Source organism: Schistocerca nitens, chromosome 4 (genome assembly GCF_023898315.1).
Source record: "Schistocerca nitens isolate TAMUIC-IGC-003100 chromosome 4, iqSchNite1.1, whole genome shotgun sequence".
Lineage (NCBI taxonomy): Eukaryota > Metazoa > Arthropoda > Insecta > Orthoptera > Acrididae > Schistocerca > Schistocerca nitens.
Genome location: NC_064617.1, coordinates 677,126,754 through 677,415,111, shown reverse-complemented (window position 1 = coordinate 677,415,111; position 288,358 = coordinate 677,126,754). Strand labels below are relative to the sequence as shown.

At 42.6% G+C, this 288,358-nt stretch overlaps 1 long non-coding RNA gene across 1 annotated transcript; it reads right to left on the bottom strand.

The window, feature by feature from the left end:
- Nucleotides 1-121,539: 121,539 nt before the first annotated feature.
- On the bottom strand, nucleotides 121,540-264,990 carry LOC126253681 (uncharacterized). The gene is made up of 3 exons (XR_007546013.1): nucleotides 264,948-264,990; nucleotides 136,181-136,323; nucleotides 121,540-121,621 (listed from the first exon to the last, which is right to left on the bottom strand). It is a non-coding gene; the product is annotated as an uncharacterized LOC126253681 (long non-coding RNA).
- Nucleotides 264,991-288,358: the final 23,368 nt, after the last annotated feature.

Genomic DNA, 288,358 nt, shown 5'->3' with positions numbered 1-288,358 from the left:
GCAAGGAAAATTTACGAGAAGGCAAAGCTATTAATATTTAGAAAGATGAAAGCTTATACAGGCACAGCTGAAGGCAAACAGACATTCATACAGAAGCGAGTGCTCACTTCTTATCGACACCTTTGTGTGGCGCTCTTCCGGTGGATCCAAGTCTGCTATAGATATTTCCCAAAAGAAAAATCTTCCAAAGTTTTGCATTCCTTGCTGCGACAAGGCAAAGCAATCTTTCAGAGTTGAAAATCGAGACCAAAAGCTAACAGCTCTCCCCTCGCCAAGTAACAACGCGCCACGCGGTCAGTCTAACTCACCCTTCTTCGACTGGAGCACAGCTGTGGACGCTTCCCGTACCGGCGGCAGACTGCCTCCCTTTTTCATCTCCAGCCTGGAAAACCCAAAGATGCCATTTCCGCCACCAACCTAACGCAGGCGGATTTCTCACAAGTAGCGCAAACCTCTTTGTCTACTTGACCACTACGAGAGTTGGCTATTCTGTACAACTGCTGCTGAATCTGTACGACTATCGTAGACTTCCTGCAGCAGACTACGCCACCGTCTAGTAACGTGACACACAGCCACATTCATTCAATCACTCCACTATGAGAGTTATGAGAACAGATAAACAAGGAAGAGAAAGAGAAATGCTAGTGAGGAAAATGGGCTACCGGACTAATGAAAGGTGGCTACAGGACCCTTTCAATGTCTTTAGGTTAGTTAGGTTTAAGTATTTCTAAGTTCTAGAGGACTGGTGACCTCAGATGTTAAGTCCCACAGTGCTCAGAGCCATTTGAACCATTTGGAAACCACCGTGTTCGTTATAGGAGTCACCACCAGAGGTGGTGTGTATGTTGGGTGAATATCGTCCCAAGTCATTGAAAGCATATATTACAGATCCATTACCTGGTCTTAAAAATTACCAGATAACAGGCCGCTTCCAGAGTATTAGTCACAGGAGAATCTCGGACTGTTGAAAAGTTTTACATCTCTAAAGAGTAGGAATTTGGCACATAGCTTCTGTTAACTGTGCTCATGGAAGCAATGTCCGTTGGCTGGCTGATAAACTTTTTCCTGGGAGGGAGTTTCACCAGTATCGTTATGAACATTTCGGTATTCAGAACTTAACGGAGTCCTATGTTTTAAGAGAACTTTAAAGAGAGCAGCAGTGAACAGAGTCCACTGGGGCACCCAGGCTCGTGAGTTTCGAGAAGACACTTGGCGCTTGGTTTCAGCCCTGGGAGCAGCAAGGACTCGGCTCCAGCAACGGACTACTGCAGAAGTGCGGTGCCAGCCAGCAATCTGTCAACGTGGGCCCGTTTCGCAATCTTTATGGCTGTGGTTAGGCTTCCTCGGCTCACCAGTACCTCAGTTAGTAGCTGCATGTGGCCTCCTACAGCTCGTACCGAAGTCCAAGCAGTCACTGTTTGTATACCGCGAACTTTTCTTTCATCAGTGATGTGCTAGAAAACGTCTATTCCTTCCATCCTTCTTCAAAATGGTTCAAATGGCTCTGAGCACTATGCGACTTAACTTCTGAGGTCATCAGTCGCCTAAAACTTAGAACTAATTAATCCTAACTAACCTAAGGACATCACACACATCCATACCCGAGGCAGGATTCGAACCTGCTACCGTAGCGGTTCCCCCCATGAACCATGGACCTTGCCGTTGGTGGGGAGGCTCGCGTGCCTCAGCGATACAGATGGCCGTACCGTAGGTGCAACCACAACGGAGGGGTATCTGTTGAGAGGCCAGACAAACATGTGGTTCCTGAAGAGGGGCAGCAGCCTTTTCAGTAGTTGCAGGGGCAACAGTCTGGATGATTGACTGATCTAGCCTTGTAACATTAACCAAAACGGTCTTGCTGTGCTGGTACTGCAAACGGCTGAAAGCAAGGGAAACTACAGCCGTAATTTTTCCCGAGGACATGCAGCTTTACTGTATGATTAAATGATGATGGTGTCCTCTTGGGTAAAATATTCCGGAGGTAAAATAGTCCCCCATTCGGATCTCCGGGCGGGGACTACTCAAGAGGGCGTCGTTATCAGGAGAAAGAAAACTGGCGTTCTACGGATCGGAGCGTGGAATGTCAGATCCCTTAATCGGGCAGGTAGGTTAGAAAATTTAAAAAGGGAAATGGATAGGTTAAAGTTAGATATAGTGGGAATTAGTGAAGTTCGGTGGCAGGAGGAACACGACTTTTGGTCAGGTGATTACAGGGTTATAAATACAAAATCAAATAGGGGTAATGCAGGAGTAGGTTTAATAATGAATAAAAAAATAGGAGTGCGGGTTAGCTACTACAGACAGCATAGTGAACGCATTATTGTGGCCAAGATAGACACAAAGCCCATGCCTACTACAGTAGTACAAGTTTATATGCCAACTAGCTCTGCAGATGATGAAGAAATAGATGAAATGTATAACGTGATAAAAGAAATTATTCAGGTAGTGAAGGGAGACGAAAATTTAATAGTCATGGGTGACTGGAATTCGTCAGTAGGAAAAGGGAGAGAAGGAAACATAGTAGGTGAATATGGATTGGGGGGAAGAAATTAAAGAGGAAGCCGCCTTGTAGAATTTTGCACAGAGCATAACTTAATCATAGCTAACACTTGGTTCAAGAATCATAAAAGAAGGTTGTATACCTGGAAGAATCCTGGAGATACTAAAAGGTATCAGATAGATTATATAATGGTAAGACAGAGATTTAGGAACCAGGTTTTAAATTGTAAGACATTTCCAGGGGCAGATGTGGATTCTGACCACAATCTATTGGTTATGAACTGCAGATTGAAACTGAAGAAACTGCAAAAAGGCGGGAATTTAAGGAGTTGGGACCTGGATAAACTGAAAGAACCAGAGGTTGTACAGAGTTTCAGGGAGAGCATAAGGGAACAATTGACAGGAATGGGGGAAAGAAATACAGTAGAAGAAGAGTAGGTAGCTCTGAGGGATGAAGTAGTGAATACAGCAGAGGATCAAGTAGGTAAAAAGACGAGGGCTAATAGAAATCCTTGGGTAACAGAAGAAATATTGAATTTAATTGATGAAAGGAGAAAATATTAAAATGCAGTAAATGAAGCAGGCAAAAAGGAATACAAACGTCTCAAAAATGAGATCGACAGGAAGTGCAAAATGGCTAAGCAGGGATGGCTAGAGGACAAATGTAAGGATGTAGAGCCTTGTCTCACTAGGGGTAAGATAGATACTGCCTACAGGAAAATTAAAGAAACCTTTGGAGGGAAGAGAACCACTTGTATGAATATCAAGAGCTCAGATGGCAACCCAGTCTAAGCAAAGAAGGGAAGACAGAAAGGTGGAAGGAGTATGTAGAGGGTCTATACAAGGGCGGTGTACTTGAGGACAATATTATGGAAATGGAAGAGGATGTAGATGAAGTCGAGATGGGAGATAAGATACTGCGTGAAGAGTTTGACAGACCACTGAAAGACCTGAGTCGAAACAAGGCCCCTGGAGTAGACAACATTCCATTAGAACTACTGATGGCCTTGGGAGAGCCAGTCATGACAAAACTCTACCATCTGGTGAGCAAGATGTATGAGACAGGCGAAATACGCTCACACTTCAAGATGAATATAATATTTCCAATCCCAAAGAAAGCAGGTGTTGACTGATGTGAAAATTACCGAACTATCAGTTTAATAAGTCACAGCTGCAAAGTACTAACGCGAATTCTTTACAGACGAATGGAAAAACTGGTAGAAGCGGACCTCGGGGAAGATCAGTATGGATTCCGTAGAAATGTTGGAACACGTGAGGCAATTCTAACCTTACGACTTATCTTAGAAGAAAGATTAAGAAAAGGCAAACCTACGTTTCTAGCATTTGTAGACTTAGAGAAAGGTGGCAGGGGTAAAATACAGGGAGCGAAAGGCTATTTACAATTTGTACAGAAACCAGATGGCAGTTATAAGAGTCGAGGGACTTGAAAGGGGAGCAGTGGTTGGGAAGGGAGTAAGACAGGGTTGTAGCCTCTCCCCGATGTTATTCAATCTGTATATTGAGCAAGCAGTAAAGGAAGCAAACGAAAAATTCGGAGTAGGTATTAAAATCCATGGAGAAGAAGTAAAAACTTTCAGGTTCGCCGATGACATTGTAATTCTGTCAGAGACAGCAAAGGACTTGGAAGAGCAGTTGAACGGAATGGACAGTGTCTTGAAAGGAGGATTTAAGATGAACATCAACAAAAGCAAAACAAGGATAATGGAATGTAGTCAAATTAAATCGGGTGATGCTGAGGGAATTAGATTAGGAAACGAGGCACTTAAAGTAGTAAAGGAGTTTTGCTATTTAGGGAGTAAAATAACTGATGATGGTCGAAGTAGAGAGGATATAAAATGTAGACTGGCAATGGCAAGGAAATCGTTTCTGAAGAAGAAAAATTTGTTAACATCGAGTATAGATTTAAGTGTCAGGAAGTCGTTTCTGAAAGTATTTGTATGGAGTGTAGCCATGTATGGAAGTGAAACATGGACGATAACTAGTTTGGACAAGAAGAGAATAGAAGCTTTCGAAATGTGGTGCTACAGAATAATGCTGAAGATAAGGTGGGTAGATCACGTAACTAATGAGGAGGTATTGAATAGGATTGGGGAGAAGAGAAGTTTGTGGCACAACTTGACTAGAAGAAGGGATCGGTTGGTAGGACATGTTTTGAGGCATCAAGGGATCACAAATTTAGCATTGGAGTGCAGCGTGGAGGGTAAAAATCGTAGAGGGAGACCAAGAGATGAATACACTAAGCAGATTCAGAAGGATGTAGGTTCAAATGGCTCTGAGCACTATGGGACTCAACTGCTGAGGTCATTAGTCCCCTAGAACTTAGAACTAGTTAAACCTAACTAACCTAAGGACATCACAAACATCCATGCCCGAGGCAGGATTCGAACCTGCGATCGTAGCGGTCTTGCGGTTCAAGACTGCAGCGCCTTTAACCGCTCGGCCACTTCGGCCGGCCATCCTCCTTCCTCGCGGTCATTGTCTGGTGAATGAAGTACTTGTTTACACAGCACATTTCTATAAAAATTAGTTGTTTTTACTCGCTATACCTTTCGGTATCATTTTTTGTCTAAGAATTCGTGTTATGCACTTGTCTCAGAGGGTTTGTAATAAACCGGGGGTTCAAACCGACGCGGTTCATTGTGGCTGCCAGAAAGCAAGTGCAGCTCGTTTGGCGTCTTTCATTGACCTTCCCTCCTATGAGTGGATCATTTAGGGTCGTCTGCGATGTACTCAGAAATCTTGCACTGAAAAGCAGAACACTGCGCTCTCGAGTTAAGGAAACCTTCATCGGTAAATGTTCACACTAAGTAAGTAGCGACACGGATTTGGAACGAGATGAAGTTTTTTCAGTACATTTTCCAAAATGCTTCCACAAAGTACAATAAAATCAGAAAGATTAAGTTGTTTGCACATTTAATTTTAACCATGCACTTCTCCTCCAGCATTTTTTGTGATTTTATGTTTGTTCCTGCTGTTCCATTTTCATGTCGAGACCAGCGTTGTCAGTGTTGAAATTTTTGGATCTGTTTCTAGTATGCAATGTGTCTGATGATAGTTTTTCATTAGGACGGATGGTAAGTTAGAGTATCACTGAAAAAAAAGAAAAACAAATTATTTCCTTCGGTTTGCTCTCTTCAATAAACTTGAATCGAATGGGAACTAGGAGCCAGAGTAGCGTATAAGGAAAATTATGAGAAAGAGAGTCGGACAGTTTTAAGCGTTGCTGACAGCAGCAACTATAAAAACATTCTCAATAAAACAATATTTAATGTTTCCGTGGAGGACATTATTCCATATTTTCTACTGTTTCACGAATGTTTACAATTTTAATGTAATGTCATTTACGTGACTTTCCTTCCGAAGAAGATAGTCTTAGTGGTATTGAAACCTGGTTAAGGTTTTTACATTAAACTTATGCAGCCAGTTAGCTGTATACTTTACGTATTGAGAGAAAACTGTCGCTTAAGAATTATGGAGGAGACACACAATGTACAGGTAACTGGAGCTGCAGGGGAACAGGCAACATACCTATAGGTCCTGTAGAGATGAGTCAGAGAATCGATGATTCTAGTATAGAGATTAGGGACGAAAGCGTGGACGGTAGAAATAATGAAGGTGTAAGCGAGAACGCGACAAACGCTCACAATAATGGATATGGGAGTGACTTCTAAAGTTTCGGAAAAGAGCGGTAACGCTTGGTTCCTCCGTATCTAAAAACCATTCAGTGTGCAACAAATTCAGTTAGCGTGTGAGATAAATTCGATGATGTATTGCTTGAGGCTATTGTGAAAGACAGTAAACAGGTGATGGACGAGATTGTTTTTAGGCAAGAGGAACGTTTAGTGGAAGTCGGGACCCATCGGGAACAGATTCCGCTAATGCACGCAGTAAATCAGTAGGGTACAGAGGCGACAAGGACAACTAGAAGCCGGCCGCGGTGGTCTAGCGGTTCTAGGTGCTCAGTCCGGAACCGCGCGACTGCTACGGTCGCAGGTTCGAATCCTGCCTCGGGCATGGATGTGTGTGATGTCCTTAGGTTAGTTAGGTTTAAGTAGTTCTAAGTTCTAGGGGACTGATGACCACAGATGTTAAGTCCCATAGTACTCAGAGCCATTTGAACCATTTGAACCATGTGACAACTAGAAAGCTGTGCTGATGTCATGGAAAATAAGATGAGTGAGGTAGAGGAGCGCGTAAACAAGGTGATAGATGAGAATGAATATCCGCTGTGCGAAGCAACAGAGTAACTCAAGATTAGTAACGGAGGGTTTCTGAAACAGGAATTCAGCAACGTACGTAAATGTTTAGTCGCCACGTGGCTTGTAGAGTTCATGGGGACATAACGGTCGCTTCTCGACTTTAAGCAACGATAAGAATACGTAAAACATCAACAGAAACAGAATAATGAATAATTTGAATGTAAGGTGAAGGTCGCTGAGACATTAGGCTGGGAGAATAATCGCACATAATTGCATGCCCCTGGCGCAATATTACATACGAGAAGTAGCGCTATCTGTTCAGGAGCTGCGTAGTGAACGAGAATGTTCTCCGGCCTCTCGCTTATATGAGGGAGACGAACCTTTCAATTATAAGGACTTTTTTGACTTCTTGTCAACTTTTCCATCGCTTAGAATTTATTTGCGGATCCGTGGAAAGAGAAGTAGTTGTAACAATGTGACCAAAAGCGCTACACTGCACTTCTTATCAAGAATTCAAAGGCGCGTTCCTGGCAAGTTACTGGACCAGGTCAGTCCAGGAATGAATCAAGCACGAGATAATAATGAGCGCCATATGGAAGAATCTGGCTTCCGCAGCCTGGTGAAATTTTTTAAGGTACTTATACATAAAAAAAACATTTCCTTGACACTCCATTCAGTTCTTCGGAGATTAGTCGATTTCACTATCTAAAATTATCTTCTCATTACAAACAAACCTTTGTCAGTTGGTGCGAAGAAGACGTTGAAGCCTTTACGAGTCTGCTTCAGGAGGAAGAATGTGCCCAAGTAGACGAAAACGTTAGAGAGACAAGAGTAACCTGGGCGCAACTTGTGTAGACAGCATCGCAAAATAACAGTGTGTAACTAATCATTGTTTCCGACCACATGAGTTACGTGGACAAATTTGGAAATACCCACAGAAATGATACAGCTGGAATAATTAACGGTGTAATAACGGTTAAGGATTTAGGACAGAAGTGGACGAGCGAGAGAGACCAAGAGCTCACTGAGATTGTTGATATCTGATTCCCAACCAAAAGGCAAACAAGCAGGATAATCGTCAGCACAATGACGAGAGCTTGACATGGTCACTGGTATGGAAGAACCTGTGACAGACTTCAGAAACAATGTAGTATGCATATTAGAGTAGGATGGTGAAAGGGAATTGTCACTAAAAGGAAAAGAGAGTCCCAGTGTGCAGAACCTGCATCCTGTAATCACGATTTTTGTAGGAAAAATCAGGCTGGAAGTCATTCTGGACAGTAGTAGACAGATGTAACAGTCTTGGAAGAAGCATTTCGGAGGTGAGCTGAAATTCACTGGCCAACATTAGGTCTGCAGAAAACCAAAGTTAAGGGAACCACAGCTGGTAAGAATACTGAAGCAAGTCAGCACGTGCAGCTGGAGTTCATATATCGAAGTCACTCAAATTAAATTTTATGGTGCTACCAAAACTGTCAATAATACTGATTATTGGAGTGGACTTACTGAGAGAAAATCTGCAGTCGTACACCTTGGGTATGATTAGTTTGTTTTACAAAAGAACATGCCTGTGCGCATCTGGTTTGAGGGGCAAGCCTAGTGGGACCAACAACCGACAGAATGTCTTTTGTTTTAGAATGTGAAGAGAGTGATGTGAGACTACGGAGAATTCTACATAAAAATTTAGTCGAAGTAGAGATCAATAATAGGTTATACACCACTAACCAACATCAAACACTTTGTAGAATTCAAGGCTCTGAGAGCATAGGATAAAAGGGAAACAGATTTGTTGACATACGTAAGGCCCTTTTCTTTTTGTGATCTGAATTTCTGTGCTGCCGACTGAGAAGAAGAGATATGGACAGTTTGCTTTATAATAAGGTGTAAATTTGTGACCAACAGAATAATAAATCCTACTTTTGTGTTCTTGTAGTGCAAATTGGTATGAATTTGATCCTGGGGTTTTGTGGTACTTCATGTCCTACTGTTTTGTGTTGTGCTTGTCTAATTAAAATTTTATGCATACAATGACCAACAGCTGGTGAGGTTTTAATACCTTGGAAAAAACTTCTGCATATAAGGACCGCTCCTGCGAACCTCGGCCGGACATTAGTGGACAGTGTTCGCAGAGTACTGGCACGGCCTAGCAGAGGGTGCTATTAGAACAGTTACTAGTGATCCACAAACTGTGTGCCAAACTTGCATAAACATTGTATAATAGCAAAGGACTCGGATTTATGTTGCATGTCACGCATCGCTTGCGACACCTTTGTAAATACAAGTTACGTATTGTCACTCTTCTTGTTTGTAATAAAAACTATTGATGTTATTTGCCTGAATTGTTGAATAGCATTCCGAAAACGCAGCATCCTTTAAGGCACCCTAATAGAGACGAGTGGGCAGGACCCCACAACTACCATCTCGGATGTGCTTTTAAATTTTCCACTACCATCATCGTGCATCTTGACACCATTACCATTTTGCATTTTTTTAAATTCCCTGCCACCGCCATTTTGGATTTTTAAATTTCTCACCATCGCCATGTTGTCTTCGACTGCTGCTGACTAGGCAGCCTCTTGAACTGTGGCCTGTAGTAACCATACTTTGGCAAATAAGCTAATCACTCACCTAGAAAAACTGTCATTCACACTTACTCCCAGCTATTTTCATCTCATTCTCTCGTATTGTGATAATCAACCATTTGACTTTCCCTATTGGATGAAAACCTCCTCCACTAAATTCCATGCCTTTCAATCTTAAGCTCTACACATCCAAGTATATTCTGTATTTTTCCTAATATTATTCACCAGTCTACCATTATGTCGTTGTTTGGACTATTCTTACGTCTATGAATCCATTCGAGAATTTCCACATTCCAGCAACAATCAATTCACCTGCCTACAAGGCTCGAACACCACTATTTCATTTTTACACCGGTGACTGTTAAAATTGCGATACCTTGAAGGTGACATGCATAAACTTGGATTGGCATGAAACATACAACATGTTTAGTTATGAATTTCGATGCAACCGCAGTAGAGTAGGTAGGAGTAGCGCCATCTACACTTTGCATATCAGGCAAGATTACACAGTGGGTATCTCACTCAGAAATCTCATTTGAATGTGGTTTGCCTGTGAGAATGTTGCATCACGCAACATGTAAGAACGAGAAACAGCATGTGTCGAAATTCGACGGCCGAAGGACCGTGTCCTACCGAGACTGCAGTTTACTGTTTTCGATATTGCTGTTCTTGGTGGCAGGTCAGGAAGCTAATACCGCCATGCAGCATTTCAGCTACCCCACGTGACTATCTCCCGAGAGGACAAACACACTGACTGTCCCATCCCGCGGGATCAAGTAGCCACGTTAGTACACGCAGAAAATCAGCTTGTTTGAGCACGAAAAATATCTACAGGTACAATTTAACAATGTATTTTGTGCCACGGACTATAAGGACAGTGAGTATTTTTGGAGAGGCAGGTGTGCAAACAGTTGCGTGCCCACCAACAATAATGGACACAGGAATCCCTCTAGTTTTATGTTCAGACGAACCAGATTCTGTACAGAGTATCACGATGGGAGTATTTGTGTGTGGAGGCTCCATGGGCAATGAATGTTGCCAGATTCCATTTTTCATCGTCGTCCTGTTCCAATATCTGAAATCAGGTGGTGTTGTTCGATACACAGAATGATCACCATTGGTTGGCGAGACTGGTACATTGGACCGAAGTCTTTAAGTTACTGATATGTTAATGTCGGCTGGCTATCTTTGAGATCCCCGTCACAACAAGATGACCCAGAACCGCCTGTTGACCATATTGTCGTAAACTACCTAGATACCTAGGGTGTTCGACTTTATACAGATTTTCCATCCACTGAAAATATGTGGTCCCCTGTTCCGAGAGACTGACATATCACCAGCCTCCCAGCCAAAACGATTGAATTCTGGCACAGAGTGGAAGCAGCGTAGAATGATGTATCCGTACGTGTCATCCAAGCCCAATTCGATTCGATGCCCAGCCGGGTTAGAGCCATTGATCCTGATAGAGGTGGGAGTGTCCTAGTTCCACGTCTCTTGACACATCTAAATGACCTCCACATTTTGTCATGTATTCTTCCTGCAAACTGTGTGTGTGTACAGTAAGTAAAATTCTGTTTATTGGTATCCTTCTTAGCGCTCAAATTGAAACGGCTATCAGTGTCTTACAGCGTTTACAGACCACTGTATTTGTTCTTTTGCCTGCCTCTCCTAGTAATTCTCAATTGTTCCTTTGCTCGTTGAGCGACCATCTATTACTGAACGGCTTTCGCATTTAAAGGGCGTATCTAAGTGACATGACTTAAAGTGGTAATACACACTAATTGTAAATTATCCGTTTCAGATACATCAAAAGCACAGTTTGGAGAACCTAATTTAGTCTACCAAATACAGTTCACGAGACTTTTACTGTTTTGTTAGTTTCTGTTCTTGTTCAGACAGTACTTGGTTTCAACTGTACGACTTACAAAACCGGTTCTGTTACTTTATCGTTAATTTCCACTCCTTCCTTTTCGATGTACACATTTAACATTTCGTTACGTTTATTATCTGGCCCACTTTCAAACTTGCTCTGCCAATATCCTCTGTACTGTTCAGGCAATATCCTGCAGCTATTAAATCTCTGAAAAAAGTCATTTTTGAGAATAGTATATTATCCGCGACAGTCACACCAACTTCAAAGAAACTAACTGATTTCGCCGCGCGGGATTAGCCGAGCGGTCTAGGGGTGCTGCAGTCATGGACTGTGCGGCTGATACCGGTGGAGGTTCGAGTCCTCCCTCGGGCATGGGTGTGTCTGATTGTCCTTAGGATAGGTTAAGTAGTATGTAAGCTTATGGACTGATGACCTTAGCAGTTAAGTCCCATAAGATTTCACACACATTTGAACATTTTTGAGTAACCGACTTCGGCTATCATCCACCATTCTCAGTTCATAAATGACATACCGTGGTTCAATCCCATTACTACAGGACCAACATTGCCTATCTGCAGTTTGCTATCTGTCTTTTATGATCTGAGGATGACCGACGACGGCAGAAATCGATCATTTCGTTTAAGATTAATTATTTTCAAAGCAGTCAATCATCGTGAGTTACTAATAAAATATTTATTTACTATCAAGAAAGTCTATCTGCCTTCATCTTGTGGCCGTGCGGTTCTAGGCGCTACAGTCTGGAACCGCGTGACCGCTACGGCCGCAGGTTCGAATCCTGCCTCGGGCATGGATGTGTGTGATGTCCTTAGGTTAGTTAGGTTTAAGTAGTTCTACGTTCTAGGGGACTGATGACCACAGCAGTTAAGTCCCATAGTGCTCAGAGCCATTTGAACCATTTTGCCTTCATCTTACACTGCCGGAAAAAATGCAACGTCTTGAAAGAGAAGATGTTCAGTGCCACCAGGGTATAATATGTGCATGCTGTGGCGTTGTAGTGTTGGTGATTGGTTGTCATCAAGGTCACTAGCGATCAGGTGACGACCTAGATGCCTGTCTGTGCACGCTCCGTTTTGACTCTGCAGGTAGTAACTGTTTTGAGTTTAGATGTCAACATTGTTTGCAATAATTATTCTAGGATCCTACCAGCCCCATACAGTGAGTATATAGTCTTGTTGATTAGCCGTTTAAACGAGATTGCATTATGGGCCTGCTGGAAGCTGTATGGACATATCAAAGGATTGGTGCACATGTTGCGCGCAATGTACCGGTGGTGCGTCGCTGCTTTCGACAGTGGTCTGTGGAACGTTGCCACACCTCTAGATCAGGTTCTGGACGTCAGCGTAATGCTGACACACGTCAAGATCGACTCACTGCGAGACCTGCATTGGTCGAGCGAACACCATCCAGGGACGAAATCCGGGCATATTCGGAACCGTCTGTTTGCTGCAGGATTAAGATGACCTGTGCTACCACTGGCACCACGACAGCGCCCTGGCGCTATGTTTTCCTTAGTGATGAGAGTAGGTTCTGCCTACGCGAATCCTGGACATACGTATGTATGGCGTAGAGATGATGAGCTGCCTCTTCCAGAATGCATACGCTGACGACACACAAGTGGTGCCACCGCGGCTTCATGGTGTGGGGGCCATCAGTTACATCTCCCAGTCACGTTAAGTCTTTCTGCAGGGTAAAGTAACCAGCGCCCGCTACATTCCACAGGCCGTTGTCCCCTAGCTATTGCCATTTGCTCGACAGGAAAGTGATTTTGTTCTTCAGCTGGCCAATGCACGCCCAAATGCGACTATTGGGAAGCAACGGTCTCCTCGTGGTCTACAACTGTCCTGATCACCAGTATCACTAGACCTAAATCTACATTCACATGGTTACTCTGCAGCTCACACTTAAGTGCCTCGCAAATTGAATACGTATGGGACGTGATGAAGTGGGAACTTACTTGTTCTCCAGACTATGCAAGAACCACTACTGAATTGCAAAAACAGCGTAACTTGCAGGGACAGTTTATCGGAGGATGCCATTTGGCACCTTTAAGACCGTTTGCATGCGAAAATACAATCCTGCGTAGCCGCCAGCGGAGATACACTGTGTACTGATGCGATTGTTTGGGCACCCTTTACTATGACATGAATCTGTTATAGTATATTCCTACAATGATGGACTATTTGACTATCTGACACCTCACATATAAATAAAATAACCTCGCAGTTGAGGTTGTTGCACTTTATTTCGGCTCTGTCCTTTTTTTTTTTTTTTTTTAATTATTGTAGCCTGTATGGTATCGTTATTGCTGTAGAGGCAATGATAAAATTAAAATGGCTTCTTACGAGGGTTAGTAATAAAGTTTTAATCTGTACTTCGAAACTGATATTTTTATTGTTTGTTAATAGGTAAAAGTCTGTAAATTGGTACACATTTAAATATCTGCGCTACAGTACCACAGCATGTCGCTAGTGGCACCATAAAGTTGGTCCAACCCACTGAGAAAGTGGAGATTAAATTCGTTACGATTCGTTATTTCGTTTTATCTACTACCAGTGGTGTGCTACGGTATCGTACTGCGGCAGAGAAATTTCATTGTGTAGTATTACTACAGAAGTGTACATGCAAACAAAGAACAAATTGCGAAACTTTATTGTATCGAAGTGAAAATTAAAAGTTCATGAGTACTCGTAAAATTTTAGTTCTATTTGAACCGTTGTGCTATCGGTAGGTTGCGCCTTGGTCTCAAGTAGAACATCTTTACCTCAGGAGCGCGTGGGACCGGAGGCAGCGTCATTGTGATCGGTGGGGGTGGGGGGGGAGGGGGGGGGGGAGTTTGCTCGGAGTGAGACATCCGAGTTGGAACCTGGCGGCGAGGCGAGAAGTGTGCCGACAATTGATGGCTGCTACAAGTTGGGCAGTTAACAGTCACCGGCTCTGAGCGTAGCAGCGATAACAGGAAGAGGCACCCAGGCGGGTTCCTGGATTGGGAACCATTATTAGCCGGTTGGCTGCACAAATTAGGATTTGTGAGGCGCGTACCGAGGGAAGGAGAGTGTTGTTTACTTCGGCGACAGATGAGACTGACGGCAGACGCCCGCTGTGTTGAAATTATGTGTCGGCTCCCCGCTGTCCTTCCTTGATCGTTGTACGGTTGGATATGCCTGGTGAGCTTCCGATTTGGTTTACCAGATGAGAGTTAACCGAGCACCGACAGTAACCACAGCTGTAATTGTCATTTCCTGTACCAGCACTGTAACTGTTTGGTTCGGTAGTTTCCTGGTTGTTTGTTTGGGGTTCACGTTCGGTTCCATAACGGATTTCTGGTTACTGATCCCCCTTCTATCTCTAGGAAGGAAAGTTGCGTTTTCACTCCTACTAAACTACTGGCTTTATTTCTTTATTTATTGCTCTAATCTGAGTTTCTTTGCGAAGTTCCGCCTCAACTTCGTAGTTGGATGCTGTAAGGCGTCGGATTTGTGGCGGCGCTCATTTATATATTAAGTGGGTTCATTTCATGAGCCACGCCCTGCATGTACTATTACTGAAGTCTTATTGGGTGCTTATTCTTCCATGTTTGACAGTGTTTTTTGTTGTTTGTAAAGGCGAGATCTTTTTATTAATTATTAATTCTCTCTCTCTCTCTCTGTGAGAACTTTATTCTTCTTTTGTTATGGTTATCTCATACACGGCTGTAATGTTATTCGAAAGGTTATGATCTACCTACTATTAGTCAGGCTACTGTTAGTCAGGGGTTTGTTAGTCAACCGAACGCGTTTGCTTAGAGTTCAGTGCTCCTCTGAGCGTTGCAGTTACTTGTTTCCCCCGCGACAACATGGCCCGAATTTGGTGCAGTTTATGGTTGGCAGTCGAACTTTCTGCTCGGTAACTGCGTTTCGATTTTGTCCTTACAAGTTTCATTGATTTGATTCCGATAACCCATTAAAATTGTTTATTTGTTTCTCTTACTAATGTAATTTTGAATGCCGTGTGGAGGCGTTCGGTCTATAGTAGACATCTGGCCTCGTTCGTTATCACTTAGTTAATGAGGCTACCACTTGTGTTTCTTTTGGTGTACTTGTGTGAAATCTGCCTGTCTGGTAGAGCAGGCGCAGCATCCGAAAACGGAGCCAAATCTGCGCTCCACCGAACGGCCAGCCGGGCGCAGGTGGCCCTGCACCACTTAATCTTCCCGAACCCACTATGCCTTGCCAAGACAGGGTTGTATAGCACGTCGACGTATTTATTTGTGTCTTAATCACTGCAGCTCTCATTGTATTTTATTTTATTTTTTATTTCTAGCTCGTGTAAACTGTTGAAGTGTTAACCGGGTAATTCGCTAGTTGATTAATTACTAGATTTATTTACCTAAATGTATTTATGCAAGTGTGGCTCGACCAACTAAATGGTTGTAAATCTTATTCCTTATATGCACTGTTGGTTTTTCAGTTTTATCTGTGTATTTCTCTTGCGTGCCTTGTACACCTCCGCTATACGGTGGTTTAGTAATGTTCTTATGTGGTGTTCATTTGCGGAATGTACTTCTATTTTGAAATCTTAAAGCTTCTTTCGAAAAAGAATTATCAACCCTTTCCTTGGACTGCTACAGTTTTTATTCTTGTATTTAATCTGTTTGCTGTTAAACAGTATGGTACAGTTTTATGATTGAATTATTCTGTTTCTTAGTAGTCAATACCACTATAAGTGTTTTTCCAATGTATGTTTAGTAAATCTAGCACAGCGTGTTCTGTTAAAATAAAGAGAATTTTACATCGCCAGTAAAGTTTACTATCCCTTTGGCTCTGTCCTTTGTACCACAGAGAGCCCGACACTGGTTTTGTCTACCACTATTATTGACGCTATTGGTGTAATGTGAAAGATGTAAATGTCGTATGGCATGGTTCGCTGGGATTTCCCAAGGTGTGGGTTCATCCGCCGTCGGGAAGCGTGTCTTTGCTCCGCAAATAAGGGCGTCTGTCCTCGCAGTTATGTGAGATTCGTGCGTGTATTTATGGATTGTACCTGAGTGGAATGGATGCTTGTGTAGTGCAGTGTTGTGTTGTCTAATGAATTTGACAGAAGGGAGGAGGTGAAAGGTAGTGCCAGTACACACCCTAGTCCTATTTCAACCGTGGATTACCTTCAAAGAATATTCTTAAAATTTTATTTTGTTTACTAGCGATTCATCAAGAACATTAAGACATTTAATCACACTATGTGAGCGTCGAAGTAGTTGCCAGGGAGTAACTGATGAAATCATAATCAAATCACTTTTAACAAATGGAAATTTTATTCCTAAAAGCGTTTTTTTTAAGAAACAGATTTAAAATTATAAGCAGAAAGCACCGTCTAAATATCAAGTTACAATTTATTCAGAGGCAGAAAGAAACAAATTTTTGAGTGTATGATGAGTGTATGAGCTTTCGGGCTGAGAACCTTGCCGCTCCCTTTTGACACGGCAGTAGTCACGACCTCTCACAACAACCTCTGAAAGACTACACTGGTGCGAATCTGCAACACACCAGATTACTTCAAACTAAAAGTTTTAACAATTCACACAAGCACACAAACTATGCACCCCGTAGGAGGGATGGAAATGGTACAAAAATCTAAAATTAAAAGATTAACTTGCCACCGAAGGTGACACTTGATTCTAACCTCTAAGAAAAGTCTCCACGGTGGAAAGGTGGCAACTTTATATACTAAAATGACCATTTAAATGAAAGCCCATGAAATGCAATCTTATATAAAATTATACAAGGTAGGCCAAATGAGTTAACATGCTCTACAGTACACAGATACCGTCTCTCAAGATGATAGGCAAGATGAAAAGATATTTCAGGAATTAGGCCGTTACACTCCACGCAATAAATTCGTTAACACACAGAATCCGACAAACATGACAGAGGCAGCTCCGAACGACAGAGAAACACTAACTGCCTAACAAATGCGGACGAGAGACAGACGAGCAAGCTGGGGACGAGAGACTGACCAAGAAAACAAGTAGAATTTAACAAGAGTAAATCACACAACATATCACCAATCACTTAACTTCTAATAAACTGCGATTTCTCGAGAAGACCTGGCGCAGCACCCCCAAGTCGCTCTCCCGAACCGTCCGCTGCCAGCCGCTTCAACGGACGCAGGAAGGCGCTCCGATCTCCCGTCTTTCCTGGTCCCCACCAACCGACCGACTGCCCGCTGCTCCGTCCGCGACTGCTGCTCCGTCGCGACTGCACTGCTGGTGCGTCTCCCACTCACTTCCAGACACACGACGGCGGAAATACTGGATCGGACCCAACCATGCAGAGGAAACACGCGCAATGGCAAAACGACATCCCTGTACCATGAAAGGACCGAGCCAAGCTCCACAAGATGGTAACTGAAGGGGCCCAGAAGCGCTCGGAGAAAAAGTTACACCACAGCGTCGCAGCTCGCACCGGGCAGACTGATGTCGTGGGTTGACTCCTGTGGCTCTTGTGTCGACCGCGAAGCCACTACCCCTCGCTATACGGTGCGGCCCATTGGACCCACGTGGCGACCTCACATGCGCCGACGCTCAAGACGGACCCGTCATCTTGTGTCTCAGTGCGCGACCGACCAACCGATCGATCCAACCCCAGTGACCATTGCCTGAGCAAACTCGAGAAGACTGGCGTCCCAACACGCAGACTCAGCTGCAGGAACTAAGCCCCGTCCGGGCGACCACTCGCTGAGTTCTCTTACTGGCGGAGTGGAAAGACTCTCATTTTGCCAGCTTGAAAAGTTGATCCGCACGACAGACATACTAGCACTCCGACCGACAGACAGACACTAACTGCCTAACAAATGCGGACGATAGACAGACTAGCAAGCTGGGGAAGAGAGACTCACCGCAGACTAACCAACTGGCGAGCTCATAGCACCCCTTAAATGTACGTGAACAGGCAACCTTTCCCCTTTCCCACCAGAGGGAGAAACCAAAGCTGCGATTGTCACAGCGGCGCCACCGCCAGAAACGGAGGGCGACTGCTTCACACTGCGCACTGCGGCGCGCTCTTCCCGCCGAAGTCAATGGCTGGATCACCAACAACAATGTCAGATGTGATCACCTCATGAGACATTGTGGAAATGTTTGGAATGTAATCAAGAACACTGCAGCAAAGACTGGTGATCACGAACCTTACGCCACCATCTCTCTGCACCTCGCATACCGAAATACTGGCAGTGAAAATTTGACCTCCACAAGTACTCGAACCGGCTACATATGAGTGGAGTACCAACGCAGAGGTGTGCATTAGGGACCTCGACTACGGAGCCGGTTGCTGAGCAGTAATGATGCTGTATAAGCAGCAATAAAAATTTTCATGATGCTTGTGTGGTGTCACCGCCAGACACCACACTTGCTAGGTGGTAGCCTTTAAATCTGTCGCGGTCCGTTAGTATACGTCGGACCCGCGTGTCATCACTATCAGTGATTGCAGACCGAGCGCCGCGACACGGCAGGTCTAGAGAGACTCCCTAGCCCTCGCCCCAGTCGTACAGCCGACTTTGCTAGCGATGGTTCACTGAGTAAATACGTTCTCATTTGCAGAGACGACAGTTAGCATAGCCTTCAGCTACATCATTTGCTACGACCTGACAAGGCGCCATATTCAGTTACTATGTCTTCTGAACAGATAATATTGTGACTCATGTACCGTCAAGAGCGACATTCATCATTAATGGATTGAAGTTAAGTATCAAACTAATTATGTCCGCTTTCTGAATTCCAATTCCTTGTCATGTTCCAGACCTCACGCTAGCCTGCGTGAGCTAAAACGCGTGCATTTCGGCCTCCTCTAGTAACACGGTGTTGGCTCTTCTGCCAACACAACAGCTTGACTGTTGTCGGATAGTGCCTCGGCAGCACATCATGATGTTATAGAAAATTACTCTGTCAAGTACTTCAGTTCGCTGTTGAAGTTCACGTCTTACACTCTGCTCTAATCACCTCGACATCGATGCGCTGTTTAAGTTTCCTCCCTTTTTCGAAGACCGCGCGTCTGTTCTGCCCTCAAGGAGCCACCGCCTCGCTTTCCACAGCGGCAGAGCTGCAGGCAACAACACGCGGCCACGTAAGCCGGACTCGCTATCGACGCATCTGAGTCCTCTCGACCAGCCAGTCGCCTGTCGTGAGCGAGCATCGGCGCTGGGCGGACGCAGCCGAGCTGCTGCTGTCTGTCACTATTATTCGAACAAACTTTACGTCTCGTCGCGAGATAAGCTCGCGGCAATAAATGCTTCGAAATTTACCACCGAACACACCTGTAAATTAGAGACGAAGCGGGTGTTTCGCGCTAGCAGCGAGAGTAGGCGTCGCGGCGGCCGCGCTGTCCTGTTTCTCTGCCCTCTAGATGGAGAGTGTCCCGCGGCTGGCGGATAACATCTTTCTGTAGTCGTAGGACAGCGAGAGCGCGGGCGCCCGCGCGTCCCGGCAACGAGTTTGACATCTTTATACGCAGTGCGGCCGCCCGCGACGGATGGGTGGACGGCTCCGGCGAGTCGCCGCCCGTGGAACTGCTGTATACTGCAGGTCCGAGCACGGTGTCAGGGAGAGGCGTTGCCTCTGTGATATCCCTCTCTGTGCAGATAAGGCGTTCTACGGCAAAAGTAGTACAGCGTAGGGGAGGGTCTTGTACCTTGTGGACAGTGTACCTAGGAACACATAATGTCTTCTGGTCGGTGTTTCAGTCTAGTGACTGATAGTAGAACCACATGAAGGAATGCACACTAAAAACCGTCGTAAGCAGTTTTCAGCACTGTCTGTTGCTTTTGTTGTTATGAGACATAAGGTTGTGTTTTATGCGGCGTTTTAAATACACTACTGCCCATTAAAATTACTACACCACGAAGATGTGCTAGAGACGCGAAATTTAACCGACAGGAAGAAGATGCTGTAATATGCAAATGATTACCTTTTCAGAGCATTCACACAAGGTTGGCACGGTGGCGACACCTACAACGTGCTGACATGAGGAAAGTTTCCAACCGATTTCTCATACACAAACAGCAGTTGTCGGCGTTGCCTGGTGAAACGTTGTTTGGTGCCTCGTGTAAGGAGGAGAAACGCGTACCATCACGTTTTTGACTTTGATAAAGGTCGGATTGTAGCCTATCGCGATTGCGGTTTACCGTATCTCGACATTGTTGCTCGCGTTGGTCGAGATCCAATGACTGTTAGCAGAATATGGAATCGGTGGGTTCAGGAGGGTAATACGGAACGCCGTGCTGGATCCCAACGGCCTCGTATCACTAGCAGTCGAGATGACAGGCATCTTATCCGCATGGCTGTAACGGATAGTGCAGCCACGTCTCGCTCCCTGAGATAACAGATCGGGACGTTTCCAAGACAACAACCATCTGCACGAACAGTTCGACGACGTTTGCAGCTCGGCGACCATGGTTGCGGTTACCCTTGACGCTGCATCACAGACAGGAGCGCCTGCGATGGTGTACTCAACGACGAACCTGGGTGCACGAACGGCAAAACGTCCTTTTTTTGGATGAGTCCAGGTTCTATTTACAGCATCATGATGGTCGCATCCGTGTTTGGCGACATCGCGGTGAACGCACATTCGGAGCGTGTATTCGTCATCGCCATACTGGCGTATCACCCGGCGTGATGGTATGGGGTGCTGTTGGTTACACGTCTCGGTCACCTCTTGTTCTCATTGACGGCACTTTGAACAGTGGACGTTACGACCCGTGGCTCTACCCTTCATTCGATCCCTGCGAAACCCTACATTTCAGCAGGATAATGCACGACCGCATGTTGCAGGTCCTGTTCGGGCCTTCCTGGATACAGAAAATGTTCGACTGCAGCCCTGGCCAGCACATTCTCCATATCTCTCACCAATTGAAAACGTCTGGTCAATGGTGACCGAGCAATTGGCTCGTCACAATACGCCAGTCACTACTCCTGATGAACTTTGGTATCGTGTTGATGCTGCATGGGCAGCCATCCATGTACATGCCATCCAAGCTCTGTTTGACTCAATTCCCAGGCGTATCAAGGCCGTTTTTTACGGCCAGAGGTGGTTGTTCTGGGTACTGATTTCTCAAGATCTATGCACCCAAATTGCGTGAAAATGTAATCACAAGTCAGTTCTAGTATAATATATTTGTCCAATGAATACCCGTTTATCGTCTGCATTTCTTCTTGGTGTAGCAATTTTAATGGCAAATAGTGTATTACGAGTCTACATATTCAAGTGGTGTATTAAGTGTTACAGCTGTCTGAACGATATTGTTAATTCTACTGTTACAGAGTTTTATGGTGCATAAAATTCAGTATTTTTTACATTAAATTGATGACTTTGCACGACTTAACATTCAACAAGCAGAACTGGTACTTTTGGCGTAAGATACTAGTGTTGTAAGAATCCCATTAGAGAGAAAGCTGCAGAAGAGATGGCCAATGATATTTTCCAGAGAATTATATAACGGTTCATAGAAAACGGATTCACTGTACATGTTGGAAAAGCTCACTATATTTTGTTCAGTACAACAAATAGAACCATGCCAACAACTGAGGTAGCATTTGAGAATGAATCAGTTGAAACTTCCCCTTAGAAAAATTTGTGAGTTACTGTGATGGTAAACCCCTTACGTTATTTGATTTTCAAACAGCTGAGCAGAACTGAACATTCCAACAATGCCAACCAGCCACAGACTGCGCACAGCACAGCCAGTGATTTTCATACAGAGAGCTACGTGACGTTACCAACATAAAAACCTAAACAGCCTACTTACACAGTAAATAGGCTGGAACGCTCAAACTTCTGTGTGCACATACTGATCAAAATTTTGAACTGTAAGCACAATATCACTGAGCTCCTCAAACATTTAATTTCAGCTACTTTTGTCTTCGTGTAATGCTAATCCTGGGATCACACGAATCAACCACCTGACATGTTTTGCATACTTCCACTCAACAATGTGATACTAAAAAGTGATTTGGAGTCACTCATCACTCAGAAAGGAAGTATTGATCTCAGAAAAGCGAGCAGTAAAAATAACATGTCGTGTTCAGCCACAGAAGTCATGTAGATGCCTCTTTGAGGAGCTAGGCATTTTAACTGCGCCGTCACAATACACACATTCGCAAATGAAATTCGTCATAAATAATTCATCACAATTGGAAGAGATTGATAGTCATACCTGCAACAATGGAGGGGAAAATTACCTTTATTACCCTTTGTTAAAGGGGTCTGTGGTTCAGAAAGGAGTTCAATATACAGCAATATTTTTTGGCAAATTCCAAATAGTATAAAATGTTTGACAAAGCAAAAGCGTTTCTCCTGGACAACCCCTTTTATTCCACTGACGAAGTTCTACTTAAAAACTGGTAGCCAGTAAAAAAATAAAAGTAAACCTTGTTTTTAAGTTTATTTGTGTGAGTATGATTAAAATAAAAATGTGTACATTAATGTTAACACTAATCACATATAAATATCCTGCAAATTGACTGATTCCACACCATTTCGATAAATTCGTTCATATGATCTCTGGAAGGTGTACCTAACTGAACTAGTCACGTAACATGTTGACTTTTAAGTCGTATCAGATTGATCTGTCTGGAAAATATTAGTTTATATTACTTTCCAACAGATTCTATTTCAAAATGTTTTAAATTAGTAACTCATTTTAGCTAATACTTGTTCTTAATATGATTTCACTTACTTATTATTGGTGCGTAGTAGATCAACAATGTAACACAATGAGTACTAAATATAGTACTGACAATAGTTTGTCAACTGAAAAACTTTAAATTTGAATAGAATAATTGTTCCAAGGTTCATGACCATGTTATACCTGGGAACAGTTTTCAAGTCTGGAAAGAAAACGCACTTTTCCGGAGTCGTTTTTGTAATTTCATAAAAAACTGCAACACACATGAAGTTTTTAATGCTATTATTTCAAAGAAGAATAAGAAAATATATGAAACTGCTATTACAGTGTTCGCTAAAGACGAATGTCTGAAAAGTGTTCCAAGGTCAACACTCTCCTCTACGGCGAAAGATACTTCTGACTTGGAGAAAGTAATTCTCTGCAACTTCATTGAAGTAGTACTTCATTATATATAACCAAATCATTTGCGAAAAATGAAAGTTGCTGTTAAAGTTTTCTGTAATGTTGGTAATACATAACATCAACAGCAATGCTCTTAATACACATCCCTGGAGCACAGCTGAATTTACTTCTACAGGTGTAGAAATAATTCATGCTTGCACCAGGAAGATGTGTTAAGACCCTTGCTATTCACGTTGTATATTAATGACCTTTCAAATAATATTAATAATAAACTCGAACTTCTTAAGGATGATGCAGTTATTAAATAAGGAAGTAACATCTGAAAGAAAGATGCAGAAAATTTCAGAGCGATCTTGCTAACTAGGGGACAGCATCTACTCTTCATCACCGATTTACATCTAAATCTACATCTACATTTATACTCCGCAAGCCACCCAACGATGTGTGGCGGAGAGCACTTTACGTGCCACTGTCATTACACCGAGTGAGGTGGCGCAGTGGTTAGCACACTGGACTCGCATTCGGGAGGACGACGGTTCAATCCCGTCTCCAGCCATCCTGATTTAGGTTTTCCGTGATTTCCCTAAATCGTTTCAGGCAAATGCCGGGATGGTTCCTTTGAAAGGGCACGGCCGATTTCCTTCCCAATCCTTCCCTAACCCGAGCTTGTGCTCCGTCTCTAATGATCTCGTTGTCGACGGGACGTTAATCACTAACCACCACCACTGTCATTACTTCCCTTTCCTGTTCCAGTCGCGAATGGTTCGCGGGAAGAACGACTGTCTGAAAGCCTCCGTGCGCGCTCTACTCTCTCTAATTTTACATTCGTGATCTCCACGGGAGGTATAAGTAGGGGGAAGTAACATATTCGATACCTCATCCAGAAACGCACCCTCTCGAAACCTGGCGAGCAAGCTACACCGCGATGCAGAGCGCCTCTCTTGCAGAGTCTGCCACTTGAGTGTATTAAACATCTCCGTAACGCTATCACGGTTACCAAATAACCCTGTGACGAAACGCGCCGCTCTTCTTTGGATCTTCTCTCCTCCGTCAACCCGATCTGGTACGGATCCCACACTGATGAGCAATACTCAAGTATAGGTCGAACGAGTGTTTTGTAAGCCACCTCCTTTGTTGATGGACTACATTTTCTAAGCACTCTCCCAATGAATCTCAACCTGGTACCCGCCTTACCAACAATTAATTTTATATGATCATTCCACTTCAAATCGTTCCGCACGCATACTCCCAGATATTTTAAAGAAGTAACTGCTACTAGTGTTTGTTCTGCTATCATATAATCATACAATAAAGGATCCTTCTTTCTATGTATTCGCAATACATTACATTTGTCTATGTTAAGGGACAGTTGCCACTCCCTGCACCAAGTGCCTATCCGCTGCAGATCTTCCTGCATTTCGCTACAATTTTCTAACGCTGCAACTTCTCTGTATACTACAGCATCATCCGCGAAAAGCCTCATGGAACTTCCGACACTATCTACTAGGTCATTTATATACACTCCTGGAAATGGAAAAAAGAACACATTGACACCGGTGTGTCAGACCCACCATACTTGCTCCGGACACTGCGAGAGGGCTGTACAAGCAATGATCACACGCACGGCACAGCGGACACACCAGGAACCGCGGTGTTGGCTGTCGAATGGCGCTAGCTGCACAGCATTTGTGCACCGCCGCCGTCAGTGTCAGCCAGTTTGCCGTGGCATACGGAGCTCCATCGCAGTCTTTAACACTGGTAGCATGCTGCGACAGCATGGACGTGAACCGTATGTGCAGTTGACGGACTTTGAGTGAGGGCGTATAGTGGGCATGCGGGAGGCCGGGTGGACGTACCGCCGAATTGCTCAACACGTGGGGCGTGAGGTCTCCACAGTACATCGATGTTGTCGCCAGTGGTCGGCGGAAGGTGCACGTGCCCGTCGACCTGGGACCGGACCGCAGCGACGCACGGATGCACGCCAAGACCGTAGGATCCTACGCAGTGCCGTAGGGGACCGCACCGCCACTTCCCAGCAAATTAGGGACACTGTTGTTCCTGGGGTATCGGCGAGGACCATTCGCAACCGTCTCCATGAAGCTGGGCTACGGTCCCGCACACCGTTAGGCCGTCTTCCGCTCACGCCCCAACATCGTGCAGCCCGCCTCCAGTGGTGTCGCGACAGGCGTGAATGGAGGGACGAATGGAGACGTGTCGTCTTCAGCGATGAGAGTCGCTTCTGCCTTGGTGCCAATGATGGTCGTATGCGTGTTTGGCGCCGTGCAGGTGAGCGCCACAATCAGGACTTCATACGACCGAGGCACACAGGGCCAACACCCGGCATCATGGTGTGGGGAGCGATCTCCTACACTGGCCGTACACCACTGGTGATCGTCGAGGGGACACTGAATAGTGCACGGTACATCCAAACCGTCATCGAACCCATCGTTCTACCATTCCTAGACCGGCAAGGGAACTTGCTGTTCCAACAGGACAATGCACGTCCGCATGTATCCCGTGCCACCCAACGTGCTCTGGAAAGTGTAAGTCAACTACCCTGGCCAGCAAGATCTCCGGATCTGTCCCCCATTGAGCATGTTTGGGACTGGATGAAGCATCGTCTCACGCGGTCTGCACGTCCAGCACGAACGCTGGTCCAACTGAGGCGCCAGGTGGAAATGGCACGGCAAGCCGTTCCACAGGACTACATCCAGCATCTCTACGATTGTCTCCATGGGAGAATAGCAGCTTGCATTGCTGCGAAAGGTGGATATACACTGTACTAGTGCCGACATTGTGCATGCTCTGTTGCCTGTGTCTATGTGCCTGTGGTTCTGTCAGTGTGATCATGTGATGTATCTGACCCCAGGAATGTGTCAATAAAGTTTCCCCTTCCTGGGACAATGAATTCACGGTGTTCTTATTTCAATTTCCAGGAGTGTATATTCTGAAAAGCAATGGTCCCATAACACTCCCCTGTGGCACGCCAGAAGTTACTTTAACGTCTGTAGACGTCTCTCCATTGATAACAACATGCTGTGTTCTGTTTGCTAAAAACTCTTCAATCCAGCCACACAGCTGGTCTGATATTCCGTAGGCTCTTACTTTGTCAGGCGACAGTGCGGAACTGTATCGAACGCCTTCCGGAAGTCGTTCAAATTTGTGATATATGTAGAGCTGGAGCAGAACTGAAAGTGATCGAAGTGGGAGCTCCACGTGGCCAAGCTTATAGAAGAACACAGCTTTTAGGTGAGGGTAAGGCGAGTCGTGAGCATTTTTTTTTTTTTTTTTAGCGCAGACTCCATGCAGAGGATAACGCAGCGAATCCCTATGTGGTAACGTCCCTTTCTTTTCTTTCTTTTCAATTTTTACGTTACTTATATAGCAAATGAACTGAAATAATGCTCGATACATGGTACTTAATAATTTTTTAATAAAAGGCATGCAAAGGAAACGAAAACGAAAATTTCGGATAGCAGGTAAATTTTCACAGGTGAATCTATTGTTCGCGCGCACCTGTCAATGACTGCTCAAAGATCAAAATGAAACTAACAGATGACCTGTACGCTTTAATTGCAATCACTTCTTGGAACGTGATTTCCAGAGTCCTCGTGGGCACTGAGAGTACAATCACCTCTTGAAAATTATAGGCATTTCCAAGTTTTCTTTTGCTTTTCCCTTTCATGCCTTTTCGTGACAGTATTAATAAACACACCATACTGAGCATTATTTCGGTTTATTTAGAGCTAAAGTAATGTAAAAATTGAAATTGATAGAAAAAAGTTCCACTTGGGACCGCCCCACGACTCTCGTATTACCATTCTGTATTCTTTCCGTTGCGCCATCCACTGTCTGAAAAGGGCGCTAACATAAATGGTTCATATCTCGCCCCAATCCGCGCCAAAATTGATATTTTTTCCCTGAACGATTGGCCATCTAAAGCCTCCACTTTCGTCACTTTGATTCTTGGCTATGTCCTGGGTATACCGTAAACACGGACGAAATCGGTGTTGAGGAGTTGGTGCGATCCGCTTGTAAGATTTCAAAATAGTACAATGATTAACTACTCGCTTTAAATGTACAGGTCAGTAAAATAGCGCGCTTAACAAAACAGAAAAAAATGGTATCCTGTAACTACAATATCAACGAGTCACAATTGGAATAGATCAATTCATACAGTTACCTAAGTACAACAGTTTGCAGGGGTATGAAATGGAACGATCACATAGGTTCAGTCGTATGTAGAGCATGTTCCAGACTGTTCATTGATAGAAAGCTACGGAAATGTAATCTGTCTACAAAAGAGATTGGTTACAAATCATTCTAGCGACACTTCCTAGAATATTGCCGAAATATTTGGGACCCGTGCCAAATACCGCTAACACGGGACACTGAACGTACACAAAGGAGGTCAGCGTGATTGGTTGACCCAGGAGAAAGCGTCACGGAGATACAGAAAAAGCCGGCCGAAGTGGCCGAGCGATTCTAGGCGCATCAGTCCTGGACCGCGCTGCTGCTACGGTCGCAGGTTCGAATCCTGCCTCGGGCATGGATGTGTATTATGTCCTTAGGTTAGTTAGGTTTAAATAGTTCTAAGTCTAGGGGACTGATGACCTCAGATGTTAAGTGCCATAGTGCTCAGAACCATTTTTTGATACAGAAAAAACTCAACTGAGAGACCCTTGTAGAGAGACACATACCCTCCCAGGAAAGCCTACTCACGAAGATCCAAAAAAAAATTTATGTGATGAATCTAGGAATGTACTACAGCTCACACAGAGTCGCGAAGACAACGTCCGAGTAATTACAGCGCGTACAGAAGTATTTAAGCAATTGTTATCCTCGTACCCCATAAGTAAGTGGAAGGAAGAAACCATAATAACTTGTACAGTGGGCAGTACCCCCCCCCCCCCCCCCCCCCGACATGCACTTTACAGTGGTTTTGCAGTGAGTGAGTGTAAATGTAGATGTAGGAAGTTTCTATTTCATACACTATATTGTTCGACTGTTACATACACCTTTTTCATTTTAATTAACTGTCGCAGCTTTGAAAACATAATCCATAGTGGATGTAACTGTGACCTGACTATGTCATTCGCCACAAACAACGAGGGCTCAACTACGCACAGAGGTATTGCCGATAGCGGTGATTTTTTTTCTTTTCTTAATCTGCCAGGTAGTTTCGAAATCGGGCATACTGCGCTGTTTTTTGAGCGACATATTATCCCGGAAACAAGGAGTTAAAAATATACCGGAGACCTCCTGCGAAGCTTGGATCCTAGCAAGGAGGCACTGGCAGAACTCAGGCTGTTGGGGGCAAGTCGTGAGTCGTGCTCTGTCGGTAAGAGCTTTGCTCCCGATAGAAAAGTTTTCTGTTTCGAGTCCTGATCCAGCAATAGCTTTCATCTTTTAGGAAGTTTCCATTGCACACTCTGCTGTAGAGTGAAAAATACATTTCTAGTAAAATATTACTGTAGTGAACTTTGAGAAAGATTTGTGCAAGATACTTGCAACATTTGTCATTACTGATAAAAAATCAATGAGAAAACGGCATGCACACAAATGTTCAAGATATTACCCAACGCGTTTTATGCTACTGTTTTTCATGTGGTCGAAACTGCATAAACACAATGTCAACCAAAGAAATGTACTGGCCATGCTCCTAAGTGAAGTCGATTTTATCTGTTAGGAATGTTATGAGCAGTATTCTGTGAAATTTTAATGCGTGAACGTGCTAGGACACTAAAGATGAATACTACATTTACCTTATGAACCAACTGAACGATAAAAAAAAACATGAGAAGAGGCCTGCACCGAAAATAAAAATACTATCGATGGAAAGTGCTCCAGAGCTGCAACATATTTATGAACATCGTGTCAGAGATACTGTGCCACTGTGGTGAATGTTGTCTTCATGTCTATCTTGGCTATGACAACGCGTCCACTATGTTCATAGTAGCTTACCCGTATTCTTCTTTTATTTTTCTTGATTACACGTACTCCAGAATTACGCCTATTTGATTTTGTATTCATAGCCTTCTTCTCACCTGACCAGAAGTCCTGTTTTTCCTACACTGCACTTCACTATTTTCCACTATCTAACCTGAACCTAACCACCACTCTTTGTAAATTCTCTAACTTACCTATCGATTAAGCCAGGGCTCTAATAGTCTACGCTCCGACCCATAGACCGCAAATTTCATTACCCCTAGTGACGACATCCTCCTGAGTAGTCCCCAACCGGAGTAGCCCTGGAGTATTTCACCTCCCAAATAGTTTAACCACGAGGAAGCCTTCATTATTAAGCCTTACAGTAGAGCAGTACATCCTCGGAAAAATTAGTGTTATAGTTTCCCATTGCTTTCAGCCGTTTGCAGTACCTCCACAGAAATGCCCTGTGAGCTAATGTTACAATGTCACATCATTATGTTGCCCTGAGAGGTGGCATGAGCCCCCTCTCATATTTCTATCTTACGATTGTCCTCTCTAATTGCATGCGGTGAAAAGTTGCTATTCCTTCCCACGCGGACTTCCCACGCAGCGTCTCTCGCCACCCAGGTGGTCTGGTGACAGGCGGGCTCTGCTGATCTTGAAAGGGTAAGCCGACGGGTGTGAGGGAGTCGAGTGAATGCTTTCCAGACGCCGACATTGTCAAAAGACACGCACGGAGGGGCATGAAGTAGCGGCTGGGCTAGAGGTTTCGTTACTTCGCAGAAACTTAGCGAAAACACTTTCTGGTGGGCTACCAGCGAGGCGTGGGAATGAATTGTGTACCCAGGCAGTTGTGGCGGGCAAATTCCCGCGCTTTCTGCAAAATCGTAACTGTGATTGGCTTGCTCAGGGCATAGCTCCGTGACGTAGCAAAATCAGCGCAGAAATTGGCGCTAAGAATCTCCATTGGTGGAATGGTAGTGCTCCAGCAACATAGTGAAATTTTCCGCTGGTTTTAGAGTTGCTGATTGGAACGGTTAACCACGGCCACTGTCGTGGGGGCGGGAATGTTCTGTGTTTGGTTGGTACGGGTGCTCTTGTAGTAGTGGGCTCTCGCCTTTCGGTCGGAGTAGGTTACAAGACTGAGCTCTCGCTGGTCTGGACAGCCTGCCTTCCGTTGGCTGTCTAATATACTTTTATTTAATTGTATCTGTTTGACGAAGTTGCTGAAGTTTCGACTTCAACGTAACTTTCCGAGTACAGTTGGCAATTGAGCGTTCTGCGTACAAGCGGCCTATGTTGTCTGTCTTGAGCAGTTTTGGCTAAAGTTGACTGTATCGGAGTTACAGTGTGACTTCACTTGTTAAAATCAATCACTGTACCGTCAGTGATTGTGTGGTGAGCCTTCTTCGTCTCCCTCAGAGGCGCATTTGTATTGCTAGGAAGTCTTTAGTCTGGAACAACCAAACCAGGATAATTTGTTTCGGGCTATACTCGCGACATTATCATCACCACGACGGGACGTCAAAGCAACCAGCCATCGCCTCCGGTACGCCAGATCGTGTTCTGGCAGTTAATAAGACAGTTTGGTAATGTATGTCCGCAGCACCCGCAGATAGGGATTTTCCTAGGTGATAATCAGAGCTCAGCAGAGCGCCCCTATTCGTTTTTTTTGTAATTTTGTTCTGTCTTGGGTAGCAGCAATTAATGTTGGGTTGGCTGTGTGTTTTCCCTTAAGATTTGAGTTGCAACGAATTGGCTCCACATACCACTTCGTCATAAATGTCACAATCCATTTTAGGGACAACTTCACCTTCACAGCATTTATTTGAGTATCCAATTTGAGCCAATTTGATGTATTGTAAATGTTTCATGTGTTTTGTTTATTATTTTGAGTTTAGTCATAATAAATCATATTGTTATTTTGGACAGAACTTTCATTCTGTTAATCGGCAGAGCAACCCTTTCATTTCTCACTACGTTACTGAAATTTTCCTTTATTTAATTAATGTCTATCAAACTAAATTATTGCAGGTGCCAAACTCTTTTCTGCTCCACTTGCAGGGTCGATTACAGTCGGTTCACGTTTCTTTTTAACCCATGTGCAACAGCAAAAGTCGGAGTTAGAATAGGGGGGCTTAGAGCATCATTTATATATGAAGATTCTCGAAGAATTTAGTGTTAAATACACTGCTAGCCCCGGCACCTCGCAGCCCCTGCAGCTACTGACAAGGCTGCCACCCTCTTCGGGGACCATGGGTTATCCTGGCCCCACCACATATACTCACTCGTTGTGGTGGCACCTGGAGTACAGTTATCGGTATCACTGAGGTACGCAAGCTACCTCCACATCAACAAGGTACGTGGTTCATGGGGAGAAAAGACTGACAGAGCACTGAAAGACGTAAGTAGGAGTAAGGCCCCTGGAATAGACGACGTTCCTACAGATTTTTGCAATTCTTGAAAGCCAGCCACGATGGAACTGTTCCACCTGTTGTGCGATATACAGCGTGAAGCGGAATTCGCGTACTCGGGCTTCACAACGCTACTGCTCACATGCCAATGATAAAAAAAAAAGTCTGTCACAAAATTTCGTCCAGCGAGTACATCCGGCAGGACAAGGACGCTAAAGAGTGGCAATCTGGCAACATTGTAATCCCATATATGGTAACAACGAACGTATATTAGCAGTGCTACACAGTTGGTGCAGTGGACTGAGTTTTGGGTTAGCAGGCAGGAGGTCGATCGTTCGATCATGGGTTGAGGATTGTGTATTTTATTTGGTAAATAATCGTCAACGACGATTGCAGTGGGTCGTCTACGAAACATTTTTACTTACATACTATAAACGTAGAAATGCAAGATTGGTCAGTTTTGAATGAAGCCCTTTCCACGTCGTGGGCGTGAATTTATTCGTACCACTTCATCTACTAGATGCGAAACCTGTTTTCTTTGTATCTCCTCCAACAGTCCCACAGATTAGTACCAACTATTATTGTTGCCTCGTTCAGGTCCATTACATTTCGTTAGGCCTTTACCAGTAGGACTAGCAACGTGCTATTTGTATGTGTTATAGCCATGGTCCCATTAATTACATCTTCCAACACTGATTCTGGTACCTGCATGCTGTTTAGTACATACCTCAATACATTATTAGTATCATCATCATGATCATCATCATCATCATTATTATTATTATTGTTATTATTATTATTCTATCGATGGGGTTGTGAAAACATCACGATGTTACCATTAGGGAAACAGTGTAATTCGAAACCGAAAATTTCACAATTAGCGGTGTCGGGATGAATCATGCAGAACAATATGTATCAGAGGGGTAATGAGCGTTAGGTGGAACAGCGCATATGGCGTACACAAACGGTGAATATGTGGATATGCTTCTGGTCCTTGGTGTATCTGATAGCCGGGCTGGTGTTGCCACTCGTGAATATGCTGCTAGATATCCTCGTCGACGCCATCCAGGTGAAAATGTGTTTCGTCGTCTGGAGCTGCACCTTCAGGAGTCAGGTTCTCTCCTTCCACCATCGAGTGACTGAGGTCGTGCACGTACTTGCCGTACTGCAGGTACTGAGGAAGCTATTCTGGAGGTGATACACTAAGAATCTCAGCGAAGTACACGTAGCGTAGCAAGACAGCTGCGTGTCTCGCAACGCACGGCCTTTAACGTGCCGCACGAGCATGGGCAACACCCCTATCATTATGCTTTCACACAACACCTGCATCCTGCAGATCGCCATCATCGGGTGCAGTTCTGTGAATGTTTCCAACAACAACGTGAAGCCAACGATGAATTCGTTAACACCATAATATGGTTAGATGAAGCAGCATTCTCTTGTGAGGGTGTCTTCAATATGCACAATGCCCACCATTGGTGTGAGGTTAACACACACATCACCCACGATCGTGGACATAAACTTAGTTTTGGTATCAACGACTAGGCCGGAATAATGGGCGACAGGTGTCTGGTTCAAAAATGGTTCAAATGGGTCTGAGCACTATGGGACTTAACATCTATGGTCATTAGTCCCCTAGAACTTAGAACTACTTAAACCTAACTAACCTAAGGACATCACACAACACCCAGTCATCACGAGGCAGAGAAAATCCCTGACCCCGCCGGGAATCGAACCCTGAAACCCGGGCGCGGGAAGCGAGAACGCTACCGCACGACCACGAGCTGCGGACCCGGACAACAGGTGTCTGGGCCCCTACATGTTGCCTGACCGGTTGACTTCATGAAAGTATCATGCATTCTTCTCAAACTCTCTGCCTGATGCTCTGGAAGACGTTCCACTACATGTTAGGCAGAGCATATGGTTCCAACATGATGGTGCACCTCCCCACTCTGGAACTAATGTGCGACAGTATTTGGGCAGAAGATTTCCAGGGAAATGACTTGGACGTGGGGGTCCAGATATATGGTCATTGTGTTCACGTAATTCCCCCGGATTTCGTCCTGAGGGGACACTGGAAGGAGCATTTTTACTCTGCCATCGAATGTGGAAGAACTGGTAGTGCATGTTCAGGCTGCTCTTGTTACTGTGGATGCAGCTTAGTGCAAAGGCTCCAGAGCTGTATGATCCAACGGGTTGCGCAATATTTGGACGTCCTGAAAGGTCGCTTTGAGCAACCGTTGTTCTGAGGACATCGTATGCTGTTGTGAATGTCATGCGGTCATTAACATGGACGTTATTACTGTCACTGACTGCTAATGTACAACGTCTGAGTGCTCATATTACATGTAGTATAAATGACAAGTAGATGTTGTGTTACTGTACTGTGCTATCATCTTTAGCATCTCGAAATTCATATTGTTTTTGTAGTTATTCTGTCCTATGACAGGTAATTTGTTTCATCTGTCTATTTCTTATTTGTCTAACCACGTATTTGTTGTTATCAGCGTTACAAAATGTTGTAAATTTAGGTTATTTGTGACCTAAGAAACGGTGTATATTACAGTATTAAATGTCACAATGAAATTAACGAATACAAAAATGCGCCCCAACCCAGGATCGAATCCTTGACCTCCTGCATGCTAACCCAAGACTCTATCCACTGCACCAACTGTACAGCAGCATTAGCATGTGCCAACAGCGGTAGTTACAATACATGTGGTTTCACTGTTGCCAGATTGCCACTCTTTAACGTCCTTTTTCTGTGGGATGTGGTTGCCGGACGAAATCTTGAGAGCGACTTATATATATATATATAACTGGCATGTGAGGAGTCTTGCTGCGAAGCCCGAGTGCGCAAATTTCGCTTCATCCTGTGTATCTGACAAGCGAAATACAATCAGTGTTCAAGAAGAATATAACAATCATAATTCCCAAACTGCAGGTACTGGTAGGTGTGCAATCTACTTGAACTGTCAGTTTAATATGCGATGGTTGCAAAATATTGCTACGAATTATCTACAGTGGACTGAAGAAATTTGTAAAGTCGATTTGGTTCTGGAGAAATGTTAGAACAGGCGAGGCGTTACTGACCCTACATTTTAACTAGTTATGTAGTCAGGGAGGAGAAATGTAAATTTCGACGATTTCCTATGGCTGTAATTCGGTGAGAGATGTCAAAGAGCTTGGAAGAGCGGTTGAACGGAACGTATATTGTCTTGGAAAGAGATTGTAAGTATCAACAAAAATACAACAATGGTGACAGAATGTATTCACATTAAATCTGACGAGGTTGAGGAAATCAGATTAGGAAATGAGACACCAAAATCATAGGTGAGTTTTGCTGTTTGGGCAGAGCAGTATCAAATGGTTCAAATGGCTCTGAGCACTATGGGACTTAACATCTGAGGTCATCAGTCCCCTAGAACTTAGAACTACTTAAACCTAACGACATCACAGACATCCATGCCCGAGGCAGGATTCGAACCTGCGACCGTAGCGGGCGCGCGGTTCCAGACTGAAGCGCCTAGAACCGCTCGGCCACTCCGGCCGGCAGAGCAGTATCGATTATGGTTGAAGTAGAGAAGTTATTGCACAGTGCAGAATGGCTATAGCAAGGAAGGCATTGCTAGAAAATAGGAATTTTCGTAACATCTAACAGAAATTTGAATGTTCCCCAGAGTGTGGCCTTGTACGGAAGCAAAATGAGTACGATAATCAGCTCAGACATGAAGAGAATAGCAGCTTTTAAAACCGTGGTACTATAGAAGAACGTTAAAGATTCGATGGGCAGATAGAATAAATAACGAGCAGATACAAAACAGAATTGGGAGAAAAGCAATTTATGGTCCAGCTTGATTAGAAGAAGTCATCGGTTGGTAGGACACATCCTGTGGCATCAGTGAATAGTTACTTTGGTAATGGAGGGAAATGAGAGTAGGTATGTGTGTGTGTGGGGGGGGGGGGGGGGGGGGTTGCATTGTACAGGAAGACCAAGAGATGAATACAGAAAGCAGCTGGAAATAGGTTAGGTTGTATGTAGTAGTTATTGAGAGATGAAGAGGTTACCCAGGGTAGACAAGCGTGGAGAGCTGCATCAAACCATTCTTCGACTGAAGGCCACAACAACAACAAATTAGTTTTAAAGAATCGGAATCAACATTTTGGCTCTTTGTCCCAGTTATATTTAGTTAACAAATGATCTGACATTGTCTTTCGCTAATGCTGATCAAATTCTGTCAGTGGTCGCCTTTTTTTCTATTGCCTTGTGTGTTTGGAATTTATAAATTTTTGAACTAAGTTTAATCTGCATCTTTCATCGCACCTGCAAATGATAACATAGTCGTTTTCTGGGATTGGCCACTGAGATACGGCAGAACACTATTGAATTATTTTGTCATCAATTACGAGGTGCGTTTGAAAAGTCTGTGCAAAGTCCGAGAGATGGCACCACAGACGCGTATCGAGGTCATGTTTAGTTAGTAGCATTCTTGAAAAGAACGCTCACCAAGTTTCAGCCATTTTGGTCTATTTCTTTGTGTTTGGCATTTGTGTGAATCAAGGAAGTCCAGTGATCGTCAAAAAATGGACGAAGAAGCATTTCCTGTGGTGATTAAACATTACTTTATGAAAGGCAAAACGCCTCAGGAGACTAAAGAGAAGCTTGATAAACATTACGGTGACTCTGCACCTTCGATTAGAACAGTTTATAAGTGGTTTCAAAATTTTTGGAATGGCAATATGGGCACAAGTGATGCTGAACGTTCTGGACGCCCTGTGGAGGTTACGATTGCAGAAATCATTGATAAAATCCATGATATGGTGATGGATGGCAGAAGAGTTAAGTTGCATGAGGTTGCTAGTGCTGTGGGCATCTCGAATTAACGGGTACATAATATTTTGCGTAAACATTTGGACATGAGAAAGCTATCCGCAAGATGGGTTCCGCAATTGCTCACGCTTGACCAAAATCGGAATCGTGTGAAGTGCTGCAAAGATGATTTGCAGTTGTTCAGGAAGAATCCGCAGGACTTTAAATGTCGTTTCGTCACTGTGGATGAAACATGGATAAATTACTATACTCCTGAGACCAAAAAACAATCTAAACGATGGGTTACTAAGGGAGAATATGCACCAAAAAAGGCGAAGACCATTCGTTCGGCCGGAAACGTTATGGCTACTGTCTTTTGGGATTCGCAAGTGATGATCCTCATACTATCTGGGAAATAGTAACACTATTACGGGTGCATATTATTCATCATTATTGCATCGTTTGAAAACCGAGCTGCAAGAAGAACGCCCGCGATTGGACCACAAAAATTTCCTTTTCCATGCACCAGCACACACCTCAGTAGTTGTGGTCGCAAAATTAATGGAAATAGAATTCCAACTCGTTTCGCATCCCCCCTATTCTCCAGACTTAGCTCCCTCTCGGACTACTATTTGTTCTCCAATTTGAAGAAATGGCTGGTGGGACAAAGATTTTATTGGAACGAGGAGGTGATTGCAGCAGCTAATAGCTATTTTGCAGACTTGGACAATTTCTATTATTCGGAAGGGATCAACAAATTAGAACAGCGTTGGACAAAGTGCATAAGTCTTAAACGAGACTGTGTCGAAAAATAAAAAAAGGTTTACTCCAAAGACGACAGTAGTTTTTATTTTTGCACGGACTTTTCCACCACCCCTCGTACGTCGGAAAAAGCTGCTGAATGAGAAGTGAGCATATTTCCAAATGCTACCATAAATTAGGTCGCAGACGTCGATATATACGCTGACATCACAAGTAAACTACTGGCTTTATTCATGACTTCTCTAATGCGTTTGTTGAATGACATCTGGAGATAAAGAAGCATCGCAGTATCATTTACAACAATCAGTTGTCGATGATGAGGATGGAGGAAGACGTTTCTCTCAAACCTAATGTGACAAGATAAATCGAGAAGGTTTTATCGTATATGTGAGTAGCAATCCATCCCATGCTCCATCTATCAGTGGAACTGGAAGAAAGTTAGTCTAAGGTACATAAAAAGTGTGGTGTTTTGGTACCTAGCAGTGATTTGCAAGGGACGTTCATAATGTGCACTACGTGGAGAGAGCGTACGAAGCTGTTTGTAACTTGAAACTGCACGCGCTCCTCGCATACACATATCCTCTTTGCTACCTGCAGTTCTCTGTTTTTATTTTATAATCTGCACTCTCTGCAAGACTGTATATTTGCACTGACGTTAATTGACATGCTTATACATACAGTCGTGTAACAAAAAAATCGGACTCTATTTATTTTACTCCTTTTATTAGCATTACAAGTATAGACGTTAACGACGACAGGGTCATACAACCCCCTATAATTCAAGTCTCTACAGCCATGAAGTTATTACAGCTGTCGACCACCAACCAGCGTAGCGCAGCCACTTCTACAAAACGATTACAGAACCTATCCCTTATGGTGTAGGAGGGCACTAGTACTATCACCAATACGATTTTATCCTTAGACTGAAACTAATATGCAGCCACCGTGGCGTACAGCAAATTGTCTCCAAAAATGGAGATCCATAACACTCTTTTACACACATAAAAGACCTTGCCTTACTCTGTGTACTACTCTCTTCTGTAGGCACAATGTTCCACTTCTTTGGATGGTACATTTTCAGTGTCCCAAAGGTATCTTGCAAGTAAGCAATGAAAAGTCTTTAAGGTAATATTTTTGAGACCTTACTTTCTTCCATTTCGTAGAAGGCACCATAAGAATAGGTGACTAATTAAACTACCAATTTCAGAGATACGCGGCTAAAGCAGGTTTGCAGATCTCTATCGGCGTGACGCACTATTTTACAGATATCAAACTAGCTCCTAGAAGGATCACATTAGAGAGAAGGAAAGTTCAGTAAGCAGAGGGATTTGAAAATCTATGAGAATGGATGGAAACTGAACAGAAGAAAGAAGTTGTGGGAATATGAATAAACAAGGGAAATGATCAGACAGGGTCAGTCTGACTATCTACAAGGAGGACAATCTTTTGATGAATCAAAAATTAAGTCGCTGTCAGATAGTGATCCGCCCTAAAATACTATATGGAGTTAAGAGTCTGAACCTTGTAAAAAGAGGATTACATACGATACTAGCACTTGTGGAACCGAGGATTCTCAGGAGGATGTTGGGCTCCAAAAGACAGGAAACGATGAATTTAAAAGACGCGTTCAACAAGAATATACCTAGATAGAGAGAATTTGGACATCTTCAGGAAAAGTACTATGTTCTTCGGACACCTTAGAATGAATCAGGAGAGGTTTGACACGACAGATAATACAGTTTTTTATGAACACGAGAACCGAAATACAATGGATCTGAGCAGTAGAAAGTGATCTGGAAGAAATGATAATACAGTAAACAAATATTTCAAACAAAATGACATTCATGACATAGGTTTCCTCTGGTTTCCAAGAAAGAATTATATTCAGGATCGGAGTATAATGGGTAGAAGAGGTAAGAAAATTGCAAATTATTACAATTAAAAGGACAAAATCCATATTAAGCGAAGATGATCTGAATTAAGGTGGTCATTAGAAAGCCAAAACGAAAAGAAGAAGACGAAGGTATAGGGGGGTTGAGGACATATTTTAACGTACCATGTCGTTTGCGGCTTGTTTAGATGAGTTGTTATAGGTTGGGACTAGTTTTTGTAAGCTACTTTCGTTGGTTACGATATCTTCTTTTTCTGTATTGATCAAGTCGAGATTTGATTGGCAGCAGTTGACACCAGATCTCACATTTTCAGATGTTTCGATTTCCTCTTCATTTCTCCGTAGGTCCTACATTCCATATCTTTCATAATTTTGTCTGTGTACCTTAGTTCTGGTCTTCTCTTGGGTCCCTTTCCTTAATATTCCCCTTTATTACTGTGTTTAAGAGTACCTCATGTCACATTAGGTGGCCAATAAGTCGCACTTTTCTTTTGACAACTGGATTCCACAACATTACCTTCTCACTGACTCTTTCAAGAATCTGTCAGTCAGTGACCTAGTCATGCATCTTTTGTTTGAGCATGTACCTATAAGACCACCGCTCTAATCCACAGTCCATATCCTCCGACATGTCATGCTAAAACGATCCCTACAATCCACCTAGTTCAGAAATCCCACCTATATCTGATGCCCAACCGGCCCCACTCACCAGAACCTAGAGTCCTCTCTCATCGCACCCTGTACACCTGCTCCAACAACTCCCTTCATTCCATCACATCCCGATGTCAAATTCCTCAATCCTAAAAGACCTTTCCTCGAAATAAAACAGTATCTCCCAAGTCTCAACGTATCGCAACGTATACCCCTCAAAGACGCCATAATTATGAAGTCCTCTAATCCTACTTTCCAGGCCCACCTACAGAAACTGTCCATCTCGCATCCAGCTTCAATTTCTATCAAGCTGCCTTTGAGTTTCTCGTTTTCTGCGGTAAATACACCATCTCCATTTTCATTTAGACTGTCTTTTGGGTACACATTTAAATTTGTATCACATATCCCACTGCTGTCAATTTTGAGTTTGTGTCAGCTTTCTGTACCAGGTGTTAAATGAACTATACTGATTTTAGGAGTACTTCAAACTTTGGGAATTTGTTGTGAATAGTTTGGCATAATTTGGACTTCATAATACACATATTGTTACAACAAACTGATGTATAAAAACACTGTGTTTAGTTGCTAAGACTTTTACGAATGGAAAGAGGTCACACATTTGCAATACTCACAAAAGCCACAGGATCAAAAAACATTTGCTATGTTAGAAGATGTACGAAAAAACTACTTTTATAAAACTCCATACCCGTTTGGATCTGCTTAAAAAGACTTGTTATGTTTTAACAACATGTGATGGTCTCCACTTTTGCAGCCAACAATAAAAAAACGGCATTTGCGGATTTTAAAAACTTATGGAACAACTACATTTAATAGCCATTCATCTTCTCAAATTGTAAAACATAAAAGTTCCATACGTATATTCTATTAAAATATGGGGAAGAGTTTCCATCTTACAACAGAGAGGCTGGGGAATATCTTAACATTGGTAAATCGCTAGTGTTTTTTTTTATTTTTTATGCCGTACAAAACTGTATAAGTGTATTAAAGAACAATAAACAACAGTTTTTTGTACCTGTGTAGACACTTGATACCACCTGTCTGGCGGTTCTGCAATTCTTTTACGTTCTTGCAATACGAACTTGATTTCTTAATGTTAAGTAGAACTTGGTGATGACTGTTTTTTGAAGGCAGTTTTAGAAACTTTAAGATCACAATCGAAACTTAGTGGTTATTAAAATTAACTATCGCTACACTCTCCTACTTGATATAGAATTTAAACTGAATGTTGTTGTGCGTTTCAAGCAGTTGTGTCTAATTTTGCCGTCTATTTAACTAAACATCTGATCTGTAAATTCCATTGTAAAAAGGAAAACGGTACAAACGAAGCTTACAGATTATATACCTGGATATATCGTCTGGCAAATTGGGTTGAATGCAATACACACTGATTTATAGCTTATAAAAAACAGTTAACTGAAAATATTGCTGCGGTACCAGTTAATCGAATTTTTCGTCTTCTACTGTACTGAGAAGATTGTAGGTGTAGTATGGAAGAAAGTCTTTCATTAACTGATGTTCCTGTCTCACTTTCTGGTGGATTGTTCGCATAATAAAGACTGCTGTTAAGACACTTCAAAATACTCTTATAACAGCAAATAATTGTAAAAGGTAATTCATTTCATCCAGATTAAGTGCTTTTAAAAAATCGGCTACTGCTTCAGATAAGGATACAGGAAAAATTATAAACACGTAATCACACGACAGAGGATGCTTTGTGGTTTACAATAATACGTTATTTAGTTACATTATCATGACTGACAAGCTGCGAGCACTGTGTGCGTCTGCTTCTGCCAAGGAGCTCACTTTCGCCATTATGTCTTCATCGTGTCAGCCAGCATGCTTTAAACTGTCAAACTCGCCTTCCGGCCCATTCGTTCCTATGACCCGGCGTGGCGCTCGCTGTGAGCTACTGCAGCTTGCAGATATCCACAGCTGTTCAAATAAATGAATACTTTCCCCGTCCTATTACATATACACGTCACTAATTGTCTAAACACCACAATTGTTTAAATTCCAGAAATGTCACATCGTCAATTATATTTCATAGGAGTTTTATAAGTTGTTTACTTTCTTTCGGTTTTTCCCCCATTTGCTGACACTTCTTAACGTACAACTGTTTTGTCATGAATGATATGGGGACGAGGTAAATTACGACACTCCACAATGTTGACTGAAATTACTAGAAATTGTACCAAAAAATCTATTTCAGCCATTTTTCCTCCATTATTGGCCTACTACATACCGACATAGCCAGTTTTGAGACTTCTGTACGGGAAGCTCTGTATACACACTTATTAGAATACCTATGCAATTACATGAAGGAAAAAAATAATAAAATTCATTTATAAAATAAGTAACAAAATTTCAAAATTTTTACTAAAATTCACAGTATATATTCACCACACAGTGAATATCCATTTCGTTTTTTGTGGTTTGGGTAGTTGAAGTCACTCCTACGGTTGACATCTTTCTTCTTTATCGGTTGCTCTCCCTTCTAATGTTCACATCTGAAAGTTGCCATATTTGAATCCCATTATGCCTGATATCTGCCAGCATGATAACAGCCCAGAATCATACTACAGTGGTTTTAGGTGCACTCATGTTGATGTCACGTATGCTATTGGACGTCAGCTTTCTATCCGTAATTCGCAAGAATTGTGCAAATATTTGATACCGCATACCTCTGGAAACCTACCAAGGGCTTGCTCAGTCCATGCCATGCACAAATGCTGCTCTATTGTGTACAAAAGTTGGCCCATCAGACTACTAAGCAGATGGTAAAGATGTTTTAGTTCATTAGTGCACATCAGTATTGATACTCTTGAGGAGTGAGCGTTGATACTGACGGCTGCTAAATGCAACAATGTTAATCAGCCACACTTTCGAATTCCGCGGTGTAGAATGTAGCAGTGGGAGTTGAGAAAAACTATTAGCGCATAGCAACGACCGCCTCTTTGCGTTCTCTGTTCACAGCATGTAATAGCCTCCACAAAATAATGCTTTGGCACCGTGGTCCTCGTCTGCTCGTTGTAAAAACAACCCGCTTTGTGTCCATGCACTTAGACATTAGCATAAATTGCCTCCAAAGGTACGTGACTATGGTACGAAGCATAGTTTGCTTGTAAGTGTCATGCAGATTTTGAACGTCATTACCTCACTAGTTCAGACAGATCCCAATCAAAAGTATCATAGATTTTATACCCACTACTTATAGGAAATGCCTTAGAAAAGGGACAAACTGTGAAATATTTGTAGATCAAGGCTGCTGAAGCAATAGTTTTCGTAGCATTAGGTATACGTGGCAGTAGAGGGAAAAAAACAGCCTACTGTCTGGGCCATTACTTCTTGCCATCGTTTGTTCCAAGAACTTTGATTGTAGACATAAAGAAGCTATTACTAGTATACCACTGTACCGATTTCCAAGTGATGCAGGAAGGATGTGTTTTGGAGTATTGTATAGATGCAGTATCGTACCATCAAGTAACTATACTTCGTTAACATCAGAAGCCTGCCTACAACCAAATTCAGCATCTGTTGAAAAATAATCTTTCACCTATCATGGAGAAGACATATTTTCTGGTTCAAACTGATATATTACTCAAAAATAGGGCGGTTGGCTGAAGGTCGTGGTCAAAGTTTCTATTCGCTCCATATGTGACCCTCTAATATGGAAAGGCTGTGCCACATTGTAAAACTGTTCAGGTTTGTGTAACTTGCTTCACTGCTGACAGCTCTCTGAACTCTAAAACCTCAGAATGATAAGACTGAAACTTTGAAAAATCACAATTGCCAAACCATAATCTGACTGTGCTTGTGCCAGGTTGGTCCTGTGTCTCGATAGAAATTTGTTTTGTGTGTGCCTGAAATACAATTGACTGAGAGCATTCCCAGAAAGTTGAATAACAGTCTCCATAAACTTAGCTCTTCAACAGAAATAGCTTGAAAGTTTTTTTGTGGAATTTTCTTGTGGCCACTAAGGCTGTGTAGAGGGCTTCCCACTACGTATAACCATGATTACTGCAGGTACGCAGCCAGTCAGTGTCTCTCAGAGTGACTCAGATACAGGCACGCACCTTCGGCTAGCGTGCACCGCCTGACATTACACACTCCTGTGGTGGGACAGGTGACAATAGCATTTGAATCATGCACATGGTGTCATGCGATGACTTGACACAAGGCACAGAGTCTTGTTCCAGCAGTCATCTGTAGTGGATACAATCCAACCCACTGTGGCCAACCTACAGACGACCTCAAATGTGTATATAAATAAAAATTTTCTTGCTCCAATCCATCTTACTACATACTCACTGCGGTAACCATTTAAACACCGTAACTGTTTACGTAAAAATGATGTGTTTAAATAGAAGTGACTGGACCACTGTGGATACGGGTGTCTGGGCTGGGGATAATTGTTTAAACATTAAAAATAACAGGTTGATTGTTTAAACATGAAATATATAGAAATTTAATATGGCGACGCCATTTTAAACTTAGGACAAGAGCATTTCCCGCCATTTTGAACTCAGGGCCGGTGGGCTGTTTCCGCCATTTCGGATTGTGTCGTTAGAAAGGTAGGGAGGGGGAAATGTGGGAAAACTGGATGATGATGTAAGAGAAAGTGGGTTCCAGAAATCCAGCAACAGTATGGGCTGTGCTTGAACTCTCCTCTATCTTCTGCTTATGGTCTAGGAGAACTGCTCCATATGCTGTGGTTTCTCAGGTTTTCAGATAGGGAATGGAGTTAATTTTTGACATATTCTTCAGTAACGCGTTATTTAATTTATCTCAAATGTACGAATGATCCAAAGTAAACTCATGTGTGATGTAGCTGAAGCTTCTAACTAATAAACAAGAGATTTACAGATAAATGAAACACTAAGCGAGGTATTACGTAATTTTCTGTATATGGATTCAGTGATTAAACACAAAACAAACTTGATTTGTTGGCTGATTGGATAAATGTCTAGCAACTAATATAGAATTTATTGCTCTAGAACTGATTCCAGTTTTTATCTGGGATTTGAAATCACGCTTAGCCGTTTTGGTGCTTTGTTTATATTAAACATTCCAAGACGCATTGTGATACATATTCCACGTTAAACCTCAGGTGTCCCTGTAACTAGTGCAGTTAGCTGTTCGAGAAGTCAGAGGAATGCAAAAGTATACCACCAAATTACGCCTAGTGAACTGCTATGGCATGCAATCAATTTTCCGTTCGATGACCACTTCACTTTGTGTTCATGAATTGGACTTCTCAACCGTGCAACGACATCTCACCTATTGCAGGAAATCAGCAAACAAGAACAAGGCGAACAAAAGGAGAGAGGAAGAGACGTAGAACACTCAACATTCAAGATCAGACAGTAACTTTACACACGATAGCAAGGTAGAAGGTACATGTTCTTCCAGGTACTAATTGATAAGTAACGTTCTTCCTCAGTATAGCGTCGAACTTACAAGGGAACCTCCCCATCGCACCCCCCTCAGATTTAGTTATAAGTTGGCACAGTGGATAGGCCTTGAAAAACTGAACACAGGTCAATCGAGAAAACAGGAAGAAGTTGTGTGGAACTATGAAAAAAAAAGCAAAATATACAAACTGAGTAGTCCATGTGCAGGATAGGCAACATCAAGGTATATGTGAGCTCAGGAGCGCCGTGGTCCCGTGGTTAGCGTGAGCAGATGCGGAAAGAGAGGTCCTTGGTTCAAGTCTACCCTCAAGTGAAAAGTTTAATTTTTTGTTTTCAGACAATTATCAAAGTTCAGGTACTCACACATAATCAACTTCGCTCTGCAAAATTACAGGACATGTTCAGATTTGCTTGGACATATGCAGGATTTGACGGTCTACACACGGAAAAATTTAAAAACGTTAAAAACATATGTTTTGACAGAGCACTGGGAAACTGTGCGACTGTGAAACTGTTGCATTCATTTGTTGCAGTTTATGTGACAAACTCTTACGTTTTCATCACTTTTTTGGGAGTGATTATCACACCCACAAGAAAACCTAAATCGGGAAAGGTAGAAGAAATTTTTTACCCATTCGCCAAGTGTACAAGTTAGGTGGGTCGACAACATACTCCTGTCATGTGACGCACATGCCGTCACCATTGTCGTATGGAATATATCAGACGTGTTTACCTGTGGAGGAATCGGTTGACCTATGACCTTGCGATCAAATGTTTTCGGTTCCCATTGGAGAGGCACGTCCTTTCGTCTACTAATCGCACGCTTTTGCGGTGCGGTCGCAAAACACAGACACAACTTATTACAGTGAACAGAGACGTCAATGAATGAACGGACAGATCATAACTTTGCGAAAATAAAGAAATTAAAATTTTCACTTGAGGGAAAACTTGAACCAAGGATCTCTCGTTCCGCATGAGCTCACGCTAACCACGGGACCACGGCGCTCCTGAGCTCACGATCTCCTAGATGTTGCCTATCCTGCACATGGACTACTCAGTTTGTATATTTTGCTTTTTTTTTCATAGTTCCACACAACTTCTTCCTGTTTTCTCGATTGATCTGTGTTCAGTTTTTCAAGGCCTATCCACTGTGCCAACTTATAACTAAATCTGAGGGGGGTGCGATGGGGAGGTTCCCTTGTTAGTTGTTTCGTAATAACCGTGTGTAATCAGTTTCGTAACACGCATGTGTAATCGACAGCAACATTTCCATTAGACATCTTACCAGCAGGAGCTACACGCAAATGCGCCACCTGACTACTTGTTATGCAGACAGTCAGCGAAGAATGCATTGTCTTTTTAATGGAACAAAACCAAATCAGGTTCTCAAATTGGGACGTCTATGTTCAGAGGATACAAATCAATACAGCTAGAGTTCCAGATAGGCAAAAGAGAGAAGAGTCCGTAACACGTTCCATGCGAACAAACAAACGTAAGGGACAGATCAGTAAGTGATTGCAGTCATCTACCAGCTGTGGAAAAGGTAAACAAATCGATAACTGGTTTTCGTTCACACACACACACACAAACACACACACACGCCACACACATCGCTGAATGTGCAATGTGTAGGACACTCTAGTAATACTATATTACTCGAGAAATGGTTAGCCATTTCCCTCCTTTGACTTTTTATGTAATTTGAAGCTAGTATGTATTGTGTGTGCGACTGTGTGTATGAGGAATAGGTCAGCGATGTGTTTATTAGATGATATGGATGAATGCAGAATTAATAGAATAGAGAGGACGAAATAAAGCAGTTAAGTAATATACGACATTCAGACCAAAGCAGTAAAGGCTTCAATTCACGTGGAAGGCAGTAATGTTAAGATTGTCCTGTCGATGATGCGGACGTTACAGATGGAATGCAAGTTGGTCAGATTATTGAAAAATGAGGAGAAAATTTGACTCTTCTATTTCAAAGTTTCACCCTAAGCAGTTTACGAAAATCATGGAAAACATAAATTTGAACGTCAGGGTTGGGGTTTTAATCGCCATCCTCCAGAATATGGGCCCAGTGAATTATTACTGCGCCATCTCGATTTGTCAATTCAAAAGAATCTGCACAGAGAACGTGTTCGAAAAAAACTACAGATGCACTAAATGGTAAATGTTGGTACCATTGCGTATGTTCCTATTCCCACCAATGAGCTTATTTACATCACATCGCCCAGTGAGCTGTGTATTAATAACAGCCAGTTTTAAGAGTTCTCTTCGTAAAGTTCTAGTATACCACTGCAATTAAATAGGTGAATTAAATTCATTGTAGACATGCATTACACTGACAGCAGAACGAGTGTCTGCAGTACAGGGTGTGAATCATGTTATAGTGGTTGGGTTGCTAGCAAGTCTTCGGGTGAAGCACTTGTGAAACGGTCTGAATTCACGAAACACAGGGATATATGGCACTGTATGGCATTTTCATTTATTCTGAAAGCTGCTTATGGGACCAGAAGATGGCATAATGGAATGCCAAAACTAGTTGTCGTCAAACAAAAATAAAATAACACCATAGTTACACGGTTGTTGGAGAAATTCATTAATACTGACAATTAAAATTCGTTCGCTTCAAAGCAAAGATTCTGGGATATCAAAAAAATCATTGATTTATGTATAATATTCACGGATTTCTATAGACTATTCGTTAATTTTGATCCTATTCTATTTGTAAAAAGAGATCGGGGAGAATGACTATGTGTTTATGAATGAGCCTGGATTCCTCCTGCCGTTGTGGTCATTATCCTAGATTAACGTTCAGGTCAGTAAATGTAATATGTTATCAGATTTCAGCACAAAAGTCTTCAAATTTTGTAGTCCTATCTTCCTCAGCTGCATGTAATATTACCGTATATTGCTAATTTTTACTTTTGGACCGTCTAGCTGCAACTGAATACAACACAATTTTCGTGCCATACGCGTTTCGCCTTTATTCTCTGCAAGGCATTTTCAGTCACCTGGAATATGTACATATTTTAACTATTTAGTTCACGTTTTGGGGCAACGTATCTACATGTTATAAACAGTTCTGGCGACTGGTTTTTCTATAACGCAGTAATATTTTGAATTCTACTTAACACGTTCTATGGACGACTTTTACATGTTACGTTTTTGTTCCATTTTCGGTGCTGTTCCTCTTCTGATAATTGTTTTGTTTTCCACATTTTAAAATTTATAAGAAGAGGAACAGCACCAAAAGTGGAATAAAGACATAATATGTAGAAAATCGTCGACGCAACCTGTATGTAGAATTTAAAATATTACTACGTCACAGAAAAACCCACCACCATAACTGTTTATAACCTATAGCTACATTGCCCCCAAATGTAAACCAAATAGTAAAAATATGTACATATTCCAGGACACTGAAGATGCCTTGCAGAGAATAAAGGCGAAACCGTATGGCACGAAAATTGTGCTTCATTGAATTGTAGATAGACGGTCGAAAAGTAAAAAATTATTAATACGCCTTAATTCAGCACAAATGATTTAAATTTGCCTGTAATATCTCGATAACTGGCTACTTAAAATGCTTTGGACAGAGGTCTTAGGTCTCGGTCCTCTTAGCACAGACATTTCATGTACTAATAGCGAGCAACATTCCAAATACGAAGTACTGATACACCTGAAATGAACGCTTTAACCATTGGCAACAAATGCTGTACTGATCCTTTCGCTTGCACTGCTAGCCACGCTAGTCATCTACAACTCTCCTGAAGTATGAGTAATTACAAATTTCTACCAAACAAAAATCTGTCTACAGCGAAAATCCGTATCAGTTAAAGAATAATACTCCCGCCTATAAAAATGGTGTGTGATCGTTGTGGTGCAGCTACCTGAAACGCTGTTTGAACCTGTTACCTAATACTACTACAGCTAGTTGGTAATCTGTTGTAAATCTGTGGTTTGAAGCTACTACTATCTGAGTGAGTACACCACAATAATCACATATCTTTATGGGCGCTGATAACCTCGCTGTTGTGCGCCCTAAAACACTAATAATCATCATCATAATCATCATGAAGCTTTATGAGCACGTTTAACGTTCCTCCTGTTCTGCTCTCTGTGTTGCTCTCCAAGAAACACATTTCACTGATGACCCATTCTCCAACTCTCCGAGGTCATTCTTATGGAATAACTGAAAAAATCGCAAATGTTGAAGGAGAAAGTGACGGAAATTTTGTAAACACTTGGTTCCATATACCTCCAGAAACTTACCACGGACTTGCATCATTTAGAATCACCATTGAATTGTGAGCAAAAGTTTGACCTAGCTGGCTCATACAACTACATGCAAGTATCGGTAACAACAGTTGATTGTGGGATTTTGGAAAACACTTCATGCTTGCATATTACAACTTTTATAGAGACAGGATATTAACAGGCACCTATTAAAGGATGATCACGTGAAACTCAGCATTTTCTGTTCGTCTATGAGAGCCCAGTAACCGTAGATATCAGAGCCTAGGTTGATAGCCTGTTCCTTCTCGTAAGCGTTCGATACAGTTTTGCGTTGTCACTACATGAACAAAGTACTGAATGTCAGATCATATTAATAATTAAGTTAAAGATCTTCTAGCAAATAGCACGCTATTCTTAATACAGAGGAGAGTTCGGGTGTAAAAGTAGTTTCAGAGATTCCTCTAGGGAGTGTTTAGCAGCGCCGTGGATCAGCACAATGACCATGGTGCTGCGATTATGAGCACCGATCGTCACGTAAAACGTAATGATCCCAACCTGGAATCAGTTTATGCACCACTAAAGAATGCTGGTGTGCATTTCTAAAATTAGAGCAGGTTTAAGTGTGATATCGTGTAATCTTACAGCTTGGTGGCTGTTGTAGGAGCAGTCTCACCACGGTGGACAACATGTGATGGACATATGTAAGCATTCCAAGATGTATGATATGGTATAGCATCCTGTGGGTCCATAAAAGAATCGCACTGGGGAATGTCACTGGTCATGTGCGGTGACGCTGATGATGTCCAATAGGGCTTCGGATGCTGCTGCAGCCACAACGTCATTCCAAATCACGCCTCTGGGTAGCCAAGACACAGTGCCGGCGGTGTGAACATGGCCGCCGGTCTGTGGAGGCGTCTGTTACCAGGCCAGTACAGATAGCCAGGTGTGCGTGCTTGGCCAGTGGAATAGCATGAGTGGGATAGCACGTGCACCTATGTATACCTGCTCTCCAATGTGTGTAGTCCAACCACTGATGACAAGACTCCAATCTTCAAGTCTATATTTAGCACAAGTGATCTGTCAACCATATAGACTCGACCAGTATCCCTAAGTGGGCCACCTTGGTTTCCATAGTTAGCACAAGTGATTTGACAACCATTCAGGCTGAAACGATAGCCCCAAATCTGCCGTCCTGTATTCTGACTTCATAGAACTGGGTGTAAAAACCATTGGCTACCTTGTATCACCTTTCTCAATTTAAGTGATTTGGCAACCATGAAGGTTGGCGCAGTATGCCCAGGTCTGCCATCCTGAATTCTGATGTCATGGGGCTGCAAAAACTCCAGTACAACAAGTGGCCTATACCTACAATCTTGTATTTGATGCATGGGAAATTTCGGCTAGGTCCAACATCATGGATTTTTTTGATTTTCCACCATTTTATAAATAGAGCAACGTATCTATTATATCATAGGAGTGGGGAGGGGGGAGGGAGATGTGAAGGGAATGGTGAGGTGGAAGGAGAAGGGGAATGAGGAGAGGGAATTCGGCTACACTGCATGGTGACGTCATCAATGTTGTCATAATCAATACAGCTACTCTACTGTAACATGTCAAAAAGCTGCCAGACACAATAAATATTTCCTTTCCACTGTTTCATAAAATTGGCAGAATTTAAAACTTTGTCACAGTCTTCTCATTAAGTGGTGTAATACTACATTAAAGGTGTAGCATAGTAAATGTTAGAACTGTGCGTATGTCTTCGGGTAGCACAATTACGCCGTACCAATTAGCCAGATTATATTCGTCCAGTATGTTAGAATGAAAGCACAGTGAGTTTCTACATACTTTACAAATAATTTTAAGCCGGCCAGAGTGGCCGAGCGGTTCTAGGCGCTTCAGTCTGGAACCGCGTGACCGCTACGGTCGCACGTTTGCATCCTGCCTCGGGCGTGGATGTGCGGGCATGGATGTCTGTGATGTCCTTAGGTTAGTTAGTTTAAGTAGTTCTAAGTTCTAGGGGACTGATGACCTCAGATGGTACGTCCCATAGTGCTCAGAGCCATTTGAACCATAATTTTAAACATTTTCGAAACTTTTTCTTGCAGCAGCTTCCTACATTTTTGCTGTTCTTGTAACAAAATTGCAGATCAGTCATGACCTATTAATTTATTAGTTACTAACTTTGTTTGCAACATATTTTGCATTCACTTTCTTCATACACTACTGACTGTATCTGCAAAGGTATATCATTGTACAACATATAGTTCAGCAAACATTACGACATAAACATGTGTGAAAACCTCTCTTTTCTTAACATGGAGCTCAAATTACCGAGACCATACTCTTCCAAGAAACTGAATTGTTAAATTGCAATTTAATGACTTAGGTTTTATAACTTATCTTTGCTATGATCAAATATAAAGTAAATGGTTTGACTAAGCATTATTTGCCAAAAATGTCTTACATCAACATATATAGGGATTATCGCTCTTCCGGTTTATGAGTTTTGGTTTTGACTTTTTCATTAGTCTATGGGTGATTAAGCCGACTTAAAAAAATGAATATAATTAGAGTTTCGCATCTTCAGCAAAAAAATTGCATGTTAGTCATAAAATATTGAAAATTTTAATTCACATGTAATTAGACTTTTGAAGCTGTTTTCTACATGATAATTCGATTCTTTATAGAATCAAGAGTGGGGGAGGGATGAGTGGTAAAGCCATTAACACAACACTCAGTACATCTACATCTATTCTGCCCAAGTCTATCGCTCATAGTGTTTGTCGGAGTGTACTTTGAGTAGCACTGTCTTTTAGCATTTCTTCTCACTTTTCTGGCTATACATCCTTCCCATTGACAACAGCATATTATTCATGCCTTGGTCCTAATGTATGTGCTATATACAACAGGGGGATTTTTCAGATTTCTTTTCTGTTATTTGTGTGCACGTTACTTCAAGTTCCCATAATGGGTTCTTTTCTGCTCATACACATATAAAGTTCTATCGTTACATCATTAGCTGTGGCTTTTAATTTAGTTTTCCATTGGTGTTGGTCGGTACGTAGGTGATGTTATTGTGTCATAAACGACAGGACGAGGCTGGAACATCACCCTTTGGCATGGGTGAGCCTTGGCTAGGGGGGCGATGGCCTGCCCTGTGCCTGATGTGCTAATAAAACATAATTAACAAGCAAACTTTTATTTTCACAAGGTACATTGCGTCTTCTTTCACAGCAGCCAGCTGCAGCATGCAGAAGTTCCCTTGCTTCGTCGAATGTGCTGATACCCACCTGTGTTGTGCAGCCTCGGCCGATGCAGCAGTGGAGTTGCATACACAGTTCACGGTGACGTCACAGCACCTTGGCCGCAGCTTGGCTGGTATTGTGTGTGCTGCCTTTGGTGTTAGCAGTATGGGGCACTGGGTTACCGCAGTGCTCTCTTTGCTCCAGAAAGCACCCATTGGCCCTACACAGAGTGTGTGAGATTGGACTGGGTCAGACTGCAGCATCCGACAGTAGAAATACCAGCAGCATCAGAGTACTCTACAGGAATGGAAGGGCTATAGTGGCTGTGACACTCCTCTTCACGAGGACGATCCGTGACTACCCTCTAGCCGACTAGTTAAGCCCCTGGAAGGGCAGATGGTGAATGTTGCCCACAACTTCCTGTCAGTCTCAATTTCAATGGCAACACTGCAGCTTGAAGTGGTAAAGTACCCTTGGCAGGACTCGCAGTTCGATCAGAGCTAAAAAATGGTCCTTATTAGCAGAGGACAGAGTGACACAGCTTCTTCAGCTGCAGACTGAGGACAAGTAAATCATACCACTACATAAGAGTAACATTTTCTTGTGTGCGTTACTATTGCGAGGCAATGATGACTTAATGAGGCCAGCTTTCCATTGAATACTTCAGCTGTCGCTGATGTTGTCTTAACTTCACCTTCCAGAAGAGGTTGTGGACATACTCTGAACTGTCGGTACTCTGAATAACCCTTGTGACGTCCGACATATGGCCAGTTAATTTATTCTGCCTAATCAACACAAGGATGGCATCCTCTGGTCTAAAGAATGGTACAAATGGCTCTGAGCACTATGCGACTTAACTTCTGAGGTCATCAGTCGCCTAGAACTTAGAACTAATTAAACCTAACTAACCTAAGGACATCACACACATCCATGCCCGGCTCCAGACTGTAGCGCCTAGAACCGCACGGCCACTCCGGCCGGCTATCCTCTGGTCTCTGTGGTGTCATTCTCCTGTATTGGTTTTTTAGACAACCTGCTCTTATAGTTGTGGCAATGTTATGTGTAACATCAGCAGTGTGCTTATTGGCTTTGCAAAACTTCTCAAACTCTGCTCTATTTACAAGCCTATTATTTAGTGGCACTTCAGTATATTCAGATGGAGTTCAGCTTTAAGCGGCAATGGACAAAAAAAGCTGATGATAGCATTCTGTTGTGCCATTCACGATGACTTTTAGCATATGAGCACTTTAACAACTGCATTAATCAATGCCGGTCTTTGTCGCCGAGCGGTTCTAGGCGCTTCAGTCTGGAGCCGCGCGATCGCTACGGTCGCAGGTTCGAAACCTGCCTCGGGCATGGATGTGTGTGCTGTCCTTAGGTTAGTTAGGTTTAAGTAGTTCTAAGTTCTAGGGTACTGATGACCTCAGATGTTAAGTCCCATAGTGCACAGAGCCATCAGCCATTAATCAATATGAATGACTACATTTCCCCTGCCATGGACAGCTGTAAAACGACTATTTCAACATATGGCTCTTTTGTCATGTGGGGCAGTCAGCCTATCAACAACAGATTTACGATAATGGATTCCTCCTGTTTTCCTCTTTCTTTCAGATCTGTTAGTGCAAAGTTGAAAACTGAGGAAATTATACCAATGCATGTACTTGCCATACTTTTCTCTTCAAGGAGGTTCAGGCAGGTACTTTTAGGTGTAGTTTTCATTCACAGACGCAGTTACGTTTCCGTCACACATCTAAAACTGGCGTCTCAAACTCTCAGCCAGTACCCTGACACGAGCTACGAATGTTTTAGCCGTGTCACACTGAACCAGGGCTCAGATGTGACCCACTGAGGTTGGCAAACTGCAAGTGTGTATGAAATGGACCGACAGTATGAATGTACTCATTATGTGCCAGTATTATTTACTCGCTCGAAACTAGTTTCATAGCTGGCGCGGTAGCCGAGCGGTTCTAGGTACGTCAGTCCGGAACCACACGGCTGCTACGGTCGCAGGTTCGAATCCTCCCTCGGGCATGGATGTGTGTGATGTCTTTAGGTCAGTTAGGTTTAAGTAGTTCTAAGTTTAGGGGACTGATGACCTCAGCTGTTAAGTTGGGTTGGGTTGTTTGGGGAAGACCAGACAGCGAGGTCATCGGTCTCATCGGATTAGGTAAGGACGGGGAAGGAAGTCGGCCGTGCCCTTTCAAAGGAACCATCCCGGCATTTGCCTGGAGCCATTTAGGGAAATCACGGAAAACCTAAATCAGGATGGCCGGACGCGGGATTGAACCGTCGTCCTCCCGAATGCGAGTCCAGTGTGCTAGCCACTGCGCCACCTCGCTCGGTCAGCTGTTAAGTCCCATAGTGCTTAGAGCCATTTGAACCTAGTTTCATTATTATCATTATTATTATGTACTACTCATGTACTACGCATTTTACAATGCTTACTCTGACTAACCATCTCTCGTTAGATGTAAGAAAGGGCCTGACCTATCGTGGAAAGTGAAAGAAATAAACACACAAATACCCAGTGTAGACTAACTGAGGAGTTTACTAGCCGGGTGCTTCTACTCAGGAATAGACCCAGAAAAGGTACTACAGAGGCTGTGTGCGCGATCCCAGCTAGGAGACGCTGATGGCCGCGACACGCGCCGAGATAGGTCCGCGTTGTGTAAGCGCAGCGCCCTGCACTTCCTACTGTCCACTGGTGTGAGGGGCGGGGAAGGGGGGGGGGGGGGGGGCAGGTCGGAGCAGCGCAGGGCGGCCTGGCTGTTAACGCCGCTTAACGATTGTTTCACGGCCGCTGGAGAGTGGCGCCGGCTCTGACACCGACCTGCGTTGCCTCTCTCCTCGTCCAACGCTTTCTCTGGCGGCGGCCGGCGTTCGATTCAGTACAGAAGGCGTCGCAGTTGAAAAGTGGTTGGGAGACAGTCGAACTTCTGCACTTTTTGAATAAGAGCGTTGCGAGGCGGAGCGTGTGCAGTAGAAGGTGATAGATCATAGCACAACTTATTTCAGTAACCGCTAAGTTAGTGTGTGTGTGTGTGTGTGTGTGTTTGTGTGTGTGTGTGTGTGTGTGTGTGTGTGTGTGTGTTTGTGTGTATGTGTGTGTGTGTGTGTGTGTGTGTGTGTTTGTGTGTGTGTGTGTGTGTGTGTGTGTGTGTTTGTGTGTATGTGTGTGTGTGTGTGTGTGTGGTCAACTTTTAGTAACATACGAGAAGGTAAATTTAAATATCTTCGAGAAACTGTACGGCACAATGGACCTGAAAAATTTATAATGGACGTTAGAGTTAACAAAATGGAAAGAGGATACGGTTTGACAAAATATATCTACAACAAGAAAGCACATCTAGAAAACAAAACTAGAATACTATACCACAGTGGTAAGGGTAGAATGTTGTAATATTTCTGTCTTATTCAGAAATCATATTAGGCTCCTGGAAGCTATTCCCAGGGCAGTGGAGATGCAAGAAGCATTGAAATGACGCAATGTGGGATGAGATACCGGTGACAGATGTTAGATTCGGTACCATTCGCGTGAGAAAGACCGCCTGCATGATGCTGCTGCTCTGTGATTGGCTGCTGTGTTCGGCGGTAGGGCGCCGAAACCTTAGACTTTAGCTGCTATTATTAATTAAACCTGTCATTTTTTTAAATAAACATCTCTCAACAGCCAGCTATCAATCAGTCATTTCAAAATTATTAAAATCAAAGTATTACTAAAACAAAAGATTGACGATATTACTGCCGATGCACTTCGGTGGCGTTCGGGTCACGCCTTGCTAGCTTGGCGCGCGAAGTGTATCGGGCAGTCCGGCTCTCCAGTTCTGACCGTTCCAGTAGACAGACATGTTGTCTGTTATAGCAGTATTTTTTCATGCAATTTTATTCACTACAGTTCCGACCGTCGCTAGGTACAGACATGTTGTCTGTAATAGTAGTATTTGATTCATGTAATTTTATTCTCCAGTTCTGACGGTTCCAGCTCAGTCCGGAACCGCGCGACTGCTACGGTCGCAGGTTCGAATCCTGCCTCGGGCATGGATGTGTGTGATGTCCTTAGGTTAGTTAGGTTTAATTGGTTCTAAGTTCTAGGGGACTGGTGACCACAGATGTTAAGTCCCATAGTGCTCAGAGCCATTTGAACCATTTTTTGACGGTTCCAGTAGACAGACATGTTGTCTGTGGCAGGATGTATTTCATGTTATTTTAGCCAGATATAATGACTGTGGAAATATATGTTCAATACGTTGTGATCAAGAATAGTTTCTCGTGTCTATATCAATAAAAACGCGAGTGGCATCCCAAATGAGTTATAGTTTACTCTAGCAGCAGTTCCTTGCGAAGTTAATTTCAGCCTCAAGAAAAATAATCCACGACCTGCGTGCTGTTTACTGCGCTGAGGACATCATCATCATGAAGACAGCAGGTTAGTGAAGTGTACATGAACTTATGTATTCCACACAGGGCAGTGGAAACAACTAGGCACAGCACAAATGTGCTGAGTGACACGTCAGCTGCAGTAATGCAGAGGAGGTAAAGAAGGATGAAAGTATAAACACTATCTCACTTTTATTTCTTTTTTCTTGCTGTAATGTTTATGTTATGGGCGGTTATAATTAAACTTTCCCTATTTAGCGCCGGCCGCTGTGGCCGAGCAGTTCTAGGCGCTGCTACGGTCGCAGGTTCGAATCCTGCCTCGGGCGTGGATGTGTGTGACGTCCTAAGGTTAGATACGTTTACGTAGTTCTAAGTCTAGGGGACTGATGACCTCAGATGTTAAGTCCCATAGTGCTTAGAGCCATTTGAACCATTTGAACCCTATTTAAAAATGTCAAACCTTGGTACGATTAATGTGAAGGACGTGGGGAAGACAAATACTGCAAAATCAATTCAATCGAAACACTTATAATATTACTGCTACGGTACATCATACCGTTACATACTACTATTTCTACAAAAGGGGCTCAATATAGCAACAGTGTCCAGAAGAGTCTGAAAGCGCAGGATTTCATTGTGCACAGCAGACCGAAGCATGTCCGTAGATATGCTGGCTACGTCTCTTGATTTTCTGAGCTTCAGATCAGCACACGTATGAATGTTCCCCTCATAATTCGATAGTTTCCGAATGTGTTTCGGAGAAGCAGGTGAACTTCACGATCGATGTCGATAGGGCGCCGTCTTGAATGAAAACGGCTGAGTTAAATCCGTCTCTCTCCTGTAGGGCGGGTAAGACACGCTGGCGAAGCATATCGCAGTAACTCTGGCCAGTCACACTGCGAGTCTTTGATCCTTGAGTGCCAGCCCGTTCCAAAAAGAATGGGCCAATGATGCCGTGAAGCCATATCATACGGTGACACATTCACCATACAGAGGAACTTCATGCACAGTGACTGGAGGTGAAGGTCCTCACACTCGGAAATTCTGTGTGTTTACCTCACCCGGTCGAGAAAAATGAGATTCATGTGTCCCTAGGATAGTCCAGGAGCAGCCCTCATCTACTTCAGTCGTTGTGAGAAAGTGGACAGCGTAGGCAACACATCGTTGTGCGTCATCAACCACCTGATGCAACCGGCAATCGGTCTTTTCCCGGAGCGAGGCCCACTTCTTCAGTTGATTCGAACTTCCTCATCGTGCTCGGCACAGCAGATGGAGAAAGAGGACCCTATCGTAATCCTTTCAGCCAGCGATATTCTCGTAGTGCAGCTGCAGCATTACTGTTGTTTTGATAATAGAGCCTCACCAATAATGCCCTGCTCCTTTTGTCCAAGCTCATGTTAACATGTCAACAAGTGCACCGCGACTGGTTCGGTGTGCGAGACTATGAAACACGATGACTTATCATGGCACCTGGTGGCCATAGTTGGAACTGGACGGTGGCGCTATGACGCTTGGAAATCGTGCACCCCACACTCTGGACATTAATGCTACCAACTTTCGTACTCATACGGTCAATAGTTTCCGTGTTATAACGTGTTAAACAGGGAACGTTTAATTATAACCACCCGGTACATATGAAAGCTTAACGATAAACTGAAAGCTCGACAGAGTAGCGGACCTCAAAGACGGATTATTGAAAACATAATGTGTGCATACGAACTAATCATGGTTGGAAAAAGAGAGGTAAAAAACAGGTCTACGTACATATATCTAGATTAGCAAAAGTAATGGCAAAGAGAAGATTCTTCTTTGGACATCTATACCGAATGAATTAGACTAGCGAAACATACATACTGTATCTCTGGAGAAAGAAATGGACTATACCATTTATTACAGAAATAAGGAAACGACTATAAACGGAACAATATCAAAGAATCGGAAACGACAGAAAGAAACCATTTTAAGAATAAAATGCTAAAATTAGAATGTTTTCAAACTAGAAGAAATAAGAAACTGGGGACAACTTGAACAGAAGCAGCGAAAGAACGTTGTGGGGAGAAGGCGAAGGGGTAATGGAAAAAATAGCAAACAAAGAAAGGAGAGGAACTGAAGTTGCTACTTAGTCGTAATTGCTCAACACGAACGTAAGAAAAGCTAATGAATTGAGTGGGTAGCCCAGCAGTCAAATGGCAGTTAAAACACTTCGTAATCAGTTTTAAATAATCAGATTTTCGGATTTTTGTGACAATTTAGAACATTTTGCCAAATGTGGCCACAGATCCTCACGATTTGAAAGGATTTCTGCGTTTACTGACACATAAAAACAAGCTGTTTCCGGACGTCAGATAGTTCAGGCTACCAGTACGACGACAAAGTAGTATCGTAAGTCAAGTGTCAGATCGACCTATTCAGTACTTCAGTTTGAACAGATTTTCGAAGTTGTGTACATATCTTTCACATAGACCACCTACAATGACATGGCGACGTGGAATTTATATGAACGCGTGGTGTTTCCGAAAGAGCCGACACTACTCATTCATATAATTGATTCATCTCGATAGTAATGAATCCACCTCCTTCGGTGCAGATGTACAATTACCTACTGTGGGAATCTCAAATAGCGAGCATGGAGGACATGGACGGAAGACGGCCAGTAGGCGGTGCTAAGAGGGAATATGGGTCGGGTGAGGGGGGGGAGGGGGGTTGTTGTACCAAGACAGGTTGCACAAGTGCGATAAACACTGTGTCCGGGTGGCGCAGTGGTTGATGCAATTGCCTAGAAAGTAGGAGGTCCCGGGTTCAAATCCTAGTCCAGTGCACATTTTCACTCGTCGCCGCTAATTCCGCATCAAGTGCCGATGCAACTGAAATCAATAGTTCTTTCCTTTTCCTTTCCCTTCTCCCACCTACTTCTTCAATTTAGGTAAGATGTAGAATTTACTTCGATTGGTTTCTCGAATAACCAGATTCATCTATGCTTAGTGAAGAAATAGAAGAGTGCTCGCTCATCTTCAACGATTAAGAAATAGGTTGGCTAATTCTAAACCTGGCCATAGTTCTCATGAACATATACGAAGTGAAGGACGTAGCAAAACTCAAACCGTAGATTTAAATATAGAGAATGGGAAGATTTCGTACTGCCAGCGTGGTTTAGATAACTTTAAAAAGAATGTGACTGAATTTTTGGGTTGATTTCTTATTGTACGTATAATGTGGGTCTACAAGTTCAAGACAGAAACCAAATTGCAGTCAAGATGAGTCTTCCCAGTAATGAAAAATCTCTCGGAATCATTTGGAATCGCACCCGAATTCTCAGTACATAAAGAGGACATACTGCGATAATTTCGTAGAAATTGATGCGTATGACATAAGAAATGAACAAAAAAGTTTTACTATGATGATCATTTCTCTCCACGCAGGGGTTCGCCAAAAACATTTTCGCATCCGGAGGAGAAAGTTGTTGACTGAAATTTCATGGGGTATCTCGTCGCAACAAAAAAAAAAAAAAAAAAAAAAAAAAAAAAAAAAAAAAAACCACTTCTGTTGTAATGATCGCTACCTTAGTATGTGTATCATATCCGTGCCACTGTCTGCGCTATTTCGCGATAATACAAAACGAGCCACCCTTCTTAGAACTTTTTCAATGTCCTCCGTCAATACTATCCGATGCGGATGCCACACTACGCATCAGTACTCCAGCAGAGGACGGACAAGCTTAGTGTAGGCAGCCCCTTTAGTAGACCTGATGAATTTTCTAAGTGTTCTGCCAATAAATCGCAGACTTTTGTTAGCTTTCCCCAGAAATCCCAGAATGATCGTTGCAATTTAAGTTATTCATAACTGAAATCTCTAAGTATATGAAGGAATCCACAGCCCTTAGATTTGTATAACTTATAGTGTAAATGTAATTTAGAGGATTCCTTTTCGTACTCATGTGGACGATTTTACACTTTTCATTAATTTGAGTCAACTGCCACATTTGGCACCATAATACATCACGTCTAAATCATTTTGCAATTTATTTTGGTCATGTGATACTTTACAAGACGGTAAATGACAGCATCATCTGTAAACCACCTAAGAGGGCTGGTTAGACTATTTCCAAAATCGTTTATAGGTCAGGAACGGCAGAGAGCCTTTAACACTTCCTTGGGGAACGCTAGATATTACTTCCGTTTTACTTGCTGCGTTTCCGTCAGTCACTAAGAATTGTGACCTTTCCCACAGGAAATCACGTATCCAGACGCTCACTGATACCCCAATAAGTACGCAAACTGATCATAATTCGTTTCTGAGGTACGGTGTCAAAAGCCTTCTGCAAATCTAAAAATACGGAAACAATTTGGCATCCCCTGCCGATAGTCCTCAGAACTTCGTGAGAATAGAGAGCCAGTTGTGTTTCGCGAGAAAGATATTTTCTAAATACGTATTGAATATTCAATAAATCGTTTTAGTCGAGGAGATTCATACTGTTCGAACGCAATAGATGCTGCTAAATCCAATTCAAATCGACGTTAGTGATATCGATCTGTAACTCATCAGATTACTCGCATTTTCTTTCTTAAGTACTAGTTTGACCTATGAAGCTTTTCAGTCTTTAGGTACGGATCTTCCGACTAGTGAACGGAGTCATAAAATCGGTCAACACGTACGAATACCTGGATGTAACAATTTGTAGGGATTTGTAGTGCAACTGTAACATTCCTCAGTCATAGGTAAAGCAGGTGGAAGACTTTTAGCTCATTGGTAGAATGCTTGAGAAATGAGATCAGTCTACAAGGAAGATGCTCACAAAACACTCGAGCGATACATCACAGTATGCTGCGCAAGAGCGTATGACCCTTACCAAAAATAAGTAACAGGAAATGGTTCAAATGGTTCAAATGGCTCTGAGCACTATGGGACTCAACTGCTGAGGTCATTAGTCCCCTAGAACTTAGAACTAGTTAAACCTAACTAACCTAAGGACATCACAAACATCCATGCCCGAGGCAGGATTCGAACCTGCGACCGTAGCGGTCTTGCGGTTCCAGACTGCAGCGCCTTTAACCGCACGGCCACTTCGGCCGGCTAGTAACAGGAGATATTGAAAGAATACAGAGGACAACAGAAAAGGTCAAAACTTTGTTTGACTCATAAGAAGGTGTCAGGGAAACGCTGAAGAAATGTATGAACAGACGATCGAAGATAGATGAAAACTATTCCGAGAAAGCGTACCTGCCGGCCGGGGTGGCCGAGCAGTTATACGCGCTACAGTCTGGAACCGCGCGACCGCTACGGTCGCAGGTTCGAATCCTGCCTCGGGCATGGGTGTGTGTGACGTCCTTAGGTTAGTTAGGTTTAAGTAGTTCTGAGTTCTAGGGGACTGATGACCTCAGAAGTTAAGTCCTATAGTGGTTAGAGCCATTTGAACCAAAGCGTACCTTTGAAGTTTTAAGGATAAGCATTTAAGTGATGAACTAGGATTATATAATACTTCATCCCTCTAAGATTCGCTCCCATAAGGATAGCAAAGACAATATTAGACTAACTGCAGCGAGGCTTGTCGGTTAGTACCTGTTCGGGTGTTGAACACGTGAGAGGAGCCCTAATAACTGATACAGCTGTAAGTACCCTCTGCAGAGTATGGGTGTAGATACAGACGTGTACATAGCTATAGACGTAGAAGGTAAAGATGCTGTAACTTAATCCTAGAGAAGCACTATGGCAGCTGTAGAAAGCTATTAGAGATTAAATGGAAAATTGTCAGGTGAAACTTATAAGTTAAAAAGTTGCGTGAAACCTACGTTAGAAACGTTGACGGACAAGGCACGACGAATTAAGACTTTCAGTTTTACCTCATCTATCCTTCAGAAGAAGTGTGGTTACGAAGAACCGCAGAGGAAAATAAAGAACTATACAGGGTGTTACAAAAAGGTACGGCCAAACTTTCAGGAAACATTCCTCACACACAAATAAAGAAATGATGTTATGTAGACATGTGTCCGGAAACACTTAATTTCCATGTTAGAGCTCATTTTAGTTTCGTCAGTATGTACTGTACTTCCTCGATTCACCGCCAGTTGACAGAATTGAAGGAAGGTAATGCTGACTTCGGTGCTTGTGTTGACATGCGACTCATTGCTCTACAGTACTAGCGTCAAGCATATCAGTACGTAGCATCAACAGGTTAGTGTCCATCACGAACGTGGTTTCGCAGTCAGTGCAATGTTTACAAATGCGGAGTTGGCAGGAGCCCATTTGATGTATGGATTAGCACGGGGCAATAGCCGTGGCGCGGTACGTTTGTATCGAGACAGATTTCCAGAACGAAGCTGTCCCGACAGGAAGACGTTCGAAGCAATTGATCGGCGTCATAGGGAGCACGAAACATTCCAGCCTATGACTCGCGACTGGGGAAGACCTAGAACGACGAGGACACCTGCAATGGACGAGGCAATTCTTCGTGCAGTTGACGATAACCCTAATGTCAGCGTCAGAGAAGTTGCTGCTGTACAAGGTAACGTTGACCACGTCACTGTATGGAGAGTGCTACGGGAGAACCAGTTGTTTCCGTACCATGTACAGCTATTGCAGGCACTATCAGCAGCTGATTGGCCTCCACGGGTACACTTCTACGAATGGTTCATCCAACAATGTGTCAATCCTCATTTCAGTGAAAATGTTCTCTTTACGGATGAGGCTTCATTCCAACGTGATCAAATTGTAAATTTTCACAATCAACATGTGTGGGCTGACGAGAATCCGCACGCAATTGTGCAATCACGTCATCAACACAGATTTTCTGTGAACGTTTGGGCAGGCATTGTTTGTGATGTCTTGATTGGGCCCCATGTTATTCCACCTACCCTCAGTGGAGCACGTTATCATGATTTCATACGGGATACTCTACCTGTGCTGCTAGAACATGTGCCTTTACAAGTACAACATGTGGTTCATGCACGATGGAGGTCCTGCACATTTCAGTCGAAGTGTTTTTACTCTTCTCAACAACAGATTCGGTGAGCGATGGATTGGTAGAGGCGGCCCAATTCCATGGCCTCCACGCTCTCCTGACCTCAGCCCTCTTGACTTTCATTTAGGGGGGCATTTGAAAGCTCTTGTCTACGCATCCCCGGTACCAAATGTAGAGACTCTTCGTGCTCGTATTGTGGACGGCTGTGATACAATAGGCCATTCTCCAGGGCTGCATCAGCGCATCAGGGATTCCATGCGACGGAGGGTGGATGCATGTATCCTCGCTAACGGAGGACTTTTGAACATTTCCTGTAACAAAGTGTTTGAAGTCACGCTGGTACGTTCTGTTGCTGTGTGTTTCGATTCCATGATTAATGTGATTTGAAGAGAAGTAATAAAATGAGCTCTAAGATGGAAAGTAAGCGTTTCCGGACACATGTCCACATAACATATTTTATTTCTTTGTGTGTGAGGAATGTTTCCTGAAAGTATGGCCGTACCTTTTTGTAACACCCTGTATAATTGCAGCATAGTTCACCAAGGTGATGGAGGCTCGCAACAGATGTGAGAAGTTGTAATTAGGGACCGTTCGCCTTTTCGTCGTCCACAAGCCTAGCAGACGTGTGAGCAACAATAGTACCGGTGCGAGGACACTGCGTGGCCAGGCAGCCGCGCAGCAGCGTCGGAGTGGCCACACGTGGCGGGCCTCGTGGCGGTCAGCGGGTCGCCGCGTCCGGACGCACGTGCGACCGCCTCCTCGGCGCCTGCGGGGCCCTCTCGCCTACCCAGCGAGCGGTGCTGCCGCCGGCGTCCTCTGTACGTCCGTATGTTTGTTTACCGTTGTCATTGCCTTTATTTTCTATTTCTATTCGACAAATTGATGACAGATGGTCGAAAATGTCAGGAAACGAGGTGTATTCTGTCGGGAGAGACGGATAATATACAGCAACTACAAGATGGAAATATTTGAATGGAACTACTCGGATTAGGAAAGATATACGCTACTGCCCATTAAAATTGCTACATCACGACGATGACGTGCTACAGACGCGAAATTTAACCGACAGGAAGACGATGCTGTGATATGCAAATGATTAGCTCTTCAGAGCATTCACACAAGGTTGGCGCCGGTGGCGACACCTACAACGTGCTAACATGAGGAAAGTTTCCAACCGATTTCTCATACACAAACAGCAGTTGACTGGCGTTGCCTGGTGAAACGTTGTTGTAATGCCTCGGGTAAGGAGGAGAAATGCGTACCATCATGTTTCCCACATAGATAAAGGTCCGATTGCACCCCATTGCGATTGCCGTTTATCGTATCGCGACATTGCTGCTCACGTTGGTCGAGATCCAATGACTGTTAGCAGAATATGGAATCGGTGGTAACGCCGTGCTGGATCCAAACGGCCTCGTATCACTAGCAGTCGAGATGACAGGCATCTTATCCGCACGTCTGTAACGGATCGTGCAGCCAAGTCTCGAACCCTGAGTCAACAGATGGGGATGTTTGCAACACAACTAGCATCTGCACGAACAGTTCGACGACATTTGCAGCAGCACGGACTATCAGTTCGGAGACCATGGCTGCGGTTACCCTTTACGCTGCATCACAGACAGGAGCGCCTGCGATGATGTACTCAACGACGAACCTGTGTGCACGAATGGCAAAACGTTATTTTTTCGGATGAATCCAGGTTCTGTTCATAGCATCATGATCGTCGCATCCGTATTTTGCGACATCGCGGTGAACGCACATTGGAAGCGTGTACTCGTTATCGCCATACTGGCGTATAACCCTGCGTCATGGTATGGCGTGCCATTGGTTACACGTCTCGGTCACCTCTTGTTCGCATTGACGGCACTTTGAACAGTGCACCTTACATTTCAGATGTGTTACGACCCGTGGCTCTACCCTTCATTCGATCCCTGCGAAACCCTAAATTTCAGCAGGATAATGCACGACCGCATGTTGCAGGTCCTGTACGGGCCTTTCTGGATACAGAAAATGTTCGACTGCTGCCCTGGCCAGCACATTCTCCAGATCTATCACCAACTTAAAACTTCTGGTCATTGGTGGCCGAGCAACTGGCTCGTCACAATACGCCAGTCACTATTCTTGATGAACTGTGGTATCGTGTTGAAGCTGCACGGGCAGCTGTACCTGTAAACGCCATCCAAGCTCTCTTTGACTCAATGCCCAGACGTATCAAGGCCGTTATTACGGCCAGAGGTGGTTGTTCTAGGTACTGATTTCTCAGGGTCTATGCACCCAAATTGCGTGAAAATGAAATCACATGTCAGTTCTAGTATAACATATTTGTCCAATGAATACCCGTTTATCATCTGCATTTCTTCTTGGTGTAGCAATTTTAATGTCCAGTAGTGTAAGTTGCTGATGTAGTCTTCCGCTCCTGGTGCTGAACCTGCAGATCGAGCAAGTAACGACGGAAATATAAGAAGTGCTGAAAACTAATGCCTCCGAATTTTTCTGTGTGAAATCTCTCGAAGATTTATAAATGAAATGAACGTCATTAACATTCTATTTCTTTGTGTTTACTTATTTGCTCCTCTCTGCCGTTAGAGGGCTCGCATTTGTAGCGTTGATCATGGAGGTGTGTAACGTAACTTGACGGTGCGTCAGAAACACCTGTTATCGAGGTTCAAATTCGAAGAGTTCGTCCACACATGGACCACTCTCTCCCTCAGTATGCTGCAACATCTGCTACAATCCTAAGCCTTGCATTATCATCGATCCTCCTCCGTACAGTGCCCGTTGTGTCGTCCAAAAAATGGTTCAAATGGCTCTGAGCACTATGGGACTCAACTGCTGAGGTCATTAGTCCCCTAGAACTTAGAACTAGTTAAACCTAACTAACCTAAGGACATCACAAACATCCATGCCCGAGGCAGGATTCGAACCTGCGACCGTAGCGGTCTTGCGGTTCCAGACTGCAGCGCCTTTAACCGCACGGCTGTGTCGTCCAAAGAGCAAGATACCAAGACAAGGTTGTTAACTCGCGACGAAACCAAAAGTAAAGATAGCAATCGGCAGAGTGTGGCAAAGAATTGTAGCACCTACTAGTTGGAATGAACAGTTTAACGATCACGCACTACGGGTTGATAATTCACTGAAGAAAGACGAAAATAACGAGAAGTATCAGTAACGATAAACTTAACATCAAAATTAGGTAGAAGTTATTAGACGAAGGTAAGGAATTCTGTTAGATAGGAAACAAAATAAAATGTGACAAACGAAGGGCGCAGGACAAAAAATCAGATTAGCACAGGCAAAGACAGCATTCCTGGATTAAAAAAAAGTCTGCATTCGAGGAATAAATTTCTGGGAATATATGTTTGGAGCACAGAAGAGTATAGGAGAAAATCGTGGGCCGTGGATAAACAGGACAAGAAGAGAATCGAATTTTTTGAGACGTGGTACTATGGAAGGATGCAGAACATCAGGTAGGCTGGTAAGATTATCCGCAAAATTGGCGAGTAGATGAGCGTGTAAATACATTGAGAAGAAGACGGGATTTGATGACACAACCTCTATTAAGACCTCAAGGAATAACTGCCACGGTACTTGAGGGAACCGTAGAGGATAACAGTTGTGATTCGTCCAAAAAATTATTGAGGATTTTGGGTGCAAGTATTTCTCTGAGATCTAATGGCTGGACAGGAGAGGAATTTACTGTGGACCACATTAAAACAGTCAGACGTCTAATGACATTCAAAAGCGATGGGGGCGCTACAGAACACTGATTAGAAGCAGGTGGCCGTCGTCCGTGCCATCCATGTGATGCACGAGACATATGTTTTCAGACATCAGACTCAGTCGTGTTCAAGCTGTTGAGGCGACAGAGGGCGCTCCAGTCGGTACAGGCTACGATTGGGATAGTCCGCTGTGTCACACGACTAAGCTGTTATCAGATCTCGTACTGGCTGCCCTCTGACAGTCGAGTACAGGATGAGAAAACAGGTGAGGCGAGTGCATTCGACCGTGTCGAGAAGATGAGTGCCCGACACCTCAGACAGTGCTCGGGGATTTTCACATGTCAACGTGTCAGTAACGTACCATACCTCGATTGCGAGAAAACCTCCACCGTCTGAGTGGGCTGCGGTGGTCAACAAAACAACGATGCAAAAGATTGCTTTTGACTATTATGAATTATAACAGAGGATAGACGAACCCGTGAAGCAAATCAAATTGACGATGGGCGAGTGTAGCCTTATGCCCACTGCCACTACTTTGCTACGAAACGGAGTAGCCACTGCGTATAACGTGTACTTCTGCTCACCATAGAGATTACAATGGACGCAGAGATACCGCTCCAGGTACGAAAAAGCGTCACCTGGACAGGTGAGTCGCGGTACGTGATACACGACGATGGAGTTGTACGTGCAAATCAAAACCACATGGTAAGCCGCATCACCCTCGTCTTAGAACGCTACAGGAGGTGCAGGTATCCTGCTGCAGCGGATTTGTACTGATACGTACGCCATCGTCTCTTGGGTTGGGCGCTTCAGTCTGGAACCGCGCGACCGCTACGGTCGCAGGTTCGAATCCTGCCTCGGGCATGGATGTGTGTGATGTCCTTAGGCTGGTTAGCTTTAAGTAGTTCTAAGTTCTAGGGGACTGATGACCTCAGATGTTAAGTCCCATATTGCTCAGAGCCATTTGAACCATTTGAATCTTGGGTTGGGTTGTTTGGGGAAGGAGACCGGACAGCGAGGTCATCGGTCTCATCGGATTAGGGAAGGATGGGGAAGGAAGTCGGCCGTGCCCTTTCAAAGGAACCATCCCGGAATTTGCCTGGAACTCACGGAAAATCTAAATCAGGATGGCCGAACGCGGGATTTAACCGTCGTCCTCCCGAATGCGAGTCCAGTGTCTAACCACTGGGCCACCTCGCTCGGTGCCATCGTCTCTCGACAGCGAACTAAACAGGAGTCTACTATCTGAACACTTGCATCGTTTGTGAGACCTGAGTATCTCTTGGCGTATACAATTTTCAAACAACTTACGGGAATTCAGCCAGGTAATATTTACAGCGACCGCCAATATTTCGGCGGGAGTATACCCCGCCATTTGCAAGGCACAAACTGCAACGGACAGGCGATGTACAGGCAAATTTAAAACCTCGGTTCTTGGAGTAATTTAGAAAAAGATAACACTCTCTCTCTCTCTCTCTCTCTCTCTCTCTCTCACACACACACACACACACACACACACATGCACACTGAACACTAGTGCCACCAAAGATGATCAAAGTCGGAGGTATCGATAGCGAAAGACTACGAACTAGCATGTGAGATAACATTGACTGTGTCCTGTTTTTTGACAAGGGAGAGAGCAGGATTCCAAGCAGAGCTTAAACAAAAACCTCCATCCCCGTTTACAAGGTTACTCGCTAATTTAATCTCAACAGCGTCCCTAATAACAATGTCCCAATAGCTGAATGTGCATGCCAATATCTCGGTATTGTTATATAAGATAGGGTGATCAGCATCCAAACAATGTTCGGCAATAGCAGATCTACTTGGCTTCTGTAATCGTGTGTGCCGTTTATGCTCAGTACATCGGTCCTCCACGGTCCTGATAGTCTGACCAGTATATGCCATGCCACAGCTGTAAGGAATGTGATATACACCCGCCTTGCGCAAACCAGGATCATCCTTAACACAACCCAAAAGCACTCTTATTTTAGGTGGAGGTCGGAAAACACATTTCACATAGTATCTCCTTAGAATACGACCGATATTATTGGAAGTGCTTCCTACGTAAGGCAAAAAGGCAGTAGACTTAGGTGCCGACACTGTATTATCATCAATCACCCGATTCACAAATAATACTGAGTCGACACCTAAGTCAAACACGAATAACATGAACACTGTAGACATTAATTTGGTATCCGATGATGCTCATTATAAGTACTGCACGTTCAGCAACATTTCATAGAAAGTACGAGGTCTGTTCAGAAAGTAAGCTCCGATTGATTGCCAAATTGAAACCACAGTGAACATCAGAAATGTTTTACTTGTAACAATTAGCTACACCTTTCAGCTACTTCTATACGTAGTCGCCGTTCTGACTTAGACTTTTGTCATAGCGTTGTACCAACTTTTCAATAGCCTCATCATAGAAGGCAGCCGCCAGTGCTTTCCGCCAATTCTCCACGCTGGCCTACACCTCGTTGTCTGTGTCAAAATGTTGTCTTCAAAGACAGCGGTTCATGTGACCAGAGATGAAACTCAGGGAGAGACAATTGCGGACTGTATTGTGTGTAATCTCACATTTCCATTTGAAAACGATGCAGGAGCATCTTCATTGCCCCTGCAGAATGCGGCTGAGAATTGTCTTGAAGAAGAAACAGCACGACAGTTATGTAATGTTAGCTGCATAGCTTCAGGCGAAATTTCTCACCAGGCCCTCGTACTTGGCGGCAGACACTATTTTCTAGACATCTTTATGCACTCACTGCGAGCTCAGAAATGAGAAGAGCGACGTGATGCTAACTGGGGTTATACTAGAGACACTACCCAACACATCTGTGCAAAGCTTTATCGGATTTTCATAGTCGTTTCCATTTCGCGACCGATCGGAGCTTACTTTCTGAACGCCCCTCGTATATAGTAACTCAATAATGCTGACTGTTTGGATGTTTGTACAATCATGACAAAATTTAATTACTGTTCTTTGCTGGCTACTTTTCAAAGGATACTGTGAAAACTTTCATCCATGGCAACAGTTGTGTGTCAATGTAACGTAGTCATATGCACGTACTATCATTTACAGAACACAACATAAAATTATTTTGACTACAAGAGAGCCAGCATATTAGTGTCTTTAAAATATTATTAGTATTTAAATCACTTTTAGTAGTCCAAGACTACATAAACCACTATAGATACTATTTCTATTTATTAGCATAACTACTTGATTGAAAATCAGCAGCAAATGTAACTGAACCGGTTTTCTTTTAACTATGTGTTTCATTCATGACTTTCTCAGAACTTATGGTGAGGAGGATAGAACCGTGCCGATGGTTAACGACTTGGGTCAATAAAGCTTCAGTAGCAAAATTTATGCTCTGACACACTCCAATATTCCAAGAAAGTCACGAGTACTATTACGCTGGCATGGCTATTACAGAACTATAAAAACACTGGCTGTTTCTTACTTTGTAAACAGTTGCTTGTGGTGCCATAAATGTTTATTATAAAATTCATTGTTAACGATATGCTCTTCTTGATTAGAGAGCAGGTTGAATAGATTTGGAACACACACTGTTCCTCATTAAGTCCAAAATCTTCTTGCTACCATGTACTGTGCTCGTACACGTACTCGGTCACTTTTATTTTGCTTTACCACGTTTTATAACACCATTTGCAGCACAATCTACATTTGGCATTTTCGCGCCAACACACACGTTGTAGCACACCACGGATGCTTTGCTCCTACGACTGCGCGTTCTCGCGCCAACGATGTTATTGTTATCTGAAAGATATTCTTTATGTTTCATACAACATTAATTTCCCTGACATTGCCGGCGTGTTAACTACGACGATTTGACGTAATTATTTCTTACTCACCCTTTCAGCATGCGTTACATTTTCCTAAATGCTAATCGCTGACAAAATTCACAAATGCGTAAAGTTACAAAAAATGGTTTTACAGTCATAAAATAAAGTACCCAAAAAATATGTGAGGCACTGGGTTTTAATGTTACAACCTGTAACAGGCAAGAGCAGAAGTGAGGCTAGCCGTGTGTAAGTTAGGCAAAAGTATTTATGTACTGCAGAATTGTTGTATGGAACAGTAATGTTTGCCCATTCACTGTAAATTCTGTCCATTGGCACTGAAATGTTTGAGTAGAACTATACTTATACTATATACAGTGTTGTTCAGGTGGTCAGTTACGCACATTAATATTAATTATATTATCACCGTCTTAACGTAACAGTCTGATACTGGTTGTACTGTGTACAACCAGTACAATGTACACCATCTGATTTTATTTTGGCACTCTGCCATTGGTCCGTGTTTGCATACAGAAACAACAATGTGGGAAATGCAAAACACTTTTGTTGTTTATTTATTTTTTCTAAACTAGTTTCAGAACAAAAATTGCCATCATTAGCAGGTTCTTCAATCCTAAAACATACAGAAATTGCAAGTTATAGAACATTATTACATGTGTACAGTTTGTTTTTTAAAGACTGTTTTCTGAGAATATTTTCATAATACCTTATTTTCTATAAGTTAAAGCACGGTTTTAAGATTGTTGTCGCTGTTTGCGGGATATTTTCTGTGTCACTCTGTTGTCGTTTTTCTCGGCCTACTTCATGTCGTCTGCAACTGCGTGAACTGCTGTTAGCAAACAAATACAAAACGTAAGTATTATGAAAGTATTTACAGAAAATAATATTTAAAAAACAAACAGTACACATGTAATAATGCATTTTGACGATGCTCTTTCGGCATGTTTTAGAATTTATGAACCCACTGATGATGGCAATGTTTGTCACTGAAACTAGTTTTGGCAAAAAAATAAAGAAACAACCAAAGCGTTTTGCAACAAGGCGGTCCAACAATTCCCATATTGTCGTTTTTGTGCATCGTGCCCTTTGAGGTGTGACATACAGATGGTAATAAACCAAAAAATATGGTCAACCAATTAATAGCATGTTGATCCATGTTTGGTAGGCAGAACTAGAGTGATTCTGCGTTCACTTGGTAGGTTTCCAGAGGTATGTGCCACCAGACGTCCACGCACAGATCGTACAATTCCCGTAAATTGAGGGCCGGAGATTTAAGGGTGCGGAGCTGCAGCCTGATAGCGACTGAGATGCGTTCCATCGCGTTCAGGTCAGGAGAATCTGGTGACCAACACATGATCATCAGTTCATTATCATGCTCCTCAAACAAGGCAAATGCTGCTGTTCTGCATTGCAAATCTTGATCAAAACACTATTAAGTAGATCGTCAAATGTTTTGGCTCATCGATGTATATTTTGACCCTGTAAAGTCCCAAATCTTAAGCAAGTCGAATACTGCATTAACATAATGCTGGACTGGGGCTTGAAGTCAGGCTAATTTCCGAGGGTGTGCTAAAAAGTAACGCCTCCCAGTGTTTTATGTGGAAACGCTTAAAGCTTTCTAAACAAAACAAATATTATCAACATTCCGCATCTTTATGTTTCATATCTACATATTTATTTCTCAACATAGACAACCTGGCGACCAAAATATCCCCTCCCCCCCCCCCCCCCCCCAACGAGTAATACCGTCATTGGGCCATGTTTGACTTTTTTAATGGAACCAAGGCGTCACCTCTGCTTCCACAGCTTCATCGCTATCAAAGTGAAGTCTTCGAAGGCGTTCTTTAAGTTCTGGAAACAAATGAAACTTGGATGGGACCAAGACGAGATTGCATGGAGAATAATTTATGAGAGCCTACCCAAGGTGTCGGATTGTTGCAAATGTGGCAGCGTTCGTGCGTGGTCTGTCACTGTGATGCTGAAGCAGAGGGAACTCCATGTGTGGAAAACTCTTCGAATTTGAAACTCGATTACAGCACGCTGTTTCCTCACGCATCGACATGGTTACGTTAGACTACGCCATATTACGCACTACAATTCGGAGCCCTCTAGCGGCAGAAGGCCGAAATTAAGTAGAGATGAAGAATAATGATGTAGTGTTACAATGAAATGAATACCCCTACCAGCATACAGGCGTTGATATAAGTCAACGAGGACAGTTGAAAATGTGTGCCCCGACCGGGACTCGAACCCGGGATTTCCTGCTTACATGGCAGACACTCTAGCCATCTGACCCACTGAGTACGCAGAGGATAGTGCGACTGCAGGTACTTATCTCTGGCACGCCTCCCGTGAGACCCACATTCGCAACGTATTGTCCCGCACAATATCGATAGTGCCCCTGCCCATTATACTCATTACTCGCGGCTTTACTGCCGATTCCCTTAAGAGTTCGGACACTGTTTGTGCCTCTGCGCAGAAGAAGATGGGGTCAAATTGCCGGTGAGCCTGAACTATATATATATATATATATGAAGATGGTATATGTTCTTTCGGAGATGTTCGTAAGAACAGGTAACATCTTCATATATACGATATAGTATGTCGAGGGGCATGAAAGGGAAGCAGTGGTTGGAAAGGGAGTGAGACAGGGTTGTAGCCTCTCCCCGATGTTATTCAATCTGAATATTGAGCAAGCAGTAAAGGAAAAAAAAAGAAAAATTCGGAGTAATTTTTAAAATCCATGGAGAAGAAAGAAAAACTTTGAGGTTCGCCGATGACATTGTAATTCTGTCAGAAACAGCAAAGGACTTGGAAGAGCAGTTGTAAGGAATGGACTGTGTCTTGAAAAGAGGATATAAGATGAACATCAACAAAAGCAAAACGAGGATAATGGAGTGTAGTCGAATTAAGTCTGGTGATGGTGAGGGAATTAGATTAGGAAATGAGTGAAGGAGTTTTGCTGTTTGAAGTCGGAGCAAGATAACTGATGATGGTCGAAGTAGAGAGGATATAAAATGTAGACTGGCAATGGCAAGGAAAGCGTTTCTGAAGAAGAGATATTTATTAACATCGAGTATAGATTTAAGTGTCAGGAAGTCGTTTCTGAAAGTATTTGTATGGAGTGTAGCCATGTATGGAAGTGAAACATGGACGATAAATAGTTCGGACAAGAAGAGAATAGAAGCTTTCGAAATGTGGTGCTACAGAAGAATGCTGAATATTATATGGGTAGATCACATAACTAATGAGGAGGTATTGAATAGAATTGGGGAGAAGAGGATATTGTGGCACAACTTGACAAGAAGGAGGGATCGGTTGGTAGGACATATTCTGAGGCATCAAGGGATCACAAATTTAGCACTGGAGGGCAGCGTGGAGGGTAAAAATCGTAGAGGGAGACCAAGAGATGGATACATTAAACAGATTCAGAAGGATGTAGGTTGAAGTAAGTACTGGGAGAAGAAGAATCTTGCACAAGATAGAGTAGCATGGAGAGCTGCATCTCAGGACTGAAGACCACAACAACAACAACATGTTAAATACGATTTTTTTATTTAAAAAACTGAAGATTTTTCGCATAAAAAATTTGGAGGCTTTACTTTCGGCATGGAATCGTAACGAAATATGTTACAATTTCTGTGTGAAATTCTTTTATTTCTTCTACAAAATAAATTCGTATAATAGCTTATCTCATTGCTAGCTAATTAGCAAATTACTGAGAGAATGTATGTTTGCGTGTGTGTATGTGTGTGGTGAGAGAGAGAGAAAGAGAGAGACAGTGAGAGGGAAAGGGAAAATAAGAACAAGAAAAAGAGAGAGAAGCGTTGCTATCAATTGTACACTGTAAATCACACGTTGATTAATCAGTTCCTTCGTATCCCCCACTGATTTCTGTACATACTACCAATAAGAGATCTGTTTACGACTAACATTTTTGTTCTTGCGATGAAGTCCTACAATTGCGACAAAGTTTTACCTCTAGACCTCAGCCTTCCGACCTGTGCTACGGTGAAACACTGCAAAGTAATGAACATCCCCTCACATCTGAATATTAGTATCTGGTCGTAAACGGGGAGGAGGGGGTGAGAGGGGTATTTGGACCTTAGCCTTCCGGCGAACAGCGAGTAGCAAAAGGAGCCGAGCAATAGTTGAGAGGTCGAGAGGCTTTACAAAGAGCTCATTGTTCACAGCGTCAGTTAATGTCAGAGTGTTTTATGTCCATGTGACAAGGGGCGCTTAACTCTAGATCAAGCGCGCGACAACTTATTATTCACTGTGCTGCTGTTACCTTCAGTGCGTGTGATGAATGATTTCGCTGTGGGACGTGTGATGCTTGACCTTTCGTGCTATGGCTAACGGGAATGGTTATGTAAAAGAGAAAACAGAGTTGTAGTCTTTTAGTCAAGGAAATACTTTCCAAATTGTCTTACTCATCGAATCACTCTCTCTGTCTGGTGGGAAGGACTCTTACTGTTGTTGAATATTGCATTTGCATTTCTCTATTTATCACTCTCTTTTACTCCCCTTCCCCTCTCACTGTCGATCTCTCTTCCCCTCCCCCCTCCCCCTTCCTTTCCCGACGACATTCCTCCTTCCAACCACCACTCAGATACAGATGAAGAAAACGAACTGAAGGAAGAACCACTTCATTTTTTGATTTGACTGATTAGTTCTTGTTATAACCCGAGGATACAATGATTGTTCTCTCCTTTTTTACACATTTACATTTGGATACCTTTAGTCACAGTTTTGAAACTGATGCTTCCAACTGAGATCGACATAGTGAAGTGCAGCGTAGCACAGGTGCTCCACAGGGGTGGACAGTTATATTAAACCAAGAAGACAATTGATATCACTATCATCTGTTAGCGGCTGCTTCCTCTTTTGATCCGAGCGAGATGATAGTGTGGTTAGCTCACTGAATTTTCATTTGAGAAGCATGGTGTTCACATATTCATCCGGCTCTACTGATTTATAGTTCACGTGGTCTCTCCAAACCTATTAAGGTGAAGTCCTGGATGATTCCGTCAAAAAGGGCACGATCGTCGACTTTTCCATCCTTGTCCTATCCGATTCTGTGCTCCGTCTCTATATCTCCATCCAGAGCCATACTTCGCAGACCATTGTGAAGTGCACAACAATTTATACTTCCCATCGTAGCTAGTTATCATTATGGTTTCTTTTCGTTCCATTCGCTATGGAACACAGAAAGCATTATTTCAAATGTCTACGTGTGCTCTGTGCTTAAACTGTCTTCTCAGTCTCTAGATTCCTCGCTTACTATTGGTTCTTGAAAATCTGTAAGGAAGCTTTCGCTCTATCGTTGACATCCATCTTCAAACTCTGACCTCGTCGTCGAAGGGGCTATAAACTTTCATCTTCAATCCTTTCTTGCCTTTGTCAGCCATATCAGGGTCGGGGCCACAGCAGACTTAGACAAGGCTCGAGTGAAGAAATATGGAAGGAAGAATAGTCGGTTGTAAAGTCCATTTACCGCAAAGATAGAATCGGAGCACAGGCTCCTAATGGATAAGGTTAAGCCTAGATACAAATTGGCCGTGACCTTCAACAAGGGGTACTGAAACGTAGTGCCTCCGAATTTCTTATTTGAAAACGCTTAAAGCTTTTTAAATAAAACAAACTTTATTCACATCCTACATCTTCATTCTTTACGTCTACATATTTATTTCTCAACAAAGTCATCTACATCTACATGGATGCTCTGCAAATCACATTTAAGTGCCTGGCAGAGGGTTCATCGAACTACCTTCACAATTCTCTGTTATTCCAATCTCGTATAGTGCGCGGAAAGAATGAACACTTATATCTTTCCGTAGGAGCTCTGATTTCCCTTATTTCTTCTTGGTGATCGTTCCTCCCTATGTAGGTCGGTGTCAACAAAATATTTTCACATTCGGAGGAGAAAGTTGGTGATCGGAATTTCGTGAGAAGATTCCGTCGCAACGAAAAACGCCTTTCTTTTAATGGTGTCCAGCCCAAATCCTGTATCATTTCTGTGACATCCTCTTCCATATTTCGCGATACTAAAAAAGTGCTGCCTTTCTTTGAACTTTTTCGATGTAGTCCGCCAGTCCTTAAAAGAGGACGGACAAGAGTAGTGTAAGCAGTCTCCTAAATATGTCTGTTACATTTTCTAATTGTCCTGCCAATAAGACGTCTTTGGTTGGCCTTCCCCACAACCTTTCCTATGTGTTCCTTCCAATTTAAGTTGTTCGTAATTGTAATACCTAGGTATTTAGTTGAATTTACGGCTTTTAGATTAGACTGATTTATCGTGTAACCGAAGTTTAACGAGTTCCCTTTAGCACTCATGTGGAGCCGGCCGGAGTGGCTGAGTGGTTCTAGGCGCTACAGTCTGGAACCGCGCGACCGCTACGGTCGTAGGTTCGAATCCTGCCTCGGGCGTGGATGTGTATGATGTCCTTAGTTGGGCTTAAGTAGTTCTAAGTTCTAGGGGACTGATGACCTCAGAAGTTAAGTCCCATAGTGCTCAGAGCCATTTGAACCATTTGAACTCATGTGGATGACCTCACACTTTTCGTTATTTAGGGTCAACTACCACTTTTCGCACCATTCCGATATTTCTTCTAAATCGTTTTGCAGTTTGTTTTCGTCTTCTGATGACTTTATTAGTCGATAAACGACAGCGTCGTCTGCAAACAACCGAAGACGGCTGCTCAGATTGTCTCCAAAATCGTTAATATAGATAAGGAACAGCAAAGGGCCTATAACACTACTTTGAGGAACGCCAGAAATCACTTTTGTTTTACTCGATGACTTTCCGTCAATTACTACGAACTGTGACCTCTCTGACAGGAAATCACATATCCAGTCACATAACTGAGACGATATTCCATAAGTAGGCAGCTTCACTATGAGCCGCTTGTGTGGTACAGTGTCAAAAGCCTTCCGGAAATCCAGAAATACGGAATCGATCTGAAATCCCTTGTCAATAGCGCTCAACACTTCATGTGAATAAAGAAGAAGAAGTCATCGTGGCGATGATCACTTTTTTTCCAAAGAGAGACCTGTTTGTTGATACCGTCACTGTTGAATGTTTGATTTTATTGAAGGAGCCACAACTTCACCTCTGACTGCACCTCTTCATCGCTATAAAAGTCATCGAGGGTGTTCAGGTTTTGGAAACACATAGAAATTGGATGGAGCCAAGTCAGGACTCTACGGAGGATGTTTGATGACAATGAACCCAAGACATCAAATTGTTGCAGATTCTGCAGCTCTCGTGTGTGGTCTCGCACTGTTACGCTGAAGGAGAGGGTGCTCCATGTGTGGATCAGTTCTTCGAATTTGAAATTCGATTACAGCACGCTGTTTCTCACGCACCGACATAGTTGCCTTACACACTGCCACTTTACAATCCGGAGCTCTCTAGCGACAGAGGGACGCTAATTCGTAGACATGAAGAAAAAAGATGTAGATTGTTAAGACGTGTGGATCAGTTCTTCGAATTTGAAATTCGATTACAGCACGCTGTTTCTCACGCACGGACATAGTTGCCTTACACACTACCACGTTACAATCCGGAGCTCTCTAGCGACAGAGGGACGCTAATTCGTAGACATGAAGAAAAAAGATGTAGATTGTTAAGAATGTTTTATTTAAGAAGGTTTAAGAGTTTTCACATAAAAAATGGGAGATATTACTTTTCAGCACGCCCTCGTACAAGTAATTATACCGGCACTTACATGAAGTTATTTAGGGACATACTGGAGACTCTAAATATGGTTAGCTGCAGAAAAGTCTGAACTTCGTGCTGAGAAGAAGATTAGATGGAAACTTTGAACCTGAAAATTGGTGGCAGGCCTTGGAGTGGAACTTAACTTTTTCTGAAACACTGTAGCGTCTCTTAACGTACATCGAATTTGGGATTCGAATTAAAGTTTATCAGAACACTCGCAAATATCGTCGATCAACTCAGCTGAATAGCAGTTCGAAACAGCTAACAGGAAACCGGATTCTGCGTCAGTGTTCCCTTTCTGCACGTAAATGAGTCGTGCTCTTTTTTTTTACAAGTTTCACACAACACTGTAATTCTTCTTGTCCCGTACCGTAATATTAATAATAGCAACAACAATACAGCAACAGCGGCCAATTGCTAGCAGCGCCACGCGAGAGCTGTTTGAAGTCTCACAAGAAGAAGGCGGTCAGCGAGAAGGCACTACAGCAAGCTCGTACTATAGAAGGCAGTCAGTTGGACGAAGCAATGCAGGAAGTTCGCGCCTCAAGGCAGTGGAGGCAACCTGGTGGAATCTGGGGTCTGTTGCTTGCTGCCGGGTCGGGGCATCCGATCTCGTGTGGGCAAACAGACGGTGCTTGGGGTCTTGGATCCAGGGAAGACGTTTCTGGCCAGATACAGGCTGACGTTAGCTGTGGTGTGTGGTCGGTCATGGCAGAGTTAGAAGAGTTGGTGTAAGTTGTTTTTGGTGCAAAACGTCGGTAGTGCAGACTCCTGTGTCTTGTTGCGTTTCCTGTGAGGCCTGAAACAGCAGTCACTGTTTCTCTAGGAGAGGGACAATGCAGCGTGTCGTGCTGCATGCAGTGTGGACTAGCGGTTATCATCACTGACTGGCTCACGGCGGATCGCCAGTTATAATCCAGTCACTAGTTTACTATTTTGCTAGTTATCTAATTGCCATAACGGCAACGTTTTCGCGTGACCTGGTGTGTTGAACATTAAAGGATCGCTGTTTTGTTGTTAATCGTGCTCAACAAATTTTCTATTCTTTTATCACTGGTATTGGCTGAATTATGGATCGCAGTTATTGTGGCCTGCTGTCGGCAGTGGGTAGTCTAGCTCAGTGTGTTGTTAATTGACTGTGTTAGATTTAGTTTGGGGTTTTGATTTGTTGGCGTCCGCTGCGTTGTTTTTTTTTTTTTTAAATATATATTGTGTATATTTCATTACTGTATTTCTTTCTTGACAACTTCAGTAATTATTTGTGGTGTGCTGGTGTATTGGTTTGTTGGTTTGTGTCCTCAGTCTTTTACAGCTAATGGTATCCTGAGTGGCAGAGAATTTTATTCTTTTTATATTGTATTACACTGCTGGCCACCGTAAATGCAACACCCCGAAGGAAGCATCCGAATCAAGTGAAATTTACACCATGGGTTTGCAGCGATGAGATATGCAACTGATTAGAATTTCAGCGCAGACGCACATCACGCGCGCCTGTGCCGCCACCTCATAGCGCCATTTAAGGCTTGGCGATTTCGACGAGTGTACGTTCGGCACGTGTGTTTACCTTGTGGTTGTTTCACAAGACGATCAGTTATGCCTCGTAGACAATAGCGAACATCTTTTGATCAAGTATCCGAGTTCGACAGAGGAAGGATAGTGGCTTACCGAGATTGTGGATTATCATACAGAGAAATCGCTAGTCGTGTTGGACGAAACCAAACAACTGTAATGCGGATATGTGACCGTTGGATGCAGGAGGGTACGACGGACCGACGTGGTCGATCGCATTCACCTCGGTGCACCACTGCACGTGCTGATAGGCAAATTGTGCGCATGGCAGTGACGGATCGCTCAGTGACATCCCGAACCATAGCACAGCACATTGCGTCTGTAACGCATCATCCAGTGTCTGCGCGTACCATTCGACGCCGTTTACAGCAGAGTGGTCTGTCCGCAAGACGTCCATTGCTTCGTCTACCATTGACGCAGAACCACAGACGTCTCCGTCACCAATGGTGTGATGACAGACGGATGTGGACGGCAGAATGGAATGACGTTGTCTTTACTGACGAGGCACGCTTCTGTCTGCAGCACCACGATGGTCGGATTCGAGTGTGGAGACACCGTGGAGAGAGGATGCTGGACAGCTGCATTATGTACCGCCACACTGGTCTTGCACCGAGTATTATGGTATGGGGCGGTATTGGATATTACTCTCGCACGCCTCTAGTACGCATTGCCGGTACTTTAAATAGCCGGCGCTACACATCCGAGGTGCTGGAGCCAGTTGTTCTTCCTTACCTTCAGGGCTCGGCCACAGCCATATTTCAACAGGATAATGCGCGACCACACGTGGCACGCATTGTCCAAAGGTTCTTCGTCAATAACCAGATTGAATTGCTTCCCTGGCCGGCTCGCTCTCCGGATCTTTCGCCGATAGAAAACATGTGGTCCATGGTTGCTCAACGAGTGACCCAGATTACATCCCCAGCTGCCACACCAGGTGATCTTTGGCAACGTGTGGTAGCTGCTTGGGCTGCTTTACCCCAGGAACACATCCAACGTCTCTTTGACTCAATGCCGAGACGTGTGGCAGCGGTGATCTCCAACAATGGCGGCTACTCTGGCTACTGATTCTGGCAGGAACCACATGTCACAGACGTCTGTAAACGTAATCATTTGATACTTAGTCAACATGTTATCTACAAAATAAATTTTGTTGCGCTACCTCTTGTCTTTCTTGGTGTTGCATTTACGGTGGCCAGCAGTGTAGATATTAACTTTTGCCTACTTCTGAATTGAGCACTGGCTATCTAGCTTGCGTTTGACCTTACTCATGCACTCTGACTTGTTGAGTATTATTTTTAATAAGCATATTTCAGGTTCGTTGAGGAATAATCACACCGGATGCTACGTGCTTAAAAATGATGTCTTCTGCAAGAAGAAAAGTTACGTCAGTTGGAAATCTTTGCTGACGTCGTAGAGGTTGAGGTAGTCAGTACTGACTATTGCACATCTCTTTCCTTTTGTTAGATTTGGAAACTTCCCCAAGAAGTCTATTCCAGTCCGCTGTAATTGCGCTGCTGTAGGCGGAAATCGTATCAGATATGCCCCCAGAGGTAACTGCTGTGCGTGCTTCATCGTCGTCATTCCTCAGAGTGGCTCGCATAAAATCCAACGGATCACTAGAGACCTGGTCAGTGGTACCTACATCTTATTCTGTCTAGAGTTTTCACGAATGCCACGTGACCAGATGTTGGGAGTCGTGTAAGTATTTCAGGATAGCTTACAACAGATGAGCTGCAATGCCGAGCAACCATTTCCTTACCAATTGAGTGCAGTTCCTCTTATACATTTTCAGTTCAGTGACTGAAATTCTCCACTGGTCGGTTCTTCCTTCTTCAAGGTCTTGTGGTTTTCAGCAGTGCTGGATCTTCTCTCTGTTGAGCAGTATTCTCATGTAATGCAACACTGACTGAGAATTCGCCCCTTTACTACGTTCCGCTCAAGCATCTCAAGCGTTCCTTTTATGGCAATCGACGTCCTTCCATATCTGTACGCTATTGTCGTACTCATGGAACTTCAGTTTCCATCTCACCAATCGAGCTGACAAAACCTTTGGGCTAGTAGCCAGAATGGGGAACGGCGGTAAGTCACAGTAGTGAACAGTTTACTAAATAAATACAGCCAGAACTACTTGATTGGACTAACAGCTTCATGAAATCATTTCTCAGTCGTAGAACAGTTCACTGCAGACTTTTTTGCATTCAAGCAGAAGCATTCTGAACACTTTTCAATTCCGCTGTCAGGTGACTTAGATGTCCAAATGTCTTCGAAAACATGACAACGGCATCCAGAGAGCAGTCATATCACCCATTTAAGGTACCGAAGCAGGTTGTCTATCATATGCTCAATGGAGCTTTACATGGTCCAAACGACACACTTTTGTACTCATAAAGGCTGTCAGGCGTCATGAAGGCAGATTTTATTCGGTCAGCATCATCAAACTCTATTCTACAGTAGTTTCTCTACATGTCCATAATTGAGAAATATTTTGCTTCTTTCAAGCAGTCAAGAGTGTCATCAGTGTCTGACATTGGGCATACACCTTTTTTATCATGATTCTGTTCAATCGTCACTAGTCGAAGACGAGTGCTGATCTTCCTCTTCACGAGGACCACAGAAGTGAATCAAGAATTCTCTGAAAGTTCAGTGGTGTCATCTTAGAGCAGGGCCGGGCAGAAATTCTGCACGCGTGCGGTGCTCCTGTACATGTACAACTTCCGGGTCACAGCGTGCACGCCGCAGCCGTCAGCGTTCATGTACTGCATGTTTGTACGCACAGATGTCGCTTTATCCACTTGCTGGGATACTCTGTACCGGCGCATTCTAGTGGTCTTTCCACAGCTTGCAAGCCAACCATGGGAAGGTACTTCGCGTATTAAACATTTAAAATACTGTCACAGTCTACTCATTGAGACGTCTACTTTTATATTAACAGTTTAACCCAGTAAGACAAGTAATACAGTTAACAACCGTGGATTTTTATTAAGGCAGCTTGACTGACGGCACGTAAATACGAGTAATGTTTTTGATCTAGTATTTAAGAAAGAGAGCACGTAGCGACTTCCAAAGAACCTTATACATGATTTAAAATAACATTAAACTAATGCAATGTTTCCTATAACTAATTCTCGGTGCCCTCAGTTACACCCACATAATTTCTGTCTCACTGACCTCTGAAAAGAATGATAACCGCAGACCTCTCGATGATCACCTGTTATTTCAATACCATTATTGCTACATCTTTGATCAGCTCTGTCTGAAATCTGCATAATAACCGACAATCAGATGAATGTTACGTTTTATCGACTTCAGCTGAGCGTAGCCCTTCACACATAAAAAAAACCCTAAATGTAAGTATACATTGGAACAATCGGTTTCATGACCAACTTTCCTGATAATAATGTAACATGGAGCAGATTGAGGCACTAATGCACAGTTAGTAAACAATAATTTTTAATTATGGAAGGAATAAATCTAAACACGTTCATCACTGGTCATGAGAAATGATAATCGAGTTGATGTGTCTCATCCATTTCCTTAAGGACATTTAATTTTGCTTGCCGTTCTTCACTGTTGAGTACACTACACTCGTCTTTGTGATATGTATGGTAGTGCCTTTCAACTGAAAACTTACGCTGGCCGCCTATTATTCGGAGGCATAGAAAACACTGTGAGTTTTCACCAACGGCTACGAAAAAGAATTGCAGTTCCCAGTCATTTTTAAACGACTGAGGACATAGATATCCCGTCCTTTGCTTTTTCACTGTACCTGCCATTTCTCAGTACTTCTCTGTTATGGTTACGGTTACCAGGGGTAAACGAGACTGAGTATGTTGCGCTCTTGCTTGTACCACATAAACAGGGAAGTGGAGAGGCCGCCGTTCACTTAGGACACATGTCTAATAACAGATGTCGCTGTCGCTCGCTGTCGCACACGTGCGCACATGTGCAGCACTTCTGCACGTCTGCACACTGTGCAGCGTTTGGCCGGCCCTGTCTTAGAGCATCTACTCCATTTCCTCCTGAATAATGCGTCGTTTAGCTGGCAACAATCTATACGAGGGCTGGTTAATTGATGTATGAACCCCGGTGTTGACATGGTGTCTTACCATGGACCACTTTATCTCTCCTTTCACCAACCCGGATTTGAAAGCATTAGAAAACTGGAGCAAAACGGCTATCACTTGCTGAGACTGATCCTCGGTCTGGGACGATTCTATTGGCAGTTCCTTAACAGCTGCCTCCGCTATGTTGTCTGTAACGGAAGCGGAGCACGACTCTTCGTTAATGACATTGATCAGCCTGTCCAGGACTGATTAGCCTGTTCTTGCACACATATCTTTAGCGATAAATTGTGCCTGCTGGCGGCAGTTACTGATCCAATGTTCTCTTAGGCTAGCTGCAATGCTTATTATAATCATTAATACCATATTTATTTTGTGAGCCTGAAAAGTTTTTTATAATCGAGAATAGCTTCACAGTTTAACTGAGTATCTAGACTAACATCTGGAATTCACGTCCCTTATGACGGCGGGATGACAACGTCTTTTATAGCAAATAAGTGCCCAGAGCAATCTTGATTATGTGTAACAGCTACGACTCCATGGAGGAACAGATGTGCCCGGCGACTGTATTTATTTCAAGTAGTAAAGCATACATCAGTTAGGCGGCAACTGTGCTGCCATCTTCACTGCAGTACATCGACATCTACATATACATCGACATTTAAGGCAAAATGTTAAAGCCATCCTATATATGCACCTAGTCCTATCTCTGCGTGTAACTTATGTAAGTGTTTTTAATGTTTTACCTTACATTTACTGCTCTGGAGCTGGACACACAGTGGCGGAAATACGGATGTGCAATAAACATTAGTAGCAACTGACTGATGTACCATTTACTTTTTTATTTGTAATGCGTGCTTGTTGTAATAGCTTCCTTAACCTGGAAATCTTCCACAGCTGGTGATACCTGCAGTACTTGCAAGAAGTGCTATCTGAGAGTAATACAGATGGGTCCAAAAAAATGTATCCACTGTTTAAAAGTCCATAACTGGCAAACTAATTGATGGAGTCGTCTCATCTTTAGTAGTGTAATAGTTTGTAGTTCCGGAAATCGACACACAAGCGTTGTATTGCGTTGTTTTGTTTTGTCAGATGACAGTCTCCAGATAGCCAGTGTTTTGTTCTTAGTTACACCTAGTTACTCGAGTAAACATGGCTGGCGCAAGGCTTACATTCGATGAAAGGAAGTCAATTCTGAAGTGGTATTTTAAGTATGAAAACATTAATGAGGTTCAACGGCAATGGCGAAATGATTATCAAACAGAGCCATCGACACGGTTAACGATTCGTCGAATTCGAGACAAATTTGAAGCCGAAGGCTGTGTTAAAGATGTACACAAACAACGATCTGGACGACCTGTAACAGTAACAGTCCAGCTAACTCCCGTCGTGTGTTACAACAATTCACTCGCTCACCACGGAAGTCTGTGAGACAGTGTGCCCGTGAAACTGGAGTGAGTCGCTCAAGTTTTCGGAGAATTTTGCAGACAGCAAAGTGGATTGCTACACTCAATGAACGAGGACGATCCGGATCGTAGAATGGAGTACTGCGAGTGGTTTACTAATATGGTGCGCAGCGATGAAGAGTTTGCAGAGATGAATGTGAGGTCTGAAGAGGCAGAGTTCAAACTCAAAGATAAAGTAAATCTCCACAATTTCATCTACTGGGCCGCACGAGGGCGGCGTAGGGAAGCTCGGTGACATTATTTATTCGCAGTGTCACCTGAACGTTACGTGGAGTTTGAATTTATTTCTAGAGTCTAAATCGAACATTGGTGTGAAAGTATTATGCTCGGTAGGTCAGCTAGTTTTCCGCCGAGATTACGAGCTATTTATGCACCGTGTTGTCTGGATTCTCTAAAGGTCAACAGGTGCAACAAGTACAGCGTGTGTCATTTGCTAATTTGCCTGGATTACGCTGTGCTGCTTGTGGATGTTAGTAGTACGGAAAGAAGGAACAACGCAAACCAATAAACGGTGAGTTTTAAAGTTTAGTATGCAAACATTTGTTAGCTGTTGGTATTAACTTTTTGATGTTTCGGTGAGGTTTTCGTGCCGTATTCTGTGTGTGGTACACTGTGCAGTCAGACTGTTCACAGATCACTTCAGTATTTAATTTTGGCTGAGTGCCGTTTAGGATTCTGATTAGACATTTTGGTGGTTACCGGTGCAGTGTTTTTTAAAAAATTAATTATGATCATTATTCTTTTATTCTTATTTCTTTTAAGTCTTTTAAATTGTTTAGAAAAGCATCTTCATTTTGTAAGCAGGCTGTTTAGGTTTTTATGTTGGTAACGCCACGTAGCGCTCTGTATGAAAATCACTGACTGTGCTGTCTGCAGCCTGTAGCTGGTTTGCATTGTTGGAATATTTGCTATTGTAGTGTTGGGCAGTTGGATGTGAACAGCGCGTAGCGTTGGGCAGTTGGAGGAGAGCCGCCAGCAGTGGTGGATGAGGGGAGAGAGATGGCAGAATTTTCAGAGCGGACGATCTGGACATGTGCCCGTCAGAAAAAACGAAATTTTTAAGACTGGATGTCATGAAGTGATATATATATATATATATATATATATATATATATACCGAAGGCACTAAATGCTATCAAAATCTTTCATTTGCTGACTATGCCTATCAGCATTTAGTGCCTTCGGTAGTTAGAATCTTTTATTTAACTGGCAGTATTGGCGCTCGCTATATTGCAGTAGTTCGAGTAACGAAGATTTTTCTGAGGTAAGTGATTCATGAAAGGTATAGGTTATTTTAGTCAGGGCCATTCTTTTGTAGGGATTATTGAAAGTCTTATTGCGTTACGCTAAAAATATTGTGTGTCAGTTTATTGTTGATCAGAATAAGTAAAGAGAGAAATGTCTGAGCACGTTCAGTTTTGCTCAGCTGTTTGAAAATCAAATAACGTAAGAGTTTTATCAGCACAGTAATTTATAATTTTCCAAAGGGGACGTTTCAATTTTTATTATTTTGCTCTTGGTTAAGATTAGTAATCTGTTGTTGTTAGAATGAGAGTTCGGCTAGCGTGAATCATTTCACTAAAGGTCCTTTTGAGTCATAGTTTTGTCCAAGGCAACAAAACATCTGCGAGTAATTGTAACAGCGTAATACGTCCTACCATACGGAGAAAATACTGGTACAGTATAGCAGAGGAAGTAACTGATGCTTTTATTCAAAGACAATAACTACACTGAAGTCACCGCGATTTATCGATGGTCTTCTAGACATTACAAAAGGCGGGACATGGTTTTTAACCAGGTGTGTAATCACCACGGACGACCGTGTGTGCCCTGCTACATGCTGCCATGTTGGACACATGGTTTGGAATGATTTCTTGTTATACGGAGTCCGTGACCACCAACGCGGTTGAAAACTATTGGATGGTCACTGGGGCATGGGGTCATGCTGAAGTGTCTCCTCAACGGACACGTACTACATGGGAGTTAAGTCCCAGGAACTGGCAGGCCAGTCGATTCGCTAAATATCCTTTTTTCGAAGAGCTCTTCCCCATGCGGTCTTGGATGAAGTTGCTCACTGATACCCACAAAACAATAATTATATATTAAAACAGAACAACTGTAAATAGGACCCGCGCTGTGAAGGTTCTATAGAAACGTAATACTGTATATAGATAGTTGATCTACAAGTTCTGATGAGTGAGTTTCGTACTATCAAATTGTGTGACACAACTGGCCGTGTCTTTTTATTGTATTCACTAATAAGCTTATCTTGTTTACAGGGACAAGGACTCGTAGACATGAATTTCAACAAGATACATCTGTCCGCTCCTGAGGAAAAGGCCACACAGACAGACGGACAACAACGTGAACCTACGAACTTTGCGGTTCTACGAACAGAGGTACGGGACTTCAAAAATGAAGTCACTGCCGAATGATCAACTTGAAACACACACATTGGGAACGAGTACACTGTCACAACAACGTCTACCAGCGAGTACTCTCCATTCAAATGGTTCAAAATGGTTCATATGACTCTGAGGACTATGCGACTTAACTTCTGACGTCATCAGTCGCCTAGAACTTAGAACTAATTAAACCTAACCAACCTAATGACATCACACACATCCATGCCCGAGGCAGGATTCGAACCTGCGACCGTAGCGGTCGCTCGGTTCCAGACTTAAATGCCTAGAACCGCACGGCCATTCCGGCCGGCTCCGTTCAAGTTACCGTGTTCACTACATCTATGCAACAGCCGGACCATCAAGCGAAAATATTCGACAGTTTTCCTGGCTGTATTACGTGTTCCTACCTCTCGCACGTGAGGGTGCTTCCAGCAATGTCGGATATCATCGTTTTGATGGTCCAGTAATTTTGATGTGGGAGGGCATAACGTCGTGGTCGTACTGACCTCCAAATCTCTGAACACGGTACAGTTACGGGTCAGCGTTATTGTGAAACTGTACTTCTTTTCCATGTACATCATTTCAGGGATGCATTGGGCACTTATTCCATGTTTTTTGATGACAATGAACTACCGCATCAAACAGTGCAAGTAGAGGTGCTCTTGGGAAAAGAGGATATTCGCCCAATTGACTGGCCTAACCGTTCCGTCGACTTCAGTCCCGCAGAGCACGTGTGGGATGCTTTGGGGGGCCGGCCGCAGTGGCCGAGCGGTTCTAGGCGCTACAGTCCGGAACCGCGCTGCTGCTAGGGTCGCAGGTTCGAATCCTGCCTCGGGCATGGATGTGTGTGATGTGCTTAGGTTAGTTAGGTTTAAGTAGTTCTAAGTCTAGGGGACTGATGACCTCAGATGTTAAGTCCCATAGTGCTCAGAGCCATTTAGCGTTGGGGGCACTTGTTTCAACGGGGCCACGTGCACCAGCGACCGTTCAGCAAATGTCAACCGCGCTGGTGGAGGAATGGAACGCCCTCCCACAAAATCTCCGTGCCAACCTTGTGCTCAGCATGGGAGCAAGTTGCAGAGCATGCGTAGCTGTCCGTTAAGAACCATGTCTAGTGGACCATCACAAATCTCGGTCTCTGCATAAAATTTCATTTCTGTTCTTATCGTTGCAAATTTCTTTTAGTTGCCTTCTGTATTATACGGTAGCAGTTTTCTCTATATATGGTCCAAGTTTCATCGAGCTATATTACTTGGCTGTGACAAACCATGCTAAAATTACCTCGTCCTTAAATTTTGCGCACTAATCTATGTTTAGACTGCTTATGTCTCCTTGGATATCCTAAATGTTGATGGACTGACAGGAATTTCAGCCTCGCTCCCTCCAATGCGAGTCCAGTATCTTGACCTCTGCGGTACTTCGTTCTTTGTGTAACTGTCCTCCTACGTACTGCTGAGCTAGCTATTCTGAGAGGTAGCACTGTTTAAATATCACGAGGCTTCAGTACAGGGTACGTTCCCTTTGTAGAGAATCAGTTTCGTTTTCGGAACAAACGCTAGGCTGTGAAACGCAACAGCTTTGCTTGCTATGGGTAAGACCCGGACTGGAGGACTGGTCCACGCGAATCTTAACGCAGCAGAGAGATTCGATACAGAAGACACTCTGATCTACATCTACATCTGCATCAATACTCCGAAATCCATCCTACGGCGCGTAGCGGTGGGTACCCCGTACCACTACCAGTCATTTCCTTTCCTGCCCCACTCGCGAGCCGGCCGCTGTGGTCGAGCGGTTCTAGGCGCTTCAGTCCGGGACCACGCGGCTGCTACGGTCGCTGGTTCGAATCCTGCCTCGGGCATGGATGTGTGTGATGTCCTTAGGTTAGTTAGGTTTACATAGTTCTAAATCTAGGGGACTGATGACCTCAAGTGCCATAATGCTTAGAACCATTTGAGCCATTTGAATCCATTCGCGAATACAACGGGGGAAAAACGACTATCTATATGGCTCAGTATGAGCCCTTATTTCTCATATCCTATCTTAGAGGTTCTTACCCGCAATGTATGCTGGAGGATACAGAATCGTTCTGCTGTCAGCTTGAAATGTTGCTTCTCCAAATTTTCTTAATAGTGTTCCTCGAAAAGAATGTCGCCTCCCCCCTCCCCCCCCCCCCCCCCAGGGATTCCCATTTGTATTCACTAAGCACGTGTTCTAACTTAACAGTAATAAATCCAGCAGCCTGACTCTAAGTTGCTTCGATGTCTTCCTTTACTCAGACCTGGTACAGATCCCAAACACTCAAACAGTACTCAAGAATAGGTCGCACAAGCGTTCTATATGCGTTCCCCCTTACAGATCAAGCACAGTTTCCTAGAATTTTACAAAACGAAGTTGACCATTTGCCTTTCCTACCACAATCCTCATCTGCCGGTTACATTTCATATCGCTTTGCAACGCTACGCCCAGATACTTAAACGACATGTCAAGCAGGAACTACTAATGCTGTACTCATTCTCATTAACTTACATTTCTCTACATTTAGAGTTACTACCATTCATCACACCAGCTAGAAATTTTGTCCAAGTGACCTTGAATCCTCCTACAGTAACTGAACTTCGACACCTTACCGTACAACACAGCGTTATCAACAAACAACCGTAAATTGCTGTCCACCCTGTCAACAAATCATTTATGTATGTAGAAAATAAAAGCGGTCCTGTCACACTTCTCTGGAGCACTCCTGACGATACACTTGTCTCTGACTGAACACTCGCCGTAGAGAGCAACATACTGCGTTCTACAGCTTAAGGAGTCTTGAATCTATTGCATATGCTCGTGCCTTCTTTAACAGCTTTCAGTGGGACACCGTCTCTAATGCTTCCCGAAAATACAGAAATATGGAATCTGCCTGTTGCCCTTCATTCATAGTTCGTGGTAACATTTGACGAAAGGTCAAGCTGAGCTCCTCAGTCCCAAGAAAATTTACTACCCTAGAACTGAGAATATGTTCAAGTATTCTGCAGCAAACTGGTGTTAGGGGTAACTATCGTATGACAGCAGAACATGTAATTTTGGCCACCAGGCTCAAATCTGACACTGTGAATGGAAGAACGACTTATAGAAATATTTCCATGTGTAATGGATTAAAAGGGGGTATGGGCAGAAAAGGTTAAATAAGTGAGAAAAGTGTAATGTTGATGCAATCAACAGCCACTTACACAGTTTATTCAATATGAGCAGCGAAGATATCGACGACATGTAAGCTGCAGATTTGCAACTGTTGGCCAAAACTGGAACTAATTTTTCCCCAGCGTAAATCGGTTCCACATTAACACATTTGAATATGTACCATATTTCGCAGCCATACGATAATTAAAGCCCACAATGGACCTCTGTGAGTACCTGCACTTTAATTATAACCACCGGGTGTAAGCCTAGGAAGCGCTTGATGGAAGGTAAATACCCTCCATGGTTTTAATAGATATGGTAGGAAACTGCAGTGAAATCAGAGGGATCTTTCATCACAGTGAAAGTTTCTAGTCTGGTAGTTAAATAAATACTGGCGCACAACCAACTTCTATTTCTAGGGGAAATGGAGCATAGTTAATAAAACCAAATCGTAGTAATACAAGTTCTCATTGATGTCACACAATAATGAGTACACCTAAATCATTCCGATAAGAGACAAGAGAATGCGATGCTCGTTGCTTTCACAATATCATAAGTATATTATTCTTCTACTTGACCATGGTACTATGACAACGTCGACAGAGTGAACTTAGTCAACTGCCTATGTAAGAGGTTATATTTATTTTTAATGCGTTAGCTAACAGGGAAAATCTGTAGGACAAGTTAAAGGATCTTGAAATTTTAGTCAAGTCTGCTTATAACATTATTTTATTTTGTCTGTATGTTTCAAGAAATTAATAATCAATTGACAGCGATAAAAGTTACCTGAATATTAAGTTAAACTGACGAAGAATGACGCTAACACTAAACCAAAATTTACGTGCAAGACTACGTAGAGAAAATAGCACCAAGATCTCAATCATCTCGCGAATTCTAAGTTAAAGAATCAGAAAGTGCAGCTAGTAATGAATCAAATCGGAAAGTTAAGCATTAAAAAAAAATACATTTAAGTGAGCAGCTCAGAATATGGATTGCACTACCGCAGATTGAGAACTGACAGCACATTTCCTCAAGAGCAGCAAACTGTGCCAAACAGCACAGACAGTTTCTAGGACCCCCGATCGCTCCAAATTACTTCTCTGGATGGGAGGCAGCCACCGAATCCACTCTTACTTACTTGCTCTTTCCCAATTCCCTGTCTCAAAAAAATCGACGTGAAAGGGACGACTCTATGTTCCTGCCAAGGTGATAGGCGAGAATTTTGGCTGAATACGTGAAAAAGCAGTGGAAGCATGCGTAAATTCCCCCCTTTTGCGCACATAAAACCCGTTTTTAAACACGAAGTTGATGCTAAGCTGAAGTACTGTCTTCACGATTGGTCAACCTTGTCCACTAAGAACACAGTCTAGTGCGACGCAATTCTATCGGCTGAACCAAGTTTTAGAGCGAACACAAACGACTCTCCCACGCTGGATGGATGGTACCACAGTGTATTGCTGTTTGATTCTTATGTAGAAAGGGCAAAAATATCGTGCTCATTTAGTGCGGGGACAGCACAGCACCTGCGGCGTTCACTGGTGGTGCAGAGCAGAGCAGGCCGCTACCCGACTTCCGTGAAAATTGTCCAAGGAGGCGATCTTCACCTAATGAGTTCACAGGTTGCCTTCTGCCGACAAAAGAGTCCATAGAGACGTTTCTGGCAACACACCATCCCAGTGTGGAGGGTGCAAGGCTACATTATCAAGTACACAGCTTCAGCATTCTCTCTAAAATAATCACGAAGTAGCAGAATAAAGTGAATTAATAATTTATAGCGATATTTAACATTTATGTTACAACAGGTGTAATAGAATTCAACTCCTTGATTACAAATAATAGCTTAAATAACCCAAAATGAAGGGGGCCATATGAAAACTATTTAGTAAATTTTAAAGTACAATCTTGCCTATTGTTTAAAATTTTTTATTAAGAATTAGCATCGTATATAAAGGTACTATACTGATGTACATCGTGTCAATTTCTACATCAGTACTTTGAAAACCGCCTTACAGTGTGTGATGGCACTTCTATTACAATTACTACTTTCTTTCGTTCTCTTCTTATCTTGAAACTGTCCTTGGTGTGAACGACTTCCAACAAGACGCAATATGAGCTGCAATTTTTGTGATTTTCTCGTCGTGGTCATAGTCTCTCTGTCGTGTAGCGGCTCGCCACTGAGTACAAGCCCTTTAATGTGATGCCATTTAGGTGGCTTCCGCTTCACTGATGATGAGGACAACATGACACTCAGACGCAAGAGGAGAAAATCTCCAACCCGGCCGGGAATAGAACCTGAGCGCCTTCGGCCACGCTAATCCTATAGCTACCAGGGGACCATTGCACACAGTGATCAAAATCATCTGTACAGTCTTTGAGATGTCTCAAAGAGTGCCCAGGAGGAATGCTTAGTATTCAGGAATATGACAGGGACAATCATTTGAAGAAAAATTTTTTAGTAAACACTGGCTGTAAACTGCGTACCTTAAAGAGCAATGAGCACTTCTTCATCTTCGATACTGTGAAACAAGTCTGTTCTACTGCATGCTCTTGGCTTGCCATATTTGAGAGGTGGTTGCATGGATCGAAACAAGAAAAAAAGTCTAGCAGTCCTAGACTCTAAAACAGATACCTTAAAAGCTATGAGCACTTGTTCGTCTTTCCTAATGTTAAACATATCTCTTCTGTTGAAGAAGTGCTCTTAAAGTGAGCATTTTGGAGCCCGTGTTTATTAGAAAATTTTTTAACTTGTTTTAGTCCGTACAACCCACTCCCAAAATAGGGAAAGCAAGGACCTTGCAGCAGAAGAGATTTATTTCTCAGTATCGGGGATTAAATACTCATAGCTGGTAAGGCATGCATTTAGAGCCCATATTTATTTGGATTACTTGCTACGAATGATGGTCCCTGCCGTATCCCTCTATATTGGATATTCCTCCTCGGGCACATTATATTGAACCGAAACAGAGGATCAAACGGAGAAGTTCGAATTACTGGATTCAGTCTTCCGGAATTATTCCACTGCGAAAGATCTTAATACGGTTCATTCTTTCAATCGCTGCATTGAAAGAGGTCTATTGGGAGTTGTTCTTTGCATTTATGGAATTTGTACATAGTTTGGATGTCGCAAACGTTAGGCGACAACTTCGAAGTTGCTGATTATTCGTCGGCACTCTTTGGTCAGAGTAGCTGTGTCGCTGGCAGATGTGTTTGTTTTGTCATCGCTGCTTGACAGCGATGAGTGCGGGAGATCTGTAGTTAGTGAGGTAGTGCGAGAGACGCCAAGCAGACGACTCGTGGCAATGTAGACTTAAGTTACATGCATCTGTGTTTAAGTAAAATTAATTGTGTTTGAATATTGCGAAACAAAGGAGAAAGATTTAATTAGAGATTTAGAATGATATGAGATGTAGTGAGATTAGAGAAGAGTATGAAGAGGAATGAAGGTAATATTTTTGTTTAGTGGTACTGCAGTCGTGGGTAGTTTAGAAACATTGTTGAATGAGACTTCCATATGAGGGAATTTTACATTTTTCGATAAATATTTAATAATTTTCACTGTAAGGTATGTCTCATGTCTATTGATGATTTGTCTACATTTCTGGGAGTAAGAATTTGATATCAATGTTGTCCTTTGTCAGTGTTAATGAATGTTGTAACATGAACTGCATACAAGTAATAATATATCAGATAATTTAATAACAGTTTGTTAAGGAAATATTTCACCTAAGAGCATTGTCCATGACCTCGATCCAAATCACTTTTATTTAAAGAATGTCTCACTCAATAATGTGTATAGAATAGTTTACTTGTTGCCTGCAACCAAAGTTACAGTTACATTACGAGGTAAGACTTTTTCATTCCAGGATCAGTCTGCTATGAAAATTATCTGCACACAAGGATCATTTCATGAACAGCGTTATTAGGCGGATCATCCAAAGGACCCACTTTGTTTAACGAAACAGATTAATAGTATAGTAAAGTTTAGGATTTAATCAGTTTGCGCATTGTTTAGACATTTTACACTTCCTTAGCTACTAAGATCAGCATTTATATATATATATATATATATATATATATATATATATATATATATATATATATATATATATATATATATATAAAGGCCACTTGGAGCCTTTGATTGAAATATTCTATTCAATTGTTTAGATATTAAGATTTGCATGTATTTCAAGTATTAGGCCACATGGAGCCCCAAACATTTAATAGCTCCTAAAATCAGCATTTACGTATGTAGAAAGGCCACTTGGAGTCTCTGATTGATATTTTCTCAACAATTGTTTTAGTTATTAAGATTTGCATTTTTTCCAAGTACAAGGCTATCTGGAGCCATTCAATTCTTGACTTTACTGTTAGGTTTTCTTAAGTAATTATGTCTCAATATTGCGTATACAAGGGTACTGAGAGCCACACTATAATATTATTAACCAATGATGTTCTCTGTCATGTTAGGTTATTCTATGTCCAATTGGCAGCCAAATACCACACTTATTGATATTTCTTATTCAGAGTTCACTTTCAGTTTAGACTATTCACTCGATGTAAAGCTTTGTTGCTTCATCCAGGCTGTAATTTCGTTAGGATACTGAACTTTTTCTGATCAGATAGATTACTCGACGTTGACATACGCAGAAATGGTTATGCTCCACTGCCTTACCTTTGCTACTTTTTCATACCTTCCATTATCTAGTCTCCTACCTTTGTTCATGGTATTGGTGCAGTTTATTACTGGTATTCATACTTCAACACAAGTGACTCTATGTCGTTTGGATGTCATAAGATTCTCCACTATGAAGAGCAGTGATGATGATGGTCATCACATTGCTGATATTATGATAATTGGCGACTTTGGTTGTTGGTAACTTGTTGCTGAGTACCTATTGTGTCTCTGCACATGACTGAGAAACGTAATACGGAGTTCAGATGTCGTGGTACACTGAAAGCAATCCACATTTGTCAGTACTAAGTTCTTGTAAATGCACAAAAAAAAAAAAAAAAATGGACTTTGTGATGAAGTCACTTCAACATGCTCATAAGCTTCAGCCATGATTCTTCCTTTCCCTTGTCCAACCCTATACCATTATCTTGCCGATTAGGAGTGTATACTGATTTTGCTTAACGTGTGCCCGCATCTCGTGGTCGTGCGGTAGCGTTCTCGCTTCCCACGCCCGGGTTCCCGGGTTCGATTCCCGGCGGGGTCAGGGATTTTCTCTGCCTCGTGATGGCTGGGTGTTGTGTGCTGTCCTTAGGTTAGTTAGGTTTAAGTAGTTCTAAGTTCTAGGGGACTGATGACCATAGATGTTCAGTCCCATAGTGCTCAGAGCCATTTGAACCATTTTTTTTGCTTAACGTGATTTATTTGCCAGCAACCGTGTTTATGAGGCGGTTTACTCATATTATAACCAGATTCTGATTGATACTTGCGCACCTGGGCAGTCTCAATTCTTTCAAATTAAATGATGCTATACAGTTAGATTTTTTTGTACGATCATGAAATGTTACTTTATAATGGCGTTACTCCGTTACTGCTTTAGAGGTAAGACAATTCAATTTATTTGTTATGTGTGCAGGGACCAAAGTTACCAGTTTTGAACAGGGCCAGATGATTCAGTGCCTAAGGGGCTGAGTGTATTTTGCAGTGACTGTATTTATTTACTTGTATTGGGAGTTGCATTGACCAGTCAGTTCGTACAAAGTTTTTGTTGACAATAACACAGAATAAGCACACCATTTGCACAACACGCTACACGATAATTCGAGTTCGGTACCGATTCCACAGTTCAGACATTCATTCAAAAATTTATTTAAAGAAAATTATTTATTTGTTATGTAGACATTCATTCAAAATAATCAGAAAAATCATTATTTTTATTAAGAGAAATTATTTGGAGAACGTTGCAAACATGGCTGTCGCGGACAGAGGTCTTCTGAAACTCAGTAGTCCATGAGATCCAGAAGCCAGGTTGGTCGTCAGGCTGACTGGCATCTTTCACTTTTCGAAATGTATTTCATGCATTTCCAAGCTGTTACCTAGGATATAAAGCATAAACATACTGAACACTGAGCCAATATTGTGACTACCAGGCTATATTTTAATACGTTGCTCTCAACGAAGCGAAATCGTCAGATGTAAAAGTAATTTCTGAAGCGCCACAGTGGAGTGTTATGGAGCCGTTACCGTTCGTGATACATATAAATGATAGCGCCTGAAACTCCATGAAACTATTCTCGCATGATGCTGTTATATTTAGTGTAATCGGAACGCCATAAAATTCTAGCGAAATGCAGGAATAGCTGTAGAAATCGGTACAAGGATTGACCGTTGACCTCGAGTTTAAGTAAGAGAAATGTATCCCGCTTATATAGACCTCAAGGCTACTTATGTTTCGAAGACACGATGGATGATCGATCAGTGGAAACAGTAAAAAGCGTAAAATACGTAGAAGTATGAATCCGAAAATATCGAAGTAACAAGACCACATAGAACTGATTGCAGATGACTTGCAGATGTTAAACAGAGATATGTTTCGGTTAATTCTTAGGAAGTGTCATTCAGGCATGAAAGATGTAGTTCACACAACCCTCGTTGGCTTGATTGGCTCACCAATCTTGAATCTTTAGCAGATAGGGCGACGAAAGGAAACTAAAAAATCCAAATAATATCGTCCTGTCGAACTGGATTCGTCTAGTAAGAGCAAGACAGTCATATCATATTCCAGCTTCAGTGGCAGCCTTGGTCAGCATGGGAAATTTACTGTTAATATCTCTTTATCTTCCGCCTCCAAGGTAATTAATAATCAAATTAGTGATTTTCAAATAAAGCTATTCGCAATGAGTAAATACAGTATATGATTACATAGGCCACAGAACTTAATAATAATAATAATAATAATCTGAGAATATTATCTTTTGTCTTCCTATTTTCGAAGACGATGATAATAGATCGTTAGTTGTAGTATTCCGTTAAAACAGATACGACGCTTTCTTCTACCCTTCCGCCATTGGCAGTAATTTAATAAACGGAAACTATAATTTGCCATTGCATGTAAGTTTGCAGACACGCTGGCATATGTAATATTAGTATTTAATGAAATTACGCGCAAGCTTGTGGACAGGCTGACATCTGTAAAATTAGTTTTTAGACGAAATTACCAATATCTAATCGCATGCCTGCGAGGAAGGATATGTGATAAATTAAACGCTATCATTAACGTCTTATCAGTGTCTGCTGGACATTATTAATAGGCTCTGGATGCAACTGGCGGCAAATCGCGGCGCGTGTCAGTACGAATGACGCCTGGAGCCTGGATTCAAACGCCATCCTACTGGAGTCTGGGTGATTCCATGAGGACAGCTAACGCAGCCTTTGGGGTGGAAGCAGGACTATCGAATTGCAGCAGCGTTCCAAGAACCGATTGTAGTCCTCTGCTTAGGAGTGGAATGTTTAAACCTTGGTCTCAGACAATTCTGTGACGATCTTGGATGTGCATTTTTCGACCCCCGCTATCGTTTGGAATTGCAGAACCTCCCCACCCCCCATACCCCTCTTAATAAGTCAGGCGTGCAGTGAACGCAGGAAGTGGCTACTAGCATAGCGGAGTATGTCTGGCGTGTAGATGATATTTTATTAAGACAGAGAAATCCCACCACAGTCCCGATGAGATGCATTCTGATTTCAAAGAGTTTGCGTTCGTCATAGCAGTTCAGGAAATGAAAATGTTAATATATGGTTCAAATGGCTCTGAGCACTATGGGACTCAACATCTTAGGTCATAAGTCCCCTAGAACTTAGAACTACTTAAACCTAACTAACCTAAGGACATCACACACACCCATGCCCGAGGCAGGATTCGAACCTGCGACCGTAGCAGTCCTGCGGTTCCGGACTGCAGCGCCAGAACCGCTAGACCACCGCGGCCGGCAAAATGTTAATATAGTGTTAGTTAATTGCAGGAGCATCTATGCAGAAGTCCCGGAACTAGTCTTGCTTATAAACAGTGTCGCCGGCCGCGGTGGTCTCGCGGTTAAGGCGCTCAGTCCGGAACCGCGCGACTGCTACGGTCGCAGGTTCGAATCCTGCCTCGGGCATGGATGTGTGTGATGTCCTTAGGTTAGTTAGGTTTAAGTAGTTCTAAGTTCTAGGGGACTGATGACCACAGATGTTAAGTCCCATAGTGCTCAGAGCCATATAAACAGTGTCAGTTACCACATAGTATTAGGGAAGGAAAACTGGTTCAAAACAGATTTCAACAGCAATGACTGCAGTATATATCACAAACACAGTTTGAACGCTGGTGGCGTATGCGTGTTTATAGTCATAAAAATACGATAATATCTGATGACAATAATACAAATTCCGAATGCGAAATAATTTGGGTGAAAACTAGTGTTAAAGGTGAATCAAACATGGCCTTCGAATGCTTTTGTAAAGCCTCTGCAAGAGGAACAGTAGTAGCGGGACAATTGAGGGGAAATTTGGAGAATATTTCACGTTGTAGTATTAGGTGGAGATTTCAATATAGCAGCTATAGAGTGGCAGGTACAAGCGATTAGAGCGGACGGTACAGACCGGGAATCGTGATAAATTGTTCTAAACGCTTTATCCGAAAATTACCTTCGTTAGTTAACCATATAACCCACTTTCGCAGATAACACTTTAGATAAGCTGGTGACAAACACGCCCAAACTTTTCGACTCCATTAGCACGGCTCTACTAAATACGGCTGTAAACAGAAATACAGAGAAAGAGCGGCCAGCACGAAAATTTTATCTGCAGCACTAACAACGTTGAGTATCAATGGGAAAAGTTCAAGAACACTGCACAATACTCTTTAGACAGCTACGCGCTGGGAGGGATGGAAAAGACCCGGCGAGAGGTTCGACAATCGTTTTAGAAAGCTACCGCAATAGCAAAGAGAGTTTCACGGCAAACCTAAACGTTGCCGAATCCTCTCGGACAAACACAAATCAGATGATGCCAAAATTAGTGTAGGGAGGGCAATGTGTGTTCAGTTTATTCTAAAGTAAAATTCTGTCCGCAAATTTAATAGAATAATTGTCTTATTTTAAAACAGTAAACGAGTCGAAGCTATCTGTCGAGACATTTTTTAATCATAATGGGATCGAAACGGAGGACATCACGGGAAACGCCATTTTCCAAAACTGTTTCACAGAAGATCACAATGTAGTACGAGGGTGTTCTGAAAGGTAATATCTACGAATTTTTGTAATGTTCGCAAAATCGATTGAGATATTACATCATGCATATTACTTGGTCTACTTTTCCGCTTCTCTGATGCAAGGCCAGCCGGTGTGGCCGAGCGGTTCTAGGCGCTTCAGTCTGCAAGCGCGCGACCGCTACGGTCACAGGTTCGAATCCTGCCTCGGACATGGATGTGTGTTATGTCCTTAGGTTAGTTAGGTTTCAGTAGTTCTGTCCAGGGGACTGATGACCTCAGATGTGAAACGCGTATGTACTCGGTAGCAGCGATGACGAGGCATGACAGAATCTCTGACCAGAGAGTTATTTATCGTTGCTAGTCTGCGCTTGACCGCGCGAGAGTTCAGTTCAGTTGCGAGGCAGTTGTTGTACGTAGCGAGTCGCGAGAGCATGTAGTTCGTCTTTGCTAGTAGCGCGCGAGAGACAGTCGGAGTTGTGTGTGAGGAGTCGGCGGGCGTCGACATGGGTCTCTGGTCAAGATTCGGGACGAGGTATATTTTTTAAATAAGTAAATGAAGCAGCATTGCGCACATCTGATAATGTAATGTATGTTAACTGAAATTAATTTGTTCAAGAATTGCCCCAATAATAATTTTGTTCTCAAAACAATCTTTTTAAGAAAATAATCATTACAATTGAAACAATATTTCCTTTGCTTTTCCTCCCAGAATCAATTTATCAGGTTGATCTTAACGTTAATTTTGTGGGGACTTAACATTTTTGCACATTTTTATTATCATTGACTTTTATTACTGTGGGAAGATAACATTTGGGTCTATTTGCAATTCTATTGAATTCTTTTCATTTTTGTATTTTTGTGGGAAGGTTACGCTAGGTTCTATTCCCATTAACATTTAATTATTGTCATTTCAAAATTCTCTGGTGAAATTACACTATTGTCCTATTCAAAATTCTCCGGGGAGGTTACAGATGTTATGTCCCATAGTGCTCAGAGCCAATTGAACCATTTTTTAACCTGATGCAAGTTGCAACCCTCTGCTGCTAGAGGGCTTAAAATTTTAGCGTGTAACACGGCGGCGTGTAATATAAGTACATAGGTGCCTGATAATCAATGTGCTGTAATCGAGTCTCTAACCACAGAAAATGTGCCTCACATTGAAATCCACAGAAGAATGAAAGATGTGTACAGTAAAAACCGTTCCGACATCAGTAGTGTGCAACGTTGGCGTGTCCGTGATCGCAATAAAGGAAACGGTGTTAACTTCAGCATGTGTGACAGGGCCCATCCAAGCAGAAGAAGTACACGACCATGGCAGCAGCAGGCAAAGTTATGTTCACATATTCTGGTACGTTCACGGTATGGTGTATTTGTAATTCATGACTAAAAGCATCACCATAAACTCTGCGAGGTATTACGCAACGCTCAGGCAACTGACAGGACGAATCCGAAGACTTCGCCCACACAATCTTCTTCAGCATGACAATGCCCGATCAGACACGAGACCTGTGACATCGCAACAATCCGACGCATTGGGTTCACTATCATCGATCATCCTCCTTACAGTCCCGACTTGGCCCCCACCTGATTCTCTTCTGCTTCCAAAACTTAAACAACACCTTCGAAAACTTTACTTTGATAGTGATTAATCGATGCAAGCGGAGGTGAGATTGTAGCCCCGTTAACAAAGTCAGACATCCCACGTTCACGGTATGGTGTATTTGTAATTCATGACTAAAAGCATCACCATAAACTCTGCGAGGTATTACGCAACGCTCAGGCAACTGACAGGACGAATCCGAAGACTTCGCCCACACAATCTTCTTCAGCATGACAATGCCCGATCAGACACGAGACCTGTGACATCGCAACAATCCGACGCATTGGGTTCACTATCATCGATCATCCTCCTTACAGTCCCGACTTGGCCCCCACCTGATTCTCTTCTGCTTCCAAAACTTAAACAACACCTTCGAAAACTTTACTTTGATAGTGATTAATCGATGCAAGCGGAGGTGAGATTGTAGCCCCGTTAACAAAGTCAGACATCCCACATGACAGAATCAACAAATTGGTCTCTCGTTCGCAGAAATGTGTTCGTCGCCAGGGTAACTATGTTGAGAGATAAATATGTAGACTTGAAAAATAAAGATGTAGAATGTTAATAAAGTTTGCTTTACTTAGCTTTAAGAGCTTTCACATAAAAAATCGGAGGCATTACTTTTCAGCACGCCACGAACTTCCTTGAAATCGTCGAAGTGACCATGAGATAGAAAAGTAACTAAGATCGCCCAACAGAGGGAAGACCGTTGGACCTGACAGGATACCGGTACGATTCTACATAGAGTTTGCGGATGAACTTGCTCCTCGTCTAGCAGCTCTGTAATGATCGCGTCTGGAGGAGCGGATTGGTCCAGATGATTAGAGAAAAGCACAGAAGGATCGTCGAACAGGTGCACAAAACGATAGGCCAACATATCTGACGTCGGTATGTTGTAGATGTTCGGAACATGTTTTATTCCAGAAAACCTGCAGACGATCGGCGCTTGTTTCAGGGAGTGGCAATTGACGTATTGCTCACGCAGATACGCAGCCAGAAAGACACCTTATTGTATGGTTACACGACTGAAGAGGAATATCTGGAAGCAGTTACATCCATGAACTATCTAGGTGTTGCACATGAAGTGAATTGAAGTGGAACGACCACAAAAAAAAAAAAAAAAAAAAAAAACTGCTCGTGGGAAAAACAGATACTAGACAGATTCATTAGAAGAATCCTCAGGAAACATAGTCAGTATAAAAAACCCTCGTTCGATCACTATCTGAACTTGCTTGTTAGTATGGAATCCACACCAGGCAGTACTGACAGGGAAAATAGAGAAGATTCAAACAAGAAGAGGACGCTTCGTCACGGGTATATTTAGTAAGCGCGAGAGCGTCATGCACATAATCAACCAACTCTAGTGTAAGAAGCTGCAAGACAGGCGTTCTGCATCAAGGTGGGGATTACTGTCAAATTTCTGATTTAAAAAAAAAGAAAAAATGGATCAAATGGTATCCAAGCACTATGGGACTTAACATCTGAGGTCATCAGTCCCCTAGACTTATAAGTACCTAAACCTGACTAACCTAAGGACATCACACACATCCAAGCCCGAGGCAGGATTCGAACCTGCGACCGTAGCACCAGCGCGGTTCCGGACTGAAGCGCCTAGAACCGCTCGGCCACAGCGGCCGGCTCAAGTTTCCGAGCGTGTAGGTTTCCGGAAGTATCGACACATATACTGCTTCCTCCTATGTACACACCGCGAAAAGACCAAGAAGATAAAATTACAATACTGGCGATTAAAATTGCTACACCAAGAAGAAATGAATATAATAAACGGGTACTCATTGGACAAATATATTATACTAGAACTGACATGTGATTACATTTTCACACAATTTGAGTGCATAGATCCCGAGAAATCAGTACCCAGAACGACCACCTGTGGCCGTAATAACGGCCTTGATACGCTTGGGGATTGAGTCAAACAGAGCTTGGATGGCGTGTACAGGTACAGCTGCCCATGCAGCTTCAACACGATACCACAGTTCATCAACAGTAGTGACTGGCGTATTGTGACGAGCCAGTTGCTCGGCTACCATTGACCACGTTTTCAATAGGTGAGAGATCTGGAGAATGTGCTGGCCAGGGCAGCAGTCGAACATTTTCTGTATCCAGAAAGGCCCGTACAGTACCTGCAACATGCAGTCGTGCATTATCCTGCTGAAATGTAGGGTTTTGCAGGGACGGAATGAAGGGTAGAGCCACGGGTCGTAACACATCTAAAATGTAACGTGCACTGTTCAAAGTGCCGTCAATGCGAACAAGAGGTGACCGAGACATGTAACCAATGGCACCCCATACCATCACGCCGGATGATACGCCAGTATGGCGATGACGAATACACGCTTCCAATGTGCGTTCACCACGATGACGCCAAAAGCGGATGCAGTCATCATGATGCTGTAAACAGAACCTGGATTCATCCGAAAAAATGACGTTTTGCCATTCGTGCACCCAGGTTCGTCGTTGAGTACACCATCGCAGGCGCTCCTGTCTGTGATGCAGCGTCAAGGGTAACCGCAACCATGGTCGCCGACCTGCAAACGTCGTCGAACTGTTCGTGTAGATGGTTGTTGTCTTGCAAACGTCCCCATGTGTTGACTCAGACGTGCACCATCCGTTACAGCCATGCGGATAAGATGCCTGTCATCTAGATGCTAGTGATACGACGGCGTTGGGATCCAGCACGGCGTTCCGTATTACCCTCCTGAACCCATCGATTCCATATTCTGCTAACAGTCACTAGATCTTGACCAACGCGAGCAGGAATGTCGCGATACGATAAACCGTAATCGCGATAGGCTACAATCCGACCTTTATCAAAGTCGGAAACGACATGGTACGCATTTCTCCTCCTTACACCGGGCCTCACAACAACGTTTCGCCGGTCAACTGCTGTTTGTGTATGAGAAATCGGTTGGAAACTTTCCACATGTCAGCACGTTGTAGGTGTCGCCACGGCGCATACCTCGTGTGAATGCACTGAAAAGCTAATCATTTGTATATCACAGCATCTTCTTCCTGTCGGTTAAATTTCGCGTCTGTAGCACGTCATCTTCGTGGTGCAGCAATTTTAATGGGCAGTAGTGTAGACTCGAGGCAAGCGGAGGCTTCTCAGCAATCATTCTTCCCGCTAGCCATTCGCGACTGGAGGAGGAATAAGGGGAAGGGGCAGTGTTGACTAAGTACCTTCCGCCGCGAACCCCAATGTGGCGTGCGGCGTTCAGAAGTAGATATAAATTAATCCTTATTGAGATTGTTTTTTCCAGATTGCTTCCTCGACGATGTGAATTTGTGTGCCTTATGCCTCGTCCCAAACCAGAGAAAGTCTACACGGTCTCAAATAAAATTCCGAGTAGGACTCGCACACTTAGCGTTTCGATTATGTGTGTACATAGTTCATCCATCCCGGGAACCGAAAATTTAGACAATTTTTGTCGGTTATCCATATCGACACTGCCGAGATATCGAAATATGTGGTGACGTAAACAACCGTTTCTTTGACTACATTGGCTTACGAGCTTAAGTTGTTTACATCGCTGAGGTACAATAGGCGTTAGTATGTGACATAAATTTCAACTTGCTACGTGTACCGGTGCCTGAGAAGAAAAGGCGTCTCCATAGTCGGACAGGCAGTCGGACAGACAGACAAAAAAATGATCCTGTAAGGGCTCTGTTTCTACCGATGGAGGTATGGAACACTGTAGGTAAAATGTCTCCAGACAAGGAATTAAAAGAACTACATAATAAAACACAAAGGTAGAAGGAAAGCATAACTGTTAAAATTCCATGAGAAAACTTTTCTAGAAGATCATACAATATAGGCATTCACGGACGGTATTGTGTTCACTTAAAACTTCCGGTCTGATAGGCCTTGGTTAAAAGCGTGATGATCGATTACTTTCAATCGAGAATGTTGGCATTACCAGAGACAGTCTCATAGCCGACGCCACGTGATGGACAGTGACGCCCTCTGCACTGGCTGTATAATCAGCGTTTCCTCGAGTTAGCTTTGCAGTTCGCCGCTTTACCTCGGAGAATGTCTCTCGCATTTCGAGACGAAACGTCAGGGGAGAGTTTTATACACCGACCACGGCTTATTTGCATACCGTTGTTTTTGGAGCTCACCAGTCGGTAAAGAAACAGTAATAAGAATGAGGGAGATAGAAATGATAATAGTACGCAAATAACCTTTCGCTACGCACCGTAAGGTAGCGTGTAGATGTTTCTCATAGAAACATTCAGGAAATATAATTGTGATCACTACTCATATGCTCTGAAATACCAGGTCGTTTCAGTGAAGGACCATCTGTGGGTCTGATTACAAAGGCGAATAGGAACAGAAAGGCGGTGAGAGGGGGGGGGGGGGGGGCGGAATGGGATGGACTAGAGAGCCAGAGATTCTCTTTTACCACGGGATGTTTATACTGTCGGGCTGTGATCCTCTTGTCAGCTGCCGCTTATATTGCGAGGAGGCGGGAGAGCAATAGCAGCCTCGTCCGGCTGTTGGCAGCCCTCCGCCGTCCTTCGCATCCGGTCCTTTGTAGCCGCCGCCGGACCGCCAGAGCCGGCCACGTGATGCCGGGTGTCGGCTGGACGGGACGTCGGGTCGCGCGGCGCACGACTTTCGCCGCGACAACAGAACGAATTGGGAACGTGCGCCAGTGAGGCTGCGTCTCGGGGAGAGAGCCTCGTCAGAATTCCGTGGGCGCCGTCGCGATGGTCCATTGCACCTCCTGACGCCACCAGCTGCTCACGGACACATGGACACCGCGCGACGGCTCCATTGTCAGGCACATTTGGCCTCGACAGCGGTGACAAGCTATTCTTACGATCAAAGGAGACGCCAGTGTCTGCTGTAAGCTCCTAAACAAAAGAACGTGCTGCGTACGCTGGAGCTCCACGGCTGATGCATATCTTTCTTCTGCATCTGCCGTCATTGTTGTCACGAAGACAGGAGAAGCGTGCCGTCCAAATCTCTGTCTGGACGCAAACATGAGATGTGCAACTGCAGCGTCCCCGATTTATACCCTTTTGTAATTGTGACCTTTTAATTACGAAATTGTCGCCTTTAAACTGGCCTTCTACTCCACAACCTCGTTTGTCGTGCAGCAGACGATTGTTTGCAGGCCCGACATTAATACCATACCTCTGGCTACAAAGATCGACTTTCTCCGCATGGATCGATATTTTTGCGTGCTTGTAGGACACGCCAGGTTTGACAAATAATTTACCCCGGGGAGTTGGCATCGCTAGACTCCCGCCCACCGAGAGAGGGGGCGCAGTGGTTAGAACACTGGACTCGCATTCGGGAGGACGACAGTTCATACCCGTGTTGGTCCATCCTGATTTAGGTTTTTCTTGGTTTCCCTAAATCGCTTCAGGCAAATGCCGGGATGGTTCTGTGAAAGGGCACGTTCTTCCCGATTCCCATGGGACCGATGACCTCGCTGTTTGGTCCCCTCCTCCAGATCAACCAACTTCCGTCCACAGGGCGGAGGGATGATATAAGGTAGACTTGCAGCACCTGCTGATAAGATATTGGAGATGTCGGACGCGGAACGCAGTGACAGCTAGCGCACGTGGTAATTTATACAAGTAATCCGCGCACATCCAGTTCGAACGCCGCGGTACTGGCAATTTTTTCTTTCTTTTTTGTTTTATTAGTCACCAGTCTTCTGACTGCTTGATGAGGCCCCTCTACGAATTCCTCTCCCCTGCCAACCTTTTCATGCCAGAGTACCGCTTGCAATCTACGTGCTCAATTATTTGCTAGATGAATTCTGTCTTCCTCTACAACTTTTTCCTTCTACAGCTCCATGGAAGTCATTCCCTGATGTCTTAACAAATATCCTATCATCCTATCCCTTCTTCTTTTCTGTGTTTTCCATATATTGCTTTCCTCGCCAATTCTTCGGAGAACCTCCTCAATCATTACATTATCAGTCCAATTAATTTTCAACTTTCATCTGTAGCACCACGTACCAAATATTTCGGTTCTCTTCTGTTCCGGTTTTCCCACTGGCCATGTTTCACTACTACAAAACGCTCTGCTCGAGACATACATCCTCAGAAATTTCTTCTTCAGGATGAGTTCTATGTTTGATACTGGTAGGCTTCTCGTGGATAGGAATGTCCTCTTTGCCAGTGCTAGTCTGTTTTTTATGTTCTCCTTGCTTCGTCCATCATACGTTATTTACTTCCTAGGCAGCAGGATTCCTTAACTTCGTCTACTTCATGATCCCAAATCCTAACGTTAAGTTTTTTACTGTTGTCATTTCTGCTACTTCTCATTGTTTACCTAGTACGCCGAAGAGGAAAATAGGACAAATAAAAGCCACTATTTTCTGACATAGGATGACCCAAAATAAACGTATATTTGATTGAACCTCGTCTTCTGATACTCAGGTAGAAAAATACTTTTCATCAACTTCCGAACTCTACTCATAACACTACAGCAAAAGCGTACAGAATAAACAGCTAACTAGGGTAGCACAGTGGGAAGACGGTCAGGCAAACAAGATTCTTTGGCCTACTTTGTTTGGGCATAGCTTGGCTTGAATGGGAGTGAAGCAGCCTCCTCGTTCTGCTGATAAGTTACAGCAGCTTGTTCGCCTGGCTAATATGCAAGCATCGGCAGGTTAAAAGCAGAAAGTGTAGAGCTCTGAGCGAAGCAGCAAGACACGCGCGGCGGGAGTCTCTCCGTCCTGAGCGAGAAGAAATTACATCGAGCAGGCGGCCAGGCGGGTGCTCGCAACTGGGCGAGAGCTCCCACCTTCCCTGCCCATAGTTGGAAGAGTTTCTGAATGTGGTTGGGTACCAGCAGCACAACTAAATCACCTGTAGTCCCGAAATAGCTACCAGCTAATTGCGAGGAGCTTTTAGAGCAAGCCAGTATGTGTCATTTGTAATTTGAAGGAAAACTGCTTGTTAAGCTTGATTTGGGTGTTTTTTAATTCTTTAATTGGTGGTGACAGTTGATTTTTGTGTTTTTAATTGGGCCATGGATCCGAATAATTATTTTGGAAAACTGGGTTTTCTTCTAATAAATATTGTGAAGGATAGCTCAGTAAACAAACCAGTTATTCCACTCACCTGTCGTCCCACTCGAATATTCATGAACCAATTTGAATAACTGTTCTTGAACAAAGAACTTTTGAGTGCAAACATTAAATACTGTTTCAGATATGTGGACTATGTAGTCGTATATTGTTTGGACTGACACTGCAAGACAGCTTAGAACATTTTTTCATAACTCTAATAGTCAACATAATAACATCCAGTTCACAGTGGAGACTGAAAACAAATCCATAAACTTTCTAGATCGAACCGTGGCAATAGTACAAATATACATTGTTTCAAAATACATTGACGGAAAAAAATCATAACACCAAAAAATAATTAATGCAGGGTAATGGAAATTTTGGGAATACATTTGTGCAGGTAACATATTTAAGTGATTAGGACGTAGAATCACAAGATAAGACACTGCAAATGTGAAATGCTGGTATGTTAATAACCACTGTAACCATCAGAAGGTTGAATGCAAGCATGCAATCGTCCACGCATTTTGTTGTACGGGGGCCGCGTGTCAGTCTGTGGGATGTAGCTCCATGCCTGTTGCGCTTGGTCGGACAAGACAGCGAGTGTTAACGCTGTTTATGGGTCACGGTGGAGTTGTCATCCGATGATGTCCCTTATGCGCTCAACTGGAGACAAAGTTTGTGATCGAGCACGTTGGGTCACAACAGTGGTATGTGGGTGAGCGTTGTCCTGTTGGAAAACACATTCTGCAATGCTATTCATGAATGCTAGCACAAGAAGTCGAGTCACCAGACGGACGTGCAAATTTGCAGTTAGGGTGCTTGGGATAACCACAAGAGTGCTCCTGCTGTCATACGAACTCGCACTCCAAACTATATCTCCAGGTGTTCAGTTCAGTGCATCTAGAATGCAGACAAGTTGGATGCAAGCTCTAAGCCGGCATCTTCCTAACGAACGCACGGCCGGCACTGGCACGGAGGCAGTACCAGATCTAATCAGAGGACACAACAGACCTCCACCCTGCCCTCGAACGAGCCGTCGCTTGATACCATGGAAGTCGCAAATGGGAGTTTGTTTAGGATCAGTGAATTGCAGGGCGTCTGGATCGCAGCTGCTCTTGAGGTAATTGATTTGTAACAGTTTGTTGTGTCACTGCGGTACCAACTGCTGCTCACATTGTTGCTGCAACCACAATTTACGATGAGCCAGAGCCATACGCCGAACACAATCATCGTCCCTCTCGGAAGAGCTACGTTGCGGTCCGGAGCCCGACATCCGAAATGTGAAATAATTTGGGTGAAGGTGACGGTTAAAGCAGGCTCAAACATGATAATTGGATGTCTCTATAGGCCCCCTGGTTCCGCAGCTGTTGTGGCAGAGCACCTGAGGGAAAATTTGGAAAATATTTCGAGTAGATTTCCCGACCATGTTATAGTTCTGAGTGGAGATTTTAATTTGCCGGATATAGACTGGGAGACTCAAACGTTTACAACGGGTGGCAGGGACAAGGAATCCAGTGAAATCTTTTTAAGTGCATTATCTGAAAACTACCTTGAGCAGTTAAACAGAGAACCGACTCGTGGCGATAACATATTAGACCTTCTGGTGACAAACAGACCCGTACTATTTGAAACAGTTAACGCAGAACAGGGAATTAGCGATCATAAAGCGGTTACTGCATCGATGATTTCAGCCGTAAATAGAAATATTTAAAAAGGCAGGAAGATTTTTCTGTTTAGCAAAAGTGACAAAAAGCAGATTTCAGAGTACTTGACGGCTCAACACAAAAGTTTTGTCTCAAGTACAGATAGTGTTGAGGATCAGTGGACAAAGTTCAAAACCACCGTACAATATGTGTTAGATGAGTATGTGCCAAGCAAGGTCGTAAGAGATGGAAAAGAGCCACCGTGGTACAACAACCGAGTTAGAAAACTGCTGCGGAAGCAAAGGGAACTTCACAGCAAACATAAACATAGCCAAAGCCCTGCAGACAAACAAAAATTACGCGAAGCAGAAATGTAATGTGAGGAGAGCTATGCAAGAGGCGTTCAATGAATTCGAAAGTAAAGTTCTATGTACTGACTTGGCAGAAAATCCTAAGAAATTCTGGTCTTATGTCAAAGCGGTAGGTGGATCAAAACAAAATGTCCAGGCACTCTGTGACCAAAATGGTACTGAAACAGAGGATGACAGACTAAAGGCCGAAATACTAAATGTCTTTTTCCAAAGCTGTTTCACAGAGGAAGACTGCACTGTAGCTCCCTCTCTAGATTGTCGCACAGATGACAAAATGGTAGATATCGAAATAGACGACAGAGGGATAGAGAAACAATTAAAATCGCTCAAAAGAGGAAAGGCCGCTGGACCTGATGGGATACCAGTACGATTTTACACAGAGTACGCGAAGGAACTTTCTGCCCTTCTTGCAGCGGTGTACCGTAGGTCTCTAGAAGATCATAGAGTTCCAAAGGATTGGAAAAGGGCACAGGTCATCCCCGTTTTTAAGAAGGGACGTCGAACAGATGTGCAGAACTGTAGACCTATATCGATCAGTTGTAGAATTTTGAAACACGTATTATGTTCGAGTACAATGACTTTTCTGGAGACTATAAATCTACTCTGTAGGAATCAGTATGGGTTTCGAAAAAGACGATCGTGTGAAACCCAGTTTGCGCTATTCGTCCACGGGACTCAGAGGGCCATAGACACGGGTTCCCAGGTAGATGCCGTGTTTCTTGACTTCCGCATGGCGTTCCATACAGTTCCCCACAGTTGTCTAATGAACAAAGTAAGAGCATATGGACTATCAGACCAATTGTGTGATTGGATTGAAGAGTTCCTTGATAACAAAACGCAGCATGTCATTCTCAATGGAGAGAAGTCTTCCGAAGTAAGAGTGATTTCAGGTGTGCCGCAGGAGAGTGTCGTAGAACCGTTGCTATTCGCATTATACACAAATGACCTTGTGGATAACATCGGAAATTTACTGAGGCTTTTTGCGGATGATGCTGTGGTATATCGAGAGGTTGTAACAATGGAAAATTGTACTGAAATGCAGGAGGATCTGCAACGAATTGACGCATGGTGCAAAGAATGGCAATTGAATCTCAATGTAGACAAGAGTAATGTGCTGCGAATACATAGAAAGAAAGATCCTTTATCATTTAGCTACAATATTGCAGTTCAGCAACTGGAAGCAGTTAATTTCATAAATTATCTGTGAGTAGGCATTAGGAGGGATTTAAAATGGAATGATCATATAAAGCTGATCGTCGGTAAAGCTGGTGCCAGACTGAGATTCATTGGAAGAGTCCTAAGGAAATGCAATCCGAAAACAGAGGAAGTAGGTTACAGTACACTTGTTCGCCCACTGCTTCAATATTGCTCAGCAGTGGGGGGTCCGTACCAGATAGGGTTGATAGAGGTGATAGAGAAGATCCAATGGAGAGCAGCGCGCTTCGTTACAGGATCATTTGGTAATCGCGAAAGCGCTACGGAGATGATAGATAAACTCCAGTGGAAGACTCTGCAGGAGAGACGCTCAGCAGCTCGGTACGGACTTTTGTTGAAGTTTCGAGAACATAGCTTCACCGAGGAGTCAAGCGGTATATTGCTCCCTCCTACGTATATCTCGCGAAGAGACCATGAGGATAAAATCAGAGAGATTAGAGCCCACACAGAGGCTTACCGACAATCTTTCTTTCCATGAACAATACGAGACTCGAATAGAAGGGAGAACCGATAGAGGTACTCAAAGTAAACTCCGCCACACACAGCAAGGTGGCTTGCGGAGTATGGATGTAGATGTAGATGTAGATTCTCGCAACACTCTATTCTCGTGACCATCGCTGCCAGTAATCATGTACTGAAGCTACAATCTAGCCAAGTCTTTCTGCAATATCGCAGAGGAGGAACATCCAGCTTCTCGTGGCCCTATTAAACGACCTCATTCAAACTCTGTGAGGTGTTCATAATGGTGTGTTTGTCACCTTAAAGACATTCCTGACTGACATCATCTCACCAAGTCCAGTGCCAAATGTAACTAACGGTCATGGCCTTTACAGCGTGTATTTAAAGCAAACCTAATTGAGAGCCCTAAAGTGGCCCTATTAATGCCGCTCTTATGCGACTGGCGCAGACCTGAATAAATATCATCTTTCAAATGTAGAAACACGCCTACCAGTTTTCGTTTATGTCGCACAACTCCTGCTCCGTTTTGCGAGCTTTTTTTTTTTCTCGCATATAGGAAATCTGCCACCGGTTCCCATCCGATCACCGAAGTTAAGCGCTGTTGGGCTGGGCTAGCACTTGAACGGGTGACCATCCGGTCTGTCGAGCGCTGTTGCAAGCGGGGTGTAGTCAGCCCTTGCGAGGCAAATTGAGGAGCTACTTGATTGAGAAGTAGCTCTCACCTCCTTTCTCCTCTTCATCTCCCCCGCCCCCTCCCGTTTTCCGTCAGCCTGCCTACTTCGCAGTCCTTTCCAAATCGTTACGGAAGTTCCCGTGTTTCATTATCACTAAGATCATTCATGTCAGATACGCTACTTCCGCTCCGCTCGCAGAAAAAGAATTGTCTGTTATGACTAGATGAATCTGCAATCGTCCAGCCGTTACTGTGGATTCTCTGATTTCTCTTGGAGACAGCTCATGGGAACTACTTCAAGTGAAATGTTAGTTCACTATATTACATGAATGATACAAATGTTTACTTAACTTCATACAGGAGTGAGGTGAATATTTACAACTTTAATTGACTATTAAGGCATCAGTTGATGCACTAATTAACAAACTGTTCTGTTTAAGTACAATGCTTTTCAACATATACTTGCACAATACTTCAAGTATACTTGCACGTGGGACTTTAATAATAACTCTTTATTCACACTCGATAATATTAACTGCCTCAGCTGAGGTCACGAAATGGAGGAGAGTGCTTCCATTTTTGTCCCTATATTGACGTCTGTGCGAGGGCACTGAAGTGCTGAGAGAGATGGCGTGTCTTTTTCAGATTCTCTCATTCGTCGTTGCGGATTGCAGCGAGATATCGCTGATGTTTGTGGTATCGATAAGCGTTGCCGACTATTGTGTGGCGTCACGATCGTTGGATGATAATAGACTGTCTTTTGCTTCTAAAGGGTGACAAAGTGCACAAATGAAGCCGACTTGCAGCCTGAGTAGTTTTTAGGGCACTATCCATACTGCTTCTGAATATTAAGCATAAAATGCACACAGCAGGCCCACACTGTTTCTCAGCATACAGATGCTGAGTAGAAATAAGAGGAAGGTATCGACGGAGCTAAGTATCGTCTCAGCGCAGATACACACCGCAGTTCGGCCAGTTATCTTACTTTGTTGCAAGGGTTATCCGCTTCGACAGTTCATTAGTATGTGGGACGAGTCAGTATTGTAGAAAGTCAAGTAATGAAACATCTCCCATCTACGACTGTGATTCTAAGAAGATAGTATTAAATTGTAACATATAATCAGCGCAGCCAGAAGTCTGCACAGAGTAAACGAATTAAATTTCAATAACAGCCCCGAAGGCTGTGAGTAAGACAAAGTTCTCTTCATTATTCCTGCTTTTGAAGGCGCTAGTCTCATGGCGCCACAAGACCAGAAGAGTGCTTGTGTATTGTTTTGAAGGAGTAGGGTGGACATTATCGATAACTAAGACTTTGATTCGGTTCGGTAGGGGCGTTCAATTGTGATTTGTGCCGCAGTGTCTGCCACAGACTGATATCCAGGTTTGACTCCTGCTCCGTCACAAAGTTTCAACCTGACACTTAAAATCAATTTCTCTCTATACGTATATCTCTATTTTTCGCGGTCTCTCTCGTATCCAATTCTTACCTATCAGTTTTACGTTTCCTTTCGACATTGGTAATATTACTTGACTAATATTTACATCATCTACATCAGTACACCACAAGCAACCTGCCGGAGTATGGTGGAGGGCATTCCTGGTAACACTGATGTTCGTTTCCTTCTCCGTTCCTTTCACGAATGGAGCATGGGAAGAACGATTGTCGGTAAACGTGGATGTAATCTAGAATTTCTGTAATTTTCTCTCGGTGATGGACAACGCCTCTCTTGTAGCGTCTGCCACTGTAGTTTGTTGAGCATCTCTGTAATGTTCTCACACCGACAACACGAGCCAGTGATAAAAGCGCCGTTCTTCGTTGGATCTTATCTATCTCATCTCTCAATCGTACTTGGTAATGGTTTCAGATTGATGAAAACAAGAATCGTTCGTACAAACGTCGTGTAAGTCACTTCTTTAGTGGATGAATTGCATTTCCTAAAGATTCTTCCTATGAATCTCAGTCCGGCATCTGCTTTTACTATTATATGTTTTATGTGGTCAGTCCACTTAAGGTCGCTCCTAGATGTTTTACGGTGGTTACTGTTTCCAGCAATTCGTCATCAATAGTGTAATTGTAAAGTAGCGGATAAAATTTATAGTATGGGACACATCCTGACGTATCAAAGAATGGTTAATTCTTGAATGGGCGAGAGATGAAAACGATGGAGGCAATATTTAACTAGTCAGAGATGAAGAAAACTGCTCGGGAATGAGTAGTGCTGAGGGCCGTAAGGAAGCAATATTCCTACTGAAGACCATAAAAACAATAGTGGAAAAACAGCCTTACATTAAAATATAATGTTATGTGAATACATGGTTTAATTTTTCTTTGTAGAGTTACTTTCAACCGTTTCCACAGGCTAAATTCCAGAGGGATAAGGTCCGGGGATCTTAGTGATCAAGGAACGTAACCATTTTCGCCAATCCAGCTTCCGGGAAATGTTAGCTATAGCAAACCTGCCAGCTGGCGACTAGAGCCTGCATAGGTCCTGTCGTGCTGGGTGAACATAGCCATCCTTGTAGCCAAAGGAACCTCTGCCATTAATGTTAGAGGCTAGTTTTGAACGAAGTTTAGATAACGTGGCCCTATAAGACGATACTGTAATACAACAGGCCCAATCTGATCGTCTGTCATACCACACTACACATTTAAAAGAAGATTTCTTGAAAGTGTGTCTCCACAAATACACATGAGTTTTAATTAGCCAACGCTAAAATTCCATTCGTTTATCTTCATCTTCTCCACAAAGGGGCTGAATCTGCCGTAAATGGTAAGGATAGAGTCCATGCATATGTAACTTCCGCACATATTCTTGTATGAGGAACATCGACGCGAGTAGTAATTCTGTGTGTGCATGTTGAAGAACTGTGTTCTACCAACTGAATAATATGTTCTACTTCATCCACACTATGTTCATTTGCACGTTCAATGAAATATGATAACTGGTCCCTACACCAATATCACTCAGTTTAGTGAAAACGCGAGTAAACACTCTCGAATCTGGTATTCTGCCGTTTTGAAATTGTGTGGCATATTCCCTACAAACAGCAGCAGTGCTTGCAGAACAAAAGCAGTTCAAAAATACTATATCGGTATACTCAGCGATTGTGATTACTTGAGGCATACTTAAACGACATAATAGAAATGGCCAACAAATCACCATCACGGTCGAAAAATCCAGTAGTGTAAACTCAAGCACAACTTTCCAACTTGAACTCAAAAAAAAGAGAGAGAGAGAGAGAGAGAGAAATATAAAGCATGAACACGTGTACTGAAGACTTATGTCTGTAATCAGCTGTACTTTTGTAACCAATAAAGATTTGGCATACAGGGTGTGTTCTGCTGTCCCTACCTACGGGTTTTATGCAATCTGCAATGCCTTCGAAAACCATGGTGAGATTTTCATATTCTTTCGCTCGCTACAAACAAACTATTAGTCCTACATAAAAATGGACACAACCTTTTCATAGAAAATTAAATGTAGTTTTCTGTATTAGGGTAAATCTTCCCTGGAGGCCATAGTTTTCGAGTTATTCAACAAAAACGCGATTGAAGGTCACTTTCATATGCTCTTCTTAAATAATTCGAAAACTACAGCTTCTAGCGAAAACATATCTCAGTAAAAAACTTCCTAGGAAAAATTCCTGTTAATTTCTCCGTTAGAACAAATAGTTTGCACGTTGCGAACGAAAGCACATGAAAATCTCGTGTGTTGGTTTTGAGAGTGTCGCGGGTTCAAAAAAACCCATAACTAGGGGAACTGAATCATCCTGTGAGTGATACGGAATGGTTTTATTCGACTTAATCTGTACTAGTACTTCCTAAACTATAAACTATTTCTCCTGAAACACGACGTATTTATCAAAATTGTTCACTAGTATTTCGTCGTATTTATTGACGACAAGCCTATCAACCAAATATCACTTGACTACATAATTAGTGCTCTAAATCATGCGCAGATCACATTTTCATAGGTAATAATGAATACAAGAGGCAGAAATGAAGAAGACATGAGCGACGTAGGTTGTAATGACAATAAACTAGACTGATAAGCAATTAATTTTCCTTTCTCGTCTCAGTTTATTATTTAATTTATTTTGGAAAATCTCAATATACCCGCCAACGTGTTGTAAAAGAAACAAGTGACTTATGATAAGATTTGCCTGGACAGTATTGTGATTTTATTATTTACTATTTTCCAATGACACATTTTCATTTATTTTGTTAAACATTTAAATAATATGCAAATAGTTGAATATATATTACGAACGACAACACGTATTTGTAAACATATCATTAAAACTGGAGAGACAAAAGCGTTACTTATAGTCGGCCGAGAGACATACAGTCGGTGGTCGGCTGTTTGTGTGAAGAGCGGCGGTGTGTAGTGGCAGTGTGCTGCGGATAGACATGTGAATCACCGAAAGTAAAGGGGTAGTAAGTCCAGAAGATAGTAGAAGCATTTTAATGCCTTGGAGTATTAGCCGTAACATAGAATGGTGGCTCTGCGAGAAAGAGAGAGAGTAAAATGATAATCCTCCATTAAACTTACGATGCGTAGTTCGACAATGTGTTTGTTTACCAACAGAGGTAAGCTTTACAAACTTTGTAAAGTGCAGCTCTTGATGTTTCTTGAACGATTTTCAAACTAAAGTGTTGTGAGCTATTTCGGAGTCTTAATAACTTACCCATCATGCAAAAAATTATGTTTGTGATAAAATATTAAAACAGTGGTTTAAAAAATAAACTATTGCACTGATACAAAATAATAGTTTCGAGCAGTTTCACATAAGTTAATTAATGCTATCCGGCACTAAAATTCCTTTTAAAGGACCATATTTTGGATCATGAAATGGTTTTGCAGCATGGAAGCTCATCATAGTCATTTCACAGTACTGTACAACCTGCTCAGTATTTTCGATAGTATGTGTTTTTTTTTTCAAATTCGGCAACATTATTTTTGCATTTTCTTGACAATAACGCAGTTTGCATGTGTGTGTGTGTGTATGTGTGTGTGTGTGTGTGTGTGTGTGTGTGTGTGTGTGTGTGTGTCTGTGTGAATGTTTCTTTGTGGCTACGTTGAGCTATTTGTTATGTAAGTGGCGTTCAGATATTTCTTATTATAAAACATTGACCACATCTTTGTCAACCTTGATATCATTACATGATTTCACTGAATTATTACATTTCAAAAATACACTCTTGAAGATACAGTCGTATTAGTGTGCTCTAACTTTGCGGTTGTAACACGACATTGCATAACCGTTTAGCTTACAGTCGATATATCTTACTAAAGGTGTTTGCTTAGTTCATGTACATAATCGAACACTTTAGGTACCAACAAATCTGTAAAAATTTCACTTGCATTCGGACTCTGACAAGTCTTAGGACAAACTCATAAACAGTGAAAGTTGCTGACATATTGTGTCAATAATACTTACTGCCTCTGTAACAAAATCATCTATAGATGTTGATTTGATTGAACTGAACAACACACTAGGTTCTGTGAGTCGTCAGGATTTAAAGTCACTTACTTTGGTCCAAAGAAGGTGCCCATTATTCACGAACACACATTTTCAATAACTTGCCAACAGCCATAAAAGTTTAATTATTAATGAAGCTCACTTTAAGCGAAGCCTAATGAATTTATTGTTGGCCACCTCCTACTCCGCCGACGAGTTTCTTAGAAGACCAAACTGATGTGTTCATGTCGTAATAATACCAAAAAATGCAAAGATTAGCACAATCTGACTTCTGGACTTATTCAGAGTAGTAATGCGATCATTTTAAATAAGTGTTGTAAAACGGTTTTTCTGTTTGAAGACGTGTGGTTACATCCTCAAAATTATGATACATGCCTGAGTGCACTGAAGATTTACATGTTTTGTGACAAAGTATTTATTACTTTCTAAATGAAAATGTTTGAGATCTTTTTTTATTTGGGCCACATCCATGACGACCATTTCGCTTTCCTTCTGTAGACCGTATATTAGGATATTTGTAAATATTGTTGAGTGGTACTTAAGACAGGTAAATAAATTAGTGAAATCTATGTGAAGTGAAGTAGAAATTAGAAAATAAATGAAAAACTTAGTTTAGTTTTCCACACTGGCAAACAGCGGGTAGAGCAGCAGTGGCCACGATCGGCGCGTGAAGTCAGCACATTTAGTAGAAGCCATCGCCCTCATCACATAAGCGGAAGCTGTCGATTCACCCGTCAGGATATCGCCCGACCGACTCACGTGTTTCTCAATTGTCACATGTGATCCTTAGGCCCTCGCCTACATTCCAAAGGCCAATGACTGACATTACGAAGATCTTCGAGAAGCTTTTCAGCGTGACAGAAGAGGCAATGACCGTGAAGTCGTTCACCTCCAGTGAACTGAAGTAAATAAATACGCTAGACGCAGTGGGCCCAACAGTAGTTTTCAGTTCAGTTCCAGTACAGTTCAGTCGGTGCTGAAGACCGTCATGCAGGAAGAGACTACATCGTACACAGAAGCACCAAGTCCGCCGCTGTAATGGAATAGCAAGCAGCAGCCTCGCCGCCAGAAGACAGAAGTTAGAAGGTATTTGAAGACTGATTTTTACGTACTCGGATGACTCGTGAGGACGGGAAGGAGACGGCCTCACATCAGCAGTCACCTGTGAGCTGGGATGAAGATCTGACGGCCGAAGACTGGCAAGCTGGAGTCCGTTGTTCCAGTCCGGGACACTGGCCTTCCCCCGCCGCGCCGCTCCGCTGGGCGACGCACAACACTGTCACACGCGGCCGCATAGAGAAAAGAAACACTGGAACGCCACATCCAAGGTATCACCATCCGATTCACGACTTCGTTCTCAATAATTAAACGGATCACCTCGCGCTGCGCGTCTCCAGTCAACTGGGCGAGACAGCGACACGAGATACACACCGCCAGGCGGAATCAGACGCCGCCGCTGCCGCAGCAGAAGGCTTCGCAAACGACACAGCTGCCGCTCTCCCAGCCAGAACAATCCAGTAAGGAAACCATTGTACAAATCTTCAATAACAGTTATCTTATGTAAAAATGCTGTTTCATTCTACCTCATACCCGAGCCAAGGAAGAACCCACCCTGCCCACATGTTGTTAAGAGAGAAAAGTAATTTATTTAGTGACATAATGCTTTAGAATCAAATGCCCTTTGCAGTAATGCTCATCCTGACAAATGACTAGCATCAAAAGAGAAAACCGAGTTACAATATTTATTGAGTATTCTTCTTCCTCTGTCGTCTTCTACATTCCAGAGGATCTACTCATTACGGATCTATTCGAACGAGAAGTGCAACTAATACAATCTAATAGGTGAAATGCGCTACTGAGGTATTCAGAGAGACAGCCGGCGCTCTGACCTGCAGCAGGGCGAACAGCTGGTGCAGCGGCGAGGCGCCGTCCGAGCGACGCCCGCTGCCCGCCTTGTCCGCCTCCTCCGAGCCCTGCTTCTTCCGCACAGAGGGGAGCGCCACGCCGAAAGGCACCGTGATCTGCAGCGCTGAAACACCACAGCCAGCCCGCCTCAGGGGAAACCACACACACAGGCAGAGCTCGCTAAGCATCGTGGATACGCAGGGCGCAAGCTCCCATAGTGACATGAAGAGTGAGTACCTGACGAGGAAGCTACCAACCGAGGGATCTATCTAAACAGCCTACTTACAAAACACACAGTGAAAATCGTTATGTAGCCTAACATCGTGATAACTGTACTTCTGCTGAATACTCTGCTCTCTCCGTAAATCAAACATCAGTTAGCAAGCATTCGAAGTGTACCCAGTCGACTGCTTCAGAAGGAAACCCTTTTGTTCGTCAAAACCGGAATTTTTGCGCAGTAAAAGTTGGTTCTGATGTAACACACGATACACTACTTGTTGTGTCGCTTCCCTAAAGTCTCGACACAATGAGTGGCTAGAAGCACGCGAAACTAACGCAGACGGGCGTAAATTCTGAAACAGGAGACTGGATGAAAAACTATAAAGAAAAGAAGAGAGATTGTCATATACTTAACTTTAATGTAGTCTTGTTCTTGTTGAAATACATCTCTTGCATAGTAGTAAGCTATTATCACTGATACAACTGGCGCCTTGCTAGGTAGTAGCGATGGACTAGCTGAAGGCTATTTAATCTGTCTCTCGGCAAATGAGAGGAAGACTTGATATGTCTTGTCGCAAGCTATGTCGTCCTTACAACTGGGGCGAGGTCAAGTCCGTGTCTTGTGACCTGCCCTGTGGTGGCGCTACGTTTGCGAATACACAGTGGCGACACGCGGGTCCGACATGTACTACAGGACCGCGGCCGATTTAAGTTACCACCTAGCAAGTGTGGTGTCTAGCGGTGACACCACACTACTGGTCATTAAAATAGCTACACCACGAAGATGACGTGCTACCGACGCAAAATTTAACCGACAGGAAGAAGATGCTGTGATATGCAAATGATTAGCTTTTCAGAGCATTCACACAACATGCTGACATGAGGAACGTTTCCAACCGATTTCTCATACACAAACAGCAGTTGCCCGCCGTTGTCTGCTGAAACGTTGTTGTGATGCCTCGTGTGAGGAGAAGAAATGCGTACCATCACGTTTCCGACTTTGATAATGGTCGGTTTATAGTCTATCGCGTTGCGGTATATCGTATCGCGACATTGCTGCTCGCGTTGGTCGAGATCCAATGACTGTTAGCAGAATATGGAATCGGTGGGTTCGGGAGGGTAATACGGAACGCCGTGCTGGATCCCAACGGCCTCGTATCACTAGCAGTCGAGATCACAGGCATCTTATCCGCATGGCTGTAACGGATCGTGCAGCCACGTCTCGATCCCTGAGTTAACAGATGGGGATGTTTGCAAGACAACAACCATCTGCACGAACAGTTCGACGACGTTTGCAGCAGCATGGATTATCAGCTCGGAGACCATGGCTGCGGTTACCCTTGACGCTGCATCACAGACAGGAGCGCCTGCGATGGTGTACTCAAAGACGAAAGACGAACCTGGGTGCACGAATGAATTCATGTTCTGTTTACAGCATCATGATGGTCGCTTCTGTGTTTGGCGTCATCGCGGTGAACCCACATTGCGTCATCATCATACTGGCGTATCACCTGGCGTGATGGTGTGGGGTGGCATTGGTTACACGTCTCGGTCACCTCTTGTTCGCATTGACCTCACTTTGAACAGTGGACGTTACATTTCGTATGTGTTACGACCCGTGGCTCTACCCTTCATTCGATCCCTGCGAAACCCTACATTTCAGTAGGATAATGCACGACCGCATTTTGCAGGTCCTGTATGGGCCTTTCTGGAAATGTTTGACTGCTGCCCAGGCCAGCACATTCTCCAGATCTCTCACCATCTGAAAACGTCTGGTCAATGGTGGCCAAGCAACTGGCTCGTCAGAATATGCCAGCCACTACTCTTGATGAACCGTGGCCGTATTGAAACTGGTTGGGCAGCTGTACCTGTACACGCCATCCAAGCTCTGTTTGACTCAATGCCCAGGCGTATCAAGGGCGTTATTGCGGCCAGAGGTGGTTGTTCTGGGTATTGATTTCTCAGGATCTATGCACCCAAATTGCGTGAAAATTTAATCTCATGTCAGTTCTAGTATAATATATTTGTCCAATGAATACCCGTTTATCATCTGCATTTCTTCTTGGTGTACCAATTTTAATGGCCAGTAGTGTAGTTTCAGCTGCAGCTAAAAGCTGCTTGAATTAATCAGTGTCTCCTTTCATGTCAATAATTTTGCTTATATTTCCATTATCACCTTTTTCGTGTGATCCAAGTTTTCGCATCTGATACCCCTTTCAGAAATCATCCACAGCAATACTAACCATTTACTCGAAGACAAACCTACTTCTCACTCATAGTGACATAAAAGGTTTTGTGACAGACAGCTGCCACGATCCAATCTCATAAAACCTGCTTTGTGAGCACGGCTTAACTTACCTCTTCACCTACACCTATACTCCGCAAGCCACTTTATGATGTTTGGCGGAGGGTACATAGTGTACTGCTGTCGCTTCCTCGTTTCCTGCTTCTATCGTAATTGCTGGTAAGCCTTCATGCATGCTATTGCGTCTCTAATATCACCTACATGGCCTTCTCCCGAGATACAGGATGTTTCAGAAACGACTTTACAACTTTGAAAATTCATATAAAAAATTAATTCATAGTATCTACAGAGGTGATTGTAGTGTCAATTTGTAGGGAAATACATTACCTTTTTTTGTCTCACGTAGTTCTCTAGTGCTGAATCGCACCGTAAGGAGCGTTTAGCGGCAGTTTCGTTGAAGATGGCTGCCTTGGCGGCACCCGAGCGTGCTAGCTGTGTGTTTTGCTTTGAAGAATCGAAGTCGGTGACAACAGTTAAGCGTAATTTCCGTGCCAATTACGCTAAAGATCCTCCTAGTCGGACTACAAATGTTTTGTAAAAATATTTTGTAGAAACAGGGTAAACAAAGTGTACGGTCCGTTTTCTTTCCGTGAGAGAACCATCAACGGGATAGTGTACCTGGATATGTTACAACAGTTTTTGATACTACAGATCGATGGGGATGACCAAGATCGAACTGTTTACTTCATGGAAGAGCACTCCACTACCTGGCTGACGCCAGCGATTTTCTCAGTAACCGCTTTCCAGGTCAATGGACTGGCTGTTATTCGCCAATTGCATAGCCTCCATGTTCTCCAGACCAGACACCGCTCGATTTTTTAAAATGAGGATTCATCAAGGATATCGTGTTTGTACCTCCTGTGCAGGCTTCTCTACCTGAACTTCCTACAAAATAACACGGAACCAAGTTCTGTATATTCTATCAATAAAATTATATAATTTTTTTAAAGTTGTGAAGTCCTTTTTGAAACACCCTGTATACATCGGGAGAAGCAATATACTGGCTTCACCCTTCTAGAAACGTCCGGTTCAGGATCGTTAACAGTAAATCATACCGCGATGCAAAACGTCTCTCTTGTAGCGTCCGCCACTGAAATTTGCTGCGTATTTCCGTGATGCTTCTGCGCTTACGAAATGAAGCTGTAACGAAAATCGCTGTTCTACTTTGGATCTGCCGATCCTATCTGCTGCGGATCTTCAGACTGACAAGCAACATTCAAGTACCGGTCTAACGAGGGTTTAGTCAGCTGACTCCTTTGCTGGCGGGCTACATTTATCGAGGAATCCTCGTAAGAATTTCGGCCAGGCGTCTGTCTTAACTGCTATCAGCTGTATGTGGTTGCTCCACTTTAACTCGCTATGTACGCATACTCTCAGATATTTTATGGACGTCACTGAGTCCAGTGTTATTCTGCGGTTGGGACATAACGGAGTACAACAGGCTCAGCACACCGGCTATACTCTTTAAGAAGGTATTTAACGTCATTTTATCGTATGTGTTTTTACTTCTGTCTCAAAGCAAGAGAACACTGTTCTGTTATCTTTCTGCATTTCATCATTAAAATCCGTCTGTCCAAACACTTCTCGATGTACTTTGCGGAAGATGAAGAAGGCTCTGGGGCACATTAGGATTCTTGGAGGAGTGTAGTTCTTTGTCTGTACGGCTATGCAACAAATGTTTCCAGCATATAGGATAGATCAGATTGTCATCGACACTATACACCCCCCTCACACAGTAAGAATGAGACGGCCTTCCGCTGGGGCGTTGGACAGATGAGAATAATGGGAAATACGAAGCTGACAGAGCACCGAAAGCAGCCTGCCAGGAAGTCACATCAGTTCATCTTAACGCCACACGTTGTCGTGTAGTTCGTGACAAAGAGTGTGTTAGCTGCGCCGGAAAGACACTGGGTGAAAGTGGCCGACAAGCTGCAGTCGGTCAGACCGACTATTTAACAATGGCATATTTTCTTTCAAACTCTAAAAAGCGACAAAGTGGTCCTCACTTGCTGTCATATCGGACGCTGTCCAATGACGCATTCTTGTCTCTTGCAACATGAACATAAGCGGAATGCAGTGTTTGCAGCATACATTCATGGCACACTATGTTTTAACGTCGCGTTATTCTTATAGGAGGGAAGCCTTTGTATGCCGCGGGACTTCCCTCAGTTTTAGGTAACGACGAAAGAATAGCAAGAAAAATGTTGACATTTGGCGTGGCATCCGAGTTCCTGATCAATTTCATTCGAGGAAGTTTTTGATGTGTCTTTGGGTTGATGGATCATCCTATTACTTACGCATTTAACCAGCCATCTTAATACCTTCTGCTGTTGAATTAACTCCCTAGGAGGAGGAGGAAAGTAGTGTTTAACGTCCCGTCGACAACGAGGTCATTAGAGACGGAGCGCAAGCTCGGGTTAGGGAAGGACGGGGAAGAACATCGGCCGTGCCCTTTCAAAGGAACCATCCCGGCATTTGCCTGAAAGGATTTAGGTAAATCACGGAAAACCTAAATCAGGATGGCCGGAGAGCGGATTGAACCGTCGTCCTTCCGAATGAATTAACTCTCTATTTGGCACACACAAAAATTTTGCTAAGGAAACGCATTAAGTTACTTAAATTGGATGGACGTGGTCATGTGAACAATTTTACGTATATTGTTTCGAATACCGTGCGTTACCTGTAAGTATCACTGCCCACAAAAGGCACACGGGTGTTACAATTAAAACTACCTCATTGTTGTTCCTGTGGCTGAAAAAATTGGTTGCATTTAGCACTATTGCATTGAAATGTCTTCAGACGAATCCATTTCGGTGCAAAGCACAGGACAATTGCGCATTTTCCGCATTTTACAGTCGACTGTCTCTGGGGGTGAAGCCTACATCTTCCCTTGTACTCTGGCCGGTGACCAAAACTGTCTTAATGCATATCATCCACTGGCATAGGAACTACTGTTTTCGCCTTCTTCCGCTCTTTTTGTCCGTCCAATACTCAAAGCAAGGTCTCCTCTTCTGAGAAAAGATAAGTACATTTGCAATGCCCCAGGTAAGAATTTGGTAACACATTTGCATAACTCACTTTCGAGACTTCCACTTTCGTTTACAAGCACTTTTCCTTGCACAATTATAAACAGCGCCACAAAATGGAAAGAAAATGATACACCGGTAACTGTTTCTCATATAACTTTGCACGATGTCTGCTAGAGATGGACACTGTTCAGAAACTTTTCACCAGAGACCACAGCATATCGCTGTGTACGAGTGCTTAACCATTGCCTGGAAGCACCAGGGGCCATCCAAGGACGAAATTTGAAGCGTTCCAGGAAACAGTGTGTAATTTTGGTTGCTTGAGAGCAATATTGTCAATATTTGGTTAATACTATTAACGTATGATGACGGTATGAATAGCTACTGGAGATGGTACGTGAATTTTTTCTATGACTGTGGCTGTTTTGTTTTAACAAAAATAACTACTCCTGAAACACTAACACAATGTTGAGAAAGAGCGTTGATGACCTCGCAGTTAAGCGCCCGACAATTTTTAATCCGTTACACCAACATTACAAACATGACTTGCACTTGAACAGAAACGGTGTTCTGTGAACGACCTCGAATTCTATTTGATCCACTGCATCATTGTCATTGGAAACAGTACAAACGATAATTTCACTCATAAGGCATTTCCTAATTCTGACTTAGGGCTTGGATGACGCCATAATAATGACGTCACAAGTCACCACAGTAAAAGGAACTTCCTCAACAGATGCAGGCAGCTCTGGCAGAGATGTTTAGTGTGTTACGCCGGTTGTGCGTAGCTGCTTCGGATGAAACTGGTGATCGTCAGTTCTGTTACGTAATATAGTGGCAACACTCACGAATGCCATATTGGAACAAGTTACGTTTCTTGTTTTTCCCAGTGAATGATAATAACATTCTGCAAGGTTTTTGCTCGTTTTTAAATACTCATTACCATTTCAATCGTCAAATGACGACGTGGACACGTAACACAAAACAAAATCAACTGCCACAAGGTCATACGTCCTCTGAGATTCGGAAGGACGCTGCGCGAAAACAACAGACAAAATATACGAAAAACATATAAGTTGATAGATCAGCTTCTCATATTTTAACTGATATTACAGGTGCTAAAAACGGGCAATATTCATGACGCGACTCAGTCAATAACACCATTGTTAAACACTTGCCATACACGTCTTCAGACGTCAGATCGGTAACAGAGAATGCATTAATTATTGTTTCTTACAGTTATTCCCAATTAAGTGACAGTAGAGACAGGAACACACGATCTTTGACATAAGCCCAGAATAGTTACAAGTCAGGTGACCGTGGGGATCACTGAAAGAGGTGAGAATCTTGACGGGATGCATGTTCAATCCAAAACTGACGCAGTTCGGCCGGCATTGACATAACACGAACGTCGAAAAGACAATGTGGTGAAGCAGTCTTGTTGCAAAATGAAGTCTTCAGTGATCTGTTGTAATTGTGAATTAGGTCATTGCTGCAAAAAGCTCAAGTACACGAAACTAGTAAAGTTTTATCTGCAAAGACAAATGGCACAAAGAGCCTTAACTTCAGGTGAACCACGAATGTGTTCGACCATCTCCTAAGTATATTCTGTGCACCTAACAGGCATGTTACGACGATTCACCTTTCCAGACAAGTGAAACGTGGCTCCGTCATGTAGGCGCTGCACTCGTTACGAAATTCAGAACGAAGCTCATTGTCCCCGGTAGTCAGAACATGTAAAAACTAAACTCACGAGACAAAAAATTAGTCTTGCCAGTGCGCATGCACAGAGGGAATCGGCAAGTCCTTACAGGCGGCGCAACGATCGAAACACATGCTCAACCGCGCACGCACTGCCTCTACTTGAGCGTAAGACAGTAGCGACCAGAGAGACACTTACACTACTGGCCTTTTTTTTTTTTTTTTTTTTTTGCTACACCAAGAAGAAATGCAGGTGATAAACGGGTATTCATTGGACAAATATATTATACAAGAACTGATATGTGATTACATTTTCACGCAATTTGGGTGCATAGATCCTGATAAATCAGTACCCAGAACGGCCACCTCTGGCCGTAATAACGGCCTTGGTACGCCTGGGCATTGAGTGAAACAGATCTTGGATGGCGTGTAGAGGTACAGCTGCCCATGCAGCTTCATCACGATACCACAAGAGTAGTGACTTGCGTATTGTGACGAGCCAGTTGCTCGGCCACCATTGACCAGACGTTTTCAATTGGTGAGAGATCTGGAAAATGTGCTGGGTTTCTGTATCCAGAAAGGCCTGTACAGGACCTGCAACATGCGGTCGTTCATTATTCTGCTGAAATGAAGGGTTTCGCAGGGATCGAATTAAGGGTAGAGCCACGGGTCGTAACACATCTGAAATGTAACGTCCACTGTTCAAAGTGCCGTCAATGCGAACAAGAGGTGACCGAGACGTGTAAACAATGCCACCCCACACCATCACGCCAGGTGATACGCCAGTATGGTGATGAAACAATGTGGATTCACCGCGATGACGCCAAACACAGAAGCGACCATCATGATGCTGTAAACAGAACATGAATTCATTCGTGCACCCAGGCTCGTCTTTCGTCTTTGAGTACACCATCGCAGGCGCTCCTGTCTGTGATGCAGCGTCAAGGGTAACCGCAGCCATGGTCTCCGAGCTGATAGTCCATGCTGCTGCAAACGTCGTCGAACTGTTCGTGCAGATGGTTGTTGTCTTGCAAACGTCCCCATCTGTTAACTCAGGGATCGAGACGTGGCTGCACGATCCGTTACAGCCATGCGGATAAGATGCCTGTCATCTCGACTGCTAGTGATACGAGGCAGTTGGGATCCGGCACGGCGTTCCGTATTACCCTCCCGAACCCACCGATTCCATATTCTGCTAACAGTCATTGGATCTCGACCAAAGCGAACAGCAATGTCGAGATACGATAAACCGCAACGCGATAGGCTACAATCCGACCTCTATCAAAGATGGAAACATGATGGTACGCATTTCTCCTCCTTACACGAGGCATCACAACAACGTTTCACCTGGCAAAGCCGGTCAATTGCTGTTTGTGTATGAGAAATCGGTTGGAAACTTTCCTCATGTCAGCACGTTGTAGGTGTCGCCCCCGGCGCCAACCTTGTGTGAATGCTCTGAAAAGCTAATCATTTGCATATCACAGCATCTTCTCCCTGTCGGTGAAATTTCGCGTCTGTAGCACGTCATCTTCGTGGTGTAGCAATTTTAATGGTCAGTAGTGTATGTTTCAAGAAGGTATTACTCGTAAACATGAATAAACGTATGGAGGTAACACCGTGAAGTTGATGGATTTGTTGGTGTTTCGTGGCGGATTGTTGGTGGTCGGAGGGACATTTAGAGTGAGAAGGACAGTAGACGTGTTTCACGATTTGTGAAAAAAAATCTCTTCATAACTTAACAGAAATGCTGCACAATGTTGCAGGCCATGAATGAAAGTCTACTCGCCCCCCCCCCCCCCGCCCCCCCTCCCGTTATCGAAAGAACACAGACGGGAAACGCATGCAGTGAACATGTGGAGCTGATCACCTCGCAAGATGCCATTGCTCACATAGGTGCATAAAGACGACAACAGCAAAGTTTATCGGGCTGGAAGAATATGCGCTTGACTTGCATAATGACCTGACTTGAACCCCTTAGAAAATTTGTGGAATATGTTTGAACAGCAAATAAAACACTGACATCAACATCCCCGCAATTTGATGGAACTGTTCTATCAAATCCTCAGAGATTGGCTTAATCTAGATGCGACGTACCTGCACCATCTCGTGTACTCAATTTCTAACCGAACCCAATCCGTTATGAAGTCCAAGCCAAATTGCTCGGCATTATATGCTGCTAGTAATTATTCCTATAGGGGTGAGTAATTTTTTTTCGATGAGGTTATATCTGATGTTATTATACAAGTAGACTTTTGGGTTGCGTAGTTGACTGCCGTATCTACAGTTCTCTGCTCGCACCAGTCATCGATGTCTTCGGGCTCCTATCGAATGATTCCCACACACCCTCCACGTTCTCTTCTGACAGTCAAGCCCAACCTGTTTTCTTCGCACTACATAAACAGCCATTCTCACGGAATGTGTTGTACCACCCAGGGGTCGTCTTACCTGTGGGAGCTTTCACCTAATACGTATTTCTAAATCGTGTCTGAACCATGACAGCTGACTCATATTTAGTGCACTGAAGGACACATAATGCACACACCAATATATTCCTTGCTCTGACACGCCTGTCCCCTAGTGGTGCACCCTGCAACTGCACCACTGCTAGTATTAAGAATCGAGACTCGGAGAGATGTTCTGTCTACTGAAATTTCATTTTCCTGCGTGTCCTGCAGTTTTCGCGCAGTTGTCTTCAGAAATCCCAGAGGTTCATTATGCACTAATCTGATCAAAAATATTTCGAATCATTTTGTACTGAAGCGCAACAACTTTGAGGCAATATTCCTGAAATGGCCTGGCTTTCCAGAGTCCGAAAGTGAACACTACATAACATATCTGGGTTGAGTTACAACGCCGACTCTGCTTTGAAAAACAGCGTCAAACATCATTGTTTCGGCTGTTGAGAAAGAATGGACTGCCATTTTTCCACATTCAGCTACCTTGTTGAATGTGATCCCAACAGAGTTCAAGTCGTCATAAAGGAGAATGAGGGACACACACCACATTAATGTTCACCAACAGGTGTCTGAATACTTGCGTTCAGAGAGTGAATATGCACGGCAACTGTGGATTTGAAAGGCTACTGGAAATCAAGAGGAAGCTATAGCCGCTATTTTTCCCCGAGGCCACGCAGCTCCAGTGCAAGGCTTGATGATGGGAGAATCCTGTTTGGTAAAACATACCGGAGCTAAACTAGTCCCCAATTCACATCTACGGACAGGGACGACCTTAGGAGGACCGATTATTGAGTATTGTTCATGTACTTGGGATGCTAACGACTGATGGATGAGATCCAACGAAGGGCAGTATGTCCTGTCACTCGATCGTTCAGTCGCCGCGAGAGCGTTACAGAAATGCTCAATAAATTCTAATGGCACACATTACAAGAGAGGCGTTATTCACTATCAAGAGGTTAACTATTGAGACTTCGAGAGAGAGCACTTGCCGAGAAGAGATGCACAACATATTCTCGTACTTCCTCCCTCATAACATCTCACGAAATGATCACGATGGGAACATTCGAGAAATTGGAGCTAATACAGAGATTTACCGACATTTATTCACATCCCGCCGCCATACGCGAGCGAACAGTTAGTGGTACCAAAGTACTCTCCATCTCACACCGTTAGATAAATAAATAATGTCGTGTGACTAGGGCCTCCCGTCGGGTAGACCGTTCGCCTGGTGCAAGTCTTTCGATTTGACGCCACTTCGGCGACTTGCGCGTCGATGGGGATGAAATGATGATGATTAGGACAACACAACACCCAGTCCCTAAGCGGAGAAAATCTCCGACCCAGCCGGTAATCGAACCCGGGCCCTTAGGATTGACATTCTGTCACGCTGACCACTCAGCTACCGGAGGCGGACACATCGTTAGATGACATGTGGAGTATGATGTAGACGTAGAATGAAGTTAGGTATAGTGGAAGTTAGTTAGATGACAGGAAGAAAGGATTTCTGGTGAGGTTAATACAAAGTTGTCACCACGAAATTAAATAGGGGAAATGCAGGAGTAAGCATAATAATGAATAAGAATACAGGAATGCTGGTAAGTTACTAAGAACAGCATAGTGAACTCATGGTCGAAGCCAGGATAGGCACATAACCAACACACACCAAAGTAATAGAAGTTTATATGCCAGCTACCTCTGCATACGATCAAGAGATGGAAAGAATGTATAATGAGATAATGGAAACTATTCGATAGTTAATGGGGATAAAAATTAAACTGTGTTGGGCAATTGGAATTCGGTAGTAACGAAAAGATAGAGAAGAACATGGACAGGGGAAAGGAGTGAAAGAGGAAGCAGGCTGGTAGAATTATAGAGCATAATATAACTATCGTTGACACCTCGTTTAAAAATCTTCGAAGAAAACTGTAAACATGGAAGAAACATGAGGCCAGTGAAAGGTTTCGCAGTGATAGTAGAGTGGAAAGATTGAGATTTCGAAACCAGTTTTTTAAATTTCAAGCAATTTCCAGGGGTTGATGTGGACTCTGATCATAATATATTTGTTATAAAGTGCAGATTAAAACTGAAGAAATTACAAAAATGTGGGAAATGAAAGAGATGGTACCTGAATAAAATGAGGTAACTAGCGGTTGTTGACAACATTGGGCAACGCTGGATTAAAGAGGAAAGGAATCAATAAAAGACGGATGTGTAGATTTGAGAGATGAAACAGGTAAGGAAACAGAGGTAAAATTGCAAGGATTAGTAAAATTTTCTTGATAGCACTGGAATTCAGCTGACGAAATATAAAAATGAAGCAAAAGCGGGCGAATAGGAATAAAGATGGCTTAAAAATAAGAGTGTTAAGAAGTGAAAAATGGCTAAGTAGGAGTGGCTAGAGGACAAATGCAAGGATGTAGAAGCATGCATAACCAGGGGAAAGATAGGTAAAACGTATAGGAAAATTAAACCGACGTTCCGGGAAAAGAAAAGCAGCGATATGAATATCAGAAGTTCAGATGGCAAGCCAGTACTTAGCAAAGTAGGGGAACCTGAAGAGTGAGGGAACATATATAGGGACCGTATTAGGGAAACAAACTCGAGAATAGTTCTACAGAAAGAGAAAAGGAAGTAGGTGAAAATAAACTGAGAGATATGATATTCCAGAGACGAATTTGACAGAGCAGTAAGTACGTAATTGGAAACAATAGATGACATTCCCTGAGAAGTAATGAGATCCGCGGAATTGCCAGAAATGCCACATTTATTCCACATGGTGGGCAAGACACATGAGACGGATGTAACACCCTCTGAATGAATGTAATAATTCCAGTTCCAAAGAAGATAAGTCCAGACAGGTGTGAATACTACTGACTCATTAGTTTAATAAAAGATGGTTACAAAATATTATTTACAGAAGAATGGAAAAATTGGCAGAAGCCAACCTCTGATAAAAAGAGTTTGGGTTCCAGAGAAATGAGCGAATACGCGAGGCAGTACTGACTCTATGACTTATCCTAGAAGATGCGTTAAGGAAAGGCAAACCTGATTTTATACAGTTAGTAGATCTAGAGAAATCTTTTGAGATGTTGACGCGACTACACTGTTTGAAATTTAAAAACGGCAGGGATGAAATATTTACAATTCTACAGGAAGAATACTGCAGTTATATGATTCAAAGGACATGAAATGAAAACCGAGGCTGAAAAGGGAGTGAGAGGGGGTTGTAGCCAATCCCCGAACTTACTCGAACTGTACACTGAGCAAGCCATAAAAGAAACCAAGGAGAAATGTGAAACGGGAATGAAAGTTCATGCAGAAGAAATAAGAACATTAAGGTTTGCTGTTATATTGTAATTCTGTCAGAGGCGACAAACGATTTGGAAGGGCACTTGAACGGAATGGTCAGTATACCGAAAAGAAAAATAATGTGAACATCACATAAGTAAAGTAAGGGCAATGGACCGTAATGTTATTAAATCTGGTCATACTGATAGAATTACTTTAGTGTATAAGAAATTAGATGAGTTTTACTATTTGGACAATGCAATAACAGCATAACTGAAGCCGAGAGAATATAAAATGCACACTGACATAAGGAAGAAAAGAATTTCTGAGAAAGAGGAAAAATTTGGTCAACTAATATAAATTCTAATAATTAGAAAGTCTTTTCTTAAGGCATTTGTCCAGAGTGTAGCCTTGCACGGAAATTAAACACGGACTAAAAGCAGTTGAGACATGAAGATATTAAAACTGCGAAGTTACAGCAAGTGCCGAAGATTAGCTAGATGGGTAGATCGAATAACAGGGAGGAGCTACGGAATCGAGTTCTCGAAAAACGAAATTTATGGCAAACTTGACTAAATGATTGATAAGTTGAATCCTGGGCATCAAGAAATTGTAAGTTCGGTAATGAAAGGAAATGTGTGGGAAGGTAATAATTGTAGATTCTTTGTATTCAAGGAATCTTTCTGTCTTCATATAGTTGATAAGCGACATTTTTATTTCTTTGCATAAGACAGAGCCACTTGCTTTTGTATTTTTGAACTTACCGGATAGGTATCGAGCACTTGCTCATCATCAGCGGTCTTATATTTTACTTTTATGCCCCATCAAATTAATATAATTGAGAAAAGTCGTGCTTTATAATATTAGTGGCATATATTGTTGTCAAAATATTAAAAAATATAGAAAGCAAGCAGCCTTTTCTTTATATATACAAGGACGAGAAACGTTGTTTATCAAAAACAAATGTAGAGCGACCCGAGTTTGAATACAGTAAGTAGATTCAAATGGAAGTACGTTCGGGTAGTTACGCAGAGATTAAGAGCCTTGCGCAGGACAGACAAGCATTGGTAGCTGACTGAAAACGAAAACAATAACAACAACAACAACAAAAGCAAGAACAACTGGATAGAGACTCGACATTTATATGTAAAAAATTAAACCGAAATTAGATCTCATATTATTAAATGGACATTTAAAATGCATGGCTTTCATAACATAAAAAACATTTCGTTTACAAGAAAACACCTTGAAGTTGGTGTTCCGAAACTAGTAAATGAATCATCAGGAATCATGTCAGGATAGCACAAGTCGTTCTGTTTCAATTTGCTGATGATGGGCTTGTTTCCGAACACTAGTTAAAGAGTAAATATTTTATATGCAATTTTAGAGTGTTTGCTTGTGAAAATAATGTCATTTATAAAGCACCACACAATCGTTTGTTTGGTGTGCATACTAGAGGGTCCATCTTCTGACGACGTTGTACTTACTCCGCGAGTGTGGAGAAATCATTGTGTTCCTGCAGGAAAAAACAACCCCAAATATTTTGGTAAGTGAAATACCTTACTCGTAAATTCAGTACTGTACTGTAGTAGTATATATTTCCGGACGAGACGATATTTCTTGTCACGGATGGTGGATTTGCCTCCGGCGGCGGGAAAGCCCTGGTTGACTAGCCTAGTGGAACTCACCTACGTCTATGGGGCTGGCCGTATCCAGGTAGACGACCCGCTTGGAGCGGTGCGGCTCCACCCAGCCACCGACCATCAGCACCACTAGCGCACTCGCCACCGGCGAAAACCTCATGTCGCCGCCGACCAGTTGGTAGACGCACCTGAAATATCAGAAGTGACTTCTGACATTAGAACATAATGCGTCTGCCACTGGTGCAGTGTTATTCCGACACAAATCGTAAAGACAAGGTCTGTAGCGATTCTACTTTAAATTAAATCGATATCTAAACAGAAATATTTTTCATACATTGTTTATTATTTCCTCATGTCTACAAGAGTTAAATAATACTTCTTAGTATCACTACAACTATGAACGTTATTAAATAATACCACAATGTAATACCACAATCGCTGTCATCAACCTCTCCATTCCCATTGCAGTAAAACCTGATTCACTTGTGTACTACTACTGTAAACTATATCTAATTGAAATACACTACTGTCCGTTAAAATTGCTACACCAAGAAGAAAGGCAGATGATGAACGGGTATTCATTAGACAAATATATTATACTACAACTGACATGTGATTATATTTTCAAGCAATTTGGGTGCATAGATCCTGAGAAATGGCGTGTACAGGTACAGCTTCAACACGATACCACAGTTCATCAAGAGTAGTGACTGGTGTACTGTGACGAGCCAGTTACTCGGCCACCATTGATCAGACGTTTTAAATTGGTGAGAGATCTGGAGAATGTGCTGGCCAGGGCAGCAGTCGAACATTTCCTGTATCCAGAAAGGCCCGTACACGATCTGCAACATGCGGTCGTGCATTACCCTGCTGAAATGTAGGGTTCCGCAGGGATCGAATGAACGGTAGAGCCACTGGTCGTAACAAATCTCAAATGTAACGTCCACTGTTCAAAGTGCCGTCAATGTGAACAAGAGGTGACCGAGACGTGTAACCAATGGCACCCCATACCATCACGCCGGGTGATACGCCAGTATGGCGATGACGAATACACGCTTCCAATGTGCGTTCACGCGATGTCCCCAAACACGGATGCGACCATCATGATCCTGTAAACAGAACCTGGATTCACCGGAAAAATGACGTTTTGCCATCGCAGGCGCTCCTGTCTGTGATGCAGCGTCAAGGGTAACCGCAGCCACGGTCTCCGAGCTGATAGTCCATGCTGCTGCAAACGTCGTCGAACTGTTCGTGCAGATGGTTGTTGTCTTGTCCCCATCTGTTGACTCAGGGATCGAGACGTGGCTGCACGATCCGTTACAGCCATGCGGATAAGATGCCTGTCATCTCGACTGCTAGTGATACGAGGCCGTTGGGATCCACCACGGCGTTCCGTATTACCCTCCTGAACCCACCGATTCCATATTCTGCTAACAGTCATTGGATCTCGACCAACGCGAGCAGCAATGTCGCGATACGATAAACCGCAATCGCAATAGACTACAATCCGGCCTTTATCAAAGTCGGAAACGTGATGGCACGCATTTCTCCTCCTTACACGAGGCATCACAACAACGTTTCACCAGGCAACGCCGGTCAACTGCTGTTTGTGTATGAGAAATCGGTTGGAAACTTTCCTCATGTCAGCACGTTGTAGATGTCGCCACCGGCGCCAACCTTGTGTGCATGCTCTGAAAAGCTAATCATTTGTATAACACAGCATCTTATCCAGTCGGTTAAATTTCGCTTCTGTAGCACGTCATCTTCGTGGTGTAGCAATTTTAATGGCCAGTAGTGTATATTTCATCCACACTAACATCTGTTTTTGCATACCCGATTTCAAAAGGTATTCCATCATTCCTGGCCACTTGTAAATGTGGTAGCGAATTCGTGTCCATGTTTGAGTGACGCCAATCGGGGCCGGACAACGGAAAATGTTCTCGAATGGAATTGTTCTTTGGGTGCAAATTGCCGGTTACTTGAGTGCTGCGTAGGATGTTGTGATGGAATCATACTTTGCCGTTTTCTCCTGGGATGCCAGCCGCTGTGGCCGAGCGGTTCTAGGCGCTTCAGTCTGGACCGCTACGGTCGCAGGTTCGAATCCTGCCTCAGGCATGGATGTGTGTTATGTCCTTAGGTTAGTTAGGTTTAAGTAGTTCTCCGTTCTAGGAGACTGATGACCTCAGATGTTAAGTCCCATAGTGCTCAGAGCCATTTGAACCAATCTGCTGGGACGCTTGCACGGAGTGACACCTGTACGGAGAGTGAATGTGTTGACATTTGCACGGAGCCAAGGACACTGTTGGTAGTGGACAGGGTGTTCCAGAAACAGGATACATCGTCCTGCCCACCACTAGCTGCGACCTATTCTGGGGAAGGCCAAGGCCCATTTCCTATACAAAGTTCGCAGTCCCCGCAGTATTTCGTAGTGTGCGTGGCTTTCTCCCAGAGTTCAGTACTGTAGCTGACCTATAACTGGCAGTTAATATTCTGTGTTTTACTGCTGAGATAGTGGAGTTCACCGAGGTAAGCTTTGTTGATTTACAACGGGTGGACTATACTAACGAACAAGAAGTGACTCTCTTGCGCCGTATACACTTTAAAAACAATAAATGCAAAGGGAAATTATCCACAAAAAGTACACAGTTTTAGGGGATGGTAGCCATGTTTGTATTCCAGACAAAGCAGAAGGTAAAGTGCATAAACATTTTGTCAGCGCAAAGAGGCGGACAAAAGAAACAGACACTACAGTTCCATCAGTTTACGTTGAAGATGTACGGCAGCTCTTCAATTGAGGCTACGACATACTAACGTCATTGCCATCATACAGATGTGCCAAACAATCGTTATATCGTATTAGGCGAGAATATATAGGAACTACACAAGATCCCACCTACTCTGGAGGAGTATACTTCCAAGAAAGTAATGCACTGCTTAATGATGGTAGCAATATTTTACTGGCAGATGATAGCAGGGGACTGAATGACAGAATACTGGTGTTTGCCAGCTAAAAGGTAAAAGCATGTTCATCAAACTACAAATCATTCTTTGCGGACTGAACGTTCAAGAGTTCAAGCAAACAGTCTGGACAGCGGTTTGTACTCCACGCCGATCTAGTTCTGGGGAAGAAACAAAAACCATTCAAGTTGTTTATGCTTTGCTGCCAAATAAAAAGTGATAAACAGGTGAATGTATCTTAAGGCTATTAAAATTAATGTTCCTGGAAGGAACCCTGCATCTCTGATGATGGGCTTCGAAATTGCCGTCGTCCAAGCAGCTTACTGTTTGTTTCGCTGAACAGAGGTTACTGGTTTCAGTTATCATTTTAATCAATCTTTGTGGAAACGAGTGTTGCGGCCTCGTTCAAGTCTATAAGGAAAACGAGGAATTACACTGCCACATAAGAATGTGTTCTGCTCTAGCACATGTTCCGTGGAAATGTTGAATTGGGAGCACACCTGAAAGCCAAAAGCTTCAGGACTTTTCGACTATTTAGTGGACCAGTGGCTCGCTAATGAAAACATGCCAATAGGGATGTAGAATTGCAGCAGAAGACTCCAGCGCAAAAATAAGGTCTCAGAAGAATGAAATGGAGGAATAACTATATTAATGTCAAAAGTTTATCTGAATATTTACTCTATAGCAAAAACTCTTCGAGAAGATGTAGACTACGACGGACGCCAGTTTGATCAACTAATTTTAAATCTTGATGTGACAAGAAAAAAAAGTCGGAGATGAAGACTAAAGAAACGATTGAAAAGGCTTTAAAGAAACTTCGAACTGACAGAACCTTAAAATCATTTCTGACTTGTGTGGTCTACACACAGAAGATACGATGACGACCAAAACATCAGAATCATTGAAAAATTTGTAAATATTGAAAAGTAGTTTAATGTCATCATTGACAATATTGTAAATATTGTAAATAAATTTAATGGGGGACGGAAAGAGACTCCCATTTCGTGGTGTTCCCTGGAAATGAGACATCTTACGCTAAATGTCCTTTGAAACTTGTCAAGTATTCCCCAATGAAGACCGACAAGACTATCTCGAAGGCTAAGCCTTTTCTGGTGATTAATCGCAGCATTCACCCTGAGAGGCTCTTAGAATCAAAATCCATATGAACAGACCCGAATACAAAATATCCTTGAGGCGCTGCGGTGGTAGGGATATCTGATTGTGAGCCAGTGTATATTTCCTTGGAGTCTGCTGTCTGTACTGAACAGGGCTTGTGAGTGTTCCCTAAATTTGTATTTACACTGTCAACAGGCAAAGTTATTGATTTCCAACGACTGACTGTCAATTGTTTTACTTCAATTTTCCTTAAAATCTTGCAACTTGTTTTTCCCAGTTTGAGTTTATTCCAAGGTAGGACTAAAGATGGTTCTGTTTGATGGTGACAGAAATGAAAAATTATCTTTGTCACTTGTCGCTGTGCCACAGCCCCTTACGCAGTCAGTATTCTTAGACGTACTTGTAATTCGAATACAAACCGTTTTGGGGTCTAACAGCAAACACTCCAAAGATGTGAAATAGCCTTCAAATTTTTTGCTCAAAAAATTGAAGTCTTAGGGTGAAGTCTCTCCCTAAAATGGAGGGCAGCTTTTTTAAAAAGGGATGAAATGTAGCACGATGGTTGCGCTAGGAATATGAAAGCGGCCAGACACATCAGTGTATCAGTGAAGGATGCCTAGCCTATATGCTAATTGTATGCCATGGTGTCTTGATACGCTTAGTGTTCTATAAATGTGCTTCAAAATTTTAACACGAGAAAAAGTTCAGTTTACAGCAAGATTACAACAGATTTCCATGCAAAAGATTATGGACACTAGGAAGGTGAACAGCAGTACGCCAATGTGGAAAAAAAATTGAAGAAATAAAAAATTAAAAAGTCCTCAGCTTTTAGGCCACAAGACTGAAGAAAGCATTCATCTTATTAGAGCATACAAACAAACGTCACACACACTCAGTGAATGTATCTGTAGTTAAACTGCCTATTGGCTTCTGTCTCGGGTTCTTCGGCCGACGTTCATCTAATGATTTTTCTGACGTTTCGCCAGCACGAGTGGCTGGCATTGTCAAAGCTTCACCCTCCATTGCCGGTGGTGAACTGGAGCCGAGCTCGCGGGCGCAGACTATATGTACCTGGAGCTCGGCTCCAGTTCACCACCGGCAATGGAGGGTGAAGCTTTGACAATGCCAGCCACTCGTGCTGGCGAAACGTCAGAAAAATCATTAGATGAACGTCGGCCGAAGAAGCCGAGACAGAAGCCAATAGGCAGTTTGTCAACAAGTGGCCACGAAAGCCTCAACAATTTTGAATCTGTAGTTAGCTAAAGTTGGCATACTACTTTTCAGGTTGGAAAGGATTGCGCAGTTTCGCTCATTTTCGAATTATATTGACAGTGTGGAAACTCGACTACAGCTACAACTTGTACACCCACAGGGTGACGTTTACGTGATTAGTTTCATTGCAAAATGAGTCTCGTAGACTTCTGTTTCTCCAAAGTAAATTTTCACGACTGTACAAGTCTGTAGCTACTATTAGGGTGATGTTGAGACTTACATGCTGTTTTTTGCGCATTGAAGAGAACGAAATACACACACAGAATTTTACTGGCAGACTTCCACTTACGAGCTTGTCTTTGAATTAGCATTACACGAAAAGAGGTAACAGACGTTGATCGTTTAGTGAAAAGCAAAACAAGTAATATTCATTGACATTCTGTGTTTTTATGTTCAACGTTTAAATAAAACTGTAATGAAATATACAATCGTCAATTCTAATTTTTTCCTAAAACGGCAGTCATCATAAGGCAGCAACAGTCGTAAGAAATATCATGTTTCTTACTTAGCTGCCCCCGTTCTTTTCATCACCGAGATATTACAGAGTGACGTTGAATTTCATTCTCAGTTTTCATTAATACAACAGTTTTAAAAATAAATTTGATACGAAACGCCGGCCGCGGTGGTCTAGCGGTTCTGGCGCTGCAGTCCGGAACCGCGGGACTGCTACGGTCGCAGGTTCGAATCCTGCCTCGGGCATGGGTGTGTGTGATGTCCTTAGGTTAGTTAGGTTTAAGTAGTTCTAAGTTCTAGGGGACTTATGACCTAAGATGTTGAGTCCCATAGTGCTCAGAGCCATTTGAACCATTTGATACGAAACGGGTTAATGAGCCTCACCGTACAAAGTGTTCCAACCCCGTGTCCTGGCTCCCAGGTGGATGGGACGAGTCCCCTGATAAATAGGAGCATATTGCTATTGGCTGGTCAAGGAAATACCAACAGTGATTAGTGGAAGAGCTAGTAGTAAACTGCTGATCAATAATATATGATGTTCTATAGTCGACGGGGTAAGCGAACGATCTGGCGAGGAGGTAAGAAGCAATCCTTTCAGTTGTTCGAAGAAGGTTTGTGCATTCCTCGCCACATGTGGACAGAAAATTTCCAGTAAAAATGTGACGTGAGGTATATTTGAAACAGACAAAGTAGCTCTTGTCCTACAACCTCTGTGATGAATCAATTGCAGTTGAGCTTGTCCTCAGTATGTAAGAGCCCGGATCGAATTTTATATCGATGGTGTCCCAAGCCAATGTACTTGGCTTTTATCGCCTTTTATGCTTAGCAATGCAGGTTTCCCTGCCGCACTTTGTAATATTAGCGATTAAATCGTGTCGCCATCACCGCAGGATGACTATTGCTCGACATGCATAGTTCAGAACGACTTTTTAATCAGTTTCAGTAAACAATGCACTTCTGTAATAATCACGTTGCAGTAGAGAAGTCCACATACAAGTACAAGAAGTGACAGGCGCCACCACAAAATACTTTCCGTTTGCACTAGTTCATTTAACAGTGACGTACCTCAGATTTTTCTTCTACAATCCCACGATATGGGTTCAGAACTGTTCTGTAGAGTAATCTCTTTTCCTGTCGCTACCTCGTAAGTGTCTGGCAACAGATTACGCAATTACTGGGCATTAATTCATGACTCTCATCACCGTTCGGCCACTTTCAACCAAGAATTCAGTACACTTTATAGAAAGGTGATAATTTGAAAACTCCATAGATATAAGAGGTGTAGCTGAATTGTCAAAGTTTTGATAGGGGGTAAGTCCTGTGTTCTTCACAAACCTAAGATTCGACCATGTCCGGAAGCATGACGTCAGGTGACAACGGACCCTGTCCCCAAAAGTTCAGTAATTTAATTAAATGAAATCTCTGGAATTGAAATTAAAGTTCAAGGAGAAGAAATTAAAACCGTCAGGATTGTTGATGACATTTTAATTATGTTAGAGACACCAAACACTTCGACTCTTCGAATATAGTATAGGTCTTGAAAAGCGTCTATAAAAGAACATAAACAGAGGTTACAAAAAAAAGTGTAACTGAATGCAGTCAATTTAAATCAGGCGATGACGTGCAAACAGATAACGAAACGAGGAATTAAAAGTAGTGGGTAAGGTTTACTATTCGGATAGAAAAGCCGCGCGGAATGACCGCGCGGTTCGAGGCACCAAGGTGTGTGTGTTCTTCTTAGCATAAATTAGTTTAAGTTACTTTAAGTAGTGTGTTAGTCTAGGGACCGATGACCTCAGCAGTTTGGTCCCTTAGGAGTTCACACACACACACTCGGGCAGGAAAATGATGATGGCCGAAGTGGAGGATCTAAAATGAAGGTCGACAATTTCAAGAGAAGTGTTTCTGATGAAGAGGAGCGTATTGTCGTCGAGTATAAGTTAACTGTTAGAAAGTCGCTTCTGCAGATATTTGTCTGGAGTATAGACTTTTACGGATGGGAGGAGTAAACGATAAACAGTTCCACAAGAAGAGAGTTGAAAGTTTTGAAATGTGATGCAAAAGAAGAATGCTGAAAATCAAATAGGGGTATCGAACAGCTAAAGAAGAGAGACTAAAACGAATTAGCGGGAAATTTTAGAAAGCGAGTCCAGTGACTTCATGCTACTCCTTCTTGATCGGTGTGATTCTTGGTGATGTTAAATGAATGGTATAACTGATCTATTTAATATATCATATACAAAAACCGAATCCGCCCCTGTAAAATTCAACTCTAGTTGTCAGTTGTCCTTAGGTATTCATATTGGTGCAATGGGATCTTCCATTTCTACGTGTAGAATAAATACATAAACCTTAACTCGTTGCTTTTCTTATCGCCATATTAAAGGGCTTCTAGCAACTGAATCCTTTATGACTTACAGCACAAATGTCGCTGCAAACACGCTAGACAGACACACGAGTAGTGTTCAAGTCTCGGCTGGCACTACGAGTAGGCTTTGACGTGAGAAACTCTGCTGAATGTGGTTTATGGGACCGACTTCTAGATTTATCCTTACCGTGTTTGACTGACTATAAGACGCACCTTAATTCTGAAGCAGTTTTGTTTAAAAATAACATTTTTACTATTTTTATTATTAGAGTACAAAGCCGCACTAAAAAAATTCTTAGTTTATAGAACCGAACTGACCTTTAAAATCGCTGGAAATCATCATCTGAACTTTCTTCTTGTTCTTGTTCTTTTTCTTCTTTCTCTTCGTCGACATCGACTTCATTGTTCTTTTCATATATAAGATGGTCTTCTCTGCCATCGAGAGCGTTACTAATGCCGCACTTCTTGAAAGATTTAACACTAATGTCTTCTCTCACTCTAGACCACGACTGTTTTATACACTGACACACTTCTTCGATTGTAGACCGTTTTAAAGCTCCCTTAGGCGTGAGTTCGTGTCAGGTTTCATCCACCATCCATTTGTTCTATCCCTCTCTCATATACCCTTTAAATGTTTTATTCATCGAGATATCAAGAGGTTGCAATTGTGAAGTAAGTCCTTACGGAATAACAGCAAGTTCTATACTTCCCTGTCTCAATTTCTCTTTTACAGAACTTTTCAAATGGGTACTAACTGATCTAGCGCAAGAACAGAACTCTCCTTCAATGAAGTACCCTTACTTCTTTCGCACACTCTGTTAACCAATAATTTCATACCAGCCACGTCCATACATCCATTGTCATGTACGTGAGCAACAACACCTGGCGGTATTTCGGAAGGTTTTACCACTGTTTTGCTCTCTAAAATGATCACTGGATTAAGTTTAGTACCGTCAGCGCAACAAGAAAGGACAACAGTGCAGTGCATTTTTTCATGTCCACATGTTTTTATATTTACAATTTTAGCATCTTTCATGGCAATAGTTCTGTTACTCGACACATCAAATGTCAGAGGAGTTTCGTCCATATTCGCTGTTTGGCTTAGTTCCATCCTAGTTTTCTTCCGATGTTGAATAATAAAGCGATGGAAAGGAAATGTTTTATCTTCATACTCTTGTTGCGTTTTCTCAGATGTATTGATTCTGGTTCGCGTGCCAAGTCCATGGCGCTTCAAAAACCTGTTGCATCAACCAGTTCCACCTTAACGTCTGTTAAGTTCCGCTGTAGCACTGTCTTACGAACCTGTATTTGAATAATTTTTGTATTAATTCCAGTGCCATTTTGACGGGCTCAATGAATTCATTTCAGAACGTCGTGTTCTAGTTTTGGCCATATTGCATTCAATCCTCTACTTGCACATTTAGCCTTTCTCTTTTTTTCAGTTCTTCTTTAGAAGCTCTCCAATTGCGAATGGTTTTTTTTTCTGTTAGTGGAGGGCCGAAGCGCCGCCACTGCTCTGTTTCTATGTTCTTCAGCATGTGCTATTACTTTCAATTTACAGGCTTCATCATTTGAATAGTAGTAGTAGTAGTACGGTATTCTACCTTACATCTGGATCGTTGCACTATATGGTGCGGAGACCTGGAGATTGAGGAAGGAAGATGAAAAACGATTGGAGGCACTAGAGATGTGGATATGGAGAAGAATGGAAAAAGTTAAATGGGAAGACCGAGTAAGAAATGAAGAAGTATTAAGAAGAGTTGGAGAAGAAAGAAACATGCTGAAAGTTATCATCATTTGAATACCTTTTATTTTTTTTTCCTTTACGAGACTAGGTGCTAACGAAAATATTTTGCTGTTACCGATAACACAAATCACTTTAAATTCAAGTTCACTGGCACCGTATACTGCAATAACACATCAGAGACTTGACAGTGTTCTGGATTTACGATGGCGGAGCAGGAGGAAGACTGTGTTAGCAAGCTTGTGAATCCCAGCATCTCATGGTTGATTGGTTGATTCGGAGGAGGGGACCAAACAGCGAGGTCATCGGCCCCATCGGACTAGGGAAGGATGGGGAAGGAAGTCGGCCGTGCCATTTCGGAGGAACCATTTCGGCATATGCCTGAAGTGATTTAGGGAAATCACGGAGAAGGTAAATCAGGATGGCCGGACGCGGGTTTGCACTGGCTCCCTTCCGAATGCGAGTCCAGTGTGCTAACTGTAGGACGCGCAGTATCGTACTCACAACGGAAACAATGCCGTACAGTTGTTAACCGAGTTCCACCTGTTCAAATGGAGAACACAAAGCGCCTTTTGTTGTTGTTTTATTGCACTCGATGCGTCCTGGGTAAGGATCGAGAGAGTGAGCGGGCCATCTAGTTGCATCAGGGATACCTCTGTCGGCAATCATTGGAACCGGCAACTGACGCCAAGGTAAACTGTAGTTTCGATGTCTTGGTTAAAATTCACAACAAGATTCTTATTTTACTTCCTGTATGAGATATAGTATGGAGAGAGGGGATGAATCCTTTTGAAATACCGTGTTCTCTCTCAGTAGGTTTTAATGATACAGCCTACAATAATTGTCCATACAATTTGTTATTACTGTGATCATAAACAGTTTGAAAAGCTTCTAAGGGTATTGCAGAGTAGGTAGTGATGAGAATTAGATGTTAACAAAAAAATCGATTCGTTGAGCCGTTTCTGAAATAATTAGAATTGAGGTTAGCGAATCAGGCCGTTGCGCGCGCAGATTCAAGCGGCCCGCCAGAAACGGTGGCGCCAAATGTGTCCTTCGTTTGGTTTCCTAAACCGAACAAGACGACGATGCAGAAATTGGACTTTGGGCTTTAGTAAGGATCGAACCCGAGCCAAAGGCTGAGTATTTAATTTTTATTTATGTAGGAAGAGGGTGGTCAGAAAGAGTCTGAAAAGCTTGTAATGGTCTGGCAGCGTACGCTTTGCTGAGAAATAATTGTTAAGAAAGAAACTGTATACTTAGCCCCGCTTTCCGGTTAAGTAGTATTTAAGTTAACCAATCTGGCACTAAGCGCACAAATTCAAGAGTCCCGGGAGATACAATTAGGTATCAATTGAGAAAGGCTGGCGCTGCAGTCATGGACTGTGCGGCTGGTCCCGGCGAAGGTTCGAGTCCTCCCTCGGACATGGGTGTGTGTGTTTGTCCTTAGGATAATTTATGTTAAGTAGTGTGTAAGATTAGGGGCTGATGACCTTAGCAGTTAAGTCCCATAATATTTCACACACATTTGAACAGTTTTTGAGAAAGGCTGGACCGATTCGGATATTTTTTAAAAAAATGTTCGTACTAGTCCGAATAAAGTTTTTAGGGAAAGAAAAATTGGAAAAGTTTCCGGAAAACTGGAAAAAATCGGGAAAATGTGGAAGTGTTTTTTCTATGGGAGTTTTGTTTGAGCTCAAGTCCATAACTCAGGATTCGAACGATGGATACGGGTTTTTTTTTTTCCTTCCTTCGGTATGGTTCGGGAAATGTTTACATTATCTACCAGTAATGATGTAACTTCCTGAAACCATTTGAAGATGAACCTGAAAAGGTTCGAAAACCGGTTCATGGAATAAAACATAATTATTCAAAAACGTGACTGGTTGCAGTTCTGTATAACTTATTTACAATAAATATACAGTCACGGTTCTAAACTATCCGTAATGGATAGGCACAATCTACAAAACCACATTGTTCCAAGCCGATCACATTCCAGGCACATCACAGTTTTCACCATTTCAGCGTTGTAACGCGTATAGGATTCATTTCGAATGTAAAATTCTATAATTCACCATTGGCATACTTCTGAATGTACTTCTGCTCAAATTCAATATCAGTGACCACAATCTTTAATAGATACAACGATGATTCGGTACGTTCTTTGTCATTTGTCCTCCGTTTACACATTTCCAATAGCTTTTCACAAATTCACAAAAGATAGGTAGTAGTCAATAACTGCAGCCTAAGATATAACGTTTTTTTTTAAAAAAGATAGCCTATAATTTTCCATTACACTATTCGAGGATACTTTAGACCAGGGGCGGGCAGGAATTCTGCACGTGTGCGGTGCGCATGCACGTGTGCAGTTAACAGGTGTTCTGCGTGCACACAGGGGCAAGCTGGCCGCCCGCTTCTCTCCCCTCCCCACCATACCGTCTCTCCGCTTCTTCCTCTGTAACGCGTTTTGTTTCCTGGCGTGCTTTATTGAATGAAGGAATAAGGTTAGTAGGAGTGGTTGAAAGTAATCATCGTTTGAAAGAGTACCTATTACCTACGATACGTTTTATTTAATTATCACAGGTGGAGTTTACAATACGTTTAATGTCTGGAACAACATTTCTACATACAGACAAACGCAAACAGTTACGCAAATTTTCATTACTGATGTTTGCTCTTAACCGAGACTTATTAATTTTCATAACAGAAAAAAATCTCTCACAAACGTATGTCGAGCCAAACATTGACATTATCTTCGCGGATTCACGATGGAGACGAGGAAACTTTCTGTGGAAAGTCGTGATCAAAATCTATCACACGTCTTGCCAAAAGGAACCTGTCTCTCAGACGAGAATTACGCTGTAGACCTATTAATTCCATTTGCAAACTGGGATGAATATCATCTACAGAAACAGCAGATTGTCTCGAGAACTATTCAAAACCTTGGGATAAGTAAGATATATCCCCAAATCGCTTGAGAAATTCCTCTTTTGTTGCACTAAGAACGGCAACATACTGAAATTTATCATAATGGCGTTCAATATTAAACTTCCGCTGATGAGCGAGAACACTGTCACATATTATACATTTCCAATTTTCACGTTTTTGCACAGAGAAAAAATGATTCTCCCATTCCTTTTTAAAAGATAGCAAATCTCCAATTCTCCGTTTCCTTGATTCACTCTGCATTTTCCGGTTATTGAAATTCACTACGTAGTGGTCGCTTCGCTTCAACGTCCGCAGCTTAGCCTGGAACTACACTGCGGCAACCTGCCGGCTGTCGCCACTGCTCCGTTCGACGATTGCACGCGAGCAGCACACGTGCAGCGCAGTGTGCTCATGAGCCGCGTGCAACGTTTTCCCGCCCCTGCTTTAGACTGACACAGCAGAGACTTAGTACTGGAACAGTGTCTTTATCCTAAGATGTGGATAATGCCGTTTAACGCACGTTTCAAGTACCGTTTACTGGAGGTGTGTGGCTCTATTAGTTGCCATGGAATCGTGAGCTGTGGCGGGAAACCGAGCAGTAAAACGAATTAATTAATTTGATGGCGTCTGAGCGTGCGGTTATCTCTCGTGGGAAAGGACTGCCCACGCGCCGTGGGAGCGCAAGCAACGGCTCGCGGGAGCATTACGCGATACTGACGCTATCAGCAGGAATCGACACGAGAGCTAATGGTTACTACGGCTCGCGCGCAACCAGCGTTGCCCCCGGCAGAAGAGGCCTCCCGCAGAGAAGCAACGTCCACCAGCAGCCACAGCAGACATAGGAAGCTTCCTCCAACACGCCGTCCCTCTAGAGACAGTCACGTGGAGAGCCATATCACGGCTCGACGCAGTAAAAGTGTTATTTACAACCGTAGCGGTGTCCGTATATTGCCTTTGTGACAGGCATATGCGATTTTTATCTGCGTCAAGAGGATAAGTGCTCCTAGAAGCTCTTTTTTACGTTCGAAAGCTATAGTGCTTATCGAGATCGCCCGTCTGGAAGGATCCGGATGGCGCACCCTTTCCGATAAACCATTCCGTAGCGTATCAGTGGTGCAAGAAAACTGTTTTAAGGGACGCTTAATGTTTCTCTGTTGTTATCTTCCCTCATGTGGATAATGAGGTTATAAATAACATATGATATCCTACTCATCGCACATAAATCGTAATAGTGGGAAAGAAAATGGCGTCGGGTGTATCTGAGAGGCAAAAATTAATTTGAAGGTATCATGAGATATGAAGGTGCCATTATTGTCACTATTTGCCCATTCATCCATACCACGGCCTCAACACGTCATTTGCGCAAAGAGGAGGGAATTAATTCCTGGTAGTTTTTTTTTAATAAATCCGGAGTGTTTTTACTTTAAATGTTCAGAGATCATCATGGTAAGTAAGCATTAAGCATTTTTTTTCGTGTTCATATTTAAACATTCATTTCATTATTTGACCCACGCTCCTCTTTCCCTCAGATTATTTTTTGGAAAACAATCTTCTTGCGCTCGCAAAGTACTATCGATCTATTCAGACCTGTCATTCTCCACATACATTTTTATTTCTGCTGCAAACTAGGTGCATACGTCCATATGAAATTTCATTTCCGCTTCTTGGATGGTAAATTTTCCATAGGTTTTTCTGATCTACATTTCTCGAGAATACGAATCTAAGTACGGCCATTTTTCCATACATTTATATCTATAAGTCTCTACAGTCTTGTCTCCTAGTTCTAAAACAAAGCTTAGAATTCATCGGAAATTAAAATAATAACACATAGTTAATTCACACTGGACAGCCTCAGTGGGTGAATCCGTAATGTAAATTTAAATGGAATCATACAGGGATTCGCCTAAAGTTATTTAGAAAAACCTCAAGAAATTACTTAGTTTTGACGGATATTGTGAACACTGATCCTCCGGGAAGGAAGTCGAGTGCCTTAGCCACTGCAGTAGCCCATTCGGTCGTGCTCTTCCAATTACGCGGCACGGTTTTGAAAAAAAATTGCATTTTATTTTCAATAAATCTAACGTACAAGGTTTTGGTAAGATAAATGGAAGCGGACAAAAGAGATTGCCATGTGCATGTCGAGAGCGGCAATGCTGTGTATACGCATGCTGCAGCTAACAACCTGCGCATACCATTACCCAGCTACCGCCGGCTTACGTGACAGTTTATTTTTATGATTTTGGGAGGCATCCTAAATACACTATGTGATCAAAAGTATCCGGACACCTGGATGAAAAGTTCGTAGCTAGATTTCAGTATGGAATTGGACCACCCTTAGCCTTGATGACAGCTTCCACTCTCGCAGGCATACGTTCAGTCAGGTGGTAGAACGTTTCTTCGAGAATGACAGCCCATTCTTCACGGAGTTCTGCACTGAGGACAGATATAGATCTCGGTCGGTGAGACCTGGCACGAAGTCGGCGTTTCAAAACATCCCAAACGTGTTCTATAGGAATCAGGTGATGACTCTGTGCAAGCCAGTCCATCACAGGGATGTTATTGTCGTGTAACCACTCCGCCACAGGCCGTGCATTATGAACAGGTGCTCGGTCGTGTTGAAAGATACAATCGCCATCCCCGAATTGCTCTTCAACATTGGGAAGCAACAAGGTGATTAAAACACCAATGTGGGCCTATGCTGGGCTAGTGCCACGCAAAACAACAAGGGATGTAAGCCCCCTCCTTGAAAAGCACGACCACACCATAACACCACCGCTTCCGAATTTTACTGATGGCACTACACAAAGTGGCAGGTGGCGTTCACCGGGCATTCGCCATACCCACACCCTGTCATCGGATCGCCACATTGTGTACCGTGATTCGTCACTCCACACAATGTTTCTCCACTGTTCAATCGTCCAATGTTTGCACTCCTTATATTAAGCCAGGCGTCGTTTGGCATTTACCGCCGTGATGTGCGGGTTATGAGCAGTCCCTCGACCATGGTATCCAAATTTTCTCACCTGCCGCCTAACTGTCATAGTACTTGCAGTTGGTCCTGATGCAGTTTGGAATTCCTGTGTGATGGTCTAGATAGATGTTTGCCTATTACACGTTACGACCCTCTTCTACTGTCGGCGGTCTCTGTCAGTCAACAGACGAGGTCGGCCTATACGCTTTTGTGCTGTACGTGTTCCTCCACGTTTCCACTACACTATCACATCGGAAACAGTGGACCTATGGATGTTTAGGAGTGTCGAAATCTCGCGTACAGACGTGTGACACAAGTGACACCCAATTACCTAACCACGTTCGAAGTCCGTGAGTTCCGCGGAGCACGCCATTCTGCTCTCTCACGATGTCTAATGACTACTGAGGTCGCTGATATGGAGTACCTGGCAGTAGGTAGCAGCACAATGCACCTAATATGAGAAACGTATGTTTTTGCGGGTGTCTGGATACTTCTGATCACATAGTGTATAACAATAAACGTCATTGTAATTGTTGCAATTAACATTCTGCGAGAAACCGTTTGTTCTTTCAAAAGACTTGTATGGTTCCTTCCTCTGGCGTAAAATAATTCAAGTTACTCCAACTTGATCCAGATAACGCCTCTTCATTAAAAGCATGATTCTAGTGTCCATGTCCGAGATTGAATGTTCGAGATAAGTGTACCCACAGCGGTTTTATTTTTTGCGGAGTAGTGTGTTGTGAAAGTTCGATATGTCTACCTATTATTTTATTTTCTGGTAACTTTCTCACTTGATCATACAGATGCTGTCTCGAAATCTCTTTGCTAAACCACTTTCTTAATTTTGAAGGTAACTTTTAATTCTGATTTACTTAAAGATCTTCCTTTTTGGAATATTTTGTGCCAGAGTGTCAGGCTTAAATATTTACGTTTCTTATTTCATTTACGTTATTTCTCCCTTGGTTATAATTTGTTATATACAGGCGTTATTTTGAAAGGGTACAGTACCGCCCGACATTGAAAATAGGTACAAAATACTTCATTATTCTTGTCAGAACAACACATTTTTTGTGTAAAAATAACTCAATTTCAATTAATGCAGCGAAGCCGGATACCAGTGTGGGAAAGAATGACAATTTATTTATTTAATTGATCGCATGTGCACTCCCTCAAAATAAATCCCTACATCCAGTTTGGTGAGATCTGTGAAATGAATGAATGTATGGTCGTCTGATAACCACAGATAGTGAATGGGAATATATGATCATCTTTGAGTCGATCCTTTGGCTACCTTTGGTGAGACCAAAGAGATGAAAATTTTACCAGAGCTTTGAGCGCCTGAAATGTGGCTGACCAATAAGGTAGCAAGGTGCTTCTCCCACTTCGACAGAGGTGCGAGAGAACCGGAATACGGCCATGTTTCAGCACTCTGCCGCTGGACCTTCTGCTGTAAAGACCTGTTTTTTGTTGTGCTCCGTAATGAAAGAGTGGAGGCATGGTATGCATGTGGAATATTTAAGAGTAGTTAGAATTAATAATTTCTCTTTCTCAGGAACTTTTGTGGGGAGAATTAAATGTCAGGCAGGTAATTTTAAGGGGATTGTAGTAAACCAACGGTCACAATGACACCACGTGTAGTTATAAGTTGAGATACTTCCGTGTGCTTAAGTTAAGCTGAATTACTAGCGTGTGTACAATAAGCTGAAATATTTAAGAAATAGCGTGTGTATCATAAGTTGAAATATTTAAGAAATATCATTCCGTGTGACGCTAGATTTAAACTCTGAGAGAGAATCAAGGTGAGTCGGCCGTCTATCCAGCAACGCCACTTGGCTTGCATTGCACAGGAAGACGTGCGTTTATCTCCAGAGTTCACAGTAGGAAAGTAGAATTACAAAGTGGGGCAGTGTCGTGTGAAACTGGGATCAATATTAACTGAAGTGGGAAAGCTGAAAGTGATAATGTTGTAACCATTCTTTGTGTAGTATTTCATATTGTTGTGTGGTGTATGTCATGTAATTTGGGTATGTGTGTTTAGCATGGGACAGTAGCTAGGTAGTTTCAAAAGATTTGTGGGTTATGCTTGTTCCTTCTGTATCGCTCGATCTGGAGGAAAGTTTTGTGAGGATGATTGTGAGAGTCGAAGTGTGAGGTATAATAAAAGATTCACCATCCTATCCAGAAAGTGCACTGTAGCCTTAAAATAAATTACGAGACCATAATATAGAGATTCACTAATGTAAAGCCATGCCCACTGGACGGAATTTCTCATGTGATATTGTTGTAGGTTGTAGAATTTGTGTGTTTAGGAATAAATCAGATAGTGAAAAGAAAGAGATTGGTGGCCTTTTTCATTAAATTGTATGTTGTCATAATGTTCCGAATTTATATAAAAGCCGTTAAATAAAAGACAAAAAGTAAATGTGGTATTGCCAGTGCGTAGTGTACAGTCAGAGTTCTATAAATCACTGATAGTCAGATGCGTGTTTCCGTTGCGTATTATTCATACAGGAGAGTAATTTGTAACTAAATAGTAAGATACGAGAATTCATGTTACTCGATAAATTAAGGAAGAATCCACTCGCTTGGCAAACCACTCATCTTGCAGGCCTGACTGCTTGATGCCACAGTATGAGTAAGGCAAGTGGGTGCCTCTCATAATTTCGACCCTGCCAGGATTTCTTTGTTAGGATATTTTGTTGTTAGGGTTTGCTGTTAAGATTTTTTTTTGATGGAATATATTTTGATAGCGCTAAGAAGTAAAATTTTTTCTGTTTGCAATTTCTTTCTGGATTGGTGAGGATCTTTTATCTTTTATTTATTTTTTTATGTAATTAATTGCTATATCGTCCAAGGCTGGAAGATCGTGGTATAATTTTTTTTGCGTAATGTCCGTAGTAACTAGGTCGCAGTCGAAAAACGTAGCCACAATGGAGAATAGCGATTCTGGCGTGAATGTAGCAGTGCAGCAGGAAGTAGCTGTTGACCATGGGTTAGTGAGCGAGAAAGACAAACACTCCGAAGGGGCTGAATTGTTCAGTGGACCGCTGCTGGGTGATGCTTTGTGCGGCGGGCTTTGTCCACAAACGCGGGCTTTTCCTGACGACGCGGGCGAGCAGGGACTAGGTCAGGTATGCAGAGAAAGTGCAGCTACCCTTAGCGAAGCTATGGTTTCTCAGGCGAACGAGGTGAGCGCGTCGAACGTAACAAATAACGATGTAATACTACAGTTTTTACAAGCGATGAATAGGGAGACTAAGAAAGGATTGGAAGCAAATAACGAAATATTAGAAGCGATGAAGAAAGGATTGGAAGCAAATAACGAAAGATTAGAAGCAATCAATAGAGATAATAAGGAGAGAGACAGGGAGAATAAGGAACGATTTGAAGCAACTAAGGAAAAATTGGAAGCAAATAAGGAAAAATTGGAGGCAATGGATAAGGGAAATAAAGAGGCAATGAAGAAGCTACACACAGTTATCGATGAGTGTCTGTCCGCAGTTAATAATCGGATAGATGAGGGGGAGAAGAATCTGGGTGCGGTGAAGCAAGTATGTGATGCCGTGAAAGAAAAAGCCAATAATTTGGAGGTACGAATAAGTGCAATAGAGAGCGATATTACAGAACATAGGGGCAGGTGGCCGGATGAGCGAGTCAAAGAGATAGTGGAGGACTTACTTGCAGATAAACAAGGGGCATTAGATAGTGTGGAAGCTCGAGTCACACGGCAGGAAATGGCGCTAAATAAACACAGGGATGAAGTTGCGGAAGTAGTAGCCAGAATGAATACGATTAGCGCAGATGTAGAAAAGATCAGTATAAGAGGCGAAACAGGCTCTGACAGTACGCAGCGCGAGGTTTATGCCGACCAGGAGGAGATACAATCACTATTACAGTTTAAAGAGGCACAATTAGAAACAAATAGGAAACATAGGGAAGAACTAGCACAGTTGCAACTAGCGTGCAGAAGCGAAGGTGAAACACCACCAGGTAGACTGCAGAGGGAGAGTGAGATAAATTCAAAAAACGAAAATAGGCAGAAAGAGGAAGACGAACTCAGAGAGTTAGAAGAACGGTTGTGTCGGATAAAACAGGTGGCAAACCCAACTGGGTACAGCCCAAGGCCGGAAAACATAAATGCGGAAGAAGAATGTAGGAGACACTTCGTGTCGGTACAAACGTACACTTGTTTTCCGGATCCTGATAATTACCAACATCCATGCCTGTGGCTGTCTCAGTTTCAAGATTCATTACCTTCATCGTGGGGACTGCTCCTCAAAATGAAGTTTGTGTGTAACCATTTGAGGGACGAGGCTAGAGCGAAAATGCAGGAAGTTATTAAAGACTGTAGTAGCTACAAGATGTTTCGTGACAAATTTTTAAATGAATTCTGGTCGAAAAGTAAGCAGGACCAGGTTAAGCAAAGCATATTGATGATGCCAAATTGTAACAAAGGTGGTATAAGAGATCCAGTGTCGTGCTATCAGGAAATGCTGAGACGAAACAGGTATTTGGATGTGCCATACGAAACTGGGGAGCTCATTAGGATCTGTATAACGAAGTTGCCAGTGAGATTGCGCAGAGATATAGTGATAGCAGGCAGAGGCTTGAACGATTCTGCGTCATTTCAGCACTTCTTACAGGAACTGGGTAATGAGAGCAACATTGTGAACGGCGTCATGACTCATAGGTCAGACAGAGTTGAGGATAGGAACGGTGGAAACTATCAGAATGACAGGAGAGCATGGAATCAGAGGAATGACGGAAATGGAAGATGGCGAGGAAATAGGGGGCAGAATTCATGGGGATATCGACCAGCAAACCGGGAAAATAGAAGATGGGACAGAGATGGAAGAAGAAGGGAAAATGAAAATGATGGGCGAAGAGAGGATAGGCAGTTATTGGGTTCACGACAGGACAATCATTGTCACAATGACGGAGGGACAAGAAGGTGACTACTTGATAGACGGGTACAAACCAGGACTATTAATGATGTAAATATTAGGTATATCGATTACGGAAAACTAAGGGAGAATCTGTTAGAGGAGGTAGGAGATGTGGGGAGTGAAGTCCACCCAATAATTAGCGTAGAAATAAATAATATAATCGTACCTTGTGTCATCGACACAGGCAGTGTAATGAGTGTTTTGAGGGAAGATGTGTTTAAGTGTTGTAGTCTTACAAAACCATGGCCAACGTTGCCACTGCAAAGGACAACACTGAGAGGGGCAATTACAGGAAAGGGAATTGAGGTGAAGTTACAAGCGCAGGTAGACTTTGTGTGCCAGGCGAAGAGGTTTAGTACAGTGTTCATGATTGTGTCATCTCTCACTGTTGAAGGGATATTAGGCGTTAATTTTTTGAACCAATATAAAGCAGTCGTTAACATGAGAAATGGTTCGATGGAGCTGAAACGAGATTCGGAGGAAATTACATTAAGATTCGACGATTGCTTACATGGTAAAGATAACGCACACTTAGCATTATGTCTGGCGGTAAAGTCCGGTAAACAGGCACAGGATACGGGGTTCGAACAAGAGAAGAAGGAAATTCATAAGTGTTTGGAGGAGGAGATCAGGGAGAAAATCTGGCATTTACGAGGGACCACGGTCTACGGGGAATTGCAGAAAATTTTATACGAGAATAGAAAGGTATTTAAACATGCTGCGGGTACAATAAGAAATTTTGTGTATAGATTCAAGGTCAAGCCACATAAACAGTTTAGGGCCCAAGTGTACCCGATACCTGTTGTGTACAAAGAAAGAGTGGAAGCTGAGATCGAAAGCATGCTACAACAAGGGATTATCGAACCAGCATCCAGTCCGTACAACAGCCCTTTAGTTTGTGTTGAAAAAAAGGATGGGTCAATTAGATTAGTTTTGGACGCAAGAAGGATTAATAAGATAATAGAGCCAGAGACAGATCGGCCGCTGACACTTGACGAATTGCTACAAAAGTTCCACGGGATCAGAGTTCTCAGCTCAGTCGATTTGAGAATGAGTTTCTGGCCGGTGGAGTTAGACAGGGGGTGTAGAAAATACACTGCTTTCTTGTGCTACGGGAAATCGTATCAATTCCGGAAACTACCATTTGGGTTAAATGTATCATCCGCGGCATTTATCAGAGCGCTAAATACTGTCATTCCTAATGAAATAAAAGACAAGGTAACACAGTACGTGGATGATGTCCTGATAGCAGAAAGAAACTGGGAAGACCACAATAGAACGTTAGGCATATTGCTCGGTGCACTGGAGAGACATGGGGTGACCGTGAATTTGGGAAAGTCAGAATTTGGACGAAAAGAAATCGAGTTTCTAGGTCACATTGTGACACCAGAGGGGATAAGACCAAATCCAGACAAACTCGAAGCAATCAGAGATTTTCCGGTGCCAAGAACAAAACGTCAGCTACGGGGTTATTTAGGATTAATCAATTTTTACAGGAGGTTCATTAAGATTGGGGGTGCAGCGACACCCAGACTATGTCAGCTGACTGGAAAGAAAACGGTATAGAATTGGGACCCTGTCGCACAGGAAGAGTATGAGGCGTTAAAGAAGGCACTGCTATCGGCACCTCTTCTCGGGCATCCAGACCTAGGGAAAGAGTTTTGTATGGCCACGGACAGTTCCCGTAGTGGACTTGGGGTAACATTGTTCCAAGAGCAAGAGCAAGGAGGAGAAGTAATACAACAACCTATTGCATTTGCGAGCCGAGTGCTTAGCAAGGCTGAGAGAAATTACACGGTAACTGAGCTTGAAGCTTTGGCAATAGTATGGGGTTTTAGTAAGTTTAGATACTATTTGTATGGAAGGCATACTAAAATCTATACTGACCACAAGTCACTACAGTTTCTGATGTCGGCCAAACTTAACCATAGACGACTCGCTAGGTGGGCACTCTATTTACAGGAGTTTCAGTTTTCGGTCATGTATATTCCTGGGCCACAGAATATAGTGGCAGATGCGTTGTCAAGGAACCCAGTAGGTCATGGTCAATGCTTTGATGAGGAGGTAAACGAGAACAGATATGATATATTGTATATGCAGGGCGTGCCGTTCGAGAAATACATAGGGGCGGTACTCACAAATATCGCGAAAGAGCAGGATAAAGACGCGTCATGGAGAAGGGTGAAGGACAGAGTTAGAGCGAACTTAGATGCCAATATAGCACGTTTTTATACAATTCAGAACGGGGTCCTTTTCTACCGTAGAAATCCGAACACACAGGACTGGGTGTTGTGTATACCAAATGAAATAGTCAACAAGTTGATCTGGTACACGCACCTAAGTTACGGGCATTACGGGGCAAGGAAATGCTGTAAGAAGTTAAGGGAATCAGTTTATTTCATTAGTATGGAGAGGAGGATCAAGAACGTGCTTGGTAGTTGCAAATTGTGCCAGAAGGCAAAATCGTTAACTATCTCATGCAAAGCACCGCTTTTTCCGATAGTGCCAGGTAGATTGAGGGAATTCGGAGCAACAGATTTGTTTGGCCCGCTACCTAAGTCAGTGCAAGGATATAGATATGTTTTAGTAGCAGTGGAATTGGTGTCAAAGTATGTGACTTTTACCGCATTGAAACGTGCGACGGGAAGGACAGTGGCAGCAGCTATCGTTAAAAACTTTTTGCTAGAAGTAGGAACTGTAGAAAAGTTCATAGCGGACAATGGACCGCAATATAGATCCAGACAATGGCTAACCACACTGAAGAGAAGAAGGATAAAACCGGTGTTCATATCCCGATACCATGCTGCAAGTAACCCCAGTGAAAGAGTGGTAAAAGAACTGGGAAAATTGTGTAAGATCTATTGCCATAGGCAACATAGAAGTTGGAGTATTTTTCTCAAAGATTTTCAGGACATCCTCAATGAGCTACCACATGGAGCAACTGGTTTATCACCAATTACGGTACTAAAGAATGAACCACCGCCAGACCGAGTCAGGGAGCTGGTAGATTTTCCGCGATCAGGAAAGCAGAGGCACACAGAAATTGTCAAGGTTGCGATAGAGCGTATTAAGAAAGCAGCTAAGGATAGGCAGGAGAAGCACAAAGGAAAGATCCGTAAGATCGAATTGGCAGTAGGAGACAAGGTTCTAATAAAAACTCATCGATTATCGAAGAAGCACAGATTCCTAACTAGCAAATTTTTTACTGTGTATAGTGGACCATTCAGAGTGAGGCGGATTGTCCATGAAAATGCTGTACTGATTGAGACGATCAAGGGAAAACAATCTCGTGGGCTTCATCACATTTCTAACATCAAATTATGGAAAAGTTAAGGATAGATCTAAAGTAGGCAATTTATGGTAGATAGTCAGGGTATTTATTTGTGTTGTGTAACGTTGTGCAGGGTCAAATCGAACATAAGAATTTTCAGGCGGGATGTCAGGAAGTATGACGGAATAGACTGGTCGAATGAGTCATGAACAGGAGTCGACAGAGTGGTGTATGTACGTATTTTTTGTCGTATGAATAAGGATCAAGCAGAAACGACGTGATGATTAATGAGTGGATAAAGATGGTAGATAGAGAAGCGACGTGATAAATAGTAGTGGATAAAGGTGATATGTAAGGAAAGAAGCGACGTGAAGCAGTGTGATTAATAAAGAGAAATTCGACGTGATGAAACAGTGGTAAATAAAGGTGAGTGGAATTAATAATGTGGAGATGTCTTAGATGTATGTTACAGAGAGGCCTGTGTATGCTGCAATAGAGATTGATGCCAATGGCGAAGGAAGACCAGGAAATGATGGAGTAATGGACGGACGGAGAGCCGAAATACGAATGAAGAGACGAGGACAACTGCACAATGTGAAAGGACATAAAGGGAGTATGAGATCCAGATGGTGAACGTTGTGGAATACTGACGTAAGATGTAATATAAGTGTAGATCTAATTCTTAGCATAACATTTGCGATTTGGCAAAAATAATATTTTTTGTTGTTGTTGAAGCCTGGTACCAGTATAACTAATCAAAACGGTACCAAGAATGTGTACAGTTATTTTGCAGGTTAAATAATTTGTGTTTTTTTTTGTTCTTAGATGAAATGCCGCAATTCTAATTTGGTGTTTAGCAGAATGATTAATGGGTAAAGCGAATGCGGAGGTAAGCCGATGGAGAGAGGTGCCAGAGTGAAAGGACGAATTCGGAGACGGGAAAGCTATCTCCGAAGCAGCTTCATGTGTTATGTGGATGAGTATAAGGGAGCAAAGGTATGGTATGTTGTCGTGAGTGTGGTGGTTTTAAGGTTAGCTGACTTCTAGACCTATTCTGTTAGTGTATCAATGGACTGAATGAGAGGGAAAATTTGATGTCTGGTGAGTGAGAGTCGTAGAGTAGTGTGACCAATGCGCACACTCCTGTGAAGGGGATGCTACCGATCTGTAAACTAAAACATTATTATGTATTGTTTGATTGGGATGAACCTCGATGGCAGGTCAGGATCTGACATCATGTGGATGGTTCATACGTGTCCCAGAAATGTTGTTATAATAAAAGGTAAAATATGTAAAGAGATACTAATTCCAGTCTGTCACAAGCACAAAGGTGCATTGTATGTTGTAGATTTAGAGTCATCAGTTTCTAAAATGTTTGTTGTGTTAGGATGTTAAAGTAGTTTACTATTTAATAACATGTGGTAGGCAAGTGAGAGCTGTGTAGATTATTTCTTATTTTTTTGTTAGATCACTTTCAAGGGGTATTAATTTTCAGTCTGTCACAAGCACAAAGGTTCACTGTATATTGTAGTTTAGAATAAACTGTTTCTAATATTTTCGCTGTGATAGAATGTTAGAGTAGCCTATTATTTGATATTGTAATTATGAGCAGTATAGATTGCTTATTATTCCTTTTGTTTTATTTTACACTTTCATGTTTTGTATGAGGGACGACAGGTACAATGAATAGCACAAGTGTGGGCGGTATATAGAAAAGAGATAAATGTTGATGTTGTATGTGTAGAAAACTAGGGTGTATAATTTTATGTTTTTTAGAACAAAGATTCTTTTATTACCAATGTATCTAATAGATCATACATGTAATCAATGAGTATTTAAATAATGTAAGAATATCCTTTTGTCTGTAATGTTGCGAGATGCACGGAAGGTCTGGCTAATTGGGTGTCGTAACGCCCATACCGCTAACGGGCCGAGCTGACATCGCCATGGCGACAGGCGACAGAGCCGCGGCACTCCCCACCCCACTGTCGGTCGAGGTACACTCCACGCGCCCTCTACAGCAGGTCAACGGCCTGGAGCGACACGCGCGTACCATTGGCCATTCATAAGTTCCGCCACCCTTATGACTGGGGAAGGTATCCCGCGGATGCAACAGCGGGTGGTTTCTTCTGCTCAACGGCGCGCGCAGCGGCGCCACGGCAGAATGGACGACAGGCGGCAGAGCCCGGCGGGCATTTTTTACCAGCAGCTATTAACTAGTACTGGACTGTGGAGCCGTGAAACAAGATGACTGCTCGTATGTCTCCATAAGGTGGGAAGTGAGGGACTGGTGTTTCCACGTTGTGAGTGGTGGAAAAGATTTTGTCTTTAGCAGACAGGACGATCGTTTTGTTTTGTCTCGACCACTGAATGGTGGGATCCATAAACTTTTGGCAGTGACTTGTAAAGTGTGCTTTGTGAATTGCATGTGGGACACTTGGTATACTTAAAGAGGACAGTTGTCGTTTGGTGACTAATTATTGTATGAACGCAAGAAACTAGAGTGGGACATTGACATTTGCACTTGTAGTAGGAGACATTTCTTGAATTGGCGCGGGAATAAGTGCTGTTTGTTGGAACTTACGACTTTTAATTACACCATGAACTGAAAGGACAGAACCGTGGGTAATAGTAGTTGTAGGGCCATTTTTTTTGGACGAACAGTTTCGTGTGGATGGTACTCTGAGAGTGACTATGACATTTGTGTTTAATGTGAGATACAGTTTACTGTTCAGTGCGTGTTCAAAATGCCGATTTGAGTGACTCAAAGACTTTCGTCCGGGTAACCATGGGAGAGCTTTGACACCGAGACAGTGTTTCTAGGAAAACTATCAGCAACTTTTTGACCCCAAGAAAATCACAGAATGAAATGTTTCCGTGTGACTCGCAAGATAGGGGATAATGTATTTGTAATTGTGTAAATGTTTTCTTTTTTTATATGTTTCATTCCTGAAGGAACAGCAAGTGTAATTGTATTTCATTAACATTTGTGTTTAGAATAGTTAGTGTTTGTTTTTTGGTTTGTTCTGGGTTATCAAGTTCATGTAGCATGTTTATTAGAAATGCTTTAATTATTAGCCAGTGGCGTAATACTAACGTAGCGGCTCTTGTAGCATTGACCAGTAAGGTTGTCACAGGGGAGAAGAGTTTGCATTGCACAACAAATATCGGAATTAATTTATGCATTTTGATGTCGTGGACAGTAATGATCTTGTTGGTGTGTTGACTGAAGCCACTTATTTTATTATCACAGTGGTGATATTTCACATTAAAGTGTAACGAAGGCTAGTCGAAATGCAAGTTCTTGTCGTCTAAATGTGTGACAACAGAGAAATAAGCAGTAGAGTAAGATAAGAGAGCTACTGGTGGATTCAAGCACTTATTGCTAAACTATTTACTGCGTGTATTGATCAAAGTTGATTTGTACTGGTGGATAAGGATAAGGTTAAACTCACCGTCGAGTAGTTGTGGCAATTGCTTAGGTGATGACAGTTAATGAGGTATGACATGATGTCTTAGACGAACTATATTACGTAACCAGTATGTAACTTGTATATTTCATTGTTTTCCTTCTCAGTTTTATTTCTCTGTAGGTTTAAGGTATATTTTAGAGTAATGGTATGGAGCCTGACATTCTACATGTAACTAGTGTACGAAATTTTTTCTTTTGCTGATTTTGTTTTGTATTTAGACATTGCCGTGTAAAGATTATTACAACGCAATTTATGAATGTCAGATTACTTGTTCTGTGTTTGGACGGTGAGCTATTTAAAATTTCATGAGTACAATTAGTATTTTTCATTTGTTTTAGAATTATTGAAGTTTGGATTACTCCTAAAAATAACGGAGATCCCGGTAACTAAGCCAATTTTTATCTCACCATTATTTTTTATTTGTATGACATAATGTTTTATTTGTCATGTGGATTGTTGTAAATTTGTATGTGTACGTTACTCCGGATTGTGGAGAGTACAATAATGCAACAACTGTCATAATTTGGTAAAGTAACAACATTTGGTCGTCAATTTGAGGTCACCAGGGGCTAAGGTCTCCTCCTGGTTATTTTGATAACTTGCTACGCTTGTTCTAATACAGTTTTCTTAAAAAAATGTTTGGAACTACCCTCGCATTGCAAGGATAGTACCGTGCCATTTTTTTCTGCATGGGTAGCCGGTGGTGAAACGGTACAGTACCGCCCGACATTGAAAATAGGTACAAAATACTTCATTATTCTTGTCAGAACAACACATTTTTTGTGTAAAAATAACTCAATTTCAATTAATGCAGCGAAGCCGGATACCAGTGTGGGAAAGAATGACAATTTATTTATTTAATTGATCGCATGTGCACTCCCTCAAAATAAATCCCTACATCCAGTTTGGTGAGATCTGTGAAATGAATGAATGTATGGTCGTCTGATAACCACAGATAGTGAATGGGAATATATGATCATCTTTGAGTCGATCCTTTGGCTACCTTTGGTGAGACCAAAGAGATGAAAATTTTACCAGAGCTTTGAGCGCCTGAAATGTGGCTGACCAATAAGGTAGCAAGGTGCTTCTCCCACTTCGACAGAGGTGCGAGAGAACCGGAATACGGCCATGTTTCAGCACTCTGCCGCTGGACCTTCTGCTGTAAAGACCTGTTTTTTGTTGTGCTCCGTAATGAAAGAGTGGAGGCATGGTATGCATGTGGAATATTTAAGAGTAGTTAGAATTAATAATTTCTCTTTCTCAGGAACTTTTGTGGGGAGAATTAAATGTCAGGCAGGTAATTTTAAGGGGATTGTAGTAAACCAACGGTCACAATGACACCACGTGTAGTTATAAGTTGAGATACTTCCGTGTGCTTAAGTTAAGCTGAATTACTAGCGTGTGTACAATAAGCTGAAATATTTAAGAAATAGCGTGTGTATCATAAGTTGAAATATTTAAGAAATATCATTCCGTGTGACGCTAGATTTAAACTCTGAGAGAGAATCAAGGTGAGTCGGCCGTCTATCCAGCAACGCCACTTGGCTTGCATTGCACAGGAAGACGTGCGTTTATCTCCAGAGTTCACAGTAGGAAAGCAGAATTACAAAGTGGGGCAGTGTCGTGTGAAACTGGGATCAATATTAACTGAAGTGGGAAAGCTGAAAGTGATAATGTTGTAACCATTCTTTGTGTAGTATTTCATATTGTTGTGTGGTGTATGACATGTAATTTGGGTATGTGTGTTTAGCATGGGACAGTAGCTAGGTAGTTTCAAAAGATTTGTGGGTTATGCTTGTTCCTTCTGTATCGCTCGATCTGGAGGAAAGTTTCGTGAGGATGATTGTGAGACTCGAAGTGTGAGGTATAATAAAAGATCCACCATCCTATCCAGAAAGTGCACTGTAGCCTTAAAATAAATTACGAGGCCATAATATAGAGATTCACTAATGTAAAGCCATGCCCACTGGGCGGAATTTCTCATGTGATATTGTTGTAGGTTGTAGAATTTGTGTGTTTAGGAATAAATCAGATAGTGAAAAGAAAGAGATTGGTGGCCTTTTTCATTAAATTGTATGTTGTCATAATGTTCCGAATTTATATAAAAGCCGTTAAATAAAAGACAAAAAGTAAATGTGGTATTGCCAGTGCGTAGTGTACAGTCAGAGTTCTATAAATCACTGATAGTCAGATGCGTGTTTCCGTTGCTTATTATTCATACAGGAGAGTAATTTGTAACTAAATAGTAAGATACGAGAATTCATGTTACTCGATAAATTAAGGAAGAATCCACTCGCTTGGCAAACCACTCATCTTGCAGGCCTGACTGCTTGATGCCACAGTATGAGTAAGTCAAGTGGGTGCCTCTCAATTTTACAGCTCCCATATCCTATTTTCCTAAAAATTCACTTCAAAATATGAAGTTCTTTTTTGATCTTAACTTGTGATAACTTCAGGTGTAACATTTTCCTCAGCAGTAAATAAAAGTAGGTTCCTTTCTATCTTTTGAGATGGCACCGAGAATGTAGCTTTTACTCCGGTAAAGGCGCCAAAATATGCACATACTGTCACGTGGCTGACAGTCCTGTTGAGAGGAATGTCGTTACAAGTATTGCCAAATGCATTGAGATTGACGTACATAATTTTGAGCAGTTATTGCTTTAATGTGGTATTTACAGGTAATCACGCTGTAACAGCATGCGTTCTCAGAAATGATAAGTTCACAAAGGTACATGCATCACATTGGAACAACCGAATTAAAATGTTCAAACGTACCTACGTTCTGCATTTTAATTTAAAAACCTACCTGTTACCATCTGTTCGTCTAAAATTGAGAGCCATATGTTTGTGACTATTACAGCGCCATCTATCACAAAGCGAAAAAAGTGGTCCAACTAAAACATTCATATTTCTTTACGTACTACACGAATATGTAATAAAAATGGGGGTTCCTATTTAAAAAAAAACGCTGTTGATATCGATTTGACCTATGGCAGCGCCATACAGCGGGCCAACCACAGCGCCATCTGCTTTCCCCCTTCAAGCTAGACGAGTTTCGTTCTTTGTAGTTCTTTCGTTTGATGCTTATTTCGTGAGATATTTGACCCGGTCACTACAATGGACCACCCTGTATACACTTCGATAAAAATAACATTACATTTGACGTTTCAAATAGTCGAGTGGTAGGTGCCAACCATCAGTATACATTAACTTTCTCGTGAGGTTCATATGTTTGCAGAGTATCTATTTCGTAGTTACAAGAACAACATTGTCATCTCTATAACGTCATCCTCTCTACTGGCTTCTACCCTGACCTGTGGAAGACCTCCCACATCCTCTTATTCCTAAAGCCCAACAAACCCCCTTCTACCGCCTCTTCCTACCATCCCATCTGCCCCACCTCCGTCTACAGTAAGGCCTTCGAATCCATCCTCTCCCACCGTATCCTTCAGCACCTTACTCAACACCACCTCCTCCCCCTTACCCAGTGTGGCTTCCGACCCTCCTTCACAGCTGAAGACCAACTCCTTAACCTCATTCGCCTTCTGTCCCTCCAGCTCAACTCCCGTCGCTCCGCCATTTTTGTTTCCCTTGACCTCCAAAATGCCTATGACCGTGTGTGGCATCCCAGTCTCCTCTTTAAACTCCAAACCTACGTCCTGCCTATCAATTTTGTCCGTCTGGTCGCCTCCTTCCTCTCGCACCGTCCTTCGTATGTCACCCTCCACAACACCGACTCCCGTATCTTTTATCCCACTGCTGGCGTCCCTCAGTGCTCTGTCCTCTCCCCTCTCCTTTATCTCTAGTATACGGCTGATATGCCCAAGCCACCCACACCTATCCACCTACTCCAGTATGTCGATGACACCACCTTCCTGGCTCTCTATCCTACTCTTCAACGGTCCCAACGTACCCTCCAAACCCATCTTAACCAGTTCACCACTTGGTGTAACCAGTGCTTTCTCCATCTCAACCCCTCCAAACCCAGGCAATCATCGTAGACAGCACCACCCGCTCCTTTCGTCTCCATGATTTCTACCTCACCCTTTATGGTTGTCCCATCCAGCTCACCCCCACCCTGAGATACCTTGGCCTCACCCTCGACCGACACCTCACCTGGACCCCTCACCTCCAGACTATCCAGCAGACAGCCCATTCCCACCTCCGCCTTCTGAAACTCCTGTCCGGCCAGACATGGGGATTGCATCCTTCTACCATCCTCCAAACCTACATATCCCTCATCCGTCCTATCCTCTGTTATGCTAGCGCTGCCTGGATCTCCGCACCCACCCACTATTACAAGGCCCTCCAAATCCTCAAACGACATGCACTCCATCTTGCCTTCCATATCCGCCTTCCTTCCTCCACACAGCACCTGTATGAACTCATCTCTTTCCCCCACCTCCTCTTGTTCCTCCAACATCTCCGCATCCTTTACACTATCTGCAGGCTTGATCCCCCCACCCTCTGGTTTCCTCCTTCCTCTCCACCCGCGCCCGTTGCCACGCCCCTATCGCTGTATCCCTCGCTCTCTCCTCCTCCACACCCCACACCCTCAATCTCCTTCATCAGGGCAATTTCCAGCGCCTCCCCCTCCCGGATAACGAACTTCACCGTGACATCTACCCTTCCTTCCAACTATAACCTGGCCTTGTTCCCCTCCCCTCCCCAGGGCCCCCTTTTCCCTCTCCCCTCCTTCTCCCAGAGCGGATTTTCCTCCTTCCCCCCCCCCCCCCCTGAGACCCTGCACCCCATCCTTGCCTCTTTCCTTCCCACATCCCTCCCTCCATACCTGGCCCTCTTCACGTCAGTGTTGTGTTTAGTGCTGTTTCTCCTGTGCATCGAGAGGTGTGATTTTAATTCTGTGCTGCCTTGAGGTTCACTGTCAGTGTTTGTTATGTGCTACGCCATCCGTCGATACTTTTATGCTCCGGTCATACTGTGCATTGTGTTCTTTTGATTGTCCCAGTGCGTGGATATTTGTGTGTGCTACTTTTTCCGGTTTTTATCTTCGTTTTACAGTCGCCCCTTCTTTTGTCTATTGCCTTCCATGTTGTTCCCCCTGTTTTTATATCTATGCTCACCATATTTTCTCCTTTGTATATTTTTAAATGTCTTCTATTGTTTGTTCTATGTCTTTCAGCTGAAGAGCAGCGCATATGCTGCTTCCAGCCTGCCCCAATGGGGAATTGAAATACAATAAAGGCAAAAAAAAACAACAACATTGTTAGTAATACGTTTCGCTGGAAGGGGACGAGAACACAAAGTCCCTCTGTTAAGTGTAATAAATCATCATCAAAGGCTAAGACATACAGTAGAGGTCTGCAAACTGGAACTCGCACATTGGCTAAGCTCAGAGAGACCGGTAACCTTGCAGCAGACGAGCAGAAGGGAAAAAAATAAGCCAAATTATCAAGGACCATGTTTTGTGCCTCACTTATTCGTAAAATAATATCTTTAAGTAAACTTCAGTATAGCAGTGTTTCTTTTAGCGCGGAAAGATGTGTTGACGTGGACACGCGACTGGATGACAGAAAGGAGCTACACTGTTTGGGCGTGCCTGTTGTAGGGGTGCCAAGCGGAGACACCTGTACGTTGTTAAGATGGTGTTGTGGAACCCATAGCGCGTTTTCCTACTCTGATAAACATGATTAGCAAGTTAATATTCATTCATTCAGATTCACAGTTCTGCGAATTGCTGTCAGCCATTGCTGATGCCTCATGCTGACTCCTGCTGTCAGCTCGGGTGGCAAGGCTACTGCTCCACCTATTTATCTGCTGTCTTGTGGACTGACGTCTGCAGTGTGCAGAAGAAGCGTGAGATTACGCCCCCACACTGTGTAAGAGAGTTCTAGATCCCTCTCCAGAAGATGACAGCGACCAACGATGACGTATCTGGATGTACTGTGCTGTCGAAAGTCGTGTAGTAGGGTGGTACTGGCCCACTGGGCAGGTAGGACCTGACTCCCGGAGGGGCACAGGAAGGCCATCTCACCCAGCGGTGACGATGATGTTAGTGCGACAAGCACCGCGAGATGTACTGGTGTTGGAACACCCTCAGTCTCCCCATCAGCGATTTGGTAGGCAGCCAGTGTGGAAACGTACGCGTGGCAGGCCGTGGTTACTTGGATGTTCTCATCCTGAGAACGGTAATCAGCGTGCTCACTAGAAGTGGTGGAACATCTAATTCATGGGTGCTGAGCCGTAGTAAAAATTGCTGTTTTGAAAAGCGCGCCGCAGCGCGTAGTGTAAAGCAGTCGCCCTTCGTTGCTGGCGGTGGCGCCGCTGTGGCAATCGCAGCTTTGGTGTCTCCCTCTGGTGTGAAAGGGGAAAGGTAGCCTGTTCATGTGAATTTAAGGGGCGCTATGAGCTCGGCAGTTGGTAAGTCAGTCTGGTTCAGTCGGTTGGAGGCGGTTGGTCATCCAGGGCAGTCTGTCAGTCTCGCCGAGTCTAGTCAGTTGGCCAGGCGGAGTGAGTCTGGGTCAGTCACTCGTCACCGGTTGCTGGTCTGTCTCTCGTTCGCATTTGTGCGGCAGACAGTGTCTGTTTGTCGTCCGGAGTGCTAGTATGTGTTAGGCTGCCAGTCTACTCGAGTTTGTTTAGGCAATGGGCATTGGCGGTTGGATCGATCGGTTGGTCGGTCGCGCAATGGGACACAAGATGACTTGTCCGTCTTGAGCGTCGGCGCATGTGAGGTCGCCACGTCAGTCCAGTAGGCCGCGCCGTATAGCGAGGGGTAGTGGCTTCGCGTCCGACACGAGAGCAGCAGGAGCCAACCTACGACATCGGTCTGCCTGGTGCGAGCTGCGACGCCGTGATACGGGAGATCGGCGCCCCTTCCTGCGACCGTTGAAGCTGCTGGCAGCGGACGGTTCGGGAGAGCGTTTTGGGGGTCGTGCGCCAGGTCTTCGCCAGACATCGCAGTTTTAGAAGTTAAGTTATTTGTGATATGTTGTTTCATTTACTTGTTAAATTCTACTTGTTTTCTTGGTCAGTCTCTCGTCCCCAGCTTGCTCGTCTGTCTCCCGTCTGCATTTGTTAGACAGTTAGTGTCTGTCTGTCGGTCTGCCATACGTAATAGCGGCCTCTGTCATGTTTGTCGGATTCGGTGTTAACGAATTTATTACTTAAATGCCGAATACCTGATACATGTTTTTGTCTTGCCTATCATCTTGCGAGGTGGTATATGTGTAATGTAGAGCATGTTGCACATTTTATGTAAGTGTGCATTTCATGGGTTTTATTTAAATAGTTATTTTAGTTTATAAAGTGGCCACCCGTCAACCGTAAGAGTTCTTTAAAAGCAAGTTGCACTTTCGGTCGCAAATAATTTTAATGTGAGTGTTTTGTACCATTTCCATCCCTCTTATGGGGTGCATAGTTTGTGTTTGTGTGAGTTGTTAAAATTTTTAGTTGAAAGTAATCTGGTGTGTTGCAGATTTGCACCAGTGTAGTCTTTCAGAGGTTGTTGTGAGCGGTCATGACTACGGCCGTGTTGAAAGGGAGCTTGTAAGCTTCTCAGCCCGAAGGCTCCTACTGTTAATATTGTTCTTTGCCTCTAAATAAGACTGTAACTTGATATTTAGAGGGTGCTTTTCTGCTTATAATTTTAAACCTGTTCTGAAAAGGCTTTTAGGAATAAAATTCACATTTGTTAAAAGTAATTTTCCATCAGTTACTTCCTGGCAACTACTTTCACGCTCACCTAGTGTGATTAAATGTGTCAATGTTCTTCATGAATCACCAGTAAATAAAGTAAATTCTTTAAGATAAGATTTTTGAAAATAAATTCACGGTTCAGGTGCCACTACACTGTAATAATCGTTGAACTGTGTGATTAAGTAGGAACGTCCTCGACCCTAATGACCATCTGAATTCAGAACTGGAGAACTACGGTGTTTATAGAGATGGGCAGAAGCAATGACTTGAGGCTCGATCGCTATAACCAAATGCGTGGCCTCTTTCTTTATTAGTGCTCAGCGGTCCTCGTTCTGCTGTGTTTGCTTAACAGTTTTTTACAGGCTATTAACGGCACAATCAAGTATCTGATAAGTGCTTTTACATCTGTGGTATAACTTGTTGCTCCTTGAAACAGGAGCTAATCAATAGATATCTGTCTCTTTCTCTCTCAGTGGACGTTTTTCTAAAGGTATAACATGTGCCTGGTGATTGATGCCGGTTTAGCAGCGTGTGCTCACGCCCGCACCGACTTACAGCGTTGGTGGTTTATTTTTGCTGCATCGCTATGTCACCACCTCTGCCTGGTGTCGCCTGCCTCTGTGCTAGCGTAAAGAAAAATTTCATTTCCTTCCCCTATTTTATTGTATAGCGTAACACTATGATCACACCGTAAATACGTAGCCCGTTTTGCTGGTGTATCAAGGCGGACTGTCCCACATCTGCATCTACATCCGTACTCCGCAAGCCACCCGATGGTGTGTGGCGCAAGGTACTTTGAGTACCTCTATCGGTTCTCCTTTCTATTCCAGTCTCGTATTGTTCGTGGAAAAAAAGATTGTCGGTATGCCTCTGTGTGGGCTCTAATCTCTCTGATTTTATGCTCATGGCCCCTTCGCGAGATATACGTCTACAACGTACAGTGTCCCATTCGCAGCCATGTAACACGACCTACGATAGTAGTCATAAAAGATCCTAAGGAACAGCGACGAGTGTCTACGATAATTAGTTTGACACTCGATAGAACTAGCTGTTTTCAACGAGTACTCGTCAGTCTCAACCAGTTTCCGAGCTAACATTGCGTAGGGAACGATAAGTAATGGACTTTTTGGTTATGGTATACGTCGCTGATAGCAAATGCTCACAGTGTCACCTAATGTGTGACTTAAATGAGCCAAACAACTCCGAAACTCGATATCAGCTAGATTGATGCGAGTATTGTGGTCCGTGCAGTCACGATTTTGCAGCTTTTCAAATGAGGCACGGCGTCGAGTGCACCAACGTTCCAATAAAAGAGTGTGGATCATGTAGTTCAGTGCAGAGGTGGTTGTATCATGTTTTGGGGTATTTATCGTACCATGGCTTGGGCCCATTCGTCCAGATTACTGTGCATCTGCACCTGCCGCAGGATGTCAGTTTCACAATTTTCAGTGAGCAAGTGTCATCCTAAGATCATTCTGATTTATTTTTGCAAACTCAACCGCAGATTTATAAGTATATGACATGTTTCGATCACTCAGGATCATCTTCATATCTAAGTAGTTGCGTCACCTACGCGTATTGCCTATACAGAACTTCAGATTTGAGTACTCCAGTCTATTCACAAACTCATGTCAGAGTACATTCAGTATCAGAGTCATACTGTACAGAACTCTGGAAGACCTGAGAGAAAATAATGCAAAAGGAATAGACAACTACCCATCGGAATTTCTAAAATAAATGGAGAAAGTGCCAACGAAACCACTGTTCAAGTTGGTGTATAGAGTATATGAGAATGATGACGTGCCATCCTACTTTCTGATAAATATGGTGCATAAAATTCCCAAGTTAGCAAGTTCGAAAATTATCGAGCAACTACCTTAACAGCTCATGCGTCGAAGCTACTGACGAGAATGTTGAAAGATTGTAACTCTAATTTGCTTTGCTGAATAGCGTAAGATTGTGACTTGAATTTGGTATGCTGAAATCGGGTGCTAATTAGACCATGAAAGCTGGTTACAAGCCGTTGAGCTGCCTGGGGAGAAGTTAACCGTGCGTTTACTGGGCCACTGTTTCACGACTGGGTAACTAGTCTAGGTTTACCACCTTACCAATCAGACTAGCATTGATCATAATCTTTTACAGTCATACAACAACCGGTAATATATCTATATAAAAGGAGAATTTAAATAAAAAGAAAGAAATCAGTTTATATTTGCAAATTTATTTTAAAGATTGTTCATTGAAATTTCAGCATATTATACGTGAGTTATAACTGAGCTGGTGCCTTATTTACGATTGTGAGACTGTGAGATTGGAATATTACGGAACACATAAAATATGGAGCCAAGATTGGGAGACTGGGTACAACACTGCATTCATAAAACAACACACAAAGAACATTGAAACGCATGCAAGAGAAAGTTAATCACTACAAACAGATTCAAATTTTTACCCAAAGAATTTCCGTTCGAAGCACAATCCTGTCCGTCATGTAATTACCACACACTGGTATACTAAATTCACATTAAATCTTTGTGAAATCTTCCCAAGAAGAATAGCTGATGGCTACTTTGGTGATTACACCACATGCTCCACGTGGTCAACTTGGTTTACAGAAAGCGTATAACTCCACAATAATTTAGATAATAAAAATACATTCGATCGAAAAGCAAATTACAAAAGAAAAACCTCGAACTGGTTACTAACGTCTTACTACTAACCTGATGGGTCAAACAGTTATATAAGCACGTGGTACTGGTCTCACAAAGTACACGCCACGTGGGTTGAACATAAAGAAAAGTTGGGGTATATTCAAAATCTTTTCAAGACGATACGTTATAATCACACAAGCATTTGCCTTTAAGATTGATCTTACTTAGAGTTACTGACCAACACGTGGTTCCACTTTACTCACAAAGTAGTAACAAAGCAACTACCGCAAATTAATCTGAACTGGACACGAGAATTACACTCCGCTGCAATTAAAGATAACCTTAGCTATTTTAAAGCTAACCCGAAATAAAATGATTAAATTCTCAGTTAACCTGAACTTAACAAATCCATTGTCCTATGGACTTAACAGACACGCGCTTGGCCGGAGATCTTACCACTTCAGACGCTCGCACCGCCAGACTGCAACTGCTGGACTGCCCTGCGCTACTACTGGACTCCAACCGCCGACTACTCGGCTGCAACTCTCCAACTTCCAGACTCCCACTGAACTACCCAGCGTGCTCCTGAGAGTCGCTCACAAAGACAAACGGAAGGCGCCAGAGGGGCAGCTTCCTATACCAACATGACAGGGGACGGACCGGACCATACTAAGAATGGAAACCTCTCTGCTTTTAGGAACCGTAGCTACCTGTTTCAACGTTGGTCCTACTGTTCTCTAGCAGACAGCCTTGTCTGCTACCCTCAAGCATGCAGCTACAAACACATTTGATCATTCATCCTCTCACACAGAAGGGAAGGGGGATGACAGTATCTTATCATACACAGTATATAAAAGAAAGCGGATGTAGGTTCCGTATGAGACTGTGTGACATGAATTACATATAAGAATTACATATAAACTGTGCTTTAAAGTGTAGTAGTGTGAGAGATCGTTCTTGTTTACGTGTAAAAGTAACACGTTCCACTACTCAGTCTCCTCCCAGATAGTCAGAAACGCCACAGTAAATTTAGAAGAGGAATTTATTTCTTAAAAGACAACAATTTTGAGAAATTAAACATGAAAGGAATCCAACAGAGACCTTTCATAACCCCAACGCTCCGGGAAAAGACTGTGCAGGGAATTTTCTGGCCATGCTAGGACATTCCCAAGCAGGCTTCTCACACCCTACTTAAACCAAAAGTGTAAAGAAAAAGGCAAAAGGTCACCAGCTACTTGCTAAAACACAATAATTTCAAACATCTTTACAATCTACCAATTTCAAAGAGAGAAAAATAAAAACACACAATCTGTGACACCTATTTAAAAGATCATGTAGACCTAAATCGGTCAGCAAGTAAAAACAATGGTTCCTGTGTCATTAATATGAAAACAATTTCTGGTTGTTACCCTTATGGAGTTCACCAGTATTTGCTCATTGCAAGAGCCAACTGATCACAGGCAAATTTATGACTGTTTATTAACAAGCAAAATTTATGAAAATAGCAAAGGTGCCACAGCAATTAAAAAAAAGAACATCAAATAACATCAGTATCATAAAGTAGAACATTACAATGCACAATTCGCAAAAGCAAAAAAAAATATAAGAGAAAAAACATGTTTTACAAAGTGGTTATCGCAAAAAAAATTCTATATCTTATAAAACTAATAATCTGTAGAATTAACCTAACTATGTGGCACTAATTTAATCACTCTACAATATTTCAGTTAGTTAGCAAACAATGAGCACTGTGTCATTATACTGAAAGTACAATAATTGTGTGATTGTTACCCTTAAGGGGTTCCTCACAATAAATATGCCCCATGCAAAGGCTAATCGATCACAGTCCAATGAGAATGAATAGCAATCTGACTGATAAAGGAAGCAGTGCCACAGCAATGAATTTACCAAACAAAATAACACAAATCTAATAGCTAACACAAGAACAAACATTGATCAATAAAACAGTACAATAGTCAACATCTAAAACAAAACACCAATAAATAAAACACCTGCAAAATACAATAGTCAAAGTTTTTAAAAAAATATAGAACACCTGCAAAATACAAGAGTCAAAGTTTAATAAAGACCAATAAATCGAGTCCCTGCAAAACACACGAGTCAAAGTTTCTGTGACAGAAACACACGTATATGCATTGAACTAAGAACCGTATAATCACTGTTCACTGATACACTCACTAGTTCCACTGTTCCGTGGCACAATATAAGGGGAGGGGGAGGGGGTTCGTCGCCGCAGCTGTCAGTAGGGATTTTTGTCCATCTGTTGCGTGCGATCCCGCCGTCTCTGCCCTCTCATGAAGTTTCTCTTGTGTCACGTACATCTCGATTTTGTTCCATGTTTGTATTGTCAAATTCGTGTGGTATCCTCTATTGACATGCCAGGTTGATATTCCTGGGCAAGGATGACACTTCAATGGCTCTTCTTCGTGTCACCCTTAGCGACCAGAGAACATCTAACCATGAATTACTGTCGCTTGACAGTAGGCATCCGTCAGGAAATGTCGATAGGCGTCGTTGACGTCTGCAAGTTTCTTTGGACAGTACCTGTCAAAAGGCTCCACGCCCTTTGTGTTGTTACACCGCAGCCGTCTCGTCACGGTCGCGTGCGTGAGGTGCGTTGCCAGGAGATGGATTTCCGCGCGGTGGACCGCTCGCCCATCTCAGGTCATTCCCTTCAGCTAGGGTCGCGCGGGCGGCCGCCCATTAGCTGCAGGTATACGGGAAAGTGTTTGCGGCGTAGGGTCTTTTGTTGTCGGCCGCGCTCCCGAAGTGGCCTGGCTGACAGCGTGTCCCGCTGGGAAACCCGCCAGTTTACAACTAGCTGGCTGCTCCCGCTGTCTCTTAAGAGTTTTGCCGGTTCGCTTTCACGTTCTCAACTGCATTCACAGAAATTTTTTTATCATCCTTATGTGATTACACAATGTCATACATAATACCACTTAGTATTGTCTTTCACAATTTTTAAGAACAAAGTTATATGAATCGACAATCTAAAATTAAAAGTTAAATGACTTGACAATATAAAAAATAAAAGTGAAATGACTTTACAATGTAAAAATAAAAATTAAATGAACTGACAACATAATATTTAAATCCACATCACTAATGTGGTTCACTTGTGTTTTAATAAATCAAATGCCACTTATTAATCCACTAAAATGAATAGGGTTATGCCTTGCGCAAGTATAGGTTAGGAGAGCATGGGGTTCACATGTTATTTACACACACACATGCACACCTGTTGTCTATTCTACAAACTAACTACCCATAAACATGCATTACTCAAAATTCTACTTCTATCCACTACTAATTAATCCCACAAGCCACTTCAATGCTACTTCAACAAAGTGTTTACACCACTACAGAAATGTTCTAATTCGCCCTCTTCTTGACGCTCGCGGCATACGTCTTGTCACATGATAAATGGAGAACTTTCCTTAAACATACACAGTAAAAAGAAACAATGGTTATTTGCACGCAAAAACATTTATACCAGTTCGCACACCTGAAAAGAGACTCGCAATTATACATTTATCATACTCATACATTCACACATGAAACAGTAAGAAAATTTCATCTAAAATTACGTTATTACAAGACTTAATCACACAGATGGCTCTGAGAAGGTAAAATATTTTAATTATACAGGTTATATTACATTTTCTTACCCATTTTGCTTCGATTTCGTTCCTTCTTTACGTTACCTTTCGCCTTCAAATCAGTTATTTCTCCTGTGGTGGTTATTCTGGATTCATTTCTCATGAATGGCAAAATTGTGGTCACCTTTATTCTGTAAAACAGTATCATCTTAACATATTGAACTTACAACAGACACAAAAGATCCGAATCCTCCTGAAGTATAAATGGCAATGTTTTGCTTCATCCTTATTACCTTAAACCAAGCTTTCCTTCGTTCCCATAATCAAAATTATTTAATCATCCTCTACCTTCAAGAGGGAAATTTCCTCAGTACAAATCCTATAGGCTGCAGTGCATCCCGCACCAGCGAAAACAGTAGGCTGTAATGCTCACAGCATCAGCAAAACACAAAACACATAAACGTCGCTTTTCTGGGACAAGTATTCACGCAGAATAATTTTTCGGGCTTTGGCTCAACATCAATCAAGACTACAAAAAGGATCCATATTTCCGTTCCATTCTCCATTTGCTGAAAAACTGCTCGTATTTGACTACCACAATAATATTTCAGGACCACGTAAATTACACAAACCACAATTCTTCTTTCACCTTGAACGGAATCAATATACTTACGAAATCCACAGACAGCACTCTACGTACTCAGCTATAAAGAACAAAAAAGACATATATCATCAATATTAACATATCATCGCATATTGGGAAGCCAATGGTTAAACAATCGTATTATCGCATCCTGTTTTCACGATTCCAGATTTACTCATTCCTTTCTCAGAGTTCTCCTATCTTAAAATATTCATACAGCACGCATACTATAGTAAGAGATCCTCATTTATACTGACAGATATAGGATAGTAATAGGTAGATAGTAGCACTGAAAGCAGAAAATCGGAAACAAGGCTACTAACAGCTGGGGACCTGGGTTTGCCAGACCCATAATATCCACAGATCGGATATTCCCCTGAGTTTTTGCAATTTCAACAACGATCTTGCTTCTCTCAGGAGCAACTCTTTTCAATTGACACAAAAAAAAGCATTTCACTTGTTCACAAGGAAACCTTTTATCTTTACGTTTGAATCAAACTAAATCCTAATTGCACAAGGAAAGAAAACAAATTAACAACATCACTTCAATCAATCACATAAAAATATCTTTATCACTATATTTACCATCATATTATTCAAAATGCATACATCACAAATTTAAACTAATCAATTCATTCTCTTCACCATCCTCTCTACTCATTTGCCATGTCGCTCATTTGTTCCGATTTGGCGCCTTCTGGGCTGATCATTTGTCATTGCCGGTTTCGTTCATTTCCATTTGTTGGATTATGTCTGGGGTTGGCTGGCCGAATTTCGACATCATGTGGGGCTCCTCCTACAATTCTACTCCCACCGTGTTCATCGTAGTAACGATGCTGGTTGCCGTACCTGTTGCGTTCACGATCTTGTCCCCATCCTCGATCATTTCTGTTGCTCCATCTGTGTTCGCGACTGTTACCCCAGTTTCTGTACGGCCTGTCTCGATTATTGTTTCGTTCGCGTCGCGACGACCAGTCACGCCGTTGATTAGTAATACGGCCACGACTGCGATCGCGCTGCTGAGCCCCGTAATAACTTTGTGCCTGATTAGGCGGGCATTCTGGTGTATTGTATTCCAACTCTTGGAGAAGCGTTTTAAATGTTTCCACGTCCTCTTTGCATCGTCCCGCAAGAATGACGTGCCGCAAGTGCATCGGCAATTTGGTGATGCATATCCTAATTAGTTCCGCAGGTCCGTATGGGTCGTATAAAAATTGATTTGCCTGCAGCATGTGGTCGAATAGGCGTGCAGGGCTGCCGAAACCAGACTGGTTCAAATTTGGTAGCATAATTATGCCATGTTTGACCCTATCTTGTGCCGCTTCTGACCAATAGGCGGAGAGAAAGGCTTGTCGAAACTCCCGAGTGGAGTTGCAGTGACGCGCTGCCGACCTCATACGACTCGCCGGTTCGCCTTCCAAATAGCCACACATATACTCTATTTTATGTGAACTTGCCCAGTCGGGAGGAAGACAGAACTCAAATTGCTCGAGCCATGCTCGTGGATGTATGCCTTTTTGAGAATTTCGGAATATCTCAAATTTTCTTACCGTAAGGAAATGTTTGAAATCAAATCCCCGCATTTCCTCCTGGCGAGGCCCTTGAATGTTTCTATTTGTCTCATGTCTGCCCCTTAAATTACATTCTTCCCTGTCGTCAAAATCTCCCTCGTGGCCGGAGTCCCTCTCTGCACTGTTCGTACGGCTATTTTTATTGCTATTGGCGAGTTCGGAATCACACGCCATGCGGTTTTCCAGATGCGCCACGCGTTCTTGTAAATCGCCTGTTACAGCTTTGTGCTGTCTGTTCACTTCAAACTGTCCCTTCTGGAATTTAAGAAGCGAACGCACTTCTTCGGTCTCTGCGGCCGCTACCTGTGTGATATTGTTCTCGCTTTCCGTCAGCTTCATCGTGCCTACAATGTCCGCTAATGCCGCGATCTTCTCATCTATTTGTCTCTTGTCCTCCGCCCCAGTCTGCTTCAATTGTTCGACCTGCAGTTCCAACGCGTGGATCGCTAAACTGTTGTCCGCTATTGTGTTGCTAACGGCCGTGGGACAATGCGTTTCAGCCTTCTGGACCCTCGACAGTACCTGCTGGCGATCTCTTTGGCATTGTTCTCTCAGCTCTTGGAAATTCCTAAGTATCCGTTCTTCGCTTTCTTTAGATTCGGCCTCGCCACTGCGCTTGCTCTGTTCTAGGGCTTGCAGACGGTCATCGATTTGTTCAAATGTACGGCCTAATTCTTTCATAATGTCACTTTTTATTTCACTTGCCAGATTGTTTATTCTTTGTGAGATATCATCGGACACTCTCTGCATCGACTTGTCAACTTTATTTGTCTGCTGGATTAATTTTTTGTCTATTTGTTCGCCTAGCTCTCGGATCGATTTTTCAGATTTCTGCGTCATTTGTTCGCCTAGCTCGCGGATCGATTTTTCGGATTCTTTTTGTTCTCGGAACAATTTTTCTGATAATTCTTTTTGTTCTCGGAACGATTCTTTATTTTGTTGTAATAAGGCTTTCACGAGTTCTGCCAAATCAATTTGGTTAGTTGGAGGCACATTAATTTGTGGCTCTGATGTGAGGCCGTTCGTGCTGTTTTGCATTTCGTCTGAAGTATTCCCCATTGCATTTTCGGAACCGCCCGACGCGTTAATATTGGAAATCAAATTATCCCCTTGGTCCATGTTGCTTAAGTTGTCGGACCGCTTACTTTTAGCTTGGTTACGTGTCAGCATTAGTGCAATTCACACCCAGTACGCAACACACTAATCACAATAAATGTGTCCCCCAAAAATTACGACAGTCACACGAAAGATACTCAACCTAGTACGCACTTTTTCACACGCAAAACAAATTTTTATCTTAGATCGAAACAGTGGAATTTACAAGCGAGAGAAAAAAAACACACACACACATATAAAACACACAAATATAGAAAACAAAACAAGACAAACAACGCAACGCCGATCAACAACGCCGTGAATCTTTTGAACGTCTGCTCAGAAACAACGCAAAAGTTGTTTGAGCGCTGTAGGGAAAAAAAATTAAGATTATATAACGCTTGCAATCTAACGTCTCAGAGATTCCAGAGTCTAGCGGAATCACAGAACAGGGTCGCCATGTGAAAGATTGTAACTCTAATTTGCTTTGCTGAATAGCGTAAGATTGTGACTTGAATTTGGTATGCTGAAATCGGGTGCTAATTAGACCATGAAAGCTGGTTACAAGCCGTTGAGCTGCCTGGGGAGAAGTTAACCGTGCGTTTACTGGGCCACTGTTTCACGACTGGGTAACTAGTCTAGGTTTACCACCTTACCAATCAGACTAGCATTGATCATAATCTTTTACAGTCATACAACAACCGGTAATATATCTATATAAAAGGAGAATTTAAATAAAAAGAAAGAAATCAGTTTATATTTGCAAATTTATTTTAAAGATTGTTCATTGAAATTTCAGCATATTATACGTGAGTTATAACTGAGCTGGTGCCTTATTTACGATTGTGAGACTGTGAGATTGGAATATTACGGAACACATAAAATATGGAGCCAAGATTGGGAGACTGGGTACAACACTGCATTCATAAAACAACACACAAAGAACATTGAAACGCATGCAAGAGAAAGTTAATCACTACAAACAGATTCAAATTTTTACCCAAAGAATTTCCGTTCGAAGCACAATCCTGTCCGTCATGTAATTACCACACACTGGTATACTAAATTCACATTAAATCTTTGTGAAATCTTCCCAAGAAGAATAGCTGATGGCTACTTTGGTGATTACACCACATGCTCCACGTGGTCAACTTGGTTTACAGAAAGCGTATAACTCCACAATAATTTAGATAATAAAAATACATTCGATCGAAAAGCAAATTACAAAAGAAAAACCTCGAACTGGTTACTAACGTCTTACTACTAACCTGATGGGTCAAACAGTTATATAAGCACGTGGTACTGGTCTCACAAAGTACACGCCACGTGGGTTGAACATAAAGAAAAGTTGGGGTATATTCAAAATCTTTTCAAGACGATACGTTATAATCACACAAGCATTTGCCTTTAAGATTGATCTTACTTAGAGTTACTGACCAACACGTGGTTCCACTTTACTCACAAAGTAGTAACAAAGCAACTACCGCAAATTAATCTGAACTGGACACGAGAATTACACTCCGCTGCAATTAAAGATAACCTTAGCTATTTTAAAGCTAACCCGAAATAAAATGATTAAATTCTCAGTTAACCTGAACTTAACAAATCCATTGTCCTATGGACTTAACAGACACGCGCTTGGCCGGAGATCTTACCACTTCAGACGCTCGCACCGCCAGACTGCAACTGCTGGACTGCCCTGCGCTACTACTGGACTCCAACCGCCGACTACTCGGCTGCAACTCTCCAACTTCCAGACTCCCACTGAACTACCCAGCGTGCTCCTGAGAGTCGCTCACAAAGACAAACGGAAGGCGCCAGAGGGGCAGCTTCCTATACCAACATGACAGGGGACGGACCGGACCATACTAAGAATGGAAACCTCTCTGCTTTTAGGAACCGTAGCTACCTGTTTCAACGTTGGTCCTACTGTTCTCTAGCAGACAGCCTTGTCTGCTACCCTCAAGCATGCAGCTACAAACACATTTGATCATTCATCCTCTCACACAGAAGGGAAGGGGGATGACAGTATCTTATCATACACAGTATATAAAAGAAAGCGGATGTAGGTTCCGTATGAGACTGTGTGACATGAATTACATATAAGAATTACATATAAACTGTGCTTTAAAGTGTAGTAGTGTGAGAGATCGTTCTTGTTTACGTGTAAAAGTAACACGTTCCACTACTCAGTCTCCTCCCAGATAGTCAGAAACGCCACAGTAAATTTAGAAGAGGAATTTATTTCTTAAAAGACAACAATTTTGAGAAATTAAACATGAAAGGAATCCAACAGAGACCTTTCAATGTTACACAGGAGAATGAAAAAGAAAATTGAGGATCGGTTAGATGGCGATCAGTTTAGCTTTAGGAACGGTAAAAACACAAGAGAGGCACCTCTGGCGTTGCGCTTGATAGTGGAAGAAAAATCAGGACACGAAAATAGGATTTGTTGACCTGGAGAAAGCGTTTACCAATGTAAACTGGTGCAATATATTCGCAGTTACGAGGAAAATAGTGGTAAGCTACAGGGAAAGATGTGTAATATACAATATGTGCAAGAACCAAGCGGTAACAAGAAGTAGCGAACTGCTGGGATTGATGAGAGTGTAAGACAGGGATGTAGTCTTTCGTCCCTACTGCTGACTGCTGAATCAGTCCATCGAAGAAGCAATCAGAGAAATAAAAGAAAGGTTCAGTAGTGGGGTTAAAATCCAAGGTAAGTGATAAGAGTCGCTGATAACACTGGTACCCTCAATTAAAATAAAGAATTACAGGATCTGTTGAATGGAATGAAGAAGCTAAAGAGTAAACATTATAGATTAAGAGTAAACTGGAAGGAGATGAAGGTAATGAGATGTAGCAAAAACGAGAATAGCGGAAAATTTAAAATCATAATTGGTGACCACCTAGTAGACAAATCTGAAAGTGAAATTACCGATGTCGGACGAAGCAAGGAAAACATAAAACCAGATGAGCGCAGGCATAGAGGGAATTCCTGGCCGAAGGAGTCTACTGGTATCAAACATAGGTCTTCATTTGAGGAAGACATTTCTGAGAATGTTCGTTTGGAGAACAGCGTCGTATGTTATCGAATCACGGACAGTGAGAAAACAGGAACAGAAAACAACCAAAGCGTTTGAGACGTGGTGCTACAGAAGAATGTCGAGAATTATGCGGACTGATAAAATAAAGAACGAGCTTAGGTAAAGACAGAGACTAGTATACGTCCAGGACTTAGGGTGCAAGGGCTACTCCGAGAAAAAGAAGTTAGTGCAGCATAGGAATTGGTGGTGGACAGCATCACACCATCAAATCAGTCAGAAGACTGTGAAGACTAATGACTTAAGAAAATAAATAAACAGAATCTAATCGTCATCTGGATATGGTGCTCCTAAAGAAACCAGTGGACTCGCTACCGAGCCGAGGCCGTTATATCAAGGCGGCGTTACAAGGAATTAGAGCAGGGCCGGCCAGAAATTCTGCACGCGTGCGGTGCTCCTGCACATGTGCAACTTCCGGGTCACAGCGTGCACGCCGCAGCCGTCAGCGTTCATGTAGTGCATGTTTCTACGCACAGATGTCGCTTTATCCACTTGCTGGGATACTCTGTACCGGCGCATTCTAGTGCTCTTTCCATAGATTGCAAGCCAACCATGGGAAGGTACTTCGCGTATTAAACATTTAAAATACTGTCACAGTCTACTCATTGAGACGTCTACTTTTATATTAACAGTTTAACCCAGTAAGACAAGTAATACAGTTAACAACCGTGGGTTTTTATTAAGGCAGCTTGACTGACGGCACGTAAATACGAGTAATGTTTTTGATCTAGTATTTAAGAAAGAGAGCACGTAGCGACTTCCAACGAACCTTATACATGATTTAAAATAACATTAAACTAATGCAATGTTTCCTATAACTAATTCTCGGTGCCCTCAGTTACACCCACATAATTTCTGTCTCACTGACCTCTGAAAAGAATGATAACCGCAGACCTCTCGATGATCACCTGTTATTTCAATACCATTATTGCTACATCTTTCATCAGCTCTGTCTGAAATCTGCATAATAACCGACAATCAGATGAATGTTACGTTTTATCGACTTCAGCTGAGCGTAGCCCTTCACACATAAAAAAAAAACCCTAAATGTAAGTATACATTGGAACAATCGGTTTAATGACCAACTTTCCTGATAATAATGTAACATTGAGCAGATCGTGGCACTAATGCACAGTTAGTAAACAATTTTTAATTATGGAAGGAATAAATCCAAACACGTTTATCACTCGTCATGAGAAATGATAATCGAGTTGATGTGTCTCATCCATTTTCTTCAGGACATTTAATATTGCTTGCCGTTCTTCACTGTTGAGTACACTACACTCGTCTTTGTGATATGTATGGTCGTGTCTTTCAATTGAAAACTTACGCTGGCCGCCTATTATTCGGAGGCATAGAAAACACTGAGTTTTCACCAACGGCTACAAAAAAGAATTGCAGTTCCCAGTCATTTTTAAACGACTGAGGACATAGATCTCCCGTCCTTTACTTTTTCACAGTACCTGCCATTTCTCAGTACTTCTCCATTAAGGTTACGGTTACCAGGGGTAAACGAGGCTGGGTATGTTGCGCTCTTGCTTGTACCACATAAACAGGGAAGTGGAGCCGCCGCCGTTCATTTAGGACACATGTCTAATAACTGATGTCGCTGTCGCTCGCTGTCGCACACGTGCGCACATGTGCAACACTTCCGCACGTCTACACACTGTGCAGCGTTTGGCCGGCCCTGAATTAGAGTCGTGTCTCCTGAGGGGTTACCTACTTTTTCGGCCTGCGTTAACGCAGTCCGCTGGGACACGACGCAAGTGAGTCCTTCGGCCTGAGTCCATCAGGAGTGGTGCGCGCGCACAATGCGCTGCAGTTGGAGCGCAGCACACGTGCCGCACGCGCCCCCCGTCACGTGGGGGGCGAGCGCGTGGCGCAGCCGCCGTGGGACAGCGCGTGAGTCGCCTGCGCGAGATGCCCGCCGCGATACGGCCTATCTGCAGCCTGCATCTCCGCCGGGCAGCTGCCGCCGCCCGCGCAGGTGCCTCTGACGTCACTCTGCACTACCTGCAGCGTGCTGCCGTTGCTCTCGAGGTACATAAGCACGTCACGGTATTCGGGGCGGTTGCCCACGAGAAACACGAATGCCGGACATTTGCCACACTTGCCCCTTCGCCACTTAGCGATCCCTCAGGTAAGAGACGCCCTTCCTCGTACTACTTCTGTCCGATTTCAAACCGTCGTCTCATCCTGCTCGATACAACCAGTACGTAAGGGACCTTTGTGGTGTCACCGCCAGACACCACACTTGCTAGGTGGTAGCCTTTAAATCGGCCGCGGTCCGTTAGTATACGTCGGACCCGCGTGTCGCCACTATCAGTGATTGCAGACCGAGCGCCGCGACACGGCAGGTCTAGTCTAGAGAGAATCCCTAGCACTCGCCCCAGTTGCACTGCCGACTTTGCTAGCGATGGTGCACTGTCTACATACGCTCTCATTTGCAGAGACGACAGTTTAACATAGCATTCAGCTACGTCATTTGCTACGACCTAGCAAGGCGCCATATTCAGTTACTATAATCACTATCTTCAAGAATGTATTCTGAACAGATAATATTGTGAATCCTGTACCGTCAAGAGCGACGTTCACCGTTAATGGATTAAAGTTAAGTATCAAACTAATTACGTCGGCTTTCTGAATTCTCATTCCTTGTCATGTTCCAGATCTCACGTCAGTACAGTTCTTCCCTCCTCGCACCAGCCTGCGTGAGATAAAACGCGTGCATTTCGGCCTCCACTCGTAACACGGTGTTGCCTCTTCTGCTAACACAAAAACCTTCTTCTTCGACATCTTGCCCAAATACCGAGCTTCTTTTCCGAAATCGAAATATTTATAATTGTGGTGTGCGTACTGTAAGACCTTCGGTGCACACACCATCAGATTATTTGACTTGTCGCTCTAACGAAGTAGGCGAGTGTGAGCAATATGTCTCGTGGTCTTACCGTGGCGTGTTTATCCTCTGATGTTAGGTCAGACGATAGAAATGCCACTTGTACGCTTAGAGTAGCAGATTGACGGTGACCAACTTTACACAGAACTTGATTAATTTTCACACACATTTATTAAAATAATAAAAAGGATAGACATTACGTAACTTGATTCTGGATGCTGTTTACAATTGACAATCTGAAGTTCCTTTGGTCTTGGTACGTTAATCTTATTCTCACATATCTCTGATACTTGAAAAAGTGTCTATACATTTCTCTTCATGGCTATGTACAGAAATATGATAATCTTATTAGGCGCAGACTGAAACTTGACTGCAGACTGGTACAGACTAATGCAGACTGACTAATCGGAGGTCTGTACACTCGTTATAATACCTCGCGCGTTCAGGTATCACTGCGCGAGTGCGATCCGCGAGGAGAAAAGGTTCTACGTTAGCAGCAATCTCATTGTCTGCGTTACATATTAATACACGGATCGGCGGAAGCAGAATTTGGTCCGTCTTTATGACAGCGCCATCTCGTAGAGCGGAGACGGACGAGCGCTGCGCCTGCGCTGTTGTGCTTAGCGGGGCGCGCTCTAGTAGGAAAGTTGTGTACGCGCTGACTACGCGGAACTATGTACACAACAATAACTTTTGGGAAACGAAAGCAATACCGACTATTATGTCAGTATGCAAGTAGTTCTGCCAAATATAGATCCCTCTGTACGGTAGCTTCCTTTCACGCTTACTGATTGCGATACAAACAGTCCATCGCCATGGGAGCAACAATAAAGGAACGATGATAAGAGAATGCGAATGTACGCTAATCATTTCTTTTTGATCACTGCATTTGTACCTAATTTAATCACTACAACTGCATGCCCAAAAGACAATAAGGAAAGAAGAAATGGGTATGTGAATAGTTGAAAAGAAGAACGACATACTCCATATTAATTTACTCTCTAAAATGCGATATCCCTTACGGCGAAACATTAGTTAATAAAGTGTAGCGGGACAGTGTTCAAAACATGACTGAAAATAAGTTCACTAAATAGAGATAAGAACATCTATGATTGACATGTCATCTAAAGTTGACGTACAATTTTAAAATGTTAGAAATACGGAAATGAAGTAATAGAGAATGCTATGCTTGTAACGTACGTTGTTGTTCTACATTGTTTAGCTCTGGTATTCACAGGGTCACAGAGAAAGCCATAGGTTTTGGAGGGAAAAGCAGTAATTGTCATGATCTGCCCTACAACAGAAACAAGAAGCACAACCTAAGGAAAAATAATGTAATGTGTGTTCCAGCTCACAACCGTCATTGAAGCAGATAGTTCGTGTGACTTAGTATGGGCAGAGGCTATATTCGACAACCGGAATAAGTTAATAACTGGCTCCTTTTACCGACCCCCGGTCTCAGATGAAACAGTTGCTGAACAGTTAAAAGAAAACTTGAGTCTCAGCGCAAATAGGTATCCTACTCATACTATTATAGTTGGCAGTGACTTCAATCTATCTGCCGTATGTTGACAAAAATAGATTTTCAGACCCTACTGTAGGTAGAAAACAACTTCCGTAATTGTCCTAAACGCTGTTTTCAAAATTATTTCGAAAAATTAGTTCACGAAGCCACACTTGACCTCCTAGTCACAAATAATCCTGAGCATCATGACGGATACAGGGATTTGTGAACACACAGTCGTAGCGAGCCTCAATTCCGTAACAAAGAAATTCACCAAAACTAAACGCGAAATATATCTATTTAAAAAAGCAACTAAAAATTCGGTTGACGTCTTTCTAACAGTCTCCAATCCTTCCAAACTATGTAAGTGAAGAGCATATGTGGCTTAAGTTCAAAGAAATAGTATCAACAGCACTCGAGAGATTCATACCAAATAAATTAATAAGAGACGGAACTGATCCTGGATGGTACACAAACACGACAGAAAGCTGTTGCAGGTGCACCCAAAGAGGCAAGTATAATTTAGACGAAAGCAAAATCTCCAAGATTGGCGAAGTTTTACTGAGACTCGAAATTTGGTGCGGATTTCAATGCGAGATGCATTTAATAGTTTCCACAACGAAACTCTTTCTAGAAATGTGGCAGAAAATCCAAAGAGATTCTGGTTCTATGTTAAGTAAACCAGCGGAAAGGCTCAGTAAGCGATGAGGAGAAGGAGGAGGAGGGGGAGACAAGGGACCCAACCGTTCGGAGCAGGTAAAATCGTGGCAAATGTTCGGCGTGGCAAATGTTCGGCGTGGCAAATGTCCGCACACCGAGAAACACGGGCCTTGCCCCGAAGATGTGACGTCACACTAGCCAGCTTGTCCGCCACACTTCGCGATCCTCCGCACCGTGTAGCACCTACAGGAAATCAGTACGCAATTGAAAAGGTACCCACTAAAGACTTTAACTTCGTTGTGTGCTATCGAGACCATGCATGCATTTAAATGCGCGGACAGTAATTGTTAAACTCTGCTGAATCAGTTCCTCGCTCCACTCCGGAGACGGCTGCTGGCACTCGTAAAGACATGCAGTGTCACGTGCTGGTTTGAAAGACGCCGTCTTCAGGGCCATGTCCTCAAAACACCAACCTGTTTCTGGAGGTATGTCGACGATACGTTTATGGCGTGGCCTCATGGGAGAGAAGTTCTTGACCGCCTCCATGATCATTTTAATTCCCTGCATCCTAGCATCAACTTTACCATGGAGGTGGAAAGTGATGGAAAGCTTTCGTTTCTGGATGTTCTGGTGCACAGAAATGATGATGGGACACTGGGACACAGTGTTTATCGAAAGCCTACGCACACGGACCGTTACCTGCATACATCTAGCTGTCATTCATCGTTCCAACGTACGGGGGTCCTACGGACGTCGGCGAGAAGAGCTTATGCCATTTCAGACGGAGAAAGCTTGACACAAGAAGTGGACTATCTCAAAGTTGTGTTCAAGCAGAATGGCTGTACAGATAAACAGATCCGTTGTTCTTTCCAGTTTGGACCTTCGCCTGAACCACCAGAAGATACCTGCAAATCAATGGCTTTTCTACCTTCTGCGGGGAGCATTTCCTCGAAAATAGGAAGAATTCTAAAATGATACCGTATCAAAAGTATTTTTCGTCCGCCAGCCAAGATTAGAGCGCTTCTTGGCTTAGTTAAGCATGACTTGGGTCTGAGAAAGCCCGGTGTGTACAACATCCCTTGCCACTGTGGGAAGGCTTATATTGGCCAGACAATCCGGACCATTCAGGACCGATGTGTTGTGCACCAGCGGCACACGGTTGTTCCAGCCTGAGAAATCTGCAGGGGTGGAGCACTATCTCACCGAGGGACATAGATTGCTGTATGACCGAGACACAAATGGTTGCCCCTGCGTCTCGCTGTTGGAGTTGTGTTTTAGAAGAATCCATAGAGATTCGAGTATCTGATAATCTTATTAATAGAGACAAGGGTTACCTTTTAGGTAATACTTGGAACCCGGTGTTATCAGACATTAAAAAAAACTGTCTGTGTTTCGATAGTCGGAATATTGTTTAATTTTTGATAGCGATGTTTCGATTTCGCCTGTTTCCACCACTGGGGCGCTGTATGTTTACTTGCGCTAGAAGGCAGTTACGTCAGCTTCTCGCGCACGCGTTGTGGGCCTTCTACGGCCTATATATGGGCCGCCGCTTGCGCTGAGAAGTCAGTTCCGGCGAGATCGTGTACCAGCACTCTCACCTGAAGATGGCGGCCAGTTGGACCGCTGAAATATTGTGTCAAGATGACGTTATGATCCGTCTGCACACCCGAGAATAATAATATTATTAGTAACAAACTGATCTGGCCCGATGGCTTAACATGAATCGTTCCGTTGTTTCTCGAATGTGGAGACAATTTATAGAGACCGAAACTGTATTCCGAAGACCAGGGCAAGGACGACCATGTGTGACTTGAGAAGAGAGAACAGTTATTTGGCTGTTAGGGCACAACATTACCGCCTTAGACTGCACGGCATCTGGCATCTGACCTCGCAGCATCCACTGGACGTATTGTATCGAGCCAAACGGTGTGCAGGCGGCTTCAGCAGAGTGGTCTTTATTGTCAGAGACCTACTGTGTGTCTACCTCTGACGCGTCTTCACAGACGCCTCCTGGATGGTCGAACAGTAGGCCAATGTTGCTTTCACAGATGAGTCCCGATTTAACCTGGAGAGTGATTCTCGATGGATGCACATCTGGAGGGAACGTGGAACACGATTGCGGGGCCCAAACATTGTGGAAAGTGACCGATATCGAGGATGATTCCTAATGGTGTGGGGTGGGATTATGTTTACCACTCGAACCCCTCTTCATGAAATTGTACAGGTGAAATGGCAAGATTTAACTGCTGTCAGATATCGTGACGAGATCTTGGGACCTCATTTGCGGCTGTTGTGAGATGCTGTGGGCCCCGTCATCATACTGATGGGCGATAATGCTCCACTTCATAGAGCATGGGTGGTAGATGTTTCCTTGGAAACGGAAGATATGGGACGCATGGCGTTACTTGCTCGCTCTCCCGATTTGAATCCCATAGTGCATGTCAGGAATGCACAAGGGAGACGAACTACATCATGTCAGCATCCACCAACCACTCTTCAAGACTTGGGAGCAGTTCTACAGGAAGAATGAGACTGACGGTATATTCACAGCATGTCCCGTCGTTGTCAGGCCTCTATTGCTGCGAAAGATGGTCACTCCCAATACTGGGCACTTTAACCAGTTGTCAGAATGTCTGTGCAACCCCTTTAAGTTGGAAAAAAATGAAGAACGTTTTTGTCTGCTGTTATGCGTATTGCAGTTGTTTGCGTTCTGTATTTTTTACATTCTTTCTACTTTACTATTATCTGTTTTGTGGCAAAATAAACGCAATCATGCAAAATTTCCTTTTGTTGCTTTAATTTTGAGCACCAGTGTGCATAACTGCTACGGGCAAAGTTTCTTGAAAACAGACCGCTGGTAACCTCAGAAACCTTTCGATGACCCTAGAATACTCGCCATGTATTCACTACGTCAGTGAGAACTACACATACGCCTCAGATCGGATATTACGTTCGTAATTTACGCGCATAAGTACGGTAATTTTAAACCGTCGGGTCTCTGTAATAGATAATGATATCGAAAAAATCTTCAAGGTTCCACGAGAAAATGACCTTAAGAACATATGGTAAGAATGTCAAATATTAGCACAAAACTGAAATTATAGAAGTGACCCTTCCCAAAACTGGTACTTTTCCTACCCAAAAGTCGTGATTTTTCGGGGTTTCCTCAGGAACCCCTGATGAATAAACTATGTTTTTATAAGCCGCCTAAAGCCGACCCTACGCTGTATTTAAAGAAAGGAACCACCGATTTGCTCAGTTTGCCTCGGCTGGAGCAAGTGTGTAATATCAAAATTTTGACTCCTTAGTGCAGAATAGTTACAATATGTCCGTTTTCCGATAGGGTATAGAGATGATCGTTAGGCCAAGGACTATCTAAAGCCACTTGGGCCCTTATCTTTGTGATCAACAGAGCCCAAGATATGATTCCCTTGCCTGGCGTTTTTGGAACAAATTGACACCGCACTGCCGTGCATGGGCGAGTAATTTGTTGGTGCATTGCTGGTGACCTGTAGTGTCCCAGATGAGATTCATTGGGTTCAGACAAATCTGGTGGCCCAGACTATTGTGTTGCTCAATCCACTATTGCTTGAAGGTGCCATCGCAGTCGAGGAAATAAGCCATGAGGTGCGCAAAGATGCTTTCGAAATCCGCAGCCGGCATGGCGTCTTTGATTACTTCCATAAGCCTCATGGGAGACCAGTGAATGTTCCCGCTAGTATAATACCTCAACCACAGGCCTCCTCTAGTGGCGTGGTGCTTTCGAGCAGCCGTCCTACTGCATGAGGGCATATCTGCACACGACCGTCGTCCTGCCGTAACAATAAACGTGGTTCATCCGAGCAGACGGCACGTTTTCGCTGAGTCCAATCTGATGGTTCCCTGTCCAACGCAAACGTAACAGACGACGATGCCGTTAGGTCAGCATGGGAGTACGTGAGGATCCTCTGCTGACGAGCCGCATATTCAGCCATGGGGACTGAGCAGTGTGCTCTGAAGGGCTTGTACCTGCACCAGCGTTTTACTCTGTCTTCAGATCTTCCACAAATCGCCACAAATCATGCTTTATACGGCAGGCATGTCTCCGATCTCAACGTTCTGAGGCAAGGAGAGGACGTCCAACACTTTGTCACGTGCTCGTAGTTTCACAGCCCTTCAACCACTTTCCATTGAAGCCCACGACAACGGACCAGGCTGGCCGTTTCCGAGATGTTCGTTTCCAGGCGCCGGGCTGCAACGGTCTGCTCCTCGTCAAAGTATCCAACAGTGTATCTGCCCATCTGAGGAGTGTATCATCACAACAGTGATTCCCCATTCGTCTTGTATTTGCTTATATACTTCCCTTACCGCCTCACGAAGCCGAAGCTCCGCCAAGCAACACTAAATCTCGCTGTAGTCGGTGGTCATTATGTTTTGAGTCGTCAGTCCACCAGTTACTTTACTGTACACTGGGACAGATATATCGTACCAAGTGAGCCGGTTCACCTTCGATTCCAAAGATTTGCTTCCACCTCGTAACGTGTGGTATTGTTGACGGGTGGAGGCGGGACAATCGCGCCATCGACAGCTAAAGTCGGTACGTGCGCCGGCTAGGAGGGAGACGGCGCGTGAAGCCTAGTGCCTTGTCGAAGGTGTTAGCCACTGTTGAATGCTTTCGGTTTGAGTCGTATCAGGCCCGTTGTGGTGCAGAGATTGTACTGTGCTGTGTGTAATTGCCACACCGGCCAGTATAGTCGCGATGTGCGGGGGCGTTCACGGTCCAAAGTAAAAGGATTTTAGCGCATTCACTTTGGATAAACGGAGAGCGCTGGTAAAAATTCGTCTTCACGGCTGTCGAGAACTCGCAGTAGATTGACAACGTACTCATGGAACCTATCAGTGGAGACTCTACAGCCCTCCATTTTGAAAGCTGTGAGTTTCGAGAAGTATTCACGTAAATGATTTCTTGTCTTCACTGTGAGATAACTGGTTGAAAGTGGTGCTTTCCCTTAACGTCGTCAGTGAAATGCTTCAATTACAATGAGCTGTTAGGAACTTGCTTTCGTCTAATGTTACGCCATTTTTGTACTGCTTGTGAAAGGTCTCTGTTGGATTCCTTTCATGTTAATTTCTTAAATATGTTGTCATTTACAGCATAAATTCCTCTTCTAAATTTACTGTGGTGTTTCTGACTATCTGGGAGGAGACTGAGCAGTGAAACGTGTTACTTTTACACATAAACAAGAACGATCTGTCACACTACTACACTTTAAAACACAGTTTATATGTAATTCATGTCACACAGTCTCACACGGAACCTACATCCGCTTTCTTTTATATACTGTATGTGATAAGGTACTGTCATCCCCCTTCCCTTCTGTGTGAGAGGATGAATGAGCAAATGTATTTCTAGTTGCATGCTGGATGGTAGCAGACAAGCCTGTCTGCTAGAGAACAGTAGGACCAACGTCGGAACAGGTAGCTACGCTTTCTTAAAGCAGAGAGGTTTCTATGCTTAGTATGGTCCTGTCCGTCCCTTGTCATGTTGGTATAGGAAGCTGCCTCTCTGGTCACTTTCGTTGGTATTTGGGAAGCACGCTCGGTAGGAGCGCAGGTCAGTCTGTCCGCGGCGAGCGTCTGAAGTGGTTAGATCTCCGGCTAAGCGCGTGTCTGCTAAGTCCGTAGGACAATGGATTTCTTAAGTTCAGCCTACCTGAAAATTTAATCACCTTTATTTCAGGTTTAGCTCTAAAATATCTAATGTTATCTTAAATTGCAACGCAGTGTAATTCGAGTGTGAAGTTCAGAATATATTCCGGTAGTTGCTTTGTCACTACTTTGTGAGTAAAGTGGAACCACGTGTTGATCAGTAACTCTAACTAGCGCCATCGATCTTAAATGCGAATGTGCGTGAGATTATAACGTCTCGTCTTGACAATATTTTTCAATATAGCAACTTTTCTTTATGTTCAACCCACGTGGGGTGTACTTTGTGAGACCAGTACCACGTGCTTATACAATTGTTTGACCCATGAGGTTAATAGTAAGACGATAGTAACCATTTCGAGGTTTTTCCTCTTGTAAACTGCTTTTCGATCTAATTTAATTTAATTATCAAAATTATTGTGGAGTTACACTCTTTGTGTAAACCAAGTTTACCAAGTGAAGCATGTGGTGTAAGCATCAAAGTAGCCCTCAGCTATTCTTTTCGGGAAGATTTCACAGAGAGTTAGTATGAATTTAGTATACCAGTGTGTGGTAATTTCATGACGGACAGGATTGCGCTACGAACGTAACTTCTTTGGGTGAAAATTGAATCGGTTGGTTGTGGTTAATTTCCTCTTGCATATGTTTCAACGTTCTTTGTGTGTTATGTTATGAATGCAGTGTTGTATGCAGTCTCCCAATCTTGGCTCCATATTAGATGTGTTCCGTAAGATTACAAACTCACATTTTCACAGTCCTAAATAAGGCACCAGCTTAGTTATGACTCACGTTTAATATGCTGAAATTTCAATGATGAATGTTAAAATAAATTTCCAAATATAAACTGATTTATTTCTTTTTATTTTAATTCTCTTTTTATATATATATCACCGGTTGTCGTATGACGATTAAAAGATTATAATTAATGTTAGTGTGGTTGGGAATTTGGTAAGCTAGACTGGATACCTGGTGAAACAGTTGCTCATTAATGCTCATTAACTTCCCCAGACAGCTCACAGCTTTAACCCACCTTTATGCTCTAGAAAATCAGCATCGCTTACACCTCAAATTAATGCAACAACATTACACTTGTGCAGCGTTAGTGGTTTTGAAAAATTTCATGATCTCTTTTGAAATCGTAAAGTAACAGTACCAGGCCGCGTGCAGCTTTATTTGTCTGTTATTAATGTAAAGTATATTCTGTTTCATTTACTTCACAACTGTGCCTACTAGTACTTTTTTTTGAGAACAGGGCGGAAAAGTGGTAGTGTAGCTATTTAAAATTTTGGATGGGAGCCGTTAATTTCAATTGCTGTACTCAGCATCTTGGATTAAAGTTTCATTTGGTTTATGGATAATTTCTTAAAGCTCGTGTTAATCTCTGCATGTCTGCACGTAAGCAGTCTATGTGTGTTATCATGTTTAAGTGATGTTAATTATTTATCCATTTGTTGGTTAGAAGTCAAATATGATCCCGAGCTCTGGTGGGTTTTCCTTTAAATAATGCTTCGTATTAACTTAGTGGCTATTGATATTTTTCATGTGTGGAAATTGTTTTATTTTATATGTCTTTTAGAAACTGCTTTCCATACTGTTCTAAACTGTCGTGTGAAGCTGATCCCATGTGACCGGTGCTGGGGTTCAGTGAGGGCCTGCAGCTGTTTGCTTCCGCAACTAAAATCATTTGTTAAATGCTACGTTATAATGATTTAGGTTGATGGGTTTGCTTTTTAATTAATTTAGTATATGTTTTATGTAATACATTTTTGAATTCGATATTCGCTTCTTCTCAGTGGTCTATTTAAGAACCATATACTACCGAGGCTGGGCGTATATTTCTGTGATCGTTATCTGATTAATGTTGTGATTCTGTTAACGTGTTTGCTGTTTGCATTGACTAATTTTCTTCTGCTTATGATTAAATGAAGTACGTCAGTAATTTAAGTAGAGTACTGTAATCAAAGCACAACAGAAGACGGTTCTAGAGCTTAAAGTAAATCGAGCACAGTTCACCAATATTATTGATGTTACTTTCTGTTCTATTCCCAAACTATGACAGCTAAAATCAACGCCAATGCCCCTCTGTTCGCTCCTAACCTCTCTTATATTGTTCTCACGATCCCTATGCTAGATATTCTTTGGTAACACCAGAATGGTAGCATCGTCTCCATCGGAAAAAGCTACTCTGAATGCATCCACTCCTAACGGGATAACTACATCGACTTTCGTTCAAGGATCCCCATTGACACGCACCGATAATTTCTGTTAACCTTTCGAGTGGGGCCACTCCAACCTGTCGTAACAGCAGACTATGTCACAATTCGTTCGATGTCAGTTGTCATGCCTACTTGGCAACGGTACCAACTACTAGGACAATATAATTATTCGCACTAGAGTCTTATACGCGATTTCCTTTACATATGTAGTCAGTTTTCGCAGAACCCTTCCAACAAATCTAAATGTTCCATTCACCTTCCTTAATACTAGCTTTACGTCATCTGCCTATTTCATATGTTTCCATGATACAAGGTTGTTAGAAATGATTGAAGCAATTTCATAGATTCGCTGTAGCTATATTATTTTACATATTGTCACAAGGCTTTGCACACAGAAAAACTCATTTGTTTTGCGTGTCATAAGTGCTCCAGATATGCCCCCCCCCCCCCCCCCCACACACACACACACCTATTGCTTCTGCAAATATCAGGTTGATAACGAAGTCCTTTCCCGGGTTCGGCGCGCAGCGTGTTCTTACCAATCTGTTCAAAAGCATTGTTGATGTGAACTCGCGGTTGCGGTAGATTTGTTGGTGTAGGAGGCGTAAACACTGAATCACTCGCGTAACTCCACACAAGAAGATAACGTGGGGTCAGGTCGGGAGAAATGTGAAGTGCGGCTGCAACTATACAAAACTTACTAAGTTTATCTATTCGAGTGTTGAGCTTTGTGACAATACGTCAATTAATGTAGCTACAGTGATTTTATGAAATCGCTTCAATCATTTATATCAATACTGCGTTACTCCTAAATACTTTTACATTAAGATGTGCTCCAGATGTTCTCCGCTTATCTCGCAAGAGATACTAATCGGTTTTTTCTTTGCTTGATGTGTTATGTCACATTTATCCGCTTTTTAACTGAGCCATGGAAATATTGTCCAATTCATTCTAAATTTACTTACGGTGGCTCAATGACGACACCTACCTGCAAACGACAGCAAATAAATGGTTCAAATGGTTCTGAGCACTATGGGACTCAACTGCTGAGGTCATCAGTCCCCTAGAACTTAGAACTACTTAAACCTAACTAACCTAAGGACAACCCAAACAGCCATGCCCGAGGCAGGATTCGAACCTGCGACCGTAGCGGTCGCGCGGTTCCAGACTGTAGCGCCAGAACCGCTCGGCCACCAGCGGCCGGCGAAACGACAGCATCGTCAGCAAACACCCTTGTAGTGCTGGTGATAGAGTCTGATAAATACTTTACGAGTATTGAAAACGTTAAAAGTCATATTAAGTTTTCTTGGGCACATCTTACGTTTCTAAGGAACATTCACCGTCTAATATAATGATACTCGTAATTAGTCAAATATTCGTCGATTCCGTCACATGTTTGCAAAGATACTAGTTCATCCAATTAGTCGCATATTTTCGAAGGTATTCTGTGTGGTCGAATCTTCGTTTTGTTTTCCAAGGCAATAACACATTTGCAAAGATACTTTCTATGATAAAATCTCCGTGTGCTACATCAAAGCAATGGAATATTTTCGAAGATATTCTGTATGATCGATATTGGTTAGCAGAAGACGATGTGGAACAGTGTGGAAGGCTTTTCGGAATTCAAGGCATTCCACGTTGTTCCACATCGTCCTGTACTATCCAATATCGATCATAGCCGTTCACCTGGATCTATCTTTGACGATTCTGACATCTATGAAAATATGCACCAACTTAGTAACCTATAAAATCAGCACAAAGAAGTCGACTGAAGCTGAGCAAACCGCCGCAGTTTGAAATGAGGTGCACCATGCAGTAGTCTTCTACAGTGACCTAAAAAGACGATGTCAACGAGGTGGGACGACGACTGGAGATGAAGAACCGTCAACAAACGAAAACATTATAGAGGAATGCGACCTCTGGTCAGCACCACTCAATAGGAAGAAAGAAACAGCCACATGGCTGGAAGGCCCCAATGGATATGTTCAGCCATCTAATCGGGAAGGATTTTCTTTCCCGGTTGTGTGAGGGTTAGGTTGTATGCTGCTGAGTGTAGGAGACCACAATGGATGTGTGTATATTTTGGTGTCGTCCATGTTTTTCTGATGACGGAATGCTGTCTCGTGGACTTACTCTTTCTTAAAAGCACCATGGGGTCCACCGAGCTTAAGTTCCATCCGACCTACGGATTCCCGTAAACAGTTCGCACACCCTCACTCAATGAGACACTTTGTAGAGGCTTGCAATTTAATCCTTCGCTTTCCGGCCAAACGCTGGCGGTGAAAATTTCTTCCATTAGCAACATTCGAACTGCATAACATAAGGATGACCAGCGAAGAATGCCAGAACACATCGCACTGAAACAGTTGAGTATTATGAGGTAAAGGACACCTTTTGCGTTATCGCTCTGGCACAGCACATCATTGTCTGCAGACGTCTATACACGATTCTCAAGTAGCCAGACGTGTTGACGCAATCAGGCACGCGAATATTTACATCCTGCAAGTAGGTCAAATTTCATTATACAAACATTACGGAGCAAAATTTGTGACACGAGACCTCATTCGAAATTCGCCACATGGAGGAGTTTGCATCATGGGTAAGCACAATCAAATAGAAGAAATTTATCACCTGGAAGAGTGACTCAAGATGATCAGTACGACGAAAGCCAAAATAGACACATGCTTCTAGTATATTCACTGCTATTTATTGAAATTTCCACACCAGCATGGAAGTAAATAACAAAGTGTTACTTATTGTCTCTGTACGGTACTCTGGGAAGAATAAATGATTACATTTTTAGGTAATTTGGAGTACTAAGGATGCGAAATTTAGTATAGAGGTCTGTCATCTCTGGCAGCAAGCTCTTCAACCAGACTGGTTATCGAGTCGAAAGACTAGCGCACATCACAAGCAGCGAAGTCACTACCCATTGGTACCAGTCCTTGGAAGGTCACAGGAGAAGGGCCAAAGGTCAGTGGTCCACCAACCAGTGGCTATCGCCTTGGAACACAGACATAGGATGTCAGGCTTTGTATAGAAACTCAGGGAGCATCTCAAATGGAGTGAACTCCTGGCGAAAACGTTTATGACCTGTAAATGGAGTGATAAGGGTCGCCCTTTTTAGTAGAAGGTGCCATTGTACTCGAAATGTAGAAAGCTCGCCGTTTATCCAAAAACACTGAAGACTACAGGTAAGCATCTCAAAGACAGACAGGGGACTTGCAATCCTGCGTCTCTGAAAACTTGAGACACTGTCGAATGCTTTAACTACATCTACATCTACATCCATACTCCGCAAGCCACCTGACCGTGTGTGGCGGAGGGTACCCTGAGTACCTCTATCGGTTCTCTCTTCTATTCCAGTCACGTATTGTTCGTGGAAAGAAGGATTGTCGGTAGGCTTCTGTGTGGGCTCTAATCTCTCTGATTTTATCCTCATGGTCTCTTCGCGAGATATACGTGGGAGGGAGCAATATACTGCTTGACTCTTCGGTGAGGGTATGTTCCCGAAACTTTAACAAAAGCCCGTACCGAGCTACTGATCGTCTCTCCTGCAGAGTTTTCCACTGGCGTTTATCTATCATCTCCGTAACGCTTTCGCGGTTACTAAATGATCCTGTAACGAAGCGCGCTGCTCTCCGTTGGATCTTCTCTATCTCTTCTATCAACCCTATCTGGTACGGATCCCACACTGCTGAGCAGTATTCAAGCAGTGGGCGAACAAGCGTACTGTAACCTACTTTGTTTTCGGATTGCATTTCCTTAGGATTCTTCCAATGAATCTCAGTCTGGCATCTGCTTTACCAACGATCAACTTTATATGATCATTCCATTTTAAATCCCTCCTAATGCGTACTCCCAGATAATTTATGGAATTAACTGCTTCCAGTTGCTGAGCTGCTATTTTGTAGCTAAATGATAAGGGATCTATCTTTCTATGTATTCGCAGCACATTACACTTCTCTACATTGAGATATAATTGCCATTCCCTGCACCATGCGTCAATTCGCTGCAGATCCTCCTGCATTTCAGTACAATTTTCCATTGTTACAACCTCTCGATATACCACAGCATCATCTGCAAAAAGCCTCAGTGAACTTCCGATGTCATCCACAAGGTCATTTATGTATATTGTGAATAGCAACGGTCCTATGACACTCCCCTGCGGCACACCTGAAATCACTCCTACTTCGGAAGACTTCTCTTCATTGAGAATGACATGCTGCGTTCTGTTATCTAGGAACTCTTCAATCCAATCACACAATTGGTCTGATAGTCCATATGTGCAAAATACAAATGCTTACCCGATTTGAAACCCGCCATAATTGGCTCATGTAAATGAACTATAGTTTAGAGAGACACAATGGACAGTGACGATACAGAATACCTCATTGGTCGACGAAGGAAACAGAGAGAGAGTGATGCGACTTTTTTCTGTAGAAGATGGTGGGCTGCAAGTTACTGGTTAACCAGCTAGAGGAAGGGGACTAGTATTTTATAAGAAGCAGCTTTTTTATTGTTTTTTTTTTATTTTTGGAAACTTCTGGTAAGTTCCTATGGGACCATATTGCTGCGGTCATCTGTCCCTATTGATCAGTTGACACTCAGAAGATCTCGAGTCGAGTCAATCAAAAGTCAATGAGAGACCCAAGACGCGGTAATGCAAGGTTGCCCTTTAGTTAACACTCGGTAAGAAATAAGACTTCGACTTCATCTTCAGCCATCAACTGCGTCTGCGCCACCAGACTTACACCCCGAGACCCACCGCCTGCCTGCCGAGCTGACTGAGCTGGCGCATTGCAGACTAACTTGTTCCAGGCTAATCTCAGCAGGTAACGAGGGTCGATTCTGCAGCAACTTTAGCCACCTCGTGTAATATTATGGTGAGATCGACGGCGGCTGTGAGAAGGGCCATTAATGTTACTTTTAAGCAATCCGACTGCTTCAAGTTTTACTCTGAAGACTTGCATTTTAGCGCCATGAGCAGATGCTTTCAACTCCGACCACAGGTTTGACATATTCGCTTCTGTAGCACTATCCATTCTCGATTAACGTTACGATCATCATAGGCTGCTCGCGGCTGTAATTAACTTACTTGAGCAATTATTAGTACCTTTATTCCCCACCCACTAAGTCATAAATGCCGAGTTCTTTTTTTAGATTAATATTGCCACAGGTTGTTATTTATCTATGGTTTTGTTGTAAGAAGACTGATGATGTCACAGGCTGCCATTTGTTTATGATCATTTTATTAGAATAAATCACCGTAGCCGCGCGGGATTAACCGAGCGGTCTAGCGCCATGCAGTCATGGACTGTGAGGCTGGTCCCGGCGGAGGTTCGAGTCCTCCCTCGGGCGTGGGTGTGTGTGTTTGTCCTTAGGCTAATTTAGGCTAAGTAGTTTGTAAGCTTAGGGACTGATGACCTTAGCAGTTAAGTCCCATAAGATTTCACACACATTTCACACACACAAATCACCGTAATTTTAATTCGTGTATCATTTGGTAGTCATAGTTTCTCTATTCATTACTTTGGAGTGTGCCCTTGCATATTTAATCGACGTCACTCAGAATTCAATTCACTAACCTGGAGTGTCAACCCACAATCTGTGCAAAAATCAAAAACGACCCACAGCAAATGTAAGCTGGTAATGTTTGTTCGCCTTGGAGCCTTCATACACTGACACGTTTATCACGATTTTGAACACCGCAGCGGGACTTGTCCGAATATACGACATGGTGCCACTCCTCTGTACAGTATTGCTGTTGAGCCCACCACACTATTAGCGAGCCTTCTTTCTGCTGCTGCGTCAAGGGAAGCAGGAATTTAGGTCGCTGTGCCGACTGCCCGTGATGGTTCAGACATCGTGAATCTGGGTACCTGTCTTGCTTCAAACAAGCCCACTTCCTGACTCAAGGCATATGTCATGGCTGTACGATTCTTCAAAGCTGAACGAACATGTGTCTGTCCTCTCAAACGCTAGTCGCATGGGGAGGTTGAGACATGCGTGGAGTAGAGTATGGCTTTCCTGGACCAATAGATTCATATTCACGTAACGGTGCTGGTATCAAGGCGAACACAAGCAGCAGTATCACGGAATGATAATCGCTCTCTTGAATGAGCACAATCCTCCCTGTACTGAATTCTGATAAATGCTGGTATACGGCTCTCCTTCTTACACGAGGCATAACGCGATATTCCCACAAATAACCAAAATTACAATGCGGTTTTGGAATACGGAACCCGCGGTATAACCTACGTCTTTTGGGCGGTTACCCTCAAACATTAATCATTGCCTGTCCAAGCATGCCAATTTGGCATTTCTTATACGCTGTCTGAATGGTGTTTTAAAACATGAAGAAGAACTGAATCTTAGGAATTTAGATGTTTGTCTTATTGTACTACCAAAGACAACAACATTTGAAATGGTGCGGTAAATTTGTATATGTCATTGTAATCAATGAATTCAGAGTCGACAGTTGACAATTCGAACGATCTTAACGCATAACTTGTTTATTGTTTCAAATGGCTCTGAGCTCTATGAGACTTAACTTCTGAGGTCATCAATCCCCAAGAACTTAGAACTACTTAAACCCAACTAACCTAAAGACATCACACACATCCATGCCCGAGGCAGGATTAGAACCTGCGACCGTAGCGGTCGTGCGGTTCCAGACTGTAGCGCCTACAACCTCTCGGCCACCCCGGCCGGCTTTATTGTTTCCTTTCACCGCTGAGAGTAAATTACTCAGTTCCATCAGAAAAACACTCCTTGAGCCAAGAGCCAATGATATTTATATTCAAATTTTGATACTATTGAAACCCCGATTCGATTCTCGGCCTTGGTACAAATTTTCACTCGACACTTCAGTCTACAGGTATATAAATAAAATCGTGTCTGTATGAGACCAGTAAAGCATCTGAAATTGTGTCACTTCATTCGTTAATAAAATTGTCGCTTTTGTTGTTACTTTCAATTCACCTGCTCACTGATCTACGTTTTTCTATAATTATCTTTTGCATTGGGATATTCTGGGTATTTAATGATGCGTTTAATGAACTTACGTCTCTGACACAGCACCTGGGTTTCAGGCTAAATCCCTTATTTACGTTCGACACTGAGGTGCTGTTCCAGAACGTGGAGTGCCTCGCCAAATCTGTTCGTGTGTAAGGGGAAAATTATACTAGATTGGGGTGGCAGAGAGAATTTGGATCGAGGAAGGAGGCGTGCCAGGGTAATTCATGCAGTTGCCTGAACCACTGTGCCAAGGGCACTTAGTGAAGCCGCCACGGTAGCTCAGAGCGTTCGGTCAGAGAGCTGCCTGCTCCCTGTAATAGAAGAAAGTGAGTTAAAGTTCCAACGCTCAATTTGAACGGATGCCATCTGATGTCCTCGACGATTAAATGCAACGAACAATAACGAAAAAAAGAAGTGGCTAACACGCCTGCCTAATAAGCAGGAGACCCAGGTTCGATTCCCTACCTTCGTACCAATTTTCACTCTCCGCTTCAGTCTACATACATAAAATATTATTAATATAATATAGTCGCATAATTATAAATTACTTCATTTTGAGAGCGATAACAGCGGTGATGTATTTAGCGAAAGCGCCCTTTGTCATCAATTTATTCTAGACTGTGCTGTGGATAAGCATTTGAATATACATAAAATGAAAATCCAGTTGTTTCCTTATGTTTATAGGTGTGACGTTGTTGTTGTTGTTGTTCTGGTCTTCAGTCCGAACTGGTTTTCCATGCTACTCTCTCCTGTGCAAGACTCTTTCCGAATTACTACTTCCCTTTTCGACTATTACCCTCCACACTTCCAATACTAAATTGGTGACCCCTTGATGTCTTATTATGTGTCCTGCTAACAGATCCCTTCTTTTAGTGGTCTCCGCAATTCTGTGTAAAAATTAGACATACGTTAAGCGTGAGGGTGTGTTGCAGTATCTTTCAATAGACAGCTGCTGTAAGTATTGGTATATATTTTTTGCGCATATAGTCTTTTACTATTCTTATAAACATGGGTCACATATACCTTTTTCCGCTCACTGTGGCGTATTTACTATTTGTTAATTAGATATATTTACTTATAACGGTGACTCTGTCCGCAGTCAGATATACACTCCTGGAAATTGAAATAAGAACACCGTGAATTCATTGTCCCAGGAAGGGGAAACTTTATTGACACATTCCTGGGGTCAGATACATCACATGATCACACTGACAGAACCACAGGCACATAGACACAGGCAACAGAGCATGCACAATGTCGGCACTAGTACAGTGTATATCCACCTTTCGCAGCAATGCAGGCTGCTATTCTCCCATGGAGACGATCGCAGAGATGCTGGATGTAGTCCTGTGGAACGGCTTGCCATGCCATTTCCACCTGGCGCCTCAGTTGGACCAGCGTTCGTGCTGGACGTGCAGACCGCGTGAGACGACGCCTCATCCAGTCCCAAACATGCTCAATGGGGGACAGATCCGGAGATCTTGCTGGCCAGGGTAGTTGACTTACACCTTCTAGAGCACGTTGTGTGGCACGGGATACATGCGGACGTGCATTGTCCTGTTGGAACAGCAAGTTCCCTTGCCGGTCTAGGAATGGTAGAACGATGGGTTCGATGACGGTTTGGATGTACCGTGCACTATTCAGTGTCCCCTCGACGATCACCAGTGGTGTACGGCCAGTGTAGGAGATCGCTCCCCACACCATGATGCCGGGTGTTGGCCCTGTGTGCCTCGGTCGTATGCAGTCCTGATTGTGGCGCTCACCTGCACGGCGCCAAACACGCATACGACCATCATTGGCACCAAGGCAGAAGCGACTCTCATCGCTGAAGACGACACGTCTCCATTCGTCCCTCCATTCACGCCTGTCGCGACACCACTGGAGGCGGGCTGCACGATGTTGGGGCGTGAGCGGAAGACGGCCTAACGGTGTGCGGGACCGTAGCCCAGCTTCATGGAGACGGTTGCGAATGGTCCTCGCCGATACCCCAGGAGCAACAGTGTCCCTAATTTGCTGGGAAGTGGCGGTGCGGTCCCCTACGGCACTGCGTAGGATCCTACGGTCTTGGCGTGCATCCGTGCGTCGCTGCGGTCCGGTCCCAGGTCGACGGGCACGTGCACCTTCCGCCGACCACTGGCGACAACATCGATGTACTGTGGAGACCTCACGCCCCACGTGTTGAGCAATTCGGCGGTACGTCCACCCGGCCTCCCGCATGCCCACTATACGCCCTCGCTCAGAGTCCGTCAACTGCACATACAGTTCACGTCCACGCTGTCGCGGCATGCTACCAGTGTTAAAGACTGCGATGGAGCTCCGTATGCCACGGCAAACTGGCTGACACTGACGGCGGCGGTGCACAAATGCTGCGCAGCTAGCGCCATTCGACGGCCAACACCGCGGTTCCTGGTGTGTCCGCTGTGCCGTGCGTGTGATCATTGCTTGTACAGCCCTCTCGCAGTGTCCGGAGCAGGTATGGTGGGTCTGACACACCGGTGTCAATGTGTTCTTTTTTCCATTTCCAGGAGTGTATGTAACGTGTTGTCTTTCGCTACATAAGTGCTGAAGATGCTCGCATCTGTCGAGTGAAATATGTCAATAAAAGCAACTTGTGGCTGCTTTATAATTTTAAAATATATTCACATATATCAACAGCAGTTTATATAATTTATGTACCCTGATATGTAATAGTTTATTAAGTTTATACCTTTAACTGTAGCGACCACTGTTATCTTATTACCGTCGCACACAAATCGTCATCTTTTGTTTCTTGACACACGATTTTTACGTCATGCAGCGACCTTAAATTAGCTGTATTGATTTTAGGGTGTTGTATTACACAATATTTGTGTGTTTTTGGAGCCATTTTAGGTTACTACACTTTTAATAAATGCGTCTAACCGTTATAATGACCTATTTAGTTCGTAATATTCTTTGTATACATACTTTAACGTCGGTTTTGTTAACATCATAAGTAAGAAATTACGTAAAGGAATACATGTAGCCTTTTAAGTGCCACAACATCTGAAAATTGACCCTTAGGATCAGAAATATCATTATGCATACCCTGAAAGATGTTACCTTTTGACAGAAGGGGACATTTATACATAAATTCTTTTGAACTTCCATAATAATTTTCACCACCATGGATATAATTAAACAGATAATGTGCTTGAGGAATACAGCGGCGCGTTGTGATTAAAGACTTTCTAACAATCGGAACCAGCACGTAGTCCTTAAAGGAGAGATGTGGTCAGAAGTTGTAACAGTGTCTGGTGTATCTGCTTGGGTTTGATGCGATCGTTACTCTTGACAATGAAGCACTGCTTTTCCAAAACGCTATAGCTGCTCTGCTCTATTTAAAAATATAAAACTAAAATAATGGTGTATCATGACACAAATAAAACTGGGTTATTCTTCAATAGCCAAATCGCAATCGGGCAATTCAAAATGAATATTGTGAATTGTCAGAACAACTAGTACACTAAACTGTCTTCTGCATCTACTTTCGTTCCATTAAATGTATCTTTCATTTCACATTTAGTTAAGTTACAGTGGTGTTGCACGTAAGTAAGGAATTGCTGCAGTGAAAGCCTAGGTGAGAGAAAAAAGGTGTCAAATTCGACCTTTCATCATAGGGATGTCAAGTGAGCCGACAGCGTGGTGCTAGGAGCACAGAATCCAGGGCGTGTCTGCTGCTATTTACTAAAATGTACACGGTTCTGATGGGCCAGATTCCTTTGTGCTAGGAAGGCGCTGGTAACCTCGCCGTTGAGGGCCCGTAAGCTCCAAACACATACACACTTTCCAAAGCTACAATTAATTCACTTTTCTTATCTCATATAAATACAGGGTGTTCAAAACACGTGTCGAGTACTTTGAGAGGCGGTAGTACTCGTCCAAATAAATGTGGGTCCGGAAACGCATACTTTCTGCCATAAACAAGTTTTTACATGAAGTGTTCAAGTTGGCGTCCATTGATGAAAATGCACATCTTTGCCCTCCGGCGTAAGGAACGACGCACCCTTTAAAGTATACCCGGTTGTTGTTGTACTGCCTGACACGCGTTGAAGACGCCACCCTGTAGTGTCCGCACATCTTGATTGACTCAGCGTAGACCAATTCCTTCAAGTGTCCTCGTAACCAAAATCCCCTCAAGGGGATTGAGGTGTGGAGAACGAGCAGACAAAGTTGTCCCCCCCCCCCCCTTTCCCACTCTGTGTCAGATGTCTGCGCACATTGTGACGAAATTGGACTGGTGCTCCATCATGCGTGAACCACACTTGTATTCGTTGCTGCAGTGGCATAATCTCCAGCAACGTACGCAATACATTTATGAGAAGGTCCAGATAATACAACCCACTGAAACATTGTGGTAGGACGTATGCGCAACATTAATCTACGCTGTAAGCCAAGTACGCCTGCCCATATGTTGATTAAGAATCGGTGTTGATGACCTCTTTCCTGAACTGTTTGGGGATTTACATCTGCCTATACATGCTGGTAATGGAAATTCACAACATCATCTTTTGCGAACCTTCCCTCACCGGTATATAAAATCTTGGATGTGAACAGTGGATATGCGACACACTTCTGCAACAGCTACTGACAGAACCGCTGTCTGCCATGATAATCCTGTGGCCTTAGGGCCTGAACGCGCTGTAGTTCATATAGGTACGGCAACTGCTCATGAAGTATCCACTCCCCCCCCCCCCCCCTATAAGAGAATGAGCTACACCTTCTGCTGCTACTAATTGTGACTCATTGGTCCCAGAGGTCGTCGTCGTCGTCCCCCCCCCCTCCCCCCCTCGGCCACAACGTAGCACACGCTTCTCCACGTCAGGCGCGCTAACTGCGGGGCCTTCCTCTCAGTCTTCTGCGGTGGAAGTGTACCTGTGTCCCTCAGACGTTGGAAAAGTCTACCAAACAGCTTATCAGAGAGCACTCTGCGCTGTGAATAATTTTCAGCGTCGTAGAGGGCACGGGCTCGCAGGTTACGTCCATTTTCTAAACCGTAGCAGAATATCATATGCGCCATTTCGTTTATCGAGTAGTAGGCTTCCACTGTTAACAAGTGTGGAAGAGAGAAAATTTAAATGTACTACATCACCTCTAAGTACAATCAGCGAAATAACAGTAAACAGATAAGCGAAATCGCGTTTGAAAGAAGGTAAAACACCACGATACGTACCCATGGTTGACGGTACTGTACAATTAGGCACACAAACACAACGAAACTAACGTAATCTACAACACGTCGGGAATCCCACAACTGACTGCAGACCACCTAATGGTAGGTAGATTAGTGTGAGTAGGACATCATAATACCCTGCGCCACATTTGACGGAGCCCCAATGCAACGTCTGTGCTAACATCCGCAACCAAGAGTCACGCAGCTCTTCCGATGAATACTTGTTTATCTCTTAAAGTATGCGTTTCGGGATCCATATTTATTGGACTTATTTTTCTTGTTTAGACGAGCACTACCACCTCTCAAAAGTATTAGACACTTTTTTTGAACACCCTGTATAATTGTGGATGGCGGGAGACACCCTGTCCCTTGTATGTCATCATCAGTAGGAAAGCCATTGTAATTAAAATAAGAAGACATGAAACTTTACTGCAATCAGTCACAGAATAGATTACATATGCAAGGACCAAACTATACTGTTTCTTATTAGGTGCGGATTAATTTCACAGAAAAACCTCCCGGAAGGCACAATCTTTCCCGCCTCTCCGTTTTACAACTTCATACATAAATGACGTAGCAAACAATGTATTTAGCTCTCGTATTCTTTTCACAGATGTCTCATTTCAAATATCGCAAGGACGAAGAAATGGCAGTTATTGAGACAACCGTTCGCGGAACAGAAAAACAGTTACAATCACGATTTAAATAATCAAAACCGGCACCGGTTACCTATTTTTTAAAGCTTAGCACAACACGTTTGGAAAATTTATTCTAATTTTCAAGTGCATTTGTCTACATAAATATTTTTTATGAAGTTTTATTTTCTGCCTCTCTTGCTCTGATGTCTTTTTGAGATTCTACTGCAATCAGAAAATCGAACTAATATATCTTGAAATGTTTTTATATGGTAAAGTGAGAGAGAATATTTTCGTTTCCCTACTTGCACGTATTGTGCCTCCTCTTGTATGCGAGTTGTTTGTGAAAACACAATGTAGTGATGTCTGTGTAGCATGTCTTGATGATAAAGGCAATGAGTGTAAGTGGTGATTTGTGGGAGTGTGTAATAGCTCGTGTAATGGAGGAGGCACAATATTTGCAAGTAGAAGAACAAAACTACTATCTCTTAAATTAGCATGTAAAAAACATTCCAAAACTCATTTGCCCGACATTCCGATTGCGGTGTAACCTAAAAAAGAAAACGAACAGCAAGAGAGGCAGGAAATCACATATGCAAACATCACAAAAAATATTTATGTAAATAAATACACATGAAAAAAAAGTAACTGTGCAGTTTTCATTATTTAATAATGAATGACACAGTTGCAAGCTTTTCGAAAAACAACGATCATGATGAACGAAATTAAGCAGCTACACTCTTTTAGCAGCGGAACTGCGTCTGGACCAGGTGAGACATCTGTAGATTATGCGAAAGAACTTGCTCCCCTTTTAGCAGCAGTTTATTGCAGTTCGCTGGAACAACGAAGGGTACTTAGTGACTGGAATAAAGCGGGTCATTCTCGTTTCCAAGAAGGGTCATACTGAAGGTCCGCTTAATTATAGGCCTGTATCGTTGACGTCAAATTGTTTTAGAGCTATGATACATGTTTTATGCTAAACAATTATGACATTTTTGAAGAAAGAAATTCTGTTCCTCCATGAGATTCATAGCGCTGTAGACAACGGCGCTCAGGTTGATTCCGTCTTCCTTTCTTCAGAAAAGTATTTGACACCGTCCTGAACTGTCATTTAGGGGAAAAAATACGATACCGAATATTGGACCATCCACGACTCACGACCCGTTCTCAGAACTTTGCTTCCGCCAGTATCTCATGTCCCACCTTCTAAACTTCACAGGAGCTCCACTGCAAAACCTGCAAGACTAGCACCCATGGCAGGTAGGAGATGAAGCACTGGTGGAAGTACAGCTGTAAAAACAGTCATGACGTGCTTGGGTAACTCAGATGGTAGAGCACTTGTCCTCGAAGGCAAAGGTCCCGAGTTCGAGTCTTAGTCCGAACCACAATTTTAATTTAGTGAGGAAGTTTCATATCAGCGCACATTCTACTGCAGAGTGAAAATTTCATTCTGCAAACATCATCCATGCTTCCAGAATGAAATTTTCACGCTGCAGCGGAGTGTGCGCTGATATGAAACTTCCTGGCAGATTAAAACTGTGTGCTGGACCGAGATTCGAGCTCGAGACCTTTGCTTTTGGGGAGGGGGCGCAACTGCTCTACCAACAGAGCTACCCAAGCACGACTCAGGCCTCGTCTTCACAGCTGTACTTCCGCTAGTACCTCGTCTCCTAGCTTCCAAACTTCACAGAAGCTCTTATGCGAATCTTGCAGAACTAGCAGTCATGGAAGAAAGGATATTGCGGAGACATGGCTTAGCCACAGCCTGGAGGATGTTTCCAGAATGAAATTTTCACTCTGGCGGAAGTAAAGCTGTGAGGAGGGGGCGTGAGGCGTGCTTGGGGAGCTAAGTTGGCGGCAGTCTACCTTCGGCAGTGACACAGTGCGGACCGTGTTGCCCTCCGGTCGCGCTGCGGTGCGCGCGCCTGTTTGTTTACGCCGGAGCAGCTTCGCGTTTGCAGTGTTTTGAGTCTAGAACGAGATGGCACGCTTGTACAGAAAAATGACTTTGAAGTTCAGTTTTGTGAACGACTATACACGATCAAAGGCACACGAGATTGAACGGTTTTTAAGAGAAGAGGTTAAACTCGATCCAAGGGAAATAGTGGGAATCCATTTATCGATAAAGTGTCGACATGTCAAGCTTATTGACGAGGCGGCTTTTGAAAGACTTCTCCAACGATTACCCAACGGATATCGTTTCTGTCATGCCAACAGGAATGTTGGTGCGGCTACAGTCGACCATGCGGATACGCACCATACGCCTCTTCGAGCTTCTGTTTGAGGTCCCGTCTGAACTTCTGACAGACGCCTTTCGACCATACGGTACATTTCTATCCCATGTGGCCGAAAAATGGGTGAGTTTTACCACATACCCCGTCCTAAATCGGGTGACACAAATACAGATAGAACTGAGAAAGCACGTCCCCTCTTATTTGTATATAGGGGGTTGTCGAGCGATTATAATATATGATGAACAACCTCGCACTTGCTCAGGTCGCGTCGTTTAGTGCAAACTCTGTGGGATGACGTTCAGGCGCCACAAAAGATGACTGTATTGCCACTGACGTTTGTGGAGGCCCTGAGAGAAGAAGTGAGGGAGATTTCCGATGGGCACCAGCAGCTGCACACTATAGAGAACATGGGCACCAACGGATTGGGACTCTGACCACTTGTTCCACCGCAGCAGACACAGGACCCCATACGAGAGATGCAGCTGAAGGTCGCTCCAGGCTCAACCGTGGTGGATGCCGGTGCTTCCACCGAGAGCGTGATGGACCAGGCCCAAGACGGAGAATAGGCCATCCTAACAGCCGATGTGGAAGCTCGACAACGGAAGCAGCGTTGGCCGAAAGAAAGAAGCGACGACTGACTTCTGCTGACGATAGTCATAGTACCTAGGGGACAGTAGACGACAACGACAACATCGACCTGCGACCAGTGGATTCAACAGATACCGAGATGACGGTGCAGAAGTTTCACTGTGACGATAACTTTAATTCTCCTTCTGGTGACCGGAAGGAAAAAGTGGAGATGATGATTGTCCATCATCAGAGCGGTGACACCGCTGTCTGCCATCCTTCGGCCGGCTCTGGAAATATGCTGGGGGGACTGGGCGCAGGAAATGGACCAACAGGAGCAGGATGAAGATACGGACGCGGCGATTGAGGGTAGTCCTGGCCTTTCGCCGGGAGGGGCCAGGGAATGTTGAACAACTTGGTTTGGTGAGGAGCGACGGGGCCGCCGATAACCGACAGCAGTTCGGTTTTAAAAACCATCGCTTGATGACACCCTCTCCAACTGATGAACACACGCCAGGCGTACCGCATTGCGACGATCAACATTAATAGCATCTGGACACCACTTAAAATTCAAATTCTGAAAGATATGTTACACGTCGCAGACGTAGATATTGTACTCAAATTGTTCAAATGGCTGTGAGCACTATGGGACTCAACTTCTGAGGTCATTATATGACACGTCCCCTTAGAATAATTATTGAATTACTGTGCTGATAAATCTCTTTACATTATTTGATTTTCAAACAGCTGAGCAAAACTGAACGTACTCAGACATTTCGCTCTTTACCTATTCTGATGAAAACTAAACTGACACACAATATTTTTTTAGCGCAACGCAATCTGCCTTTCAATAATCCCTACAAAAGAATGGCCCTGACTAACATTAACCTATACCTTTCACAAATCACTTACCTCACCAAAATCTTCGTTACTCGAACTACTGCAATACAGCGAGCGCCACTACTGACAGCTAAATAAAATATTCAAACTACTGAAGGCACTAACTACTGATAGGCATAGTTAGCAAATGAAAGATTTTGATAGAGAACAAACAATGTATTTACCTTAAAAGTGTTGAAAAGTCATAATATATATATAGCAGTTCATGACATCCAATCTTACAAATGTACTGTTTCTGATGGACACACGTCCAGATCATCCGCTTTCAAAGATCCGCCATCTCACTTCCCCACATCCACCACTGCTGGCGGCTCACCTCCAACTGCGCAACGCTACTCGCTGTTAACAGCCAACAGCCCAACACTACAATAGCCAACAACAATGCAAACCAGCCACAGACTGCACACAGCACAGCCAGTGATTTTCATACAGAGCGCTACGTCGCGTTACCAATAAAAATACCTAAACAGCCTACTTACAATTAGTCCCCTATCGCTCAGAACTAGTTAAACCTAACTAACCTAAGGACTTCACACACATCCATGCCCGAGACAGGATTCGAACATGCGACCGTAGCGGTCGCGCGGTTCAAAACTGAAGCGCCTAGAACCGCTCGGCCACTCCGGCCGGCTACCAGGGAAGGTATAGGGGAGGAGGAAGTCATGTCTCTCCGTTCGGCACGTGGAACAGCGATCACTGTCGACGGCGTTCGTTTCATCAATGTATACGCGCCGTCTGGCTCCACAAAAAGAAGAGAACGGGCAACCTTTTACACCGAACAATTGGCACCGTTGTTCGCCGGCCGATATGACAGTTATGTAGTGGGCGACGACTTTAATTGTGTCGTCGCTCAAAAGGACCAAGTACCTCATTATGTGCCATGCATGGAATTGCGCGCTTTGATTACCGAAATGGCGCTTCTGGATACCTGGGAACTGCAGCATGGCGATAGAACGGGTTACACGTATGTAACGGGACAATCGGCGAGTGGGCTTGATAGAGTGTATGTGACGCGCGCTCTACGGACGGCGATACTGGATGCCGAAATCTGGCCAGCGGCTTTTATGGATCCTATAGCGTACATATGTACTATTTTACTAACGCGGCAGAAGATATGGCAGAGTAATGGTCACTGGAAAATGAATAGAGCACTTGTACATGCCGCTGCATGTCGCCGGTCGATAGATGAGGTCTGGGAGACCTGCGTTCGCCGCCAACGGGCATACACTTCCGTTCCCCAGTGGTGGATCAAATGCACAAAACCTACGTTACAGAGAACGTTGATACGATACGGACAGGACAAATCACAGTGGAACCGCGCTACGGCGGATTTTTATTTTACGGCTCTGAGGGAGCTGATGACCCAACAACCATCGCCGGAAAGGCACACAGCCATGCGCAGGATAAAAGCCAAGTTATTAGAGCTGAGAAGACTAAGAATGGAAGGGATAATGGTCCGGGCGAGATTGGCGGACACAGTTGCTGTCGAAGCCCCCTCTATGCACCACGTAGTACGTGAACGGCAACGACGACGGAGGATATTGATCAGGGAAATAATCTCTGAAACTGGCCAGCAAGTTGTGACCCTAAGTGACATTGCGCAGGTGTTTACCGACTACTTCCGCCGTTTATGGGGACCTGTACAAGTGAACCACGAGACACTCTGAAATGCCAGATAGAGGACCACCGCTGGATGCAGAGACTTTCATCACAGCTATAGGTGAGGACGAGCTGACAGACGCAATTGCCAGGGGAGCAACGAACAAGTTCCCAGAACAGGACGACTTCCCAATTGAATCTTACCGCGCCTTTGCATACCTCATGGGACAGACGTGGATTCAGATGTACAGCGAACTCCTGTTACCGCAGACTGAGATACCTGTCGAATTCACGGAGGGTATCATCATCCCAATACCCAAACCACGTGGTGGCAGAAGGCCAGGAGATTATAGACCACTAACCCTCCTGAACTGTGACTACAAGATTTTCTCGAGCATCCATGGGGCTCGCCTGAAGTCTTCAATTTCTGATAGACTCCTCATAGATCAATCATGCCTCGGCGGTAAGAGAAATGTATGTATGGCGCTTGGTGATTACCGAGATATCGTCGCATTAGCAGCGGCGTGCCGAGTACGCGGGGCACTAGTCTCTATTGACTTCGATCATGCGTTCAACAGGGTGGATCATATCTTTTTGCACTCCGTGATGGGAAGTTTGGGAATCCCAAAGGCCTTCATTCAAATGATCATGCGACTGTTACACGGCGTGCGATCCAAGGTCAGTTCATCAAGGTTGTATCCTTTCGACATATTTTTGTATGCGATGGCGTTGGAACTCTGCCTATATGGTCTCCGAAGACGGCTGGAGGGAGTGCCGTTGCCACAGCTGACTTTTCATTGCCACGCTTATGCTGACGATGTGATGCTGCTGGCACGAAGAGGCGACGATATACGTACGGCGTTGGTATGGATACAGCGATACGGGATGGCGGCGGGAAGCGTGCTTAATCTACAGAAGTCACGCTGCATGAGTGTCGGTCGAGGATTACGACAGGCGGAGGAAGGCCTGCTTATGTTAGTTAACACCATAAAATGTTTAGGTGTCACGTTCCACTCAGATGTGCAGCGGACAGCAGCGGGTAACTACCGACGCAGACTGAAGCTCATGCGGACAATGCTGCTGGTATAGAAGTTAAGAGCGTTGGATATGATTCAGAGGGTGACCTATGTTAACTTGCACCTAGCACCGAGACTCACTAAGGTAGCGCATATCCTGCCTTTAACGCGCACTATGGCAACGCGGATACAAGCAGCTTTCGGAACTTAGGTCTACAACGAATCGGAAAAGGACAAAATGGATTTTTGGCATTTTCTCCTGGATGGGCACGCGAAGCTGCAACAGCATAAGAAATATAGGTAAGACTTCGCTAATTATCTGCGGTGGACATTTACCGACCCGCAGGCCAGATGGGGTGTGACGGGTGAGAGATAAGATAGACGAAGTAAGCCGAGTTCTTGTCTCGGTCTGTACAAAAAACAAAAAAAAGTGTGCAGACCAGTTTGAAACGTCCCCTTAGAAAAATTTATGAATGATTGTGCTGCTAAACCCCTTACGTTATTTGATTTTCAAACAGCTGAGCAAAACTGAACGTACTCTGACATGTCTTTCTTTATTATTCTGATCATCAATCAACTGACACACAATATTTTTAGCGCAACGCAATCTGACTTTCAAAAATTCCTACAAAAGAATGACCCTGACTAACAATAACATATACCTTTCATGAATCACTTACCTCACAAAAATCTTCATTACTCGAACTACTGAAATACAGCGAGCGACAATACTGTCAGCTAAATAAAAGATTCTAACTACTGAAGGCACTAACTGCTGATAGGCATAGTTAGCAAATGAAAGATTTTGATAGACAACAAACATGTATTTACCTTAATAGTGTACAAAAGTCATAATATATATCCAGAATGAGATTTTCACTCTGCAGCGGAGTGTGCGCTGATATGAAACTTCCTGGCAGATTAAAACTGTGTGCCCGACCGAGACTCGAACTCCCGAGTTCGAGTCTCGGTCGGGCACACAGTTTTAATCTGCCAGGAAGTTTCATAATATATATATATATATATATATATATATCAGTTCATGACATCCAGTCTTACAAATTACTGTCTGTGATGGACACACGTCCAGATCATCCGCTCTAAAAACTCCGCCATCTCTCTTCCCTCATCCACCACTGCTGGCGGCTCACCTCCAACTGCGCAGCGTTACGCGCTGTTCACATCTAACTGCCCAACAATACAATAGCAAATATTGCAACAATGCCGACCAGCCTCAGACTGCACACAGCACAGTCAGTGATTTTCATACAGATCGCTACGTGGCGTTACCAACATAAAAACCTAAACAGCCTACTTACAAGTTGCTGGCGAAAGGCAAAGGTCCCGAGTTCGAGTCTCGGTCCGGCACACAGTTTAAATCTGCCAGGAAGTTTCATTATCCATGCTGTGGCTAAGCCACGTCTCTACAGTATTCCTTCTTCCAGGAAATGGAAGCATTCAAGACTTCGTTGCACCCAGAACGCAATATGTCGACCATAACGGAACAAAGGCAACAAATGCAAAGATAATCTCCAGAGCACTCCAAGGAAGTGTCAAAGGACCGTTACTAGAATGAAATTTTCGCACTATACCGGTGTGAGCTGATACGAAACCTTCTGAATGATTAGAACTATGTGCCGGCCCGAGATCCGAACTCAGGAACTTTATCTTTCGAGGGCACGCACTGTACTGACTGAGCTACCCAGTAACGACTCATGATTCTTTCTCAAAGGGTTACTTCCGCCAGTACTTCGTCTCCTACCTTTGAAACTTCACAGAAGCTCTCATTCGGAACTTGCAAGGCCAGTACTCCTGAAACAAAGGATATTGCAGAGACTTGACTTAGCCACGAGGTGGGGGATGTGTGCAGAATGAAATTTTCACCCTACAGCGGAAGATGCGTAGAGATTAACTTCCCCACAGATTTAAAAATGTGTGTAGGACTGAGTCTCGAAATCATGACCTTTGCTACTCGTGTCGAAGTGCTCCACCGACTGAGCTACCCAAGCACGACTCATGACCTGTCCTCACAGCATTACTTCAGCCAGTACGTTGTGTTATACCTTCCAAACTTCGTAGAAACTCTCCTGCGATTCTTGCAAGACTAGCTCTCCTGGAAGAAAGGCTACTGCGGAGACGTGGCTTAGCCACAGCATGGAGGATGTTTGTAGAATGAAATTCTCACTCTGCAGTGGAGTGTGCGCTGTATGAAACTTCCTCACTAATTTAAAATTGTGGTTCGGACTAAGACTCGAACTCGGGACCTTGCCTTTGGAAGGCAAGTGCTCTACCGTCTGAGTTACCCAAGCACGAGACACTACTCGTCCTTACAGCTTTACTTCCGCCAGTGCATTTCCTACCGTCCACGAGTGCTAGTCTTGCAGGTTTCGCGGTAGAGTTTCTGTGAAGTTTAGAAGGCAGGAGACGAGATACTGGCGGAAGTAAAGCTGTGACTACTGGTCGTGAGTCGTGCTTGGGTAGCTCAGTCAGTAGATCACCTGCCCGTGAAAGGCAAATATTCCGCGTTCGAGTCTTGGTCACACAGTTTTAATGTGCCAGGAAGTTTCACGACCGTTACTGTTTACAAAGTAGACAAATGATGTAGTAGAAGGCGTCAGAATCTCTTCAAGACTATTCGCAGATGTAACGGTTGTCTATAAGAAAATAGCAATGACAGAAAACAGTAACAATTTGCAAAATGGTCTACACAGAATTGGTGAATGTTCCAGGCCCTGGAAACTGATCCCGAACATAAATAAATGTAGCACATTGTGCATGCATAGGAAAAGAAATCCACTACTGCACAACTACACTACTGATTGCAAATTGCTGGAAAATGACAAATTGCTGGCCGGCCATCCTGATTTAGGTTTTCCGTGATTTCCCTACATCGCTCCAGGCAAATGCCGGGATGGTTCCTTTCAAAGGGCACAGTCGACTTCCTTCCCCGTCCTTCCCTAATCCGATGAGACCGATGACCTCGCTGTCTGGTCTCCTTCCCCAAAACAACCCAACCCAACAAATTGCTGGAAGCAGTTTATACCATAAAATATGTAGGAGTAAAAGCCCAGGACTACATTAATTCAAATGATGACATAAAACAAATAGTAGGAAAAGCAGATGCCAGACAGAGAGGTCCGTAAGAAGAATCTTAAGGAAATGTAATTCATCCACGAAAGAAGTGGCTTATAAGTGCCTTGTTCGACCGATTCTTGAGTATTGTTCAACTGTCTGAGGCTCTTGCAAGGTAGGACTGACAGATGATAATGTTGATGCGCCCAGACTGGCGGCGGAATTTTTATGATCTGTCATTTCTTATTTGGTCTTTAACGTTATCTACGACAACCAGATCATTTATGGTATGACTTTAGCACAACTGGACAACTTGAAGATTGGCAATGAAGAAACCGGTCGTAGCTCAATAAATGTGTAATAACACAGCTGAACTTGTTTTTATTAATCGTTAACTGATACGGGATCCTTTAGTTTACCCTAGAGCGTTACAAAAGCGCTCAACGAACTCCAGTGGCATACACTACAAGAGAGGCGCTGTGCGCCAAGGGGAGGCTCACTGCTGTAATCTCGAGAGAGAGTACCTTCCGTCAAGAGGTGAACAACATATTATTTCCTCCTATACACATCTCATGAAATAACCACAATTATAAAATTCGAGAAATTAGAGCTAATATAGACGCTTACAAGCAATCATTCTTCCCATGCGCCATTCGCGTGTATGATATGAAAGGGGTAATCAGTCAGTGGCAACAAAAGTAACTTGTGCCGCCTACGGAGTATTTACGTAGATATAGATATATGTTAAAAAGTCACTTAGGGAGAAAACTGTTACGAAATTGAGGACGACTTGAAGAGGATCAGTGCTTCGTTAAAAATGATAATAACTTTCCTTCAACGTAAATAAATGAAACACACCAAACAGACGCAATGACCTGATATTGTTTGAAAAAGTTGTAGATAGTCAGTCGCCGGAATTAATCACGATCATGATGGTCTTGAAGTTTCTGCCCTAAGTGATTTAATCTAGCAAGGAGAAGGCAGACAAACTGAGAAAGGGGTGTCGTTCGTCGGTCTTGGATGCTCTACCAAGATTTTTAAAGGAATAGATAGTGAGAGCTGCTTGATTCGGCATGTCTTTGTGAAAGTGCCCTAGTATTATCAACAGACTCAGTTCGGACGTTCTACAAGAAAGGCGATGTGTGTCACAAAAAGCCTTACCCTCCAGATTCTTCAAGCACATGTTCCAGTACGAGAAACTATTACTTCTATTACTTCCTCTCCCCCACCCCCAACTTCTGTTCCGCGTTAAAGCCACGAAGGAAAAATTACAGGGTTATTACAAATGATTGAAGCGATTTCACAGCTCTACAATGACTTTATTATTTGAGATATTTTCACAATGCTTTGCACACACATACAAAAACTCAAAAAGTTTTTTTGGCGTTCACAAATGTTCGATATGTGCCCCTTTAGTGATTCGGCAGACATCAAGCCGATAATCAAGTTCCTCCCACACTCGGCGCACCATGTCCCAATCAATGAGTTCGAAAGCATCGTTGATGCGAGCTCGCAGTTCTGGCACGTTTCTTGGTAGAGGAGGTTTAAACACTGAATCTTTCACATAACCCCACAGAAAGAAATCGCATGGGGTTAAGTCGGGAGAGCGTGGAGGCCATGACATGAATTGCTGATCATGATCTCCACCACGACCGATCCGTCGGTTTTCCAATCTCCTGTTTAAGAAATGCCGAACATCATGATGGAAGTCCGGTGGAGCACCATCCTGTTGAAAGATGAAGTCGGCGCTGTCGGTCTCCAGTTGTGGCATGAGCCAGTTTTCCAGCATGTCCAGGTACACGTGTCCTGTAACGTTTTTTTCGCAGAAGAAAAAGGGGCTGTAAACTTTAAACCGTGAGATTGCACAAAACACGTTAACTTTTGGTGAATTGCGAATTTGCTGCACGAATGCGTGAGGATTCTCTACTGCCCAGATTTGCACATTGTGTCTGTTCACTTCACCATTAAGAAAAAATGTTGCTTCATCACTGAAAACAAGTTTCGCACTGAACGCATCCTCTTCCATGAGCTGTTGCAACCGCGCCGAAAATTCAAAGCGTTTGACTTTGTCATCGGGTGTCGGGGTTTGCGGCAATTGTAAACGGTAAGGCTTCTGCTTTAGCCTTTTCCGTAAGATTTTCCAAACCGTCGGTTGTGGTACGTTTAGCTCCCTGCTTGCTTTATTCGTCGACTTCCGCGGGCTACGCCTGAAACTTGCCCGCACGCGTTCAACCGTTTCTTCGCTCACTGCAGGCCGACCCGTTGATTTCCCCTTACAGAGGCATCCAGAAGCTTTAAACTGCGCATACCATCGCCGAATGGAGTTAGCAGTTGGTGGATCTTTGTTGAACTTCGTCCTGAAGTGTTGTTGCACTGCTATGACTGATGTGAGTGCATTTCAAGCACGACATACGCTTTCTCGGCTCCTGTCGCCATTTTGTCTCACTGCGCTCTGGCGGCAGAAACCTGAAGTGCGGCTTCAGCCGAACAAAACTTTGAGTTTTTCTACGTATCTGTAGTGTGTCGCCGGCCGGAGTGGCCGTGCGGTTCTGGGCGCTACAGTCTGGAACCGGGCGACCGCTACGGTCGCAGGTTCGAAGCCTGCCTCGGGCATGAATGTGTGTGATGTCCTTAGGTTAGTTAGGTTTAATTAGTTCTAAGTTCTAGGCGACTGATGACCTTAGAAGTTAAGTCGCATAGTGCTCAGAGCCATTTGAACCATTTGTAGTGTGTCGTGACCATATGTCAATGAATGGAGCTACAGTGAATGTATGAAATCGCTTCAATCATTTGTAATAGCCCTGTATATCCTCTTCCATAAACCATTCGGTGATTTGCAAAGTACTAAAGCAGACTTAAATATAAAGGACACTTAACTGATGTGATTTTGGTAAATATTGTACAATGTTGTTTTAGTTATTTCTTTTAATTTCCTGAATTGGGATCCTGTCGTTCCTATACTAATCACCTGTTAATTGTTAGGTGATTTTGGTTAATATTGCACAATGTTGTTTTAGTTCTTTCTTTTCATTTCCTGATTTGGGACCCTGTCGTTCCCATACTAAACACCTGTTAATTGCTAGGTTTCGTAGTGCTTAAGTTGGCCGCAGTTTAATATATACTCGTAAATTGCCAAGTAAGAACATATTTACAATTTGTCATCGAGATACAAGATATTCAGAAAACAACGCAACCTTACGAGAAAATGCCTAAATTACAAAAGCTGTTGAAAGAGACCTCCATTATGCGATTTATATGATTCACATAATGTAAGTGTTCAAACATTTTCTTAAACACGTGTTAGTCTTGTTGAGGAATTGCAGTATCTCCTGCATTGTCAGGAGTAATGTGAAAAGAACAAGACAAAATGAGATGGGCATAAATTAGGAGACTCAGTGGGCCATAGGACCCTTACAAATCACCTTTCCTTGAAAACAAGCATCTAATAAAGTGTTCTCGTCTGTTTGAACTACATCATTTTCCTTTTGAAACCATGTGCTGGTGTTCAAGTATAGTGTTTGAAAATCATTGCTTCATCAGGTTACCCTCCATTCAGACATGCAGCGACAGTTATTTTGACTTGTAAATAATAGATTCAATGAACTGTGGACGAAGCCAGTCCAACAGGCATTACATGCATTGACCAAAAATGATAGTGCATTGAGAATGGCTAGTTTTTAGCTGAAATCTAGATCTGCCAATAAAAATTCCAAAGGACGACCGACAGCTGAAACCTATTATTTACAAATCATTGCTTGATTTGCATGTAGTGCTCGCCGTCAATGTGTATCATTAAGGAATGTGAGAATATTCACCTCGGTGATGCTGAACATCAGAGATACACTTTTTTGTACGCGTGGAGAGGACTCGTGCTGCTGATATGGATTTTCCATAGGCCAAATGCGTGAATTCTGTGCATTCGCATATCCATCAGGGTGAAACCATGCCTCGTCAGACAAAAATTAATCATCGACTTGCTCGCCATCTGATGTTAACGGGCTACAGGTTTCCTGTAGTTATTGTGACTCAATAATAACACGGCACGTGTACAGATACGTCTTCAAATGTTGACGCAATGACGTGTGAGGACTAAAAAACAAGAGGCCGGAATGGCTGGATAGGCGAGGCGCAAACATCGCGGAACCTAAAGAATACGCAGCTTGCACGTGATACAACTTTTCTGGTGCTGGCCACTTTTGGTTGCATCCACCTCTGTTCTGGAACTTGGCGCACAACCGATCGAAGGTGGACTTGTTTGCCGCATCCTTACCATACTTTTCTGTGAAGGTTAACTGGCGCATCTAGTGTACTGTTTGACAACGGACACTCTCTGCTTACTACCGATTACTGACAGCGAGTTAGTTATAATTATCTTATATCAGGGCTTCCCAACCTTCTCAGCTGGCGGACCCCTTCTTCAGTCGAAAATCCATGGTGGACCCCTAGTCAGTTCAGAGCGAAACCCATGGGAACTGAAAGCTTCTTAATGCAAGTCCGCCATGTTCCCAATGACCCCCCCCCCTCCCCGAAGTATCAATAGTCTTTGGTTTAGAGATGAATGCAAAAAAAACTTTAAATTAACGATCCAATTTGAATTCCCACTGTATCTAGACATTTACTCCCTTTGGTCAAAACGCTATAGCCTGATTAAAATTACTTGGTAATTGAAATTTCACACAATGGAGCTGTCTTCCTCCAAGAGCAATCAACGTCACGTCCAGACTGTTCGCTCTTGACAATTTGCCACTTATGGTCTGTTCACTTCCACTATTTGGCTACTGTTGCGTAAGGATCATGCATATTTCGTAATAGTCGTGTGTGTGTGTGTGTGTGTGTGTGTGTGTGTGTGTGTGTGTGTGTGTGTGTGTGTGAGTGTGGTTTTTCGTGAAATCCGAAGAAAAATGTTCAAATGTATGTAAAGTCTTCCTTTGTTCGTCCTCCCTCCTCATTCATTTCAACTGGAAACCTCCCTTGTTGTGAAGGCGATGGAGAAACTGCACCCTTCTTCAATGGTCATGACTTCAGCTACCGATCCATGTTAGAAGTAATAAACTGATCAAAAATTGACTTATGAAATAGGTAGTGCACTGACAAAGCAAGTTTAACATTTGATGATGCCTGGGGCCGCATACGTGCCAGCGAGTGCTGTGATTGGTCGACAAAGCTCGCTTCGCGCATGCGTAAAAGGTTTCAGCGCATCTAGCGCCGTGAGCCGGGGCACAAACGACCCCCGTATTGTTGCTAAACAGTCGATCAGAGAAGCCGCATTCTCCGGCACTAAACTGTGCGTTCTCACTTAGGAACCGCAAAGGCTGCCTAGGGATAAGACCTGAAGTAAAGGTACGCATGTTTTTGACACGAAAAAATATAGTGATGAATTTGATTTTCACATTTTTTTCAATAATTTTACTCATTATTTTACACGATTTGGTGAAAGGTGGCCGCGGACCCCATAGAAAGATCCGGTGGACCCCTAAGGGGTCCGCGGACCACAGGTTTGGAAGCCTTGTCTTATATTAAAGGGCCATCCATATTATTCATGCATTCAGGTTGGCAGCCCTGCAGCCAGGCGACTAGCGCGAGTTTTGGTGTTCTCGTAAAGATAAGTCATTTTAGATTATAAAACATATAGATTAGTACTGATTACGTGGTAAATAGGTGTATTAGTGTGCCGTTTAAGTGTACCATTAAAGGTTTCATTTTTCTTTACGTAATTTAGCAGAAAACGCGAAAAGACCGTACAGTCGTATTTTCTGTTTACGTTCTGCTGAAGCAAATCTATAGAATTTCGTTTAGTTGTTCCTTGCTCTCTCCAACAATTTAACTTAGCGTATCTCTTCATTATTTAACTAGCATTTCCGGAAAGTAGCGTAAAGTTTAAGTTGTTGTTTCAGAAACTTTGCACTTTTGTTTTTGTTTACACACGGTTGCGTATAGGCCAAATTTGTGTAACCATATTTTCGTGTTTATCTGTAATTTAACTGACTTATTCTTAATAAACCATTACGTTTATCATGAGTGAAAAGTGCTTGACTTGCCGTAGAATTGTTAGGTCGGGGCTTTGGTGTGATGGGTGCTGTAGTTTTTTTCCATGTGGGTGACTGTAGTGGCTTGGGAATAGGGGAAGTAAATGAGACTCATCAGTGGTTTTGTAGGATTTGTAGTACAGATAGGAAGATACTAGAACAGGAGGGGAAAATTGCCGCCCTTCAGGCTGAGTTAGACAAGGCCAGGGGAGATCTTGACAGTTTAAGGAGGGAGAAGGGTAAAGAGAGGTAGGAAGGGGCAACAGGAGGAACAGGCCCAGAACTTTGTCTGACAGTTTTATGGTGAATGTGGAAAATAGATTTGACCTGTTGCTTCAGTTAGAAGCTGGTGAGCCTCAAGCAGTTGCAGGTGTAGACAGGGTACAACAAACTTTCAGCAGCAAATTGAAAAGTAAGAATTTAGGGAAATCAGTAAAGAGAAAGAAAGTGTTGTTGTTAGGTAGTTCCCGTGGAAGAGGTGTTGGCCAACTTTTGCAGGATGAACTAGGATCAGAATACCAGGTCACCAATTTTTTTTTAAACCTAGTGCTGGTCTGGAGCAGGTGACAGAGGATTTAGGATCACTTTGCAAAGATTTCACTAAGGAAGACACCGTGGTTATAGTGGGTGGGGCAGGTAACAGTATTGACAGAGATCCTGGGTACAGTATAGAGTGTGACCTGGCGAAGATTGCATCAGCATAGAAGCATACTAGTGTTGATTTTGTATCTGTTCTTGGGCGCCATGACCGACCTGATTTGAACTCTTCTGTCAAGAGAGTTAATTTGGAACGGGAACGGCTGCTCATGTCGGGTGCGGGGTCACACATTGGTGTGGTTCACGTTGATTCTCTCAGTAGGTGGGATTATACTAGGCATGGCCTTCACCTCAACAGGAAGGGGAAGGGTAAATTGGCTTGGGAAATAGCAGGAAAGTTAAAGGGGCGAGGCACTGTCATGATTGGTAAAATACCAGTGGTTATAGGATTCAGAAAAGACCCTTTTTTAGGGTAGGGAGGACAGAAAGAAAGCAAATTTTAAGAGAGGTTAGAACTGAGACAAACCTTCAGTTTGAGAAAGAAATCAAAAAAAACATAATTCCAGTTTATTACATCAGCATAAACAGCCACTGGTTAAGAATTTTCAACTGTCAGCAGATATTTTAACTCCACCCAATTTTAACTCAGTCAATGTGAAATGTCAGCTATCTTTATTGCATCAAAATATTCGAGGACTGAGAAATAAAATTAATGAATTAACTATTTGCATAGATGAATTAGAGTCTTCAAACCCAGCTGACATAATCTGCCTCTCTGAACATCATGTGACCACTGGTATAGAACTCTTAAGTGTTACAGGGTTTAGGTTAGCATCTCACTTTTGTAGATCAGAAATGGAGAAAGGAGGAGTTGCCACATTCATCAGGAACTGTCATAAATTTAAGAACATAGACATTCATAAATTTTGCCTAGAACAGCATATGGAAGCATGTGCAACAGAATTAGAATTTCACAAAAAATCCTTCATAATATTAAGTGTATATCGAGCACCTGCAGGTAACTTTAATCTGTTTGTCAACCACCTTGATGCTGCACTGGCCCATTTAACAACCAAAAACAAAGAAATAGTGGTTGCTGGTGATTTCAATGTAGATTTCCTTAAAGACTCTCCCAACAAGAACTTATTTGAGTCAGTAACACTACCATTCAACGAAATTCCCACTCTAAAGTTCCCCACTAGGATAGCCACTTGCTCACAAACAGCCATTGATAATATATTTATAGAAAAGTCCAATGAACAAAATTATATTACAAAACCAATAGTCAATGGCCTCTCAGACCATGACATGCAGTTCCTTCTGTTAAATGTTAATACTGAACAGGATATAAAATCTGTTAAATCTGAGCTCAAGAGGGTAATCAGTAAGCCAAAAATTGATTATTTTAGGACACTCCTCAGAGACATTCACTGGACTGATGTTTCCAGTGTTCATGGCATGAATGAAAAATATAACATTTTTGCTAATAAAGTGCTTACCTTATTCGAACACTGCTTTCCCCCAAAACTTACCAAGGTTAGAGCAAAGTCTACAAAGAAGCCAAGGATTACTCGAGGAATAAGGGTATCTTGTAAAACACAAAGAAAACTGTATCTGTCAATCCGAAACATTTCCAATGTTGATGCTATAGCACATTATAAGAAATACTGCAAAATATTAAAGACTGCAATACGGATGTCAAAGCAAATATATTACAAGGAAAAGATAGTCATATCAGATAACAAAATAAAGACAATATGGGATATAGTGAAGGAGGAGACCGGTAGAACCAGACATGAAGAGGAACAAATAGCATTAAGAGTAAATGATACATTGGTGACAGATGTGTATAGTGTTGCAGAACTTTTTAACAAACATTTTATAACTGTTACTGAAAAGATGGGGTTGTCAGGTTCGGTAGATGCTGCTATGGATTACCTTAGACCAGACATATCAAGTAACTTCCATAATATGAATTTGACCCTCACTACCCCAACAGAAATAATATCCATCATAAAATATTTAAAATCAAAAACATCTAGTGGGTATGATGAAATATCAACAAAGATAATTAAAGAATGTGATTCTGAGCTAAGTAACATATTAAGCTATCTGTGTAACCAGTCGTTTATCAGTGGAATATTTCCTGAGTGGCTGAAATATGCTGAAGTTAAGCCACTGTTTAAGAAGGGAGATAAAGAAATAGCATCAAATTTCCGTCCAATTTCACTGTTGCCAGCATTCTCAAAAATTTTCGAAAAAGTAATGTACAGTCGTCTTTATAAGCATCTTATCTCAAATAACATACTGTCAAAGACACAGTTTGGATTTTTAAAAGGTTCTGATATTGAGAAGGCTATCTACACTTACAGTGAAAATGTGCTTAATTCATTAGACAAAAAATTGCAGGCAACTGGTATATTTTGTGATCTGTCAAAGGCATTTGACTGTAAATCACAATATCCTTTTAAGTAAACTAGAATATTATAGTGTAATGGGAAATGCTGCAAAATGGTTCAAATCTTATATCTCTGGCAGGAAACAAAGGGTGTTATTAGGAAAGAGACATGTATCAAGCTATCAGGCATCATCCAACTGGGCACTAATTACATGTGGGGTCCCACAAGGTTCCATTTTGGGGCCCTTACTTTTTCTTGTGTATATCAATGACCTTTCATCAGTAACGCTACCAGATGCCAAGTTTGTTTTGTTTGCCGATGATACAAACATTGCAATAAAGAGAAAATCAAGTGTAGTCTTAGAAAGATCAGCCAATAAAATATTTGTGGACATTAATCACTGGTTCCTAGCCAATTCTTTGTCACTAAACTTTGAAAAAACACACTACATGCAGTTCAGAACTTGTAAGGGGTGTCCCAAGGGTATATGTCTAACATATGATGACAAGAAGATAGAAGAAGTGGACAGTGTTAAATTCTTGGGATTACAGCTTGATAATAAATTCAACTGGGAGGAGCACACCACAGAACTGCTGAAGCATCTTAACAAATCTCTGTTTGCAATGCGAATTTTGTCAGACATAGGGGATATAAAAATGAAAAAGCTGGCATACTATGCTTACTTTCATTCCATAATGTCATATGGGATTATTTTTTGGGGTAATTCATCAAGCCAAGCTAAAGTTTTCCGGGCACAAAGACGTGCAATAAGAATTATATGTGGTGTGAACTCAAGAACATCCTGCAGAAGCCTGTTTAGGGAACGAGGGATACTAACTACTGCTTCCCAATATATTTATTCCTTAATGAAATTTGTCATTAAAAATATATCACTTTTTTAAACCAACAGCCCAATTAATGGAATCAATACTAGAAATAAGAATAATCTTCACAAGGATTTAAAGTCACTCAGTCTTGTACAAAAAGGTGTGCATTATTCAGGAACACACATTTTCAATAACTTGCCAGCAGCCATAAAAAGCTTAACAACCAATGAAATTCAGTTTAAGAGAAGCCTAAAGGATTTATTTTTGGCCAACTCCTTCATTGATGAATTTCTTAGTAAAACCAAGTGATTTGTATTTAAGTACAACATAACTTCTGCACAATTTCAGTGCAGTAATGTGTTCATTGAAAATTTGTGTGTGTGTGTGTGTGTGTGTGTGTGTGTGTGTGTGTGTGTGTATGTGTGTGTGTGTGTGTGTTTAAGTATAATCTAACTTCTGCACCATTTCAGTGCAGTAATGTGTTCATTGTAAATAAGTATTACAGTAGTTGTATTACATGTTCATTACCTTATAAATAAATAAAAAACTTTTTATTTTAAATTCAGTGCATTAGTATTTGTAAAATGACTCTTAGTGTTCATTAAAAAATGACGATCATTCCACTTGGGACCTGTGGAATGGTACATTAGCTTACTTGTTTTAGTTGTAAATATTTGTCGTGTATTGTTGTTTTTCTGACATGTTCCACATCCTGGAGGACCTCCTCACTATGGATCAATTGGAATGAAAGTAAATCTAATCTAATCTAATTATTAGAGATGCACTGGATTGTACTGAATGTCTTGTGAAGTATTCAAGGAAGAATACATTAGTCATTTAAGAAAGCGGTCTCCAAGGGTTTGTGGGCGCGTTATTCCACTTTATGCATTTATCAGAGAAGTGTGTCATACAAATATTACTTTCAGTGATACTATTTTTAGTACTAACAAGAGGGATTGCAAATAGTGTTTTCTTTAATTAGTGAAGCAAGACTCTCCAATACGTTTCTACCACTTTTTATGCGTAGTAAGATTATAAATTGAGGTAAACTTTTGTGACCCCCTAATTTCGTATGCATAATCACTTTGTAAAGAAACCTGGAATGCTTAAATAATATGTAAATGGTTCACAATAAATGTCTGGTACAGTTCATTGCTATTTTTCTCTTTTATAATTTCACTGTCATTGTTTGTTACACATTAATTGTGAATAACATATTCTTTTATGACTTGTTATCGTTGTCATCACATCTGTGATATATAAATCATAGAAAATAACAAAATAAGATAAGACTTTTACTTTGCCAAAGCGGCTCTTACCAAAATGGTGACCAAAGTAAAATTCAAAGGAAATACCGGAAATTCGCGATTGGAGCTGGTATTAGAGAAGGGGACCGCCTACCTCCAATTCTCTTCAACTTCCTGCTGGAGAAAGTTGCTGGGGAATTGGATGAAGGCATTTATAGAACACTCTGGATCGAGAAGCTGTTACGAGACAGAGCTCATCACAAACATTAGAAATGCAGTATCGTTCTGAGATATTTAGTATTTTGTGCGTAGCAGTGGCCGAACATGATCAGAAAGGAGGAATTTATGACAGTGGAGCTACAGAAAAGAAAGACGCTGAGAAAAACCATTGGTCCCAAACAAAGCAGGTGGTGTATTCAGTGTCAGACACAACAAGGAACTATACTATCTCGTGTGCATTAGAACAGGAATCAGAAAGAGAAGGCCAATCTTCTATGGTCATGTGGTCAAGAAGAACAACTAGAAACTCAAGTGAAGGCTCTGTCTCTAAAAGGAAAGCGGCTAACATAAAGTGAGCAAGAGTACTTTGGAAAGACTTTGAGCGACTTTAAATTGACCACAACGGCGTTAACGACAGATAACAATACAGAACGTCTATAAGACCAACAGATTCTCTCCAGTTACTAACAGTATCAAAAGTTGTTCTGATAACCGGACTCGGGAACGGAACAGTACCTGTAGCGCTAGTACGAGAAAGTACTGGGATGAGAGGGAAGCACCAGAAGGAACTATGCCAAAGTAAGTCTACAGGCAGTACAAAAATTATAGTATATGTAATGGATTATGAAGTGTTCTAATCGCAACCTCTTGGTTCCCTCGGTCCACACATGTGGACCTTCGTTCATTATTTTTTTGTACGTATATAGGCGTATTTTTCCACTTATACACCAAAGGTTCTTGAATGTGGACCTTCCAGTTTTTAGTTTTAAAATTAGGGCACAGTACCTTGCAAGGAACGATTTGTGTGTTAGTTAACAACTGGCCACACGCAGAAAACGGTTACTTCCAAGAACAGAAAAGGTATGTAAATAATTATTATGCCTTAATATTAGACTGGGAATCTGTGTTTTTACCTAACGATCGCTAATTTTTATAGATGTCCAGATCTGCATAAATTTAGTTCGGTATTACGAAATAACACATTTTCTGAAGGTCCTCCGATGTCGACCTAACGTCATAATGTAGATTCGATAGTGGAGTATTGAAATAATAATTATTTCTGCACTCTAGAGCATTGCATGAAATATAAACTGAAGAGCAATTAGAAGTTGTTATTGACAGGAGTGCGAAATTATCTGTCTGGGAAGATATCGAATTCCCATTTTAGACTGAAGATCGTGCTGCTGAGCTTGATGAAACTGGCTAGTGAAAGACAAGAACGTTAAGATGTCGTGCCAGTAACTAGGACAAGAGAACGCCTTTGAATAGCAATTTTCTCTGACAGCGAAAATGTAGATGATATAGAAAATGTGAATAAAAATCCATGAAGTACTGTGTTGCAACGAATTTCAAAAGTTATGTCTTACTATGTTGACCTACCACCAAATTGTGTTGAGGCAAGGAATGCCTCAAAATGCAGGAAACTTGGCTGTCGTTCCCAGATAAGACACATGTGCTTTAAATGCGGAGTTCTAGAAAAATAATTGTTTTCAAAACTTGTCGTAAAACGTAAAGAGTTATGTACTGGCAGCAGTAAATTATTACTTGCTAGAATTTGTTGTAAGATTATTCTTTTCTTGCATTTATGAAGTTGTTTTATAGCATCAACAAAAACTTGCATTCCAATTCATCAATTTCAAAGATATTAACATTAGGAAATGCATATACAATGTACTGATTCAAACCCATCAAATATATATTGCTGACAAAATGTTTTTATTGATGAAAGGGGCAAAAAAAAATAAAAGCAATGCCTAATACATTTTCCCGATAAGTGAGATTTGTGGTCCACACACGTGATCCTCCATTTATGCCTCATTGAATAATCAAAAAAAAAATATTTAATTTGCACTTGTGTTGTGCTTGTTCGTTAGTTTGTTGGAAAATAAGAAAAGAAAAAAGTCCTGCGAATTTATTTATTATGCTATCCACTCTAACGTATACGTCGAAGTCTGGAAGAACGAGATGGTCTCCCCATGCTTTGTGAACGGCGCTGCCGGCAGAAGACCGCTGGGGGGTCAGTAAGCTTCTGGCCACCTCGGAGAAGTCCTGTGACTCACGCGTGATTTCCACGCACCGCTCAGACAATGCGCGTCTCACCCGTGATGTAAATGCCACATACGGCATCCCAGCACCGACGCGCACCTCGCGAGAATACTGCGTTTAAGCTGAAACGTCGTGAGAGTGCAGCATCACAATGCCACAATGACTCTCAGAAAAAGGAACAAAGGGGGAAGACACGCTTCTGTGTTGAATAGCCAACGCTGCTCATATCCACTTGTCATTGTACGTATCAGAATTGGCTCAAAGCTCTCTCGCCGGATTCAAGTCACGCACTGAAAGATTACTGCTAGGACACAGAAACAAAGTACTGCACAGCAACAAGGAAAACATCGCGGCGTGAAAAACTGTATGATCCTTTCGACAGTTATAAATGATAATTTAAAGTTATGACCAGTAATCACTTCGAACTGAGAGGGTTAATAACCCAGGTAACTGACTTTGAGGTGGCCTGCCGCTGCTCTCATTAACATAAGTAAAGTTATTATGAAAAAATGTTACCAGAAATAAATGGAAGCCCTTGTTCTCCGTTTAATTAATAAATTCCTACGTTAGTGGTACCCTCTCCAGGAAGAAGGCTTAGGTAGCAGGACGAAACAGTCAGGATCGAAAATTACTCTCAAGGTGAAAGTCGCTTTGTTATGTTACACAAAAATTATAATGCGCGTTATTACTCACACGATCCCTCTCTTGTTAATTGCTATTCTTCACGCTTTTGTGGCGGCCGATTTAGCAGTCAGCTATTGCAGTAAGTTCTCGGATAGCATTGAGAGGACAACTCTTTCCCCTTGCCTGCTATATACGGGGTGTTCAAAAAGTCTCTCCGCAGTGCCATATGAGTGTTAGCCGCGCGTGCCGTATGCCGCAGTGAATATACAGAAATGAAACTCAGTGAAATACAAGTTATTAAATTATTGAATATTCATCTTTACTTACAAATTTTCACATTAAATGTTGAAAGTGTTCCTCCTGTTGATGAATACACAATTCAATTCGTGTAATCACGTTTCCAAACACAAGCAGTAACATTTCTTCTGTAACAGAAGCAGTGAAAGTGGATATTGCAGTTTTCAATTCATCGATGGATTTATACGGGTTTTATAGACAGTTGCTTTCGCTGCACCCCAGAAGAAAAAGTCAGGTGGTATTAGGTCAGGCGATCGTGGAGGTTAAAGTCCCTGTGAAATTATGCGATCACCAAAAACATCAGCAAGCAGTGACATTGAAACGTGAGCTGTATGCGTGGTTGCACCATCTTGTTAAAAAAAAAGTTCAGTATTTGACTTAACATAAGTTCTCCTATGAACGGGAACAAAATATCACTGCAGTATCGTTTCTGCGTTTATTGTTTCGTTGAAAAATATGGGACCCACAATCCGACGTCTAGAAATTGCAATCCAAATTCCGATTTTCACAGAATGAAGAGGTTCCTCATGAATACACAATGGATTTGCAGTACTCCACATACGAGAATTTTGCGAGTTCATGTACCCAGATAAATGAAACCACGCCTCATCAGTGAAAAACGTTTCATTAAGAATATCCCTTCCATTTTGTTGAACGAAATTTTTTAACCATTGACAACAATGAAGCCTCTTGCCATGATCAGTAGTTTTCAGTTCTTGCACGATTGTCACTTTGTATGGGAAAAGTTCTGATTTTTTCCTTACAGCTGTGTGGGCCGTTCCAACCTTAACATCGATTTCCTGGGCGAGTTTTCATACTGACTTGTTCATACTCATGGACATTTTATCGGAAATTTCGAGTAGTTTATCCTCAGACAAAACGCTAGGACGACCACTTCTCGGTGCATCTGTCACTGAACCCGTACTTCGAAATTTGTTAACCAAATTTCACGCAGTATCGCGATGTAGGAGTATTGTCTCCGGGAAAACTGAATTAAATGTCTGACGAACTGAAACTGTATATTTACCGCCAGCTTTGAACACTTGTTCGACTAAGAACACACGAACACACGTTCTTCAATGCTTAGTATTTTAACAGTGACAAAAACGAGGCAAACGAACAAAGGAAATAAACTTAAACGTTCACGTCAACACGTAACGACACACACCAGCGATGCTACTGACGCTGGCTGAGATAAACGAAACAGTGGAATGTTGGGAGAGTCCACTTAAAGGGAAGTAACCCAGGCATGCGAACAATCATAGGGCACGCGCGGCTAACAATCGCACGGCACTGCGGAGAGACTTTTTGACGACCTCGTATAAACGACTTTCATTCGAGTAAGTTTCTTACCCAAAAAGATTCTTGCTACATTGGTGAGCGAAACTTAAGGACCAAAGTAACTTTCGCATGATGTGTCACTGCCAAGTTCATCAAACCTGGACCATACACAGAAAGAACTGCTACAGCGTAGTACAGCACAGTAAAGTACCGAACAGTACGGAAAGTAACTAAAAGAAATACGCAGTGAGACGAACAGAAATGATACTTTTATACAGAGACAGTGTTCGTAATTACGCTGAACACACAGCGATTTATGACGATCACGTAGGCATTACAAGAGGCGGATCGCAATGCGTGCTATGCAATGTGATCCACGCTGGCTACAAGACTGACGATGAGTTTTTGTGGTAGGGCATTCCATTCCTCCACAAGGGTGGTTGACAGCTGCTGCACGGTGGTTGGTACATGTCGACGTGCTGCTCTCCAACGCATCCCACACTTTCTCAATAGCTTTTAAGTTGGCAGAACTGGCAAGTCAGTCCGTTCGATGGATATCCTCTAGTTCCAAGAGCTCTTCTTCGTGCACTTCGGTTGCAGCCTCGCAGTTCATTGTACATACGGTCCAAGTTTTAGCGAAATATTTCATTTGGGTATGACACATCATACTAAAGTTACCTTTATCCTTAAACTTTGTAGACCAATGTACTTGCACCTAATTGCCTTTAAATCACTAATTTTTTAAAGTTAAATCCTGGAGTTCACTGACGTAAGACTATTACCTTTCATACCTAGCAGTGTTGCATTTAACGTGGCGTTTATCACGAAGCGAGTTGCACCAGTGGTTATAGCATTGCACTTACATCTGGGAGGATCGGGGTTGAAAACCTGACTACCTGTACAGGTTTCCCACGGTCGTCTAGTCCTTTGAGTACCTGAAACACCTTTTTGGCTGCACCTGTGTGTGCCTCTAGTTATTCCTGTGTGAAGGTTCGTTTATGTCGGAGCTGTGACAGTCATTAAAAGCGTGCAACGGAGCAGCAACTGAAACGAATTTTGGTTCTCAGTTCTTGAGGGGTTAATGATGGAGTGCCGACAACAGCATGGAGCAGGATGTTGAGCTGTGTTTTATGTTTGGTTTTGGATGGAAGCCACTGAAGTCCTAAATTTACTTTGCTAGTTTTTTCGATTATTTCACTCTAGTTGCTGAACAAACTCAGCGATGTGCCTTAACATAAAACCTACACGGCATCTCCATTAACACACAATAAACTGGAATAAAATATTTGTTTTACTGACTTACGATTTTTTTCTCAGGAACCCATCAACTATCAGTCTAGTGTGTTCTTTCCGTGTTGGAATTGCAACTTTTCCAAAAATCGTCAAAGACCTAATAGAAGTTATACGGGCGACTGCCAAAAATGAAATTTTCAGATGTCGATGATTTATGAAAAATGTTGTATGGCTATTACAATATTTGAATTTTTCTCTCTGCTAGGGAGGTGTAAATAGAAAACGTATTCGAATTGTCAGCAATGCTCATTTTGGTCCTATGTTCAAAAACTATAAACGTAATGCTCTATTATTTTACAAGGACTGGTTGATGTCGATTATAAATTTATAAATATTAATGTAAAGGAAGGCATCAGTTACATGCTGACGAACAACTACTCAACACTGAGTTATCGCGATCTCGAAGAACTGTTCAATTTTCCTTCGGTGCAACGTATTAGCCACATAAGCCACATTCTGTCGATATTGGTAAATGTATTTAGTTGCTATATGATGTAATATATAATAGATACGGTACTGAATATTATCTTACAGTGAAAACATGTCATAACCAACGAATTTGTGGTCTAACAAAGCTTTTACCGATAGATGGAATAAATAAGCCGTAAATATTCGTGAACTATGCCTTGCCTTGCTTTGAACGGATGTTTAACGATTGAGCTCGTTCTGTATTTCGTATTTCTCTTGTTTATGCTGTCACTCGGCATCAATAGATTGCGGCACAGGTAAATTAAGTTTTGTCAAGACGAAAGCACCTTGCAGTCACCAGGTCAGCAGCTCTTTATTACCTTGAACTCAGTTGTTCCGGCAATCTGATTTGTATGGTTCTTTAGAAAGTGTATTATGTTGTCCTATCGACAGTTCTTGGTAATCTCATGTTCATGTATAATAATTTTGCCTTAAATTTGTAGTAGCATGATTGTGGTGATCAGGTATTTACTGCGCAACTCCAGCCTTCAATGGACACGATTGAGATTTAATCTGTCACTGCTTTTTGTATAGTTTTATGGGATAGCTTTGATAAACACTGCCTTCGTTACATGCAGATTAACAGAAAATCATTCTATGATTCTGATTTGGGTAGCGTTTCGTCAATGTTAAACGCGTTTCGTAGCTCTTTCATGTGTTAACATTGTGACATAATTTTAATTACTCTACAGGAAAGCACTGAAAATATTCATCTATAATTCAAGTGCACAAAACGACAACAATGCGCGTATGCATTTTTTGCGGTATTCTTTTGCACTTAGTATGGTATCTGATCTATTGTTGATGCTGCTGATTATAGCAGCTGCTAATACCACATGCAAATTACATTGAATCATCAAGAGCTGAGTTACGGTGACGAAATTTTAAGTGCTTGTGTGGAACGAGTGTTGCACGAGACCCCAGAATTGAACGACTAGGAGGCTCACGGCTTGAAGTAGTTTGACGTCTCCCTGGCTAGTAGCGATCATAACTTTACCGAGGAACGACAAGCAAGCAGTGTGGGCGCCCTGAGCACATGACAAATGACGGATCTGTATGTCACCGGGCTGAACACAACCGCACAGTGCATCTCACTCTCGCTTCATATCTCTGTGGCCAGTGAGGTGGGTCGTTGTTTGGTTTTTGTGAATTCAGTGTTTAGCGGTGCCTCACGCCTTCAGAATATCCCAAAACTGCGGGTTCCCACTGCATTTTCGATGTATCACCTATGGATCCAACTCTTTTTACAGAAACACAGTTTTCTGATCTTTTGTGAAATTCGTTAAAAACAGCGTTCCTTCTCGTTCCCGCCGCGCGGGATAGCCGCTCGGTCTAGGACGCCTTGTCACTGTCCGTGCGGCTCCCGCCGTTGGAGGTCCTCCCTTGGCACGAGTGTCTGTATTGTACATAGCGTTAAGTTAGTTTACGTTAGATTAAGTAGTGTGTAGGCTTAGGGACCAATGACTTCAACAGTTTGGTCCCATAAGACCTTACCACAAATTTCCAGTTTTCCTTCTCATTGCATCTCTGTGTTGTAAGAGCGGTCATGGCTAAGGGGCTTTACGCCATATGATATCTTATTCTGCCTGCAGTGTTTTGGGCGACGAATGGCGGCAATATAAAGGACCGTCCAGTGGCCTGTAACCCATTGATCTGCATGCCCCCCGGCATTCACTTCTGAGAAATGCTCCAAGGGTGGTGACCTACATGACTTCAAAGGTATGTCCTTTCGTCCCAGTCTGCTCTCAACTTTCTTTCATTTATATAAGGCATGCAAATTCGAAAAAAATTGTAGATAAAGAGTAAGTTACATTAGTCAGCTACCCCACTGAATATCACTAATACTGTTATGTAACGTACTTCTCAGGGTTGATTACTCATTCTGATTGACTGGCTCTTTGCATTATGATTTTACACACCGTACGCGATTGTTTAAAAAACAAAAAGAAAAACAGGTCGTGTAACACAGAACACAAAAGTACCGGCGATCAAAAAGTCAGTATAAATTTGAAAACTTAATGAACCACGGAATAATGTAGGTAGAGAGAAAAAATTGACACACATGCTTGGAATGACATGGGGTTTTATTAGAACCAAAAAAAAAACAAAGTTCACAAAATGTCCGACAGATGGCGCTGGTCAGCAAAACGTCAGTGACTGCGCATGACAATCGCGTATAAAAGGAGCTGTAATGAGAATAAGATGCACCAGCAGTCGCAGCATGTTGACATTACCTGAAAAGGCGCTTTTAGTGAAGCTGTATTATCAGAATGGGGAATGTGCTACTTCAGCGCTACGATCCTATCGCCATAGGAAGGGGATTCGAACGGGTAAAGGTCCGTTGACAAATGCAGCTGTGGCGAGAATGATTTCGAAGTTCGAAGCCACGGATTGTTTAGACGATAGACCCCATAGTGGCCGACCGAGCACAAGGCGTAATGCTGCAGAGACAATTCAGGAAGAAATGGAGACTGTAGCGGGTTCGTCTATGCACCGGAAAGTCAGCGTTCGTGCAGTCTCACGTCACACCGGATTTCCATACACTACTGTTGGGTTGGCACTTCGCGTACCTTCCGATGCTATCCGTACAAAATCCATCGGCATCATGAACTGTTACCTGGCGATTTAGTGAAGCGGAGGGCATTTGCGGAGTTTGCGGTGTGGGCGTTTCAAAAGATGGCGGAAGATGACGATTGGTAGAGTAACGTGTTGTGGACCGACGAAGCTCATTTCACGCTCCGATGGTCTGTCAACGCCCTAAAAAAGCAGAATTTGGGCTACCGAAAATCCTAGAACTGTCGTGGAAACTACACTGCACGACGAGAAAGTCACGGTATGGGTTGGATTTACCACATCTACCGTTATCGGGCCTTTTTTCTTCGAGGAAATGCGTGATTCTAGTTTTGTAACTGCTACCGTGACGGGCGAGAGGTACGCCGATATGTTACAGAATCGCATCATCCCCAGCCTGGCTGATAAACACCTGCTGGAACGTACGATGTTTATGCAGGATGGCGCTCCACCCCATATTGCTGGACGCGTGAAAAATCTCTTTCGCCCGTCGTTTGGTGATGAGCGTGTGCTCAGCAGCCACTTTCGTCATGCTTGGCCTCCCAGGTCCCCAGACCTCAATCCGTTCCATTATTGGCTTTGGGGTTACCTGACGTCGCAAGTGCATCGTGATCGACCGACATCTCTAGGGATGCTGAAAGACAACATCCGACGCCAATGCCTCACCATAACTCCGGACATGCTTTACAGCGCTGTTCACAACACTATTCCTCGACTTCAGCTATTGTTGAGGAATGATGGTGGACATATTGAGCATTTCCTATAAAGAACATCTCCTTTGCTTTGTCTTACTTTGTTATGCTGATTATTGCTATTCTGATCAGATGAAGCGCCATCTGTCGGATATTTTTTGAACTTTTGTATTTTTTTGGTTCTAATAAAAGCCCATGTCATTCCAAGCATGTGTGTCAATTTGTACCTCTCCATCTACATTATTCCGTGATTTATTCAGTTTTCAAATTTATACTGACTTTTTGATCACCCGATATTTACAAATTACAGGACTTCCTTTACCTTCTTCCTCCATCATCACTGTAATGGGTTCTAGGTAGAAGGATGCAGCGTAATAATTCTCAGGCTTTATGGACATCTTTTGATGCTTTGCTATATGATTCCTCAGCTTTAATAATGACTAAGAAATGATCACTTAAACAATAACTGCATGATTAGCTTTATGTCACATACAGGTAACATACGGGACGATCAAAATATTTTCACTCAAAGCTTGTACAGTCCAGAATCAAAACATCAATCAGGCAAAATTTCTGTGAGCGCTGAGGCAATCAGCCCAGCGACGCACCGGTTTTAAGAGATCCGTTTGCTTAAACACCACGACCTGCTGCACATTCTCATCCGACAGGAAGTTTCGACCCTTCAAGGACTTTCTCATGGGACCGAAGGCGCGGTAGTAGCTTGGATAGAGATCAGGACTTATAGGGCAGCGTTATCCAGTGTCTCCCACTTGACTTGGTGTTACTTCTACGTTACAACATGGGAAATATGGGGACGTGCGTAGAAACAAACTATGTGCACCATTCTCCGTTCTGGCGAGAAACACACTTCACCCAATGAGAGACCACTTTGTTGATACTGTCACAGTAGAATGTTTGTTGATGGAGCCACAACCTTCACTCTATTTGCACCGCTTCATCGTTGTCGAAGTGAAGTCTTCGATGGCGTCCTTTGAGTTTTGAAACAGAAAAGTGTCGCATTGGGTGCAAGTCGGGACTGTACGAAGGATGATCGATGACAGTGAATCCTATGTGTCGGATTCTCGCCGATGGTGTATCACTAATGTGTACTCTGGTACTGTCATACTGAAGGAGAAGGTGCTCCATGTGCGGACGAGCTGTTCGATTTCGAAAATTACCCGCATAGTTACACACCACCATAATACACGCTACAATTCGGAGCCCTCTAGCGGCAGAAGGGTGCAAACGTATAGACGTGAAGAACAATGACGTTGAATATTCATAACGTTTGTTTTACTTAAAAGCTTTAACGGCTTTCAAATAAAGAAATTCAAAGGCATTACTTTTCACCACGTCCGCCTAGTAACATAACCTGCCAGAACTCGTACAATGTAAACTTAATCAATACTACATAAATTTGAATAAATAAATGAAGTACAGCGACATAGTACAAGACTGTGTATTCTTTTGTCCTGTGGTTTTACATCTGGTACGTTAGAGGTAGCTCCTACTATTACGTAAATGAATCAAAATCTACTGTTTCGAAATTATATTTTATCAAGAATTATTTGAGTCTAAAAGTTTCACATATCTTAGAGCTTATAATTTCTTAATAGTAACCAAAATGTCGCTAATTCGATTCTGTCGAATCATTCCCTAACGATCTTGTCGTAGAAAACCACCTCTGTTGTGTAGCGTCAGGGAAATCAGTGCAGTTCAGTGGAATGAAGATGCAAAAGACAATGGAGATCACTGCATTTAAGACACAAAACGTGTATACACAGAACTGACCGTCTACTAAAACCTGCTCATTAGGATCACTTCCTCAGCAAATAAAAAAATGGTTCAAATGGCTCTGAGCACTATGGGACTTAACATCTGAGGTCATCAGTCCCCTAGAACTCAGAACTACTTAAACCTAACTAAGGACATCACACACATCCATGCCCGAGGCAGGATTCGAACCTGTGACCATAACGGTCGCACGGTTCCAGACCGTAGCGCCTAGAACCGCTCGGCCACCCCCGCCGGCCCTCAGCAAATAAACCGAGACTATTAGTCTGCTGTTAGAATATCTGATTGGGTTCTGCCCATGAAGACGCTGTTATACGAATCGCAGTGTGTAATGGGAGAAGTTTGACAGTTGTTGGAAAACTGCAGAACGATGAGGAATATAATTAACAAAGTCATCAGTCCCCTAGAACTCAGAACTACTTAAACCTAACTAAGGACATCACACACATCCATGCACGAGGCAGGATTCGAACCTGTGACCGTAACGGTCGCACGGTTCCAGACCGTAGCGCCTAGAACCGCTCGGCCGGCGGGGGTGACCTTGCCCGTTACTTGTGTAATCTGTTCATTACATTTGAGATCATTTCGAATAGTCACACCAACATACTTGACGGATGATACCGCTTCCAAAGACTGGGCATTTATTTTGTATTCGTACATTAATGGGGTTTTCGCCTTGTTATACGCAATAGGTTACACTTACTAACATTTATTTTCTGCAAATCCTCATTGATTTGTTCACGGTGACCAAATTATTGTTCTGAGAACTTATTAGAAGCCAATGTCAACGAACATAATATCATTTACATGCCGATGTGACAAGATTGTGGCTGATAGCCTCCTCAGCACACTCAGTGACTTCTCGTCACACCACCGACGCCACTGGAAATTGACCCTACACGTGTATTAGTTAGTTTGTCGTTATTTTACCGTGAATATCACAATGGCGCGCGCCAAATCACTGAAAATCTAAATTATTCTTACCAATCACCGTGTGAAATGTTTACCTCTTCTAGTTCTCATTTCAGATACTATTTGACAGTAGCTTTCTCTTTCCCACCAGTCGTACTCAAGATGTCTTGTCATTCGCATGCGTTGTGAAAATGTGTGATGTTGCTTGTTTTTTATTGTTGTGTAGTCAAACATATGCGAGGAAGACCGTTAAACACCAGTGAGAACCATCTACATCTACATATATACTCCGCTAGCCACCAAGCAGTGTGTGGTGTGTGGCGGAGGGCACAATTCGCGCCAAATTCATATCCCCCCCCCCCCCCCTTTCTGTTCCACTCGCCGAACGCACGAGGGAAAAACGACTGTCTGAACGCCTCAGTACGAGCTCTAATTTCACTTATCTTTGAATGGTGATCATTGCGCGATTTGAAAGTTGGTGGTAATGATATATGCTCTACATCCTCGGCGAAGATCGGATTTCGGAATTTAGTGAGCAACCCCTTCCGTTTAGCGCGTCGCCTATCTGCAAGTGTACCCCACTTCAAACTTTCTATGAGGTCTGTAACGCTCTCATGATGGCTAAATGAACCAGTCACGAATCTTGCCGCTCTTCTTTGGACCTTTTCAATCTCTTCAATGAGACCCAACTGGTAAGGGTCCCATACAGACGAACAATACTCTAAGACTGGACGAACTAACGTATGGTAAGCAATTTCCTTTGTTGAAGGACTGCATCGCTTCAGGATTCTACCAATAAACCGCAATGTAGAGTTCACCGTGCCCGTTACTTGTGTAATCTGTTCATTCCATTTGAGATCATTTCGAATAGTCACACCAACATACTTGACGGATGTTACCGCTTCCAAAGACTGGGCATTTATTTTGTATTCGTACATTAATGGGGTTTTCGCCTTGTTATACGCAATAGGTTACACTTACTAACATTTATTTTCTGCAAATCCTCATTGATTTGTTCACAACTTTCGTGTGATACTACTTTCCTGCAGACTACAGCATCATCGGCAAACAGTTTAATGCCGCTGTCAATACCATCAACCAGATCGTTTATGTAAATCGTAAAAAGCAGCGGACCAATTACGCTGCCCTGTGGCATCTCAAGTTACGCTTGTTTCTGTTGAAGTCACCCCATTCAGGACACATACTGCTCTCTGTCTGTTAGAAAAATTTCTATCCAACCGCATATATCATCGGATAGATCGTAAGCGCGCACTTTTTGCAGCAAGCGACAGTGCGGAACTGAGTCAAACGCCTTTCAAAAGTCGAGAAATATGGCATCAACCTGGGAGCCGGTATCTAGAGCCTGTTGTACCGGTATATCATGGACAAAGAGGGCCAGCTGTGTCTCGCATGACCGCTGTTTCCTAAAACCGTGCTGGTTTCTGCAGATGAGATTCTCAGAGTCTAGAAAGGTCATTATGTTTCATAATTCTACAACAAATCGATGTCAGTGAAATTGGTCGGTAATTATGTGCATCCGATTTTCTACCCTTTTTATTTATTGCTATGACCTGGAGCATCTTCCAGTCCCGTAGAACTTTCCTCTGTTCCAATGATCTCTGATAAATGATGGATAAGAACGGTGCTACATTTGTAGCATAGTCAACATATAATCTTACGGGAATACCGTCTGGGCCAGATGCCTTCCTGGCGTCTGATGCGCTAGATGTATTCAAAAATACTCTCCTGGAAATTGAAATAAGAACACCGTGAATTCATTGTCCCAGGAAGGGGAAACTTTATTGACACATTCCTGGGGTCAGATACATCACATGATCACACTGACAGAACCACAGGCACATAGACACAGGCAACAGAGCATGCACAATGTCGGCACTAGTACAGTGTATATCCACCTTTCGCAGCAATGCAGGCTGCTATTCTCCCATGGAGATGATCGTAGAGATGCTGGATGTAGTCCTGTGAAACGGCTTGCCATGCCATTTCCACCTGGCGCCTCAGTTGGACCAGCGTTCGTGCTGGACGTGCAGACCGCGTGAGACGACGCTTCATCCTGTCCCAAACATGCTCAATGGGGGACAGATCCGGAGATCTTGCTGGCCAGGGTAGTTGACTTACACCTTCTAGAGCACGTTGGGTGGCACGGGATGCATGCGGATGTGCATTGTCCTGTTGGAACAGCAAGTTCCCTTGCCGGTCTAGGAATGGTAGAACGATGGGTTCGATGACGGTTTGGATGTACCGTGCACTATTCAGTGTCCCCTCGACGATCACCAGTGATGTACGGCCAGTGTAGGAGATTGCTCCCCACACCATGATGCCGGGTGTTGGCCCTGTGTGCTCGGTCGTATGCAGTCCTGATTGTGGCGCTCACCTGCACGGCGCCAAACACGCATACGACCATCATTGGCACCAAGGCAGAAGCGACTCTCATCGCTGAAGACGACACGTCTCCATTCGTCCCTCCATTCACGCCTGTCGCGACACCACTGGAGGCGGGCTGCACGATGTTGGGGCGTGAGCGGAAGACGGCCTAACGGTGTGCGGGACCGTAGCCCAGCTTCATGGAGACGGTTGCGAATGGTCCTCGCCGATACCCCAGGAGCAACAGTGTCCCTAATTTGCTGGGAAGTGGCGGTGCGGTCCCCTACGGCACTGCGTAGGATCCTACGGTCTTGGCGTGCATCCGTGCGTCGCTGCGGTCCGGTCCCAGGTCGACGGGCACGTGCACCTTCCGCCGACCACTGGCGACAACATCGATGTACTGTGGAGACCTCACGCCCCACGAGTTGAGCAATTCGGCGGTACGTCCACCCGGCCACCCGCATGCCCACTATACGCCCTCGCTCAAAGTCCGTCAACTGCACATACGGTTCACGTCCACGCTGTCGCGGCATGCTACCAGTGTTAAAGACTGCGATGGAGCTCCGTATGCCACGGCAAACTGGCTGACACTGACGGCGGCGGTGCACAAATGCTGCGCAGCTAGCGCCATTCGACGGCCAACACCGCGGTTCCTGGTGTGTCCGCTGTGCCGTGCGTGTGATCATTGCTTGTACAGCCCTCTCGCAGTGTCCGGAGCAAGTATGGTGGGTCTGACACACCGGTGTCAATGTGTTCTTTTTTCCATTTCCAGGAGTGTATTTTAAGTAAGATCTATCGCTGGAGATACGGCAGATTTCAAAAACAACTCTCAATTAATCGTGTATGCCAGGAAAATGTTACGATTTTGTGAAAAGTGCTATGTCATCGAAGGTGCATGTACAGGAACTGGTTGCTTTCCAGGATGCTGTCGTTGAATGGCTACATCTACATCTACGTCTACATGATTACCCTGCAGTTCACAATTAACCACCTGGCAGATGGTTCATCGAACCACCTTTAAGCTACTGCTCCACCGCTCCACCGTCGAAAAGTCTGAATGGAAAATGAACACTTACATTTTTCCGGGCGAGCTCTGATTTCTCTCGATTTATTTGGATGATCATTTTTTCTTATGTAGGTGGCAGCCAACAAAATATTTTCACACTGTGAGGAGAAAGTTGGTGATGAAATTTCGTGAGAAGGTCCTATCGTAGTGAAAAACGTCTTTTATTAAAAGACTGCCACCCCAGTTCATGTATCTTCTCCGTGGCGCTCTCTCGCTTGTTTCGGGAAAACACGGAATGAGCTGTCCTTCTTTGAACTGCATCGATGTTCTCCGTCAAATCTATCTGATGCGGATCTCACACCGCAAAAATGGCTCTGAGCACTATGGGACTCAACTGCTGTGGTTATCAGTCCCCCAGAACTTAGAACTACTTAAACCTAACTAACCTAAGGACATCACACACATCCATGCCCCAGGCAGGATTCGAACCTGCGACCGTAGCAGTCGCACGGCTCCGGACTGCGCGCCTAGAACCGCGAGACCACCGCGGCCGGCCCCACACCGCACAAAAATACTCCAGAAGAAGGTGGACAAGTGTAGTGCAAACAGCATCTTTAGCAGACAGGTTACATTTTGTAGTGTTCTGCCAATAAATCGTAGTTTCTTGTTCCCTTTCCCCACAAAAATATAGCGACTGACAGCTCCATACCTGAGATGGATTCCTCGAACTCTGGTACTGAAGGGGCTGAGAGATTACCAGACGACTGAACTATGTATTGCCTTCTACGGTTTCAGTATTTGTTAATGCGGTGAAATTTTGACAGTACATTTTCGCATTATACGTGTTTTACGCACACACAAAATATCCCATGTTTTCAGCTGCTCCATCTCCCACATTACGCTTGAAGCTTATTATGGAGTGTAGTATTACATCTACAGAGAATTTGACATTTTATTGTTACCGTACCTTAATTTTACTAGGTGTGGCTTAATCCTCGCATGGCGCGAATCCTGGGGATGCAGAGGGCAGATTAACTGCGTCAGGAAAGCGATGGGGAAGCTGTGGCAGTAACGGTCCGTAATAATCGCATATACGCGGCTCTTCTCGACGAGACATATTTTGCGTTCCTCACACTGAAAGACGAGAACATATGTTACATACATATATGTGATACCAAAATGTAGACAAGAAGAACACGTGCATCTATTATGATGTGACTGTAGTCTGAAGAGCGAGCAGACGAGTCCCTACTCAATCTACCCCACTACAGGCAGTAACCACTGACTGTTCCACGAAATTACGTAGAGCCTTTCGCAGAGTGCTTTTTAAATCAGTGGCAATGCAGTGCGTAAACACGTCCGGCAAGTGTTTATTTTTCACTAAATGCATTAAAACTATATGAAATGGAAAAAATTAGCGAGTAATATAACGTACGGAAGAAGCGCGCACCAATAGAATCTGCGTAAAACCACACGCTTCGCTGCAATGCTTGACAGAAAACTGATTCTTAGTCATCCGCTACGACAGGCGTCGTTTAGCTAAAAAAGACTAAATCGTCGATTTTTACGAAATATCATGAAATTTGTCATTTTTCCGTATTGACGACAGTTTATCAACGTTCGTAACAGATGATCATTGAATACAGAAATTGAATTTTGCATTTTTTCCTTCAAAGTTGAAGTTCACGTATAATCTTAAAAAGGCAGTTAATTTTCCGCATAACGGACTATGACATGACATTAAAAATAGCACAGAATTTTGGAAAAACACGTAATATGCAAAAAAAACACTTAGAGAGGCAAGAAACTCTGAAATTCGTAAAAAAACGCTGAAATTATCAAAAACAGAGAAACTTGCAAAAAATTTAGCAGACAATGACACCCAGTTTACAAAAATAACACCAAATTTCCAAATTTAGAAAAAAATGATACCGAATTTGGTAAAAAATTACGCCGAATTCGGTAAAAAATAACACCGATACTGACAGAAAATAACAGAATTTGACAGCAAAATAGAGCTGATTTTGGCACAAATTACACTGAAGTCGGCAAAAAGTCAGCGAAATTATTCCTGTTCCACTTTATGAAATAGGTTATCAACAATCCATCTGACTTTGACAGCAACAGAGATACTTACAACACTAGAAGGAAAGATTAACATCATTCAAATTTCATGAATCTAAGAGAAAGGGGCAGAATAGGAAGCTATACAACTGTTTGGCAATGTAGAATTAAACAAACAGCAGAAAATGTCTTGAAATGTAAATTCGAGATGTGATTCTTAAAGTTTTCACGGCTCAGCGAGTATTACATGAGGGTTTCGGCTTGATCGCAGATGGTGTCGACATCTTCGAACGATATTTCGTCTGAAATCATTCACCTGAAAGATGGTTGCAAGCCTGGAACCTCATCTAAAAAAGATATTTCACCTTAAAGACTCCTCCAAAGTACATATTGAGATGACAAAAGTCATGGGATACATCCTAAGATCGTGTCGGAACTTCTTTTGTCGAACATAGTACAACAACTCGAAATGGCATGTTCTCAACAAGTAGTTGAAAGTCCCATGGAGAAATACTGAGCCATGGTGCCTCTATAGCCATCCAGAATTCCGTAAGTATTGCCAGTGCTGGATTTTGTGCACAGTTTACCTCTCTATTATGTTCCATAAATGTTTGATGGCTGGCCAGATCATTCACTCGAATTCTTCAGAACGTTTTTCAAATCAGTCGCAAACAATTGTGGTGCGGTGACTTGGTTGTAAGGTGGCAGAATAAATGGTCAGATTCACACCTTACATGAGAGCTTTATACATCGCAACGAGAAGGTGAATATGACGCCTAACGTAATTCGGCGGTTATGAGAACATTTGCCTGTCAGTATGTAATGCAAAAGGTGGATGACAGTCAATTGATAATAATTAACACACCATTCCTATATAATGCATGTTGAAACACGTATGTATTCAGTAGCAGCGATGGCGAGGCATGACAGAATCTCTGACCAGAGAGTTATTTATCGTTGCTAGTCTGCGCTTGACCGCGCGTGAGGGCAGTTGTTGTACGTAGCGAGTCGCGAGAGCATGTAGTTCAGTCAGTGCTAGTAGCGCGCACGAGACAGTCGGAGTTGTGTGTGACGAGTCGGCGGGAGTCGACATAGGTCTCTGGTCAAGGTTCGGGACGAGGTATATTTTAAATAAGGTAATGAAGCAGCATTGCTCACATCTGATAATGTAAAGTATGTTAACTGTAATTAATTTGTTCAAGAATTGCCCCAATAATAACTTTGTTCTCAAAACAATCTTTTAAGAAAATAATCATTACAATTGAAACAATATTTCCTTTGCTTTTCCCCCCAGAATCAATTTATCAGGTTGATTATTGCACAGGGCCAAAGGTCAGCGCAGATGACCTTATAAAATTTATCAGGTTGATCTTAACGTTAATTTTGTGGGGACTTAACATTTTTGCACATTTTTATTATCATTGACTTTTATTACTGTGGGAAGCTAACATTTGGCACTATTTGCAATTCTTATTCAATTCTTTTCATTTTCATATTTTTGCGGGAAGGTTACACTTGGTTCTATTCCCATTAACATTTAAGTATTGTCATTTACAAAATTCTCCGGGGAAGTTAAATTATATGTCTTTAGAAAATTCTCCGGGGAAGTTACACTTGGCAGAATGAATATTCACATTTAAAAATTATCTTTCATTTTTGCGGGGAGGTTACACTTGGCGACATCCGGTCCAGGATCGTATTTCGTTGAGAATCTTCTGAAAAGTAGTCAGATATTTGCTCTTATTTACTTAATATAATTAGCATTTGGCGCAACGCTTTTACTAATTTTATGTCTTTCTTTCCTCAGATCATCGGCAATTCGTTTCTCTGTTGTATTTGTGTTTGTTGCTTTTTGCATTATGGTTATTTCATTTGTGATTAATTGTGACTATTGTAAAAATGCCGCGAAAGACTCTGAATAGTGTATCGCGAGGTATTATTAATGAAATTACAGATTTAAACAACTTCACCGATAGTACTTGTGACACGCAGTGTAATGATGACAATCCTGCGTTCACTAACAATCAGTGCGTTCCAACCACTAATGATGATTTTTATCTTAATGATGAACAAACGAACTCAATTGTCTCCTCTGTTAATTTGACGACAATTGATGACGCGGGGCGCTCTATTGTAATGAGCGCTGCCCAACTTAACACACCCGGTTTGGAAAATTCAAGTAACGTACAGACAAATTTTTCTAATGAAAATGGACAGTGTACTGAAAGTACGACGGATTCATTTAATTCCGAAATAGTGACTGACAGTGTACATTTGACTGGCAAACCTTTTTGTAAATCTCAGAATAACCAAATGGTTACAGAAAGCGAGACAATTCCATATCCAGTATTAAACAGCACAGAAAATAGAAATGCTAATTTTGGCTTGGATCAAACGACGGCATTATTGTTACAAATTCTTGAATCAAACAAACAACTTAGTGAACAGGTCAAATAACACAACGAAAAACAAGACAACCTTAATGAAAAATTAGACAACAATTCCAGACAGCTTAATGAAAAATTAGACAACAATTCCAGACAGTTAAATAAAAAATTAGACAACAATTCCAGACAGCTTAGTGAACAAATTAGAGACGTTGCTGCGCAATGTCATGATACTAAGGAACAGTTGTGCGAGGAAATTGAGGCTTGTTCAAGAAAAAGTAGCGAAGAAATTAGGTCTGTTGCTCAGGAATTAAGGGAAATGCAAACAGCTACAACAGAAACACTTAGAGAGGAAATTAGCGCAGTCGGTAAACAATGCTCTGAAAAAGCTACACAATTACGCGACGAGTTTAAAGCAATGACAGCAGAACTTTCGCGCACAATGGATGAAAAGATTGACGCGAAATTCGACCAACAGAACACTCAAATTGACGAACGTTTTAGTCTTCACATACAAAACAGTGATACGCGTTTCCACAAATTCATACAGGATCAAAATAAAGTAAAACGACAAGTAATGGAAACAATCACAACACAGAGACACGAAGACAAACGTAAATTGTTCGCGAAAGCAAAGACATACGTAGACAATAATATTGCTACAGTGTCCGACGAAATTAATACCATCAAACAGTTGAACATAGAATTACGTGATGAAATTTCTGATATTAAATCAAAAACAGATACACACACAGCAGATATTCAGACAGTGACAGACAGATTCGAACAATTAGAACTAACACAGGATTGCAATGTCATCAAAGCTGACGTTAAAAAACTGAACGAAACTACACGTAAATTGCAAAAACAGATTAATGCTTCTGACAGTAAAAACGATGATCAGGCAAAAATACTGACTGAAAAATGTGATGAATTTGCCAGTCGTATTGACGTTATTGAAAGTAATAATGAGAGCAAATCAGACGATACTGCACCGATTTCATTTAATCAAACACCTGAATTTCAAAATCTACAGCAGACAATTAATGAGATCGATTCGTCTAATAACACGTTGCATAGAAAATTGTCAAGTTTACAGAAAGAAGTAACAGAGATGAAAAGTATTTCAGTTAATAACACATCACAGCAGACGCCACTTTGCGAACATTTGTCAGACTCACGCAGCGCGTATAATTTGGGTAATCTACAGAGAGTACACGACTTAGATTCCGAACAGACACATAAAAATAGATTCTCTTACAATCATGAACCTGTTCCATCATACAGAGATGATAATTTTGATTACAAACCTTTTCTGTCAGTGAGAAAATTTAAAGTATTTAAAAATGACAGGACACAGATTCTCCCACTAGATTGGATACAGCAATTTATTTCTGAATTTTTACCGCCATTGCCGGCCGAAGTGGCCGTGCGGTTAAAGGCGCTGCAGTCTGGAACCGCAAGACCGCTACGGTCGCAGGTTCGAATCCTGCCTCGGGCATGGATGTTTGTGATGTCCTTAGGTTAGTTAGGTTTAACTAGTTCTAAGTTCTAGGGGACTAATGACCTCAGCAGTTGAGTCCCATAGTGCTCAGAGCCATTTGAACCACATTTTTACCGCCATTGCCTATAACACAAAAGCTAAAATTTATTTGCAGCGCGTAATAGACCTCAGGGGATTCATTACGCTTTAATGAATATGTGCCGTAGCGTGTATAGGGCCCCGAGCTGTAATAGTGCTGTTTCATCTTTAGTTTTCTGCACTGCTGCCTTCTCTTCTACTATCCTTTATATCTATCAGAACAGCTCTTTAACTATTTCCCTATCTAGAATTAAGAAACATGTAATGAAAACCCGATGTGACAAGTTATACTGAAAGTGACAGTTCTCTTTAGGCACTCCCGTAAAGACAACTGCCGCCGTAATTTCAGTAACAGATAAAATTTTAATCATTAGTATGTACAAAATTTTCAGCAGTCGCAACCACATTTTGGTAACAATAAATGTTTTTCACCACAACAGCATGAAAGTCAGCCGCTTAGCATACGTAACCAACAATGCAGTCTACAAGGTCAACCAAGCTTTAAAGTTTCGCCGCGTGCATGTATAGTCTCAGCTCCAACAAATAGTAACGCACGGCAGCAAGGAAACAACTACGTACAGAAAACACAGTATTTTAATTCCTATCGCAATGCACCGTATAGGAATGACTATCACGACAGACGTAAAAATAATTAGCACAATTTTCAGCGTACGTATAATAACAGTCGGTCTCATCAACAGCAAGAACATCCGCAACAACATTATCATGAATGAACCAGACAATAGATATCATCCCGAACGTAATACGTCAGGAAGAAATAACAGAACAGTACAAATAGTGGAAATGCCGCAACATCCTCCTGAAAATAATAGCGCGTCAGATAGAATTTGACTAGATACTGTACAGGTCGCATCTTCCAGTAACGCAAGCAATACCTTTGACACGCGGAATCTTGTTCATGAGAATGTTATTTGAAACATGCTTTGTTGAATGCACCACTTTTATCACACGCAGATCTTACCAGAAATTTTTCCATTGCCACCGACAGTTCTAACACCGCTTTAGGCGTACATATTTTTCAGGAAATTGAAGAATATGGTTGTACAGTAATTAAAAACATCGCATTTGCAAGTCGCATTCTGTCACCTGCTGAACGAAATTACTCCGTTACAGAACTGGAAACATTATGTGTTGTATGGGCTTTCACGAGATTTAGACATTTTCTTTATGGCAGACATACCACCGTCTACACAGACCATAGAGCTATACGATTCTTACTTTCAGCTAAATTCACACACGACAGATTAAGTAGATGGAAGCTTTATTTACAGGAATTTAATTTTACAATAGTTCACATTCCCGGCACACAAAATGTTGTAGCAGACGCACTATCCCGTTCTCTCAGCAACAATCAACAAGACGTCGCATCCAACTTCTGCAAAGCAAATTTCAGCGTCATGTACATTCAGCAAGTTGCATTGGAAAATTTTATTTCATCGTCATTACAGGACATAGCAAAAGAGCAAAATAAAGACAACGTGTGGAAAGAAATTAAACACCTTTGGCAAGATAAGAATAATGTTACGATTAGAAACCACTACACTGTACGCAATGACATTCTGTTTCGCCGCTCTCATCCTGACAGCAACAATTGGTTATTATGCATTCCTGACGAACTGGTTAACAAATTAATATGGTATACTCATTTAAGTTACGCACATTACGGAGCCAGAAAATGTTTTCCTATACTGAGACAGAACTGTTATTTTACCAACATGGAGAAACGTATACGACGAGTTTTAGCGTCATGTAAAATTTGCCAGAAAGCTAAGTCAGACACCACTTCACATATTCCTCCATTATATCCCATTGTACCTGTTAAATTAAGACATATGGCCGCAGTAGACATTTTTGGTCCAATTCCGAGAACTAACAGAGGTTTTTGCTACATCCTTGTCGCTGTCGAACTCACTTCAAAATTTATTACTTTCACTCCGTTACGCAAAGCTACTGCTAAAACCGTTTCGAAAGCATTTGTAAAACATTTTCTATTTCACGTAGGGCATGTGATGAGAGTAATTTCCGATAATGGATCACAATTTCGTTCTGCTATATGGACACGCATGTTACGAGCTAGAAACATTTCTCCGATCTATATATCCAGGTACACTGCTTCTTCGAACCCTTGTGAACGATTAATGAAAGAAATTGGTAAACTGTGTAGGATATACTGCCACAAAAGACATATTGATTGGGACACACACATATTCTCATTCCAAGATGTAATTAATTCCATACCAAATGAATCTACTATGCTATCTCCGTCTGTTATACTGAAAAACGTTGAACCACCAAACAAAATTACAGAATTAGTAAATTTTCCTACATCTCGTCGACTACGACACCACGAAATAATTGACATTGCACTGAACAACATCAAACGTGCCGCAGAGCGCCGGAGAAGACAGCAAAAACAGGTTTGTACACGCCGAGACTTTCACATTGGACAGAAGATTTTAGTACGTACACACTATTTATCCAGCAGAATAAAAGGTAGGTGCAGTAAATTTGAACTTCTGTACGCAGGTCCATATCGGATTTGCAGCATTCCTCACCCCAATGTTGTACACGTCGAAACTTTGAGAACCAGAAAATCCAAAGGCAACCACCATTGGTCAAACATCAAACCTTTTATTGAATGAAGACACTTTATGATTTAACATGCTATAATGCCATTTTGCTAATTTTATGATCACTTATGCAATTATATTCACATGACTACTTACTGATGACTGTCGTATTTTTTCTTGGCAAGTGCCAGACAAGGTAAGGTTAGCAGGTCGCTCTTCTTGTCGTTACACAGCAGACCGTGCACATTTTCCATTTTTTTTTGTATGTACGATTGTTTCATGTTTTGTTTGTGTGCACTATGAAATGGTTAAGATATAACACACACCAGATGACTTTGACATTTTGCCCTATGATATCTCAACACCGTGACTGTTTTACATTTTTTGCTGCTGCATTGTGATATTCTGTGTACATTTTTGCATCTGAACACTGTCAATGTCTTTGACATATTACGTTTTCTGTCATGTTATGCTGTATGCTTAATTATGTTACCATAAACCAGTCATTATTTAGTGAGTATATGATGTAAATGCACGACATTAATCTTCGTCCATCATTTTCAGAAAGAAATAACGTGTAAAGGAAATAAATTAAACAGAAATGGGAATTTTACCTACGGAATAAACGAAAGAAGATGCAAAAACCTTATGAGGAAGAGTAAATGGATCAGAATTAATAAGCATTAACAAGAATATACTATACACATCGTAAAATAGCAGTCTTAACTAATTTTTTCTTTCAGAATACGAAGCGATTTATGCAGGCTGTCAGACAGAACTACACATCTTAGTTTTAGTGATGAAATATGCTAGAGATAAGGAATAGTTGTGTAATGAGTAATGAAGTGATTATTTTTTTGCAGATGATAATGAATGCTGATGAATAATGATGAAGAATATGCTACTATGGATAATGAAGTTTTTTTTTACAGGTGATGATAATAATGGAGTTATGATAATATAAGTAATAAAGTGATGGATAATGAAGTTTTCTTTTTTTACAGATGAGGATATTGTTCAAGTTATGTATTTATGCTATATAGTTATTTAAGTATTTGTTGCAGTTTGCTTTGACAGCAGGTGTTATATTGCATAGTATAATGACGGAAGGTTTTGGAAAGGACAGCTATGGAACACATTTCACTACCTGTTAATTCGAAGTTCACTACTTTTCAGCATAAAATGCATTTCTTCTTTCAGCTTAATAATCAATTTTTTGTATATTTTCGCAGGAGAAATTATTTATGAAATTAATGTGCTATAAGCAGTTGTTCATTAAATCTATGTCATCTATGAATGTGATTACATATACTCTACTTGTTTCATAATCTTGCCACAGCTGACTTATGACAAATGACGTTACACATTTTCATTTACACCAACAACCCAGAAGCAAATTTTTTTCTCTTGCTTTCCCCTATAATTACCCAACGCAATGAATTGCTAACAAAAAAATGTATTACCAGTCCCAAATAATGATACCAGTTTAAGAGAGTTCTGAGTAATGCTGATCAGCTAGGAATATTATGTTACCTGAAAAATAAATACTATTAATTACTGTATAGAGATGACCAATGCTTTGTAACTAGAAAGAACTACTAATAATGCTTTGTAACTAGGAAAATACTACTAATTACTGTATTGAGATGACCAATGCTTTGTAACTGGGAAAAGAATGCGATTATTTAATAATGCTTTGTAAATAGGAAAAGAATGCTACTAATTATGCTTTGTAACTAGAAAATGAATGCTATTCATTATGCTTTGTAACGTGGAAAAGAATGCGATTATTTAATGCTTTGTAACTAGGAAAAGAATGCTACTAATTATGCTTTGTAACTAGAAAATGAATGCTATTCATTATGCTTTGTAACTTGGAAAAGAATGCGATTATTTAATAATGCTTTGTAAATAGGAAAAGAATGCTACTAATTATGCTTTGTAACTAGAAAATGAATGCTATTCATTATGCTTTGTAACTGGGAAAAGAATGCGATTATTTAATAATGCTTTGTAACTAGGAAAAGAAGGCTACTGATTATTACTATATTGAAATGACAAATGATTAATTAATAATGTTTTGTAACTGGAAAATGAATGCTACTAATTAATAATGCTTTGTAACTGAGAAATGATGACTGTATTGGGATGACCAATGATAAGAGTATCAACATTATTGACTACCTCCTGTTTTAAGTAATGACTTCTGATGATTTGTAATTAGAGAATGGGTGAAAATATTGTATGTAAAACAATTTATGAACATTTTTCTGTAATACTACATACATGGTACAGAAATGTTCAATAACTGGGCTATGAATGCCGCAAACTACTAATGTAATTCCTAATGAAGACTAGTATGTGACTTAATGTCCTTCACCTTCTGACCTCACTACCCTGAATTACTGCAATATCCATTTGTCCTGTACATCCTCCTGATCATGGAGCACTATATTTGGTTTTTGCACTAATTGGCACGTTGGTGTGCCTTGTAAGAGCGTGGTGTTGACACGACATGCTGTCCACCACCGTGAGCGATGGAGACGTTATTATGGTCCCACTGTTTGGTGTACATAATGTACTGCCAAAATGAGAACATGGAATATTACTACATTTCAGTGTATTGGCTACGCTGATAAATACTTCTGGGAAAAGAAATTCAAATTGTCTCACTTGGTGTTGTACTTCTGTGGAAAGATATGGACTTTCAGTGCAGCTGCATGCAACCTAAAGTGCTACAACCATGATGCAATCCTTCCCTTTCCTATCCTAATTCTTGTAACATAACGAAAATCATTTTTTTGCTAACATCATTTATATTCATGGCCTATACTTTTTTTTTTCGATTTGCTGAACCGTAGTACATGTGCACTTATGTCGCTTATCAACATGATTTTTAGCCATTATGTTTATTTGTTGTGAAAATGCTGAAGAGTTTTTCAGTGCGTGTGCACTTACGTCATTTGTTTTGTACTCACATTTTGTCATTGTCTGAAATGTTTTGTACTCGGTGCATGTGCACCACATTTAATTCATGTTCTACATCTGAATATTCTGTGATTCTAAAAGTTAATTAGTTAAGAAAAAATTTGTTGCTCATGGCAAGTCCAAATGACTCACCACCGCTGCCAAATTTTTGCCCCCCCCCCCCCCCCCCCCCCCCGCCAGTGGAGGGTTATGAAACACGTATGTATTCAGTAGCAGCGATGGCGAGGCATGACAGAATCTCTGACCAGAGAGTTATTTATCGTTGCTAGTCTGCGCTTGACCGCGCGTGAGGGCAGTTGTTGTACGTAGCGAGTCGCGAGAGCATGTAGTTCAGTCAGTGCTAGAAGCGCGCACGAGACAGTCGGAGTTGTGTGTGACGAGTCGGCGGGCGTCGACATGGGTCTCTGGTCAAGGTTCGGGACGTGGTATATTTTAAATAAGGTAATGGAAGCAGCATTGCGCACATCTGATAATGTAAAGTATGTTAACTGTAATTAATTTGTTCAAGAATTGCCCCAATAATAACTTTGTTCTCAAAACAATCTTTTAAGAAAATAATCATTACAATTGAAACAATATTTCCTTTGCTTTTCCCCCCAGAATCAATTTATCAGGTTGATTATTGCACAGGGCCAAAGGTCAGCGCAGATGACCTTATAAAATTTATCAGGTTGATCTTAACGTTAATTTTGTGGGGACTTAACATTTTTGCACATTTTTATTATCATTGACTTTTATTACTGTGGGAAGCTAACATTTGGCACTATTTGCAATTCTCATTCAATTCTTTTCATTTTCATATTTTTGCGGGAAGGTTACACTTGGTTCTATTCCCATTAACATTTAAGTATTGTCATTTACAAAATTCTCCGGGGAAGTTAAATTATATGTCTTTAGAAAATTCTCCGGGGAAGTTACAATGTCTTTGAGTGGATTGTGGAACAGGCAACGCAAGTCGTTTTTAATTTGAAAAGCCAGGCAGACAACAGCATAGCGAAGGCACGGTGCAAGAGTTACGATGGAGACCACTTAAAGGGGTGGCAGGAGGGAGGTCAATGACTCCAACCAGGTGATTCAGGAGGGAGCACCACGTGTAGCGGCACGTTTGCACAAGGGACAGAGAAAAAGCTTTAAAAAGTGACGTTTCGGAATTCCAGCAGTACTCAAATAAAACGCATTTCGATCACGTGTCCAGCAAGCGAGACATTTGGAAAGGTCAATGTACTTTAGACGCCTAGAATGGGCACAAAAAGTCCGATTGGCGGAAACGTACTAGGAAGGAAGAAAATACTGAAGTTTCGACGCAGTTTGATAGAAGGGACATTGTGATTGTTAGAGAGAGTTTCCACAAAATAAGGGGAACGCTCCTATTGTTCGAAAAAAGGCCGTGACATGAAGAACGAATTAACCCAAGTGGTGTAGGAAGTTCTGAAATGAGTAGGACAAGAGAGAAATTTTCAGGGACTCTTCTCTGAACTGGTGTCAAGTGCAGAACGGAGAGCTTAACACTCTGTACGACGCAGAGGAGAAATTTGTGTGAAGACTGCGTTCGCAGCCGCTGCAATCCAGCTAGAAATTAACTGTAGCAACGTTTAGCTCCAACTGTGGAGAAATGAACAAGCCAAATTAGTTAACTGTTCTTGTACGAACTGAGAGGGCACTACAATATGCACGCTGCTCCAACCATGAGCGTGTGTATATCGCCACTCACAAAGACTTGGGATGATTGCGTGTTTTCTCGCATAACAAGAAACATAGGGAAAGTTTCTGCTGGAAAGTTTAGCAAAGGCCTGATTAGTTTTATTGGAATTTCAGTGGGAGAGAGCGGCCTGGCAGTCGGCAGATTATTGCAGCTTAAAGTAAATACCGCGTGCAGAGGCGTAAACTTTATTGGTTCACCAGCTTGTGTCCACTGTAAACTCGAGCGGCCTTGGGTAATCTTGCACTCAGATTTGTCACATAACTAACCATCCACCATAGACTTCATTGTCATCCTAAATAGTACTGAACTTTGCACCGGAATCGGACGATTTTCGTAGTACTGACCAACATCATAACATATGTGTAGGAGCAATTTTGTAAAGAAACTTCCAATTTAACTTTCATGTTATTGTGCTTAGGATTAATGTTCTTTCAGAGAGTTAATATTTAATAGTGTAGCGTATAGGATTATCTCACTTTTTGATGTTGGCGAGATGTGTTATCCATTGCGCTGTTTTTTATGTTGTCGAGCTGAAAACTGTGTAAAAGCTTTAATTTTTGTACTAAAATTTGCGACATTAAACTTGTCATTTCAACATACACAGCTGTTCTCAATTCTAGAATAACCAGCCACTGTACATGGTACATTGTCATCCATAAAAATTCTAGTGTTGTTTGGGCACATGAAGTTCATGAATAGCTGCTAATGGTCTCCAAGTAGCCATGTAAACAGAGCCCACAACATTATTTAGCCACCACCACCTTGTACAGTGCGTTGTTGACAGCCTGGATCCACAGCTTCGTGGAGCCTGCACCACACTTGAAACTTAGCGTCAGCTCTTACCAGCTGAAATCAGGACTCATCTCATCTGACCAGGCCACGGTTTTCCAATCGCCTAGGATCCAAACGAAACGGTCACGAGCCTCAGAGACTGGCTGCAGGCGACGTCGTGCTGTTTGCAAAAGCACTCGCATCGGCCATCTTCTACCACACCCAATTAATGTCAAATCTCGCCCGACTGTTCTAACGGATACTTCCGTCGTACGTCCCAGACTAATTTCTGATGTTATTTCACGTAGTGTTGCTTGATCTTTAGCACTGACAACTCTAAGCAAATGCCGCTGCTCTCGGTAGTAAAGCGATGGCCTTCGGTCACTGCTTTGTACGTTGTGAGACGTAAAGCGTGAAATTTGGTATTCTTAGCACTCTCTTGACGCCGTGGATTTCTTAATCTTGAATTGCCTAACGATTTACGAAATGGAATGTACCATTCCGCGTTCAAAGTCTGCTAATTCCCGTCGTATGGCTATAATCCCATCGGAAGCCTTTTCACATTAATCATCTCTGAGTACAAATGGCAGCTCGTGCAGTGCACTATCATTTTGCTTCTTGTACGCGAGATACTACCTTCATCTTTATGTGAGCCCGTGCTGAAATTAATGTCTCTGAACTTTTTACGCGGTAAATCTTAAAGCTTGTTAATAAAACAAACATTATTAACATTCTTCATGTCTACATACAATGAAGAGCTAAAGAAACTGGTACACCTGCCTAACATCATGTAGCGCCCCCACGAGCACGGAGAAGTGCCACAACAAGACGTGGCATGGACTCAACTAACGTCTGAAGTAGTGACGGAGGGAATTGACACCATGAATCCCGCAGAGCTGTCCATAAATCCGTAAGAGTACGAGGGGGTGGAGATCTCTTCTGAGCAGCACGTTGCAAGGCACCTCAGATATGCTCAATAATGTCCATGTCTGGGGAACTTGGTCGCCAGCGGACATGTTTAAACTCAGAAGAGTGTTCCTGGGGCCACTCAATAGCTATTTTGCACGTATGAGGAGTCGCATTGTCCTGGTGGAATTGCCCAAGTCCGTCGGAATGCACAATTGACATTTAGGTGATCAGACAGGATGCTTACGTACGTGTCACCTGTCAGTCGTATCTAGACTTATAAGAAGTCCCATAACACTCCAACTGCACACGCCCCACACCGTTACAGAGCCTCCATCAGCTTCAACAGTCCCCTGCTGACATGCAGGATCCATGGATTCATGAGTTGTCTCCATACTCGTACACATTCATCCTCTCGATACAATCTGAAACGAGATTTGTCCGACCAGGCAACATGTTTCCAGTCATCAACAGTCCAATGTCGCTGTTGACGGGCCGAGACGAGGCTAAAGCTTTGTCTCGTGCAGTCATCAAGGGTACACGAGTGGGTCTTCGGCTCCGAAAGCTCATATCGATGATGTTTTGTCGAACGGTTCGCACGTTGACACTTGCACTTGCTGCTGGCCCAGCACTCAAATCTGCAGCAGTTTGCGGAAGGATTGCACTTCTGGCACGGTGAAGGAATCTCTTCAGTCGTCGTTGGTCCCGTCCTTGCAGGATCTATTTCCTGCAGCAGCGATGGCGAGATCTGATGTTTACCGGATTCCTGATATTCACGGTACACTCCTGAAATGGTCGTACGGGAAAATCCCCGCTTCATCGCTACCTCGGAGATGCTGTGTCCCATCGGTCGTGCGCTGACTATAACATCAGGTCCAGACTCACTTAAATCTTAATAGCCTGCCAGCAGTAACCGATCTAACAACTGCGCCAGACACTTGTTGTCTTATGTAGGTATTGCCGACCGCAGCGCCATATTGTGTCCCTTTACATATCTCTGTATTTGAATACGCATGTCTATACCAGTTTCTTTGGCGCTTCAGTGTATTTGCCGCTAGGGAGGTCCCACATCTATAGCATATGAAATGGCGGTGTGTAACTTAAGTATTTCGGTGTGTGAGAAACAGCGTGCTGCAATTGAGTGTCGAATCCGAAGACTTCGTCGACCCTCTCATTCCTTGAGAGTGCCAGACCATAAGCGAGCGCTGCGACATCTGCAACAATCCAACTCCTTGGGTTCACTTTCATCGACCATCTTCCAGACATCTCATTTTCATCTGTTGCCAGAACTACATATAACACCTTCGAGGACTTTACTATGATAGTCACGAAGGTTATGACTGCGCCAACACAGTATAAGGGTCTACAATGACGGTATCAACAGTCTGGTCTCTCGTTCGGAGAAATGTGTTTGTCGCTAGGTCGACTATGTTGAGAAATAAATATGAGTAAGGTCTATGGTATATGTAACTAACAAATTGCATTTTCGTACGAAACAATATACCAGAGAATCTCATCTAGTTGCCGCAAGAGGAGCTATATCTGTGACGATTTAAATCTACTTATCCGAAAGAGTCTTTGTTTATCGCTTGTTCCTTCTGGACTAAAACTAAAGTCATGGGCACACGGTACTAGGCAGCAACGTAAACGTTCACGCAGGTGGGATATCCATGTCACCAGACATAGGGCCTTCAGCACACGGCACTAGGTGGTTGATGTACTTTTGCTCTCTCAGCGCTCTCCAGCGGCGGTTGTCAGCTCGGAAACCACCATAGGGTTTGTTCATGAAAATGGACGCGCGTAGAATTCCAACTTTAGCTCTATTAAAACACACATTTCCCATCTTGTCATATTGTTCTATCTGTGGTACATCTAAATAAAAGCTCCAATATCCGTGAAAGTGTAATAAGAAAAAACAAAATATACATGTTCACTCAGTAGGGACATTATGTAATAAAAGGTCACCAAATCGAACAAACTCACACCTGAAAGACGTTTACGTAACACCAAATAATAAATGAAATATTTCTATTAATTTCATAGAAAACCCTCAAAACCTTTTAGAAAACTCAAAAATAATAATAAAAACTTATAGGAGGACACACTACCGACCCATCCTCGCTTCCATAACGTGGCTCCACAAACATCTCGCTGTTCTGAAACTCAGCTTCAGCGACCTAATATTTTATGTTACAATTTTCTATAGATTTCATGGCCGAAATTTCATTCACATTTAAGTATATTAAATCCTAAGAAGAACGGCACGTTTTCATGAATCTGCATTGGGTTGTTGCCTTAAAATGCCTTGCTCTCGTAACACGTAAGCTAGAACGCGAAAATAACTAAATATGAAAATTCTTTAACCACCTGTATCACGTTTCCCTCATTTAATTGCAAGAAATCGTGCCAATAAAGATTCGTTCTCGAGTCATTCAATGTGCTGGAGTATGGAAACAGAATATATTTATGGGGTGCAAGGTATGACATGGGCTTCTACTGAACACAACGACAGTAAGGCGTCTTGCTTTCTGCTTGTGACGTACGAAACGTTCTTCCTTTCGGAAAACTTTTAACATTGCAGTGCGTCAGCAATCGTGAATAATTTAATGGTTAATAAAGAATCCTTTGCAAAAACAGACATAGTGTCTGATGGGATAGCAGCAATCAGTGATTGTATAATGTTACTTATAATCCGTCTTGATTGCAAAATTTTGTTTTATTCATATGACCGGTTTCCGTTCATCCAGAACCATCTTCAGATCTGGAATTTCAGTTACAGGAGTAACCAAACCAAATCCAGCAACTTTCACATGCTGCGTCACATGATGTGAATAAAACAAAGTTTTGCAATCAAGACGTATTATAAGTAACATAATAAAGAATCCGCCTCGATTGCAAATAGAAACAGGATGGTGACCTGGATTTCGGTACGGATAACCACGCCTTCCGATGTTATTCAATCTTTATATTGAGCAAGCAGTGAAGGAAACAAAAGAAAAATTCGGAGTAGGTATTAAAATCCATGGAGAAGTAATAAAAACTTTGAGGTTTGCCGATGACATTGTAATTTAGTCGAATTAAGTCGGGTGATGCTGAGGGAATTAGATTAGGAAATGAGACACTTAAAGTAGTAAAGGAGTTTTGCTATTTGGGGAGCAAAATAACTGATGATGGTCGAAGCAGAGAGGATATAAAATGTAGACTGGCAATGGCACGGAAGGCGTTTCTGAAGAAGAGAAATTTGTTAACATCGAATATAGATTTAAGTATCAGTAAGTCATTTCTGAGAGTATTTGTATGGAGTGTAGCCATGTATGGAAGTGAAACATGGACGATAAGTAGTTCGGACAAGAAGAGAATAGAAGCTTTCAAAATGTTGTGCTACAGAAGAATGCTGAAGATTAGATGGGTAGGTCACATAACTAATGAGGAGGTATTGAATAGAATTGGGGAGAAGAGAAGTTTGTGGCACAACTTGACTAGAAGAAGGGATTGGTTGGCAGGACATGTTCTGAGACATCGAGGGATCACCAATTTAGTATTGGAGGGCAGCGTGGAGGGTAAAAATCGTACAGGGAGACCAAGAGATGAATACACTAAGCAGATTCAAAAGGATGTAGGTTGCAGTAGGTACTGGGAGATGAAGCAGGTTGCACAGGATAGAGTAGCATGGAGAGCTGCATCAAACCAGTCTCAGGCATCAAACCAGTCTCAGGACTGAAGGCCACAACAACAACAACCACGTCTTCTTCGGAACACACTAAAACTGCCTCTTTAGGCAGTTTGCAGTTGTAGTGTGTTCGAAGAAGGTGCGGTTATCCGCGCCGAAACCCAGGTCAACATCCGGTTTCTATTTGCAATGGAGGCGGATTCTTTATAATCATTAAATTCTTCCTTTCTACTGGTTCTGCTTTACGTGGCGTGTTGCCGAAATATCGCAGAACTTATTTCGTGTTTCACGTGACGGCTCCTCAACGAAAAATAGCAGGAAGTGATGTCACAAAACTCGTAGAGCGCCCCGTAAACGTTAGCTAACTCGTCCTGTGTGTTGACAGCTTAACGTTTAGTGTGGAGTCCATTAGAGCAGCACTAGACTTACGCAAGAGCCACGCAGGGCTGGCGAGTTGCGTCTTCCGCCACCAAAGTGGAACGGTGTGTTTACCTGCGATCGCGAACTGGGGCCTGAGGCGTGCTGGACCGCGTTGCTGAGACGGCGCGGAGGCGACTGGCGCCTCTGCGTCCCGGAGTCATCGTCGCCGCTCGGTCCCGTTGGCCGCTCCGTATCGCCTGCCAGCCTGTTTGTCAGCACACGGCCCGGCGGGCGGCGCGCTGAACACACGCCAGACCGACAGCCGTGACTGCCATGAGGAGCGGCCAGCACGTCACTCCCGCTTCGCCTCGCCTTGCTTTGCATCACCCGAGCGGCACCGGCGGGTTCAGCTGCCCGCCTCTTTCGCATTGCAACTGTTTCCTAACGGTTCCAGAGCGCCGTAAAATACACCACTTGTTTCCACCGTGCACGGCGCAACTTGTCTCTACACGGAAGCCACTGTATCTTCACGTTCGATCTAAGTCTAGGCACGCAGTCGGCTAGCCAAAGTATCAAGTGTCGTGGCTCGTAATATTTATCATCCTCACGGCTGAGTGTGTGTCTAACAAAGACACAGATCAATCCAGATTCGTCGGCAAGCAGATATACAGTGGTGGAAATATTTATTGCATCATCTCTCACAATCAACAATTTTTGTTACAATCAATGAATAACTGAGCTAAGTTTGCCTGATTTCTCTTTATTTCTATCAGAAGTGAATATACACAATAATTTTTGTCAATTTGTTTTTATTCTTAATTTTTGTTTCTATAAATATGTTTGTTTTTTATAACTGAACACTTTCTTGAAAAGTGAGTGTAAGTCGATATGTCAGCTATTCTGTTTGCCATTCTTAAAAACGAATACTAATGTTCAAAGAAACACTGCATATTAATGTTGTAACATAACAATGATGGATTTTAGTGTTTGTATTGGATCATATCAACAAACTGTTGCTCTACCACGCGCCTGAATCACCGCTTGGCGTCGTGAAGGCATTGAAAGAATTAACTTTTTAATGTACTCCTCAGTTAGTTCATGAAACCACTCACGCACAAGGGTCTCCAACAGCTCCTGTTTATTCCGTGGCTTCTTTTTGGTTATAGCATTTTCCATAACCTTCCAACAGTGCTCAATAGGATTGAGATCAGGTTTGTTTCCAAGTCACTCTAATACTCGAACCCCATTTTGTCGAATAAAAGATTTTACCTGAAATGTAGAAGTACGTGATAATTAACTAAGAAATTAATCTGCTTCGTGTTCGGTACAAATATTAGTCATAGGACTCACCTTCAAAGCTCCATGGCAAGGTGCGGAGTAATCCTGAAAAATGATATTGCAAACGTCTCCAAACTGGCCTCTAATGGTTGGCATAAGCTTCCTTTCAGGGATGTTTATGTAGGCATCTGCGTTGACAGTGAAGTCCAGACGACCTACTCCGTGACTGGAAATGCACCCCCAGACCATCTGTCCTTGTGGGTGTTTGACTGTATGTGTTATGCCTGATGGCAAAAATACTTAATCTTTTCTTCGTCGCACGAATACTTTTCCATCTGAGCCATGCAGATTAAATTTGGACTCGTCTGAAAAGATTACTTTGTTCCACATCTCTGGTGTCCATGTCGCATGTACCTTTGCCCATTGTAGTCGTTGTTGTCGCATTTTCTTGCTCAATAGAGGCTTCCTTCTAGGACGACGGGCTGAGAGTCCAGCCTCCAGTAGTCTATTTCTTACAGTTCTACTGGTTACTCAGATGTCGCACATTTCTTCCCAGTCTCGATTTAGTTCAGTTGATGACAGGCGACGATCGCTGAGCGAAAGACTTTTCAATACCCTGTCCGTTTGGCAGTAGACGCCCTTTTCAGACCTCTTCCTTTTTCACGATCAACATTTCCTTTTTGGTTCAAATGGCTCTGAGCACTATGGGACTCAACTGCTGAGGTCATTAGTCCCCTAGAACTTAGAACTAGTTAAACCTAACTAACCTAAGGACATCACAAACATCCATGCCCGAGGCAGGATTCGAACCTGCGACCGTAGCGGTCTTGCGGTTCCAGACTGCAGCGCCTTTAACCGCACGGCCACTTCGGCCGGCAACATTTCCTTTTTCCCTGTATTTTTTCAGTAACCTCGAAATCGTAGACTGATGACTATCTCTGTGGTGCTGAGACCAACAGACGAATAAGCAAGTATAGCAGCTTTCTTTTCTGGCGTTAACTGAACTGATCTGCAAAGTGTCAACTCAAAATGGCAGTATAAACCCTGGTTTGATTGTAAAACCAAACGACAACAACAAAGAGTTGTGTATTGTTGGAAAACATGCATTAAGAAGTCAGATTATTAAGGCAAGAATATGTCAACAAAGTTTAGCAACAATGGGACTGGTATAACCTGAAGCAAACTGCTGCAAGAGACAAAAAGACGAAGTAATTCATGGTGATGCAATAAATATTTCCACCACTGTAGTTTCATGTAACATTCGTAAAATTTCGTGTGGAAGAATCAGCTAAGTACCGAAGAAATTTCGCTTTTCACGGTGTGCCCAAAAATAATGCTGTTTGTTGTTGTGGTCTTCAGTCCGAAGACTGCTTTTATGCAGCTCTCGATGCTACTATATCATGTGCAAGACCTTTCCTGTCCGAATAATTACTGCATCCTACATCCTTCTGAATCTGCCTACTGTATTCAGCTCTTGGTCTCCCTCTGCGACTTTTACCCGCCACACTTCCTTCCAGTGCTAAACTGGAGATTCTTTGATGTCTCATAATATGTCATATCAACCGAACTCTTCTTCTAGTCAGTTTGTACCACAAATTTATTTTCTCTCCAGTTCTATTCAGTAACTTCTCATTAGTTATATGACCTCCCCATCTAATCTTCAACATTCTTCTATAGCACCACATTTCATAAGTTTCTATTCTCTTCTTTTTCAAACTGTTTATCTTCCGTGTTTCACTTCTACTATATACAAATACCATCAGAAAAGACTTCCTAACACTTAATCAATAATAAGTTTCCTTTAATTTACGTCTATGGTCACAAACTTTTTGTTAACATAATACCGGTTTCGGTCTATATTGACCATCTTCAGACCTTTTTTACTTATGCCTTCGTTAATTTAGGACTTTGTTTTTTAAAACAGATCTGATGATGGTCATTATAGACCGAAACCTGTAATCTGTTAACAAAACGTTTGTGACCGTAGACGTAAAATAAGGGAAACACATTGTATATACGGATCACTGTTTTATTCTCGACAATGTCGCAACTTGCGATACGTAATCTATATTCCGTGTTAAATTTCTCTTTTTCAGAAACGCTTTTCTTGCCATTACCAGCCTACATTTTATATTTTCTCTACTTCGGCAATCATCAGCTACTTTGCTGCCCAAGTAACAAAACTCATCTACTACTGCAAGTGTCTCGTTTCCTGATCTAATTCCATCACCTGTTCAATTCGACTACATTCCTTTATCCCTGTTTTGCTTTTGTTGATGTCCGTCTTATATCATCCTTTGAAGACACATTCCATTCCGTTCAACTGCTGTTCCAAATCTTTTGCTGTCTCTGACAGAATTACAAACCTGAAATATTTTATTTCTTCTCTCTGGAGTTTACTTCCTACTCCAGATTTTTCTTTGTTTCTCTTACCACTTGTTCAGTAAACAGAAACTGTCATCTGGTTTCTGTACAAACTGCAAATAGCCTTCGCTTCCTGTATTTTACCCCTGCTACCTTCAGAATTTCAAACAGGGTATTTCAGTCAACAATGCGAAAAACTTTCTTTAAGTCTACAAAGGCTGTACACGTAGATTTGGCTTTCCTTAACCTATCTTCTTAGAGAAGCCATAGGGTTAGTATTGCCTCTCGTGTTCCTACATTTCTCTGGAAGCCCAATTGATCTTCCCCGAGGATGGCTTCTGCCAGTTTTTCCATTCTTCTGTAAAGAAATCGCGTTAGTATTTTGCTGCTATAACTTATTAAACTCTCAGTTCGCTAATATTCACACCTGTCAACAACTACATTCTTTGGAATTGGAATTATTATGTTCTTCCTGAAGCCTGGCGGTATTTCACCTATCTCATACGTCTTACACGCCAATTAGAATAGTTTTGTCATGACTGGCTCTCCCAAGGCTGTCAGTAGTTCTGACGGAATATCAGCTGAAAGGTGGAAGGCGAGTAGAAGATAGGTGAAGATGAAATACTACTGTGAAATTGTATTGAGTTTGCCCAGTAGTAAAACTGGTTTCCTTATTGATTCCATTATGTTAAAATAAAGCTATCCATAATCCGAAGGTAAAACTCCGTACAGCTTAACTAGGCAGGGTTCTAGGGCAGACGATAGGCTTTCACTTTCCCCTGAACTCGGGAAGCCGTAATAGAGAGACCTAGAGCTGAACTTATAGTGCGAATCTCTGTGCAGTTTTAACATCTAGAATCCATTTAACACGTGAAAGAAAGCGTAAGAGAGAAAAAATCCTAGGACCAGTGGAGTACTGAGCTGCGGACCTCTGGATTGGTAGCCGGATACCCCGGAGCCATACTGGCTGCGTCATAATAATTTTAAAAATTCTTATATACCTGCAAAAACTTGTGCAGCTGTGTCAAGGGCATTGAAACGATGAGTACTATTATTAGAAAATCGTAGGAACTTTAGAACTGATGTTCGTAAAAGGATAAAAAATTATTTCAGATTAATAAACGGCCCATAAGAATTTTTACACAATCTTCATATCTGAAAATGAGTGTATTGTACTGATCAATACTGTATGTACAACAAGCTGTCCATGGAAATTACGTTTGTCATTATTCTGGATGAAACTGTGTTGAAAGATGACTTCATTTTTCTAAAACTTACTTTTTACGTAGCTTATTGTCTTGCAGCTGGCTTCATGGGCTTCTTACCCAGGTACGATAATGCCGCACATCTGCTTTGTACAATATTACTGATACTGGCATTCTGAGAGTCTGGTGAATTAAATCTACGAATAAAAGGTATTTGCAGTTTAAATATTTGTATTTGAACTCTTCAAACATCGGAGTAACACAATGTGAAATTCATTAAATTCCATGAGCTATCAATCCCAGCTAATGTGTCTACTTTGTACCACACGACACGCACGACTCGTTTCCATTACTTCCCAACTTCGCGCCAAGTGTACAAAAAGAAGAACTACAAACATAACATTTGAAACAATCAAGTTTATTCTTCTGTCAATGACATTAGCAGATAAATACTTAGCAAAGCTGGATAGATTTAAATTTATAAATTTTTACGTTAAATCTAAACATATAAGATATGTTGTGTGTGTGGAATAATGAATTTTAGTAGATACCTTTATTTTGAACATATACATTTATAATGTTAAATTACCTGTACCTGCGGAGGCAAAGAATTCAGAATGTGTCTCCGGCTTGAGTACATCACAACGGAAGCACCTAAGGACAAAATAATCCTTGTGGAACAATAAAAGTAACCTTTTTTTTTTTGAGTCATCAATCTTCTTACATATTCTCACAAATGCTACCTGTGTCAACTTTTTCATCACAGAGTAACAATTACAACCTGCTTCCTCAATTATTTATTGGGTGTATTCCAATCTCTATCATCCTCTACAGTTTTTTAGCCTCTACAGCTCTCTCTGGTACCTTGAAAGTTAGTACCTAACAGATGTCGTATCGTCCCTTGATAGTGTTTTCCATATATTCCTTTCTGCCCTGATTCAGCGACGAAACTGCTTATTGGATGACTTATCAGACCACCTAATTTTCAACATTCTTCTGTAGCACCATAGCTCAAATGCTTCTATTCTTGTCTGTTCCGGTTTTTCCACCTTCGGTACCTCACTGCCACACGTTGCTGTGCTCCAGAGGTAAATTCTCGGAAATGTCTTCGTCAGATTAAGGCCTATGTTTGATACTAGCAGACTTCTCTTGGCCAAAAATGCTCTTTTTACCACGGCAAAAATAGCTACACTACTGGCCTTTAAAATTGCTACACCACGAAGATAACGTGCTACAAACGCGAAATTTAACCGACAGGAAGACGATGCTGTGACATGCAAATGATTAGCTTTTCAGAGCATTCACATAAGGTTGGCGCCGGTGGCGACACCTATAACGCGCTGACATGAGGAAAGTTTCCATCCGATTTCTCATACGCAAAAAGCAGTTGACCGGCGTTGCCTGGTGAAACGTTGTTGCGATGCCTCGTGTAAGGAGGAGAAATGCGTACATTCACCTTTCCGACTTTGATAAAGGTCGGATTGTGGCCTATTGCCATTGCGGTTTATCGTATCGCGACATTGCAGCTCGCGTTGGTCGAGATCCAATGACTGTTAGCAGAATATGGAATCGGTGGTAACGCCGTGCTGGATCCCAACGGCCTCGTATCACTAGCAGTCGAGATGACAGGCATCTTAACCGCATGGCTGTAACGGATCGTGCAGCCACGTCTCGATCCCTGAGTCAACAGATGGGGACGTTTGCAAGACAACAACCATCTGCACGAACAGTTCGACGACGTTTGCAGCAGCATGGACTATCACCTCGGAGACCATGGTTTCGGTTACCCTTGACGCTGCATCACAGACAGGAGAGCCTGCGATGGTGTACTCAACGACGAACCTGGGTGCACGAATGGCAAAACGTCATTTTTTCGGATGAATCCAGTTCTGTTTACAGCATCATGATGGTCGCATCCGTGTTCGGCGACATCGCGGTGAACGCACATTGTAAGCGTTTATTCGTCATCGCCATACTGGCGTATCACCCGACGTGATGGTATTGGGTGCCATTGGATACACGTCTCGATCACCTCTTGTTCGCATTCACGGCACTTTCAACATTGGACGTTACATTTAAGATGTGTTACGACCCGTGGCTCTACCCTTCATTCAATTCCTGCGAAACCCTACATTTCAGCACGATAATGCACGACCGCATGTTTCAGGACCTGTACGGGCCTTTCTGGATACAGAAAATGTTCGACTGCTGCCCTGGCCAGCACATTCTCCAGAACTCTCCCCAATTGAATACGTCTGGTCAATGGTGGCCGAGCAACTGGCTCGTCACAATACGCCAGTCACTACTCTTGATGAACTGTGGTATCGTGTTGAAGCTGCTTGGGCAGCTGTACCTTTACACGGCATCCAAGCTCTGTTTGACTCAATGCCCAGGCGTTTTTACGACCAGAGGTGGTCGTTCTGGGTACTGATTTCTCAGGAACTATGCACCCAAATTGCGTGAAAATGTAATCATATGTCAGTTCGAGTATAATATATTTATCCAATGAATACCCGTTTATCATCTGCATTTCTTCTTGGAGTAGCAATTTTAATGGCCAGTATTGTATATAGAGGACAAAGAGTACGAGGTAGATTTTCAATGTCGGCATGGCAGTCAAATATTCAAGTAACATTACTGTGGTGTACCACAATTCAGCAAGTAACGTCTCGGGCTGACATCCCTTCTTTCGGAAAAATGACGATGATAGCACGGTTTGAGCTTGAAATGACCCTTCTGGGCCAGTCGACGGACAGTCCCTCAGACGATTGGACAAACAGCTCTCTAACCCTCTGAGTCCCAACAATATGAAAACGCATATAATTTTAAAATTTTTCACAAAAGTAATCTTTCTTATCATGGTAAGCAACGAGTACAAGAAATAATTAGCAAAAATGAAACTAACAAGAGCGTGCTGAAAACTAATATATCTGAATTTTTATTCTGTTCTCAATAATGGTTGAGGTATCACATACCATGCATAATACTCGGTCGACTTTCCCGCTTGCTGCGCCAGCTGCAACCCTCTGCCGCTAGAGAACTCCGAACTGTAGCGTGTAACATGGAGGTTCGTGACGTAAGTGCGTCGATGCATGAGAAACAGTGCGATTTATGCACGGTGGATGCCTCGAATTCTCACACCTGACATGAAACAGAGGAGACTGGACATCTGTCAAAAATTTCCTTAACGTTTTGAGCGTGAGGATTCCTTAACCCTAGAACAATATGGGGGTGGGGGAATGTTACCTTGTTACTAAAGCATCGTAAATTTAGCTAGGCCTATTCCATAATTTTTTCACAGTAAGTCATAATTTATAGCTTACCCACTAATTAATAATAATTATGTGGACTACCATGGTCCACTGAAGAGTCAAAGAAACTTGTACAGCTGCCTAATATCGCGAGCACCCCCGCAGAAATGCCGCAAACCGACACTGCACGGACTCGACTAATGTCTGAAGTTCTCCTCGCTGGAACTGACACCACGAATCTGCAGGGCTGTCAATAAATCCGTAAGAGAACGAGGGGGTGGAGATCTCTTCCGAACAGCACGTTGCAAGGCATACCACATATGCTAAATAATGTTCTTGCCTGGGGAGTTTGGTGGCCAGTGGAAGTGTTTCAACTCAGAAGAATGTTCCTGGAGCCACTCTGTAGCAATTCTGGACGTATAGGGTGTCGCATTGTCCCGCCGGAGTTGCCAAAGTCCGTCGGAATGCTCAATGGATGCAGGTCATCAGACAAAATGCTTACCTGTCAGAGTCGTATCTAGACGTATCAGAGGTCCCATATCACTCCAGCTGCACATACCCCACAGCATTACAGAGCCTGCACCAGCTTGAACAGTCCTCCGCTGACATGCAGGGTCAATGGATTCATGAGGTTGTCGCCATGCCCATAAACGTTCATCAGCTCGATGCAGCTTGAAACGAGACAAGGCAACATGTTTCCCGTCATCAACAGTCCAATGTCGGTGCCGATAGACGCGGGCGAGGCGTAAAGCTTTGTGTCGTGGAGTCATCAAGGATACACGAGTGGGCCTCCGGCTCCGAAAGCCCATATCGATGGTTTCGTTGAATTGTTCGAACACTGATACTTGTTGTTGGCCCAGCACTGAAATCTGGAGCAATTTGAGGAAGGGTTCCACTTCTGTCACGTTGATCGATTCTCTTGTCGCCGTTGGTCCCGTTCTTGCAGGATCTTTTTCTGGTCGCAGCGATGCCGGAGATCTGATGTTTTACCGGATTCCTGATATTCACTGTACACTCGTGAAATGATCGTTCGGGAAAATCCCTACTTCATCGCTACCTCTGACTTGTTGTGTACCATCGCTCGAGCTGTAAGCTGCCATTGTAGCCGCAGTAACTCATCTAACAACTGCGCCAGACCCACAGACATTGCCAACCGCTGTGCCGTATTCGGCCTGTTTACTTATCTCCGTATATGAAATCCCATGCCTTTACCAGTTTCTTTGGCGCTTCAGTGTATCATCTTCCATACAGTGCCGACTTTGTTGCATCCGATTTTCTCCTGATCCTTAAATTAAAAGATCATTTTCGAAGATGTCTCTTGGACAGTGATGAAGCGGTGCATGAAGAGTTGAGGTTTTGGCTTCATCGACAAGCTGGAAACATTCTTCAGTGACGGTATCAACTAACAGGTTTCGTTGGGATAAATGTGTTAGTCGCCAGGGTGACTATGTTGAGGAACAAATATGCAGACATGAAGAATAAAGACGTAGAATGTTAATAACTTTTTTTAATTAAACAGCTTTAAGAGTTTTTGCATCATAGACTCGTAGGCTTTACTTTTCGCACCTCCTATCTAAACCTCACTTCTGTTTGTGAAAACTGCAGCACCCAGAAAAAATGGCATTTATCACTCCAAAAGCGGAGGATATGTTGAACAGTGGAACCATAATTGATCAAGACTGCAAAGATATTGGGTCCACATAGGCCTGGGAGCGGCCTCCACTGTGTGCTCGGACAGGTCAGCGTTACGCTACGCTCAGTCGGCGCAGAGCCGTAAAAAGAAGTGAAAACATCCCATAGAATGCCAGTATGACTCGTCGAGAACCAAGGGGTGCAATATCAGCATTTGCATAAGTTGTTGCGGGGTAATATGACTGGTCTCCCGGAGAAGGGTTTGTCGATCAGTGAGGTTGCTGCTTGCACAAACCTCGCTGCTGTGACAGTGATGTTTGTCTCGAACCAATGGACAGAAGACAGTTGTAGACAGCTACCAATGGATACCGGACCACACAATGTAATCACAACGAAGGATAGCCACCATCTTGTCCACGTGGCTGTAACGGGTATATCAGCCTCGTCCACATTGTTGACTGGACGTTGGAGCGCTGCAACGGGTGTGGACTTGTCTGCTACGACGCTTCGAGATACTGGGCCAAAATTACATTCCACGTTTTACTTAAAATAATTTATTACACAAAAATTCATGCTTTTATGTTAAATCCCAAATACATTGTTTTAACTTTTGCAGAATTAGTAATACAAGGTCTGTAAGTCGAATTACAATTTATGATGACATCGTACTTCAAGACATAACAGATAAAGAATCGGAAGGTGATTCGCATGAAACTAAGCTATAAAAACAAATTTTACAAAGAGAGTACATCTCAGGAAAAGAGAACATATCAAGACTCAAATGAGTTTCAAAGACTTTAGATAACTATAAAATGAAAGGTCCCCTTGATATAAAACTGAAGCCCTGAGTTGAGCAACGTAACCGTGCTTACGAAATTTTGACGTAATTCAGTTACAATATTTCAGCCTGGTCAAGCTAATATGAACTTGCAACTATAATATAAAGTATTAAACCTTGATAATGGCGTTATGCCAAAGCGCAGTGCCATGAACTGATTAAAAAAACTGTTATTTCATAATTTCAATTAGTGGAAACTCTTAAAATTTAAAGCCTGAGTACAGAAATACGAAATAACATTAATCACACATAGCCTCTTCGAAGTGGTATCTACCTATGGGAGCCGACTTACTGTATTAGGGGCACTCCTGTCAATTAGTTGAAAAATAGTAACGACTGCTTGGAACTAAATAGCAAATTGCTGTGACTAAGGGCCCCCAGAGTACACAGAACTTGAATAGAGAAATTAATAATTATAGTGTTGCCTTTATAATGGGTTTAACAGTGTAGAACATGTAGATGGATATACCTGAAACATACATTTATTATCACAACCAGCCCACATACATAAAACATGGGGGAAGGCAGTTACGCAGCAAACAAGGACCGGATTAGTGGTATCCGTTAACATATTAGGTTAACAAAATGCGACCAACCTGACGTCACCACACATTTCAAACTTTTGCAGGAGAGTGAACACATTATTCGGATTTCAAATGTAACCAGGGCTCGGTAACAGTATAACAGGCACAATAATTCTCACCGGTTTCTGCATCTACATCTACATTTATACTCCGGAAGCCACCCAACGGTTGAAAGGTCTCTGTTGGATTCCTTTCATGTTAATTTCTTAAATCTGTTGTCATTTACGGCATAAATTCCTCTTCTAAATTTACTGTGGCGTTTCTGACTATCTGGGAGGAGACTGAGTAGTGGAACGTGTTACTTTTACACATAAACAAGAACGATCTGTCACACTACTACACTTTAAAACACAGTTTATATGTAATTCATGTCACACAGTCTCATACGGAACCTACATCCGCTTTCTTTTATATACTGTATATGATAAGATACTGTCACCCCCCTTCCCTTCTGTGTGAGAGGATGAATGAGCAAATGTATTTCTAGATGCATGCTGGATGGTAGCAGACAAGTCTGTCTGCTAGAGAACAGTAGAACCAACGTCGGAACAGGTAGCTACGCTTTCTAAAAGCAAAGAGGTTTCTATCCTTAGTATGGTCCTGTCCGTCCCTTGTTATGTTGGTATAGGAAGCTGCCTCTCTGGTCACTTCCGTTTTGTATTTGGGAAGCACGCTCGGTAGGAGCGCAGGGCAGTCTGTCAGCGGCGAGCGTCTGAAGTGGTAAGATCTTCGGCTAAGCGCGTGTCTGCTAAGTCCGTAGGACAATGGATTTCTTAAGTTCAGCCTAACTGAAAATTTAATCACCTTTATTTCAGGTTTAGCTCTAAAATATCTAATGTTATCTTGAATTGCAACGCAGTGTAATTCGAGTGTGAAGTTCAGAATATATTCCGGTAGTTGCTTTGTCACTACTTTGTGAGTAAAGTGGAACCACGTGTTGATCAGTAACTCTAACTAGCATCATCAATCTTCAATGCGAATGTGCGTGAGATTATAACGTCTCGTCTTGACAATATTTTTCAATATAGCAACTTTTCTTTATGTTCAACCCACGTGGGGTGTACTTTGTGAGACCAGTACCACGTGCTTATACAATTGTTTTACCCATCAGGTTAATAGTAAGACGATAGTAACCAGTTCGAGGTTTTTCTTTTGTAAATTGCTTTTCGATCTAATTTATTTTAATTATCAAAATTATTGTGGAGTTACACTCTTTGTGTAAACCAAGTTGAAAGGAATCCAACAGAGACCTTTCACGGTGTGTGGCGGTGGGCACTTTACGTGCCACTGTCATTACCTCCTTTTTCTGTTCCAGTCGCGTATGGTTCGCGGGAAGAACGACTGTCTGAAAGCCTCCATGCGCGCTCGAATCTCTCTAATTTTACATTCATCCTCAGGAGGTATAAGTAGGGGGAAGCAATATATTCGATACCTCATCCAGAAACGCACCCTCTCGAAACCTGGCGAGCAAGCTACACCGCGATGCAGAGCGCCTCTCTTGCAGAGTCTGCCATTTGAGTTTGGTAAACATCTCCGTAACGCTATCACGGTTACCAAATAACCCTGTGACAAAACGCGCCGCTCTTCTTTGGATCTTCTCTGTCTCCTCCGTCAACCCCTATCTGGTACGGATCCCACACTGATGAGCAATACTCAAGTATAGGTCGAACGAGTGTTTTGTAAGCCACCTCCTTTGTTGATGGGCTACATTTTCTAAGGACTCTCCCAATGAATCTCAACCTGGTACCCGCCTTACCAACAATTAATTTTATGTGATCATTCCACTTCAAATCCTTTCGCACGCATACTCCCAGATATTTTACAGAAGTAACTGCTACCAGTGTTTGTTCCGCTATCATATAATCATACAATAAAGGATCCTTCTTTCTATGTATTCGCAATACATTACATTTATCTATGTTAAGGGTCAGTTGCCTCTCCCTGCACCAAGTGCCTATCCGCACTTGGTGCAGGGAGAGGCAACGTAAAACGTCTGGTCAATGGTGGCCGAGCAACTGGCTCGCCACGATACGCCAGTCACTACTCTTGATGAACTGTGGTATCGTGTTGAAGCTGCATGGGCAGCTGTACCTGTACACGCCATCCAAACTCTGTTTGACTCAATGCCCAGGCGTATCAAGGCCGTTATTACGGCCAGAGGTTGTTATTCTGGGTACTGATTTCTCAGGATTCATGCACCCAAATTGCGTGAAAATGTAATCACATGTCAGTTCTAGTATAATATATTTGTCCAATGAATACCTGTTTATCATCTGCATTTCTTCTTGGTGTAGCAATTTTGATGCTCAGTAGCGTAGTTCGTAATACAATTTGTCCTTAAAGAACCATAATATTAGGATTTTATAAGTGTTCCGTGTTTAATGCACTTCAGGAGAATGCTCCACTTTGTGAGTAAATTTCCTCTCAAATTCGGTTTAGTTCCTTAAACTTTTCCCCAATGTGTATACCAGCACACAATCCTTCCTCCTGTTATCACACACCTCATGTACCCCATGAAAGACAGTTAGTAGAAAACACTGATTAATATTCAATCCCTCATGGGTCAGCCTGAAGTCTGGTAGTTAAATTTTCATTTCCCCTTTTTTTTATTAATATTATTTTTGTTAACAAGAGGTAATCTCAATTAATATTTCTGGGGTTTAAGATGACTTGAAACTCAGGGCAAGATAGAGAATGTTAAGCACTGTGTTTCTTAAATAGTAAGATGATTAATGGTTATAATGTCTGTGTTTATACGATGTCTACATCTCCACAATATAATCTGCTTCAGAGCTGCATGCATGTCTGAAGAAACACAGTCACTGACGATTACAGTTGTGGTAAACATTACGAAATAGATTCGCATCCTACGAAGATGCGTTTACGTCAGCTGTTTGCGACACATTAAAATTTGTGTCGGACAGGGACTTCAACCCGGATTTCCCACTTCTCGTGAGCGGTCGGCTTAACAACTTCGGTCACCCTAGAACTCCTTCAGGACCGGTCCAAACTCTCATATGTCAAGTCTTTGTATGTCCATCTTTCCAGAGATGGTTGCGGGACTCGGCTGTTCGCCACAGAATGTTAAATCAAACACCTTGCAGCCGTCTAATTTATTTTATTTGGCTATCAGTTTCGGCAATTTACAACGCCATCTTCAGGCCCCTGACCGACTTGTGGGAAAATTCCACCTCGGTTCCTGTCAAAATAGGACCAGCATTCAGGTAATGGTATCTGTAGATTTCTGCTTGCTATAGCGATCACTATCGCCGAAACTAGCAAAATAAAATAAATTTGGAAATTAGACATCCGAAAGGTGTTTGATTTGGCGTCCCATATGACACGTCGCCACAACGCCTATGCTCGCACAATTCGCGATTCCTGCACAAGGAGACAAATATTACATCGTTATTTTAATTCGTCGAGGCATGGATACATCATTGACAGTTTCAATGTCTGTGTTTACACTGTGCCTGTATCTTCGCAATACTATGTCCTTCATTCATACTGAATGAAAAGAGGCAAGCCGAAAGGCTTGCTGCTTTTCACCAGCAGTCCAAGATTTGACGTCGCATTTGTCTGCTGCACGTTCAGATTAGCTAGTTTCATTGCTTTTCAGTTGTGATATGGTTTCATAACGCTTTCTGTCATCTCCATATTCTCTTCCACAGGCTTAGTAGCATTCTGATGTTCATCCGATATGTTGTCAATGATGCTAATAACATCCTCGTCTATTGATTTACTTTTATCATCTGCTATGCCGCTCTCCATTCCGTTCTCTTGCTCTTCGGCAGTAGTTCCACTAACGCTTACCGCCACCCCCAGGTGGTCCTCCCCTTCCACAGGCGCATTTTGATGTTCAGCTTCGTGTTTGTTACCACTTCCGCTGATAGCAAATTCGCTGCGTGGCCTACAATTGACGTCAGCATTATGACTCACCAGTTAGCACCCTTGCTATTCGGAGACAGTTTCTTTAACGTCCTCATGTACATTGCTCCCAATTTTAGACCCCGATGTGTCCACAGTGGGGTCAGTACAGTACAGTCCTGGTTGATTAGGTTGAAAATGCAGTTGTACAAGGTGCCTGCGGGCATAATTTCCCCCCAGGTGTTCAATCTTGTATTTTCATATGGAGCAAGTGCTGGCATGGCTTTCATACACAACATACGCCCTATGACAGTGACAGTCACATAAGAGGGCATGGGCTTTTTTAATTCCACTTCAATTATTCGACTGCTGTTTACCTTCTCATGCCAACAGTTTTCAGACCACACTTCTTCCCCGATACCATAAACTGTCCCACATAAGCTAAGAACTTGTCTAATCTTTTCGAGCGGCACTTCGAACGGTACGTTATTACAGATTCTCGCAGATCGCAAGCCAATACCTGCGTAAGTTATTAAGACTGTGCTGACAGGTCCATCGTTATGATAAAATTTTACGCTACTATCAGTATTCCTGATCGCCTGTTATATCACCAGTATCCGTTTACGTATAGTGATGGGCGTGAGCTTTCCGGTGTTCCTCTTAAAAGTAAACATTAAGGTTTCTCTCATCGAGGAAGACATGTTCAGTTCACACTTCCCTTCATCACAAGAGGCACGCTCCACTGCATACATCCTCCACTGAACCTCCGAAAGATTCTGTGAAGCGGAAATGTTCTCTCTCCCGGTGCTACATGGAAACCCTAATCCACCCCACTAATAAATACACATTGTTGTCAAAGGGCTACATTCGTCTTAGAATTTACATTGTAGGTGGATACAAAACATTTTCGTCAGTACAATATAATTGATAACTTAGAAATTTTATCTTAAAGGTGAAATCTACGCAGAGTCTTCTGCGAGACTTAAGCACAGGGTTGCGTAGTTATAGTGTGCTGCTAAAGATTTAGTCCAGTACGTTCTGTATTTAATACGGATACAGTTGCTACGCTAGGTTCATAATTAATAAGATCATTGGCGGTTCCATCAGTTACGAAAAACTAATAAAATAAGTGTCTACATATTGTCTACTGGTTCAGATTCGTTTTAATGTGAGAAGGCTGCAGTATTGTTAAACGAATCTGTGTTGTGCAACTTTACCACGACGAAAAACCGGAGAACTGTATGTGTAATCTACTTAATTCGTCTTACCTTCCTGAAGTTCTGTGGGTATATATGAGTCATACTAAGCATCGAGAAAACCAATCACTTGTTAACTCACAAAGTGCTAACCAAAGGCTTAAAATACAAAACAGTTTCCGTTAGCACATACAAACAAACAGGACATTACGATGAAAGATTCTAAGTTACTGCGAGGAACTCCTGGGCAGAACAAAAGGCTGCAACTAATTTAGTTTTGAAAACCAGAGGTTTTTCACTCTTCTTTCTTCTCAGTTCTACAAGAAGTGTAATGAAAATGGAACGTGGAGAATTGCGGACTCATTTCCACGCAATTGTTGAGGAAGTCAAACAAACTCAAATCGTTTTTCTGTCTCGACAAATATTCACTACGTGAACACTGTAATTACTTTTGAAATATCCTATTACTAAACACAAACACAATGGGCAAGTAGATGTGTAGGATTGCCGAGTTAGTAAGTTACATCACAACTGAGAGTTCTGACAGAGATAATTTTCGTGTTGTGTTGTTACTGAAACTGAGACACCAAGAGAAGCTACACCGCTGCTCACACATACTCACATACACCCACATCCACACACACACACACACACACACACACACACACACACACACACACACACACACACACAAAACAAATGTAACGAATGGACGGCTATGCCAAAGGAAATAAAGTGATTTACTAACGATTTTTAGTATAGAAAGTATGTTTCACATAAAATAATTCGTTATACGAACGGTCAAATCACAAAACGTGTGAAATAAGACAAAATTTAAAAATAACAATCCATACATATCATAAAAATGTATATATGTACATCTGCATGTTCCACATTCCTCGTAAATCACCAGGTCAGTTACAACGAAACTTGTTACACATATTCCTTACTATCAGGCAACAGTTGCTATCTATAATTCAGGAAATATGACGTCATGAAGAACGAGATTTGTTAAAATCTGTGTCACCATGACTGACGTTTAAAATTATAACTTCTGTGCTTCTAACTCTATTCGCAATATATTTCGCAGAAAGTATTTACATATGCCGCTAGACACGCCTACAAAATTATATCTTGTTAGTACATATAAAATGGCTCTGAGCACCATGGGACTCAACTGCTGAGGTCATTAGTCCCCTAGAACTTAGAACTAGTTAAACCTAACTAACCTAAGGACATCACAAACATCCATGCCCGAGGCAGGATTCGAACCTGCGACCGTAGCGGTCTTGCGGTTCCAGACTGCAGCGCCTTTAACCGCACGGCCACTTCGGCCGGCTTAGTACATATACTTTGAGGTTCGCCGATGAAATGTAATTCTGTCAGAGACAGAAAAGGACTTGGAAGAGCAGTTGAACGGAATGGACAGGTCTTGAAAGGAGAATATAAGATGAACATCAACAGAAGCAAAACGAGGATAATGGAATGTAGTCGAATTAAGTCGGGTGATGCTGATGGAATTAGATTAGGAATTGAGACACTTAAAGTAGTAAAGGAGGTTTGCTATTTGGGGAGCAAAATAACTGATGATGGTCGAAGTAGAGAGGATGTAAAATGTAGACTGGCAATGGCAAGGAAAGCGCTTCTGAAGAAGAGAAATTTGTTAACATCGAGTATAGATTTAAGTGTCAGGAAGTCGTTTCTGAAAGTATTTGTATGGAGTGTAGCCTTGTATGGAAGTGAAACATGGACGATAAATAGTTTGGACAAGAAGAGAATAGAAGCTTTCGAAATGTGGTGCTACAGAAGAATGCTGAAGATTAGATGGGTAGATCACATAACTAATGAGGAGGTATTGAATAGAATTGGGGAGAAGAGGAGTTTATGGCACAACTTGATAAGAAGAAGGGACCGGTTGGTAGGACATGTTCTGAGGCATCAAGGGATCACCAATTTAGCATTGGAGGGCAGCGTGGAGGGTAAAAATCGTAGAGGGAGACCAAGAGATGAATACACTAAGCAGATTCAGAAGGATGTAGGTTGCAGTAAGTACTGGGAGATGAAGAAGCTTGCACAGGATAGAATAGCATGGTGAGCTGCATCAAACCAGTCTCAGGACCTGAAGACCACAACAACAACAACAACATAGTACATATAGCTCAGGATATACATCATGAACACTGACAGTCCTGAAAATCTGCCGCATTGTGCATGAAATTGAGATTTATTATTTCTTCGCTACTACCTCTATTCGCAACATATTTCGCAGACGGCATCCATGTAGGGCGCTGAATGTATGTACAGAAATAAATGACTGTACGAAACGCATTTCAAGATATGACGTCATAAACACTGAGGTACATGAAAAAATGCAACATCATGCATGAAATTTTAATACACTTATTCTTAGCTACTAGGTCACTCTCACAGTCGAATCAACTTAAAGAAATATCTGATACCTGGCAGCGCTTTTGACAGCTTTCACCTGCTAAGCTCAAATGGGTGCTGGCGAAAACAATAGCCGTCTATAGAGTTTTGGCTCTGAGCACTATGTGACTTAACTTCTGAGGTCATCAGTCCCCTAGAACTTAGAACTACTTAAACCTAACTAACCTAAGGACATCACACACATCCATGCCCGAGGCAGGATTCGAACCTGCGACCGTAGCGGTCGCGCGGTTCCAGACTGAAGCGCCGAGAACCGCTCGACCATACCGGCCGGCAGAGTTTTGAAGAGGCGTTGTCTTAGAGACGTTAATGAAATCGCGAAGCAGCTGCATCCAGCGTACAGATACTGTTTAATAGTTTCAAAGGTGTTATCACGAATAAATAAAATTTGTTTTGATGTTACGCTTCAAACACAGTCCTTTTTTGTTTTCGTTTCGAATAGAAAATTTGCAAAATGAATACTCGGGCAATGCCGGGTTTGCCCGCTAGTAATTTTTAAAAATCACGTGATAAATTGAAGGCGAATAAATAGCTAGGTTTTGATCATAGTCACCCTTCTTCAAATAACAAATTGATCCTAAGTGTTTTAACAGTATACCACTAGTGCAATACTTTCAAGATTTTTGCGAAAATATCTGCTACATAAGCTCCCCCTTGAAAGAGTGCAATGTCCTCTTCGGAGCTCTGTGGCTGTAGAACTAGTACCAGGCGTTCATTTGACCCTCCACGAGTGACGTATGCCATGACAGTGAAGTCGCGTGTATTGTCGCAGGCGGTTGTGTGTAAGCAGCGCGGTAAGGTGGTCTAACGTGGAGAGACACACCGCACTCTGGACGTTCACACAGCTTGGCGCGAATGAAGTTGCCCAATTTGCCGATACGTCTACGAGGACAGCCCAGTGTATGTACAAGGAATAGTGTACCCCTCGCCGCCATGCGATACTACGGGAGAACAATCGCCGACAGAGACCGGGGATGTCACGCCTTTTCAATAACAGTCAGTTTCAAACCTAACAGCAATTGCAGCAGTCAGTGAATGTAGGTTCATTTCCAGGGGAACGTTGCGAAGGAAAGTACATGGGCATCTCGTGTCTGGTATTGTGGAGAAGACCATTGCATAAGGTGCACGAAGAGTTGCATGTTCAAACAATACAACGCAAAACAACACAAGAAATACAGTAACTAGACAGTAGATGACTGTAGTCGTGCAGTGTGGTCCAAACGAGTCGTGGTTTCATCTCTTCCCAAACGGTGCGAGGCGTCGAATGCACCAACGGCCCGATGGAAAGTTTAAGCCACAGTGAGTGAAGGGCGTATGTAGTTCAAGTCGGAGGTGACTCTCTGTAGCAATTTTCAGAGGCCAAGAAGATACCCGGTTAGATTCTCCGATATTTGTTGCATTATATGGCGGATACTCTGACTACAGCTAGTCAGAAAGCTGCTACTTTTTATTCACAACCGTGCAACCGCCGAACATTGTCTAGGTTCAAATCTTATCCTTAGAAACGGGCCCTTAAATCAAACAACACAGTAATTTCTCGATGTGGACATTTCAAAGTGGGCACTGCTTGAATATCAGTAGCCTTCGTCTTCATTTATTCGTTTTCCTGATCCTGGCTATTCTGCTCAGTTGAAATCAGCTATTAGAAACACAGAATGGGTTTAGCAAGGGAAGATCTTGTAGCAACAGTGTTACTGTTACACTGCAAAATGATTAAATTAATATCAGATGGCGTTTGGTACAATACACAGAACACTATAGTCATCAAAATACCGAAATAATATTGGTTTCATACAGTACAATAAATCTTTCGCTGCGGTCAGTCGACGTAGTTTATATAGCAGTTTTGAAAGACGAGGATATCCCAGATACTTTATACAAGTTATTAAAAGCCTGTATCAGTAAACAAAAATCATAACAATCATGAGTAGAGTAACAGGAATCGAAACCATAAAGAGAGGTGTGAGACGAAGCTGTAACTGTCGCCAGCAATTTATAATGTTTGTATCGATGATTTTGTTACACAATGGAAAACCAAAATCAGCCGAGGTATTTAAAGAGAATCCAATAAATTGCTTACGCTGCAGTCATGGACTATGAGGCTCGTCCTGGCGGAGGTTCGAGTCCTCCCTCGGGCATGGGTGTGTGTGTTTGTCCTTAGGATAATTTAGGTTAAGTAGTGTGTCTTATGGACTGATGACCTTAGCAGTTAAGTCCCATAAGATTTCACACACATTTGAATTTGAACAATAAATGGCTAAACCCCACTATCTTCGCTATAACAAAATAATTTTAGAAGAGTGTGGCGACAAACTGCAAAGGGATACGTACTAGCCGGACCAGACATGCAAGGAGCACATTTTCATTATTTCTCACAAGAAGACTATATGGCTTTTAAAGGAAAAGACGCAGAACATTACAAAATAGTGCTAAATGGTCATGTTTTAGAAAAAGTTTCCAATTTTTGACTATTACTTTGAGACGTAGGGCATCAGCTTGATAACGTACACAATAAATTAAATGAACATCGGATTGTGTCTAATACAGTGCATGGAATACTAGTCATCATCAAACAGCAATAAACAGATATAAAATTTTATAAAGTAACCGTTACACTTGTTTTCGACATAAGGCACAATGTCACAATGTCATGGATAATATGAAATCAAAACGAAACGCGTATACAGACCATTGTAATGAAATCCGCGAGACGCTCTGAATGTAGCTAAGTTGGGGGTGTATTCAGTTAACGAATTACTTAAAGAAAAGAGAGGAAACTGGTTACAGCATTCGGGTGGAAGGCAAAAGAAACAAGCATTTAACTGCAAACAACAAGGAAAGGAAGTTCCACGAAGATCATGAAAGAGACCTGAAATCGGAAGAGGCCCATTGCTCACTCCTTGAAGTGAGGATGAGGAAGAAGCAGCAGCGTAAAGAATTCAGCACTTGATCAACGCAGCAAGCAAAAATGAGAGCACTCCACCTGCGATACACCACTATACTACGAATACTGAGAGGCACTCTGCTGCTGCTCCGACTCAGTTTGTGGGTGGGACGCTTTTCCTTGTGACACACAGAACTGGCGCCTCAGTCAGTGGTGGGTGGGGTGTGGAGGGGGGAGGGGGGGCTGCAGTGCAGACTGTTGCTCCGTGCGCCGCACTCGTGTTCGGCGGCCAGCAACAGCAACCGCGGCGTGACGAGCCAGGGCCGCAGCCAGTGCCATTGTTGCTGGCGCGACAATGGCGCCGCGCAACACGGGCGTCCATTGTCTGCGCCTCCTGATTAATTCCACCGCCGCCATCAGTATTCCGCGACGCTGTGTCATACTTTCGCTTTCTGCTCCCACCACAACGTCTTTATCCCATTCCTAATTTGATTTTCATTTTTTCTTTTTCTAGCATCACAGGTGCCTCTCTACTAACAGCAGCGCCAGCTCTGAACCCAGAGTTTTTTGTTTGTTACTGTGCATGCGCCACTTGTACATACACAGCTTACTGTCACCAATGTAAATTGAGCACTGAGTGAGCCATAATACGAGTAGGACACGGACGCTCGAAGTTGCGAGAAATTGTTCTTTTATTAATTTGGCGAATATATTTTGAGGGATCACTGCGACTCTGGAGTATACACCGTGTATCTGTTCTGTCAACGAATGTGAAGTATATTTATGTGAAAATGGCGAGTAATATTGCTTTTTATTAACGGGGTAGGACGTCAAACGGGCCGATTGGAGCAGGAGAGACACTACAGAACATTTTAATTTCCAATATATATGCTTTTACAAATAAATTCATAAAACATTGTCAGCATGACCAGGAAGGATTCAGGATTCATACTCAAAGCAGTGGAAATTCAAAAACATAACAAAATAAATTTTTTTACATGTGAAATTGCATCACTTTTCCCCTTACTATTGGCTGCATTTGTTGTTATGGGTGCACTTATCTTCATAAATAAGAGAGATTCTTCGATGAATTTTGCACTGCTTATTAAACACAAACTTCTTAACTCAAAAATTAAAAACAGTGGTAAAAATTGAGATAATAAACTACAAAATTTGGGCTTTTGAGAACATGAAGTTTAAAATGTAGCTCATTCATTTTTTCATATGTTAAATAAATTCTAGAGTTTCATACACTTGTAAGTATGGTTAGTATGCTGTGCAAAATTCCCCGAAGAATCTGCCCTTAACGGAAGATGATGTAGCGAAAGTGTTATTGAAAATGAAAGTGACGTAAGCAGCCTCGGAGCTACGATATTGCAGCGTCACGCCTCTTCACATAGCATTCCTCTATCGCTGTTCTCTGTATTTCGCTCTGTGGAATTCAAAGGTGTATATTTTGTAGTGAAAGCCATCAAACCTACATTCAGGACAGTCGGAATTAAAATGTCCTGTAGTGCCTCTCCTATTCCCAGTCAGCCTGTTTGACATCCTGCCCCCCTTAAAAAAATACTCCCAATTAATACTTGGTGAGGCTATTTCTGACAGGGAGAATAATAACTCTTCAGAAATATAGGAATCACTTTTGCCTGTTAGCTAATAACTTTCTCTTTCGTGTGACATACAATGAAGTAGACGAGACATAAAACCAGTAAAGACAAGAGACAAGTATGACAGTTCACATTTCTTCAGTCCTTAGGTCTCAGCATTTTTTCTGTCTAATCTTGCTACAGCTTTACACAGCGTGCTTTCCTTTCTGCAAAAGAAACTCGTACCTTTTCGAAGTTCGTCAAACGTTTTGCTACTGAAAAAGCTGTTAATCCGAATATTACCCAAGAGTGGTGCGGTTTCTCCATTCGATTACGTCTGTCTTGTCACTGTCTGCTAGATAAAACGAAATACACCTTTCTAATATTGCAGAAAATGTATAACGCACGCC